The sequence below is a fragment of the Ptychodera flava genome, chromosome 16 (genome assembly GCF_041260155.1).
Source record: "Ptychodera flava strain L36383 chromosome 16, AS_Pfla_20210202, whole genome shotgun sequence".
Taxonomy (NCBI): Eukaryota; Metazoa; Hemichordata; class Enteropneusta; family Ptychoderidae; genus Ptychodera; species Ptychodera flava.
Genome location: NC_091943.1, coordinates 10,706,549 through 10,994,906, shown reverse-complemented (window position 1 = coordinate 10,994,906; position 288,358 = coordinate 10,706,549). Strand labels below are relative to the sequence as shown.

At 38.3% G+C, this 288,358-nt stretch overlaps 9 protein-coding genes and 4 long non-coding RNA genes across 15 annotated transcripts; 3 read left to right on the top strand and 10 right to left on the bottom strand.

Moving 5' to 3' along the window:
- Positions 1–18,111: 18,111 nt before the first annotated feature.
- Positions 18,112–25,554, bottom strand: LOC139152796 (TNF receptor-associated factor 2-like). Its single transcript, XM_070726134.1, has 7 exons — positions 25,187–25,554; positions 24,103–24,172; positions 22,625–22,726; positions 22,140–22,298; positions 21,492–21,566; positions 20,775–20,861; positions 18,112–20,567 (listed from the first exon to the last, which is right to left on the bottom strand). The coding sequence occupies exons 1-7, from the start codon at positions 25,369–25,371 to the stop codon at positions 19,539–19,541; spliced, it is 1,707 nt and encodes a 568-aa protein (XP_070582235.1). The 5' UTR covers positions 25,372–25,554; the 3' UTR covers positions 18,112–19,538.
- A 34,794-nt stretch (positions 25,555–60,348) lies between these two features.
- LOC139152798 (uncharacterized) lies at positions 60,349–226,100 on the top strand. 2 transcript variants are annotated; one of them, XM_070726136.1, is made up of 7 exons: positions 60,349–60,566; positions 60,686–60,774; positions 221,042–221,145; positions 223,741–224,037; positions 224,385–224,675; positions 225,093–225,169; positions 225,949–226,100. In XM_070726136.1, the coding sequence occupies exons 3-6, from the start codon at positions 221,064–221,066 to the stop codon at positions 225,167–225,169; spliced, it is 747 nt and encodes a 248-aa protein (XP_070582237.1). In that variant the 5' UTR covers positions 60,349–60,566; positions 60,686–60,774; positions 221,042–221,063; the 3' UTR covers positions 225,949–226,100. The 2 variants fall into 2 exon arrangements, with proteins under 2 accessions (XP_070582237.1, XP_070582238.1); XM_070726137.1 differs by lacking the exon at positions 60,349–60,566 and having other exon boundaries at positions 60,605–60,774; positions 225,954–226,100.
- On the bottom strand, positions 66,655–73,880 carry LOC139114953 (TNF receptor-associated factor 2-like). Its single transcript, XM_070676871.1, has 8 exons — positions 73,809–73,880; positions 72,540–72,698; positions 71,772–71,846; positions 69,809–69,907; positions 69,286–69,429; positions 68,587–68,661; positions 67,916–68,002; positions 66,655–66,891 (listed from the first exon to the last, which is right to left on the bottom strand). Exons 1-8 carry the CDS (start codon positions 73,878–73,880, stop codon positions 66,655–66,657), a joined length of 948 nt encoding a protein of 315 aa, XP_070532972.1.
- LOC139114951 (uncharacterized) lies at positions 98,897–100,003 on the top strand. The gene has a single exon (XM_070676870.1). The coding sequence runs from the start codon at positions 98,897–98,899 to the stop codon at positions 100,001–100,003; it is 1,107 nt and encodes a 368-aa protein (XP_070532971.1).
- LOC139114873 (uncharacterized) lies at positions 145,289–148,168 on the bottom strand. The gene is made up of 3 exons (XR_011547987.1): positions 148,041–148,168; positions 146,765–147,190; positions 145,289–145,780 (listed from the first exon to the last, which is right to left on the bottom strand). It is a non-coding gene; the product is annotated as an uncharacterized lncRNA (long non-coding RNA).
- On the bottom strand, positions 171,999–174,425 carry LOC139152802 (uncharacterized). The gene is made up of 2 exons (XR_011556710.1): positions 174,373–174,425; positions 171,999–172,176 (listed from the first exon to the last, which is right to left on the bottom strand). It is a non-coding gene; the product is annotated as an uncharacterized lncRNA (long non-coding RNA).
- LOC139114872 (uncharacterized) lies at positions 178,559–182,063 on the bottom strand. Its single transcript, XR_011547986.1, has 3 exons — positions 180,818–182,063; positions 180,360–180,515; positions 178,559–179,736 (listed from the first exon to the last, which is right to left on the bottom strand). It is a non-coding gene; the product is annotated as an uncharacterized lncRNA (long non-coding RNA).
- Positions 182,749–187,740, bottom strand: LOC139152801 (uncharacterized). Of its 2 annotated transcripts, XR_011556709.1 has the most exons (5): positions 187,543–187,740; positions 185,369–187,012; positions 184,426–184,829; positions 183,871–184,031; positions 182,749–183,142 (listed from the first exon to the last, which is right to left on the bottom strand). It is a non-coding gene; the product is annotated as an uncharacterized lncRNA (long non-coding RNA). The 2 variants fall into 2 exon arrangements; XR_011556708.1 differs by lacking the exons at positions 185,369–187,012; positions 187,543–187,740 and having other exon boundaries at positions 184,426–185,046.
- Positions 196,777–211,905, bottom strand: LOC139152795 (TNF receptor-associated factor 2-like). The gene is made up of 11 exons (XM_070726133.1): positions 210,022–211,905; positions 209,295–209,404; positions 206,432–206,554; positions 205,857–205,990; positions 204,909–205,187; positions 203,698–203,770; positions 202,460–202,561; positions 201,939–202,103; positions 201,218–201,292; positions 200,624–200,710; positions 196,777–200,375 (listed from the first exon to the last, which is right to left on the bottom strand). Exons 5-11 carry the CDS (start codon positions 205,088–205,090, stop codon positions 199,344–199,346), a joined length of 1,716 nt encoding a protein of 571 aa, XP_070582234.1. The 5' UTR covers positions 205,091–205,187; positions 205,857–205,990; positions 206,432–206,554; positions 209,295–209,404; positions 210,022–211,905; the 3' UTR covers positions 196,777–199,343.
- A 7,639-nt stretch (positions 226,101–233,739) lies between the features above and the next one.
- LOC139152800 (uncharacterized) lies at positions 233,740–236,471 on the bottom strand. The gene is made up of 3 exons (XM_070726138.1): positions 236,360–236,471; positions 235,741–236,148; positions 233,740–234,855 (listed from the first exon to the last, which is right to left on the bottom strand). The coding sequence occupies exons 1-3, from the start codon at positions 236,397–236,399 to the stop codon at positions 234,740–234,742; spliced, it is 564 nt and encodes a 187-aa protein (XP_070582239.1). The 5' UTR covers positions 236,400–236,471; the 3' UTR covers positions 233,740–234,739.
- A 9,479-nt stretch (positions 236,472–245,950) lies between these two features.
- On the top strand, positions 245,951–253,665 carry LOC139152797 (uncharacterized). Its single transcript, XM_070726135.1, has 6 exons — positions 245,951–246,122; positions 247,140–247,238; positions 248,202–248,516; positions 249,185–249,475; positions 251,123–251,190; positions 251,565–253,665. Exons 2-5 carry the CDS (start codon positions 247,160–247,162, stop codon positions 251,188–251,190), a joined length of 753 nt encoding a protein of 250 aa, XP_070582236.1. The 5' UTR covers positions 245,951–246,122; positions 247,140–247,159; the 3' UTR covers positions 251,565–253,665.
- Positions 253,666–255,712: 2,047 nt separating this feature from the next.
- LOC139114950 (kin of IRRE-like protein 1) lies at positions 255,713–259,754 on the bottom strand. Its single transcript, XM_070676868.1, has 5 exons — positions 259,739–259,754; positions 258,787–259,083; positions 257,822–258,109; positions 257,458–257,536; positions 255,713–256,750 (listed from the first exon to the last, which is right to left on the bottom strand). Exons 1-5 carry the CDS (start codon positions 259,752–259,754, stop codon positions 256,741–256,743), a joined length of 690 nt encoding a protein of 229 aa, XP_070532969.1. The 3' UTR covers positions 255,713–256,740.
- Positions 259,755–273,956: 14,202 nt separating this feature from the next.
- LOC139152809 (uncharacterized) lies at positions 273,957–287,657 on the bottom strand. Its single transcript, XM_070726152.1, has 6 exons — positions 287,597–287,657; positions 287,191–287,278; positions 285,906–286,129; positions 284,446–284,622; positions 277,542–277,964; positions 273,957–275,848 (listed from the first exon to the last, which is right to left on the bottom strand). The coding sequence occupies exons 4-6, from the start codon at positions 284,519–284,521 to the stop codon at positions 275,736–275,738; spliced, it is 612 nt and encodes a 203-aa protein (XP_070582253.1). The 5' UTR covers positions 284,522–284,622; positions 285,906–286,129; positions 287,191–287,278; positions 287,597–287,657; the 3' UTR covers positions 273,957–275,735.
- Between the last annotated feature and the right edge of the window lie 701 nt (positions 287,658–288,358).

Here is a 288,358-nt window from a genome sequence, read left to right as displayed (position 1 = left end):
TTGGTTGGAGGATTTGCTGGTTGCAGAATTAACTTTAATTGTGCAATTTTAGCCATGATTTGCACACTTGATAAACTGGTAAATACTATCCAGTGATTATCATTATTCCCTAGTCAATTCCAAAGTCATCAACAAACGAATTCGGAGAGTTATGTTGAATGTTGAAAAAGAGGAAATCACTATGACTGCCGAGACCGAATTCTATATCATGAAAACAGAAACTCCTATGCAAAGATCCTATGTGCAATAATAACGTGGATATGAAGGAAATATCAACTTCTCTGGAATATGTGATGATTACAAAAATAGCTGGCTTATACATGTGAACATAACTGCAAGAGTTGGAGAAGTCACAAACAAACAGATACCAGACAAAAGAGGAAATTGAGACAGAATACGCAAAAACTAAATTATTCTATTCAAGCCTCAGGGAGAGACACAATCTTATTAAACGCACATGTAACGTGTTATGATATCATTTACATTAAAATTACTAAACAGCGGCGTTAAAAGCAAATCACAATGTGGGGAATCAGTTGGAAAAATAATATAACGAAGTCAAGATCAACTTCAAGTTGCTAAATGTTGCGGGAAATTATCAGACATCTTGATTCGTCAAGAAGTGTTAGCACGTTTATTTGAAGATAATTCACAGGAACTTGATTGGTAACAGGAAGTTAGGCAAATATATAAATTATTGGGGCTCAGAGAGAACCTCTTGTGAAACTTTATTTGATTGAAAATGTTGGAAAGGAATCTGAACAAATGCATTCTAGGAGGCAACGTCTCAACAATAGCCTGAAATATAAGAAAAGAATTATTTTTGGTGGAATTGAAGATGACCACACTGTAACATTAGACGCCAATCAATGTGACACTTCATGAAATATCATCTGAACTAATGAAGTTTGTTATCTTCAGTAAGATTGGAGAATTTTGATCAACTCTGACCCGAATTAGCTCCCACCACATATTTGCTTAACAAACAAAAAGAAACATAAAAACAGTTGCTACAAATAGAATATGTCAACAGGATCATATATCACCGTACTGTGTACCATATACCATTCTGTAGGATGAATATATTCCGTTATCTTGCTCAGTGTCCCGATTACGATGCACACTTATCTTGTTGTTTTTCTTCGTTTGTTGGATCTTGTCATCTCAAAGGTAAATGAAATAAATTGAAAATCCGTATCACCAGATTATATTCAGGATGAGAAACAAAACATTTTTACAACATGCCCTGCTTTTCCTATGATCGACTATTTGTGGTTCATTTTCTGACATATGAAGACAGAAATAAATGCATGTAAAATACACGGGCAGGCTCTCGCCTAAAGAAAACAAGTGAACAAACGGATTCTTGATGATATTACACTCGTTCTCATCTATCATCGAACGCGCAACTTCATGTGAATGTTGATACATCTCATGAATTCATCAGTGTGTTTCCTTTGAAACTTCATGAGTTGATAAGGAACTTTCTAGGAAGATTTCAGACGCCGCCGCGCGCCGCGCTGGCGACAAGTTTACAAGTTTATGTAAACATAAGATACACTGTACGCAAACGACTGACGTGAACGTCATATTCCTAGCTACGTGAATACGTACCTTTACATTAGCGATTCGTATGAATTGTTCAAAAACAATGGGCGAAGTTTTAGCCCGGTAAAATGTGTGTGCGAATTTCATTTCATTAATACGACAACTAAAATGTGAATAACAGATCGCGGATACAAAAATAGTTTGGGCGGCAAAGTTGAGGGTTGCTGCAACAACATTGTACAACTGCCGTGCACAGTATAGTACACACTTCCAAAATGCAACGTGGTTTTCCGACACCATTTCTGACGCGAAGACGCATCTGAGAACTTCACTTGAAAGGCGTTTCTTATGGTGAAATTGCATCGACGACCGGAGTGTCTAAATCAAAAGCGCACAGTATCTGCTGCAAATACGAGAGAACAGGCTCCCTTAGTGATAGACCAGCGCGAGAACGTACTAAAGTTGTCGACAACATTCTCCAACATATCGAGTTCTATAAAAGGCGGCAACCAAGTATTTACTTGCACGAAATCAGAAGGTAACTTCTTGATGATAACGGGTGTACGAAAACGTACCATCGCTGGCGACAATTCACCGAGCGATAACCGAATACCTGAACATGAGTCGAAAGAAAATATCAAGTCTTGCTGCCGAATCGATGACTCCAGCTATCGGACAATATACACTGGATTTCATAGAAACTGTTTCTGATTACAATATAAATCAAATTCATTGGTTTGACGAGTCTTCGGTGATCAGAACTACAGGCAATCGTCGTTTTGGACACGCAGAAATCAGAACACCGGCAGTTCAAATACAACGCCATGCCATGCATCGAACGCTACGTACGCGATCAACATCCTTGTCAGTGCTACGGGTGTCGATCATTCCGATGTGATCGTTCGACCATCAAACGGGTTGGAGTTATTGAACTTTTTCGATGAGCCTGTTCGAGTTACGGATAATTTTGGAAATCCTTGTTTGGCCGTAGGTGACTGTGTAATTATGGATAATTGCGGTTTCCACCACGCCCCGGTATGTGAGCAAAATCTCCAACGACTATTGCAGGCGAGAGGGGTTCGACTGATTTACCAGCCACCATATAATGTTTTCAACGTTTGCGAGCCGTGTTTCAACTATATAAAGAGCGAGCTGAGATCTCATCAAGATTTCGCCTACAGGTTCACTGAACTAGCGACTGCTAATGCCATAGCAAATATTACTCCCGGTGCTTGTCGTTTCTTTGCGAGAGAATGTGGTTACATTTGAAAATGGGACCGTCATCATTCATAGTATCGTCACTACACGCACGTACATTTGTGCCGGGGTGAGGAAATGAACTAGCGCGATGTTACTCTCAAAACGAACCTGCGCGATGTTGATTCTCAAGGAAATTTCGAGTAAATTTTTTCTCTCTTGAAATGTGAATCTTCGTATTTCACAAAAGTGTAAGAACGTTTCTCTGCCCGAAACTGATGGCGATGTCCCATCCTGAACGTAAATCTTCGCCTTTAAAGTTCCACCTCGGCATTTTAAACTTTCACTTAGGCCGCGTTCAAAAAAAATGGTGAGGGGGGGGGGGCTGGAGGAATCGCGATTGAAATCTTATTTTTTTTCAGATCCCCCCCCTCAATACCCTCAAAAATTTTCAAGTCCCCCCCCTCAATACCCTCAAAAATTTTCAAGTCCCCCCCCCCAAATTACCATATAGCCGCATATTTATTAGGAATGCACGCAGAGTAAAAAAAAAATGTAATGTGTCGTTCTGCACGCAAATGTTCAACACTATCTCTTATCAGCAGGTTGTAGAGCCATATACCTAGGGCAAGTTCTTAAATTGATTCATTTTTAAATGCATCAGTGAACTTTTTGGATTTCTCAGTCTAAGCCCACTTGAGTTTATCCAACTCTGGCCAGTTCAATGGCACCAGCTGAAAAGCACACAAAATGACAATCATGAGAGAGTATAAAAATTATGTATTCCTAGCTACGTTTAACCAAATTGTGAAAAAAATGAAGCACAGTGACCTACCAAAATTTTTTTTTCAAAAGTACAAGACATATACAACTTAGATGCCACTTATAAAATGTTTTACAAAATTGACAATACTGGATTGGACGGTTAAAATATTCCATGAAATTAATGTTTTAATCTCAGAAATTTTGGGTGTAATAATGACAAATTTGATAAAAAATAAAAGATTCCATTTAGTCACACATTTTTCCATTTAAATTAGAGTCTTTACTATTCAAAGTTTTACTTTTGTGTTATTGGTACAATGAGATGTGAACATTTCATTCACTGCATAAACTTGAAATGAATGGTTTTATATATTGATTTTAAGTGATTTTAGAAAAACTGACTTTTCATCGTATATTTGTATAAGATCAATTATGGTGACCCCATCTTTTTTCTCTAATATTTTATTGTTCTCATATGCCAGAATTCAAAAATCCATGGTAACTGTTAGTCCCCTAGTCTTCTATGCGTTGCTCTCTGGCTGGATCTTGTGTACAAGTAGATGTATGTTTCACTTTCAATTGAGTGTCCTATGACCGAAACTCTTTTTTAACTATATCAGAGTCAGAGCTACATGTATCACTCTCACTGCCAGTATGTAGTAGCAGGGCAGTAGTTGTATTAACTTTTTATTTTGACAACATTTTTGTTCAGTTTATACAATTGTGTTCTTGTTCTATTCCCTACAGAATGTTGAGCTATCCAGTATTCAGCTTGCCAACACAGCCTACGTGTACCGTGCATTTGCATCATTCAATTATCACCAATATTTAGACAAACGGGCTTTGTTGACAAACTGAATATTGTGTTTTTCAGCATGCTGTAGAGAGACACCAAGAAACTGTGTTTGATACATTGCATAGAAATATTGAAAAATTATAAACAGTTGTAGCTCCTGCCCCATTACAAGGCAAACTTGTTCTACGAAAATTTAATGGCACTCATACAGTTTTAGACTTTTTTGAGATTAAAGACATAAAATATGACAAAACGGTTCTAGATTTTGTTTAATTATTACTAACATTAGAACCATTGGACGACATCAAAATGTTGGGAGTCACAATATTTTCAGGTCCCCCCCCTATAGGCTGAGCAAAACTTTCAAGTCCCCCCCTCGACTACCCCAAAATTTTCGAATCCCCCCCTGAATTCCTCCAGCCCCCCCCCCCCCTCACCACTTTTTTTGAATGCGGCCTTACTAGCTTTCATTTCATGAATTCACCCTCTTATGGAAGACCGGTCACGACATGCGACATGCGACCTGCGACTTCAAAACTGCGACCTGCGTCCTGCGAGTTTGAAACATACGACCTGCGACTTCGGCATTTAGACCAAGGTGTAGGCCTAACCCGCGACTTCACAACAGCGACCTGCGTCCTGCGTGTTTGTCAAACTGCGATATCAGTCTTGATTTGTTCGCACCATTGCTCTGAACACGAGCCTGAAAAACACGAGGGACACCATTGCACTATATTAAAACAGCCGGTTTACCGCATTCTCGCGACCAGAGCATTATTTCGCACCGCTGGCCTACGCAAAAATCGGCCAGCGAAAGAATTCAACCAGCGATAGAAGTGCATGAAGCTGTGACGGTAGAGAATTCCACAAACGAAGAGCACAAATTTATTTTCCTTCTTACGAAAGGCAAACCGATCTGAAATAATGCAATAGCAATAGGGTTTTAAACGTCTACATCAGTGTTTAATAGTTTCTGGAACTTTTCTGCCTACATGATCTAAAATATTATATACACACAAAAAATAATATGTACATATTATAGTATGTACATATTAGGCTTAAAGACTGAAAATAGGATTGTAGGAGGGTTTAATTATGTCCTGTTTTACAGTTTTAACTCGCGTTATCTATAAAGAACTTGAGTCGGTCTCTGGCTATTCATGGTTAGCAAATATGTTTGCACTTCTGTCAATATCAGTATTATTTTAACTGCTTTACTTTGCATATGTTATTTGTGTAGACAAATGTAGTCCGAAGTTAACCAGTAAGAATATTTTATTTTTCCAACTGAACAAAAGTTGGATCAATTCGATTTTTTGACGAAAAGTAAAAATGAAATTAGACGAAAAGATGGCAACATCCGATGATCAATCACTAGAGAATTGGAACAAAACTGGAAATATTAGAAAATGAACGACAATAACTGAAAATTCGAATGTTTGCAATGACACTGACGCAGTTATGATACAGGGGGGACAACTGATGAATTAAACAGACAGCTAGATGGTTATACCACAGTGAAATGAGGATAAATACCAGAGATTTCTAAAAATCAAAAAGTTTGTCGATAACATAAGGAAAGAAGCGAGGTAAGGCAGACGAAGAATATCTAAAATAATTTGAAATTATAATATAAACATATAAATGCCTATCACGTAGCATATTATTTTCCATGCATTAACACGGACTGTCAACATTTCCGTCATAAAATTATCTCTCCAGATGAAAATGAGTGAACTGGTGTGTACATGAATTATTGAGTTTTGCCAGACTTGGTGAACGATTTACCAAAGCGAAAGCAATGGCTTATTAATTGATCGATGTTGAACGTTAAATCTCCTTTCCACGTTTTACCCTTTGAGCGCTGTAATTTTCTCCCACCAAAATTTTAGTGCAAAATTTTACCAATTGTATGATTTTTCTGTAATTTTTTGATAATTTTGGACCAAATCGACATCACATTTCATTGGCTACAGGTTTTTCCCAATTTTTTTTGCAAAAATTGGAGAAAAATTGACAGGGGTTTATTGTATAAAGGGGACAAAAATAGACTTTGGCGCTCAAAGGATTAAAGTTCACGCAAGACGCCTCCAATCTAATACTGAGGAAAACACCATGAAACGTTACGTGTTGTTGTCACATGTCGCAGTTGTGAAGTCGCAGGTCGCAGTTTGACAAACACGCAGGTCGCTGTTGTGAAGTCGCAGGTTACACGTAGGTCTAAATGCCGAAGTCGCAGGTCGCATGTTTCAAACTCGCGGGACGCAGGTCGCAGTTTTGAAGTCGCAGGTCGCATGTCGCATGTCGTGACCGGTCTTCCATACCCTCTCTTCATGTACACGGATGTTATCTTTTGTGCACCATAGTATTGGAAGTGAACGTTAAACACAAATTCTGATGACATTTTCATTTACAAAACTCATCGGCACCATGGACAAACCAACAAAAGTTTGGAAAACTCGAACACCGCGGAAAGCATGGAGCGTTCCAGGGACAACTGTGCATGCTCTCAGCGAAAATAAATGTGGCGCACGCGTGTTGTATGCCCCAGCATGTTTTATTTGTTGGCGCCGACTTGTCTGGAAATCTGTAGCAATATTATTAATTACATCGTTGAGGCGGCGAAATCTTCCTAGGAAGTTCCTTATCAACTCATGAAGTTTCAAAGGAAACACACTGATGAATTCATGAGATGTATCAACATACACATGATCAGTCCGGGTCAGCTCCAAAATTGGAGACGCTATACATGCTATACCATAATATTTTCCCCCTCTCATTAGCCAATCAGCGGCCAGCGCGCCATCAGAAAAAATTGTATTTCCTGGCAACCTCCACATGCGTCCTTCGTTACGTACACCATACTGTGTCGAACTCCCGCGCCGTATTCTGTCATAATGTCGAACAGTTGTGTGGCCACTCTATCAAAACACAATTTCAAAATCGCGTACCAGTTTTATTCTGGCTAAGACAACCAAACCCCATACATCGCTGTGATTCCTAGACTCTGGCTTGAAGTCCTGCGAAATATAAATCGTGTACCTACACAGATCGTTCAGAATACCCCATTTGTATCGGAGATGGCAGCGATACAAATTCTACCGTATGGGGAACAGTTGTGTGGCCACTCTGTCAACACATTTTCAAAATCGCGTACCATTTTAGTCTGCGTTTGACAACTACAAAACAGGTATCGTTTTAAAGCTCTGACATTGCTCTTCTTTCTTGCAAAATGTTATACCCGTACCTACACAAATAACCTTTATAACAGTATTTCTAATAGAGATGACGAACATCCACAAAATGATTCTCGGTACTTGAGCGAAATCGATAAACTGGGGGTAGAAATGAATCGTCAATATTTCGAATATTTGTTCACTAATCGGACTCCTTGTTGGACATGACCTTCTGCAGAACACGTGGATTATGTTGACAGTCGAAATTCGTCGAAATTCACAAGACAGGGGCTTAATAAGCGGCCCAAAACTGCCGATCACACTTGGTGGGTAATTTGTGACCCAGCGTGACCTGTACTTTATTAATGATGTAATCTGGTCGATGATTGGCTGAATGCCGGAATACATTATCATAATGAGTCTCCAATTTTGGAGCTGACCCGGACTGATGAAGTTGCGCGTTCGATGATAGATGAGAACGAGTGTAATGTTTAGACAAGGTGACATTTTCTATGATGACAGCAGGGCAAGAATGAAAATCGAAGAGACAATGTCTATAACCGTTTTTGAAACGCATGCATTCATTCGACGTCTTGGGTGTGAAACCTTTTTTTGATTTACATATATCAGACTTGCATTTTTTTTAGTAGATTCAACAAAAATTTTATCATGTGTAATAGTTGTTTAAGCTGTTTCGTATGTTTGATTTGCCGCTCATTATTCAATTGGGTACGTGCAAGTAGTGATTAAACCCTTCCAATTTCGTTTAGAGAGTCGATTACAATAACAATTTTCCGTGTTGCAAGGAACTATGATGAATTCGAAGCTTTGGCTCCTATTTCCGCAAAGGAAATGTTCCTGTTAGACACAAGTGCAAAGAAGCACTCAGAAATACTTGAGCTGATAAGCGGTGAGGGTTTACAAACTCGGATTTCTGGATAAACGGCAAACGGGGATTTTGCAAGACGCGCTTGTTCGCCAGTGGTGGCGTCCGGCTGACCGGCCATCAACCTTTGGCGCCGGGGGGGGGGGGGGGGGGGGAATGCGTGTACGTAGCGTCCAACCAATTTATTGAAAATTGAAAATTGAAATCACCTTCAAAATGCAATTTTCATTTGAATGAAATAACAACCAATTTTTAATATTCGTTTTTGCAGACAAAATTTTTATTTTACCGATTTTTTGGTACGGTTTTCGCGGCCAATCAATTCCCAAAAATATTAAACAGCCTTTTGGCATAGAAAGCAACATTTGAAATGTTTCAAATCGAAAATTATTTTTCATTTTTATCTTCGTTAAAAAAAAACCGATTGGCGGCCCGTTTTAAATAAAGCTTCTGCTATTTCATTATTAATGAAACATAATTCTGTTTCGCCTTCTTTATATTTTGAATCCGAAAAGCAATTTTCAGTAAACACAAATTAAGCCTTAATCAATTAATCGTGTTTCATTCATAAGATTTGAAGACACAAGTTCGGGTTTACTTTTATTGAACGTTCCTTGTTTCATATTTTGAATTTAATTCATTTTTTAAAAATGATGTTGCCATTCTCAACAAAGCATAAAAATAACTTCAAGTCTTCAACTTTATTCTATCTTAACATAACAAAAATGGTATTTCTTCCGATTTTGTAAAATATAAAATATAGGATAATTTGACATTTGAAGGAGAACAAAAATGATGAGAATCGAAACTTGTTAATACTAAATCATGTACGACTAATTTAAAATGAATTCGCTGTTCATTTTGTTACTTGCGAAAATTGAAAATTGAAAATGGTAAGTTTAAACCATTTTCATTTTTTGAAAATGGTGGAAAAACGACTTACATGTTATTTCAATTTCTTTGCTGTTCCTGGCCCTCTACCGGCCAGTGGGCGAGCAGCGATGCGTGCGAGATTTTCGGCTTCCGTCGACGCAAGAACTGCGGTAAATTAAAATGGAGTTGTCTTCCTTAGTCTCTGAAGAGTTTATGCGGCAAATGGTTGTTTTTGAAGGTAAAACACACCGCGAGATAGCATGTACTTTGAAAGACTTGTTTCGTGATCATAATCTGTCAGGATTAAGCGAGAGATCAGTGCGCAGATTTTGTGAAATACATGAAATTAAGCGACGCCACACGCCGAACAATGACCAATGATTAGTACAACATATACTGTTAACATAACGAGCACTAGCAACGCTCAAAATATGCCCTTAAACAAAAATCCTTATGGCGTCCAGAAACTCCGGTCGATGCTGGGTCATGTTAATTATAATATGACACCACACCACACACCGGATCGCTCACTATAGTCAGTCAATAGAGTGGCTAACTCTCTGAACTCTCTCAATAACGAATTTGGCTTCTCCTTCTCGAGGACGAAGATGACTTCATCACACAACCAAGCGGAGGGGATACAAAACAAGAGAGCGACTGATGAAGGAACCCCATTTTTGGTTCCGAACACCGTTATTAAAGACGAATCACTCAATCAACAAACCGGTTTACCGGGAACCCAGATTACATGACTAGGGACTCGTGAGAAATTGTAGGGAGGGAGGGCCTAATTAAAAAGAGTATACGGAATCTAGGAATCGCGTTAGTTTATACATGCCCGTAGTATATTCAGGCAACACCACAATACCCATCTCAACACTACCTTTGTAGCGCCAAACTTACATAAGTCGGGGATTGAAATTGATTAGATAGAATAAAGTCTTTTGAGTTTGACCAATTTCGACACCTCTACATGCAGAGTCTCTGGTAAGCGTCACAGTGGTTAACTGGAAGTACATTTGTTTACGCATGGAGGTATAAAGTGAGAGTCGTCTTTTGCCCGTGATTAGGACACCAAGACTGGCCAAGACTGTATCGTGTTTCGAAAAATAAATGTTGACCTGGCCTGACACGAGTATGCCTATTGCGTTCATGTTAGGCCTGCCCGCAGCCTATGTGTTGTGGTGGGACTGTGGTTTACTTGCAGCGTGCGAAATACAGCGTTTTGGTAACATTTTGATTGATACAAGTTGGCAGGATGGTGGACTTGTCCACAAAATAAACCTGTTTGCAACGTTTTTATTAATACCTGTCAATAGGCTTACGCCCATACCAGTCACAGTTCGATAGACACCATAGGACATAGATATTTGCAATATAGCAACCTTAACATATGGTCTTCAAAATCAATGTACGGAATTTTGATTGATCAATTATTAATGTTACAAATTTACGCCCAGTGTGATTTTGAAAAATACTGGCCTCCCTCCCTATAATTTCTCTTGAGTCCCTTTCTGCATATGCACGCTGGTCATTCGCTGGTCCCCAGTTCATGCATTAAGAAGGCGGCGTTGAAGCCCGAATGGTGATTTGTTCATGAAAATGAATCAATGAATTAAATTGGAGTGAAAATTCACCTACTTCTGGCTCGCGGCGCGTGCGTGGCACGTGAATTAGGCTTACCCCGATTCACCGGTGTCTCGCCATGTATTCCACACAAAATAAATGCAATGATCCTTTTATTCACCACATCGTAATACTAAACAATCTTGGTAGAGCCGATGTGTGGAGAAGTCCTACGAGTATGGCGAGAGTGTCCGGCTTTGGCTACGCCGTGGGAGGCGGCGTAGCCAAAGCCGGACACTCTCGCCATACTCGTACGGCCAATGTTTAGAGTTGCCCTCAATAGGCCAAACCCGGAATTCGAATCGACCACGGTACAAACAAAGCCATGTGCGCAAACGCGCATAGACGTTCGTGTATTTCCATACGCGCTAGTACACATGTGGGTTTGTTTGTACCGGCATCACGTGATTATTTGGGCGTACTGAGTCTGTAGAACGCATCGCGTCCTTTTTATTCAGGAGTAGAACCATTTCCTTTATATCGTCTTCGGTAGCCAGTCTTCCGCAGCACATGCAGTGAGCGCGGGAACAAGTATCAGGTGCCGCCAACTAAGCTGTTCGTGCAAAAAGGTGTTCGTGCGAAGTTTTTCAGCGGGCGGGCAAATTTCAAAACTAATCAGCGGGCGGGGAGAAAAAATCTATATTTACTGTGGGCGGGGAAGAAATTTCACTATTTTCAGTGGGCGGGGAGAAAATTTTTGACAGTGGGCACCGGAAGATACGTAGAGGGAGGGGAAAGCGGCGTGGTTGATTAAACTTGAGGGAAGATTTAGCGCCTTACTTAGAGGGGAGCAATGTTCCAAGCTATACTGCCAGCTGCTCCCACGGTTTGCGTTGATCTGGGTTGCCTAGTAGGCATCTAGTTGGCAATGGGAAATTTCAGTGTTGGGGAGAGGGCAGAGGGGAGCGTGAAATGTTGTGGGGAGTGGGAGCGGGCAGACTATAGATACTGGAGGGCAGCGGGCATCAAAATTCAGTGGGAGGGCATATTTTCCGTGTATGCCAGTGGGAGGGCAGTTACGAACAGCTCTACTTTCCACTCCAAATTTTGGGTCAAGGTCAAAAATACGAAAAATCGGTATATCAGCCTTCAAAACATGTTTTGTGATGATTTTGCGAAATTCATGAAATTTACCAGTTGGCGGCACCTGAAGTATGCGTTGCGGAAACTGGAAGTCTCGTACGCATTGATGCTGCTCACCCACTGGCCGGTAGAGGGCCGGGAACAGCAATTCAAATGAGTCGTCTTTCGACCATTTTCAAAAAAATGAAAAAGGTTGAAACTTACAATTTTCAATTTCAATTTCTAATTTTCGCACGCACCAAAGTAAAATTGCAAATTTCTCTTAAATCGGTAAGACATGATTTTATTTCAAAGAGTTTCCTTTCTCTTCATTTCGTTTTTCATCAAATACATACAATGTCCCGTAATAAATTTTACGAATCTTGAAAATAGTACTATTTTTTTATTTTAAGATTAGGTAATATTTTGATACTGGTAATGATTTTTTTTGTTTTGTGGAAAATGAAAACATTTTAGGATACAAATTATAATATGAAAACAGGCAACTTTCCTTAAAAATAAAACACGTGATTTTGAAATTTAAGAAATAAAATAGAATTAATAGATTAAATTTCACTTTGTTTTCACTTATAATTGCATTTCGGATTCAAAATATGAAAAAGGCGAAACAGAGGTATGTTTCATTAATAACCAAATAATAGAAGCTTTAGTAAACTTGGTCTGTCAATTGGTATTTTCAATTAAGATGAATATGAAAAATAAAATTCTATTTCAATCAATTAAATAACGCTTTTTGTGCTAAAATGCATTTTAATATTTTTTAGAATTGATTGGCCGCGAAAACCGTGCCAAAAAATCGGTAAAATAAAAATTTTGTCTGCAAAAACGAATATTAAAAATTGGTTGTTATTTCATTAAAATGAAAATAGCATTTTGAAGGTGATTTCAATTTTCAATTTTCAATAAATTGGTTGGACGCTACGTACACGCATTGGGCCGGCAATTTCAGTGGTGGTTACTTATAGTGGCGGTAGGTTCCTCTATGAAATCGCAAAGTAGCGATGCACTCTTTTTGTTCAACGGAAAATTGAAGCAAAAAGTGGAAGAATGATTGACAGTTCTGCACACATTGTTGGAACTGGGAATGCCTGCAAGTTCATCCAGAGAACTTTTATAAAGAGGACATGACGAATGACGCGAAAGTTACAGTGCTGCAACCATTTCTGACTTCCAATTCATGGGTAACAAATCAAAAACATGTTCTCTTGCGTTATTTTGTTGGGTTGCTGTAACGCGAATTATATGTCTGCATGTAAATCATTGGTACACACTTCATGTCTACGTTATTGAAATCCAAGATGCAAGGCACTTGGTTTTCTTTTATTACCATAACATTGATTCACTTGAAACATTATTGTTTACTTGAAAGCCACCGTTGTATAATTTGGAGAAACGTTTGTGCTACTCTGAATTAATAACTCGACATGTATCATCGATTTAGAAATATTTTGTAATACATTGTATGAGCAGAAGGTACCTATGTTAAAAACACACATGCTATCAACTATAACCTGAATGAGATCCGGGTGTTGTATCACCCTATTTGTAACAATCAACCCTATTTGTAACAAAATTTAATTTTCAAAAAAACTTTGTCGTATATGTTGAAATATTAATAAAATATGCATATTTGTATGTTTGAGGGCAATTTTCTTTTTTTTTCCTTGTCAAAACTCATTTTTCCGAAACTGCTTTTGTTACAAATTGGGTTGATTGTTACAAATAGGGGTGACATGTGTCAACCCTATTTGTAACAATCAACCCTATTTGTAACAAAACCTAAATTTCAAAGAAAGTTGGCCGTATTTGATGAAATCTTGATGAAATATACATATTAGTATGTTCGGGGGCAATTTTCTTTGTTTTCCTTGTTGAAACTCATTTTTCGAAAATGCTCGTGAGATTAAATTTCGTTGTGCAGGTTCCTAGGGATAAGAGCCCTACTCGTAAGATATAATCAAGTCGTGCAGATACATGCCAAAGGTTTGTTTTGGGGCAATTTTCACCATTTTCGGTCAAAAATGTTAAAAATCTTGTTTTCTGACCGAAATCATACTAAACCTATATGGGGTTAACTTTTGTTACAAATTGGGTTGATTGTTACAAATAGGGTTGACGTGTCAACCCTATTTGTAACAATCAACCCTATTTGTAACAAAATTTAACCAACTTGAAACAAAACCTAATTTTCAAAAAAACTTGGCCGTATTTGATGAAATCTTGATGACATATACATATTAGTATGTTTTGGGGCAAATTTTATTTTTTCCTTGTCGAAACTCATTTTTCCCGAAAATGCTCGTTAGATTAACTTTCGTTGTGCAGGTTGCCTAGTATAAGAGGCCTACTCGTAAGATATAATCGAGTTGTGCAGATACATGCCAAAGGTTTGTTTCTGGGCAATTTTCACCATTTTCGGTCAAAAATGTTAAAAATCTTGTTTTCTGACCGAAATCATACTAAACCTATATGGGGTTAACTTTTGTTACAAATTGGGTTGATTGTTACAAATAGGGTTGATTGTTACAAATTGGGTTGATTGTTACAAATAGGGGTGACTGTCGGGGAAACACTTCTTGCGCCGCTGTCGGACTCAGTCGCGCGATCGCGGTGTCTTTCCATTTCCCCGTCTTTCCATCGCACATTCGCTTTCCCAAAATTTTTTTTTTTATGAAAAAACCGCAGCTTTACAGTTAAGGATGTTCGACTTCGAAGTTAATGCAATCCATCATCATATGGCCACTGGCTCGCCTTTACATGTCACGGGATGTGGGACTTTGCTCGGAGTTCACTACAATTTGACGTAGGCTTCGTCGACTGATAGAATGGAATAACAGAGATGTGTACATCGGACACAAATGCGAATGCACCGTTTCTTTGCGCCTCCGTCGGACTCAGTTGCTGTGTCTTTCCCTTGCACGTCAGCATTCTCGAAAATGTGTTTTGTATAAAAACAACTTTACAGTGAAGGATGTGATCCCTCGAAGTTACTAATACACTTGTCGATTTGATATGCGAAGACACACTGACGACCAGTTATTTATTAGTTCTCAAACCTGGTGAAAATCAGTCCGCGACACTAATCATTATATGTCTTTTGGAGAACGTCCTAAGAACCTGACATGACCCTTGTTTGATGCGTTAGGTACAGTTGAGTGTAAGGATTGATAAAATAATGTATCAAAATATTACACAGATTCACGCGACTGCAGTATCATATTCTGGGCAGCTCAATGACGTTTATGGCCGAGAGGGCGGGAGTCTCAGACCCAAGGGAGCATAAGCAGTATGCAGTACATTGTATGCTTTCCATGCAAAATCCGGCTTTGACTAATGTTCCCGTCCTGTTTCCGAGCATAACTTTCGAGCTGCGTAGCTAATAATGTTGAGGTCAAGATATCCGAATCGTTCGTGTTCGAAAGGCTACTTCATTTGCAGAGAGAACATTCGACCTTCTTCTTTGTGTTTTAACTTAGCACATGGGGTCAATTGAAAAATTCAGAGCAAAATATCGCGGTGTATAAAATCTGCAGGCACGTAGTCACCAACCCACAACACCGCTCGTACTGCAGAGCACACAATCGGTCGTATGCAAAACATGTCTTTTTTGTTACTTGAAAAAGAAGACTAATACAAAAGTGTACGTAATATTTGCAAGAACGCAGTTGATAAACTGGACAAGTTGAAGGCGAGCTCGAACGTCGAGTTAATAAAGTCTTTTCCGTTCTTGTTCTCGACTAACACGGAATTTTTCAATATACCCGTGAAGTCTGATTCTGATTCAGTTCGATGCGGTGTTAGGCACGTCGACCAAGGTGGTTTTTGCCGGGCCAGCAGGAAGAGTATAAACACATCTCCGATACGTTACCAAGGTGTGTTCAACACATACCACGCATTCCTGGGAGGTCCTCCTTTCCGACCTGTTCGTTTACAAATGAATATTCAAGTTTGTTTTGCCTTCTGTTTGTTTCTGAATACATGAATATAAAGTGTCCACTAGTTTTACGGAACACCTCTGCACACGGCTTTTGAGAGTTTCAGCCCTTTCTTCAGTTATACCTTACTGGCGCGTTCGTTGTTGACTTTGTCAAATTTAATCCGGTGATAATCTGGTGACAGCGTCCACAGCTTAGTAATTTACCCTTGCTTACTTTGGCCAATTAGGCACTCAAACTCATCAGATAATAGATACAGCATGTTGATAAAACGTTAACGCAAGATTGTCAAGGGCAGTGCTAAGTTTAAGACCAAAACACCAAAGGTTGGTAGAATATATCTTTATTAGCAATACAACGAAACACCTACCCACCCCTGGGGACGGACATTTAGACAACACCCTGTGGTTATACCTTACTGGCGCGTTCGTTGTTGACTTTGTCAAATTTAATCCGGTGATAATCTGGTGAGACCGACCAAGATTAGTAATTTACCCTAGATTACTTTGGCTAGTTAGGCACTCATACCTTGCTGGTGCGTTCTTTGTTGACTTTGTCAAATTTAATCCGGTGATAATCTGGTGACAGCGTCCACAGCTTAGTAATTTACCCTTGCTTACTTTGGCCAATTAGGCACTCAAACTCATCAGATAATAGATACAGCATGTTGATAAAACGTTAACGCAAGATTGTCAAGGGCAGTGCTAAGTTTAAGACCGAAACACCAAAGGTTGGTAGAATATATCTTTATTAGCGATACAACGAAAACACCTACCCACCCCTGGGGACGGACATGTAGACAACGCCCTGTGGTTGCACTATGAACTATCCCCATGCAAACCTTTTATAACATCAAAAATACGAAAACAATGTTTTTGAACGCACAGCAAATCATAATAATGTCATTTTTAGGAAAAGATACCCAATTCCGATATACTATGAGAATAGCGGGTCCATCACACTTTAGTGTATGTAGCATTTTGTGGGTTTGGCACTGTGTGCAAAGGATTTCATTCCGAAAAAAGGGCTAATTACAACCTGAGAAGACAACCTATTTACACAAATGACTTCCATTAATTTTCAGATATATTCAGATAACAATATCATTGGTTCTTTAAAAAACTTCATAGATCAAAGCCATAAATATGCAATCAAATAATGAGAAGGTCATCTGATATTTCTGTCAAAAATGATTATCTTCACTGAATTTTTATATCAATAAGCATTAATTTGTGATATATTTCTATGTTCTAAAGGTAAACGTGTCACCCCCTATCGACCTTTGTGTGAGTACAAGTACTAATCATAAATAAATATTTAGTAATACTGCGCAAAATACACTAAATATATATAGAAAATACAAAAAACCTATTGTCAGCTTTAAAATAAAGAAATGTGAATGTCAATGGTAAAGTTTAGTATGCCAAACGTGTGTGTTGTTCAAATTATATGAAATTGCAAACGAAAAACGTTTTACAGATTTATTCTTCGTAAATGTAGGAGTTATTTTGTTCATTCTTGCAGACTATTCTCAACATTACGTCATAGTTGTAAATTAATGCAAATTGTTGTCTTCGAAAGTTAGAGGCTAATATGTTGAAGTGTTCTAATTATTTGTAAACAGGTAAATGTTTTGTAAACCTGAGAGCGTGTTCCTCGAGTACATCGAGTAATATATACTTGTTCGCGAAGGAATAATTTGTACTTTTTGCTTCCACGCCGTAATATCCTCAAGCACAAATTGTGAAAGTGAAAAGAAAGGTTATTATGATTGATTTCCTGCAGATAGACACTGGCATGATGCCTTCGCAATAGCAGACATGAATTTGCTAGTCCATTTTGACCCGACCCTGTGAGTGTACATTAATATAGTTGAAAGGCGACTGAACAGAAACACCCGCTTTAATTTTTTTTATATTGTTGTTTACGACTATCGATATCTTTTTATCTACAGGTTTGCATTTTTAGAGGATGTTTAGGGCACAATACGATGCAACTTCTATAAGATTCAACAAATATTTTCAAACTGCAATGTCAAGTGACTGTACTGTATTCATTAATGTGTCATATCAGGACTTCCAGCTTACAAATAATACCTGAGCTAATAATATAAAACTATATGTTTCTGAAACATGCCGAATTCAGTTTCTTGGACAAAACAAAATTTTAAATCCACCTTATTACAAAATAATCGCATAAATACGTAAAAACATTCATGTGAGAAGATTTACCTGCATACAGTTTTACAGTTTTATTCCCTTGATATACGTATTGAAAATATAGCACGGCCGGAGTTTTAGGCATTAGAAGCCTAATTTTGTCAGCGAGATGAAGGGAATTTACATTGTGCACGTATACTACAGTCTTTCTCTGATAAGCTGATAGAAAATAAAGGCAGGCAATCGTAAGTGTTTCAATTCACAGCAAATTGTGAGTCAGGGCAAAAGCAACAAGTTTTCTCTTCTACGTATAACTTCTGATACCTGCCTGTTTCTGTTTTTAAATATATTCATTTCTAAACTAAATTTACAAACCAGTTTCTTGTGAACACATCTTTTAATTTACACTCACCATCATCAAGGTTTAAGGTTTCAATATTTGAACATTCATTCTGCGAATCGACGTCTCTGAATAAGCTTACTATATCAAGCGACCGCCTTCTAATTATATTTTCAAACTAAAGCGATATAAGCAGGTTCCTTAAGGGCAGGTATCATTAAATATATGAACAACTGTATGCAAAGCTTGCGTCTCAGACTCAATCTCGCCATTGGGGCAAATTTACGAAAACAGAGAAGGCAATTTATCGCTCTGTTTAATATTGAGCAACACCTGAAAATGGCGGCAAGCGACAACACCCCGTTGCAATAGCCTACAATCGGTAAAACAACTATATTTGAAATTTTGATAAAATATATAACCTCATACTTTATATGATTTGTGAACTCTAGACATTACAGCACAGCAAGCACTAGCAGCAGCCTTACATAGTTTACAAGTTGTCACTTTTATATCAAACAAAATTAATCCTACACACATCAAGATATATGCTTTGAGACGTCTAATGTGTGATCCTTTTCTTGGACAAAAATTTGTTCTGCTTTCAATTTCTTCAGTGGACAATTTGAGTTTTAGCGACATCGGCAGCAATTCGCCACATTACACCCCTGTAGGTAAGTACTGTGACAACTCTTGGAAGTTTATCTCCCGAGTGTGCTACAATAACGATATCGTCAGGGGAGGTTCAGCCATTTAATATTCCCCGGGCCGAAGAAACTGACCAGTCCCTACTTCCTCGATCACCCACAGGGATGCAAATGTGGGGATCGTTAATTGCAATTGCCAAATAATTCAACTATATCTTAAATAATTTTTAAAAGGATGTCTCCCCGTCAAACACTGTTTTCGTGGTGAACAATCAGAGGGAGAAAATCGGCCAACGATAATGTACAAGAAACAGACTACTGTATGTACTCTTTTTAAAAATTGCCCTCTGTAACATGATAGAGCATATTTTAAAGTGACATGTTTGTATTTAACCATCAAAAAGCTTTTGTCATTTCTTCAAAAGCCTCGAAGGTGGACAACTATAAACTTTTCCATTCCTTACCATGGTAGTTTTACATAAAGTACTAACGTTTAAACGAAAAACGTTACTCGAGATCACTAATATCGACCATAATTTTAAGAAAGGCTATATCGTCTTTCACGTAAGCAAGTCTTGGACTATCAAGTTGTGAAAGTGGCATAAATAAGGGACAACCACTGGCAATGTTCATGTCTGTGGCTGGTCGTTTAAATGAAGATGATGTCGGATCTGGCCTGAATGCATCGACTAAATGTTCTCTGTTGTTTTGATCCAACCACATCAACGTGACCTTTTGACGGAATGGCCATCTCAAGAGGGCGTCAAAGGGTCCCTTCATTATTGTAAAGAACACAGACACATGATTACCCTTACCCATCCCATCCCCATTAAGATAAATTCGGGCACACATTTTGTAACCATGGCGACTTGTGTAAAAACAGGGAGAATATATCGACACAGTTTTGCCAGATATGGCTTCCTGTCGTTTCCTTTTAAAATCTGAAATTTTCCAGACCAGCACCCCGTTGTAGCTGGCCTGTTCTAAGGATTGTATTCTTAGATCCTGTTCGGCCAATGCTACATCTTTCAAAGCTATAATGCGATCCTGGGCCTTAATTTTACGTTCTAAAGACTCGATTAGTTCACTGTCTTTGCTTCTGTCCCTTTGAAAAGTCTGGATTGAACTTGAACTTTGTTCAAGTTGGTTGTTAAGGACTGCTATGACGCCCTCAGACGTGGTTACCTTTGTGTGGAGAACTGTTTGTTTGTTTCGTAGGTCTTCAAGGATCGACTGTAGGCCTTCAAGAGAAGTTGCCGTGACAGTTCCTGCATTTCCCGATCCACCTTTTGTCGCAACATCTGCATTCTCTTTTCCATTTGATTGATTCACCTTTGTTTTGAGCTTGTTAAGCTCCATTGATACTTTTTCCAATACCTTCCCATTGTTTTCAGCTACCTTTTTAACTTCATCAACGTCGTGTCTGTTGTTAAAATTTTTAATCATCGACATCAGCGACGTTAAAGTCTGAAGTAACATGAACAAATGCTGCACTGTGAAAATCTTGTTGTGTTCTTCAGTTTTGTCCTGCTCGATCTGTAAATAATAATAATAATCATCATCATCATCATCATCATCATCATCATCATCATCATCATCATCATCGTCGTCGTCGTCAGCGTAGTCGTCGTAATACTCATCGTCATAATCTCCATCATCACCGTTGTCAAAATGTGTGTTAATAATCCATGCTTTCAGTTTTTCACCATCAGCCTGAACTAAAGACACAAAGCCAGCACTTACCAATTCTTCACATCCAACTTCTCTAAATTTACATAAAACCAGCTTCTTTGGACAATCTCCGCTTTCAGTGTCCTGATGATGTTTTAGCTGAAAGAAAATAAGATTATGTTAGAAATTGTATATAACTATACCAACCCATCAAACAAATATTATACTGGACATATTGACACTTACACATGTATCTAAGAGACATAAATACAATGCAAACGTCAACGTGCAGAGGTGATACTCCTAGTTTCAATTTATCAACGTTGACGTTAATCCATCTATGTACCTTTCACGCGAGTATAAACCGTTGAATACGTCAAGTAATTTGAAACATTACGATAACGCTGCCTAAAAACCCAACGGAGCAGCTATCCGATGACTAAACAAAGATAAGTTCTCTTAATCACGACGAACTGTGTCACTGCAATTTGCGTATGTTGTCAATCTGAAAGTGACACGCCTACAGGTTTAAGTTAAAAGCAATGGTTCGTCAGAAACGAGAACTTTGAAAATGAAGTTTTGAAATTTGGTGAGAATGGGTGTCTATAGTTTGTACTAACGGGAGAATATTTATGGCTGGAAAGATGTAATTGGCTAAATTGGCCGAAAATGATAAAACTTTCAGTGCATCTCGGACGTTGAGCAGAAAACCCGCATTTTTCAGCACAGCAAATTAGATAAGAGGATTATTTCAACTTCTGATGAGGACAACACTTTCCATAACCTTACCTCTTCTCTCGGAATGCGCTGCCTCTGACAATACTGACATGTCGTTGGATACCGGGAACATTTTTCATTATGTTTCTGTACAAAGACAAAGAAAGAATCGGATTGAACTGCAGTACCCTGGGCTCACTTCCTACTGTTATGTGCGCCAGCGACGCTGTTACTCTTCCTCAAGCAAATTGTGAATTGTGCCAAATTATTACAAACGGCAAGCAAGCCTACCGAGACTATACACATTGCACCTGTAACATGTGCCATTTTCCTCGTCCAAATCGATGTTTGCTTCAATTGATAAAACTTGACAAAGGGCCAATTTCATGATTCATAACCCTATATTCAGGAGCTTTTCTGGTATGTGATATTGAAAATAGAGAATTATTTGGCTTGTTAGAATCCTGACGGTCACAATTTTTAATAAAATCCTTGAAATCAAACTAATCAAACTGAAGATAGTACCAGGATGTGACGTTTCTATAGGTCATGAAAGTATCAATTTTAGTAGCAGGATTGTGAACACCTCGTACTGCGGTGATTGACTAAAACAAACGATTGAATAAACAAGGACTAAATACAAAGGTATTTACAGCAGAGAACTACTGTACGGTTTTGCTCCCAGTCATGAGTAAAGGAATTTTCACCGTTCAAACATACATCCAAATCTCTGAACACAACTTGGTCTCCACAGTACTGGCACGACACCAATCTCATGACACACTTGGCCTGTAAATGATCTGCCAGCTCATATCGATGTATTTCAGCATCACATCCAGCGTTTTCGCAGATCTTCATCGGGCACGTAAGGAAGTGTTCCTGGTGCGAACAAAGTAATATATAATTATGAGAGTAAGGTATATGATACATTTAATAACGGCATGGAAAAAAACTGAACAAAGCTATTTGACCTCTGATGTACTCAGAGGCTTATATAGTGTCCGCAAACGTGATGTCAAAATATGCAATGTTTATTGAGCTTTACGTATCGAAAAATGTAGAACGTGTTCCCGAGATTTAATTGACTTATGTGCGCACTGGGCGCACTCATCAGTCTTAGGCTGTATACGCAAGTTACTTTTACAATATAAAATGGAATGTCAGAGCGGATGAGAAGGTATATGAAGATTTGAAACCAAGCTTACTTCATCATACTGCTTGAATGTTCCCTTCCAGTCGCAGCCTTCATTCACACAACGCACTTTGACGACGCTCATTTCTCGAAGGATAGCCCTGTCTTTGTAAACCTGTTTAATTAAGATAAAAACGCCATCAGTGTGGAATAAAAATCATATTTCAATGTTACTACATCAACCGCTATTTAGACTACATTTTCCTATTTAACACGACGAGTATACATGTGGATCATAAGAGTAAATTCATCACAATTTAAGCCATGAAGTAGAACTAGTACCGGGACAAAATTTGTAGCTGAAATTACCGGACAACGTATTTGAACTGTAATTCTTGCAATATATATTTAGGATGAGTGACTGCGAATTAAGGTTGACACACTTTGATGCTTGGTTAGCTGCACGTCAGGGTTTATTTGTCGTTATTAATGAGAACAAACTTCAAATTGAATTTCAAATTACTTTTTTGTTAGAGTACATCGACTTTAAAGGTTAAAATTTACTTTGAAATACTGTGTGTATTGTTTTCTAGGTAAAGATGTATTCATCGCACCTTGTGTTTGCGGGCTAGTGTTATTGCACGAGCTATAATCTATACGATTTGAAAAACCACCTGTTGCTTGTCATCGTTGAAACTAGCATGCATCAGGTTTGCCGATTTGCTGGCATGACGACATAGAGTAGGAACAAAACGAGCTTGTTTGCAGCAAATTTAGGTCTGTGGCAATAAAAACTATTTACGGCTATGTGTACTCGTCTCTGCTTCTCGAGGCCAGTGCAGTCATTGTATGCCATCACAGTTATTGCAACAAGTGTATCATGTCTATGATTCAGCAGTTATTAGAGTGAAACCTTCGAATTCATTCCAGAGTTTGTCTTTCGAATGACTACCACAGACTTTTCTGGGAGCTGTTTCTGAAGAACACACTACGGCTGTCACTATAAACATCCTTGCCTGGGTCAATATGGTCAACTCAACTCACACGCGCAAACTCGAGCGGACTGAGGTAAAGTTACCCGACATGACCGAGCGTCTCTCACACACTTGTGGTTACACATTGGTGGCACGTTCTTCAATAACTCAGAGCTTTACTCCTTATATCTTACTTAATTTGAGTACCGTTTAATGCCAGACCTAGACTTTTTAGAAAATAAGACTGTACCTTTCATGTATGTTTATGATACTACGTACTACTGTAGATTTCTGATCGTCCTCTTGGCTCGAAATTGCTTCACTAATTCAACTAGAGCTACTCCTAGACTTGAGATGTGATTGCATGCTTGAAATACACTCTGCTATCTTAATTTTAATCCTGGTAAAGGAACTGACACAACTTCTAAGAAGATATTGCAAATGAATTATAAAAAAATACTGAAATGATCCCAAAAGGATATAAAATCCTTCTTGGCGTGTTGGTCATGGCGTTGCCCTCTCTATGCTACAAGTTATGTTTGATACTAGGACAGATAAAATGTTATCAGATATTTACCTGATCCAGAGTCAGAAGTGAATCATGGATGTTTTCATCGACACATGCCTTACATTCTGCATTTCCATCCCTAGTGAAAAGAAGGCGTACATTACAATGTAATAATCGAATGGTGATGGTATCTTTGAACTCGTATGACATATAATAATAAATAACATAATACAAATGATACATGTTAAGGTACGGGAAAGGCCTGGATGATAGCTAGAATATTCTCAAGAGATGGTTCTTTCTCACATTCCTGGCCGCTGGGAGTGCGGGATCGACAGTGTGGGAAAAATCGATCCCACACTCTCAGAAACCGTCCCACACTCTGCAGTAAATATTACACGAGCTCTGATTGGATGATAAACAGTCTGTTTTGTTCCACGCGCAAAATGTTATCCAATGGCACGACGAGTAACACATGGACTAGAACTACATAGTAAGCAGGTCAAAGTACAGTGGCAGACGACAGAGTTGTCACGATTTTTGATAATATTCTGCGTGTCCAATATGAATTTAACGCATTTTGTGGTCATGTGAGAAAAAGAATCTCACACACCAAGGACCTGGGATCAGATTTCTCACACTCGTTGGGGATATTTTGTCTCACACTCGCCTGTGGCTCGTGTGAGACAAAATATCCCCAACTCGTGTGAGAAATCTGATCCCAGGTCCTTGGGGTGTGAGATTCTATTAGTCTTCGACATTCTAACATGTTCGTGACTTTTTAAAATCCTGAACGTTAAAGGACTCGATAGCTCTAGCATGCTGAAATGACGTCGGAAATCTCACTGTTCGTCTTGGGCGTTCCGATCGTCGGTTGTATTAGGCCTATACAGGCTTAGGGAAGCGACGATCAGAACGCCTGTGAGTACACAAGTTGGATTCTGTACAGATATTAACGTTTTTGGCTGTGCGAATCACACTGTCATTTTTGAAGCTAGTATTTTTCAAGCGAACGTCAAGAAAGGACGAAACGGCTTGTCTGAACGTCGTGCAGTGATGAAAACAATTTTTGACGGTAGATTTGTGTGGTAGTGTTCGGAATTAGGGAGATTCTGAGTAAGCTGTCTGTAGATATGTTAAACAGTATAATTACCTTTCTATTCCATTTTCCAGACACTTTCTGCAATATCGATGCCCACACTGCTTCGTCTGAACAGGGTCTTTAAGCAGTCTATTGCAAAGATTGCATAGATACTTCTCTTCTGGATCTCTGTGCACGAAGATACCAGGTTGGTATCCTAAAGCAGTTACGGAACACTCGGGGGTAGGAGTCATCATTAAATGTTCTATACACACGGTAACCTTTATCCGTACACCCTAGTGTCTATGTCCTAACACTTTTATGTACTAAGAGATAACGTGTCTTCCTGATATTAACGATCTAATGACGGTATATGCCTTGGCATTGCTATATATAGGACAGACTGAGTGGTATGCGGGCGCAACTTCTTAGTCAACATCTGGCCTATGGTGGTAGGTATTATTCTCGCGAGCCAGAGCGTAATTTCCGCTCCGCTGACCTACGCAAAAATCGGGTAGCGCTAAGCTATTGCCGTAAAGAGGCACGTGGTTTACGACGATGGGCAGGTATAGTCTTTTATCGAGATCGGAAATTTTAGACATTAAGATAAGAGTTCAAGTTTGTCTTTCAAAACAGGTTGAAAATCTTCAAGTTGTGTTGTACTCAAAGTCAGCTACAATTCATAGTTATTATGTAAGGGATTATTTATGTTATTATTCTTTTTAAGTTGTTCGCTGCAAATATGCACCATACTAAAGCAACTGATTCTCATAAACATCGTAATAGTCAACATGGCGCAATATTTGCAAAAGTCTAACATCGAAGTTCAGCTAATTAAGATGGTATGATAGTTTACGTGCTATACTTCGTTTGGAATCGATAGGGAATTCATAGAGTACTAGTAACAGCAATGCTAAAACTGCTTGGTGTCTTTAGGAGTCATCAAGAACTCGTTGAATGGCATGTTTACTACGATTGGGTAAGATTTTTAATGGGATCGCCATATAACAGAGTCAGCTATTCGCTAATGTTATTCGTTACCGTGACGTAGGGAGCGAATGTAGAACCATTAGATAGTATGCGCCTCAAATGAAAGACTTTAACTTTTGCTAAACTTTCCTGAATGAATTTTTCAACCATTCTCTTACCAAATCGAAAATACAAATCGGGGGTCTCCGTGCAAAGTTTAGAATGTGCGAAACAAATTACCAAACATTTTGCGATATTTGAAATTCAAAATGGCCACTATTCCTGTGGTAATTCTATGGGAGAAAAAATAAATTTGGATTTTCGAATTTTAAGACGGTGAACGTTTGTTTTTCTCTCCAGATCTCTAAAATAAGAAAAGAATTATAAAAGTTCTGTCCCCAAGGGGCGTTCTACCTTAAACACAAAGGTAGTTAGTCACCGTACGGACGTTAACCTCCATGCTCACACATACCACATGCACCTTTAGCCGATGTCCGGGTGGATATTCTAGCGACACTATCATGCAAAGTCGAGAAACCAATGTCATATCCCCGTATAGGGCGTATTTCCGCCTAGTGAACGTAACCATGGCAACTAAGCCTCGCTGGGGTCAAAGAAATTTGCACCGTCAACAGAGGTAGCACACAGACTGACACAATATTACTGGCATGACATGGCATGTGACGTCATGTGCTTTGTTTACATCGGTGACGCGGATATTGCCCTTGCTGTGACCTATTCATGTAAACAATCTGTGCACGAAATGTTCTAGTATAGCATGACATGGCATGTGACGTCATGTGCTTGTGACACCGACGTTGCCAAGATGTTTGACAATGTTCTATTCAAAATACAGGATTTCCCCAGTTCAAAGACTGCAGGCCCCTTTTCTTGAAAGCCCTTTGGTCATTTTAGTGCACCTTTTGTCACCCAGTCTGTAGACTGTGAAAAGTAACAACGTCGGTTAATATCTTTTGCACGTGCCTCTGCTATACTGTACGCATCAGTATTGCAGTTTGCATGTCTGTATGATTATTTATGTGTTTTGTTGTGGATGAGCTTCTGGCGACGACAGTATCGTACTAGAGATTAAGTTAAACGCGTTACACGTCATGTTATGAGGTGATTCAGAAGTTCGTCAAGTACTTGATAACGGGTAGGTGAGTTGTGGCCCAAAATGGCAGGCACAGTCTATGAAATGACGCATGATGTGCTGATCTTGTTAATAACCAGGTAAATCAATAGTATCAAGACTAAAAGTGATTAAAGTTATTAAAGCTAATAATAATGGGCGTATCACATCTACTAGGAAGTTTGCCCACCAATAACAAAGGTTACTATGTAAACAAATGACACGGGTTCGGTGTAGTACTCTTTTTATTGATGACGTATCATTTCTTGTGCCCTCATATCACATGGTGAAAAGTCGTTTGAAAAGTCTCAGTACATCATGTCGAACGAAATGATGAAAGACGAGGAAATGTTGCTTGGAGTATTTTGAGAAGGCAAGCAAGATTTATATTATAATCCTAAATGAGGGTCAATGGTGAAATGAATCGGGAGGATTCATTGTGCATCGAATCTGGGTGTAGCTAAATATTAGCAGTGATAAATTTGTAACGTCTACTCCTCAGATGCATTATCTGTGTCACAAAACCTCAAAATGTATTTTGTTTGATTTGGTAGGTAACGACGATGTCATGCAAGTCCGTGCATATAACAATTTGTCGTCCGCAGAACCCGTACTCTGCGTGACAGTTTTTGGACAGTGTAGGGAATTTCGCCCAGAACCGTTTCATAAATGAAGAGCACTACGAAATCTTATTACAATACATTTTGAACTTTATTGTGTTTATCCTCAAACTGTTAACATGACGAAAGTGGTATTACTGGGTCAAAATTGCCAAATTATTGACCCCATGTTGAGTGGATAGTAATCAGACTGCTATCGCAGTAATCGGACGTCGTGTTTGGAATGTGATTATAGGGGCTAAATATTGATATTTTGAAACTTCAAACACCCGATTTTCAATTTCGAGGTCTTTAGAAAAATGTTTGTAAAAATTTCGTGATAAATTAGTTACGTTCAATCCATGGACGACGCAACTATATTTCGACATGTATGGTGCTTAGGTATCGGACATGGGCTGTCTCTGTGTGTTGTTTTCGACACTTTGTATCGTACGGTGTGGCTAACTTTGCTAAGTTTGTAACGCCCGAAATAGCTTCTAGCAAAGAAAAAACTATCCAAAAGGGACAGCACTGTCACCTGACTTAATATGCGGTAAGATGACTTGTAAAACGCTATCAATACAGATCGAAATGAGTACAACGAACAGCATGTCATTAAATGTCCGACAACTGAGGTCGTCCGAAAACTGTCACACTGAGTGTATCGACACAGCAATTATAAAAAATATAGTTTTTTTTCTGCTCCATGGTATACGTAGTGATCATGTTTTTCAGTGCTCAGCATATCCAAGCACCTTACACTTACAGAGTATTAAATTTCGTCTTTTGTAGCCATGTCGATAGAACCATTATGACAGACTACACTCTCAAACTATAAAGCCCCTCAAAGATTATTTCACATGCATTGCAATGTAAGTGGGACAGAATATCCGTGAGCTCAGAAAAACAATCCTAACAAGCATAATAAGAGAAAAACTGATTCTCTGACCATGTTTTGTGGCCTCGAGAGCCACGTGTCCGTCCATGGGTGAACATCACTGCTGAGTCGCTCCGTCGTTTCAGACACCAAACCTGTCAAACCCTGCTGCCTTTCAAAAACATTCCGTATATATTGGATAATTTAAGATACTGGGAATTGGCTGATAGGAAATTTATTTCGAAAATGTCCTTATTTGAGCAAAAAAGTAAAGTAGAAACTGGCGTCAAGGTAGGAGCAGTAACAGAAACAGGTCCAGCACAATTTACATATGAAGACAAAGAAATTCTTCATAGCATATGGTCACGGATGCCGCTGCTGGACTCACTTGCAGTAAAAAGAGACCGTGCACTCTCAAGATTGGAGAAAGTCGAACAACGAGTAGACGTGCTAGAGACTACATGCACAGACCTAGAACATGCTGCCAGTTTCTTTGAAGAAACAGTCGAACAAGTGAAAGAGGAACTGACTAATGTAAAAGAAACTTTTGCCACAACAGAGCAGGTGAGAAAGTTACAGTTGGAAGTTGTTGATTTGTCCAATCGTAGTCGACGAAATAACATCGTGCTACATAATGTTCCAGAAGGTATCGAAGGAAAGGAAAGTGTAGATTGCACTGATTTTGTAACCGAATTTTTGAAAGACAAACTGAAAATAATGAGGAATATAGAAATTGAGCGAGCCCACCGTTCATCTGCAGCTATGAAGCCACGTGAAGGTGCAACTCCACGTCCTATACATGCCAAATTCCTTCGCAACAAAGACCGAGATGAAGTACTCCGCACCGCAGCAAGGGTCTTACGAAAGGATAAAGACAAAATGCGTATTTCAGATGACGTACACGAAGAAACAAGACGACAACAGAAGCAACTACTTCCGAAAATGTATGAACTTCGCTGCAAAGGGAACTTTGCCTTCATTTCGTGGTCAGTGCCAAGAGTTATCAAGTACAGCGACGAACCACGCGAACCCGGTAAACAACTGCGGCTGAAAACAATACGAATTGAAGATCTAAAAAAGATGAGTAAAATGACTGTGGTTTTGGATGTCTGAAACTTGAGGTTTTATATAACCTACGCGTGGCATTTGGTTTGTTTTCTGTTTCTTTGCGTTTTTTGGCTTCTTTTGCCTTTCTTTGTATGTTTGGTCTTCCTTTCTCGCCCCGTCTCCCGCTTTTTCCGTTTGTTGTCTGGGTGCTTTCGTTTCCTCTTTCTCGTTCCGCTCAAAGATGTCTGGTAATGTATATCGTGTAGACTGAGTTAAATGCTCAGTTTTCAACTTACTTTCACGGTTAAAAACGGATGAGTAATTTAAATATATCTTCCTTAAACGTGCGGGGTGTGGAGATACAAAGAAAAGACGTCAGGTATTTTATTGCTAGAGAGAAGTCTTTCAACATTTATTTTCTCCAAGAAACGCATTCAACTAGAGATTGTGAATATATTTGGAAGAATGAATGGGGTTACCAGGTGTTATACAGTCACGGCTCGTCAACGTCAAAAGGGTAGCTATTTTGTTTAAAATCAATAATTGTCCACTGGTCATAAATAATTCATGGAGTGATGACGAGGGCAGATGTATCATCTGTGATATTAATGTAAATGATCGTAGGCTTGTGTTATGTAATATTTACGCACCGAACAATGATCAACCGTCATTCTTTGAGAAAGTGTTTGATATTTTGGAGGGTCAATTCCCTGAAGGAGAGCGTATCATTGGAGGCGATTTCAATTTAGTCTCCAATGTTCATCTTGATAAGAAAGGTGGAAACCCATCCACTCATTTTCGTTCTCAAGAAGTTATTCGCCGTAACTCGGAGTTGTTTGATTTGAGCGATGTGTGGCGGGTATTGCATCCAAACACTCGTAGGTATACGTGGAGACAGAAGACGCCGCCTGTTCATTGCAGACTAGATTTTTTTTTTGTCTATTAGTTTAGTGAGTCAAACGATCAAAGCTGACATTAGCCCAGGCTTCCGTACCGATCATTCACATCATTTCTATAGCTTTAAAAATCGACAATAAGATACGTGGTCCAGGGTTTGGAAATTAAATTGTTCACTTTTGAGTGACATTGACTATGTGAGTACCATAAATGCATGTATTGATGAGACCAAAAATATGTATGCGAATGACACAGATGTTGACGACCAACTGTTGTGGGAAATGATTAAATGTAACATTAGAGCTGAAACAATCCAGTTTGCATCAAGGAAAAGGAAACAACAGCGTATTTTTTTGTCAAATTTGGAAAACGACATTAGTGAATTTGAGAAAAAAATCATACAGGCTGATAATACACATGATTTAGAAATTTAATTGTCAGAGAAGTTATTAGAGCGAGAAAATTTGCTAGATTACGCTACCAAAGGTGCTATGATTCGCTCTAAAGCAAGGTATTATGAGGATGGAAAGGAAAGCTCCAAATATTTTCTGTCACTTGAAAAGCGTAACTATAATAACAAGTGTATCTCAAAGCTTTTGTGTGATGATGGGTCCTTTATAACGGATCCAAAGGGAATTTTGAATGAAGAGAAAGACTTTTATAAAAAGCTTTACTCAACACATAGTAATTTTGAGAGCTGTTCAGACCATACTATTGAAGATTTCTTACCAGATATTAGTGACATACCCAAACTGAATCATGAAGCCAAGCAAAGTTGTGAAGGTTTGTTGAATAAGGAAGAACTGTTGTTCACTCTTAAATCAACAGAAAATGGGCGTTCACCAGGTACAGACGGTATTCCCGTTGATTTCTATAAAGTGTTTTGGAATTCCATTTCTGACCCTCTCTTGAACTCCTTAAATTGTGCTTTCTCAAGAAACCAGCTGTCTATCTCACAACGTAGAGGAGTCATCTCTCTCATCCCTAAGAAAGACAAAAATCCATGGTATTTAAAAAACTGGAGACCAATCTCCCTGCTGAATGCCGATTATAAACTTGCTTCGAAAGCAATTTCTTTCCGTATTCGTAAGGTCCTCCCGTCAGTTATCAATACTGATCAAACTGGTTTTGTAAAGTCTCGGTATATTGGAGAGAATATCCGCACTCTCATGGAAATAATTAACTTTGCGGACAAGGAAAAAATTCCTGGATTAGTATTTTCTGTTGATTACGAGAAAGCCTTTGATTCTCTTGACTGGTCTTTCCTTTTTAAAGCACTTAAGTATTTCAACTTTGGTGATTTATTGGATAAAACTTTTATATTCTAACCCAATGTCATGTGTAATCAACAATGGATGGACTTCCGAATTTTTTCCTATTGAAAGAGGAGTTCGCCAGGGCTGTCCCCTGTCCCCATTGTTTATTATTTGTGTTGAACTTTTTGCTGCAAATATAAGGTCCAACTTGTCAATTCAGGGTATTGTGATAGGTGATCGTGAACATAAGATTTCACAGTATGCAGATGATACAATTCTTTACTTGAATGGCACTGAACAGTCTCTTAATGAAGCGCTTTTAGTTTTGAATAAGTTTGAACAGATTTCTGGTTTGAAAGTCAATTTTGACAAGTCTAAAGTTTATAAAATTGGTACCTTGAGTCAAAAAACTATCAATTACAAGACAGCATACCCTGTCACTTGGTCACATGGCCCAATTGAATGTTTAGGTGTCCTTATTCCTCTTAGTGTAAAAGAAAATGTCTTTGCTTTGAATTATGAACCAAAAATCCAGTCAATAAAGATTCTCCTCAACATATGGTCAGCCAGAAATCTTTCTTTGAATGGCAAAATCACTATTTTGAAAAGTCTTGCATTGTCAAAACTTTCTTACCTTGCTTCGGTGTTACCCAATCCTCCAGACAATATTCAAGATTTAGAGCGTATTATTTCAGATTTATTTGGAATAATAAAGGTGATAGAATAAAAAGGACCATCTTATGAATGGCCGACAATTGGAGGTCTGAAAGCTCCAAACTTCAGAGCGATTTGCACGGCAATGAAAGTTCGATGGGTAAAAAGACTGATTCGATGGAAAACAATACCCCAATAAGGTGAAGTACTACGAATTACGTCAAAATTAGGTTGTGGTGTCACTTTCTTGAAACTTTGCACAAATATTCTTGGAAGTTGTGCAAGTGCAAAAATGAAATAAAAAATGGGGGTCACCACGCTCGTTTCCATGGAAACGGACGTTAAAATGGCGTCGTTAGAAATAAATAAAAATGATATAATTCACTTAAACTAAAGAAAGCAATTATAAAACGCTTAGCAAATGAGTTAATTTTAATAAATACCAAGAATTAAGATCCATATCTATCGAATGTATAGTTTTCATGATGTTTGTAAAGAAATTTTAACATAAGTATCGATTACAAAATGACGATATCGAAATTATGTCACTACATAATTTTCAAACTTTCTTCCTGTCGCTTTGAATGGTGTCATTTTGACCAAACTTGGCGAATAAAATCCTGACATAATACCATTTAGTTTGCACTTTTAATAAAAGGGTGTCACCACGCTACTTTTTACAATATCTCCAGGTGAATGGGTAATATGCGCCATGTAAATGGGAAAGAAATGTTAATTTTGCGCTCATATTGAATAAAAACCAGCTTCCTAGGGGTCAAAATATGACAAGGTTAAAGGTCACATGTATTTCTAAGAGACTGGGTCAAAAAATTAGGTAAAAGCACAATTTCAACAATGACAGGTGATGTTAAATACATGCGCTACAAAATAACCCATTTGCGGCAGGCTGGAGTTAAATCTGCGCAGAAATGTTCTAAAGCGTGTGCGCGTCCGAATTCGTCGCCCTTTACCTTAAATTAAATTTTCAGAATAATGTAAATCCTCAGTCGGATTGTATTGTGTGGAACAATTCTGACATTTTGATAGGTGGAAAAACGATTTTTTCAAAGAAACTCAATGATTGTAATGTTAACTTTTTGACAGATTTCATTAATGAAGGTTCGGCTATAGATTATAATAGTTTTAGGTTACGACACAATGTACAAATTAATTTTATTACTTATTTCGGTATTGTCTAAGCTATCATGGAATACAAGAAGAAATATCATGTAAGCATGTTTTACCCTTTATATACATGCCATTCAGAACTTCATATCAATGTATTTAACAAGAAATGTTTTGAATTAAATTTTATCCATCAATTAATAATGAAAGATTTGTTTCTATGCCAGAAAAGACTATGAATTTCTGGGCAAAGACATTTGGCGAGTTTGATGTAAAAACTTGGAAGAAAATTTTCAGCCTTCCATATAAGTGCACCAATGAATCAAAAAGTAGAATTTTCCAGTTCCACCTTCTACATAGAAATATTTTTACCAATGTCATTTTAAAGAAAATAGGCAAAGTGGAAAGTGAGCTCTGTAATTTTGTCTTGACGTCTTGACACTATTTTACATCGCTTCTGGTTTTGTCCAATCGTAGAAGCATTCTGGAGAGAATTTTCTTTATATGTTTTCGATGCTTTCAACATAGATATTCAACTCGATGCCATGTCAGTCATTTTTGATTACGATTTCAATGCAAAGGATATTCTTTTAGAACATCTACTCATCCTTGCGAAACAATACATTCATTGTAATGTCAGAACCCCAAAGAGATTAACAATTAGTAACTACACGAAAGTGATCACTACAATCAAATAAGTTGAACACAATATAGCCTTTAAGAATGGAACACTTGAAAAACATAGAATGAAGTGGAAATGTTAGTTTTGTGCTCTTTTCTTCTCCTGTGCCTGTTTTTGCTTTTTGTTCTGTTTGCGTTTTTCTGTTCTTTTCTTGTTGTATTTTCTCAGTTTAAATAAATAAATAAATAAATAAAAAATGTTTTGTGGCCTCTCAGGGCAGATGGTGAGTGGTCTACCATGATACATCGGATATGTCGTCTATTAAGGCAGTGGTCTGTTATGGCAGGTGGACTGTGATCGGTCAGTGAAGTGGCCGTGTCATTAATTGTTGCATCGATCATATTCGCCGATAAGATAAATGATAACAACGTTCAGATGTATAACTTTCTCGCCTTTTCATGGCATTACATATAATGTTGAAAATCTTATCTGCCATATCTCATAGCTTAACACTTTCAAAACTCAGAAGTACAACACAGAAGCCTATTGATTAGCATTCATTGGCGTTCGTATTCGCCATGTGTATCTATGTGAAAGAATATGTATAGCCACCTTATTAGTTGGGTTATAATTATTAGCTCGGAGACAAAGAGAAATAAAGTTGGCAACAGCTCAGGCTTTTTAGGCTATAGACTTGGCTGCATGACCCTATTCATACAAATAAAAACACGACGAAGGTAAATTATTTGATGAGTAATGGTAAGGTTTGGCTGTGTACATATGTTGTTTTGCGTACCACTTAGGCTATACCACATTTACTTGAACTTACTTCAGGTTTAATCTCTTCAGGAATATTCCTGATTTACTGCCACCACCGGGTGCATTGTCGGTGAAAACGAACATTTCTCGAAGCTGTCATTATGGGTGGTTATAATTGCATAAAAAAGCGTCGATAGTTATATCATTTCCCGGCCGGTCGCTTGTTCTTATTTAAATTGCATTTTACTTAAATTTTGATGATATAATGGCAATATATCCGCATACTACATACAATGAGATTTCCAAGTTCTTATCGCCATGGTGCCCATCATAAACCTATATCATACAGTACCTTCACTGACATCTGTGGCTCCGATATACAGTTAAAAGTGTTTAGATAGATACTTTAGCATGAGTGAGTAGTTTTTGTTGTCGAGGTTGATGACTGATACTTTCGTACAAGTAAAATGCATCTTATGTTGACTGTCTGTATATTTACGAACGAGTTTTGACATAATCATTTAACATGGTCGTGTGCATAGATACTAGAAATTTATGTGATTGTACAAACTTTAGAAAAGGGCTGGTAAGGTAATTCTCGGAGTTTACACGACTTTTCCTTCTCGAACAGTTTTTGTTAGTTTGCACTGGTTGCCAATAGATTTACGTATCGAATACTTTACTGCTGTTATGACTTTCAAAGCTTTAAATGGTCTCGCACCAAGCTATATTGGTGATCTATTCCAACCTCTCTCAGAAATGGATCGTTAAAATACTTGTAGTTCTAGTAATGGTAACCTTTACCCACCAATGTTTAGGACAGGCATGGGTCAAAGATCATCGAGCTACTAAAATCTGGAATTCCATTCCCCAACTATCCGTGACTGTGAAGCCTTGTCGACGTTTAAATCAAAACTGCATTGTTATCTTTTCATGAAATTGTGTAATGAAGGCTCTGACTTAGACTAGCCTGTTTTTCCTTTGTCTTCGGCATCTTCTGTTCTTCTATTCCATACGTTTTTGTTTATTCGATGATTTGTTTTGTGTATTTTACCTCTATTTTCATGGGGGCTCTGATGGAAATTACAATTACTTTACTGTAATCAGATTACCCTCTTTAAATAAAGTGTAATAATAATAATAAATAATATATATAATAATAATGTGAGAACATGTGTATGTCCTTGCACGGATCCTGGCCTGACGTGGCAGTTGTGAGGACTTCCTTGAGATAAAATCTAATAGTCCATTGCACCATGGCAGTGATCAAACAAGGACTGAAACGAAAACAACGCTATTTTATAGAAGTATCAGAGAAGTCCCATTTTCAGCAGCGTCGACGTCGCATTTGGTAACAGTACTAGTACTTTTGCTAACTAAAAGGTAAGCAGATTTTAAAATAACAGAAAATAATGGATAAAAAAATTAGTAGTGCAATGGATTTTGAGGAGTCTCAGTGCATTGAATCGGGATATGATAGGCAGCGTTTGTCTTGCTTTATTTACTACTAGTATATGAAAGGTAAGAGCAAATTTTGTTTGCTGTTCATACCGACGCTTTTCGATGTCATGCAAATCCATGCACCATAAAGAGTATAAGATCTCGCCATAGTACTGTGGTCGACATAATATGAAGGTCGCCTTGTGAACTCTTTGGTACATACCACGCTTTTCAATGTCACGCACATCCACGTTTGTCGCAGCGGCATTTGTCGTACATATTACCCTGTCGACATGTACACTTAAGCACAACAGAGTTCGTAATGAAGTAATTCCATGTTTAAATTTCATGTACATGTTCCCTATTGCTCATTCATAATCATAAGGTGACATTATGGATACAAAGACTTCTACAAAAAAATCAACAGTTTGTTGACCTTGTTAAGAAGAGGAGCGAGTATCAAGGAGCAGTAACGGTCTGTCAGACTTGTTCACATGTACATTCTGCTCTTAGCACAATAGAGCCTCGTGCAAGGTCAAACAACGTAAAATTAAGAAATAATTGTAATTTTTCTCTATTTTGCTCGATTAACGTAAATACGTGTTTAAAGGGGAAGTTCACCAAGGATGATTTTTACATATGTTGTAGCTCTGTGGTCATTTACCCAGGAAAAACTATTTTCACTATTATAACTCGCAAGATTTTTACAAAACCCGATAGAAATAGTACAGGAAGTTGCTCATGTAATTTGAATCATGGGAAAAAAGCTCCAAACTTGGAGCTTGCATAATGTGATATGGAAGGGACCATCTTCGGACGGATATGGCCCCTACATTGTCCACTCAAAGTAACACAGTAGTAAACAGCAACACAAAATCTGACAGTGGACAGTTTATTATAAGTGAATCATCGTCTATGCAAGGATACTTAGTATAAACAAAAGTTACGTAAATACGTACAGTCTGGTTTAAGCATGGGTGAGTGGACAATGCCATACCCATGAGAAAATGGTCCCTTCCACATCACATTATGCAAGCTCCAAGCTTGGCGCTTTTTCCCATGATTCAAATTACATGGGCAACTTCCTGTACTATTTCTATCGGTTTTTGTACAAAATCTTGCGAGTTATAAATGGCGAAAATAGCTTTTCTGGTGTAAGTGACCACAAAGCTAGCACATATGTAAAAATCATCCTTGGTGAACTTCCCCTTTAAAAGCGATTTGCAAAGAAAATTTGATCGAGCTACGGCACGAGTACGCTGTCCTTGGCATGACCTTTCTACATCCGGTCACAGTGTTCTCCCGTGGCAGGTGTATGGTGGCCTGAAGTTTTCAGTGATAAAAATACGTCTAAATTATTATTGTATTTTGTTTTTATGTCAAATATTATTTAAAAGCGATTTTTTAACAAACGAATTCGTGCGTAATAAGTGATATCGAAACAAAATCGAAAAACTATCGCAAATAAGTCAAAATAAATTTGAAAAAAATAATTTTTGGTTTCTTGACAAGGAAAAAATCAAACATTAGACATTGAAAACAAAAATTGTTTGTTTAATGATTTTATTTTGATTAAAAAACATTTCATTTGAAACATTTTTAAGAAACAAAAAAAATAAAATCATAATTGAAATGAAAATGTGATAAAGTTAAATTAAAATGTTTCACGTGAAATAAAAGTTAAATAAAAAAAATAAAGTAAAATTGAAAATAAAAATTCAAAGTAAAATGAAAACGTAAATTCAAAGTAAAAAGAAAATTAAATTCAAAGTAAAATGAAAACGAAATGAAATGTATCACTAGGCCGACAGTTGTCATAGTAGCCCAGCATCCTTTTCGGTTCCCATAGAGTTACATGCAGTCTAATGACAATCCTCGGCCGTCGTGTCACAAGCAAAAATTTTCAAAAGAAAAAAATCAAACTTTAGCGATGGCCGAGGATTGTCATAGTATACCAGCATGCTTTTCGGGAAGTAGATCCAAATGGCGGCGATACGAACGCTTCCCTCGCATATAGGGGGAAAAGTGGGCTTTGCGTGAGTTTACAAGAGCAGCTTAGCATATCATGTACCTAGACGAGGTCAGTGTGCTCGAAAACGCAGACCAGAGCAATTCTGGATTCCAAATCGACTGTTTTCGGTGGAGAAATCGCGCGCCGCAAGTCCGCGGCGCTAGCTGTGGTGGGAGGCCGGTAACAGTAGCCTACTATTTAAACACACAGTATTAGGCTGTTTACTGACAGGCCGATATATCCACAACAAATGGACATAAAGTTTGCTGAGGCCGAAGCTCTTGTCAGTAATTTCGCATTCTGGACCCAGTATGACTGACAAAAGTGCTAAAAGAAATAAATGAGCAAATCAAATCATAAAAGTGACGACGATATTAGCATAGCGTGAAACCTGCAGGGTTAGGCCTATACTGACTACGGAGCGCCACTCTATGGACGAGCTTGATTTACTCGGGGCGACTTCAGCCTGCTTTGTAGTCTGCAGGCCCGAGGCAGAGTGAAGTCTCCACAACCGGCCTGAGTGCCCAATTTGTTTATATAACTATAAATGTAGCCACTGTGGCAAGGGTCCGGGAATAAGACTTTCCCGACGACCAAGAGCCCCTGCCGGCCGGGAGCTTAGTAATGGCCTGAGGGCGAGGGTCGAAGACGCGAGTCTCGCCATGGCTGCGCCAGTACCACCGGGCAGCGATTTATCACCCTTGTTCTTCACGGTATCTGCTCATAACATGATTGGAACTAATTTGGGATAATTGGATGGTGAAGTAATATCTGTTTAATCTGCAAATGTAATCTCATCTGCTTTCCTTTATGAGTCACACACTTGTTTTATGAGTAATTTGTAATATTGCAACAATCAGCCAAAGAGCACCTAACACTTTTGAGAAATTTTAAAAACATGAAAATCCAATTATCCCAAATTTAAGTTCAATCGTGTTACACAGGGAATCCAGAGATTCGGTTGTTGTTGTTGTTTGTATTGTTGTTGATGTTGATTAGTCGTGTTGTTGTTGTTGTTGTTGTTGTTGACCAATAAAATTCAATGGATATAACTGTGTTGTTGTTGTTGTTGTTTCAACAGCATTGCGGCGGGAGTTGCAATGAGTCAAATAATGATAGTGTCCTTGTAATGTTTCTTATGACATCTACATTACGTTTGAAACAACATAACAATTATGTTCGTTGAATTTTATTGGTCAACAACAACAAGACTAATAAACATAAACAACAATGCAAACAACAACAACCAGATCTCTGGGTCCCCTGTGATGTGCCTTCAACACTCGCTCTCGGGCCATTAACTCTCGGTCGTCGGGAAAGTCTTTTTCCCGCACCCTTCACTCACCCTTGCCACAGTGGCTCCGTTTATAGTGTGATACGCAAATGGGGCGGTCGAGCCGGCTGCTGAGACTGTGTTGACACTCTACCTCGGGCGTATTGCAAGTAATATTCGTCTAGAAGTTATGAATATGATAAATAAATATCATATATTAAACTTTTTTCATTATACAAACCTTACATGTGGCTAGTGTGTGCCTATTACTTTACCCTAGCTATCTGTATAGTATTTCAAAGAAAACAGTCCGTATCTGTTAATTGCCCTCCCTTATCCCCGTCATCAATTTGTTTTGCCGATCACCGACGTGGGGGGAGGCTTATCCGCCTGACCAAATAACTCATAAGGTAGTAGTCGGTGATCAGCAGAACAAATTAATGACGGGGATTAGGGAGGGCAATTGACAGATATAAACTGTTTTCTTTGAAATACTATACACAGATAGCTAGGGTAAAGCACTAGTAATACGCACAAACTAGCCACAGGTAAGGCTTGTATAATGAAAACAAGTTTAATACATGATATTTATTGATCATATTCATAACTAATAAACGAATATTGCTCGCGATGCCCTGTGCGCGGGCAAGCAGACTACACAGCTAGCTTGTAGTTGCTCCGACCGACCTCAATGTTCGGCCGAGTACATGTAAATCTTGCTGCGGATCCGTAGCCCTACCCACAGGGGCTCATAAGTGGCTATTTAAGTCAATATTACAGCGTTTTTCTTTCTTTTTCAATGTAATACAAATAAACTAGCTGAGCCTGAAGAGCACAACACTTGTGTAGCTGTCTTGTGTAGCTTGTATTGGCATGTATAGTGCGCCCTCAACAGGGAATATGATCATATGTAAATGCGACCTTTAGTTCCGTGACCTCTAGCCATGCCTACTTCCCTCTGGCCGGCCATGCGTACAGACGTCGCTGTGTTTACTGACGTCGCTGTGTTTACTGTACTAAATTAGTACAGTAAGCATAGCGAGGACAGGAAGTAGGAATGGCTAGAGGTCACGGAACTAAAGGTCGCATTTACAGATGATCACACTCCCTATTGAGGGCGCACTATACATGCCAATACAAGCTACACAAAAGACAGCTACACAAGTGTTGTGCTCTTCAGGCTCAGCTAGTTTATTTGTAACATTGAAAAAGAAAGAAAAACGCTGTAATATTGACTTATATAGCCACTTATGAGCCCCTGTGCCCTACCACTCCCTTTGCTGGTTGTGCCAGCAAAGGGAGTGGTTTAGGGCTACGGATCCGCAGCAAATGTAAATCAAGCCCAACCATAGACTAGAGTGAGAGCTCCGTAATTAGTAAGCTTAGGCTAACCCTGCAGTTTTCACGCTATACTAATATCGTTGTCACTTTTATGATTTAATTTGCTTATTTATTTCTTTTAGCACTCTTGTCAGTCACACTGGGTCCAGAATGCGAAATTACTGACAAGAGCTTCGGCCTCAGCGAACTTTATGTCCACTTGTTGTGGATGTATCGGCCTGTCAGTATATTAACAGCCAAGTGTGTGTACGTGTTTGATAGTACTGTTACCGGCCTCCCACCACAGCTAGCGCCGCGAACTTGCGGCGCGCGATTTCTCCACCGAAAACAGTCGATTTGGAATCCAGAACTTGCTTTGGTCTGCGTTTTCGAGCACACTGACCTCGTCTAGGTACATGATATGCTAAGCTGCTCTTGTAAACTCACGCAAAGCCCACTTTCCCCCCTATATGCGAGGGAAGCGTTCGTATCGCCGCCATTTTGGATCTACTTCCCGAAAAGCATGCTGGTATACTATGACAATCCTCGGCCATCGCTAAATTTTGATTTTTTTCTTTTTGAAAATTTTTGCTTGTGACACGACGGCCGAGGATTGTCATTAGACTGCATGTAACTCTATGGGAACCGAAAAGGATGCTGGTCTACTATGACAACTGTCGGCCATAGTTGAAATACATTTCATTTCGTTTTCATTTCACTTTGAATTTAATTTTCTTTTTACTTTGAATTTACGTTTTCATTTTACTTTGAATTTTTATTTTCATTTTACTTTATTTTTTTTTATTTAACTTTTATTTCACGTGAAACATTTTAATTTAACTTTATCACATTTTCATTTCAATTATGATTTTATTTTTTTTGTTTCTTAAAAAATGTTTCAAATGAAATGTTTTTTAATCAAAATAAAATCATTAAACAAACAATTTTTGTTTTCAATGTCTAATGTTTGATTTTTTCCTTGTCAAGAAACAAAAATTATTTTTTCAAATTTATTTTGACTTATTTGCGATAGTTTTTCGATTTTGTTTCGATATCAATTATTACGCACAAATTCGTTTGTTAAAAAATCGCTTTTTAAATAATATTTGACATAAAAACAAAATACAATAATAATTTAGACGTATTTTTATCAGTGACAACTCCAGGCCACCATACAGGTGCGTCACATAACGTACACAAAACGTCTTTGAAGGTAACAATAAAATTGTCCCCAACAAGAGTCTTGTCTTACTTTTTAATGGTCTTATTTTCAAAGTCGATCAAACCGGAACATAACATGCCTTCAACTCACATCTCAGGCAGTAATCAAAATGATAATAAATTCCTGTTAACTACAGAAGGGAAATCACCTACTCACAACAATTTACAAAAGTTGGAGTACGTCACAACCAAACCTTACTCGCCACCATCCATTCACAAACTTTGAGGTAAGAGTCAAAGACTCTGAAAGAGACTTTAAAGCTACCAAATTATGGTTTGGTTATGATAAAAGTTTCGAGACAAAGAGAAATATAACTGGCAACAGCTCAGACTTTTATGCCATAAACTTGGCTTTATAGCCCTGTCCATTCGATTTTAACCTCACTCAATGGACACAGTTTTAGGTCTTCTTAGTTTGACGTCGTCTCCACAGTCACCTGTTATCTATAGTAGAAGGACCGATAAGATATGACATAGTTAAAATTAAACCACAACGAAGTTAATTTTTTTAGAAGTTACGGAGATATTACAGTGGCATTGTACATATGTTGTTTGGCGTACTACTTATAATACATTTGCTTGTTCAATCTCTTCAGTATTGATGCCGCGATATGACCATATTCGGGGAAAGGGGCGTCTTTTTCAAGTTGATCTAGCATGGTCGGAATGTTCCATTCACACGTTACAAGATTAAAAATTCTGTACGAAAAGAAGTAAATTCTAAAATATGAGCTACAGGCGGATATAAACGGGCTAACGTAACTCAGCATTGTGGCATTTGGTTAGAGAATAGTCAGAAGACAAAGGCCTATCAATGGTTAGATTACTTGCAAGGGAAAGTAATTCAGAAGCCTTCGATCGGATTCCGACTCAAAACGTATACGGCACCCAGTCAGCTTGCGTATAGACATCACAGTCAAAATTGCTCGGTCAAATCCACACACTTAAGGTATACAACGCGCCTCCTGGATAGATATTCGGACTTTGAAACTTTCCAATTCTTTCCTGATCTACTACTTGTTGGAGCTCATTCTAAAGCTCTTGGTATTAGAAAACTTTTCACCGTCTTAGTGTTTCGAAAATCGAAAATTCCATATCCCCCGTGGCGTTAACACAGAGATGTCGGCCATTTTGAATTTCAAATATCGGGAAATCTTAGGTAATTTGTCTCTCTATTTTGCACGGTGACCGCTGATTTTTATTTTCATTTGGTGAGAGAATGGTCAAAAGTTTTATTGAGGAAAGTATTGAGCAACATTTCGAGGCGCATACTACCTTAAAAAAAGTGGTCCAAAAACAATGCATTTTACCACTGAACTTTAAAAATTCTTTCTTGTATTTTGAGATACTTTCTATAGAGATCACATCTCCTCGCAACCTTTAAATGTGATTGAATCTGCCTTGACGGGGGAACTTTACCACAGACTTTTTATAGATTGTCATGTTGTACCTCCGAGTTCAAATGACGGTGAGTATAATGAACGTCAGCAGTACCTGCAAAACCAGTGTAGGATCCAGCTGGCAATCGCCAAACTCTATATCGACTGTGCCTGAGATTGACACCAAAACTAAGGAATTACGTTTCTAGTGCATCGGCTGTTATGCTCGACGGCGAGCCAATTTGCGAAGGCGGCGACCATATATAATTTTGTAAGGGTGTTTGTTTCCGATACCGGAATTCTTCGAATTCCGTGTCACTTCAAATTACAATCTTGAGGAAATGTTCTGAGGTAGTCATGTCAAATAAAATGATGAGAAAAGAAGGGGAGAGGCATGGTGTGAATATTGTTGATTTCGTAAAATCGTTGGGAGGTATTCATTTATGCAAGAGTATTACGTCGATGGTCAATTATTCAGCAGACCTTGAGAGGGTAAACCTCATAGTCTCTAATTCCACATGTGACGACAGTTTGTTTCGCAACAAGTGCGCGTGGTCAATCCTCGAAATTTATCCACCTAAAAGGCTCTATGTTGAGTGGAAATCGGGTCCACACACGTCCAAAGATATTGACGTTTGTTAATACAATCAATAACACAAAAGTAAGTAAATTCTTTGTTTTGCGTCCACTTAAAATCCTAAAAGGTACGCGGGTAAGCGACTAAAAAAACACACACAGAAAATTTAACACAAAGTCTGTTTGCCTTTATTGGACAATTTTTCTCAAACCACATGAATACTCCCGATACAGTGTGACACTTGACAAAAGTATTCCCTTTAGCTTCCTCGGGACCATCCGTAAAACCAGCACCTTTCCATCAAATAAAGAAAGCATTTCGCAATTGTCAGTCTCCACACACAGACTCATCTGACCCAAATTTAGGTGGAAGGGCTTAAGCTTCACTTCTATATTCCTTGCACTTCCAAAGTACCACACCCCAGAGTGATTGAAAAGATGAAGTATCATGGCATAAATGGAAATATTCTACAATGGGTCAAAGCATGATTGACAAATACAAAACAGCGAGTAGTCATAAATGGAGCATCATCTGAATGGAGAATACGTCACAAGTGGTGTCCCAAAGGGTTCAGTTCTTGGACCAGTACTCTTTCTAATCTACATCAATCATACTGGCGGTGAAATTAGTTCTGAACTCAAAAATTTACTGACAATACCAAGACAAATCATCCCTTGCGAAATTGTAGTGATCCTGAAATTCTACAAGCTGATTTGGACAAGCTACAAAAAATGAGTGAACACTGGCGGACGCATATTGGCTACAACAACCCCTTCAATAAATACTCAGTGAACAATATTTCACCGGGACGAACAACTGAAGAAAATGACTTGGGCGATCTACTTCATTCTACCTTAAACCTTCAAGCAAATGTGATAAGTAAGCAAACAGAATGTTGATCTCATCAAACGATCATTGTCGATCAAATAAAAAACGTCATTCTTCGTCTTTACAAGCAACTTGTGAGACCACAGCTCGAACATGCAGTACAAGCTCTGTCACCATGGCTACAAAAGGACATAAAAATCTTAGCACGGCAAATAATACCTAAACACGAACACTAAAATTATCAAAATAGCTTGGTTTAATAACACTTGCAGGGCTCGAAATTAGCGGTAGTCCCGCGTCCACAGACTACCAACTTTTCCCTGGGGCTACCAAAGTCCATGAAATGGTAGCCCACACGGACTACCAAAGCCTGGGACATGAAATACTTGGCGTGCGATGTCCGTCACTTTTGGACGAGCTAAATGCAGTCAACATGCAGTTTCATTTGTTTGAAGCAATTATCCTTTCATCTGTGAAGAGTTTTTTCTGGTGACTATTACAATTTTCACTGCTATGTTGTTGTTTTCACAAGATGCAGAGCGTTTGATACTAGAATGTTGAGTTGCTTTTCCGTGTGCAGTCTTTGCATGCCAGTTCACACTATGCTGTTGATCGGCAGCTTACAAGACGTACTTGTGTCAAGTTTTGGTGTTTTGACGCTGAAATTTCACAAAACTGTCACTTCTGTCTTAACAGATTGTGTAATCAGTTTGATTTGAAATAGTAATATAAAACACTGTGTCAGTTAAGCTTGGCTGAGTTTCGCTGTCTTTTATCTGTGGTTGTCGATCAGTATCAATGTATTACGTTCTGTATAGAGAGACTCGGGTGTTACAAGGCATGCCAGTTCATAAAGATCATGAGAATATTTTTTTCTGTTTTTCTTTACTCAAGTTACAATTTCTTTGGATGTGTAAGCCGATTTTGAAAGTGATAGAAAGTGTTAAAATGTACATAAATTAGCATAAATTAAGCGTTCGTGACACATAACATTGGGTTTCTAGTTTTACTGCCATTTTGTGTTGCTGAACCGGGCCTTATACTCGGGCGAGTAGAGTATCCCTAAACTAAAATATTCATGGACTACCAGCCATTGTCACTGGGCTACCAACTTCAGAAAATGGTAGCCCAAGTGGACTACCAGGGAAAAAAGTTAATTTCGAGCCCTGATTTGAACAAAGAAGAATTCGCGGCGACATGATTCAACTCTAGAATGTGGCCATGACCACTGTAACCTTCACTTGGGTTAGCAGCCGACTCGAGAACTTGAGGACACTGTCCCAAACTTCATAAACTAACCGTTCGACTTAACACAAGAAAGTACTTTTTTCAGCAAGAGTTGTGGACACCTGGAATAAATTACCAACCGATGTCATTAATGCAGAAAGTATGACCTCCTTCAAGAGCAGCTACGACCGCCTACTACAAGTTTGAACTTTCACAGAGGGATTCTAATACTTTCATATACCCAAACTGAACAAAAAAGTACGTAAAGGCCTTTCGTTTGCAGGACTGATCACTGGTTTATTTTTGTTCAAGTTATTTTAACTTGTCCATTTGGATGAATTAACCAAATTTTTGGCAAACCTAAAAGACCAATTAACCAGGCCTCAACATTTTCCGATTTTTCCGTCTGCCATACTTTCTGAGTGGTGGTACCCAAGTCCAATCGGCCGACTGAATCTCTCTCTGTTCAAGTCCATATTGCTCACAGTGACCATGCCTTTAAGATGCCGTGCAAAGATTTCCTGTTTTTTTACTTCGATTATTTCCCTGCTTTCATCCATTTTTTATCGTGACGACAAAACCACAACAGGCAAAGCCACAACAGACAGCGAGAACGTGAGGCCCCGGCGTGAGGCTGAGAGTATCGACAGGGGTAAATGTGTAGAGAGTACTGTTTTACGTCACTGCATGGTCCATTAGTAAAATATGACTGCCGTAAAGGAGTGTTTCGTCGCAAAGTTAAAAGCCACGACTTGTTTTTGCGACAAAATAGCGCCACCAACGGCAAAAATTTGAAAGGAAAGTTTGTGTTTTTTTTCCGAAAAATCTCCAAAAACCTAGGCGCGCGCGGACGCAAAACAAAGAATTTACTTACTTTGGCCTAACATGTCTGTACAACGGGGAGCCCTCAATTCTATAAGGGCCACGTCAAGCAAAAACACCCCTGATGTCAAAATTTTCAGATTTTGAGGTTTTTACTAAATTTTGGTTCTGGACCACTAGTAGTTTCTACTCCTAGAACAGATTTGCTCAATTCATCCTATAAGTATGGATTACAGATCTGTTTTGTTTGACCTTTGACCCACTCATGGTATTGATGGGACAGCTTATTGCATAAAATAACACGAAATCACATGGATGAAAAATAATCACTCGATGACAATAAGAATAAAAAGTAACCACCCAAACTAAAAGAAAATGATGTAAATTGTATTATTACATATGTACCACAGTTTACTTGCATCGAAGCGCGCGCGTACTACCGGTATTTGCACTGCTGTGCAAATACCAAAAACATTATTCCATACCTGCATGCAAATGAATAGAACAGCGCGTGATCCTTGTCTTTCAATGTGTGTCGCGTAAACTATTTAAAATGTGTTTGCTTGTGTTTTTATTTCCTTTGTTTTGTCGATAAAATAAACAGGGGGAAACATATAATAACAGAACCCCATGGCGAGCAAGCAAGCTTGCCGTACCTGGGTATTTGCACTCGTGTTTGCATTGAATCCGGCTGTCCTTTCACTCGCTGTGCTCTTGAAAGCACGACCGCCGGATCCCCCACAAACACTCGTGCAAATACCGCTGGTACTATGGTGTCCAATCCATGCCAAAATTACTACTTTGATTTTACAACACAACATGCCATTCCAAATTCTATTTTACAATTCAACATGCTCTTCTGAATTTCATTTCACAACACAACATGCCATTCCGAATTCTATTTTACAACACAACATGCTATTCTGAATTCTATTTTACAATTCAACATGCTCTTCTGAATTTCATTTCACAACACAACATGCTATTCCGAATTCTATTTTACAATTCAACATGCTCTTCTGAATTTCATTTCACAACACAACATGCCATTCCGAATTCTCTTTTACAATTCAACATGCTATTCTGAATTCTATTTTACAATTCAACATGCTCTTCTGAACTTCATTTCACAACACAACATGCTATTCCGAATTCTATTTTACAATTCAACATGCTCTTCTGAATTTTATTTCACAACACAACATGCCATTCCAAATTCTCTTTTACAATTCAACATGCTCTTCTGAATTCATTTGGCAACACAACATGCTATTCCGAATTCTATTTCACAACACAAACACCCCATTCTAGACCAAGTTCTGCATGGCAGGGCTGTGTGTTACCGGCGTTATACCGCCTCCCACCACACCCTTGCAGACTGCTATATAGGCAAAACCACTGCAGATGGTAGCTCCTCAGAAATGCGGCGCGGTTTCTCCGCCAAAAACAGCCAATTTTGAATCTAAAACTTGCATTGATCTTCGTTTTCGAGCACACCCATCTCGCCTAGGTATACGATGTGCTCAGCCGCGCTTGTAAACTTACGCAAAGCCTACTTTTCTCTCTCTATGCAAGGGAAGCGTTGGTATATCCGCCGCCATTGTTAGGGACTGGTCAGTTTCTTCGGCCTGGGGGGCACTGGGCAAAATGCTTGATATACAACAATATATACACATATACTGATTCTGTACATGTGTCAAATACATTCAGTATACAGTACGTATGCTAATAAAATGCAAAACTACAGTGTACACTTAGTGTGCAAACATCTGCATTACGTATACTCATGATCTGCATAGAAATACGCTACGCATATCAACGTATTGGAATGTTCCATATACAAAGATATACACTGCATATGCAATTAGTATTCTGTTCCATATACATCAATATACGTAAATATGCTAAGCGCATATCAAGCATTTTGTCTAGTGGGGGGCAGTGGATCCATGGGGGGGTTTCACCCTGTTTTTGACTTTGGTGATAGGGGGCGTCACCATGTTTCTGAAATGCCCAATAGGGGGGGGGGTCAGTATTTTTTTGAATTTCGACAAAGGCTCATCATTTCCTAAAATGCATCGTGTAAGCCACAAATTTCATCATTCAGTTGCATTTTTCGGCGCGCCCTTTGGGCGCGTAACTTTAATAATCAGACATATTTTCAGCACGCCCAACTTTAACATATCAGGCATACATATATCAGAGATATCTGTATGTTCACTATTTTTCAGCGTGCTCTTCGAGCACATTACTTTAATATATCAGACATTTTTCAGCACGCCCTTCCTGTGCATGACTTTAATATACAAGACATATATATCAGAGATATCAGGATGTTTCATATTTTTCTCCGCGCCCTTCGGGCGCCATACTTTAATAAATCGAGATATATATGCCAGAGATATCTTGATGTTTGCTAAGTGAAAGTGTACCGTTATGAAATCTGCATTTCATATGAAAAGCATGACAAATTCCTGATACTTTTCTGTTCTCTCTATGAGAATTCAGTATGAGAAAGCAACATGCACAAATATTTCACAATATATATTTGATACAGTGACTTATTTTAGAGATAGGAAAATGACAAATATCTTTCGTTGTCATTGATGCAACTGTTTTCCTTTGTGTCTCAGGTTTTCTGTAGAATGATGCTTTTTTATGACCAAAATAACAGTTAAAAAGGCAGTTTTTGTCATTATTAGCTGTCCTTTTAAGGTTTCAATGTTACAAGAAAAGGTCATGTCAGACACTGCACACATCCGATTTGGCTAAAATGCCTCTCTATGGCTCCTCAGGAAATTTAATGGGATGGCTGGCAAGTCTTAACACCCATCGAAATTTTGATTTACTGGTTTTTCCTCTTTGATATTAATGATTGACATCCATTTCTGTTCAGGACATCTTGTTAAGCATAGAAAATGTGAAATACATTCACAGCTCATTCAAAATGTACTGTATTCAAACTTCAAGATTGACACTTTGAAATTCCTATCTTACAACTGACATGTCAACAATGTCATTAAACACAGAATGACTGTTAGAATATAATGTATGTAAAATATAAAATATATATATATATATATATATATATATATATATATATATATGTATATATATATATATATATATTATATATATATATATTTTTCATGTCCACCTTTTTGTTTTACAGTTATCTTTGTTTTCGGTGGAGAAACACGTTGCAACCAGTGGTTTTGCCCACAGGCTCTTGACTCAATGCAGGCGAACCGCCAGACGTCACTGATGCAATGACATCAGTGACGTCGAGAGCCTGTGGGCAAAAGCACTGGTTGCAACGCGTATTCTCCGTCGAAAACAATCGGTTTTTCATGCAAAATCGTGATCGATCTCCTATTTTGAGCACGCTCAACTTGTCTAGATACACGATGTGCTACGCTGTGCTTTTAAACTTACACAAAGCCCACTTTTCTCTCTTTATGCGATGGGACCATATCCGTATCAGACGTGAATCTTGCCTGGTCTTTCATATGAGCCGCGCACACGATAAGCCTCCCACGGTGCACCATAGACAAAACTGCTGATTTTAACGCGCAGTTTCTTTTCCCAAAACAGCCAATTTTTAATTTAAAATTGTGATAGATCCTAGTTTTCGAGCACGCTCACCTTGTTTAGATACACAATGTGCTAAGCTGCGTTCTTAGACTTATGCAAAGTTCGCATTTCTCTCTCTGTGCGAGGGGACCATTTCGTGTCCGCCAGTTTGAATCTTATTTGATAGCCAGTAACACTGCCCTGCTCTGCAGAGCTAGGTCCAGAATAGGATGTTGAATTGTAAAATAGGATTCAGAATGGCATGTTGTGTTGTAAAATGAAATTCAGAAGAGCATGTTGAATTGTAAAATAGAATTTGGAATGGCATGTTGTGTTGTCAATTGAAATTCAAAAGAGCATGTTGAATTGTGAAATAGAATTTAGAATATCATGTTGTGTTGTCAAATGAAATTCAGAAGAGCATGTTGAAATGTGAAATAGAATTTGGAATGGCATGTTGTGTTGTCAAATGAAATTCAGAAGAGCATGTTGAATTGTGAAATAGAATTTGGAATGGCATGTTGTGTTGTGTTGTCAAATGAAATTCAGAACAGCATGTTGAATTGTGAAATAGAATTTGGAATGGCATGTTGTGTTGTCAAATGAAATTCAGAACAGCATGTTGAATTGTGGAATAGAAAATGGAATAGCATACACAGTTGTGGAATAGGATACAGAGCAGCGGAATAGCATGTTGAGTAGTGAAATAGAAAACGGAGTTGCATGTCAAGTTGTAAAATCAAAGTAGTAATTTTGGCATGGATTGGACACCATACTGGTACGGCGCGCTTGCACTCTCTCGCCATGGGGTTCTGTCATAGTATACAAGATAATTTTGTATTTGATTGTACCATTATTTGATAGGGGTGCTGGTATTAGCTTTAGTGTAGGATGATGGGACTAAATACTAATGGATAAGTGTGAACATTTTTATGTTGTTTTTAGACAAGTTAACGTGCTCCCATCATAATTACTTATACATAACCTTTGACCTTCATAACAAATATAATAGTATATTTTATATAAAAACACATCTAAGCAATATTAAATAATTAATGAAAGCTTTCTACACGTTTCCAACTTTTTGGGTGTATTAAATAAATACTAAGACAATACGGATCGCTACATTTTCAAAAAAGGGGGGGTAGCCCATGAAATTAAAGAGGCAAAACACCTTCTACATACTCTTGCCACATCAAAATCATACTTAACAACACATTTTCAATCACTTCAACAAGAATATAGAACTTCATAAACAAATACTTTCTATAAAATAAATCTGTAATTTTATTGCTGTCCTGTTAACACAAAACAATTCATGGACACATATCCCTATACCTTTACAAAGTGGTAAGCACAATGAGATTATGACCTCAAAAACTATACAGTTCTTTCTTAAATTTCTTGACAAACGATGCACATTCATTATTACACATTCCTTAAGCAGGTGTCATACACTTTTCTGCTAAGCAGATAAATGGTATGTGTTACATTTGCAGATCCACAAGATTAATGTACTCAGGAATTGCGTAAGTATACAAAACTGATTGAAAATATTCTACCTGATGTGATAGGACTGTTGAGTGAGATAGATTGAAGATATTCTGCAAAGAGCTAGAGATCAAAAGAAGATATTTTACACAGTGTGGGGGTCTGACATGTTTTAGATGAAATAAAGTCAGGGTCAGCTATGTGTGAGATGATGTGAAGATATTTGACCAAGTGTGAGGGTCTGCCATGCGTGAGATGAAATGAAGATATTTGAGGACAGTTCATGGGAGTTGATATGAAAATTTTCCATCAAGCCTATAAATAAATGCTATAATATCACAGATGTAGTTCAAAGGAACATTTTACAAGTGTGAGATGAAATGAAAATATTGACAAAGTGTGAAGGGCTGCCATCTGTGAGATGAAATAAAGATATTTTACCCAGTGTGAGGGTCTGGCATGTGTGAGATGAAGTGAAGATATTTTACCCAGTGTGAGGGTTTGGCATGTGTGAGATGAAATAAAGATATTTTACCTCATGTTAGGGTCTGCCATGTGTGAGATGAAATAAAGATATTTTACCCAGTGTGAGGGTCTGGCATGTGTGAGATGAAATGAAGATATTTTACCTCATGTGAGGGTCTGGCATGTGTGTGATGAAATGAAGATATTTTACCCAGTGTGAGGGTCTGCCATGTGTGAGATGAAACAGTGTTGGAAACTGGCCAAAATATTTGCCAGACATCAGGACTGGTAACTTTCAAAACTTGCCTGTCCTGCCAGAAGTTGCCTGTCCTGAATTTTTGACAAATCCATTCATTCAAAAAACACAAAACCATTATGTACTTCAAAATGTAAACAACTTTATTAACATGAGTATTAGCTGTGATCTTACAAACAAACTGTTCTGAATTCCACTGTTTGAAATGAATTCTAGTCCGAACTTGAATACAAAATTTCTACAATAACAATGCTGATAACACTCTGATTAATTAATTAGTTAATTCAAACACACTTTGCCCAAATCGCACAAACAGTTACAAGGTTTCACGATAGCGGTTTTAACAACGGAGAAACAATTTTTTTTAATTTGTCTCCATTTTTTGCCACTTTATCGTATAAAACCTAGATGCAATCTGTCATCGAATTGGTATTACAATCAACCAAACTGAAAAGATTGCTGAGCAATACAGAAAACATCATCTGGCAAAGAAAATCAAAAACTGAGAGAGCTGCCATATAAGTAATCAAAGTTGGCGGCATGAATTAAATAAACCAATACTCTCCTCAGACCAAACCGATTTCAAAGGCCGTTTACAGCAAATATTATTAACGAAACCATGAAACCTGGGAATGGCTAAACACAGAGAAACAAGATTTATTTCTCGAAGCAGCCCTTCACAACATGCTTTTCAAACACCGGAAAGCAGGCACCAATATCGACCCGAAATCTATTACAAAGTCCATGAAAAATTGACACAAAACTAAAAGTTCGGATAATCGATTTAAATGCCTAAAACAAACTAATCGTTGACAGATTAGTACAACATTTACTGTTAACATAACGAGCACTAGCAACGCTAAAAATATGCCCTAAAACAAAAATCCTTATAAGCGTCATGTTAATTAGGCCTATATTATGACACCACACACCGGACCGCTCACTATAGAGTCAGTCAATAGTGGCTAACTCTCTCAATAACGAATCTGGCTTCTCAGCCTCAAGGACGAAGGTGACTCCATCACACAACCAAGCGGATGGGATACAAAACATGAGAGCGACTGATGAAGGACACCCATTTTTGGTTCCGAAACACAGTTAAGACGAATCACTCAATCAATCAACAAACCGGTTTACCGGGGACCCAAATCACATGACTAGGGTCAAAGCACTATCGATTCACCGGTGTCTCGCCATGTATTCCACACAAAATAAATGCAATGATCCTTTTATTCACCATATCGTAATACTAAACAATCTTGGTAGAGCCGATGTGTGGAGTTGCCCTCATTTTCCTTTATATCCTTTATATCTTTATATCTTTCCTTTAGGGGTGGACCATTTGATATCCTGGGGGGGGGGGCTTGGAAGATTTGGGGAAAAAAAAAGATGCCAGGTGGAGTTGCTCGAAAAAAAAATCTGGCTTTAAGTGGCTGATGGAAAAATAATTATGGACCATTGCGACTCGGAAAAAAAAATCTTGGCAATTGTTCGATGCACACTGCAGCATCAATAAAAATCAAGCAGTAGCTCTGGAGTTTTATAAAGCATAAACCATTTCAAGCTTGAGGAACAATAACTGAATATGAACAATTGTACAGTATACATGACCTTCTGATTAGAGGAAGTATGCTGAAATTGTAATTGCTCACCAGTGTTTTCCAGAAATGCGTAAATCTGAATGTATGGATTTTGTCAAAATACCACAAGAAGAGAGACAGCCTGCAAACATTTTACTATATCGTTTGCGTATAGAAAACTCATAACAACGAAAAAATGAGTAGAGACTCAATCCAATGCGTAATATTATTACGCATTAGATCGACTCTCTACACATTTTTTCATTGTTATGAGTTTTCTATATACGCATGTTTTATTCGTAAATGCGAACACTGTTATAGTGAATTATCTTACCAATGTTTTTCTTAACAAAAGCGAATGTGTTTTGATTAGAATTGAATAAGTTTGATGGTTTTGGGGAAACTACTATGTGGTAATGAAGAATGGGAAATGGGCATTGAAATGAGCAGACAGCAGGTTATTTAAGATTAAATGTTACATCTTCACTGCAAATAAAACCATAAGTGTGTCATAAATAATACAAACGAAACAAAATCATGTTTGTTTGTTTTGTTGTATGTGAGCCACGTCTAAGACACACAACAAAAGTACTGTTTCAGTCTGTAAATGTCACCTCAGATGCCACCAGAGAAAACCATTTCCACTCCAAAATTTCAATTTTCGCCTTGCGAGAGGGGGACACCCCCCTCTCGCGCTCTCCCCCCTCGTTTGCTACGCTCACTCGCCACTCAGTCGCTTTGCTCCCTCGCAGTCAACCCATCTACTTTCTTAAATTACCCGGCTACTCTCAATGTAAGGACAAGTAAATGCCATAAATGTACATGATTTTACAAATATGTTTTTGTAAAGTGAATCAAAAAGTACATGTATTTACATATCTTTATTTAGTTTCTTGAATATAGTCTGTGTGCGATAGAACAGCATCTTGTTACTGGCTGTGAAAAACCAAGCAAACAAACATTGCACCGAAATTTGGTAAAAAAAATATATCTCGAAGAAGGAAAGTGAAAAAAAAAATTGCCAGCATAAGTCCTGTAGAAAAAAAAATAATTCATCGTGAAGCACATGGGAAAAAAATAATGGCTCTCCACCAATCTTCCAAGCCCCCCCAGGATATCAAATGGTCCACCCCTTATATCTTTATATTTATAGCACTGGCTGATATCGCGCAAATCTCGCTTGGTGTGAGATTTACTAGTATGAGCGACTTCCTGTTTACCCGTGTCTACATTACCGTGATTACGCTTGCATTGCGTTCCGGCGTCACACAGGTGCAAAGTTTCAGTAGCATAAGCGCGTCGAAGTCGGACGTATTGGTATACTACATTTCGTTTATTTTACACAACATCTAGAAGCAGCTGATCGATGAGATTACTGGGTATGCCGTATGGGCTACTATCGAGAGCCCGACACACGGACGTGGAAGTACAATTTTCCTCCCGTCCGACTGAAAAGTTACCCGTCTCGGACGGGAGGACGGGCGGTAGTTTCCAACGCTGAGATGAAATGAAGATATTTTACCCAGTGTGAGAGTCTGGCATGTGTGTGATGAAATGAAGATATTTTACCTCATGTTAGGGTCTGCCATGTGTGAGATGAAATGAAGATATTTTACCCAGTGTGAGAGTCTGGCATGTGTGTGATGAAATGAAGATATTTTACCTCATGTTAGGGTCTGCCATATGTGAGATGAAATGAAGATATTTTACCCAGTGTGAGGGTCTGCCATGTGTGAGATGAAATGAAGATATTTTACCCAGTGTGAGGGTCTGGCATGTGTGAGATGAAATGAAGATATTTTACCTCATGTGAGGGTCTGGCATGTGTGGGATGAAATGAAGATATTTTACCCAGTGTGAGGGTCTGGCATGTGTGTGATGAAATAAAGATATTTTACCCAGTGTGAGCGTCTGCCATGTGTGAGATGAAATGAAGATATTTTACCCAGTGTGAGAGTCTGGCATGTGTGTGATGAAATGAAGATATTTTACCTCATGTTAGGGTCTGCCATGTGTGAGATGAAATGAAGATATTTTACCCAGTGTGAGGGTCTGGCATGTGTGAGATGAAATGAAGATATTTGACCTCATGTTAGGGTCTGCCATGTGTGAGATGAAATGAAGATATTTTACCCCATGTGAGGGTCTGCCATGTGTGAGATGAAGTGAAGATATTTTACCAAGTATGAGGGTCAGCTATGTGTGAGATGAAGTGAAGATATTTTACCCAGTGTGAGGGCCTGGCATGTATGAGATGAAATGAAGATATTTTTCCTTATGTGTGGGTCTTGCATGTGTAACATGAAGATATTTAACTCAGTGTTAGGGTCTGCCATGTGTGAGATAACATGAAGATATTTTACTTCATGTGAGGGTCTGGAATGTGTGAGATGAAGTGAAGATATTTTACCCAGTGTGAGGGACATCTATGTGTTAGATGAAGTGAAGATACTTTACCTCATGTTAGGGTCTGCCATGTGTGAGATAAAATGAAGATATTTTACCCAGTGTGAGAGTCAGCTATGTGCAAGATGAAGTAAAGATATTTTACCCGGTGTGAGGGTCTGGCATGTGTGAGATGAAATGAAGATATTTTACCTCATGTTAGGGTCTGCCATGTGTGAGATGAAATAAAGATATTTTACCCAGTGTGAGGGTCTGGCATGTGTGAGATGAAGTGAAGATAATTTACCTAGTGTGAGGGACAGCTATGTGTGAGATGAAGTGAAGATATTTTACCCAGTGTGAGGGCTGGCATGTATGAGATGAAATGAAGATATTTTACCTCATTGTGGGTCTGGCATGTGTAACATGAAGATATTTTACCCAGTGTTAGGGTCTGCCATGTGTGAGATGACATGAAGATATTTTACTTCGTGTGAGGGTCTGGAATGTGTGAGATGAAGTGAAGATATTTTACCCAGTGTGAGGGACATCTATGTGTTAGATGAAGTGAAGATATTTTACATCATGTTAGGGTCTGCCATGTGTGAGATGGAATGAAGATATTTTACCCAGTGTGAGAGTCAGCTATGTGCAAGATGAAGTGAAGATATTTTACCAGTGTGAGGGACAGCTATGTGTGAGATGAAGTGAAGATATTTTAGCCAGTGTGAGGGCCTGGCATGTATGAGATGAAATGAAGATATTTTACCTCATGTGTGGGTCCGGCATGTGTAACATGAAGATATTAATTACTCAGTGTTAGGGTCTGCCATGTGTGAGATGACATGAAGATATTTTACCCCATGTGAGGGTATGTCATTTGTGAGATGAAATGAAGATATTTTACCCAGTGTAAGGGTATGCCATTTGTGAGATGATGTGATTATGTTTTACACAGTGTGAGGGTCTGCCATGTGTGAGATGAAATAAAGTCAGGGTCTGCCATGTGTGAGATGAAATGAAGATATTTGAGGACAGTTCATGGGAGTTGATATGAAAATTTTTCATCAAGCCTATGAAACAATTCAATAATATCAAAGATGTAGTTCAAAGGAACATTTTACAGTGTGGGGTCAAGTCAATAAAGGAAATACATTCTATTCAGAGGGGACATCATGTGACATAGATGTGATATCTTTACTTTCTTCCAGAATTACTATAAATGACTGATTACTGGAAGTTGTTCAACACAGAACTTTGATTCGAAATTTTCCTTGAATGGTGGCCTTACAAATTGAAGTATGTGATCATGTAAATCTTTCTTTCTTGCTGCACTCAAACCTGCTGCTGGTAATCTATCAGGGAGACAATCATCAGGTGGAGGCCATGATTTACCAGGGAGGAGCAAACTGATTCTTTCTTCCTCATCATTGACACTTTTCTTTACATACACTGCCCCAGCATCTGCCTTTACAAATCTAAAATGGTGATACTTTCTGATACCTTTGAGTGGGCGCATAAATGAAGATAAATAACTATCCCATGAATACCACTGAACAATTTCCTCACAAGTTGCAGAATTACTATGCATTTGTACCTTGTTGATCCAAGCACTAGCATTAACAAGATCACCTAGTTGGTCTAGTAGGCCAACATCTGACCTACGAAAAAGCTGACGCATCTTACAAAAACATGCATCACAAATGCATTTTGTATGACCAGGCTCCATAAAATGTAAACTTATTTCTTCGTGTAAACCCTTAGCACATCTATAACAAAAATAATGAATTATGCTCTTATTCTTATTTTGTCCCCCACAGTTGTCTGCATGAAGTTTACATTCCATCTCACCTAAACATAATGGCTGAAAAGTGGTCTAACATGCTTATCACATTATTGGGTCCATGACTCTTTTTCCCATCAACTGAAATTGAATCTGTCTCATCAAATAAATAATTGATCTGAAACTTAAGGGCTTCATTGCACACTCCAAAACAGTGTACTCTCAAAGGTGACAAAAAATACAATTGACTTACTTGTCTAGTTTGATGAGGAAGAAGAAAACTTTGAGCAAAATCAAAAGTATAATTGACATCAAATAAATCATTAGAACAAGGCTCTGAACCAATTTCAACATCAGATACTGCACTGACCTCTACTGATGACTTACTGACACATTCATTGTAAAATTCTCTCCTAGCCTTTGCACAGCAAACATGGTCATTGTATTCTGAAGTCAGGGTTAACTTTTTTTCCTCACTAACAGCATACATTATTTTTTGTCTGAACTTTTAACACTTAGAACAAACATCTGTACGAATATTCATTTTTTGGATATGCGGAACACAGGAGCTCCATACACCTTTGAATGTTGTCAAGCCAACACACTGCTTACTAGGTCTACAAGCTTTACAAGAGTCAACATATTGCTTATAAATGTCCTCTTTGCGTACACTTGACGGCAGGTAAATTGGTCCAATCCTGACATACTATCGGATAAGCTTGCACGCATACTTGGAAATAAACACAAGTTTGCGGACGTAGTAGACACACTGACTTGGCTTTGCGAGTCAATGATTTGTAGCAGCCGATCTGTGTAAGGCGGGAAACCGCGTTCCCGCCTAAACGGTTCTAGTAGTAATTTCACGCTAAATATAATGTAAAAATTATGTTGTTTTTTTCTGTTATTTACATCAACCTGAACATTTCTGTCGGTAACATGTTATCCGCGATCACTTCAGAACGAAGTAAAAGCGACTTCACTTGTTTATAGTCAGCAAAGTACAGTGTTTTCGATGGATCTTCAAACAATCAATTTGCAACTTTGTATATCAATTTTTGCAACAATATTTCTCGAAATCATGTGACCTGACATCAGGGGTTATATTAATGGTGAAAAAAAGAGATGCTCAGGATGCTTTCATAATTTCATTGTAGTCAAAATGATGCCTACTTTACAGTACATTTGAAATTAATAATTCACTAGTACATATGACCAAACAAATGTTAGGACAACCGGTGAATATATTTTGGTCAAAAAGCGTTCAGAAAACACCGTGACTGTGATTCGAAGAGCAGATTGTAAAAGAAGTAAGCTACTTGGCGTACAGCCAAATTAGCGAACATTGTGTAAACAAGTCTGGTTTGCAATGCATGATGCACACATTTAAGGGTTATCAATTTTAGGTCATCAATTTATACCTAATTTACAACTAAATGTGTTAGTTCGTGTCTATATCCTGGACACCCGCTAGTCATAAATCGCAGAGACTATAGGATGCCGTCTATCGTAAATAACAACATGTTCGGTGTCATTGTTTACAATCGATGCATTTTCCGTTCATGTACGCCATTCGACATCATAGAGCCGACCGCAATGAACGAAAACTCGTGTAAATAATTATTTCGACTTCGAACTACCTGTAAGAATGACGGTGTTATCGGCTGTGACTGAATGCGGTGATCGAGCGACGGTTAATCGTGGCCTAAAATAATACACTGTTTGGATTACATAAAAATATTAATCGTCTTATCATCACTTTTCAACAATATGTACGCCAAGCTGAGGCAAACGTTTGCCACGCCCGATTTAACCTCGTATCAGTATAGTACTTCAGTGTTTACGCAGGTCAGGTTATTCTGTAACGTCAATGACCAGCCCGTCAAGGTAGGAGGGTAATTACCCGATAAATTTGGTGTAGCGTATCACGTACTATTGTACCTATTAAGGACGTTTGAGTACTGAAATGCTACCATTTATTACTCCCTTCATTGTCCCTTCGGTAGGGTACCAAGGCGGACCAACGAGACATGGGCACTGATGCAGACTGACATCTTAAACACGCTCTAATCAAGAGCTAGCAGCCCGGCCGTCGGTAAGTAAGCCTAATTTGGACACTATACAAATGATACTTTTAAAGCATTTGTCTCATCAAAGGGAATCTATTGTCATCTTAATTTGACAGTCATCATCCAAACCCTGACTCCGCACTGCATTCTATGTGATTTACATGTCAGCTGGCAGCTCAAACAATTGCGATTAGTCGATAAGTCCACGTCTTTCCTCTATGTATGTATGTATGTATGTATGTATGTATGTATGTATGTATGTATGTATGTATGTACGTATGTACGTATGTACGTATGTATGTATGTATGTATGTATGTATGTATACACTTACGCATGTACGTACTTATGTGTGTATGTATATATGTCATTTAGAGATCTCTAGCTTTTATTTCGTAAGAGTTCCTGAGATCTTTTTCAGTAAGACTTCACATCGATGCGAAGCCAAAAGTATATGCAAGATACAGCCTCTCTCCCGTATTTTCTGTCTAAAAGAAAGTCCCGTTCATATATATACATACATTTTTATATACGCATATTTTTTTTAATTTCTCTAACAAGTCCTACCAATTACTGCCTTGAAAATTGATACATTACATTTAAAATTCAAATACTGCCTATTGTTAAATTAGATAGGTAACGGTATAATATAACCTTCAAGTTTTGATCAGCCACATATTTCATTCTGTTAGAAATCTCCAAGGAATCATTGGTATCTTGCGTTGCTTTGTTTGAAGTTTTGTATGAACAAGCCCTCGCTCAAAATGAAACATAGTATTTTGGCAGAAGTCCCATCTTCATGATTTCTTATCATACGTATTTTAGCCTGATGCTTTCGGTGATTAACACTTGGTCTAAAGCGACATTCATTCTCCGTCATCTCAAGCTAGTAATGTACGTAACATACATATACTGTATTGCCCGGATGGAAACTTGAGTTCCTCCAATACCAGAATCATTTCTAATATTTTGACACAGTGATTCTACCGATTTTATGTTATGACTTTGAAATCTAGGGATACCAGTACTATGGCGTCATTGAAAAATCACAGAAGTGGGAGTAGGAGTTGTTTGGAGGTTCCAAGCCATACATCGAATGGAACTGGTGATAATGTGCGCCCCTACCCCCGTCGTCACATTTTAATATGTTGAAATAAGGTTCCATATCAGTTCCCTCTTAAAGTTCTATTAGCTGTATCTTCTTGCGATATTTCCGTTAGTTTTGATTGAAATGATCACTGGCTCATGTTGAATAGCCTGTCAAATAACAGAGAATCGCATATTATTCGGAAACATTACATGACCTACAACTAAATAACATGTGATTTTACAACGAAATTTTCAATTTTTGTCCGGACAGAAATACAAACTCTGTTGACACGCGGATTGCAAAGTAGCATTCTTCTGCACCTGCGCGAGCCATTTACAGCGATTTCAAAATAAATATTCATTACTTATGCCCGGTACTTACGTCGTAGTCCATTGTCCGAGCACGTTGCGTAGCCAGATGTCTGGCAATCCACGACGCAATGTTGTTTTGATCCCGCAATAAACGTGAACTTGTACATCTGGCGTGATCGCGGCGTCAACATTATCTGCGTTCTCCCCAGCACGCTGAGCATGCCAGACGTCAATAAACGAGCTCGGAAGGGCAAACGTTTGAAAAAAATAGCAGTTTTATGCAGCTATATCACCCGGCGGTGGCAGTCCCCGGGTTGGTGGGTACCCATGCTTGTTACCCAAGTTTGAAAGTACCCCCTTTCCTAGAATACTTCTGAGAAAAACACCCCCTATTTGTGGCAAATCTGGGAGAAATTAGCTGTAAAAAACATACCCTTATTTCGAAATCTAGGAGGTTAGTATGTTGACTTCCAGGGTTGACCCTGGAGGTTGACTTTGTATACATGTACATACATCACAAATGTTTGTCCTCACCTGATTTTAGTCACATTCATACACAATCATCTTCCTTATCCGTTTGGATCTGGAGTTCTCTGATGGCCCCTAAGTGATGGGCATGTTTACGTCATATGTACATACAAACGTACGGTACTGTTTTTCATTTTCTTTGTGAGTGAGACTAGACCAGATTTAGTGTCCTAGGGAGATTATGAAAGGACTACCCCTAATCTCGGAGGTTACTCTGAAAAAGTACCCCTTTTTCTCGATTTCACGGACCTAGAATCTCCGAGATGACTGAAGAAAAACACCCCTTTTCCGTGAATTTGGTAACGCGCATGGGTACCCACCAACCCGGGGACTGCCACCACCGGGCTATATCATCACTAATCATGTTTGTTTCTTCGTAAGACAACATTTTGTAACAAATATGAGCCTCCAACATGGAATTTTCCGAGGTAAAAAATGGTCAAAAGTTACAAATAATGGCCCTTTAACAATCAGAGGATGGTAAACAAGATGTGTAATACATAGAACATATTTTCAAGGATTGTTAAAAGAGCTGGTAAGTTAGAGGTGGCATTTCAAATGATCATGGGCAGTTTTCGAAACACTATACAAAGGAACAATTCTGACATTAACTTTAGAAGAACTGATTATCCTAATACTCATATTAAGCTTTAAGGTACTAGGTTAAAGTGTATGTCCCGCATAAATTCAAAGTTAATTTGCTTAAAATGAGCCATGCTATATGATTTTGCCATCCCTACTTTATCAAATAAATGCATCACCCCAAGGAAACGACGCGGTTAAATATTATAAAAATGCAATATGTTGTGCGACTTTGAAGTTGGCTGCCATTCGGGTCGTTTCGGCATTGCCACCGGAAATGACGTAACTAATAGAACGTACGAGTGAGTGTGTTCACCTCGGCCATAGCGAATGCTTACCGCTGTGGCTTCAAAATGGTGAGAAGTTACGCTTTTGGTGGCTGAAGTAACCGCAGCCATTGCCAGTTTATTGCATTTTAGGATGCCGTATTAACCGCATTTGCCAAAATTACAAGAAAGGGTCGGAAAAGAGGCATTCAGACAAGCGTTTTCTGCGGTGCACATTTTCGAGTGCCGTGACTTCGCGTCGAATAAACACGGTTCGGAAGCCAGATGTACGGTAGAATAGACTTTAATTCCTGGACTTACGACATCGATTATGTAATCGCAATGCCGTACCAGTACGACTATTTTCACCAGAAAGCGTTCGCGTGTATCATCATCGACTGTGTTCAAGAGCGAGAACAGCAGCAAGACTGCGACAGATTGCCCAAACATGTCAAGGGGATGCGGGGGCCCGCGGAGAAGTATGGCCGTGTTTACATCCACCAGGACTGAACGCCGATTCAGCTGCTTTACGAAAGTGATTGTAATAAATAAATAAATAAATAAATAAATAAATACAAGTACTACATCTCATGTATGTGTGACTCTATAATTAGTAACGTTAGGAGATATCTAATTTATTCCTAAAAAGTTTACGTAGTGATTGACTGACTCTTTGCGAGACTGAACGATAGGTTGTGTATAATACAGCACGGCGCTGCCAGTAACAGTGACACAACGTGTAGCAAAGAAGTTTCATACTGTTGACGAAGCAGTCGCGTTGTCGTCATCTGTTCCCTTCTGCTCGACTAAGTCTCCCCTAAAATATTTTAGCTTCTTTGAGAATTTCGCAGTCATGAAACAATGAACACTGTGCTTTATATCGCTGCGGAAGCGTGGCTGATCACTCCGTCATAGAAATGGCCAGCTGAGCCGCCCGGCCTCGGTTGCCAGTGTGCCCGATATTTACTTCATGTCAATTTTAATTTATCTCTTCCCGAGAATTTGACTAGACATGTCTTTTAATACGGTCACATATTTTTAAAAGTGCCAATGTTCATGTGAGGTTTTATAACGCCAAACTGAAGATTTTGCGGCTAGAATACTACTTTGGTGTTTATGCTAACGTGACCCTAAACCTGTTCCCACTTCCAGCTGTTGATAGGAAAGATGTGTGTTATAATAAACGGTGGACAATTTTCAACTTGATCTCTATTACATTTATTTACAAGCGTCGTGGTGTAATTCAAATTTTTATATACAGATTTTGAACGAGGCAATTTATGTTGAGAAGTAATAATGAGGTGGGATGGCAACTCCAGACTTTTATTCATATTTTGGTAGCTTGCGGTTGTGTGTACGGTAGTGCACTGGTGTGTTTGACTGTGGTCACGGTGGGCTTGTCATAGACGCGACGGTCAACAAGAGTTCCGCTCTTGTTCTCGTTTAGGTTAAGGTCCGACTGTTAAAATTTGCAGGCCTGTAAATTCTGAACAGCTTTGTCATATCTTCTGTGACGATGACATTCTCAGTTGCACTGCTTTCACTCATGAAATTATCACTATCTCCATAGTCAATGCACTAAGTCACCATCACGCGTTCTATTAGTGACGTCACAGCTACTTACGCCAAAACGGGGCGAGCTCGGCAATTTTCGGCATGATTGAAGTCGAAAAGTGCAACTTTTCCCGTGTTTTCGTCGAAATAACATAATACAACCGTCTAAAAACCGCTCAAATAAGCTTCAGTTTGTGTGTAAATGTTTGTTTTATTAATACCAATTTCATTGACAACCAGAACTAGAGTATACGCCTCAAGTCAAACGAAAAAAGCCTCAAAATGTGGTGGGACTCACACTTTAAACCCTGACTTTGAATGAACCACGGTACAAAAAAGCCACGTGCATAAACGCGCACGGAACTATGTTTTTTACGTGTTTGTACACGTGGTTTTGCTTGTAGCGGCATCAAATGCGAACTTTTTATTCCGGAGTAGAACCATTAGTAATTATGGGAGCAGAACAGAAATTCTCAGAAACATACAATAGACGTTTACCTAGTACATTTCGCCTACGACGGTGAAGGAAAGAAAATAATTTTCCATGTTTCAGTGATATAAAAGCGTGCACCGTGATTTCTGACTAAAGGCACCAACAAAACCCAGGTACCTTTTCCAAATTGACAACAATAAAGGAGTTAATAGCAGCTACAGATACAAGAAAATGCTTTTCGAAAATGGTAGCGATGTCAATAGGGGGTTTCTAAAGTAAACTTTCAGGTTGTAAAAATGGGAAATATACAATCATTAAAATTTGATTATAGATTTGCCAGGTTATAGCGGAAATTGAATTACTACGTCTGAGGACATTAAAGTAATAGCTACCTTTTACCAGGACAAAAAAGTGTACAAACTCATTCCACGGAATTCGAGAATTTTACGATATAGCTTGCTACAGAGACAGGGCAGGTAGTTTCGTAACATATGAAATATCTCTAGAAACCATTCAGATTGTTCGAAACGATTAACATGTCTTTTTAATCACAGGATAGCGTAAATATAATTAGAAATCGAATTCACGAAGCAAAGCGTTGTAACACAATGATATCATTCTGTAAATACCAAGGAACCTTTCAAAAATCAATAAACCTTTTCACTAGAATATTATTTCAAGATCTATTAATCATAGAACTAGACATTGGCAAAAAGAATATACTTGTTATGAGATGGTCATTATTTTCAATGCGACAAGACACTGAGAATATATCGCCAAGGTTTTGCCAGATATGGCGTCCTGTCGTTTCCTCTTAAAATCTGAAATTTTCCAGATCAATATTCCATTGTAGCTTGACAGTTCTAGGGATTGTATTCTAAGATCCTGCTCGACCGATGCTAAATCTTTCAAAACTATAATGCGATCCTTGGCCTTAATTTTACGGTCTTAAGACTCGATTAGTTCACTGTCTTTTGCCTCTGTCGCTATAAAAAGTCCGGATTGAACTTGATCTTTGTTCAAGTTGGTTGCTAAGGACTGCTATGACGCCCTCGGACGTTGTTACCTTTGTGTGGAGAACTGTTTGTTTGTTTAGTAGGTCTTCGAGGATCGACTGTAGGCCTTCAAAAGTTGTCGTGACCGTTCAAGTATTTCCTGGTCCAGAATGAGCAGCTTCTGTTTTCATATCAGTATTCTCTTTTCCGTTCAATCGATTCACATTAGTTTTGAGATTGTTGAGTTCCAATAATACGTTTTGCAACATCCTTCCGTTCGTTTCAGAAATCTTTTTAACTTCATCAACGTGCTCTATGCAATTACAATTTCTAGTCATCGACAACAGTGACATTGTGTTTTGTTCTTCAGTTTTGTCCTGCTCAATCTGTAAATGAAAATAATAACAATCATCATCATCATCATCATCGTCGTCGTCCTCTTCATCACCATGGTCAAAATTTGTATTAATAATCTTTATCACATGCACAAGCCAAGTTTGTCGTCTCCGAACAAAAAATACGGGATTTATTCTCTGGTCGTTCTACGTCACGACAACCCGGGTCTATGTCATCAATTTGGTGCGTCGGACTTTTTTTTGTCGATCTTCGGTGTGCTCGTAAATATGTAAACAAACAACATGGCGGCCGATGTTTCTCCCACGATCAAAAGTCATGTAATGAAATCGATATTTTCACAGACTACGACATTACAAATCCGACAATGTAAACACAAGAGTGTACCGCCTGTATGTTCCGAAGGAATTTCGTGAATAATTTGCGGAAACAACGAACTCAAAACTGGTCGCGTATACCGTGGGTTCCGTAAGCATTGCAAACAGGGTCAGGCGCGACGTTTACAGTGTTCGCGCCGTCGAGATTCAGTCGATATTTGTTCCCGAAAAATAGCGTATCTTCGTCTGTGATAAATTTCTAGGACTATGCTATCTTTGAAATAGAGTATAACTTTGCGGAAGGTAGCCTACGTGTAGACCGAGAGCTGTCATTTGCTCCACACACGAACGAACGTGAGCGCTAACGCACACGACGGACGACTGGAAATGATTGACAACTTGTGCACGGCGTACTGATATTTATTCCTAAAGTAGTTCAAAAGTTTAAACGCGGAGTCGTCATGGAAAACTTATTTTATTTTGCAAAAAATAACGAATTCTTGGCTTGTGCATGTGATAAGTATATTATTCCCTAATATTTTTCTTCGTTAAGCTCGGAAAATACTCGTGACGTAATGACCGTGTCACCACTCGTCTTCGACTCGTGGTGACACGGTCATTACGTCACTAGTATTTTCCTTCGCTGAACGAAGAAAAATATTAGGGAATAATATCTAATTATTTTCAGTTGTTCACTGTCAGCCTGAACCAAAATAAAAGAGACAAGGCCGACACTCACCAATTCTTCACACCCAACTTCTCTAAATTTACATATAACAGGCTTCTTTGGACAATCTCCCCTTTCAGTGTCCTGATGATTTTTGAGCTGGAAGAAAACATGCATTTATAAGAAATTTGTTTCTAACCACTACATAAAACAAATATTAAGTTGATGTATACATACTTACGCATGCATCTAAGAGACATACGTACAGTGCGAACGTACAGAGGAGATCACCTTGTTCAAATATGCCACCGTTGATTTCAAATCTATCTATCTACCTTTCATGAAATTACAAAGCGTCGAATACGTCCGCTAATTCGCAACGTTACGATAACGCTGTCGAAGACCCAACGGAGCAGCTATCCGATGACTGAACAAAGATAAGTTAGTGATCACGAGGAATTGTGTCACTGTTTATGTTGTCGAACTGGATGTGACACGGTTGAATTTTGAAAGCAATAGTTTGTAAGAAACGAGAACTCTGAAAATAAAGTTTATGCTCTATATCTAGGGAGAAGTGATGAGCAAAATTAGCCGATTACGTTTTACAAAAAGACTTAGAAAGATCATGAAGACTTTTAATGCGTCAAAGACATCAGAAAAACCGCTTTTCAGCCTGAGCACAACAAATAAGATAAGAGCATTATTTCAACTTCTGATGAGGGCAACACTTTCCACAACCTTACCTCTTCTCTCGGAATGCGCTGCCTCTGACAATACTGACATGTCGTTGGATATCGGGAACACTTTCCGTTGTGTTTCTGTACAAAGACAAAGGAAGAATAGGATTGAACGGTAGTACCCTAGGCTCATTTCTTCCTGTCATGTGCGCCAGCGACGCTGTTACTCTCCGTCAAGAAAAGTGTAAACTTTGCCAGATTATGACAAATGGCAAAAAAGCCTATCAGGACTTTACACATTGCAGGTACAACAGAAACCATTTTGCTTGTCCAAAATCAATGTTTACTCCTATTTATAGCACTAAGCAAAGGGTCAGTATCCTCGTTCATAACCTATATTCAGGAGCTTTTTTGGTATGTGGTATTGGTGATAAAGAATTTGTCTTTTAAAATCAAGCAAATTTGGGTTTAAAATAATGTACTTATTTTCAGACTATTATTGATTTCATTGAACATAGTTGACACTTACAATATTTAATAAAGCCTTTGAAATGAAACAGTCTAACCGAAGATATCACCAGGATGTGACGCCATACAATTTTGTCATAGCATGGTTTGACACTTGTACAGTAAAAGAATAAAACAAGATTGAAGACATGAATCAATGGTATTGAGAGAGGAAAATTACTATACGGCTTTGCTTCCAGTATGACTGGAAAATGAATTTTTCAAGCTTCAAACATACATCTAAGTTCTGGAGCAAACTTTATGTCCACAGTACTTGCATGACACCAGTCTCATGACACACTTGGTCTGTAAGTGATCTGTCAGCTCACTTTGATGTATTTCAGCACCACATCCAGCGTTTTCACAGGTGACTTTCTTCATCGGGCACGTAAGAAAGTGTTCCTGGTGGGAATAAAGTAATGTATAATTATGAGCATAAGGATTATGATACTGATACAGTGTGTACGTTAACCATGCTGACATTCAGTAACGATATTAGTATCAAGAAACTCAATGAAATTATTTAATATCTTCTGTACACGAAGAAAATATTATAGAAACTAAAACAACAGTGTCCGCTAAAGCTATATGTCAATATGCAACGCTTGTTGAGCTTTACGAACCTTAAATTGTTGAACATATTGAGATTTAATTGTGTGTGCATTCGTCAATTGTAAGCCGTGCACGTGTTACTTTTTAAGCTTATATAAGTGGAAAGCTTGGGTAGAAAAGAAACTGGATATTATAATATTAAATGATATGACGATTTATTCAAACTTACCAAATCATACTGCTTAAATGTTCCCTTCCACTCGCAGCCTTCGTGCACACATTTCACTTGAAGTACACTCATTGCTTGTATGGCCATATCCTCGTAGACCTGTTTTAGTTAAGAACGCCGTCAGCGTGAAAAGTCACATTTCGATGCAACTGTATGAACTTATAATTCAGTACTACTTTTTTCCAATAAATCAAAGCTACACATATATTAGCACTGTTCCACAATTATTCTTCATATCATAGACTTAAATGATAAAAAAAGTTGAGAAATCCAAGATTTCTTGCTAAAATAACAAGGGAATGACTTTGTAGTTTAATTAATTTGGTTCAGTTTCACGTTATCTGTTATGATCTCCAAAGGTGTCAACCGTGCCTTTTACAGCAAAATATTCTGTACCTCAGGTGAGCCCTTGTAACTGAAATTTTCTATGTGCAATGCCAAATGTCTTATGTGCGAAGTTTTTGTATGTTACCTCTAACTGCGGGTGCAAGCACAGCTGTAGACTATTTGGCTTTCGTGAAAGAGTTGTGATGTTGGTCAGCCCTGTACTTTGCTTTTCTCTCTCTCTCTCTCTCTCTCTCTCTCTCTCTCTCTCTCTCTCTCTCTCAAATCTTTGGCCCTGCTTCGTGTGTTTGACAGGGTTGGGACGAGCGCTTAGGTTCGATAGATACTGATAGTTGATTTGAGCGAGGAGGCTATAAACTACGGAGATATGTACGCAGAGGTATGAATAAGATTGTGTATGGTGTTCGACACCTGGCACGTAGAGGTGCGAAAGCATGCATACTCCAAGGTATGAATAAGATTGTGTATGGTGTGCGACACCTGGCACGTAGAGGTACAAAACATTCATACTCCGAGGTATGAATAAGATTGTGTATGGTGTGCGACACCTGGCACGTAGAGGTACAAAACATTCATACTCCGAGGTATGAATAAGATTGTGTATGGTGTGCGACACCTGGCATGTAGAGGTACAAAACATTCATACTCCGAGGTATGAATAAGATTGTGTATGGTGTGCGACACCTGGCACGTAGAGGTGCAAAACATTTATGCGCCGAGGTATGAATAAGATTGTGTACGGTGTCAATAGGGTCAACTCAATTCTCACGCTATGTAGACAAGGACTTTAGCAAGTTCGAACCACCGTCCCTCCACCACCAGGGACGGTGTTCGAACAGACTGAGGTAAAGTAATCCGACATCACCGAGCGTCTCTCACACACACACTTGTTGTTACGTATTGGTGACACGTCCTTCAACAACTGAGAGTTTTTACACCTTAGTTAATATGAGTACCGTTTAATGTCAGACCTAGACTATTTAGAAAATTTAGACTGTACCTTTCATGACAAACAACCTCAAAAGAGAGTTGAAACTACAGCAAGTGAAAATATATACAGCCGACCAGCGGGAAAGACAATACTTGTTGAAAGGCAAAGGAAAAAAACTGCAATGGTTAACACACAACAACTACATTAAAAATACTGACCGACCAGCGGGAAATAAAACACTTGCAAATCGTAGAGACTAAAAACACGCACCGGTTGCTGCCAGAGTGCCAAGTTTAAAAACGTTTAAAAAACCAACGGAGCAGCTATCCGATGACTTAACAAAGATAAGTTATCTGCGATCACGAGGAATTGTGTCACTGTATATTGTGTATGTTGTCAAACTGGAATTGGCAAGCGTTAAGGTTGGACTTTGAAAGCAATGGTTTGTCAGAAACGACAACTTTGAAAATGAAGTTTTGAAATTTGGTGAGGATGGGTGTCTATAATTCGTACTAACGGAATAATCTTTATGGCTGGAAAGACGTGATGAGCTAAATTGGCGGAAAATGATAAAAACTTTAAGTGCGTCACAGACGTCGATCAGAAAAACCGCTTTTTTAATCACAACAAATTAGATAAGAGGATTATTTCAACTACTGATGAGGACAACACTTTCCATAACCTTACCTCTTCTCTCGGAATGCGCTGCCTCTGACAATACTGACATGTCGTTGGATACCGGGAACATTTTCCATTGTGTTTCTGTACAAAGACAAAGAAAGAATCGGATTGAACTGCAGTACCCTGGGCTCACTTCCTCCTGTTATGTGCACCAGCGACGCTGTTACTCTTCCTCAAGCAAATTGTGAATTGTGCCAAATTATGACAAATAGCAAGCAGGACTATACACATTACATCTATAACATAAGTCATTTTGACTCGTCCACAATCGATGTTTGCTCCGATTAACAGAACTCGACATTGGGCCAATTTAATGATTCATAACCCTACATTCAGGTGCTTTTGTGGTATGTGATATAGAAGATAGAGAATTAATTGGCTTGTTAGAATCCAGCAAATTTGGGCTTTAAAATAACTTACATGTACAATTCAGTACATATTACAATGAACGTGGCTGTCGGTCACAATGTTTAATAAAATGCTTGAAATCAAACTAATCAAACCGAAGATATTACCAGGCTGTGACGTAATACAGGTCATACAGGTTATGGAGGTCAGATTATTAAATAAAATACCAGGATGTGACGTCATACAAATCATGAGAGTAACAATTTCAGTAGCATGATTGTGAACATTCCGTACTGCGGTGATTGACTGAACAAAGATTGAATAAACAAGGACTAAATACACGAGTTAAAGCTATTTACAGCAGGGAACTACTGTACGTTTTTGCTTCCAGTCACGAGAAAAGGAATTTGAACCGTTCAAACATACATCTAAATCTCTGAACACAACTTGGAATCCACAGTACTGGCACGACACCAATCTCATGACACACTTGGCCTGTACATGATCTGCCAGCTCACATCGATGTACTTTAGCATCACATCCAGCGTTTTCGCAGATCTTCATCGGGCACGTAAGGAAGTGTTCCTGGTGCGAACAAAGTAATATATAATTATGAGAATAAGGAATATGATGCACACAATAACGGCATAAAAAACACTGAACGAAGCTATTTGACCTCTGATGTACTCAGAGGCTTATATAGTGTCCGCAAACGTGATGTCAAAATATGCAATGTTTATTGAGCTTTACGTATCGAAAAATGTAGAACGTGTTCAGATTTAAGGTGAAGTACTACGAATTACGTCAAAATTAAGTTGTGGTGTCATTTCCTTGAAACTTTGCACACATATTCTTGGAAGTTGTGCAAGTGCAAAAATGAAATAAAAAATTGGGGTCACCACGCTCGTTTCCATGGAAACGGACGTTAAAATGGCGTCGTTAGAAAATAATAAAAATGATATAATCACTTAAACTAAAGAAAGCAATTATAAAACGCTTAGCAAATGAGTTAATTTTAATAAATACCAAGAATTAAGATCCATATCTATCGAATATATAGTTTTCATGATGTTTGTAAAGAAATTTTAACATAAGTATCGATTACAAAATGACGATATCGAAATTATATCACTACATAATTTTCGAACTTTCTTCCTGTCGCTTTGAATGGTGTCATTTTGACCAAACTTGGCGAATAAAATCCTGACATAATACCATTTAGTTTACACTTTTAATAAAAGGGTGTCACCACGCTACTTTTTACAATATCTCCAGGTGAATAGGTAATATGAGCCATGTAAATGGGAGAGAAATGTTATTTTGCGCTCATGTTGAATAAAAACCAGCTTCCTAGGGGGTCAAAATATGACAAGGTTAAAGGTCACATGTATTTCTAAGAGACTGGGTCAAAAATTAGGTAAAAGCGCAATTTCAACAATGACAGGTGATGTTAAATACATGCGCTACAAAATAACCCATTTGCGGCAGGCTGGAGTTAAATCTGCGCAGAAATGTTCTAAAGCGTGTGCGCGTCCGAATTCGTCGCCCTTTACCTTAATTGGCTTATGTGCGTACTGGGCGCACATCAATCTTTGGCCGTACACATGTTACTTTTAAACTTACAATGGAAAGTCTGATTGGATGAGAAGATAGGCATGCAAAAAGAAAATATAGGAGATTTGAAACCAAGCTTACATCATCATACTGCTTGAATGTTCCCTTCCAATCGCAGCCTTCGTTCACACATCGCACTTGAATTACACTCATTTCTCGTAGGATAGCCTTGTCCTTGTAAACCTGTTTAAGGCAACAACGCCATCCGTGGGGAATAAAAAGAAATTAATATATGCTTCAATGTTACTGCATCAACCGCTATTTAGACTACATTTTCCGATTTAACACGACGAGTGTATATGTGGATCATAAGAGTAAATTCATCACAATTTAAGCCACGAAGTAGAACTAGTGCTGGGACAACATTCGTAGATGAAATAACCGGACAACGTATTTGAACTGTAATTCTTGCAATATATTTAGGATGAGTAACTGCGAATTAAGGTTGACACGCTTTGATGCTTGGTTTAGCTGCACGTCAGGGTTTATTTGTCGTTATTAATGAGAACAAACTTCAAATTGAATTTCAAATTACTTTTTTGTTAGAGTACATCGACTTTAAAGGTTAAAATTTACTTTGAAATACTGTGTGTATTGTTTTCTAGGTAAAGATGTATTCATCGCACCTTGTGTTTGCGGGCTAGTGTTATTGCACGAGCTATAATCTATACGATTTGAAAAACCACCTGTTGCTTGTCATCGTTGAAACTAGCATGCATCAGGTTTGCCGATTTGCTGGCATGACGACATAGAGTAGGAACAAAACGAGCTTGTTTGCAGCAAATTTAGGTCTGTGGCAATAAAAACTATTTACGGCTATGTGTACTCGTCTCTGCTTCTCGAGGTCAGTGCAGTCATTGCATGCCATCACGGTCATTGCAGCAAGTGTATCATTTCTATCTTCTATGCTGCGGCAGTTATTAGAGTGAAACCTTCGAATTCATTCCAGAGTTTGTCTTTCGCAATGACTACCACAGACTTTTCTGGGAACTGTTTCTGAACAACACTCTACGGCTATCACTATAAACATCCTTGGCTGGTGTCAATATGGTCAACTCAACTCACACGCGCAAACTCGAGCGGACTGAGGTAAAGTTACCCGACATGACCGAGCGTCTCTCACACACTTGTGGTTACACATTGGTGGCACGTTCTTCAATAACTCAGAGCTTTACTCCTTATATCTTACTTAATTTGAGTACCGTTTAATGCCAGACCTAGACTTTTTAGAAAATAAGACTGTACCTTTCATGTATGTTTATGATACTACGTACTACTGTAGATTTCTGATCGTCCTCTTGGCTCGAAATTGCTTCACTAATTCAACTAGAGCTACTCCTAGACTTAAGATGTAATTGCATGAATGAAATACACTCTGCTATGTTAATTTTAATCCTGGTAAAGGAACTGACACAACTTCTAAGAAGGTATTGCAAATGAATTATAAAAAAATACTGAAATGATCCCAAAAGGATATAAAATCCTTCTTGGCGTGTTGGTCACGGCGTTGCCCTCTCTATGCTACAAGTTATGTTTGATACTAGGACAGATAAAATGTTATCAGATATTTACCTGATCTAGAGTCAGAAGTGAACCATGGATGTTTTCATCGGCACATGCCTTACATTCTGCATTTCCATCCCTAGTGAAAAGAAGGCGTACATTACAATGTAATAATCGAATGGTGATGGTATCTTTGAACTCTTATCACATAAAATGAAATAATAATATATACAAATGATACATGTTAAGGTACGGGAAAGGCCTGGATGATAGCTAGAATATTCTCAAGAGATGGTTCTGTCTTCGACATTCTAACATGTTCGTGACTTTTTAAAATCCTGAACGTTAAAGGACTCGATAGCTCTAGCATGCTGAAATATGACGGAAATGTCACTGTTCGTCTTGGGCGTTCCGAACGTACGTTGTATCATACAGGCTTCGGGAAGCGACGATCAGAACGTCATATACAAGTGGGATTCTGTACAGATATTAACGTTTTCGGCTGTACGAATCACACTGTCATTTTTAAGCTAGTGTTTGCAGGCGAACGTGAAGAAAGGACGAAACGGCTTGTCTGGACGTCGTACGGTGATGAAAACAATTTTGAACGGTATTCCCAACTTCCCAACACAGAAACAGAACAGGTAGGACCAGTCACACCTCTCTTAATTTTACTGTTGTCAATGTTTACCTCGTTAATATATCTGCTTTTAGCACCTTTCCCCAGATTCTTTAACCTAATTGGTCAAACCTGGCCCTTTAAAATGGTTGGGTAGGTGACTTTGAAGGCAACATTGTAATATTAAAGGTCTCATTAGGGTCTATGGCGAAACACAGTAGTGCAAGTAAAATAAGGGAACGCGGCTGCACACATCGGCTATTCAATTATGTTGGGAGTAGTGTGGTTGACGTTTTGTGTTATGGTTTGATTATGTAATTTTTTTTGTAATTGTGATTGTGTAATTGTTCAGTAGTATATTCATGCTGTGCACTATGTTGTGTGGGTTTTTGGTGTTAGAAACACGGTCCCTCCAGTATAGGGACCGTGTTAGAAATAAGCCATGGCGAAACGAAGCCGGGTCGGTTATGTCTGAGACACTGTGATCCTTTTGACGCTTTCGTTTTGGAACCCTGAGTAGTTCCTTTATCAGTCGCTTGAATTTATTGGTTTTGTTTGGTTCTTGTTTGATTGCTTTGCTCTCCTTACAGTGTTGTTAGAATATATAATTATGTTTTGATTGTTGAAGACGCTGTTACCATGTCGTTGCTGTTCGTTTGTTTGTTTAGTCTTGCCTTCACTAATGTGTCTTTTATGTTTTTGTTTCGTTTGTATGCGATTATTATTTGTTTCGGAAAGATTAGTTTCAGTATTTCATGGAATATCTTGGGCCGGATATCTTGGTATGAGCTCCTCACCCACGTACTTTTATAGGGTGAGTGAGAATATATTTCTTAAAGGAGATTCTCGCTCCAGGGTCTATGCTGTGGTATACTTCAGAAAAAAAAAAAATTTTACGTAAGAAAGTTCAGGTTGGGCTACCCTTGGTCTTTTCCAGTAACCATGAGCTACTGTCAACGTAGCTAATGCACCATAGGTACGATGCTGTGTGGACCTCTGTGTACATGTTCCGTTCACTACGTTACCCTCCACCACAATGGAGGGAAACATAGTGGACGAACACAAATCACCGTACACAGACTTAGAGTGTGACTGCAAATTTTGCCCGGACCAAAGACTACATGTCAATAAAAGGCCTCGGTGGCTACTCTGGCGTCTGCACGCACGCTAGTCCGCCCTGTGCGGTAGAGCTATATTACGGCTATGGCGTAGTCATAGCCGAGCACTTGGCTCATACCGGCCGTAGGGATAATAACTTGCCACCGTACATCGGTTGATAACATTACAGAAAATTGTTTTAGGTAAATACTAATAACAGCCTCCGTGGTTTTATTTTTCTCTTCTACGTCCACGGTCAATCGCTCGCTACGATCATGGAGCCAGAAGCGGAGCGAGTATTGTGGAATACCTGGGTCATTACATGCTCAGTATGTTTCGAATGTCGTTACTAACGGCTATGCTAGTCTGCATAGTTCTCCTTGTTTGATGCATATTAGTTTTGTACTTGAAGGGAAATTCGTGAAACCAACAAATTGTCTTGCTTTATCCTGAATCGTAACTGCCTAACCTGCCCACACGTGGGGGTTGTCAACCTGATGCAGATTTCCAATAGATACGAGTGTGTGCGTAAACAAGAAAGTAAACTCATGAATTTTAATAGACGTGGATAAATATAGATATAGGCCATATATCCACCACGTCTAAATCTGTGCGGGGAAAAGCTGTTATACGACGGTACGGTACTGTTTGGAATTAAGCTGTCTATTGAGATGTTAAAACAGTACATTTACCTTTCTTCCAGACACTCCATACAAAAACGATGCCCACACTGCTTCATCTGAACAGGGTCTTTAAGCAGTCTATTGCAGAGGTTGCACAGATACTTCCTCTCTGGGTACCTGTGAAGGAATATATCTGGTTGGTACCCATCAGAAGCAGTCGCGGAACACTCGAGAGAAGAAGTCATCATTAAAGGTTCAGTACACACGGTAACCTTTATCCGTACACCCTAGTGTCTATATCCTAACACTTTGATGTACTAAGAAATAACGTGTCTTCCTGATATTAATGATCTAATGACGGTATATGCCTTGGCATTGCTATATATAGGGCGGACAGGGTGGTGTGCGTGCGCAACCTTTTAGTCAACAACTGGCCTGTTATGGCAGGACAGTCTCTTATCGAGATCGAAACTTTAGACATTAAGATAAGAGTCCAAAGTGTCTGAAAATGCGTTTGTGTAGCAAACTGAGGGTGGGCACAACGTAGGAACGCCTGTATTTCTATGTGTACGTTTCACTTGTGGTGTTGTTTGTACCATCGTGCGTTTGAAGTCCTCGTTTCACCTACAGTATTACCTTCAAGGTAACAGGCTTACTATTAATGTTCAGTATCATGGCACCGAGTTCTGCCCACGGTGAAAACCACCTGTTTTGCCTACTAATTACTGCCCGTCGCTGCCCGTCCTGAATGTAGCCTATCTATAGCTACAGTAATCAGTCAATATATAATACCCCGCGCCTTATACTTTTTATATAAACTTATAAAATCATAGTCCGAGCCGTAAAATTGTTGACTTTCGATCCGATATACAGGCTGATCGTTGAATCGCACCGGCGCATCCATGTTTTCTTGCCCATAAGCTTACTTCTCTGCAAAGGGTGAGTAGATGGAATTCCTGTGTCAAAATGAACACCGGGGCGAAACTTTTTGTGAATCCATGTGAAAACATAAATCATTTATCAGTTTTGATATATACTCCTAAATTGTAAGTTTGATCAAAATCGAGACAACATTCGAGGGCTATGCATACTGTCCATGTACGTACACACATGCAACCACCGGTGAATATCAGCGTCAGCGGCATAACTACCGGTCGTAAATCGGCGGTTTGGGGGCCTGGACTATGATTTTATAAGTTTATATGACAAGTAAATGGTCAACAGGAAATCAACCATAGGTGTCTTTTGGCACGCGTATACGCCAGTCACCTAGGCGACGGTAATCCGCACCACTTATCACCATCCAGAAGGTACTCCTCCCCATATACCACTGGCGATCCGCCCTCAAGGCACCGCGTCATTCGACAAGCATTTAGTCCGGTCATTTTATGCCAAAAAAGGAGGTAACCCACCACAAATTGCAACAGAATTTATTTTTTCACCATTCATCTCAGAAAAACCATAGAAAAACATATCAAAAGTTTTCCAAAATCCAAGGAGTGGAAACCGCCTAATTTGCATAAATCCAAAATGGCCGCCCGTTATTATAGGTTCAACGAGTTTGGCCACTTACTGCCCAATATTGGTCCGATTTTGATAATTTTTTTATTTCCACATACATTGTACATTCCCTTCATATTTTATACATGTTTATGATCATTCCATCGTTATTATTTGGGCCGCGTCAAGCAAAAACACCCCTGATGTCAGGTCACATGATTTCGAGAAACAATGTTGCAAAAAATTGATATACAAAGTTGCCACTTGATTTTTCTATTGTTCGAAGATCCATCGAAAACATCGTATTTTGTTCACTGTAAACAACTGAGGTCGCTTTTACTTCGTTCTGAAGTTATCGTGGGTGACATGTTACCGACGGGAACGTTCAGGTTGATGTAAATAACAGAAAAACAACCCAAATTTTAAATTATATTTAGCGTGAAATTACGACTAGAACCGTTTACGCGGGAATGCGGTTTCCCGCCATACTGAGATCGGCTGCTACAAATCATTGCTCGCAAAGTCAAATCAGTGTTTCGACTACGTGAACTTCGCAAACTTGTGCTGTTTCCAAGTATGTCTGCGAGCTTGTCCGATAATTTGTCCGGAATGGACCAAGAATTGGTCAATTTATTTATTAATTAATTATTTATTGCTTGATCGGCGAAATGACGTTCTAGGTCGAGAACAGACCGAATTCGAAGTAGTTCCAGAACGGGAACCAGTTGTCAGCGATCCAGCGGCGGTTCCCAGTCACTCGGAGTCCAGCCAACATGTCGACGATGTTGATCCATGTGACGATGAAGAAGGCATTCGCCAGCTAACCCAGGGTGAGATCAATCAACGCTCAAGGGATTTCATAGTGTCAACATCGAGCCGTTCCCAGACAACAGCGAACGAGAGTGATGGTCCTGAAAATGCGGACATCATTGATCCCCTGGATGAAGCTACAGCTCGTCGCATAATGGAGGTTGGCTGCGGATGTAACCGCAAATGCTACCAACGGCTGGACTTCGATCGTGTTCATGGGTACCGTCTCGATCTCGCTGAATTTTCGCGGCAGGAAAAGGACATTCTCTTGCTTGCCAAGCTCCAGTCTATGGAGATGTCTGGAGACACCGCTAGAGGGGAGAAGAGGTCGTGTCAACGCTTCCGTTACACGTTTGATGGCGAAGAAATTTTGTGAAAAAGCTTTCAGATTTGTTCATCTCGTTGGTAAGTTTCTCTCGGATCAATGTCGTCATCATAATCTAGAATTTATTCATACGTAAAATGCAACCTCTTGAACCGCTTTTCTTTATGCGTACGCTAATCGAATGACTTTCCAGTGCGATAACGAAAAACGTATGCTCAAGTTCAGGTGATTTTTTTATTGCCATTGTCTCGTCATTCTTTTCATTCCTCCTACGAATCCTAGTGTATATACACCCGGGTCGTGGAGGCCGGGAGTGTCGACAAATGCACAGGAGAGGGTTATCGATATGCATGTATTTTAACGACTTTAAATAAAGTATTTATATGATACTGCCGTTTGTATCAAAATTTTACTCTCATTTTTGCCGAGTATTACTTAAACCGCAATGTACCAACAATGGTGCCTTGTATTTGCATAAAAATGGTGGGACGTCAGCATGGGTAGGAGCAGACTATGTTGTGCTGACAATTTTCAGATAAGGTAAATCACCTTGTCTCAATCTCATATTCCATTTTCTTTTCAGGTCCTCAGTCATTTAAAAACCTAAAGGCCCATTACAAGGATAAGGGAGTTCTTCCAAGAGTTCACGGATTAAAGGGGAAGAAGGCTCACAATGCTTATTCATTTGAGGTCAGTGATCTGAACAAATTATTTTGTGCTCTTTAAAACAGACACTCCTTGGTATTATAAATTAATTGTGTTCATTCATGTTACTGCAGCTATTTTAAAAAATTAACGAGGGCCTGCAATCATTGCAGTAGAGTTTTATAATCATTAATGAAAGAAAATTATTTTTGCATTAATGATAAGTATTGTGCATAATTTGACAGCGTTGACTTTAAAATTATTCAAAAGAAAATTTGGTTGTATGTAAAGTTCAATGTACTTCAAATAAGTAAGCTGTTAAATTTCAATAATCTTTACTATTTTACATTTATTTACAAAGTTTCATATTTTTTTACAGATAAAGGTAACATTATTATTTTATTTATTTTAACATATTTAAAATTATATTTTTCAATTTTCAGGTTATTGCTGATGTCATAAAATTCCTGGAGCAATATGCACAAGAGAATGGTATTCCCATGCCAGCTGCACCTCGTGGTCGTGACGGTGTCCCACCAGTTTACCTGCCATCAAGTGTACGCAAAGAGGACATTTATAAGCAGTATGTTGACTCTTGTAAAGCTTGTAGTCCTAGTAAGCAGTGCGTTGGCTTGACAACATTCAAAGGTGTATGGAGCTCCTGTGCTCCGCATATCCAAAAAATGAATATTCGTACTGATGTTTGTTTTAAGTGTGAAAAGTTCAGACAAAAAATTATGTATGCTGTAAGTGAGGAAGAAAAGTTAACTCTGACTTCAGAATACAATGACCATGTTTGCTGTGCAAAAGCTAGGAGAGAATTTTACAATGAATGTGTCAGTAAGTCATCAGTAGAGGTCAGTGCAGCATCTGATGTTGAAATTGGTTCTGAGCCATGTTCTAATGATTTATTTGATGTCCATTATACTTTTGATTTTGCACAAAGTTTTCTTCTTCCTCATCAAACTAGACAAGTAAGTCCATTGTATTTTTTGTCACCTTTGAAAGTACACTGTTTTGGAGTGTGCAATGAAGCCCTTAAGTTTCAGATCAATTATTTATTTGATGAGACAGATTCAATTTCAGTTGATGGGAAAAAGAGTCATGGACCCAATAACGTGATAAGCATGTTAGACCACTTTTTCAGCCATTATAGTTTAGGTGAGATGGAATGTAAACTTCATGCAGACAACTGTGGGGGACAAAATAAGAATAAGAGCATAATTCATTATTTTTGTTATAGATGTGCTAAAGGTTTACACGAAGAAATGTTTACATTTTATGGAGCCTGGTCATACAAAATGCATTTGTGATGCTTGTTTTGTAAGATGGGTCAGCTTTATCTCAGGTCAGATATTGACTTACCTGACCAGCTAGGTGATCTTGTTAATGCCAGTGCTCGGGTCAACAAGGTACAAATGCATAGTAATTCTGCAACTTGCGAGGAAATTGTTCAGTGGTATTCATGGGATAGTTATTTATCTTCATTTATGCGCCCACTCAAAGGTATCAGAAAGTATCACCATTTTAGATTTGTAAAGGCAGATGCTGGGGCAGTGTATGTAAAGGAAAGTGTCAATGATGAGGAAGAAAGAATCAGTTTGCTCCTCCCTGGTAAATCATGGCCTCCACCTGATGATTGTCTCCCTGATAGATTACCAGCAGCTGGTTTGAGTGCAGCAAGAAAGAAAGATTTACATGATCACATACTTCCATTTGTAAGGCCACCATTCAAGGAAAGTTTCAAATCAAAGTTCTGTGTTTAACAACTTCCAGTAATCAGTCATTTATAGTAATACTGGAAGAGAGTGACGATATAACATCCATGTCACATGATGTCCCCTGTGAGAAGAATGCATTTCTTTTATTTACTTGACCTCACACTGTAAAATGTCCCTTTTAACCAAATCTGTAATATTCTTGAATTGTTTCATAGCCTTGAAGGAAAATTTTCATATCAACTCCCATGAACTGCCCTCAAATATCTTCATTTCATCTCACACATGGCAGACCCTCACATGGGTAAAATATTTTCATTTCATCTCACACATGTCAGACCCTCACATGGGGTAAGATATCTTCATCTCACACATGTCAGACCCTAACACTGGGTAAAATATTTTCATTTCATCTCACACATGTCAGACCCTAACACTGGGTAAAATATTTTCATTTCATCTCACACATGTCAGACCCTAACACTGGGTAAAATATTTTCATTTCATCTCACACATGTCAGACCCTCACATGGGTTAAAATATCTTCATCTCACACATGTCAGACCCTCACATGGGTAAAATATCTTCATCTCACACATGTCAGACCCTCACATGGGGTAAAATATCTTCATCTCACACATGTCAGACCCTAACACTGGGTAAAATATTTTCATTTCATATTACACATGATCTCACATATGGCACACCCTCAGACTGGCTAAAATCTAAATTCCATCTCACACATGCCAGACAATCACACTTGATTAAGTACCACCATTTTTATCTCACACATGGCAGCCCTCACACTTGGTCAAGTATCTTCATTTTATCTCACACATGGCAGCCCCGACACTGAGAAAGATATCTTCATTCATCTGACATTGCTGACCTGATTTTATTTCATCCCAAACATGTCAGTCCCTCACAATGGGTAAAATATCTTTATTTAATCTCTAGCTCTTTGTAGGATATCTTCAATCTATCTAATTCAACAGTCCTATCACATAAGGTAGAATATTTTCAATCAGTTATTTATACTTACGCTATTCCTGAGTACATTATTTTAATCTTGTTGATCTGCACATGTTACACATACCATTTATCTGCTAAGCAGAAAAGTGTATCTTGACACCAGCTTAAGGAATGTTCAATAATGAATGTGCATCTTTTGTCAAGAAATTTAAGAAAGAACTGTATAGTTTTTGAGGTCATGTTTGAGGTCATGATCTTATTGTGGTTACCACTTTGTAAAGGTATAGGGATATATGTCCATGAATTGTGTTAACAGGAGAGCAATAAAATTACAGATTTTTTTTACAGAAAGTATTTGTTTGTGAAGATCTTTATTCTTGTTGAAGTGATTGTGTTGTTCAGTATGATATTTGTGTGGCAAGTGTATGCTGTGTTTGCCTCTTTAATTTCATTGGCTAACCCCACCCACCCCCTTTGAAAATGTAGTGATCCGTATTGCCTTAGTATATATTTCATATACGCCAAAAAGTTTAAAATGTGTAGAAAGCTTTCATTAATTATTTAATATTGCTTAAATGTGTTCTAATATAAAATATGAAATCATATTGGTTATGAAGGTCAAAGGTCATCTACAAGTAATTATGATGGGAGCATGTAAACTTATCTGAAAACAACATCAAAATGTTCAACTTATAAAAATTGGTCACATTGAATTAAAATTGTGTATTACTGTATGAATCTATTACATTGACACATCCAAAAATGGGAAAAAATGTGAGTCCCTTAGTATTCAGTCCCATCATCAAACACTAAAACTGATTCCAGCACCCCTATCAAATAATGGTACAATCCAATACAAAATTATCTTGTATACAACAATTTACATCATTTTCTTTTAGTTTCACTGGTTACTTTTTATTCTTATTTTCATTATTGTTTTCAACCATGTGATTTTGTGTTATTTTGCGCCAATGAGCTGTCCCATCTATACCCTGAGTGGGTCAAAGGTCAAACAAAACAGACCTCTTATCCATATTTATAGGATGAATTGAGCAAATCTGTTTTAGGAGTACAAACTACTAATGGCCCTGAACCAAAATTTAGTAAAAACTCAAAATCTGAAAATTTTGACATCGGGGGGTGTTTTGCTTGACGCGGCCCATTTACAAAACAGGAACAGAAGTCTGAATTTTACGGTAAAACAATAGTATTCTCACACACTATGTCTTGTTATCAATACTTGTTTCATTTTATACGATACAAATGTCTGTAATGTGAAATAAATAAATAAATAAATAAATAAATAAGTAAATAAATAAATAAGAAAGAAAGACAAGAAAGACAAAATGATTCATCAGTTGTTGCTTCGTCCTCCTGGGTTGTCACATTAGTGCACATTCCTCTGCACTGTCCACATCCAGTTGAACAATCTAAACCATTCTTTCTGCAGGAACATTGCCTAGTGCTGCATCTCCATTTTATGAAAAGACCGTGTGTGATCTAAGTCGAGGGCTAGCAAACACGGAATACCCTCCAGGGTATCCATCGACTACCTCATATGTAACGCAGTAAAAAACCAGCAAAAACATGGATCATTTCAACCATTATCTTTGTGTAAAAAATATATACATATTTTAACCATGGCTCTTACACGGAAACCATTGGGACAAAATAAACTTCATCAAAGTTTAGTGCCTGAAACCAATTAACCTATCAAATAACGGTCTACTTTGACGTTGACGTAATGTAAATATACTCAAACCAGTAATCACATCCTGCCTTGCTACAAATAGAACAAGCTCAAAGTCTCATCAAACCAGTCTGAGACGAGCACAGATAGCAATGTCTCCGTATGTACGGTCTGCTCGCTTAAACTGAGCACATAAGGGAGGACTCTATCAACACAGGAGAGTGAACTGAAAATCACTGCAGCTGAGCTTACTTCTGTGATCAACTCTTTATTTGAAATATCACAGTCAAAATTAATAAAATCAAATAAGGTAAACTCACAGGGTACAGGGGACAGTCCCCTGGACAGTCCCCTGGGGTGGGGAGGAAGGTGTTTTTTGTGCAACGGTTTACCTTATTTGATTTTATTAATTTTGACTGTGATATTTCAAATAAAGAGTTCAACTCTACACCGTCTGACTGCTTTATTATTACCGACAAGTCCTTATCTCATCTCCAACTTGTGTATACACCACTGTAATTGCTCCGAAAACATTGCCAACTTGCTAATCCGCTTTCTGTATCAGCGGATTAAGTGATTGAGTCAGCACCACAGCCGTCCAACACGCATTAAAATAATATTTTAATGCTTGTGGACGGCTGTGGTATTGACTCAACCACTTAATCCGCTGACACGGACAGCGGATTAGCAAGTTGGCAATGTTTTCGGAGCAATTACAGTGGTGCATACACAAGTTGGAGAGGAGATAAGGACTTGTCGGTAATAATAAAGCTGTCAGACGGTGTAGAGTTGAACTCTTTATTTGAAATATCACAGTCAAAATTTATAAAATCAAATAAGGAAAACCGTTGCACAAAAAACATCTTCCTCCCCACCCCAGGGGACTGTACCCTGTACTCTGTGGTAAACCGTTGCACAAAAAAACCTCCTTCCCACGCCAGGGTCATTTCATCTGTTCCCTGTGGTGAGACGCAGTGATCAGCGAATTTGTTTTGGTCGTACTGAACGTGAACAAGCCTGGCAGGTCAAGGGTTACGTTTTCAAATGTTTTTCTTTGTTTTCATTCTATATTTGACGTTCTATCGTCAGTGAGGTACATAGCAAAAATTTAAAAAAAAAGGTTTACCTTTTGTGGACGTTTTAGTGGGTAATGGTATCTGTTCCCTCGTCTCCCCTTTTTTGTAACGCACATCGTCAGGTTCCATGATCATATGAGCATACCCTTGTATATTATAAGCCGGCAACATACCATCGTCATTCTCCGCCGCACTTCGAATACGCGCTGGTAAGAACTCTGCCGTGCATGCCGCGGTGCAGAATGACCGGGTGTGTTGAACCAGCAGAATACGACTGTTTCTATTCCCTTTTCTATTAAAGAGGCACTCCCACTTGGTAACATTTTTAAAACACATTTTAATGCCAACGGTCGATATTTGACGTGGCGACTGCGCACGGATCGCGAGATATCGAATAAATCATGTCATTTCCCGAGCGTATTTTTCACATTCCAAAGTTTTACGATCGTTTCTGATTATGACCCGAAATCCCCCGAAGGTTTGTTGTTGTGCTGATGGACGATATTCTAGGGACTCCAAAAAAGTTCAACTGATGCAATTAATTTACGTCCCACCGGAAGACTTTAAATACATCATTATGCCTTTACCTCAGCTAAGTTTTTTTTTTAATCTCCTCCTTAGTTTTTGTCGTTTTCATTATTCTCAATCAGTTGTATTCTATTTTTAACCAATACCACATAGATATCAGTGTTTTACGTATAAAATATTAGCCGCCTCTGTCCAGATGACTACATTTTGCCGTCTGCCACACAGTTACGTGCGCTTCGATACATAGCGGCCACCACGTGGTATGCGTCTGTACATACCATGCTGCTGCGGCCGCTATGTATCAACCAAACGTAACTGTGCTAGTCACCTATGCGAATTCTGGTGGAATCAGCAAACTTTGTTTTTCGTTTTTTTTGCCGAGTCAGTAAGACTTGGCTTTCTCCCACGGGGCATGACCGATCACCGACGCGAGTGGTACTGTGGCGTACAGCAGCGTCAGCGTAGACTCGTACTCCATAGCTTAGTTGACAACGGCCCCAGTGCCGAACGTTCGATGTTCGGAAGCTGAATTTAGGTGGGCCACCGGAATTCAAACTTTTACTTTTTTGAGGACATGTTTTTATCGATATCTCGCGATCCGCGCGCAGTCGCCACGTCAAATATCGACCATTGGCATTAAAAAAAAATGTGTGTTTTAAAAATGTTACCAAGTCGGAGTGCCACTTTAATGATACCTCATTTCTGTCTAGGCTATTATTTTTTTTTAAATCACGATGTTAGTTCTCCAGCGGCAACAGAAACTAATTATGAAATCATATTTAAACGCTTATACACCATCATTTAAGAATAACAGAATGCCCGTGGTCGAACGAAATGATAAAAGACTGGGAATGTTGCTTGGAGTATTTTGGGAGGGCAAGCAAGGTTTAAATTATAATCCTAGATGTGTATCAGTGGTGCAATGAATCTGGAGGATTCACGGTGCATCGAATCTGGGTGTAGCGAAATATTAACAGTGATAAATTTGTAATGTCTACTCCTTAGATGCATCTTCTATGACACAAAGCATCAAAATGTATTTTTTTATTCGGTATAGTAACGACGATGTCATGCAGTTCCAAGCATTTAACAATTTTCCGTCCGCAGAACCCGTATCGCCACAGCCATTATAAAGACTCGTTTTTTTCTGCTCCATGGTATACGTAGCGATTATGCTTTTCAGAGTATATCCATGCATCTTACAGAGTATTAAATTTCGTCTATATATTGCCACCATGTCGATAGAACAATTATGGCGGACTACACACTCAAACTATAAAGCCCTTCTAAGATAATTTCTCATGCAGCAATGCAAGTTGGATAATCATATAATATCCGTGAGCTCAGAAAAGCAACCCTTACAAGAATAATAAGATTAAAACTGATTCTCTGACCGTGTTCTGTGGCCTATATATCATGGCAGATGGTGAATGGTCTGTCATGACACATCAAACGTCTTCTGTTATGGCAGTGCTCTGTTATGGCAAGTGAACTGTGATCGGTCAGTGTAGTGGCAGTGTCATCCTTGAATCGACCATAAGACAAATGATAACATTCAGATATACAACTTTCTCGCGTTTTGTCTAACTTTCAGTAAACATTATCGTCCCATTACATATGATGTTGGAAGTATAATGTAAGCGAAGCCATGACTCATAGGATAACAATTTCAAAACTCTCATTTGAAAGCTGTTGATACAGATATGGTGTGTAGTCTCAGAAGTACCATACTGCAGCCTAATTAATATTGAATTGAGTTTGTATTCGCCATGTGTATCTATGTGCAAGAATGTGTATAGCTACCTAATTAGTTTGGTTATGATAGAAGCTTCGAGACGAAGATAAATAAAGCTCGCAATTGCTCAGGCTTTTAGGCCATAGACTCGGCTACATTGCCCTGCCCATTCAACTTAAACCATACTCAATCGACAAAGTTTTAAATCATATTGGGCTTCTCAGTTTGAAGTCTTCTCCCCTGTCATTCTTTATCAAGAGTAGAAGAGGCCGATAAAAAAGTAACGTAACACCCACGTCACCAAAAAGAAATTGCATAGTGACCGTAATCAAATTCATACAAATAAAACCACGACGAAGGAAAATTATCTAAGGAGTTACGGTAATTTTGACTTTGTGCATATTATGTTTTTGGCGTACCACTTATACCACGAGTTTACTTCATGTTTAATCTCTTCAGGAATATTCCTATTTTACTGTCATCAGCGCGTGCATTGTTGTGCGCACGGTGAAACCGAACATTTCTCGTAGCTGTCGTGTCATCATGGATGGCGCGATATAACCATATTTGGGGAAAGGCGTTTTCAGTTGATCGAGACTATTCCAAAGCTATCGGGATTTTCCATCCACACGTTGCGGTATTACAAATTGAACTGTGTATAGAAAGAAGTAAATTCTAAAAAAAGACCTGCAGATGGACATAAATAGGCTGACATAATTCAATATTTTCGTATTTGGTTAGGGAAATAGCCAGAATATAAAAAAGGACTGTCTTTGGTTGGAATACTGGTAAGTAAATGGAGTACGGTATTCCATGCCGATCTACATAATACGTATCGAAATGTGGCGAAAAAAATTTCATCGGCAACTTTTAAAGTTTTTGGTATTTCAAGATTCTACCTATAGAGCTCACATCTCCTCGCAGCCTTGTAATTGGAAAGTGACGTAATGGGTGAAGTTTTCCATCGACTTTGTTGTCATAGTTGACAAGTATATCCGAATTCAAATGACGGTGATTGTTATGAAGATCAGCAGTATCTGCAAAGCTAGAATAGGATCCCGCTGGCGTTTCGATACCTTTCAGCCACTCTGGGGTACCGAAATGCTATTGATATATCAGAATGCTACTGTTTTCATACATTTCATACATTCATACATTTGAAAGCCGAATACGTGTCAAGGTAAGAGATGGTTATTTGAAAAAAATGAAAATGTCTCACTAAAATGACCAATATCGCCGAGGAACAAATCGATATACTATTGTTCGGGCTGCCATACCTAACAAAAGTGTGAAGTTAGCACATTTCATATTACAAAATTTTAGCCATATAGCAGGATAGTAGGTGTGGAGAAATTTCGACACATACATTTCATTACGCGCTCCTTCGGTTTTACATGCTCCTCGTGACTCGCTTTCTGGAATATCAGTGGCAATGCCTGTAGTTAGTATAGGTATTGCTACTCGCTCTTAGCAATAGGGATCACCGAGATAATTCGCCGATTACGATAATTAAAGACTTACGTTGACGTATAGATACAATATTAGAACATCGGCAACGCTTTCCATGTTTCGAAGGTAAAATTTCTGCCTATGAATCTGTACTGAAAATAACATGGGCATGTATTTTATTTTTATCAAACACACACTACAGAGGCTAATGCATATTCGTCAGCAGAATCTCGCAACAATGTTTATGTGGTGAAAAAATAATTTCAATAACCAGCGCCAATAAATATAACCGCACAAAGTGTCGATAGGTATGTCCTTTCCCGGTCGGTGAAACTAAGCCTCAAACATATTTGAAATGGCGGTACAATAACTGGGGAAGTTCGGGAACGACCAAGGGCCGCAAAAGCCGTATCAGGGCCGTAAAGGTTTTATCATATACCTTATGGAATGATAAATATGTAGTTTACATAATATTCAACATTGTTTAGGAGATAAAAATGCGTGCGATATCAAAAATTCATCGCCATTTGTGTCAGTTTTTCATAAATACGATGGCCGCTTCCCGTCGCCGATTGACACACATAATGACCTACAGAATTCTAGAACGCGCAAAGCATCATCCGTACTGTACGTGACCAACAGAGATCAAGGCTGAAATCGAGGTGTAAGAAGGATAAAAGCGTGATGTCAGTTAAATTCTTGTAATTTATACATTTATACTGAACAGGCACGCACTTAATCTACACAGGATTTCACTAGAATTTAGAAATAAAAGCCGATGTCACCGGCGCGGCTCCACTGTCGCCACGCGCAACTACGATCTGAGCGAGCAGACGTTTTCCAAATCTCGCGCTGGCTTTGTGTACGAATGGAACGTTTGCGGATAGCAACGCGCGTAGTAACCAGAATCGAGATAGTTCAGAAATGCACGCGATTGCCCATATTTGGGCACCAGGCCGGGGCGTGATACGTAAAAAAAATGCACGGATCTGAGGGCGCTTTCTCCCATAGCTTTACACAGGCACGTGAATGTAGGTCCTGGTATATGATAAAACATTTGGGTCAATCAATGATCTCATGGACAATAAGGGTTATTACACGAAGTTTGGGCGATACCGCGTCATATTAGAGTGATGTGTCCGTATTTTGACGAGTTGCGCAGCAACGAGTCAAAATATAGACACATCACGAGAATACGACGCGGTATCACCCTAACTTCGTGTAATAACCCTGTGTTGTCCTTAGAAGCCGGGTGCCGGGTAAATAACCCGGCTGTTCTGCATTTTTTCCCGGCTACTTTTAACGTCATTAGATTGTTTTATAGACCTGTAATTTCGGGATTGCACTGCCAGCTGTTAGACGGCACACGCGTACGATTAGCAGACCCCTTTCCCCGCATGGAACTGCACAAACATAAAACAGTTTCTAAATACCCGTTTGTGGCTTTTTGAGCCCGATCTTTTATTTGTTAAATAGTGTGATTGGCTGATGGACGCGCCTATGGTGCTGTCTTTGTTACGAGCAGTGCAATTGGTTTGATTAGTATGAAGGTCATCTTAGGTCCTTATTTTTAAGGTAGAACGCACCTCAGGGACAGACATTCGGATACTCAAACTTTTACAATTCTCTTCTGATATACGGCATGTGGGGATTCATTTTAAAGCTCTTGGTAAAAGAAAACTTTTCACTGGCTTAGTTTTTCGAAATTCGAAAAAAAAAAATTTTCTCCATAGAGTTAACACAGGGATGGCGGCCATTTTGAATTTCTAATATCGGTAAATCTTGGGTAATTTGTTTCTCTAGTACCAAAATTTGCATGGTGACCCCCTGTTTTTATTCTTGATTTTGAAAGAGAATGATTGAAAGATTCCTTGAGGAAAGTTTGAGCAAAAGTTTAAGCCTTTCACTTTCGAGGTGCATACTACCTTAACGATGGCGTCAAAAAGAAATGTGGCGTCGGCCACTGGCACCTTGCCGATGGAATATTTTACCCGAAGAAAGCCCGTTCGAAAGGTATACTTGATTCCAAAAATATATTTAGTTTATGTATGAAAAACTTCAATTTCGCTGAATTTGTGAGAAAAAAGCGCCGAAAAATGTGATTTTGATCGACGATTCGAAGTTCATTTTCCGCCGCCGCGCTGGCTGCCAACGTCACGGTCACTACGAGTATTATCTCAACAAATCAAGTTATGCTAAGAGCAATACCGACGCATTTTCTAGATTTAAAAATGGGCTAGAACTGATTTTTTTAGAAGCAATTGTTCATTTAAATAGGTATTTTTTTCGTTCATTATTTTTATGTACTAGAATCCACGGTGACAGGCATGTGTGTTGCCGACCGTTGCCGACCGGCGCATCATCGTCACGGCTCACGGCTTCACCGAGGCGCTGATCCCCTGTTGCTTAAGGGATGGACCATAGACCTTGGGAGGGGGTGGTCACAATGAAATTGTGAAATTTTTTTTTTTACTATGGTAAAGTTCTAATTTTTTTTTTTCCAATCGAGATTAGCTGTACAAATTTTTTTTTTCAGAGTATATTTTCAGATTTATTATTTTTTTTTAGTTCGTCGCTGTCTAAAGATAAAGACGGCAAAGATGTGGTGCCAAGCACCACAAACGTCCGCGCAAGTGGTTGGAGCTTTGAAAAAAAGAGTTTAAATGGAGTTATTTGGTGGCATTTGGGAGTATTTTTGCTGGGGGAGGTCAGGAGGCGGGTGTCCCCCCTCCTGCTGTTGGAGCTTTTGAAAAACAGAGATTACAATGGTGTTATTTGGTGGCACTTGGGGAGTATTTTTGCGGGGGGGGGGTGTCAGGAGAGGTTGTCCCCCTGCTGCTGTTGGAGCTTTTGAAAAACAGAGATTAAAATGGTGTTATTGGTGGCACTTGGAGAGTATATTTGCGGGGGGAGGTCAGGAGGGGGTGTCCCCCTCCTGCCGTTGGAGCTTTTGAAAGATAGAGATTAAAATGGTGTTATTTGGTGGCACTTGGGGAGTATTTTTGCGGGGGGAGGTCAGAAGGGGGGTGTCCTGCCGTTGGAGCTTTTGAAAAATAGAGATTAAAATGGTGTTATTTGGTGGCACTTGGGGAGCATTTTTTTCAGATTACACATCTTCCTCTGAAACATGGTCTTCTTGCTCCTCAGTAGCTTCCTATAGTTTTGAAAATTGACTATTTTGGTTTCCTGGCTTCCCTTTCTACTGCGTGGTGAAATGCCTACATTCACCCTACCAAACATCATGCATATCTCATGATTTACAATTGATTTTGACAAGCTGAGAAGCTGTTTGCAAAATATAGTGAAATTTGCATATTTGTGTTTTTAGAGCAATTGTTGCCCTTTTTTGATCAAAACATCTATTTCTCTGTAGCAGCATGTCCAAATTGATTGGATGTGTATAGATGTGGTGAAATTTAAATATTTGTCTTTTTAGGGCAATTTATGCCATTCATGGTCAAAAAATCTGTATTCTCTGAAAGGGCTTGTCCAATTTCTTTGAAATTTGCTACATAAGTCCCTTAAGATTTGTTTAAATCATGCTTTTTTGTGGTGGAAAAATTCTTCAGATAATTGTCATTCAGCATTTGCTACACACAAACGATTATTCATGCAGTTTGATTCAGTATTTGCTATCAAGAAACTTTCAAAGTTTAACCCTATTGTGTGTTTTTGTGTTGGGATTTGTTGGATAGATGGCATTCTACGTAGTGTATTGTTGAATGTTAAAAAATGTGTTGCTGTTGTTTTTTGAGGCTGTTTTTGAGAAAAAAGAATTGAAAATGCCTTTTTAAAAGCAAAATAATACATAATGACTTGATATGTTGTTTTATCATTATTGACGTGTTTCTACTTGTTCACCCATTCTTGCATTCATCATTGCAATAAAATGCTGGGAAAAAATGAACCTGATGTGGCCTGCATCTGTTTACCTTGATCTTAAAAGGCAAATACAACTTTCTGTCTTGACAACCATACCATAGTTTCAATGTTTTACCTAGTGTACCTGCTTGGTTTGTACGCAGGAAACAGGTAGAAAACAGGCTCTATAATTTTATAATTTTCAAGTGATCAGAATACAAAAGTCCTGAAAAGATAAGATAATCACAACTTCCAGAATAAGGATACAGTCACCCTTAATGTATAAATTAAAATTAAAAATGTGCCTGGAGGATGTACTAAAAATACAGAAAGTTGCTTCCTGTCGGTAAAATCTAAAAAACATTCAAGATTTTAAAGACTTTTGCAGATTTTTTTTTACGCATTTGTCTTCTTATTTATTTTTTTTTATTTTGCAAACTAGTTTGAAGATTTTTTTCCGCTAACTTTCTGCTCTGAAAAATTTTTTTTTTCTGTTTTTGACCACCCTCCCCTCCCAAGATCTAATGGTCCGTCCTAAGACAACAGGACAACACGTCGTGGATTCCGGCATGGGAGGGGCATGGGTTCAATTTCACTACGCTTCTCCATGTTCTCCATGTTGGGTTGCCCGATAGTGTCTTTCGATGGACCCTCTGAATCATTTTTTTTCACGGACTCGTGGAGCAAATTTGAAAGAAAATAGAGTTGTTTCCTTCCGACGCCTTGCTGCATATTTGATCAAATTTTGGAACAGCGAAACGCGATGATCGTGCGCGGTTTGTATTTAATTTGTTGCAACATTTCTGTCAATCACGCACTTTGTGTCATAAGTTTCAGAAACTATCTCTCGCCTGAAAATTAGCAACGTAGTAAGTTCATAGGCACAGCTGACATGGTAACGTGCCTCTGACTCGACGAAGCCGATTTGTCAGACTACACTCAGAGAATCCGAAACTTTCCACATAAAATGAGTGACTGACAGAAATGTTGCAACAAATTTAATGTTAAGCGGGCTCTCATCTCGTCTTTATCGTCTTGATGTCACCTAAGCTCAGTCGCGGAGAGTGCTTTCGCAACCGTTTGCGTATAGAAAACTCATAACAATGAAAAAATGCGTAGAGACTCAATCCAATGCGTAATATTATTACGCATTGGATCGACTCTCTACGCATTTTTTCATTGTTATGAGTTTTCTATATACGCATTTTTTTTCGTAAATGCGAACAATGTTACAGTGAATTATCTTACCGATGTTTTTCTTAAGAAAAACGAATGTGTAGAATAGAATGAGTTTGATGGTTAGCGGAAACTACTATGTGGTAATGAAGAATGGGAAATGAGCAATGAAATGAGCAGACAGCGGGTGATTTAAGATTAAATGTTACATCTTCACTGAAAATAAAACCATAAGTGTGTCATAAATAATACAAACAAAACAAAATCATGTTTGTTTGTTTTGTTGTATGTGAGCCACGTCTAAGACACACAACAAAACTACTGTTTCAGTCTCAGCTAAATGTCACCTCAGATGCCACCAGAGAACACCATTTCCACTCCAAAATTTCATTTTTTGCCTTGCGAGAGGGGGGACACGTACCCCCCCTCTCGCGCCCCCAACCCCCTCGTTCGCTACGCTCACTCGCCGCTCGGTCGCTTCGCTTCCTCGCAGTCCACCCGTCTACTTTCTTAAATTACCCGGCTACTTTTAAATATAAGGACAACACTGGTATAACCCCTTTATCATACATGCATGCTTTGGTTATGACTGTTTCCTATAGACGTTCCGAAATTAGCGACGAAATCAACTTGAAATCGACCTTGCTTCCTCCAGGCTGTACTTATAATAAGTTGGTTGCTAAGGAGTGATGACAACCGTATCACTTCTTGATATTATTCAGCTATTGGGCCATTCCACTTCAAAGGAGGGTTAATGGAGCATTTTTAAAGCAAACAATTTAGATATATGATGTCGACACATGTTTCACAATTTGAAGAAGATTTATTTTTAGTTTAAAATGACGGTGGATGTAAAACATAGGCGGGAGTTTGTAAAATGGGTGTGTTTTCGTGTTTTGATATAACCTCATCCCTGCGTGAAAGTTATGAGGCCGCCAAAATCGGGTCAAAATACTCGCGCCACGCTCAAACTTTATCGAGTATGAACAGCTGAGAGCACAAAGAGCGACCAGCTCTGCGACATCTAGGAATGCACATACAGTGGATATAATACCCGTACCTGTCAGTTTTTCTCGAAGAATTATACATGTTCCCAGACGTCAAATATGCCGAATTTACCATCTCAGTAAGCGGATTAGTGAAAACATGAAGTGAGTAGGCCTACACTGTAAGCTGTAGTGTCGTAACTCGTTCGTGATTTTGTTGCTGTACGAATAAAACATTTCAAAGGTATTTCCGTCGTCTGCTCGTATATTTTCGTTCCTGGCTTGCCTAAATAGAACTAAACTTCCTTTAACAACCTAAGCAAAAGTTTGACTTTCCCTAGATGGTACATTGTATCTGAAACCCGCACCGCATCGGTGCCACCAGACACGATCATGACCTGTGCACTGACGGACAGGTACAAATCGGACATATCATGTGCACCTTCAACCTTGTCTGTCGCGAGTATTTTCAGTGCGGTTGGATTTTCGTGGCTCATTTACGACTGTAAACGATGTAATTCACCGCCCAGATACTTTAAGCTCATCAACAGGAAACTTGTCGTGAAGCGATTCTATCATGATGCTCTGTCAACCGATATCATTACGTGTAATCATACATCCATGGTGTAATCTTCAGCAGCGTAGACGACACGAAAACACTGCACCGTGCACCGCCACGGGACCGGCCGTGAATTAACAGGTGTCGGCAAATTATACAAATTTTCTGTACTTGTGCCAAAGTGCAATGCCCATGAAGTGACTGTAAACAACAGAATTGTGACCATAATCATAATGACGTTTCGGATTGTCATTTGTCTTATTCGCTCAGCTGTTTTATATGTAACGGAGGTCATGCATGCCCATACAGCTAAGGTCACGCGTGCGCGTCGCTGTAAGTAGTTCGGTTACAGTGAAAATATAATTCGTATTTTCACTAGTTAAAATATGGGCTCATATCAGTACCGTCTGAACAATAGAAGAATGGCAATACAGGCACAGCATGTATGATAAATGAAATACTTGGTTCACTAGGTTATCAATAATGCTTACAACGTGAGGTTATTTGGCCATGCAGTGTGTTTATCTGTTCTTATTAAAATAACACTATTCTAAAGAAATTTTGGTTTGCGTCAACAAAACGGAGAATGACGATATAATGGCGATGTAATCGCATATTACACACAAAGAGTGTCCTAAGTTCGTATCGCCATGGTGCTCATCATAAAACTATATCATAGAGTACCTTCACTGACACATACGGTTCCAACATACAGGTCTAGGTAGTTTAACTATGTGTGATGTTTATTTTTTGTAAACATAATCAAATTCATATACAAATAAAACACGACGAAGATAAAATATTTAATGGGTTACGTCGGGCTTTGTACATACGCCGTTTGACGTGCCACTTATACAACATTTGCTTCAATTTACTTCATGTAAAATCTCTTCAGCATTAATCCTTATTTACTGCCATCATGACGTGCATTTTTTGCACGGTGTGAAACAGAGCATTTTCAAAGCTGTCGTGTCATGGATGCCGCGATGTAACCATATTTTGGGAAAAAGGTGTCCTTTTTAAATTAATCTAGAATATTCCAAAGCTATTGGAATTTTGCATTAACACATTGCAATATTACAAATTGCGTATGATAAGTGAATTCTAACACAAGAACTGCAGGCGGACATAAATAGGCTGACATAAGTCAAGACACACACAGACCCATACACACTTACAGACACACATACAGACTAACATGCGCCAACCGCCGACAAACGCTCACTTTGGCGTGGGATAAAAACAATACGATCCATAGACAGTGGAGCAGATTACGTGAGTGTTCAGCCGTAGGTAAACTGCGTGGGAAACAACCACAGAGCTGTTCATTTCAATAGCGATATTTTAGACAGAAAATCTATTCATAAAAAGAGATTTCCTCAGTCCAAAGGACGACAGCTCTTTTCCTGTTTTAAAGTCCATGGGGTCATTTTAGTGCACCTTTTGTCACCCTTTCGATAGTAAACAGTGACAATGTCAATCACTATATTAGCATATGTCTCTGCTATACTTTACGAGTTAGTAGTTTAGTTTGCATGTCTGTGTGGTTATTTGTCTTATTTGTTGTTGATGAGGTTTTAGTAATAACAGTTTCGTACATAGAAAGTCTCACGCATATGGTTCATGAGGTGATTCAAAATTTTGTCATGTAAGCGATAACGGGTTACTATGTGTGTTGTTGCTTCATTTAGTGCACCTTTTGTCACCCATTCGATAGACTGTATTAATATAATTTGCGTATGCCTCTGCTATACTGTACGCATTTCTGAATGATTATTTGTCTGTTTTGTTGTGGATGAGCTTCTGGCAATGACAGTGTCGTACTAGAGAAAAAGTTAAACGCGTTACACATCGTGTTATGGGGTGATTCAAAAGTTCGTCAAATATATGTATTTGATAACGGGTAGGTGTGTTTTGGCCCAAATGGCGGGAACAGTCTACGGAATGACGCACGATATACTGATCGTGTGAATAACCAGATAAATCAATAGTATCAAGACTAAAAGTGATTAAAGTTATTAAAGCTAATAATACATGGTGTAGTGTATCAGATATATGATATCTGCAGTACGTTGCTATAAGTTACCATGCATTGCATTATGGGATGTATAACCTCGTTCTCGCTCTTGAGCAGCATGGCGTGAAAGTAATAAAGCACATGTCTGGAGATTCAATTCTGAGCGTCCTCTAATTTATGGAGTAAGAGTGACCAACATCAATACCGACCAAAGTGGTATATAACATTGGCGACGAGGATACCACATCGACACCAGTCTCGCTGGAAATGGAAGGGAAAATGGAGAATAATGCGATCCCAAAATTTGACTGCTACTCAGACCCGTCGACACTTGGGCCTCGCTGGACACGATGGCTGACATCCTTTGAACTGTATGCGGACGGAAAAGGGCTAATACTCGATGAAAATGCCTCAGCCGCTACAAAACAAAGGCGAAGAGCACTGTTATTGCATTTAGCCGGTCCAGATGTACAGGACATTTTCTCAACTCTATCAAACACGGGAACCGCCACTGAGTACAGTGAAGCTGTGACTGCGTTAAACACCTACTTTGTGCCTCAAGTAAACCCAGCATTCGCTAGACAGACATTCCATCAGATCGTACAAAAACAAGGTGAGACAGTACTTCAATTTGTTACTCGTCTGAGAAAGGCCGCCAAAGACTGCAATTTTGGCGAGGACAATGACAACCAAATTAGGGATGCAGTGTTAAATAAATGCTCATCAGATTACGTACGTCGGAAATTACTGGAAGAAGGTACGGGATTGACACTAACACGCACACTTCAAATAGCAGATCAATGTGAGAAAGTGGAAGTACAAATGGCTGCACTTTCAGTAAAGAGGGGAGATACAGAAACCGTCAACAGACTGACTGAGAAAAACGGACACCCTCATAGACCCAAGAAACGGGGCAAAGATAAAGAAACAAGAGCATGGAAAGAGAAAACATGTTACCGCTGTGGATCAACGGGACACTTTGGGCGCGATCCTAAATGCCCTGCAAAAGGACAGACATGCAGGAAATGTAGTGGCAAAAATCACTTTGCCAAAGCATGTAGATCAAAAGAGACTAAAACGAAATGTAGAGTCAACGCAGTTGAGGAGCCACAGGACACTTCTCAACATGACTATGTTTTCACAGTCCGTGGAAAAGGTAACTCAAACATGCTTGACATAAACATTGGTGGTGTGAAACTCCAAATGTTAGTAGACTCCGGTGCAACGAGCAACATTATTGATGAGCCGACATGGGAGCAATTGAAGTCCGAACGGATAGAGTGTATGTCACAAACTGCATCAGTAAAAAGGAAACTTTACCCGTACGGATCTGAGAAGCCATTATCAGTCAAGGGCACTTTCACAAGTGACGTGAGAGAGCGGTGAAAATTCAACCAGGGCAGAATTTGTGGTAATCAAAGGCAAAGGTGTACCTTTACTTGGCAAGGACACTGCAATGAAACTAGGCGTATTGAAAATTGGTATTGATGCAAACGTTGCAGCAGTAACAAATATGGCCGACAGCCTGCAGCAACAATACCCAGATGTGTTCACTGGTGTGGGAAAACTCAAAACCAAACAAGTGAGTCTCCACATCGACCCGACTGTAGAGCCTGTAGCACAGCCTCTAAGACGAACACATTCAACTTGAGAGACAAGGTAGAGGCAAAGACTAATGAGCTGCTTAACTTGGACATAATTGAACCAGTCGATGGACCTACACCTTGGGTAAACCCAGTCGTGGTAGTACCCAAATCAGGAAATGACATCAGACTATGCATAGACATGCGAAGAGCCAATGAGGCAATCATACGCGGCAGACACCCTATCCCTACAGTGGATGAACTTCTACAAAATATGAACGGTTCAAAAGTATTCAGCAAATTGGACCTAAAATGGGGATATCACCAGCTGGAGCTTACCCCAGAATCTCGTGGGATTACTACATTTGCTACACACAAAGGACTGTATCGATATAAGAGGTTGCTCTTTGGTGTGAGTTCGGCAAGTGAGCAGTATCAGCATGAAATTGCCACTGCTCTGGCAGGCATCGATGGTGTTGAGAATATATCAGATGACATCATAGTTCATGGTCCTGACCAAGAAACTCATGATCACCGTTTACATACAGTCATCAGACGGCTACGCGAGTGTGGATTAACACTCAATCCGATGAAATGCCAATTCAACATGGATGAGCTTGTTTTCATGTCATGGAATACTACTGTCACAGAAGGGCATAGGGCCAACACAGGACAGATTTAAAGCAGTAATGGAAACAAGAGAACCTAAAGATGCATCTGAAGTGAGAAGTTTCATGGGCATGGTTAGCTACAGCAGCAGATTCATACCAAGATTCGCAACCATATCAGAACCCTTGAGGAGAATCACAAGAAAGGACATACCTTTCCATTTTGGTCAAGAACAGAAAGCAGCATTTGCAGAACTGAAAACTAGCCTGGCAAAGGCAACGACCTTGGCATACTTTGACAAAGACGCACCAACAAAGGTAATCGCTGACGCTAGCCCAGTAGGCTTAGGAGCAGTGTTGGTACAGAAACAGAAAGGCGCTTTCGTTCCGGTATGCTACGCAAGCCGAAGCTTGACAGATTGTGAACGCAGATACTCCCAGACAGAACGGGAAGCACTAGGACTAGTGTGGGCTTGTGAGAGATTTCACGCATATATCTATGGCATGAAATTCGACTTGGTGACTGATCATCGTCCTCTGCAAGCTATCTACAGCCCGAGATCTCGACCATGTGCTCGCATAGAGAGGTGGGTTTTACGACTCCAACCGTATACTTTCAGAGTTGTATACGTACCAGGTCCTCAGAACATAGCCGATCCACTCTCTCGTCTTCTCAGAGATGGAAAAGACAAGACTGAACATCTGCACGAGGCTGAAGAATATGTACGCTTTGTTGCATTGAATGCCACCCCACGAGCGCTAACAACACGTGAGGTAGAAGAAGCATCTGCAGTAGATGAGGAAATTGCCAAGCTGAAAACTGCTATGAAGACAGGCAGATTTGAAAAGTGCAAGCAATATGCGCCAGTAGCAGGAGAACTTTGTACAATTGGACAATTGGTACTGAGAGGTACACGCATTGTACTACCCTGTAAACTGAGACCACAAGCCTTAGCATTGGCACACGAAGGACACCTTGGAGTGGTGGGAACAAAACAGAACCTGAGAAGTAAAGTCTGGTGGCCAGGTATGGACAAGGCAGCAGAGAAACATTGTAGGTCATGTCATGGTTGTCAGCTGGTGGCAAGACCTGATCCACCTGAACCATTGAGACCAACAACACTGCCTGATGGTCCATGGCAGGACGTTGCCACAGATTTACTTGGTCCATTCCCATCTGGACACTCCATACTGGTCGTCGTAGACTATTATAGTCGCTACTATGAATATGCTATCCTGACCTCTACAACAACGGAGAAGATAATTGACTGCTTAGAAGATATCTTCAGTCGACATGGACTACCAGTGACAATCAAGTCAGACAATGGTCCTCAGTTCCGGTCAGAGGAATTCCAGGAATACTGTGACAACAACGGAGTCACGCATCTCAAGGTTACAGCAAGATGGGCACAAGCAAATGGCGAAGTAGAACGCCAAAACAGATCGCTCATGAAGAGAATCTGCATAGCCCAGGCTGAAGGATTAAACTGGAGAAAGGAGCTTAGGAAATATGTGACAAAATACAGAGGTATCGACCATGGAACGACAGGAAAGAGTCCGGCTGAGCTGTTGTTCAGACGTAAGATCAGAGGTAAACTACCAGAGATGAACACAGGACATCACTCTGACATGGATGTACGAGACAGAGATGCTGAGCAGAAAGGCAGAGCCAAGATCTACGCGGATGACAGAAGGAATGCACAATATTCTGAAGTGCAAGTTGGAGACAAAGTTCTGGTAAAACAAGAGAAAACCAACAAGTTCTCCACCCCATTCAACCCAAATCCTTACACTGTGGTAAACAAGGCTGGAAATAGTGTTACAATTGAGTCTCCTGATGGTGCTCAATATTCGAGGAATACTACACATGTCAGAAAATATGTCACTGACACCAACGCATCGAAACCAGAGAGCTCACCAACACACTTGGACAACCAGTCTACGAGTACGAGCAAGGACTTACCATGTATCAACGTATCGTGTGATGACCAGTTGCTACCAGAAAGTGTCAACAAGGGTCAACAGACATTAAAAACTCCTACTGTAGGCAGTAAAGAAAGACCTACCAGATCCACAAAATTCCCAACAAAATATTCTGACTTTGTAGTGGGCTGGTAACTCTGAAAATGTTCTGAAACATTTGTCAATATCATTGAAATTTTGGATTGATTTCGAATGAGACTGTTAACAGAAAATGATTTTGATGACATCAATCATTGCATTTATTACTTCATTGGATGATCGTTTTATTACAACTAGTTTAAGACTGTTTATGAACAATGAACATTGAACTGATTGCTTCTAACGTTGTGTTGACATTTCATTTGATATTGCCATAAAAAAATGTCTATCTCCAAGGAAAGGAGGGATGTAGTGTATCAGATATATGATATCTGCAGTACGTTGCTATAAGTTACCATGCATTGCATTATGGGATGTATAACCTCGTTCTCGCTCTTGAGCAGCATGGCGTGAAAGTAATAAAGCACATGTCTGGAGATTCAATTCTGAGCGTCCTCTAATTTATGGAGTAAGAGTGACCAACATCAATACCGACCAAAGTGGTATATAACAAATGGGAGTATCACATCTACTAGGAAGTTTGCCCACCAATAACAAAGGTTACTATGTAAACAAATGACACGGGTTCGGTGTAGTACTCTTTTTATTGATGACGTATCATTTCTTGTGCCCTCATATCACACGGTGAATAGCTGTTTGAAAAAGTCCCGGTACGTCATGTCAAATCACGGTCACTCTGTTGTTCTGAATTGATAGTCTGAATAAACTAAGCATCTTATATATAAATACGAACTTTGATGATAACTGTGTAAGAAATTTATAACAGAATGCCGTTCAGATTGAAATGCCGACTTAGGGACTGGACACAAATTACAGGGGGGGGGTGGGTCGCCATTTTTCGCGCAAGCATTTTTGAAGGGTCATAAAATTTTGTGCAAGCCTATGGGGGAGGGTCACCTTTTTTTATGCACCAAAGCTGAAATTGCATGTGCACGTATTAAAGAATATGGTATACTGAAAAAAGAAAAAAATGCCTCCTGGCACTTTCATTTTCTATCGTTAACATTTTTGGCGCCCTCTTCGGGCGCAAGTTAAGGGTATAATAAACAGTATATTGATGATTCAAGCAGCCACATTGATTTAAGTTGTCATGATTTCTACTTATCCAACTCCTTTATTGTACATATAAACTGTCCCCTATAATGATGCTTTCAATAAAAATTGGGGAGATCACTTATTTGATATCATTCTCCCATTGACAGAACATTGGGTATAGGTCGGTGTCAAATGTTCATAAGTCTGTATGTACATTTTTCATTTTTTGAGGACATTGACAGAATACAAACTATTCAGAATAGTGCAAAATGTCATCAATAACAACTGGAAGCTTCAGGTCGAACAACTTTGAATAACAATTTTGGATCAGATAACCTATGAGTTATTTTTAGTTTCCTCATAGCCTACAATGTATAGTGAATCAACATTCGGTGAAATTCCAAAATCAAGTTTCTTGCACAACCATGGACTTGAAACCACTCAGCTAATCATGAATATAATACTAATAATTAGGTGTACATAAATGCACAGATTTACCTAGTTTTGTATTGGAAAAAAAATATTCATAGTTTCATCATAGGCTGCCATGCATAGTGAATATACATTTCAGTGAAATTCCAAAATCAAATTTCTTGCACAACCATCGACTTGAAACCACTCTAGTCTAATCATGAACATTAATACTAATAATTAGGTGTAAATAAATGCACAGATTTACCTAGTTTTGTATTGGAAAAAAATATTCATAGTTTCATCATAGGCTGCCATGCATAGTGAATGGACATTTCAGTGAAATTCCAAAATCAAATTTCTTGCACAACCATTGACTTGAAACCACTCTAGTCTAGTCATGAACATTAATACTAATAATTAGGTGTACATAAATGCACAGATTTACCTAGTTTTGTATTGGAAAAAAATATTCATAGTTTCATCATAGGCTGCCATGCATAGTGAATCGACATTATCGATGAGATCTAAAAATTACATTTTTTGTACATGCATACTAGTCCAGTCAATCTAAGCCAAAAAAGGGGTCAACCTAGGACTAATTGCAACAGAAATAATTTCTTCACCATGCATTTTGGAAAGGTCCTAGAAATAACATACTAAAAGTATAATAAAATCTAAGGGGTGCAACAGTGCCTAATTTGCATAAATGTAAAGGGGGCTCATGGGTATAAAATTGTCGCTGATAGACGGTTTCTACTTAAAATATGTGGCTAAACATGCTTTTGATCAGGGTTTTTTGCTTATTTGCCTCCTTTTTGGTCTAGGCAATGTTGTTGAAAATATTTTGTCGTCATACAAATATTCCTCATTTGCATAAATCCAATATGGCCGCCACAACACTTCATTTTTCTTAGTTTTTCTCGAATTAATAACTATTTTTAAGAAACTACTGATAGCAATAGAATAATTTTTTCACATTGTAGACAAGTCCTAGAATAACATACTAAAAGCCTAGTACAATCTAGAATTGTAAACAGTGCCTAATTTGCATAGATGTAAAAGGATTATGGGTACAAACTAAGTGCTGATAGAATGTTTCTGCTAAAAATAATTGGCTAAACACGATATGTTATGCAGGTTTTTGGCTTATTTGCCTTGTTTTTGGTTTAGGTAATGTTGATGGAAATATCTAGTCTTCATAGAAATATTCCTAATTTGCATAAATCCAATATGGCCGCCACAACCTTCACTTTTCTTTGTATTTTTCCCAATTAATAACTATTGTTATGCTACTTCTGACAGCAATAGAATTATTTATCCACTGTGTATTTCAGAGAAGCCCTACAATGACATACTAATAGCCTCGTACAATCTAGAAATGTAAACAATGCCTAATTTGCATATATGTAAAAAGATTATGGTTACAAACTAGGTGCTGATAGAATGTTGCTACTAGAATATTCGGCTAAACATGATATATGCGGGTTTTGGGCTTATTTGCATTGTTTTTTGTTCAGGCAATGTTGATTAAAATATTTTGTCGTAATAGAAATATTCCTCATTTGCATAAATCCAATATGGCCGCCACAACACTTCGTTTTTCTTTGTATGTCCCTAATTAATAACTATACAAGCTACTTCTGACTGCAATAGAATTAATTTTTCTTTGTGTATTTTAGAGAGGTCCTAGAATGACATACTAAAAGTCCAATACAATCTAAGATTTATAACATTGCCTAATTTTGTATAGATATAAACGGATAATGGGAGCAATACATTCACTGATAAAAGAAATATGCATATTGAATTGAGAAAAATGCGACATTATGTTCAAGTAATGTATGCATTTATCTTAATTTTTGTCCAGGCAATATTTTTGAATATATTTTATCGCCCGAGAAATATTCCTAATTTGCCTAAATCAAGTATGGCTGCCACTGCATTTCACTTAAAATTATATTTAATCTACACAACAAGTAGTTTTGTTTCCACTCTGTATTGAATGTATAGAATGACAAACAAAATTACTATTAAGAGGGGAGACAGTGCATAATTTGAATAAATATAAAACTTAGAAAAGGGAACAAAGTCGTTGCTGTTAATAGATTTCTTAAAAATATATTCAGCAAATTGCTATTTAATTCAAGCAATTTGATTATTTAATGTACTTTTTGTGTTTCTAGGCAATGCATAAAATCATTTAAGATTCCTCATTTTACATAACTGCAATGTGCCCCTCCTACCACTTTACTTTTCCCTTTTTTGACCTATAGTATAAATGACTATATATAATGTTAAAAAACAACGGAGATCATTACAACTAAATTTTAGTATGGTCATGGAAGTTACATATCGCATTGACGTCACACATCCGGGTTTGATTTTTCGCGCCAAAATGTGACTTAGCTTCGGAAATGCACTTTTTTCCACTAAAATACGCTCTTAAACCATTTTCCTGCTGGAAATTTTTTGCTTTTGCCTTTCCAAGCATTATTTAACGAGTGAAAACAACCTTTTCAGCGATTTTATTTTTACTCTTCACCAGCCCTTAAAGGCCTGTGTTGGCACCAGATTTTCTCATCAGAAAATTTACCCACCAGATTACAATTTCAATTGAAAACAAAAGGCTATTACACCTCAATCATTCATTTACAGACTAGAACAAAGGCGATCCCACGGATCGCGAAACGTGCATTTAATGAAGTTATGCATAAGACAGCTAATTTACCCAAATGCTAAATGGGTCATAGATGCTATACAAACCTTGTGCTGATAATCTGTTTACGAAAGTGATTAAAGAGATAAGCTGACATTGTAATGACTATGTAACATCATTTTCTTGTTTTCAGTTCAGGGAATGTTTTTAAATATATCTTACAGCGATAAAAAAATTCTTATTTGCATTTGTCCAATAAGTCAACCATGTCACTTCCTTTTTCTAATTGGAACATGAATTATTTCTTCACCTTAAATACTTAAAAGGTCCAAGAAAGGTATATTCAAAGTCTAATACAATCTACATTGTGCAAAGGACTAATTTTAAAAGATTTTATAGGAAATGCCTACACTGTATTAAATGTAATAATTGAAACTTGAAAGGTTTTACAACATCGTAAAGAGAGATTGGAAGTTTAGCTAACATTGCTAAATATATTTTACCTAATTTTGAGCGATTCCTCATGTGCATAAATCATATATGGTGACCATTAAAATAATTTTCTTTATTTTTCAAATTGACGTCAACTTATTTTAATTAATTATGTTATCAGTAAAATGAGAAGTTACATTAAGAGACACTACTTGTTTAAGTTATTTAATACTTTAAATTCTTCCTATCGAAAGATGTCCATTTTATAACTTGAATGAACATTTTGCTCAGTACAAAGAAATTGACATGGTTATTTATTTCTGTGTATTTAACTCATTTTAATGATTATATACTAATAGGGCCTACAGAATGAAAAGCCCTGTAAAAATAAACAATTATTGATTCGTATAGTTCATTTCAATTATCTAGAGAATTTGCATAATGTCAATAACATTGGGAACTTACTGGAAGATTTGGATTTTCTTAATGCATACCAAAATGCTTGGCCAAATAACCAACACTTTGTACTGAGGGAGGCTGAAGAAAATTTGTGTTTCAGCCCTATTTTCTTTTATTTTCACCCTTACCCGTATTACTAATATAGATTAAGTGTTGGTAAAATGTAATTAAAGATCAGGTTGTGTGGTCACTGGTAAATCAGATATACTTTTGACTGTGTGCAACTTGCCTGTTCATGCCACATACAGAAATTTATGATAATAATGATAAATAAATTATAATGATCATGATGATATAGGGGTACAATTGTTATACTATACTGCCAATTATCATGAAATATGGATAAGGAAAGCTGTTCCTTTATCAGCTGAAAGACATTACAATAATCAAAGGACACTGCATTTCTCAAAATTTGAAATTTCGTGAAGACAACAATTGAAAATCAATATAAAGTCATATAGTGGACTGAAGAGAGAGATTTCCTGTTTAGTCTTACCGTACACAGCCATAGCATTTGAGGAAAAACTGAAAAAATCTGTTGACTGAATCATGATAATCTAAATCACTGGTAAAAGCAAATCTAGATACTTTTCATAATGTTACATGGTCTAGCTGCTCTTTCAAATTTTCATAACCGTGAAACAAGAAAACCAAGATGTGAAGGGATTTGCGTCACAGAAGCTGCCGTTAACGAGTTTATCAATTAGGATATCAAATTTTGACATCAAATTATCATAAAATCGGTTATCCTGTATTTTGAACCTTATGGAAGTCTCACCTCAGATTGGCCAGACTCTCAATTCCTTGAGTGATCGATCTTATTGGTAATAATACAAAAGTCTAATAATCTGCAAATGGGAAGTCCATTACATAACAGCCCCATGAGTGATACTTGCACATCTAAGATCTGATATGATACGCAGTACAATTATATCATCCCATGCTTCACATCTTTTCATTGAGTTACCCTTCCCCATACTTATGGGTTTTACAATGAACTGCAGCAGCATGAATAACCCCGGCAGAAAGCAAAATCTAGACTTTCTGTTGTCAACGAAAGGATTCTGGCTGTAAACAAATGAACCACCCAGAGAAAGATGTAAACAGAGAGGAAGAGGAAGAAATTTTGATATGATAATGACCATCATAATAATTGTCATCACCACTATCATCATGGTGATTCAAATGATGTTCGTATTTATACTAATGATAGTTTAATAATGAGAAGGATGATTCACAGGCACAACTGTTAAGTGTGGTGAACCATTTATTAGTAACTGAATATTTCCATAATCATTGAAGATAGTGACCAAAAGCATGAGATATTCCTTCAAAAATTTTACTGCAGTCGAACATGTTGTAGGAGAAAATGACTTAAAATGACAATTGATGTCAAAAACTTGAGCACGTCCAATGATTTTTTATGAATAACCTTATCGTCGTAAGAGAAAGAAGAATATCCAAAGAAAGAATGCTGATTCCTTTTATTTAAACAGTAATTCTCTGAAATTCTTCCCTTTATTCATTGCATTTCTGAATAACAAGAAAATGTCAATGGAAGCTATTGTAGGCTTGTTGTATTCAGAAGACCGTTTGTGTCAATTATGCAAATTAGGCCATTCGTATTAAAATATGCAAATTATGCATGCAAATTAGGTCAACCTCTTTTGTTTTAGGTAATTCTTGCATAACCTTAACAATTTCATAGAGAAAAAAAATTGTTTAAATATGAGCTTAAACATTCATTTTGTCTGAAATAGTGGAAAAACTGTGAATATATGCAAATTACTTAATTTGCATATTCTTTATTGTTCAAGACATTTAGAAATTAACTTATTGAACCTTACTAAATTGTGTTGCAATGAAAAAAGTCACTTAAATTCAGTTTACATGCCCAAAATGTGAGTATAGCAGTCATTTTAAAGGCGATATATAGCTAATTTGAATATATGCAAATTTAACCAATTTGCACCCCTTATATTTTCCTATACTTTTAATATGTCATTAGTGAGACCTTTCCAAAGGTCATGGTGAAGAAATAATTTCTGTTGCAATTAGTCCTAGGTTAAACCCTAAATTGACTGGACTAATACACTTTTTACCTGCCACTTCAAGCAAAGTACATTTACATGAATTATCACACACATATGATTTGATATTATTTGGACAAAGCGTTATATCGGCCGCATTTCGCCTTCCTTTTGGGAGGGGACTTCAAAAGTATAGCAAATCAGAAGGAGGTCTTGAACACATTGTGGGTTTGTTGCGGGGGGGGGTGGGTTGAGTAACAGGGGAGGGTCACTTATTTTCATGCACGGATAAGGGGGAGGGTCACTAATTTTTGTGCATGAACTTTTGAAGGGTCACTATTTTTGACGGGCGGTGTTTCGAAAAACACCGGCCGCCCCCCCCCCCTGTAATTTATGTCCAGTCCCTTAGCTACAACCAGATCAAGGTCGGATCCAATCTCCGTACAGAGATTGGGGCGACTCGCAGCGATTTCGAAGCTGTTTTCCTATTGGTTGGCTGAATCTTACCAATATAATTAAAACAATACAAATAAACTCCCTAAGTTGCTGTGAATAGTGACAATCGACCAATCAGATATAACCTTGCAAACACGCTGCGAGTCAGCCGAAAGATTGTAGTGCCGTGGAAAATTATAAACTAGCTAGGGAGTCTCAGCAGTAGCCACACTACTTGGTGGGGGCGCGCGGTCAAAGACTCGGAGACCTTCTAGCTTGGTTCGAATTATCCAGGCCGCGTAGACTCGTTCCCTGCCCTATGGAGATTGGGTCGGACCCACTCTCGGAACCAGAGTTCTTATCGCGCGTACGCTAATAAGTATCTCTGGCACAGGCAGATTAATATTCATGTGACCTCAAGGTCATTGGAACGTCAATGAACTACTTTTTTACCTGTCGCGCACTGTAGCTATGGTATTGCCACAGTAACGCGCGGCAGTTCGAATTCGTTCCAGCACGCGCACAGTTATCTACAAATTCAAATAAAAACGCCATTTTCCCCTTTCAGTGTTAATTTATTGTTCTTTCTTGAGTATTCATATATACGGCCTTGGTAAATAACTTCGAGTGCATGAGGGCTCACAATTCAGGAAAATACTGAAAATACATCATCAGCAGACAATACAGGGGATTCGCCTAAAAGGTCAGAACAGGTCAAAGCCTTGTTTCTTCCCGAATAATTACACTATTTAAAAGTAGTTCCAATGGTAATTATATTTTTCCAGTTCGTGTTTTGCTATAAACTTATAGTAGTTAGTTTTCAAATCGATGAATATTTTTGCATGGAGGATGGACTTTGTATTTTCAGCTAGTTCGTCACAGTGTCGGTTTTCGAGCTGACTTCCGGTTTGCGGATCGGTATGTGGTGATTTACCACGTAAACAAGACACCTGTGGCAGTTCGCTGATCACTGCGTCTCACGTGACTAGCTAGACGCAGCACGAAGTAAGACGCAGATACCGGCAAACCGCCATTTTGAAATGAGACAGTTTTTGGTCTCCCGGAAGTTGTTAATTGCGCATGCCCGCACATAGTGCATCATTTTTTGTCGCGTGCTTTTTAGTCTAATCTGGTAGCTGCCAATATTTCAAAACTTTTAAGAATGGTAATTAAATCCTTGGTTAAATTCTAGCCACGTTCGCATCTTGAAACTGTGATAATTTTAGCGTTACTTCAAAGTAAAATTGAACAGCCAATGACAGCGCCCCATGATTCAACCAATCAGATTTCGTAATTCGATACATGGCGGTTTCCCGTTACCTGCCTCTTTGCGCTTGTCACTGAGGCGGGGACCAGCCAACTGTGGCAGAGTCATTGTCGGCGACAGCGCAAGGAATTGTGGGAAAGACACGCCGATAAGAACTCTGCGGTGGAGATTGGGTCGGATATTAGAGAGGTTAAGATTTCATCCGTAGCGAGAACGTAACGTAGAGTGGCTACGCGTTCCGTACGCGTAACGTTCTGCACAGATTCGGATTAAGACTTGACCGGCCCCGTCGCTTTGCTTTCCACGGCAGCAGTAACTGACTAGCCGAGCAAGGTTCACATGTCTGTGTTCACCTAACGATCTACGTAACAGCCTATCACTAATGCGACAGTCTACTGAAGTTTATACATTCAATTCGCTCTGTTTTAATTTACATGCCCATAGACTTGAAGACTCACACACGTTATCCGACTCACACAGTTGCATTGTCTAAAGGATTTTTCTCTGATGATAAAAACCGGAAATCCCTACTGAAATTTTACTTTGTGTTAGAAAACCGTGTAAAGCCACGGAGGTAAAACAAATGACAATGTTAATTTCAGTCCAGACTGAATGTTATCGGCAGTGCAGTGTAACGACGTGTGCCGCGCCTGTGTCGTCGTCTGCGAGTGCACTGCGCTGCGGGAGATACTTCTTCCTTTTTGTTAGCTAAAATATCTCAAAATCAGACGATGATCGATAAAACCAAGAGCAACAATACAAAACAAAAGGAATGTCAGTTTTGCATATTATGTCTATGGCGAAGCGAGCGTGAAAATCGCTCTCGGAAAAGGTGTACGAGAAAAGTGGCAGTTTCACGTAGAAAACGACTGCCAAACGACAAGAGAACGTGTGACATCATCAGAACATGATGAGAGCGCGCAGAAAGTGATGACGTATCCGTTCCCGTTCCGTTCTCGTATGAAATCTTAATCTCTCTACTAGAGAGATTAAGATTTCATACGGGAACGGAACGGGAACGGATACGTCATCACTTTCTGCGCGCTCTCATCATGTTCTGATGATGTCACACGTTCTCTTGTCGTTTGGCAGTCGTTTTCTACGTGAAACTGCTACTTTTCTCGTACACCTTTTCCGAGAGCGATTTTCACGCTCGCTTCGCCATAGACATAATATTCAAAACTGACATTCCTTTTGTTTTGTATTGTTGCTGTTGGTTTTATCGATCGTCGTCTGATTTTGAGATATTTTAGCTAACAAAAAGGAAGAAGTACCTCCCGCAGTGCACTCGCAGACGACGGCACACGCGCGGCAGACGTCGTTACACGCTGCACTGCCGATAACATTCAGTCTGGACTGAAATTAACATTGTCATTTGTTTTATCTCCGTGGCTTTACACGGTTTTTCTAACACAAAGTTAAATTTCAGTAGGGATTTCAGGTTTTTATCTCTGTGTTCTATTAACCTGATATCAGAGAAAAATCCTTTAGACAATGCAACTGTGTGAGTCGGGTAACGTGTAGGGCCTATGAGTCTTCAAGTCTATGGGCATATAAAAATCAAAACAGAGCGAATTGAATGTATAAACTTCAGTACACTGTCGCGTTAGTGATAGGCTGTTACGTAGATCGTTAGGTGAACACAGACATGTGAACCTTGCTCGGCGAGCCAGTTAATGCTGCCGTGGAAAGCAAAGCGACGGGGCCGGTCAAGTCTTAATCCGAATCTGTGCAGAACGTTACGCGTACGGAACGCGTAGCCGCTCTACGTTACGTTCTCGCTACGGATGAAATCTTAACCTCTCTAATGTCTACGTGAACGTCACAAGCGACAACATCGACCGCATTCTTTCCATTCTAAACGCCGTGACGGAACGACGCACGCAGATATACGCATACGTACGCTCGTGTGTACGGCGCTTATCTGACAAAATGTGCTTATCTGACAAAACTCTTTAAGATACCCTGGGGAGTCACTTTAGCCAGCGCACTTCATGCGCGCGGTACATGTCGCTTCGCGTTTCGTACGATGTTGTGTACACGGAGTGTGCCAATTTAACGTTAATACGAAGTCTTCTATACCATGTATACGAAGGATTTTGTTTCTGTAAACTACTCTCAAATTGTTGACATGTAATTAATTCTTTTGTATTGTGGCTGTTCTTCCATCGGCCGGGCTCGCGCTCGCTGGCTGTACTCATGGAGGTAGAAGGAGATACTCTTTCTACCTCCATGCTGTACTGTAGTCGAGACCATGGAGATAACCCCGTATTGCAAGTTGTACAGTGTAGGTACTTGCTTGTAGTCCACTTGCATGTGTTTATCGAGTATTATTTAATGGCAAAATGAGCGATCGAGGAAGGTGATGAAAAACAAAAACCAAGTACTCTGCTTGCCATTGTGGTGATTTTGATACTCCTGCCACCGTGCGTGACAGCGTCTATGTGTTGATCGATGTATACACAGTGATTAATTGAGGTGCTCGGCGATTTTACGCAATCAATGAAATTTACTGTATTTTTTAACTATTATATGGCTATTTTGTGATGTTTGTGATTTTAGACTTCTGCAATTAAAATTTCATTCGTGTGTTTTAACAGACGAAGTATTGTGTGAGGGATTACTTTCCACAAATGAGTAGGCTACAAGCAGTAATTAGTTACTTTTGTCAGATAAGCACGTTTTGTCAGATAAGCGCGGTACACTCGTGCGACCTGCGCTGTGTCGTTTCATAAGGGTGTGCAAATAATTTCTGGACGATATTATTTACCGATGAAGTGAGTCGAATTCCGTCGCGAAAACGACGTATCAAATTTGAATGGCATCGTAGCACACATCAAGTTATGAAAATGACAGACATGTAGTAGATATTCGAAATATGTCCGAACATAAATGCGTCGCTAATCCTGACTATGTGCGTTACAAATTGTCGTTGTGCGGTAGCGACTTGGGATGTACGAACGTTGCATTATAGGCTATATAGCAAATGCCCTTGTGTGCTTTCGTCGAGCGCAGAAAAAAGTTTATATTTTTTAAAGTTTTATTTCTCTTCGTAGTATAACCCTTCCAATATAATATTCCAAAGAAGAACATTTTTAAACCTTTTTTGTTCAGTTTTAGTGAAAGCCTTTCAATAGAACCCGAAAGATTATTTCAACTGAGCATTTCTTATTCACTCTGTATTGGTTGGCTGGTCCCCGCCTCAGTGACAAGCACAAAGAGGCAGGGAACCAGACTATCAATCTCCACACAGAGATTGAAGCGCAGTGGGGCAGCAGCGTGGATAATTCGAACCAAGCTAGAGGGTCTCCGAGTCGTTGACCGCGCGCCCACCAATCTCTGCTGCAGGCAAATTTAAATATTCCAAACTCGGACTTCTTTCAGTCCTGCGCGCGCCCAACTGGCTAAATAAACGTGGCGGAAATAGTAAACGGATAGGAGCAATCCAGCTAGAGATCGCACTTTCCGCACACTGGTAAAAATAATACATTAATACACTAATAAAAATAATAAATAATCTGCTAAAACTTTGGCAATCGCGTCTGCAAAGCTGGCAGCCGTTAGGGCATACATTTTGAATCATCAATTTACATCCCTGTAACCTAGAGCAAGGTCTATGTTTTGCAAGTGTTCACGGAATCGAGGATCGATATTGAAACTAGTGTACTATTCATTTATCTAATTTTTTTTGTTTGGTTCGAAGTATTATATATAAAAAAGACAGAAAATGTATATCATGGAAAACGCGCAATACCCAAAAAGTTGGTGAAAACCGTCGCCTGTGGCAGAGATTAGTGTGGCTACTGCTGAGACCCCCAGCTAGGTTATAATTTTCCACGGCGCTACAATCTCTTTACGGAGATTGCCAGACTATCTACTACTTGCTGCTTGTCTGGTCACGTGAGACGCAGTGATCCGCGACTTTGTTTTGGTCGTACTGAACGTGAACAAGTCTGGCAGGTCAAGGGTTACGTTTTCAAATGTTTTTCTTAGTTTTCATTCCATATTTAGAGGTTATAAACGGCAAGCGAGGTATTTGGTTGCGGATATAAGACCTCTGGGGTGAAAATTAGCATATTTGGCGGGAAATAATCATCGAGCGAAGCGAGTATGAACCAAAAGTGGTGACGTCAGTAGATGGCGGAACAAATCTCTGCGAAGAGTCTTCTTGATTTGACTTCATGATGATGACGGTGTTTTATTCAAATGAATATTTTACTCTCCTAAACTAACAGACCTTCCTATATTCGTACAACACTGCATCAAACCTTTTTTTCTGTGTACAAATTCCTACAACCAGATACAACCAGGCACGAATATATGAATACAATATTCAAGAGGAGTCGGCGAAACTCGCATTGTCCTGTCGATCCTGTACAATATCACTAATGTTACGGAGATGACAAAGGGTGATAGAGGGACCGTGATGTATTTTATCACAGTCCGACTTTATGAATTCAGACAGTTATATGTTAATTGGATGGAGCGCAAACAACACAACGTTGATGGTAAATTAACACCCAAGTGTCAGCTAATCTACATACAATCAAGACAAACACTTATTAGTGTCGGAACATCCACAAAGTCATGGAGCGGACGTCTTCATAAATGCGATAGAAGTTTAATGTTAAACACTTATAATTATATCTGTTATAATTTACGGGAGTGCTCGGAAGTGTACTAGCATTAATTAGATATTAAGATATTTAAATCATTTCCTGCTAATCATGTTTAGAGTACTTTGTATAGTTTAAGTCCCACCTCGAATTATTAAAATGGGTTACATCGAATATACAATTATAAGTACGCTCAGAGATTATGAACGGGGTGGTAGTTTTGGTTAAAGGGTTTTTTATCATCAGTGGGCTCTTCTGTAAGCATCGTCGTCGATTTGTGACTTACACGTAAGAATAAAACGGCTTGAAGACCTAGCGTCTATACTCTGTTCATTTATCCCGACGACCTATCGCATGGCGATTCCCCGGTGGCAGATAGAAGTGTACTGTAATACTATGATATTGCAAATTAAAAAGACAAAAGCGGAAACGTTTGTACATATTTTCATATATTTTCATTCCATAAAAGCAATGCAATATCCAATTCTTATTTTTATGTTATTTTATATTTAAAACTCATATCAATGGACAAACCCACTAACAAATCTGCGAAACAAAAAAGTCACAGCATCACAAGGCAAATGTACAAGACAACCATAAAAAGTAACACGTTACTAAAACAAATACATAAATCAAAAGGAGTACTATTAAATCACTGGATAACTAGTTTTAAAACTATACAGTGTAGAAAAATATCTGTAATACATTTGAAAGATATATCGTTGAAAACAGACATGCATCTGGGCACTTTCGAGAACTTTCTACAATTAACAGAACAAAGATCTTGTTTAAAAGGGGTTTCTTGCGTAAATTTCTATACCGGAGGCATAAAAACAAATTTGATTTAAAATATTTGGTGAATCATTATGTGAATTGATTATTTTGTTCAAAAATCACATGTCAAGGGTTAGTCTTCTATTGTATAACTTAGGGATGTTCAGAATTCTAAATAAAAAGGGTAGCTAGATTTGCTGCGATGAAAATTGAGTTTGCGACAAATGTACTTCACAAACTTAATTTGCACTCGCTCAATTTTGTCTCACAGGCCCTGCTGGTGGGGTGACCACACAACAGAGCCGTACTCTGGAATAGATCTTACATAAACAAAATACAGAGACATAATTGCTGATATATCATTGAATGGCTGGCATAACGCTTAATAAAACCAAGAGATTTGAAGGCTCTTGATGTGGAAGGCATAATTAAAATTGAAAGAAAGGAAAATGCCCAGATCCTTGATAACAGAGACCCGTTGAAGAGGAGTACAATTGATGGAGTAATCAAGAGAGGAAATGATTCTTTTCTTAAGTGTGAAACTGATAAATTTGCATTTACTGATATTAGGTGACAGCTTCCAGTTGTTACACCATAGTGCAAATTTGTCAAGATCTTGCTGTAACATGACACAGTCAGCGAAGAATGAGATGGTACGAGAAATATTAGCATCGTCAACATACAAGCTGAGCTTTGGAGAAATATCTAACAGAGAAATATCGTTAATAAACATAACAAAAAGTAGTTGCCCCAAGAGTGAACCATGGGGAACACCTTACGTAACAACCATTTTGACCGACAACTACCGAACACTTCCCTCAGTTACCATATACCAAATTTGGCGGCTTTGTACAGCAAAAGTGTGTGATAGACACTGCCAAAAGCCCTGCTAAAGTCAGTGTAAATTGAATCTGCCCGTTATGAATTATTCGTTGAAGGTGAGATGAAATCTGTGTTAACTACTAAACTAGTTGTGATGGATCTGTTTTAACAAATCCGTGCTGAAAGATTGATATATTTAGTTTGATATGTTGATAGATTAAAGGAACAATAACCACTTAGAAGATCTTAGCGAACAGAGGCAACATGGAGTTGGAGCGGTAATTCCCAAAACTGATTGACGACCAGATTATAAAAAGGGGACAATATTGGCTTTGTTTAAACTGAGAAGGAAAATGACCAAGACATATGGATTTTTGGAATATAATATGGAGGGGTACAACAAGAACACCGGTACAGTGTTAATGACACAGGCGGAGATACCGTCCAGGCCACTCGCTTTGTTCAAGTCCAGAGATGTGATGGCTTTCTTAATACTGTGGAGGCTGATATTAACGTGCGATAATTGTCCAAAACATGGATAATTATACTCAGGTGGATTAGGATCATTGTTTTCAGTTAACACAGAGGCAAAAAAATCGGCAAACGATTGAGCAGCCTCAGAGCTGGAGTTAGAATGCTTACCGTAAATTCGAAGTTCAAAGAATTCAGAGTTAATTTACATTTTGATTTCACATAATCCCAGAGGCGTTTGCTGTTATCGTCGATGGAGGCCTGGACATCTGGGAGATATTCCCAATAACGTACGTCCTTGCTGTTGTTAAATATCGTAGAAAAGTACTACATCTTCGTCGATGTTTGAGCTGTTAAGAAAAGCAGACCATGGAAGTGTGGAAATGGTGGTATTTTAGTGACTGAAGTCCGCGTTTTAGTAGCTGTAGACCGAATAATTACGATACGAAATCCGCTTCGAAGCTGCCGGATTAATGTCACATGACAAGTGGAAGGTGGTCCGATGGGATAAGAGATTCACCAACTGCGATGGAAATCTCGTTGAAGCTTGAACATACCAGGTCAAGTGTATGTTCATTACAGGTGGGATGACTGTTTACTTGGAGCAGATTGTGTTCATAAAGAGTATCAATAAATCTCTCGCGGGATGCTGAGGACCATGCACTAGGAACAAAGTGGTCAAGCTCCACATCAGGAACCCAATTGATGTCCGGTAAATTGAAGTCTCCCAGCAGTAGAACCGAGCCATTAGGCGTACAAAGGTGAGTTATGTGGTCGAGACTGTCATCTAAAAAGTTATGTGACTGAAGGTTATAATTTAGCGGTATATAAACAACGCCGAGGTAAAATCTGGTCTTTAAAATCTTGAGTTGCATCCAAATAATTTCAGTATTACCATTAGAATCAACAACAGGACATTGATGAGCTTCTATGTCTGATCTGACTGCCATGAGTACTCCGCCACTGCGAGACTTGCACAGGTAGTCGATGTGTCACGGTCGCGGCGGAAATTAGAGTATTGAAGTATGAAGCAAGCTGAAAGACATTACATCGGCCTCGACAAACACAATGCAATGTATACATTTATATTCAATTTTATTAGTGACGAATAAATTCTTCTCGGGACCAAACTTCACCTTCACCAATAACGTCGGATATTGGACACATACATGCACTAGCATGTTAAACAGCAGAGGGAAATTTTGACTACAGTTTGGGAGTAGAACAAGAAAATGTATTTTACCCAAAAACAAAAAATACTTTGAGGTTAATCAAATGCTATGGAAAATGGGACTTAATAAGTGAGCTTAAAACAATAGGATAGAAAAGATAAATAGGAGGATGATAGCATAGAAGATAGGCGTGATTTTCTTTAATAGTAATGCAACGTATGTTGGCAGCGAAGATCTCCTCAACGGGCAATTCTTACATGGTGAGTATTTCAGAGAACCATAGATAGAAATGCGACTATATCTTGGAAATATATGTCCAACGTCCGAAGGACATCATGTCAGACGTCAAAACCTTTTGTCTGCCCCCGAAACCGTATCATCTGTGTATGTGCAGCTGTTGTAATAAAATAATATATAGATTGTGCTAAAATGTTTCGCCATTGCGCAATACAATAATCTAGGTCTAGATCCATGAAATCCTGACTCCTCTGTGCATTACGAATTTCTCGCTTTCATTCTTCGTAATAATCTTCTCAAAATTTGCTTTCTGGATTTTGATTTTTCGCTTCCTTTACACATCCTCCTTCCCTTCCCTTTCCTTGGCATTTTGACCCAGAATCTACATAAGGAAAAGAAGTATAAAAGCGATCGATAGTTAAAAGAGCGATCAGACAGCATGATGAACGCGCAAGACTATAAATGCGTGAAACTTTATTGGAGCATAATTTAGTGTTACCTTGAGAGTATACATGTATTTTACAGTTCCCACTTAAAATGTAACGTATAACATAATCGGGTGCAAACGTAAGCTTTCTAATGATTTTGCATGGTATGACATGAAAATACTAGCTTCTGCAACTTGGAGACCAAGCGGGAAGATTTTGTTAACGTCAAAACATAAACGAATTTAAGGAATAAAACTTGAAGTTTTAAACTTTAATTCACACTTTGCTCACGGGAACTGTCAATTGTTTCTTCCCTAATAAAGAATAAAAGGCGGGGAAGGGGGCATTGCAAATGTTTGGATCAGGCAAAAGATATTACCTCAAAGACATCGATACCTTGAAATTCAAAATTGCTGTCGTGCTTGTGTTAAAAAATAGCGAAAATTAAATTTTCGACTTTTACAACAAGGTTGATGAACATCACTGGGAACTTTGAGACTTCGAAAGTTTGTCCTTTCGGCTTGTTCTTGTTATAGCTTAAACTTTATCTAAACAATTGCTTAATCAATAAGGTTCGTAACATTGAGACTCTTTCGATATTTAGGCAATGGCATTATCATGCAGCTAAAATCATATTTGTGTTTGTACATGGTTAAATGACAAGGGAAAGTCAGACGAATAGATAATACTCAAGCTGGAAAAATGTCCAAACACATATTGCCCCACTGAGGAATGATTAAACTATTGGAGGAAAAAATATAACATACCTTTATGTTGGACAACAATGAAAATCCGTACGTGTTTTGTGTTAAAAACCTCTCGCTATCTTTTTTGAATATGATGGTATGAATTTGCCAGTTGCCTTCGTCGTGTTCCTTTGATACCGTGTTCATTACAACCGTTATCGCATGTTCATAGATTCCCTGCCTATAAGTCATACTGTATCCACCAAAGGATGTTTCTACTATTTCACTTGTGTTCAGGGATATCTTTGGCTTCGTAAGCATGTTGAGATTGTCCTCATTCTTCCCTGCATATGCCCTGGTGTGGACGTAGTGTTCATTTGTAAACGGGAACGAAGACTTGACCTCCACTCGGAGTACAACTTCTTCGTGTTCTTGCACAAGTCTTGATGTGATTTGCCTAACTCCGTCAGGAGTTACGGTTACTGGAACAAAGTGTGCTGCAAAGCAATCCACAAAAAGTACAGTGCACTTAGCCCGCCACCTAATGTTATACGGAAATACAGTGAATCGGTTCCTTTGGTATAGATCTAATCAAAAACAGAACATTGTTATTCGTTAAATTCTTTTTGCCACTGGATCGATTCCAGTGGCATTGGTCATTGTGATTCACACTCAACAGCGTTTTGCTACATCATGTCACTGACTGTCTAAATAAAGCTCACTTGGCATTTGGCATTTGGCATATATAAATTCTTTGGTTTCACAAACGTTCAAGACTTCTCAATATGCCTACTTCATGTAACCTGCTTACCTAAGCAAATGAACAAAAATTTGACAGATTTTTGTTCCATGGCGATAGCTCTCCGAATGGCCAGGCCAGGACGGCTCCTCCAAAAACATATTTCCCTTTTGAAGTATCAGGCGCAAATGTCATTCATATCCATGTATCTGTTAAATTAAATCGAAGACAGATAAAGCTGAAAACCAATGTCATGAACGACTTACAGAATTAAAGAATTAAATAAATTGGAGATACAGATTTGTAGATATTGTCATTTAGAATTACCTGGTCAAACTTGCGGTCCATCTGTGGTTAAGGGCCTGATTTATACTATTTTGGACGTTCCATGAGAAGTTACACAAAAGTCGCAATAAAACAGGCAAAGAGGCAAAGGCTTGGTACGTGAAAAACGTTTCAGGCATTTTTGCGGGTTCACTGCTTGGAGGCTTTTCTGTTTACTGAAATCACAGAGTAATATCATAGACAGAGTGGCAACAGCTATTGTTTAAGGCGTGAAGCGGTTACGTAAGCAATCCATGTTTGCCTCGCCTCACGAAGCTCTTGGCTCTCTTTTCCGAAGAGTGCCGACCATGCACCCTTCGGTAATTTTCGGATTTTCACCAATTGTTAAGCGAAAGTATGTTCGACAAAGCTTGTGTTGTTGTTGTCGTGTGGTGCTGATCGGAATTGATGTGCTGGCGAAAACGGGAGTGTTTTGAGCTTCAGGAAAGTGGGTTTTACCGTTTTAAAAATTCCTCTCATATTTTTAAGAATATAATGAGTGTGTTTGAACCAAATTTGACAGTCTTTTATCGATACTGTCTGGTTTACTCAATGGTTCACGGTCAGTCATACCGTCTTTTACACGTGCGCCAAGAAAGGACATGTTTATGAAACTGCTGGCGTGTTATGTTTTGATTGGCGTGAGGCAGTGTTTCTGGCCTGAGAGCTCACAAAGTAACTATGCTACGCGACTGGCAGTACGATGCCATCTCGTCGTATGTTTCGCATAATCTCGTGTAATTATCAACCACAAACCAAGCTTCCAAAAGTTTAACACCTTTTAAGCTCATTTTAATATGAAAAGCCAATAGTCTACCGAGACGACCATGGAACAAAAGGCATGCAAGTGTTGCCACTCTGTCTATGATATTACTCTGTGCTGAAATTAAAAAAAGAGCGGACACATTACCTGTAGAATCGGAGAAAACTGGATCTTTGACATGGTGATGTAATTTATTCCTGAGCAACCGATATGCAGGATGCTTAGCTACGTTTAGTTTTTATCCTGTTACTGAAGCAAACGATCATAATAACTGTAACAGTGCTATTATCCTAGCCACCTAGCCACTAAATTCGGGTTAACTAGGTCAATTATACTGTTCCTCAGGAAAATGAAAGTTTTCCGAACACAAAGATCCACAAATGATATTTCTTTGACGTCACAATTAGAAATTAAGCACATTCTGTTGAAACTTTATGGTACATAGCTTTCGATACACTTCACATAAAAACGTTCAAGAGTGGGGGAAGTGTAAGGTATACAAAGATTTGTGAAAATATATGAGTACATGTCAATGTTAAAATAAGCGACGATTGCCCCCCCCCCGCCCCCCGCGACAAACAGGCGCGATTAACCGTGCTACAAGTATGAGGAATCGACAATTTCTTCCATTATAAGTACAGTGAACGTCAGCAAGCGGAACAAAATGATAAATATGCCACCGTCTCAAGTATATGACATGTCACTTTGGTATGTCAGTATATTTCATCGCATACCGCAGAATATCAAAGAAACCTTTACATTCTGTGTTCTACTCACTCCGTTGGATGAGAATCGTCTTCCAAACGTGACTTTGTTTGAAGAACTCTGTACAATAACGTTTTTAACACAGGTTCGTCCGTACTTGGTCTTTAATAAGCAGTCTATTGCAGAGGTTGAGTAAATAATTCTATTCTGGCTGAGTGTATAGTTGAAAAGAAAGATACCTGGCTGCTGACGGACGGCAGTCACGGCACGGTCGAGGGAACAAGCAATCGTCAAAGTGTACATCGACTCTGCCTGGGATTGACACCAAATTACTTTCAAATTTTCTAGTGCATCAGCTTTTATGTTCGACGATGACCAAATTTGTGTAGGCGATGAATTTTGTAAGGGGGTGTTTATTTTCCGGTCAATACTGTACCGAAATCCTTCTTTGTCGCTTTAAATTGCAGTCTTGAGGAAATGTTGTGAGGTAGTCATGTCAAATGTAAAAAGGAGAGAGGCATAAGGTGAGTATTGTCGATTTTATTAAATCGTTCGGAAGTATTTATTTATGCGAGTTTTACGTTGGCGGTCAATTATTCAGACGACCATGAAAGGGTAAACCTCTCTTATTCCGTATTTTAAAAATCTCCACTACACAGCTTGCAAGTCTTTGCTTTCTGTCAATCTGAAATTATTAACTCTTGAGTCTCTTAACTCCTTTTTTTAAAGTTTCATCTATGAGTAAACAAGGGTGGTGTTCTCTGTGTGTGAGCTACGGTACCGCCAGTATATGTCACAATAAGTGTGCGTGTACGGTCACTCCTCGCAATTTATCCACCTAGAATATTTCGTTTTGAGGGAAAAATTTCCCTTACCGATGGTTGTCCAAACGGATGTGCAACGCAAACTCTTAATACGAAACAAGTCATACTCTTCAGTGTTAAATTATACTATTCACTACAAAAGCCACATGTTTCGAGAGAGTGATATTTGTCCTGGGTTCTTTGTTTGGGTTATTTAAGTCTTTGTCGAAAATTTGAGTAACTTACAAATCGTAATCCGTAGTAGATTTGTATCAGGTGAACTGAACTAGAGTTTAATCAAATGTTCGTATCACGTTCATACATGTTCATGCATTGAATTAAGCTAGAAAGCGCCTCGGGGACAGATACTCAGACTCTCAAATTTCTCCAATCCATGTCTGATCTACCACTTAGGGGGTTCATTTTAAAGTTCTTAGAGAAAGAAAAACTTTTACCGGCTTAGTTTTTAGAAAATCAAAAACGTAATTTTCCCTAGTAGAGTTAATACAGGAATGGCGGCCATTTTGAGTTTTAAATATCGCAAAATGTTGGGTAATTGTTTCCCTTCGCATTGTGACCCCCGATTTTTAGTGTTGATTGGTAAGAGAATGTTTGAAAGTTTCATTCAGGAAAGTTTAAGCAAAAGGTTATTACCGTATAGTCTCCCACTGACGAGGCGAGTATCACTAATCGGCGACAGTATATATCTAGATACTGTATTTTTACTTCCATTAGCATACACTACCTTTGTAAATGTGATGCAGGTGCTCCGTACAGTGCTAATAATGGTACACTGGTTGATGCTTTCATTCTGTTAGGTAGGATTCCGGATAACAAGACATTTTTAAACATTGGGTCGACAATTATTGACCTTGTTATGTAGAAGCGCCGTGCAAATGTCAGGAACCTAGGCTAGTGGGAGAATCATAGACGTTTTCACCGAAGCACGGCACTTTCTTATTTAAAATAGGTCACTAGGACGTGGTCGTGGCATGACCTTTTCATACATCTGCAATCCGTGTTTTCCTGTTGCATGTGCGTGACGTCTGTGAAGATGAAAATGCCGCCGTCTCTTCTCTTATTTTGTTTCAAGTGTCTATTTTTTTCAAAGTTAGTGAAGCTGAAAGAAAGCATGCTTTCACGTTTTATATCAGGCAGTAAAAATTATCAAAACGATGAGTATTCATGTTTACCACGTAAACGAGCTATAACTACTCACATTTGAAAACGTTGGAATGCGTTACAGCCGGGTTTTACTCGACATTCATGTCTCCAGACATGACTCCTCTCTGGGAGACATTCTGTAACAGTGTAAAAAGTCAATTAACCTGATGTTTGTAGTGAATATTAAAGAGAGCGATACACTTTCATAGTAACATTTAAGAGCTGATTTGCTATTATTTTACGCCGTGTTCCGAGTTTTCCTATTGACAGCCCAGATAGCGTTTGTCAGCAACTTCCAATAATCAACGCATATGATGAATTCAACGAAAAACTCGTGTCGTTCTCGACTTTTATATGAAGAATATGTTATCACCATCAATCAAAAGCAATAATCATTGGCAGCCGGTTCCTATTTTGTTAATATTAACTTTTGAAATTCTATCGTTGGCAGCCATTTCCATTCTGTTTATATTAAGGTTGGGCAACTATGTGCAAAACAAACAGCTGTTTATTTCATGATCGAATAAACCAATGTTCATCGATGGCCAATCTCAGCAATCATAAAAATATTCGTAGCGCTTTGCGAGTAAATTAAAGGTCAGTTTGATGTGTTTCTTCCCGTAATATAAACCTCTTGAAATTACAATCTTGAGTTTGGTAAAATATATGGATAACGCTTGATAGAGATATTTCTAGAAACTGACCTGTTTTTAATGGGGATTTCCCAGTTCAAAGGGCACCGGACCTTGTGGTAAAGTTCATAGGATCACTTAAGTGCACTTGTATTCCTTGTCTGTAAAAATAAGTCAGAGAACTTGGTTTATCCATAGACCCCCGACAAAACTATGGTTTATTGTAAGTACCAATTGGTATCTTTATCTCTTTGCCAAATTAAGCATCAGCAGTCAGTGTGCATGTCTGTATGACTGTTTTCTGTTTGTTGTGGGGTTAGTGAGTTCTCCTAAGGGACTGGTCAGTTTCTTCGGCCGGGGAGCGGTGGATTCATGGGGTCACCCTGTTTTTGATAACATGATAAGAAGTGACTTTTAAAACAAGAACATAACTCAAGAAACAGACACACACATACACACTTACATACACACACATATACAGACTGATATACGCCAACCGCCGACAAACGCTCACTTTGGCGTGGGATAAAAACAATAAGATCCATGGGAAGCCCTTCCCTGTTCTGTTAATACATAGGCAGTGGAGCAGATTACGTGAGTGTTCAACCGTAGGCAAACTGCGTGGGAAACAACCACAGAGCTGTTCATTTCAATAGCGATATTTTTAGACAGCAAAATGATCTATTCATAAAAAGAGATTTCCTCAGTCCAAAGGCCGACAGCCCTTTTCCTGTTTTAAAGTCCATGGTCCTTTTAGTGCACCTATCATCATACACCCATGCCCATATTGCTACAGTCTAGTGACGTTCAACGTAAAATATCAGCCGTGATATTTCACGGTAAACGTCGAGATATGCACGATGAACGTCATCAGTTTTAGAGTTTTCCCGAACTACATTAGCAGTTTGTTGGTAAACAACGTAAACAACAAAATGGCTGCCGCTCCCCGCCTGGGAAGCGATGTCGCCGACGTAAAAACTTGAAGGGCTTCGAGGAACACGGGTATTTCTGGTTGCAAAATACGGAAATATCACGTTGAGTCTTGAAATGTTTTCCCATGGTATTTTTTTGGTCAAGTTCTAGCAAACATTCTGCCGTTCGCACGGTGCCGGCACTGTGCACGGTCTCCACCGAACAGGTAGCGAGCGCGTGGCGTGACAGCGATGTCGCGCGCGCGACGACTGTTGACATGGCAACTCTAAAGGTAAACTAACAAAATGGCGTCCCCTCTCCGCGCGAGCTCCGTGCCGTACGACGATAGCTTTAAAGCGATGTCACGCGTGATGTTGACATTGTTGTCGTATACTTTATGAATGAAGCCTGTTCACATAAACATTCTGATATTTATGCGCAAGGCGTAATAAAGTAAAGCCTCAAAATTAAAGGTTTTTCGTTCTATTAGTAAAAATTCCCTAAAATTATGGGCATGGGTATATGATAAATCGGTTATTACCCAATATCGCCTGTTCCTTGTGTCGTATCAGCATTCGTGTCATTTGTGCTGCGTCAGACACTCGACTTCGTCTCGTGTCTGACGCAGCACAAATGACACTCATGCTGATACGACACAGGAACAGGCGATATTGGGTAATAACCCCTAATTGTCACCCTTTCGATAGCCTGTAAACAGTGACAATGTCAATCACTATATTTAGCATATGCCTCTGCTATACTTTATGTGTTAGTAGTTTAGTTTGCATGTCTGCATGGTTATTTGTATTGTATGTTGTGGATAAGGTTCTGGTGATGACAGTGTCGTACCAGAGAAAAGTCACACACAGTACATATCGTGTTATGAGGCGAATCAAAAATTTGTCATGTTTATGACACAACGGATATAACTATGTGTGTTGTTGCCCAATGTGGCAGGCACAGTATATGGTATGACGTATAATGTCCTGATCTTGTAAATCACTGGTAAATCAGTGGTGTCAAGACTGAACATGATCAACATTATTCAGTTCATAAATATGGATGACGTATAGTATCATTCTGCGTGCTAGGACGTGTGGCCACCGTTTTCAAAGCTTTAACCATGTAAATTTGGCGTAATAAGACAAATTACATGTGCAAGCCGAGGAAATTACATCAGATAATGTCACTGGTTCCGTGTAATTTTGTAAATGACCTCTTATTCTTTGTACCCCCATATCAAGCGTTAAATAGCCGTTTGAAGAAGTCCCGGTGCGTCACGTCGAACGAAATGATAAAGACGAGCACGGATAAACGAACATTTTGACGTCAGTAAATAAGCTAAATTGGGGAGCCAAGCTGTCGAATAATTATCACCAGTACAGTGTACTTGGCCATCGCAATTCAGTTTGTGAGCTGGTGACATTGAAAATTCAAAATGTCTTTCAAAATGTATGTAAATACCTTGTTATGATCAACTTCGATGACATAGTGTAATCATATTCGGTATTGTTATTCCCGAGGTGAAAATTTCCAACAGTTCTTTTATTTGCAGACCTTCATTTGACCCGCAGGCGGAAAAAACAATGAAAACGATGACACAATTTCCGGTGTGAACCAGAAGTGGTGACGTCAGTAGATGGCGGAACAAAGCTCTGCGAAGAGTCTTCTTGATTTGACTTCATAATGATGACGGTGTTTCATTCAAATGAATATTTCACTCTCCTAAACTAAAAGACATTCCTATATTGGTACACTACATCAAATCTTTTGTTCTGTGTACAAATTCCTATTATCATATACCTACATTCACGTGCCTGTGTAAAGCTATGGAGAAAGCGCCCTCAGATCCGTGCATTTTTTTTACGTATCACGCCCCGGCCCGGTGCCCAAATATGGGCAATCGCGTGCATTTCTGAACTATCTCAATTCTGGTTACTACGCGCGTTGCTATCCGCAAACGTTCCATTCGTACACAAAGCCAGCGCGAGATTAGGAAAACGTCTGCTCGCTCAGATCGTAGTTGCGCGTGGCGACAGTGGAGCCGCGCCGGTGACATCGGCTTTTATTTCTAAATTCTAGTGAAATCCTGTGTATACTAAGTGCGTGCCTGTTCAGTATAAATTGCAAGAAACTGACATTACGCTTTTGTCCCTCTTACACCTCGATTTCAGCCTTGATCTCTGTTGGTCACGTAATAGTACGGATGTTGCTTTGCGCGTTCTAGAATTCTGCAGGTAAACAAATGACGTCATTATGTATGTCAATCCGCGACGGGAAGCGGCCATCGTATTATGAAAAACTGACACAATTTGCGATGAATTTTTGATATCGCACGCATTTTTATCTCCTAACCAATGTTGAATATTATGTAAACTACATGTTTATCATTCCATAAGGTATATGATAAAACCTTTACGGCCCTGATACGGCTTTTGCGGCCCTTGGTCGTACGGCGTACGGGCCCTCGCACGCTCGGGCCCTTCCGCCGCACGACCTCGGGCCGCAAAAGCCGTATCAGGGCCGTAAAGATTACAAACAGACACGAACATGTAAATACCATCATTAAAGAGAGGTCCGCGAAACTCGCATTGTCCTGTCGACCCTGTACATTGTTACTAAGATGACTTACACCTCTCGAACTTTCATCGCTTCAACATTCACAAAGGTTGATAGAGGGACAGTGATATATTTTATCACAGTCCCTTTAAGCCGACTTTATGAATTCAGATAGTTGTATGTTAATTGGATGGAGTGCCAAACAGCACAACGTTGATGGTAAATTAACACCCAAGTGTCATCTAATCTGTAATCTAGAGATATGCTTATTGTTTTCGGAACATCCACAAAGTCATAGAGCGGGGGTCTTCATAAATGCGATAGAAGTTTAACGGTAAACACTTATAATAATATCTGTTATTTTCGACAGCGGTTAATTAATTTACGGAAGCGCTCGGAAGTGTACTTGCATTTATTAAGATATGTAAATCATTTCCTGCTAATCATTTGAGAGTACTTTTTATAGTTTAAGTCCCACCTCGAATTATTAACATGGGTTACATCGAATATACGATTATAAGTAAGCTCAGAGATTATGAACTGTGGTGATATTTTTGGTTTAAGGGCTTTTTATCATCAGCGGGCTCTTCTGTAAGCATCGTCGTCGATTTGTCACTTCTACATGTAAGAATAAAACGTTTTGTAACTTTGAAGACTTAGCGTCTATACTCGGTTCATTTATCCCGACGATCTCTTGCATGGCGATTCCCCGGAGGCACATTGAAATGAACTGTAATACTATGATATTACCATTAAACAGACAAAATCTGAAACTTTTATAGATATTTTCAAATATTTTAATTCCATAATGCATTATCCATTTCTTCTCCTCAAAGTATGAAGCAAGTTGAAAGACATAACATAAGCCTCGGCAAACACAATGCAATGTATACAATTATGTTCAATTTTTTGGTTGAAGAAGAAATTATTCTCGGGACGAAAGTTCACCTTCAAATATTTGACACATACATGGGCACTGACGTGTTAAACAGGGAAAATTTGACTTCAGTTTGGTAGTAGAACAAGAAAATGTATTTTACCGAAAAAACAAACAAATACTTTCAGGTAAATCAAACGTTACAGAAATGGGACTTTAATAAGTCACCTTAAACAATTGGATAGAAAAGATAAACAGGAAGATGATAACATAGAAGGTAGGCGTGTTTTTCTTTAAAAGTAATAAAACGTATGTTTGCTGTCGAAGATTTCATCAACGGGCAATTCTTAGATGGTGAGCATTTCAGAGCACCATTGACCGAAATGTGACTCTATATTGGAAAAATATGCCAAACTGTCCAAAAGACATCATATCAGACATCAAAACCTTTTGTCTGCCCCGCGAAACTGTATCATTGGTATATGTACAGCTGTCGTAATGAAATAATATATAGATGGTGGTAATATATTTTGCCCTTTGCGCAATACAATAATCTTGCCAAATCGACTCCGAATCTCGTAAGGCCTAGCTAAATGAAATCCTGACTCCACTGTACATTACGAATTTCTCGCTTTCATTCTCCGTAATAATCTTCTCAAAATTTGTTCAAGGCATTTGATTTTTCACTTCCTTTACACTTCCTCCATCCCCTGCCTTTGCAATTTGTCCCAGAATCTACATAGGGAGAAGAAGTATAAAAGCGATTGATAGTTAAAAGAGCAGTCAGACATCTTGATTAACGTGCAAGAATATCAATGCGTGAAATTTTATTAGGAGCACTTTTTAGTATATACCTTGAGAGTATATTTTACAGCTCCCACTAAAATGTAACCGGTAAGATAAATCTAGGTGCAAACGTTGGCTTTCTGATGATTTCGCATTTCTATGGTACGACGTGAAAATACTAGCTTCAACTTTGAGACCTAGCGGGAAGATTTTGTCAAGGTCAAAACGAAACGAACAAGGACTGGAGTTTATTAAGGTAATTCGCTATAAAGCTTGAAATTTTAAACTTTCATTAAGATTTTGCTCACGGGAACTTAAAATATTTCTCTTCCCAATCAAGTATAAAAGGCAGGGGTGTCACGTTGCAATTTGGAATTAGGCAGGCAAATCACCTTAAATATACCAATATTTTGAAATTCAAAATTGCTGTGGTGCTTGTGTTGAAAAAATAGCGAAGATTAAATTTTTGACTTTCTTAAAAAAAGTGAAGAAAATTAGATTTAGTGCTGGGAGACTTTTGGATTTCGAAAGTTTGTTCTTCAGGTTTGTTTTTACCTTAAGAAGTCATATTAGACAATTTTGTCAACAGACAAGGTTTCGTCACACAAATACTATTTCGATAGTTAGGCAATGGCATTATTAGGCAGCTAAAGTCATGTTTGTGCTTGCACATGCGTAAGACGCGACATAGGAAAGTCAGACGAATAGACAATAATGCTGAAAAATGTCCCATGATATAATGAGGTACTATTCCCGGGCCTATAGGGGCAGGATTTAACTATTTCAGACAACATATAACATACCTGTTCGTTGGATAACTAATGCAAACCCGTACGTGTTTTGTGTTAAAAACCTCTGGCTATCTTTCTGGAATATGATGGTGTGTATTCGCCAGTCGCCTTCGTCGCGTTTCTTTGATACCGTGTTAATTACAACCGTTATAACATGTTCATAGATTCCCTGCTTATAAGTCATACTGTATCCCCCGAAGGTTATTTCTACTAGTTCACTTGTGTTCAGGGATATCTTGGGATTCGTAAGCTGGTTGAGATTGTCCTCATTCTTTCCTCCAATTGCCCTCGTGTAGATGTAGTGTTCATCTGTAAAAGGGAACGAAGACTTGACCTCCACTCGGAGTACGACTTCTTCATGTTCTTGCACGGGGATGACAAGTCTTGATGTGATTTGCCCAACTCCTTCAGGAGTGACGATTACTGGAACAAAGTGTGCTGCAAAGCAATCCACAAAATGTATAGAACAGTGGACCCTCTAAAGTTCTGGGGAAATATAATGGACGCATTCCTTTGGCATAGCTGTAAAACTGTAACTTCAAAAACAGAATATTGTTATATGTTTAATTCTTTTTCCTACCGGATCGATTATAAAGTGATATTAATCTTTGTTGAATTTGACGTTGCTGTATTCTCATTACTATAAGCTCAGACAACAACTTCGCACTTTGCTGAACGTCCAGTAAGACTTGATATTCTAACACTTTTACATAAAAATTTCATTATAATGTACTTTGTCCAAAACCTATGTCATAAATTTTGTTTTAATAGACATAATGTAATGCACAGTATTTCTTGCTTTTCTGTGACTGAATGCAAAACTTATGGACTGTCTATCACTCTGGGCTGAACAATTTAGATCAAACTGGCGCCAAACCTGCCAGTGCCTGTACATACAACGATATTGTTTTTCCATAAAGCTTTCCTCATTACGATGACAGAACGAGGCAATCTCCTCGCGAGGTTCTAGATTTATACTAAACTACTACTACTTTCTGTTCTGCTGTTCTAACTTATATTCATTGCGATCTTTTTAATTCGATTTTATAAATGTTTCTCCTACTTTACCTTTAAAATTGTCGTATTGTAGGTCGAACCTAGCGAATGCAGAATTCGAACATGTTGCGTGATTCACCATAGCAAAAGTACGTACTTGACAACATTTTGTTGTATCACTGACTGTCTAAATAAAGCTCAATTGAAAATCATTTGATTGTTTGATAGGAGATGTATAAACTCTTTGGTTTCACAACCGTTCAAAACTTCTTAACACTTCGTGTAACCTGCTTACCTAAGCAAATGAACAAAAACTTGACATGTTTTCGTTCCATGGTGAGAGCTCTCCGAACGGTATAGCTATGGTTCACCAACACTTTCTCGGCTTTGATCGAAGACTTGACTTGACTTGACTTTGATCGAAGAACTCTTTACAATAACGTTGTCAACACAGGTTCGTCCGTACTTGGTCTTTAATAACCAGTCTATTGTAGAGGTTGAGTGGATTGGCTATTATAGCTGTGAAGGAAGATACTCGGCTTCTGACGGACGGCAGTCACGGCACGGTCGAGGGAACAAGCAATCGTCAAACTGTACATCGACTCTGCCTGGGGTTGACACCAAATTACGTTAAAACTTTCTAGTGCATCAAGTTTTGTTCGACGACGAGCAAATTTATGTAGGCGATATAATTTTATAAGAATCGGTTTGTTACCGGTCAATACTCTACTACCGAAATCCTTTGTTGTCAAGTAGTCTTGAGGAAATGTTATGAGGTAATCATGTCAATGTAAAAAAGAGGAGAGGCATAAGGTGAAAATTGTTGATTTTATTAAATCGTTCGGGAGTTTTTATTTAATATGCGAGTTTTACATTGGCGGTCAATTATGAAGAAGCTTAAGGTCGTGAAAGGGTAAACCTCTCTTATTCCGTATTTTAAAAATCTCCACTACACAGCTTGCAAGTCTTTGCTTTCTGTCAATCTGAAATTATTAACTCTTGAGTCTCTTAACTCCTTTTTTTAAACAAGGGGTGGTGATCCCTGCGTGTGAGCTACGGTACCGCCAGTGACGACAGTATATTTCGCAACAAGTGTGCGTGGGAAAAATTCCCCTTACCCACGGTTGTCCTAACGGATGCGTGCAACGCAAACTCTTAAAACGAAACAAGTCATACTCTTGTTAAATTATACTGTTCACTACAAAAGTCACATGTTTCGAGAGAGTGATATTTGTCCTGAGTTCTTTGTCTGAGTTACTTAAGTCTTTGTCAAAAACTTGAGTAACTTATAAATCGTTATCCGTATTACATGCGTAACTGGTGTACTGGACTAGAGGTTAATCAAATGTTCGTATCATGTTCATTACATGTTCATGCATCGAACTTAGATAGAACGCGCCTCGGGGACAGCAATTCAGACTCTAAAATTTCTACAATTCTTTTCTGATCTACCACCTGTGGGGGTTCATTTTAAAACTCTCGGAGAAAGAAAAACTTTTTCCGGCTTAGTTTTTAGAAGGTCCAAAATGTAATTTTCCCTTGTAGAGTTAACACAGGAATGGCCGCCATTTTGAATTTCAAATATCGCTCAATGTTGGGTAATTGTTTCACTATTTCCAAACTTCGCATGGTGACCCCGATTTTTATTGTTGATTTGGTAAGAGAATGGTTCAAAGTTTCATTCAGGAAAGTTTGAGCAAAAAATTAAATCTCTCACTTACGAGACGCGTACCACCTTAATGTGTAATCGGCGACAGCACAACACCAAGATAGTGTATTTTTCTTCGACTGGCCTACCTTACCTTTGTAAATGTAATGCAGGTGCTCCGTACAGTTCTGTGGGAGCGCTGTTTTTAAAAAGCGGCCACCCGCTTAAAATCTATGATTGGTTAGATTTTCTCTTTCCATGGTAACTTTGGCAAAATTGGAACAGGTGACAGTATACCTTTAATGCTACAATACTCGTACTGGTGCTCGTACCCCAATGGCGTCTCTTGTAAAACAACGAAAGAAACATTATTTTGGTATCTCTGTATTTAAGCTTAACTAACAAAAACACATGCAGCTTCTGTGCCACAACTATGTGCAACTTGTCGAAATTCTATTCAATTACAAGCGCCAGTGGGGAATCATAGACGTTTTCACCTATAGGCACGGCACTAGCTTATTTAAAATGGGTCACTAGGATGTGTTCTGTGGCGTGACCTTTTCATACATCTGCAATCCGTGTTTTCCTGTTGCATGTGCGTGACGTCTGTGAAGATGACAAAGCCGCCGTCTCTTGTCTTAATTTGTTTTCAAGCGTCTATATTTTTCAAAGTCGATGAAGCTGAAACAAAGCATGCTTTCAGGTCTCATATCAGGTAGTAAAGATTATCAAAACGATGAGTAATCTATGTTTACCACGTAAACGAGCTATAACAACTCACATTTGAAAACGTTGGAATACGTTACAGCCGAGTTTTACTCGACATTTATGTCTCCAGACTGGACTCCTCTCTGGGAGACATTCTGTAACAGTGTAAAAAGTCAATTAACCTGATGTTTGTGGTGGACATTAAAGAGAGCGAAACTTTCATGTTAACATTTTAAGAGCCGATTTGCTATAATTGTTTTACGCTGCGTTTCGAGTTTTCTTATTTATAGCCCAGATAGCGTTCGTCAGCAAACTTCAAATAATCAACTTGTATGATGAATTCAACGAAAGACTCGTATCGTTCTTGACTTTATATATCATGAATATGTTATCACCATCAATGAAAAGCAATAATCGTTAGCAGTCGTTCCCATTCTGTTAATATTAAGGTAGGGCAACTAAGTGCAAAACGAACAGCTGCTTATTTCATGTTCATCGATGGCCAAGCTCAGCAACCATAAAATGCTTGTAGCGCTTTGTGAGTAAATTAAAGGTCAGTTTGATGATTTTCTTCCCGTAATGTAAATCTCTTGAAATTACAATCTTGATTTTGGTCAAAATATATGGATAACGCTTGAAAGAGATATTTCTAGAAACTGACCTGTTTTAATGGGGGATTTCCCAGTTCAAAGGGCGCCTGACCTTACCATTTGGTAAAGTTCATAGGACCACTACAGAGTACTTGTATTCCCTGTTTTACAGTATTCCCTGTTTGACAGACTGTAAAAATAAGTCAGAGGACTCAATTTATCCATAGACCCTCGATAAAATTATGGTTAGGTACCCATGTGTGTCTTTATCTCTTTGTCAACTTTAGCATCAGTAGTCAGTTTGCATGTCTGTATGATTGTTTTGTTTGTTGTGGGGTAATTAAGTTCTCCTAAGGGACTGGTCAGTTTCTTCGGCCTGGGGGCGCTGGATTCATGGGAGTCACCCTGTTTTTTTACTTTGCTGATGGAGGGTCCCAATGTTTTTGAAATATATGCCAAATAGAGGGGGCGACAGTTTTTTTTTTGAATTTTGACATGGGCTCATACTTACCTAAAATGCATCGTGCCAGCCACGAATTTCATCATTCAATTGCCATGGATGCCGCGATGTGACCATTTTTGGAAAAGTGTCGTTTTCAAATTAATCTAGAATCTTCCAAAGCCATCGGAATTTTGCATTCACACATTGCAATATTACAAATTGCGTATGATAAAAAGTGAATTCTAAAACAAGAACTGCAGATGGACATAAATAGGCTGACATAACTCAAGACATACATACAGACACAGACACACATACAGACTAACATGCGCCAACCGCCGACAAACGCTCACTTTGGCGTGGGATGAAAACAATAAGAACCATGGGAAGCCCTTCCCAGTTCTGTTACTACATAAACAGTGGAGGGGATTACGTTCAGAGTTCTACCGTAGGCAAAGTGCGTGCGAAACAACTATGCAGCTGTTCATTTCAATGGCGATGTTTCTAGAATGAAAAATAATCTATTCATAAAAAGGGATTTCCTCAGTCCGAAGGTCGACAGCTCTTTTCCTGTTTTAAAATCCATGGGGTCATTTTAGTTCACCTTTTGTCACCCGTTCGACAGACTGTAAACAGTGACAATGTCAATCGATATATTTAGCATATGCCTCTGCTATACTTGACGTGTTAATAGTTTAGTGTTCATGTCTGCATGGTTATTTGTCTTGTTTGTTGTAGATAAGGTTCTGGTAATGACAGCGTTGTAGCAGAGAAAAGTCACATGCATTACATATCGTGTTATGAGGCGATTCAAAAATTTGTCATATACACGACAACGGATAACTATTTGTGTTGTTGCCAATGTGGCAGGTGTAACCTCCACAAATGTAATAATCTCCATAAATGTAATATCAGCCACAATTGTAATAAAGTCAACCACAAATGTAATAAAACAGTCAACTATTAATGTAACAACACGGAACCCCAAATGTAATAAACAAATTAACCATAAATGTAATAAAACTCAACCATTAATGTAATAAACCTGAACTTGCATATGTGATCATTTGTTTATCAATGCCCTGAGTAAATAATAACTTATTAAGACTAGTGTTATGTTATAACATACTTTCCTGAAACTAGGTTTCCTTTCCGAAACACAGGATAGAATACTTTGAGAACACTATCAGGTTCCGATCAAACTGTTAGATAATGGAAGTGGAATAGCAGTTCTAGACACTTATAATTACATAATAAGGAAGCGTCAAAATAACTCGTCAACCATGGCCAGTGATACCACACAAAGTTTATGACAGATGACTCAGAACAAATAACAGAGAAATATACAACTTTATAACAGAAATTTAGGACACAAAACATGTTGACGAGAACATATATCCATATTTCAATCTAGTCAAAAAACATTACGAACACTACCTTGGACGCAAAAAATTAGACATCCTAACATCCCAGCAAAGGAAGAAACTTCAAGTGGGAAAACATAGGAATACCTAAAATCTATCGATTATTCCACACAATTTATCCACTGAAGATGAATTTGAGGCGACTGATTATGAAAGTGCAGCAAATTTCGAAAAAAACAGCGTTAAAGGATCATAGTGTTATACAGTGTCCTCCACTCTGGAGTAGAGACTGCACTGACGTTCAGATTACAGCTGTGCCTCGCCATGGCCAATCAGTTTTGTACACAAAATAGGGAAACGTAAAATGCACTTTCAAATATACAAAACAAACTAAACGCAAACAATTAAAATATGAATGATGTGTGGAGTTGCTGTCCTTATTACAGAGATAAATATTGATGGGCTAATTCCTCAAAATCAATTACAAAATAGATTTATTACATTTATGGTTGAAAAGTATTACATTTATGGGTCATTTTTTATTACATTTATGGTTACCATTTATTACAATTGTGGTTGGTGTTTTACTACAATTTTTGTTACATTTATGGGTGATATTACATTTATTGGTGATATTAAATTTATGGGTGCACTTTATTACAGTTATGGTTGATGTTACATTTATGGAGATTATTACAGATTATGGAGGTTACAGCAGGCACAGTATACGGTATGACGTATGAGTTCTGATCTTGTAAATCACTTGTAAAGCAGTGGTGTCAAGACTAAACATGATCAACGTTATTAAAGCTCATAATTATAGACAATGTATAGTATCATTCTACTAGGAAGTGTGGCCACCGATTTCAAAGGTTTACAGTATAAACTTGGCGTAATCAGATAAATTACATGTGTTAGCCGAGGAATTACATCTAAGTTCCATGTATTTTGTTGATGACCTCTGCTTCTTTGTACCCTCATATCAAGTGTTGAATAGCCATTTGAAGAAGTCCTGGTGCGTCACGTCCAACGAAATCGAAAAGACCGCTACGGACAAACGAACATTTGGACGTCCGTAAATAAGCTTAAACTTCGAAGCCAAGCTGTCGAATAATTATCACCAGCACAGTGTACTTAGCCATCGCAATTCAGTTACGTAGTTAGTCACTGGTTTACAGGGAAATTCAAAATGTCTCTCAAAATGTATGATCAACACAATGACATAGTGTAATCATATTCGGTGTTGTTATTCCCGAGGAGAAAATTTTCAACAGTTCTTTCATTTGCACATCTTCATTTGAGCCGCAGGCGAAAAAAAAAAACAATGAAAACGATGACACAATTCTTGGCGTGAACCGGAAGTGGTGGTGACGTCAGTAGATGGCCGAGCAAAGCTCTGCATGCCAGAAAATCCCGAGAGAGTTTGACCGGTTGACCTCGCTGTTAATTTTATGCAGGAAATTACAATAACAATGCTTGGTCGAATGACGCAGTGCCTTGAGGGTGGGATCGCCAGTGGTATAGGGGGAGGAGTACCTTCCCGATGGTGATAAGTGGTGCGGATTACCGTCGCCTAGGTGACTGGCGTTGCAAATACCTGGACTGAACCCACGCGTGGACTGAACCATTTGGTTTTTTGTGGGTGTCGATGGTACTTTGACAATAAAAGTAAAGATGCACAGATATCGAGTTTATTGTCTTGTTTATGAGCGGCCAGTATTTCCAACAGCATGAATTACGTGCATTTGCCCTAGAAGAAATAAATAATTTCCAATAAAACATCGCGAATATAACCACATTCCTTAAGCTCGACGTACCCCAAAGAACCATGAAATCGTCCGACTTTCGATTGAAGAGATGAGTTTTGCCAAACCGCGTATACAGAAAAAGTGGCAGATGACTTTATTTTTAGAATCATAGACAGTATAGCGAGATGTAAAAAATGTGAAAGAGGCTCCCCATCTAACTATCCTAAATGTTTTTGTGTCGAGTTTGTGTTTGATTCGTTTCGAAAATGTGTTCCTACATTCTTATCCGATTGTGTGTGTTAATAAAAATGTTTGTTTCGCTTTGGATATTTGTAGAGAAGTTTGGATTAGTGTGTACGGTAATGTTTTGTTTGTGTGGGGAAAGCTTATGGCGAGACGCAGCCGGACCTATGTTGTTACAAAAGTTGATAGAGTCGCCCTTTGACGCTTGCGTTTCGAAACCCGGGTGTGGTTTCTCATCAGTCGCAGTGTAGATTCTTTCCTTAGTTTATGTTTGTGAAAATTTATTTTAATGCATTTTAGTGGTCTTGCTTTTCGATTAGCGAGGCAAGTATATTAATTTATGGTCACGTTGTGAGTCCGTTTGGTGGTTCGGTTTGTTTGTTCTATGTTTCTTTACTTCGGTAAATTTTGTTTTGACTGGTAAGTCTTTTAGATTTTTGCGGAGGTTTGTGAATTTTTAGGCAATAAGTACCACTGGGGGTACGGATTTTATGTTTATTGGATCAAGATACTCACAAGTATCCTGGTTGATGTGCTTGTTCTCGTACATTTTGATTCATAGTTCGTTTACTTTGTTTACTGTTTGTTCTGGCTTGTTGTGTATAATACTGAGTGTTGCGTAATTGCCTTTCGCATTCGAGTACGTAATCGTTTGTGTTGACAATGACGAAAACCCGACCCTTGTCGAGGGTTTTTTTCCCCCGAAATTTGTCTATTGTTTGCAAGCTGGTTTATCGCGATTCTTTTAGCACGCGACATGTTTTGTTTCCTTGTTTGAAAGGGTATCTCTAGAAGTGCGAGTTTAGCAGCTTCAGATAGCTTTCAAGTTTTTGGTGTTTGTTGTTTGTGGAGCCCAATTTGACTTTTCTTTGAATTTGTGTTGTTGCGATTGTTTGTGTCTCACGATGTAGCGTAGTCACATTTTACGACTTTATTTGTTGAAATCCTGAGGTGGTTTTATTCTGTTTGGTTTTGTTGGCGTCCGAATTAATTTTAAGGCCTTTGCCTAGTACTATTTTTCGGAGTTTCATAGTTTGAGCGATGATAGGTTGTTGTTGAATTTCATGTTGTTGTCGGCTTTTCTTTGGAAATAGCTGATTTATTTCCACGGCCATTTTTTCTGTCACGTTATTTTTATGTGTACGATTTTTGTTATTTCTTTTAAGTGTTGTGTGTTCTATGTCATTTATGTGGTTTTTTTTTTTTTTTTTTTTTTTTGGTAGTTCTCTTTTTGGAGTGTTTGGTGGCCCTGAAAAGGGCCGCTTGGTATGGGTTTTTGTTAGCGCTTGGCGCGTTTGTTTTGGCGATGAGCCTATAGCTTTTTTATGCTTCTTTTCGCCGATTCGATGTGCTTGGTAAGTAGGTGTTTGCCGCCTTCTTGTCACTGTGTGTGCGTACATGGACAGTCTGCATAGCCCTTGAATGTGGTCTCGATTTTGATCAAACCATGGAGGTACCTCCATGATCAAACTTACAATTTAGGAGTATATATCAAAACTGATAAATGATTTATGTTTTCACATGGGTTCACAAAAAGTTTCGCCCCGGTGTTCATTTTTGGCTCAGGAATTCCATCTACCCACCCTTTACAGAGTAGTAAACTTATGGGGCAAGTAAATATGGATGCGCCGGTGCGATTCAACGATCAACCTGTATATCGCATCGAAAGTCAACAATTTTACGGCACGGACTATGATTTTATAAGTTTATACACAGTCCCTCGTGGATAGAGAGACTGTGGTTTATATAAAAATTATAAGGCGCGGGGTATTATATATTGACTGATTACTGTAGCTATAGATAGGCTACATTCAGGACGGGCAGCGACGGGCAGTAATTAGTAGGCAAAACCACGGTCCCTCCACAGAGGGACCGTGGCAAAACAGGTGGTTTTCACCGTGGGCAGAACTCGGTGCAATGATACTGCACATTAATAGTAAGCCTGTCACCTTGAAGGTAATGCTGTAGGTGAAACAAGTAAGCTTACTTCAAACGCACGATGGTACAAACATTCCTACCTCCATGGTACAAACAACACCATAAGTGAAACGTACACATAGAAATACACGCGTTCCTACGTTGTGCCCACCCGGGCCACGCGATTAAAATATGACTGATACTGCTGGATAGTGTTAATTGGGTCGGTAAACAGTCAATTAATAGTTTAATTGACTACCTGGGTGATTGGCAGGTCGTGTCCAACGACGCATATGCAAAGCAGGCCAAAAGACAAAAGCCCCCAAAGATATTGACAGCTGGCCAGAGGTCACCATGAATACGTAATGACGCTTCACTACGCAGAAACTGCGTAGTCAAGCCCTTCTTAACGGTCAAACTCTCTCGGCATTTTCCCTCATGTGCAAAGAGTCTTCTTGATTTGACTTCATGGTGATGACGGTGTTTTATTCACATGAATATTTCACTCTCCTAAACTAACATACCTTCCGATATTCATACACTGCTTCAAACATTTTGTTCTGTGTACAAATTCCTACAACCAGACACGAATATGTAAAATAAAATCATTGAAGAAAGTCGGCGAAACTCGCATTGTCCTGCACTGTCGACTCTGTACACCATGACTATTGTTACGGAGATGACGTACACCTCTCGAACTTTCATCGCACAAGGTTGATAGAGAGACCATTATACATTTTATCGCAGTCCCTTTAAGCCGACTTTATGAATTCAGACACTGAGTTATATGTTAATTGGATGGAGTGTCAAACAACACAAGGTTTATGGTAATTAACACCCAAGTGTCAGCTAATCTACATATAATCAAGACAAAACCTTTTTATTGTCGGAGCATCCAAAACGTCATGGCGCGGGGGTCTTCATAAATGTGATAGAAGTTTTACGGTAAACACTTATAATAATATCTGTTATTTTCGACAGCGGTTCATTAATTTACGGGAGTTCTCGGAAGTGTACTAGCATTAATTAGATATTAAGATATGTAAATCATTTCCTGCTAATCATTTTTAGAGTACTTTGTATAGTTTAAGTCCCATCTTGAACTGTCAAAATGAGTTACATCGAATATACAATTATAAATAAGCTCAGAGATTATAAACTGGGGTGGTAGTTTTGGTTAAAGGTTTTTATCATCAGCGGGCTCTTCTGTAAGCATCGCCGTCGATATGTCACTTCTTCACGTTAGAATAAAACGGTATTGTAATTTGAAGACTTGGTGTGTGTACTAGGTTCGTTTATCCCGACGACCTATCGCATGGCGATTCCCCGGTGGCAGATAGAAAAGTACTGTAATACCATGATATTTCAATAAAAAAGACAAAGCGGAAACGTTTGTACATATTTTCATATATTTTCATTCCATAAAAGCAATGCAATATCCAATTCTTATTTTTATGTTATTTTATTTCAAACACATATCAATGGACAAACCTACTAACAAATCTGCGAAACAAAAAGTCACAGCATCACAAGGCAAATGTACAAGATAACCATAAAAGTAAAACGTTACGATAAAACATACACAAATCAAAAGGAGTACTATAAAATCACTGGATAAAATAGTTTTAAAACTATATAGTGTAGAAAAGTATCTGTATTACATTCGAAAGAGATATCGTTAAAACAGACATGCATCTGGGCACTTTCGAGAACTTTCTACAATTAACAGAACACAGGTCTTGTTTAAAAAGGGTTTCTTGCGCAAATTTCTATACCGGAGGCATAAAAAAAAATTTGATTGAAAACATTTGGTGAATCATTATGTGAATGGATTATTTTGTACAAAAATTAAATGTCAAGGGTAAGTCTTCTATTGTATAACTTGGGGATATTCAGAATTCTGCAATAAAATGAGTAGCTGGATTTGCTGCAGTGAACACTGAGTTTGCGACAAATGTACCTCACAAACTTAATTTGTACTCGCTCAATTTTTTTCTGACAGGCGCTGCTGGTGGGATGACCACACAACTGAGCCGTACTCTAGAGTAGATTTTACATAAACAAAATACAGAGACATACTAATTGCTGATATATCATTAAATGGCTTGGATAAACGCTTAATAAAACCAAAAGATTTGAGGGATCTATGTTATTGATGTGAAAAGAATAATTAAGATTGGAATAAAGGTAAATGCCCAGATCCTTGATAACAGAGACCCGTTGAAGAGGAGTGCCATTGATGGAGCAATCAAGAGAGGAAATGACTTTTTTCTTAAGTGTTAAACTGATAAATTTACATTTATTGATATTAGGTGACAGCTTCCAGTTGTTACACCATTGAGCAAATTTGTCAAGATCTTGCTGTAACATGACACAGTCAGCGAAGAATGAGATGGTACGAGAAATATTATCATCGTCAGCATACAAGCTGAGCTTTACAGAAATATCAGTGAAATATTGTTAATAAACATAACAAAAAGTAGTGGCCCCAAGAGTGAACCATGGGGAACACCTTACGTAGCAGCCATGTTGACGAACAACTACCGAACACTTCTCTCAAATTACCACATATACCAAATTTGGCGGCTTTGTACAGCAAAAGTGTGTGATAGACACTGTCAAAAGCCTTGCTAAAAGTCAGTGTAAATTGAATCTAACTGTTGTTTATTGTTCAGTGAATCAGAGTTGAAATCTGTATAATCTACTGAGTTAGTTGTAGTAGATCTGTTTTTAACAAATCCGTGCCGATAGATAGATAATTTGGTTTAACATGTTGATAGATATTAGGAACAATAACTACCTCGAAGGTCTTAGCAAAAAGAGGCAACAAGGAGATTGGGCGGTAATTTTCAACTACTGATTGACGACCAGATTTAAACACGGGGACAATATTGGCTTGTTTAAACTGAGAAGGAAACTGACCAAGACATATGGATTTTTGGAAATCCCATATAATATGGAGGAGGACAACAAGAACATCGGTGCAGTGTTCAATGGCACAGGCGGAGATACCGTCCAGGCCACTCACTTTTTAAAGTCTAGAGAAGCGATGACTTTCTTAATACTGCCCGGGCTGATATTACCGTGCGATAATTGACCAAAACATGGATAATTATGCTCAGGTACATTAGGTTCATTGTTTTTTTAACACATAGGCAAAAAAATCGGCAAACGATTGAGCAGCCTCAGAGCTGGAGTTAGAATGCTTACCGTTAAATTCGAAGTTCAAAGAATTCAGAGTTAATTTACATTTTGATTTCACATAACCCCAGAAGCGTTTGCTGTTATCGTCGATGGAGGCCTGGACATCTGAAAGGTATTCCTAATAACGTACGTCCTTGCTGTTGTTAAATATCATAGAAAAGTACTACATCTTCGTCGATGTTTGAGCTGATAAAAAAGCAGACCATGGAAGTGTGGAAATGGTGATATTTAAGTGACTGAAGTCCGCGTTTTTGTAGTTGTAGACCGAATGATTACTGTTAGAAATCCGATTCGAAGCTGCCGGATTAATGTCACATGACAAGTGAAAGGTGGTCCGATGGGATAAAAGATTCACCAAGTGCGATGGAAATTTCGTTGAAGCTTGAACATACTAGGTCAAGTGTGTGTCCATTACAGGTGGGATGACCTTTTATTTGGAGCATATTGTGTTCATTAAGAGTCTTAATAATCTCTGGTATATGTGGAAATCTGAGAGAAGTGTTCGGTAGTTGTTCGTCAAAATGGCTGCTACGGAAGGTGTTCCCCATAGAAAAGATAAACAAGAGGATGATAACATAGAAGATAGCCGTGATTTTCTTTAATAGTTATGCAACGTATGTTGGCAGCAAAGATCTCCTCAACGGGCAATTCTTTCATGGTAAGTATTTCAGAGAACCATAGACAGAAATGCGACTATATCTTGGAAACATACGTCCAACTATCCGAAGGACATCATGTCAGACGTCAAAACCTTTTGTCTGCCCCACGAAACCGTATCATCTGTGTATGTGCAGCTGTCGTAATAAAATAATGTATAGATTGTGCTAAAATGTTTTCCCCATTGCGCAATACAATAATCTTGCCAAACCGACCGACTCTAGTAAGGTCTAGATTCATGAAATCCTGACTCCTCTGCACATTACGAATTTCTCGATTTCATTCTTCGTAATAATCTTCTCAATATTTGCTTTCTAGATTTTGATTTTTCGCTTCCTCTACACCTCCTCTTCCTTCCCTTTTCTTTGCATTTCGTTCCAAAATCTACATAGGGAGAAGAAGTATAAAAGCGATCGATAGTTTAAAGAGCTATCAGACAGCCTGATGAACGTGCAAGTCTATAAATGTGTGAAACTTTATTTGGAGCACAATTTATTGTTACCCTGAGAGTATACATGTATTTTACAGTTCCCAATTAAAATGTTACATATAACATAAATCTGGGTGCAAACGTAAGCTTTCTAATGATATTGCATATGCATGGTAGGACGTGAAAATACTAGCTCCTACAGCTTGGAGACCAAGTGGGAAGATTTTGTTAACATCAAACATAAACGAACAAGGACTAGTTATAAAGAGAATTCGCTATAAAACTTCAAGTTTTAAACTTTAATTCACACTTTGCTCACGGGAGCTGTCAATTTTTTTCTTCTTCAATAAATTATTAGTGCAAGATGCGAGGTATAATGATATTCAAATATGCAGATTACACTAATGAGCATTGTTTCGGTATTAAAATTCTATGCTAATGACCCTTAATCAATGTGGAATATTCATGTACCTCGGATCTTGCATTGTATATCAATAAAGAATAAAAGGCGGGGAGGGGGTATTGCAAATGTTTGGATCAGGCAAAAGATATTACCTCAAAGACATCGATGCCTTGAAATTCAAAATTGCTGTCGTGCTTGTATTAAAAATAGCGAAAATTAAATTTTCGACTTTTATAACAAGGTTGGTGAACATTACTGGGAACTTTGAGAGTTCGAAAGTTTGTCCTTTAGGCTTGTTCCACCTTAAAACGTCATCTAAACAATTGCTTAATTAACAAGGTTTCGTGACATTGAGACTCTTTCAATAGTTAGGCAATAGCATTATCATGCAGCTAAAATCATCTTTGTGCTTGTACATGCTTAAACGACAAGGGAAAGTCAGACGAATAGATAATACTCATGCCGGAAAAATGTCCAAATATATATTGCCCCACTGAGGAATGATTAAACTATTTGAGGAAAAAATATAACATACCTTTACGTTTGACAGTCAATGAAAATCCATATGTGTTTTGTGTTAAAAACCTCTCGCTACCTTTCTTGAATATGATGGTGTAAATATTCCAGTCGCCGTCGTCGCGTTCCTTTGATACCGTGTAAATTACAACCGTTATGGCATGTTCATAGATTCCCTGCTTATAAGTCATACTGTATCCACCAAAGGTTGTTTCTACTATTTCACTTGTATTCAGGGATATCTTTGGCTTCATAAGCATGTTGAAATTGTCTCCATTCTTCCCTGCATATGCCCTGGTGTAGACGTAGTGTTCATCTGTAAACGGGAATGAAGACTTGACCTCCACTCGGAGTACGACTTCTTCGTGTTCTTTCACGGGGATGACAAGTCTTGATGTGATTTGCCTAACTCCGTCAGGAGTTACGGTTACTGGGACAAAGTGTGCTGCAAAGAAATCCACAAAAGTACAGTGCACTTAACCCGCCGCCTAATGTTCTACGGAAATACAGTGAAGCGGTTCCTTTGGTATAGATCTAATCAAAAACAGAACACTGTTATTCGTTAAATTCTTTTTGCCACTGGATCGATTCCCAGTGGCATTGGTCATTGTGATTCACACTCAACAGCGCCAGTCTCTCGTCTCTTCAAGCGCAGACAACAATTTTGCAGTTCACTGAACGTCCAATAAGACTTAATATTCTAGTACTTTCGCCTTGAAAATTTCATTGTCATGTAGTTTGTCCAAAGCCTCTCGGGCTCTTAAAAGTTCTGTCCTAAAAGACATAATGTAATGCACAGTATTTGTTGCTTTTTCCAAGATTAGCTGCACAACGTATGGACTGCCTATCACTCAAGGCAGAATAACTAAGATCAAACTGGCGCCAAGACGTGACCTCCCTGTACAATGATATAGGAGAATACTGTTTTCCTAAACAGTTTTCCTAATTATGATCTCATGAAGTTCTATATCATACCAAAACTACAATTTGCTGTTCTGTTGTTCCAAATTTTACTCATTGCGTATGCGATCTTCTAAATTCGATTTTACAAATGCTTCTTCTACTTTGCTGTTTAAAATTCTCGTATCATGGTATGTTGAACCCTGCGAATGCAGAATTTGAACATGTTTTGTGATTCACCATGGCAAAAGTACTTGACAACATTTTGCTGCATCATGTCTCTGACTGTCTAGATATAGCTCAATTAAAATTATTTGATTGTTTGATTTGGCATATATAAATTATTTGGTTTCACAAACGTTCAAGACTTCCGAATATTCATGTAACCTGCTTACCTAAGCAAATGAACAGAAATTTGACATATTTTCGTTCCATGGCGATAGCTCTCCGAATGGCCAGGCCAGGACGGCTCCTCCAAAAACGTATTTCCCTTTTTGAAGTATCAGGCGCAAATGTCATTCATATCCATATATCTGTTAAATTAAATAGAAGACAGATAAAGCTGAAAACAATGTCGATTTACATACTTACAGAATTAAAGAAATTGGAGATACAGATTTGTAGATATTGTCATTTAGAATTAGCTGGTCAAAATTTGCAGTCCATGTGTGGGTAAGGGCCTGATTTATACTATTTGGACGTCCCATGAGAAGTTACTCAAAAGTCGCAATAAAAACAGGCAAAAAGGCAAAGGCTTGATAGATAATGTAAAAACGTGTCACTAATTTTTGCGGTTTCACTGCTTGGATTCTTTTCTGTTAACTGAAATTAAAAAAAGAGCGGGCACATTACCTGTAGAATCGGAGAAAAATAGAATCTTTGACATGGTGATGTCATTTATCCCTGAGCAACCGATATGCAGGATATGCTTAGCTGTGTTTAGTTCTTATCCTGTTGCTGAAGCAAACAATCATAATAACTGTAACAGTACTATTATCCTAGTTACCCAGCTACTAAATTCGGGTTTACTCGGTCGATTGTACTGTTCCCCAGGAAAATGAAAGTTTTCCGAACCCAACGATTCACAAATGATTATATCTCTTTAACGTCACAATTAGAAACTAAGCAAGTTCTGTTGAAAGGATATTGTAACATAGCTTTCCATACACTCCTGAAAACCTTCAAGAATAGGGGAAGTGTAAGGTATACAAAATATTTGTGGACATGTAGGAGTACATGTCAATGTTAAAACAAGCGACGATTGCGCCCCCCCCCCCACCCGCGCAACAAACAGGCGCGATTAATCGTGCTCCCAACAGTCACAAGTATGACGAATCAACGATTTTTACCATGATAAGTACAGTGCACGTCAGCCAGCGGAAGAAAGTGATAAATATGTCACCGTCCCAAGAACATGACATGTCACTTTAGTATGAAAGTATATTTCATCGCATACCGCAGAATATCAAAGAAACCTTTACATTTCGTGTTCTACTCACTCCGTTGGATGAGAATCGTCTTCCAAACGTGACTTTGTTCGAAGAACTCTGTACATTAACGTTGTCAACACAGGTTCGTCCGTACTTGGTCTTTATAAGCAGTCTATTGCAGAGGTTGAGTAAATAATTCTATTCTGGCTGTATAGTTGTAAAGAAACATACCTGGCTGCTGACGGACGGCAGTCACGGCACGGTCGAGGGAACAAGCAATCGTCAAACTGAACATGCACTCTACCTGGGATTGACACCAAATTACGATAAAATTTTCCTGTAAATTGGCTTTTATGTTCGACCGTGAGCAAATTTGTGTAGGCGATGATATAAATTTGTAAGGGTGTGTTTGTTTCCGGTCAATACTGTACCGAAATCCTTTCTTGTCACTGTAAATTACAATTTGAGGAAATGTTGTGAGGTAGTCATGCCAAATGTAAATAGGAGAGAGGCATAAGGTGAATATCGTTGATTTAATTAAATCGTTTTTGGAAGTATTTATTTATGCGAGTTTTACGTCGGCGGTCCATTATTCAGGAGACATTGAAAGGGTAAACCTAGACTTATTCCATATTTAAAAATCTCCACTCCACAGCTTGCAAGTCTTTGCTTTCTGTCAATCTGAAATTATTAACTCTTGAGTCTCTTAACTCCTTTTTTTAAACAAGGGGTGGTGATCCCTGCGTGTGAGCTACGGTACCGCCAGTGACGACAGTATATTTCGCAACAAGTGTGCGTGGTCACTCCTCGCAGTTTTTCCACCTAGAATATTTCGTTTTGAGGGAAAAATTTCCCTTACCGATGGTTGTCCAAACGGATGTGCAACGCAAACTCTTAAAACGAAACAAGTCATACTCTTGTTAAATTATACTGTTCACTACAAAAGTCACATGTTTCGAGAGAGTGATATTTGTCCTGAGTTCTTTGTCTGAGTTACTTAAGTCTTTGTCAAAAACTTGAGTAACTTATAAATCGTAATCCGTATTAGATTTGTATCTGGTGAACTGAACTAGAGTGTAAGCAAGTGTTTGTATCACGTTCATTACATGTTCATGCATTGAATTAAGCTGGAAGCACCTCGGGGACAGATACTCAGACTCTCAAATTTCTCCATCCTTGTCTGATCTACCACTTAGGGGTTCATATTAAAGCTCTTAGAGAAAGAAAAACTTTACAAGCTTAGTTTTTAGAAAATCAAAAACGTTATTTTCCCTAGTAGAGTTAATACAGGAATGGCGGCCATTTTGAGTTTTAAATATCGCAAAATGTTGGGTAATTGTTCCCTTCGCATTGTGACCCCCGATTTTTATTGTTGATTTGGTAAGAGAATGTTTGAGAGTTTCATTCAGGAAGTTTGAGAAAAAGGTTAAGTCTCTCACTGACGAGGCGCGTACCACTAATCGGCGACAGTATACATCTAGATACTGTATTTTACTTAATTGGCATACCCTACCTTTGTAAATGTGATGCAGGTGCTCCGTACAGTGCTAATAATGGTACACTGGTTGATGCTTCATTCTGTTAGTAAGGTTCCGGATAACAAGACATTTTTAAACATTAAGGTCAACAATTTATTGACCTTGTTATGTAGAAGCGCCGTGCAAATGTCAGGGAGCCTTTAATTACAAGCGCCAGTGGGAGAATCATAGACGTTTTCACTGAAGCACGGCACTTTCTTATTTAAGAGGCACTGTCTGTAAAAACCTGCAGAGCGCCTATATGAGGTGGCCAAGGGTAAATTTCAAAACATATAAATTATATACCAAAAGATAGGCCATGATCTAACTAAAGTACCAGTGATAATAATTTTGTTGTGCTACCTTCTGTTACCATAGTAACAGCGTTTGAAAATAAGACGTCAATGGCGCAAATTTTTACATCAAACGGTCAAAAACAACATTGCTATATGACAATTATACCAATATTTCACCAATTATTACTTGCCTTGTCTAATTTTTCAATTGTACAAGTACAGTAAAATAGTTACGCGAATGGTCAAGTGAATTAAGACAATGGGTATAATTTGACCTTTGACCCCATGTTAAGTTCGTGATAGCGCCCTCAAGTGGCCATGTTTTTCGGATTTGTGGAAAGAGAGAAAACTTCTCAAATTCAAACGTGTTTAACTCAAAAAGGAAGTGGGACCGTAATAAGTTGATATAATATTTACATTAACCCATGACCGATGTCTAATAATCCGATTAAAAACGTGCGGGCCCTCATTGTTTTGTTGCTTTAATTTTATTTTAAATTTATGGAAAATTAGAAATATTTGCTAAGCCTTCCCGTTTTTGAAAAACTGTTTAGTGGAGAAAAACTAAATTGAATTGTGATATCTTGTATACTATGAAACATTATTTTCAGTTCTATCAAAAATATTAAAAATCATATTAATTTGGGAAAGTTTGTTGCCATGGCAACATTCCTAAAAATGGCGTTTTCTCGTCATTTTCAATGATTTTCACTGATTCTAGCACAATCCCGCGTGTCCCTGTAGGAATTGATAGTGCTCATATGTTATTATTCTTAAAATATGTACATTTTAGTTTTTAGATTTCCTTGTACTGCCTTTATTTCTGTTTCCATTGATATCGATCAGACTAGTGTAAATGATTGAAATTATTAATGTTTTTGTAAATTCTTGCAATACTGATACATTTAGTTAAATTGTATTATAACAATTAATCTGCTGCATGCATAGTTGTTAACATGAATAAATATTACACACGTCACAAAAAAACACTAGAAATGTTGTGTTATTTATTCGATATGGCACTAAATTTCGGTTAAGGGCAAAGGTCAAAGGTCACTTTTCTAACCAACAGAACTGCTTGATTTTATTAGGGATCTATGGGTAAACGAATATTTGGCGAACAGGAGTATTTTAGTGTTCACAAACATACAACTTTATGTCATCGAACACATACAATATTATAACACATTTTGGAAGAATCCAATGTGTATTATGTCTTAAGGTATACTGCACCGCTGTTATTTTTGAATTGTGCGCATAGTTCTGCGCAGTATGTCACAGCTCATTTTCGGTATGCCAAAACAACCCTTTCTGTCGATGTTTGTGTACACATTTCTATCGCCGCCATTTATCACTTGCATATATGATTCAACCAGTCCAATTATGGGAGACTAAATCATATAAAGAAGTTATGGCAGCATTTTGAAGTGTTTTATCATAAAGACGGTGAGTGCAAAGGAGCAGAATATACCCTATGCTGTGTAATAACGCACTAACAGTGAAACTTTTAGAGTAAGTTGGCATTTGAATAGTAGCTTTTAATTTCGCTCTGTTGTTTATGATGCGGTTTATGATAAGTCATTATTTCTTTGTTATGTACACCCATGATATTCCCATACCATATCATCATTTGTTACCATTGCAACCGAACTAGCGGGCATCATTAAACGCTATAAAAACATTCATATAGTCTATCTTTGACTTCTTCTACCTTAAAAGTTTACGTTGTGACCCCCAAATTTTTTAGTCTTATTTTCTTTCAAATATCGCCTATAATTTATTCTGAAAATTTCAACAAAAGTTTAAATCTGGAAATGGCAAAAGTAGTCAATGGTTTAAAACGTGCCAATTTTATATATTCGAAGTACGTAATTCAGCATTGGAAAAGACACAAAATGATGATATAATGCAAAAAAATATAGACTTTGGTAAAAGTGATTCGTTCATGAGTGGTTCATTCTATAATGACCTGAAAACATGACAGCACAACAAAAACAATTATAATTAAAGTCGTTCTGAAAGCGTATTGGGAAATTTGGTGCCACCAAAAATAATGACCGATAGAAGGCGCTCCATGAGAGAAAATGCCGAGAGAGTTTGACCGGTTGACCTCGCTGTTAATTTTATGCAGGAAATTACAATAACAATGCTTGGTCGAATGACGCAGTGCCTTGAGGGTGGGATCACCAGTGGTATATGGGGAGGAGTACCTTCCCGATGGTGATAAGTGGTGCAGATTACCGTCGCCTAGGTGACTGGCGTATACGCGTGCCAAAAGACACCTATGGTTGATTTCCTGTTGACCAGTCGGATGGCAGAGTTGCAAATACCTGGACTGAACCATTTGGTTTTTTGTGGGTGTCGGTGGTACTTTGACAATATAAGTAAAAATGCACATATATTGAGTTTATTGTCTTGTTTATGAGCGGCCAGTATTTCCAACAGCATAAATTATGTGCATTTGCCCTTGAAGGAATAAATAATTTTCGAATAAAACATCGCGAATGTAACTACATTCCTTAAGCTCGACGTACACTTAAGTGCCCTAAAGAACCATGAAATCGCCCGACTTTCGATTGAAGAGATGAGTTTTGCCAAACCGCGTATACAGAAAAAGTGGCAGATGACTTTATTTTTAGAATCATAGACAGTATAGCGAGATGTAAAAAATGTGAAACAGGCTCCCCACCTATCTATCCTAAATGTTTTTGTGTCGAGTTTGTGTTTGATTCGTTTCGAAAATGTGTTCCTACATTCTTATCCGATTGTTTGTGTTAATGAAATGTTTGTTTCGCTTTGGATATTTGTAGAGAAGTTTGGATTAGTGTGTACGGTAATGTTTTGTTTGTGTGGGGAAAGCTTATGGCGAGACGCAGCCGGACCTATGTTGTTACAAAAGTTGATAGAGTCGCCCTTTGACGCTTGCGTTTCGAAACCCGGGTGTGGTTTCTCATCAGTCGCGGTGTAGATTCTTTCCTTAGTTTGTGTTTGTGAAAATTTATGCATTTTAGTGGTCTTGCTTTCCGATTAGCGAGACAAGTATATGAATTTTGGTCACGTTGTGAGTCCGTTTGGTGATTCGGTTTGTTTGTTCTATATTTCTTTACTTCGGTAAATTTTGTTTTGACTGGTGTGTCTTTTAGATTTTTGCGGAGGTTTGTGAATTTTTAGGCAATAAGTACCACTGCGGGGTACGGATTTTATGTTTATTGGATCAAGATACTTACAAGTATCCTGGTTGATGTGCCTGTTCTCGTACATTTTAATTAATAGTTCATTTACTTTGTTTACTGTTTGTTCTGGCTTGTTGTGTATAATACTGAGTGTTACGTAATTGCCTTTCGCATTCGAGTACGTAATCGTTTGTGTTGACAATAACGAAAAACCGACCCTTGTCGAAGGGTTATTTTCCCAAAATTTGTCCAATGTTTGCAAGTTGGTTTATCGCGATTCTTTTGGCACGCGACATGTTTTGTTTCCTTGTTTGAAAGGGTATCTCTAGAAGTGCGAGTTTAGCAGCTTCAGATAGCTTTCAAGTTTTTGTTTTTTTGTTGTTCGTGGAGTCCAATTTGACTTTTCTTTGTGTTCGTTGCCGGTCCTACTAATTGTTGTTAAGATTGTTTGTGTCTCACGATGTAGCGTAGTCACATTATACGACTTTATTTGTTGAAATCCTGAGGTGGTTTTATTAGGGGCCCAAGCCAACCGGCTGGGCCCCTATTGTTTTTATAGGAGTTCAACTTTCTTCTTCTTCTTCTTCTACTTCTTCTTCTTCCGCTCTTTTTTTGTCGACCTAGAACTCAAACACCGCTTACCGCAAACTTCTGAAACTTGCAGGGCTAATAGGTACCTATGAGATCTCGTGCACCTGGGTATACAAATTTCGATTGGTCACGTGACCTGGCGGCCATATTGGATTTTCGAAAAATACCGATTTAATTTTAAAAATCTTCTTCTCCAGAACCAACATACAGATTTAGCTGAAATTTTACTCATGGCATCCTTAGAGTGATCTCTTTCAAGTTTGCGAAAGACGTTTGGATCGGTCACGTGATTTGGCCGCCATCTTGGATTTTACGAAAATCGCAATTTAATCATTAAAAATCTTCTTCTCCAGAACCAACACACCGATTTAACTGAAATTTTACTCATGTCATCCTTAGAGTGATCTCTTTCAAGTTTGCGAAAGACGTTTTGATCGGTCATGTGATTTGGCCGCCATCTTGGATTTTACGAAAATCGCAATTTAATCATTAAAAATCTTCTTCTCCAGAACCAACACACCGATTTAACTGAAATTTCACTCATGTCATCCTTAGAATGATCTCTTTCAAGTTTGCGAAAGACGTTTGGATAGGTCACGTGATTTGGCCGCCATCTTGGATTTTACGAAAATCGCAATTTAATCATTAAAAATCTTCTTCTCCAGAACCAACACACCGATTTAACTGAAATTTACTCATGTCATCCTTAGAGTGATCTCTTTCAAGTTTGCGAAAGACATTTGGATCGGTCACGTGATTTGGCCGCCATCTTGGATTTTACGAAAATCGCAATTTAATCATTAAAAATCTTCTTCTCCAGAACCAACACACCGATTTAACTGAAATTTTACTCATGTCATCCTTAGAGTGATCTCTTTCAAGTTTGCGAAAGACATTTGGATCGGTCACATGATTTGGCCGCCATCTTGGATTTTACGAAAATCGCAATTTAATCATTAAAAATCTTCTTCTCCAGAACAAACACACCGATTTAACTGAAATTTTACTCATGTCATCCTTAGAGTGATCTCTTTTAAGTTTGCGAAAGACATTTGGATCGGTCACATGATTTGGCCGCCACATTGGATTTTCGAAAAATCGCAATTTAATCATTCAAAAACTTCTTCTCCAGAACTAACACCAAAATCTTTTCGCAAACTTTATAGGCCATACTACTAGATGCTATATAATACATTTCAAGGAAATTAACCAGGCAGTTTTTGAGAAGAAAATTTTTAAAGTATTATTTTTCTGATTTTTCAATGACCTTTGACCTCCCCTATACCTCTGCAGCTAAGCTATACAAATGGCTTATTCTGGCCTATGTAAGAGTCATATCTAATTCTGGGCAATCTAATAGAGCAAGAGGTCAGATTTTTGGTATATAGGGATAACTACGAAAAACAATTTTTTTAACAAAATGTCACATGACTTCGATGACCTTTGACCTCAAATATACATATACGTCCATAACTTAGGAACCACAAGTGCTATATCCTTCATATTTGGTAGGATGGGAGACCTTATGGTGCCATATCCGGTACCTCATTAAATATGCACATATCTAATTCTGGGCAAGCCAATAGAGCTAGAGGTCTGATTTTTGGTATATAGGGATAACTTAGCAATACAATTTTTTTGACATAATATCACGTGACCTCGATGACCTTTGACCTTGAATATACGTATATGTCCATAACTCAGTAACCACAAGTGCTACAGCCTTCATATTTGGTATGATGGGAGACCTTATGACACCACATCCTGTACCTCATTAATTATGCGCATATCTAATTCTCAGCCAGCCAATAGAGCTAAAGGTCTGATTTTTGGTATATAGGGATAACTTAGCAATACAATTTTTTTGACATAATGTCACGTGACCTCGATGACCTTTGACCTTGAATATACGTATATGTCAATAACTCAGTAACCACAAGTGCTACACCCTTCATATTTGGTATGATGGGAGACCTTATGACACCACATCCTGTACCTCATTAATTATGCGCATATCTAATTCTGAGCCAGCCAATAGAGCTAGAGGTATGATTTTTGGCATATACGGATAACTTAGCAATACCAGTGTTGTCCCTATATTTAACAGTAGCCGGGTAATTTAAGCAAGTAGACGGGTGACTGCGAGGGAGCGAAGCGGACTCAGTGAGCGGCGATGTTGTGAGCGAGCGATAGTTTCTGGAGAGCGCGAGAGGGGGGTGTCCCCCTCTCGCAAGGCGAAAAATGAAATTTTGGAGTGGAAATGGTGTTCTCTGGGGCATCTGAGGTGTGTGAAGACCTCAAAGTGGTCCCCGACTTCAAAGTGGTCCCCATCCTCAATGACCGGTAAGATAGGGGGTCAAACTCAAGTCTGACGACACCTACCGCATATGGACGCATTTGTTGTCACATGGACGTTTCTGATGAAATATCAGCTGCTATTTTAGTATTTAATACCTAAAGTTGGGAAAAAATAAACAAAATAAGGGCGGAGCATAGAATTAACAATAGGGAGGGCTAGTGTCTATATCAATCATGACTTATCTATAAATTGACTCATTTGAAATCATATCGACATTTGGAAGTCATTCTAATCGCTGCTCGTTAAATACATAAACGGATATGAAATACAATTTGCAGCATTGCTGTGGCGTATCAATCGCACTTGCGGGTCAAAAATTCATCGCCACAAGCCAGCCCATAGACATTTTTGGTAGTTTACTTCGACCGGTACTATAACACTGGTCGGTTCACGACCCATTGTCTACTTCTGCTAGCTACCTCAATAATATAAACATGTATTTTCAACCATTTTCCCGTGAGCCAACGTCCACGAACTCTACAACGTTACCCCTCTCGCGTAAAACGTATTGAATTCTTTTGATCTGTCAAAAGTTCAGAACCGAGCAGAAACAGTCGACGGCTCTTAAAAACGGCTGAAATTAGATGTTGCCACATTCGACATAATGAACGGAAGTAGGAGATGAGTCATAGGTAGTCAGAGATAAAGTAGGTACATGTTCATTTATTCAAAGACTAAGCTGTTTCATTATTTTGCTAAGTAAATTAAAAAACTGACTGGTGTCGTAGTAAAGTAAGTAAAAGATCCATGGACAGATTAACAGCGGTTCTGAAGCGATATCCCTTGACACGAATGCGATCTATACCTCAGCATTGTGCTACGAATGCACAGATATGAAATACATATGGATAGGACTCGAGGCAAATTTTTTTAAGAGTGGGTATTTTTCTTTATATTTTTTTAAAAAAATATCCATTATGTACCATAGAAAGTCACGCGATTGAAGTAATACATTACCTAAAAAGTTGAATACAGCAGACGGAGCGTAAAATTATCCAAATTTTCAAGGAGATACCTTTGAAGTCAAGAGGACAATTTTAAAGTCATACTGATTGTCTTTATTCAATACTAAAAGTTGGACAAAAAAAGAAGTGTACTCTTGTCTTATTAATACCTGATACTTCACAGGTCGCATGTTACATTTTTCAAGTCATCACATTCTTTCAATAACATAAACGATGATGAATACAGCAGAGAGAGTGTAAAATTATCCCGAGACTTTGGGGACCACTTTGAAGTCAAAAGGACACTTTTGGAGTCAAATTGACTTTCTTTATTCAATACTAAATGTTGGACAAAAAATGAAGTGCACTTTAGTCCTATTAATAACTGATAATTCACGGGTCGCTTGTTACATTTTATACATTCTTTCAATAACATAAACGATGATGAATACAGCAGAGAAAGCGTAAAATCATCCCAAGTCTTCGGGGACCACTTTGAAGTCAAAAGGACACTTTTGGAGTCAAACTGATTTTCTTTATTCAATACTAAAGTAGACGAAAATCAAAAGAGGTGTACTATAGTCCTATTAATACCCGATTCTTCACAGTCACATCTTACATTTTTAAGTCAACACATTCTTTTAATAACAAAAACAATGATTAATACAGCAGAGAAAGCGTAAAGGTATTCTGAGATTTTGGGGACCACTTTGAAGTCAAAAGGACACTTTTGGAGTCAAACTGATTTTCTTTATTCAATACTAAAAGTAGACGAAAATCGAAGGAAGTGTACTATAGTCCTATTAATACCTGATACTTCACAGGTCACATGTTACATTTTTCAAGTCATCACATTCTTTCAATAACATAAACGATGATGAATACAGCAGAGAGAGCGTAAAATTATCCCAAGTCTTCGGGGACCACTTTGAAGTCAAAAGGACACTTTTGGAGTCAAAGTCATTGTGAAGATCAAATACTAAAAGTTGACAAAAAAGGAAGTGCACTTTAGTCCTATTAATAACTGATAATTCACGGGTCGCATGTTACATTTTCAAGTCATTACATTCTTTCAATAACATAAACGATGATGAATACAGCAGAGAAAGCGTAAAATCATCCTAAGTCTTCGGGGACCACTTTGAAGTCAAAAGGACACTTTTGGAGTCAAACTGATTTTCTTTATTCAATACCAAAAGTTGGACAAAATCAAAGAAGTGTACTATAGTTTTATTAATACCTGATACTTCACAGGTCGCATGTTACATTTTTCAAGTCAACACATTCTTTCTTTAACATAAACGATGTTGAATACAGCAGAGACCGTAAAATCCCCACGTTTTCGAGGACCACTTTGAAGTCAAAAGGACACTTTTGGAGTCAAACTGATTTTCTTTAAGCAATACTAAAAGTTGACAAATATCCAAGGAAGTGTACTATAGTCCTATTAATAACTGATACTTCATAGGTCGCATGTTACATTTTTCAAATTAGAACATTGCTTCAATTACGCAAAAGAAGTTGAATAAAGCAGAGAGAGTGTACAATCATTCGATTTTCCCGGGGACCACTTTGAAGTCAAAAGGACACTTTTGGAGTCAAACTGATTTTCTTTTCAATACTAAAAGTTGACAAATATCCAAGGAAGTGTGCTATAGTCCTACTAATACCTGATACCTCACAGGTCGCATGTTCCATTTTTCAAGTTAGAACATTGCTTCAATACACAAAAGAAGTTGAATAAAGCAGACAGACTGTACAATCATTCGAAATTCCCGGGGACCACTTTGAAGTCAAAAGGACACTTTTGGAGCCAAACTGATTTTCTTTATGCAATATTAAAAGTTGGACAAAAAAGGAAGTGTACTATAGTTTATTAATACCTGATACCTCACAGGTCGCATGTTACATTTTTCAAGTGACAAGTCAACACATTCTCTCTTTAACTTAAACGATGTGGAATACAGCAGAGAGACCGTAAAATCATCCCAAGTTTTCGAGGACCACTTTGAAGTTAAAAGGACACTTTTGGAGTCAAACTGATTTTCTTTATTCAATACTAAAAGTTGACAAATATCCAAGGAAGTGTGCTATAGTCCTACTAATACCTGATACCTCACAGGTCGCATGTTCCATTTTTCAAGTTAGAACATTGCTTCAATTACGCAAAAGAAGTTGAATAAAGCAGACAGAGTGTGCAATCATTCGAATTTCCCGGGGACCACTTTGAAGTCAAAAGGACACTTTTGGAGTCAAACTGATTTTCTTTATTCAATACCAAAAGTTGGACAAAATCAAAGAAGTGTACTATAGTTTTATTAATACCTGATACTTCACAGGTCGCATGTTACATTTTCAAGTCAACACATTCTTTCTTTAACATAAACGATGTTGAATACAGCAGAGAGACCGTAAAATCATCCCACGTTTTCGAGGACCACTTTGAAGTCAAAAGGACACTTTTGGAGTCAAACTGATTTTCTTTAAGCAATACTAAAAGTTGACAAATATCCAAGGAAGTGTACTATAGTCCTATTAATAACTGATACTTCATAGGTCGCATGTTACATTTTTCAAGTTAGAACATTGCTTCAATTACGCAAAAGAAGTTGAATAAAGCAGAGAGAGTGTACAATCATTCGATTTTCCCGGGGACCACTTTGAAGTCAAAAGGACACTTTTGGAGTCAAACTGATTTTCTTTTCAATACTAAAAGTTGACAAATATCCAAGGAAGTGTGCTATAGTCCTACTAATACCTGATACCTCACAGGTCGCATGTTCCATTTTTCAAGTTAGAACATTGCTTCAATTACACAAAAGAAGTTGAATAAAGCAGACAGAGTGTACAATCATTCGAAATTCCCGGGGACCACTTTGAAGTCAAAAGGACACTTTTGGAGCCAAACTGATTTTCTTTATGCAATATTAAAAGTTGGACAAAAAAGGAAGTGTACTATAGTTTTATTAATACCTGATACCTCACAGGTCGCATGTTACATTTTTCAAGTGACAAGTCAACACATTCTCTCTTTAACTTAAACGATGTGGAATACAGCAGAGAGACCGTAAAATCATCCCAAGTTTTCGAGGACCACTTTGAAGTCAAAAGGACACTTTTGGAGTCAAACTGATTTTCTTTAAGCAATACTAAAAGTTGACAAATATCCAAGGAAGTGTGCTATAGTCCTACTAATACCTGATACCTCACAGGTCGCATGTTACATTTTTCAAGTTAGAACATTGCTTCAATTACGCAAAAGAAGTTGAATAAAGCAGACAGAGTGTACAATCATTCGAATTTCCCGGGGACCACTTTGAAGTCAAAAGGACACTTTTGGAGCCAAACTGATTTTCCTTATGCAATATTAAAAGTTGGACAAAAAAAGGAAGTGTACTATAGTTTTATTAATTCCTGATACCTCACAGGTCGCATGTTACATTTTTCAAGTCATCACATTCTTTCAATAACATAAACGATGATGAATACAGCAGAGAGAGGGTAAAATTATCCCGAGATTTTGGGGACCACTTTGAAGTCAAAAGGACACTTTTGGAGTCAAACTGATTTTCTTTATTCAATACCAAAAGTTGGACAAAATCAAAGAAGTGTACTATAGTCTTATTAATACCTGATACTTCACAGGTCGCATGTTACATTTTTCAAGTCAACACATTCTTTCTTTAACATAAACGATGTTGAATACAGCAGAGAGACCGTAAAATCATCCCACGTTTTCGAGGACCACTTTGAAGTCAAAAGGACACTTTTGGAGTCAAACTGATTTTCTTTATTCAATACCAAAAGTTGGACAAAATCGAAGAAGTGTACTATAGTTTTATTAATACCTGATACTTCACAGGTCGCATGTTACATTTTTCAAGTCAACACATTCTTTCTTTAACATAAACGATGTTGAATACAGCAGAGAGACCGTAAAATCATCCCACGTTTTCGAGGACCACTTTGAAGTCAAAAGGACACTTTTGGAGTCAAACTGATTTTCTTTAAGCAATACTAAAAGTTGACAAATATCCAAGGAAGTGTGCTATAGTCCTACTAATACCTGATACCTCACAGGTCGCATGTTCCATTTTTCAAGTTAGAACATTGCTTCAATTACACAAAAGAAGTTGAATAAAGCAGACAGAGTGTACAATCATTCGAAATTCCCGGGGACCACTTTGAAGTCAAAAGGACACTTTTGGAGCCAAACTGATTTTCTTTATGCAATATTAAAAGTTGGACAAAAAAGGAAGTGTACTATAGTTTTATTAACACCTGATACCTCACAGGTCGCATGTTACATTTTTCAAGTCAACACATTCTCTCTTTAACTTAAACGATGTGGAATACAGCAGAGAGACCGTAAAATCATCCCAAGTTTTCGGGGACCACTTTGAAGTCAAAAGGACACTTTTGGAGTCAAATTGATTTTCTTTATTCAATACTAAAAGTTGACAAAAATCCAAGGAAGTGTACTATAGGCCTATTATACCTGATACTTCACAGCTGGCATGTTACATTTTTCAAGTCAACAATTCTTTTTAATTTTCCTTAAAGCCCCCACTCAATTATCAGATTTATCTAATATAAATATTATTTCCTTGATAAAATATTCAATGGAAAACAAAAGAATGACAAACTGTTAATGGGCTGTTGACACATTCGCTAATGTGAGAACCAGGGATTGAGAAGGGCGCCTTTAAAAGAAGCTGAACATAGCTGATGGAACATGTAATCAAGTGGAATTTCCGTGGACACCTTTACAGACATTTTGGTGTCATATGTATTTTTTCAATACAATACCAATGCGTGATAAATCAGTAGAAATGTAGAATAATCCTACAAGTAACTCTGTTCTATAAACTCAATCTCATACACACATACAAATGGACGTTGAGCATTATTTAGCCAAAAAAATCTTTATTTAACTGCATACATAAATTTTAACAGTAGAGTAAAGCACAAGAGCAGTTTTTCTCTATAAAGTAAAATAACTACTTTCAATAACCGGAAAAATGAGATAAAGGGCATCAATTTCACAAAAATAAAAGCACATTACCTAAAGGCCAATACAGTCCTGTTGTGCTATGTAGAGAATAGCTTTTTGTGACACATATGTTTATGAAGATAGATACCTTTGATAGCACATTTCAAAAAATGTCAAAAAAGCTGCATTACCACTAATACAAAATTGAAAATATTATTATAATTTGAACATCACAGTAAGATTATCCTGAGAACAAGTCAGCCAGTGGTATGAGATGAGTAGTGTTTAGAGAAAGAGATTTTTTGATCAATAATGGAAAACATAGCATCAATGACACTTGGCTCTCATTTGATTTGATGAGGCAGGCCACAGTGTGTATACTTAACTATGTTTACCCTTGGCAACATGCATACAAAGTTTCATAGCCATTGGAAGAGGGATTTCAGAAAAAATGATTTTTGACCAAATATGGGAAAAGTTGCGCAAAAATGCCTATATGAAAATATTCACCAAAAATTTGAAGACACTCAACTGAGGTTGCCTCTAGATACATTAAAAACAAATTTCAAACCAATCAAAACATTTACTTCAAAGAAAATTATTTTTTGACCAAAATATTGCCCCAAAATGCAAACAAGCGACCTAGCGGCCGATATAGCTCCGCTGTGTTTATATGTAGAGAATAACTATTTTAGACACATGTTGATGAAGAAGGTGGAAATCTTTGATAGCTCAATGCAGTGGCCAGAAAAAAGTGGCTAAAATAGCTGTAAAAATACACAATTGAAGATTTCATCATACTTTGAATATATCACATCGGATCATCCCTATGACCATGTCAACCAAAGCTATCTGATGAGTAGTTTTTTGAGAATAAAATTTCCTGACCAAAAATGGCAACAATTGCCCCTAAAAACAAAAACTGCAGATTTCATTATAATTTCAAAAGATCAAATTTAGTTCATCAATAGAAACCTGTATACCAAATTTCAAAGCTGTTAGACCAGTACTTTTTGAGAAACACATTTTTTGACCAAAAATGGAAAAAATTGCCCCAAAAATTACAAAATTGCAGATTTCATCATAATTTCAATAAATATCACTTAGTTCATCAATAGAAACCTGTATACCAAATTTCAAAGCTGTTAGACCAGTACTTTTTGAGAAACACATTTTTTGACCAAAAATTGGAAAAATTGCCCCAAAAATACAAAATTGCAGATTTCATCATATATTCAAGATATCATATTTAGTTCATCTGTAGGAACCTGTATACTAATACCAAATATCAAAGCTGTCAGATGGGCGGTTTTGATGAAATAAAGTTTTGACCAAAAATGACAAAAAAAATTCCTTAAAAGTACAGATTTGCATATTTCATTACAATTTGAACAAATCTAAGTTGGGTTATCCCAAGGGACCTATATACAAAATAACAAAGCTGTCTGACCAGCGATTATGAAGAAGATTTTTTACCAAAACGCCTTTTTTGGCGCTAATTTGCATATTTTCAACAATATCAAAAAATACCGTCAAGGACAGTGTGCTCACATTCAGTTTGAATTGGTAAATTCAAGAAATATTTAAACCAGAAAAACAAGAATGACAAAAGCAAATAAGGTCTGCAACTTAGGTACTGGAGGTCGTCTTTGGGAACATGCATATCATCTTCTATAGCAACGGGACAAGCAGATCCTACATACAGAAAGCAACGTCAACAAAAAAATTAGCCAGAGAAGCTTGACAAAAAGAAAAGGTGGGAGAGTGGGGAAAAAATAAAGAGTGGGGGAAAAAATAAAGAGTGGGAAAAAATGTACAAGGGATCTGGTAAAAAGTAATGCTACCTCATCAATCTTCTAGCCCCTACCCCTCCTGAATATCAAATGTTCCACCCTTACATAAAACCAGCTGACAGGAAATGTATTTACAACCTTGGGGATGTTTTAATTAATGCTATGAGTGCTATCATTCAAATGTAAACAACACTTAAATCAGTTACAGATAGTGAAATGCCTTCCACTGTGGGGGGATTACAACATCTGGAATTATCCTGGATCCTAATTTCTCATCAGTTCTTATGTGTCTTAACATGCAAAAGTTGCAAAAATTGGTTCGCAATGAAAATATTTACTTCAACTTTGTTTTCTGGATCAAATTTTACTACAAATTGATATTAAATTTGACAAAATTATGTTCACAGCCTTCGAAACTCTCTCACAACATATCCTGGGTTGGTGTAGGTCATTTAAGGTCACAAACTGAGAAAATTACCTAAAATATAAAAATTTGGGGGTTTCCCAACACTTTGAGCAGAAAATTTATCAAATAACATCCCTCGGGACTTTCGTACCAAATTACAAAGCTATCAGACAAGTAATTTTGAGAACAAGTTGTCTGTCCAAGAGCTTTAAAAAGAAAATATTTTTTAAGATTTTTTGACCAAAAATGACAAAAATTGCTCCAAAACAGTAATATTTCAAATTTTGTCGTAACTTCAACAATTAGAAGGGTAACACCCTTGTAAACATCCAATCCAAATTTGAGAGCAATTGGGCTAGCGGTTTCTGAAAAGATGAAATTTTACTTACAATGAGAAAAATAACCAAAAAATTCAGCAAAAATACAAAATTCGAGATATCTTCACAATATTCATAAAACTGATTTTCATCAACCTGAGGAACCTGTATACTAAATATCAAAGCTATCAGATTTGTTGTTTTTGAATAAAAAAATTTTTGACCAAAAATTCGGAAAATTGCCCTAAAATTACAAATATGAAAATTTCAATTCAATTTGTATAAACTTGACTGAGGTCATCCTGAGGAACATGTATACCAACTTTCAAAATAATCAGATGAGTGGTTTCAGAAAAAATACCGCAATTATATGGTGTCGCTCAAATTTGATCAGAATTGGTATATACCAGTATGGGTTACCAATGATCAACAATAAATGTTGTTTCTATCTGTTCAGTGGAGGAAAATTCTACGTTGATGTTATGGCAATGATTTCTGCACAGTACAACCAGAAAAAAAATATGAGCTAACAACAAGAAATATTTAAACCAGAAAAACAAGAATGACAAAAGTAATTAAGGTCTAACTTTTGGTACTGGAGGTCAACTTTAGCAACATGCATAGCAGAAACAAGCCCCTCTTAGTTTAGTATAAACGGTCTTCCCCCATCTACTGTCTATGGTTGCAGCTGGTCTGTTAATATGTAACAGTTCATAAACTACAGGAAATGACTCAAGATCAGTGGAGTTTGCCTGTTTCTCACTGGCATGCCTCCTGCACATTTGCTGGATTTCACTTTTTCTTACCTCATTTGCACATTTTTGACACTGATATGTTCATTTGAACAAATTCACATCTCAACCCCTGCATCTACCTGTACACCAAATACTGAGATGGTAGCTTTGGAGGTATGGGAGCCTTTGTGTGTGACGGACATACATCTGCACATACCCACAAATATGCAGACATACAGACATGCAAATTAGATGCAAATGAACTGATTCAGCTTTTACGATAACCTCACATTGGTACACCAAATGTGAGCTAAAAAACATTTTTTTACTAAAAACTGAAAAAATTACCCCAAAAATGGAAACATGCAAATTTCATCCCAAATTTGAAAGACCTAATTTAGAATACCTAAAGGAACCTGCACACCAAGTTTCAACCCAATCTAACCAACGGTTACAGAGGTTTAGGAATTTGCAGTGTTTTTTCTTTTTTCCCCTCATTTGCATATTTTTGACACTGACAAGTTCATTTGAACCAATTCACATCTCCATCCCTAGGTGCACCTGTACACTAAATACTAAGACAGTAGGTGCTGTGGTTTAGGTGTTTTTGATGTGGACGGACATACATACATACGTACATACATACATACATACATACATACATACAGACATGCAAATCGGATGCAAATGAACTGATTCAGCTTATATGATAACCTCACATTGGTATACCAAATGTGAGCTAGTATTAAAAAATATATATTCTCAAATCATATTTTTCATCTACGCAACAAATAACAAATCAGTAAGTACTGCGGTTATCAAGATATTTGAGTGACTGGACGCCTCACAAACGGACATACATACATACTGATAAAGGATGCCGGACAGATACCCATCCCAATAGCGTCAAAAGACTATCGTATAGTAGCTAAAAATGAAAATTTCACCACAATACTAACGAAAATCACCATAAACATCCCGCATACAGAGTTTCAACAAAATCTAGACTGCCGTTACAGAGTTTAAGCGTTTGCTGGATTTTCTCTGTTTTCTACCACATTTCTTTTTTTTACCTCATCATCCTATTTTGAAGACTGGCACTTTCATTTGAACAAATTCACATCTCCACCCCCAGGTGCACCAGTACACCAAATACTACAATGGTAGTGCTGCGGTTTTTGAGTTTTCGATGTGCACGAAGATAGCATGCACACATACTAACATACATAAATGTAGACACCGCTGACCTACCATAAAAACTCTTTTTGGTATAATATACATACATGTATACACCAAATGTGAGCTAAAAATTGTCCTGAAAATAGAAAATTGTGGATTTATCAAAATTTGAATATTTCACAATTTGATCATCCCTATGAACCTGTATAACAAATATCAGTGCTGTCAGACAAGGGGTTTTGGTGTAAAAAATTCTATTTTGTTTCATCAAACCTTAAAGCCCAATACAGCAGCAAATGTGTTGTAAACCAATCTCAAATTATCCTCAGTTTTCCAAGGGTTTTCTTCAAGTAAGACACATTAAAGACCAAAAAAGTGTACAACACTGTCGATAGCCTAAGAAGTAGCATTTAAATTCAAACTTTTAACATGATTTTAGATTTTCCGAGAATTTCAAAAAAAAGTCATTGACAATGACATAGTCCCCACTTGTAATAGGAGTATTAGTCTTGATGGGGCAGGGAAATGTGGTAATTAAGAAGTATCACTGGAGTGTATATGTTCAGATCTATGGGCACATAGGTCTATGTCATTGTTCCAAATTTGAAACAAGAGGCATGTCTAAGTTCAAGTTCTAAATCGGGAAAAAAGATCAGACCTCTAGCTGTATTGGCCAGCCAAGAAACACATATGCGCATAATAAACGAGGTACAAGATGTGACATCTTAAGGTCTATTATCCTATCAAAATTGAAGCGTAAAGAACTTGTGGTTACTGAGTTGTGCATATATATGTATAATCAAGGTCAAAGGTCATCAAGGTCATGTCACATTGCTAAGTTATCCCTATATACCAAAAATCAGACCTCTAGCTCTATTGGTTCGCTTAAAATTAGATATGCACATAATTAATGAGGTACAATATGTGGTGTCATAAGGTGTCCCATCATATCAAATATGAAGGGTGTAGCACTTGTGGTTACTGAGTTATGAACAAATATGTATATTTGAGGTCAAAGGTCACGTGACATTTTGTCAAAAAAATTGTATTGCTAAGTTATCCCTATATACCAACAAGTCATCGTTGATGACACAGTCCCCACTTGTTAATGGGTACTTTCATTACAGGTCCTCAGGGAGGATAGAGTCGTCTTCATTAGGTCTGTGATAAAAATACTTTGATACAGATGGTACTCAATGGCCAAAAATGAGTTCCATGGTGATGAAAACATAAAACCAATGTAGGCCACCAGTGTTCTCCCCAGGATCAAGCAAAAGCGTATCGGCTAATTTGCATAATCATTTGCATATCATTAATTTATATTTGCATATGGATATAAGCTTGCACATGCACCCATGCATTCATGTACACTCACAACAAAATGCAATTGGTAACACACAAGTATGCAATTTGAACATCATGGAAACTTTATTACACTTAAATAAATCATCACAGTATAGTACAATTGCAATAAAAATAGAAGATTCAAACAGTAACAGCAAGTTCAGATTGAAAGCAAGAAATGGTTCGTCTGATTGGAGTTTCATTAATATTGCTAATAAAATTGTCAAAAATTGCCAACAAAGAGGAAAATTCATAAGTTTAAGCTTTACACAATTCAAATGTAATTGAGTTTTATATCATTTTTGAACGACAAACGCCGCGAATAATGTTTCATCACAGGGATCAATTTCAACCCGCCCCCCCCCCCCCCCCGACCCTGTAACTACCACTGCCACTGAACATCGTCGTTCGATTCTTGATTTTAAAAATAACACCAAGATGATCACAAAACATGAACTAAGTACGACTAGAATCACTCGAAAATCAGGTGTAAAATCTTTCAGAGAACGTGTCAGAGTGGAACCACACGCGACGCCAGGATCGATGTCAACACGTTATAAACACGTCGGCCAACATGGCCGCCGCCATATTGGAATTTATGCAATGTGAACTCGATCGCGATCGTGATAGTACTCGGACAAAAAAAAAAGATCATAGTTGTAAAATCATAATCAACCTAACTAGTCAACTGCTTCTTTTGTTTCTTTTGCGGTCCATTTCGTTGATCAAGGCATGGGAATGTGATCAAAGCCCCCGCTAGTGCTACACCGCCTAACTCTGTGAGTACTTGTCCTCGATGTATACCGACTAAAGGTCTTTGTTGGTCGTAATAGTCATTGTAGAATGAAAACTTGTGAACAACCCAGCCGATTCTTCCATTGTTTTAACGTTCCTCTCAACACTTACGGACAAGTTATCGGACGCATACCATACTTCACACCTTCCACTCTTTCACGAGGTTGAAAGTTGCAGTGAGCGCTAATGTGTAGACAATGCATGCAACAGCTGGTAGCTATGCAGAGCGCTAGCGTGTTAAAAGGATGGCGGGAATATTTTAAAGCGTAGCGGGGAGTATCAAAGCGTAGCGGGAGAGGCGAAAGCGTAGCGGGAACCGCTACGCTAAATGGCCTGGGAGAACACTGGCCACTATCCTAAAGGTCATAAATGAGTCAACTGGGAATTAGTTGACAGGATGTTGCAAAACATTTTTCATACTATCCTAACATGTCATGTCTGAGTTATGGCTCAGTACATGAGAAAATCGTTAGCAAAATCGCTGCCATGCAGCGATATTTGATCTTACTGTTTAAAATATCAACAAGTACATGTATATGTATGACATAAGTCAATGTCCAGGTACAAACTTTGAATAAAATCAGTTGAGACTTGCCAGAGTTATGGCTCTCGACATAAAAAAAAACATAACAAAATTGCCACCATGTGGCCATATTGGACCATATCCAGAAACAAATCGACGTACATATGTATACTATAAGTCAATGTCTTTGTTCCAACTTTGAATAAATTTGCTTGATACATGTGTGAGTTATGGTTTAGGACATGAAAAATCGTAAAAAAATGGCCACACGGTGGCCATATTGGATCATATCACAAAACAAATCAATGTGAATATGTATGACATAGGTCAATGTCCTTGTACCAACTTTGAATAAAATCAGTTGAGATATGCCTGAATTATGGCTCTGTACACGAAAAAATCGTAACAAAATGGCCGCACAGCAGCCATATTGGATCATATCACAAAACAAATTGACGTGAATATGTATAACATTGGTCAATGTCCTTGTACCAACTTTGAGTAAAATCGGTTCAAATATGTCTGAGTTATGGCGCTGTACATGAAAAAATTGTAATAAAATGGCCATCTGGCGGCCATATTGGATCGTATCACAAAACAAATCGACATGCATATATATGACATAGATCAATGTCCTTGTACCAAGTTTGAATAAAATCGGTTGAGATATGCCTGAGTTATGGCTCTGTACATGAAAAAATCCTAACAAAATGGCCACCTGGCGGCCATATTGGATCGTATCACAAAACAAATTGACGTGCATATCTATGACATTAGTCAATGTCCCTATACAAAGTTTGAATGAAATCGGTTGAGATATGCCTGAGTTATGGCTCTGTACATGAAAAAATCGTAACAAAATGGCCGCCTGGCGGCCATATTGAATCGTATCACAAAACAAATTGACGTGCATACCTATGACATTGGTCAAAGTCCTTGCACCTTTTTGAATAAAATCGGTTGAAACATGTCTGAGTTATGGCTCTGTACATGAAAAAATCGCAATAAAATGGCCGCCTGGCGGCCATATTGGATCGTATCAGAAAACAAATTGACGTGCATCTGTATGACATATGAAGTAATCCTTGTACCAAGTTTGAATGAAATGGCTCCAAGCATCTCTGAGATATCTGCGTGAACGGACGGACGGACGCACGCACGCACGGACATGACCAAACCTATAAGTCCCCCCGGACGGTGTCCATGGGGACTAAAAATCAGACCTCTAGCTCTATTGGCTCGCTCAAAATTAGATATGCACATAATTAATGAGGTACAATATGTGGCGTCATAAGGTGTCCTATCATACCATATATGAAAGGTTTAGCACTTGTGGTTACTGAGTTATGGACAAATATGTATATTTGACGTCAAAGGTCATCAAGGTCACGTGACATTTTGTCAAAGTGTCTGAGATATCTGCGTGAACGGATGGGTGAACGGATGGACTCACGGACGGATATGTCCCAATCTATAAGCCCCCTGGACTTTATCTGTGGGGACTAAAAACTGTGTCACTGCATCCTTTTTGCAATATGAATACGATGAGAAACTAAATTTTTATTTTTCTTGGCCTTATACATTGGCTTTATATGGGAGTCTATTGAGAGCTGCCTTATACATGGGAGTCTATGGAGGTGTAAACTAAAAAGTCCTCTAACACGGCCAAATTTGATCACATTGTGAAACAAATTGACGTGCATCTGTATGAGGTAGGGTACTATCCTTGTACCAAGTTTGAACAAAATCGCTCCAGGCGTCTCTGAGATATCTGCGTGAATGGACGGACGGACACACGGACGGACGGACGGACGCACGGACATGACCAAACCTATAAGTCCCCCCCGGACGGTGTCCTTGGGGACTAATAATCATATGACAGGAAAATAAAGATTACAACAAATAGTTGGCATTCGTGTGTTGTGCATTAAGTAAATGGCATCACGCTTGTTTCTGGTATGATCATGGTGTGTATGTGCGGGGAAATACTGTTTTTTTTTTTACTTTTCTGTTGGTCGCCAATTTTTGAGTACGTCACCAGTTTATTATTCAGCCTGTTAAAACGTGTAGGCATGGTCCAAATCAGCAAGCAGTGATAACTCTGATCTTTCCACATCATTTCCAAGAACTCTGTTATCTGGAGAGATTAAAATTGAAAAATTTATTACCAGTAAGCAAATCAATCCAGTCATCATTATCAGAAGATAAAATGTATGCAAATTAAGAAAGAAACACAAATATAATATCTTTTTGGTTAATTATATACACACCAAATATGAGCTAAAAACCGACTAAAGCAGGTCTGTTCATTATAAGCACATATGTAAAATTATGACTACGGTAAGTATTGAAATGGAGACATACAATAAGAGACATAACAAAATACATAAATGAGTACACTATAGGTGTAACCGTAAAGACTCAAATTGTGTGCTGAACACACATGAGGCTGAGATTGGGATTTGGCTCAGCTGTTTGTCTATGGCTTCTGCGCTAGGTGACTGGTGCTATATGTTGTGAGTTCAAATCCGACTGAAACCACAATATATTACAAAAGTGTATGGACACAAATTCCATGAGCACAATCATGCTGTATTCAGTTTAGATTGTCAGCTTGAATTTACAGCTATAGACATCAGTTAAGACTGATGACACAGTCCTTGACGTAAAAGAACTTTAATTTGTCATTCAAAGTCACTGAAATGTACGTTGTACCAATGATGTGAAATGACCTAAGTTACAATGAAAACAATGTCAAGGCATGTAGAGTACGAACTCAACACATGGAAACTAGACAATATGGCTGCCTCCAAGTGCTAAATTTGCTTTCCTGTGCGTGCATGATACAGCCTTGGGGCTTAGTGGGCCAGGGTCGGGTGTTGGAGTATATTTCTATTCTTTCAAGTATCATCATAAATCCCTGACAAACTGTGTTTAAAACCCTTCCCCCAAAATACCACGGACAGGTAAAAAAAATCTAAGTTGTCAAAGAGCAGTCGGGGGGGGGGGTTCACTTCCATTACTTGCCAATATGTATATGCGCCGCCCAATGGGGTGGGTATTTCAGCAACGTGGTCCAAAATGGGGGGGGGGTCAATTCCACTGTAAACCATGGTCTAAAATGGGGTTGAAGTTTGAGTGCCACACAAGAACAAATTTTAAGTCTGTTCCCATCTCGCTAGCAGGGTTCTGAGCTGCACTCAATAAGCATGGATATCTTTTCTGTGGCAGGGGAACCATTACAGAGACCCCCTGGCTTAAAGTAAATATGGACTTTGTTTTAAAACATTGTCACTGATTTGTCAGAACTCTACATATGGCAGATTTTGCCCAATAGAAAATACCCAAACAAAGTGGCTCTACTGCTCCTAGTATTATTCAGGTCGACCATGGCCATATGAAGTAGTATTGCTTTACAGACAAACAGCGAGGTTTGTTGTGAATTGTAATTTAAAAAAAAAATACCACTCAGACTGTAACTGCAGATAACTGATAATTTGCAGAAGCTGGACCAAAATTTGGTGAGAGTGAAAGGCATTTTCTTTCACAAAATTTGTTAGTATTTCCTCATGATTTTTCGGAATCATGGCTTGGCCAGCAACAAAATAGCTCTAAACGCAGTATAAGCTTACAGTGGTAGGCTTTGCCGGGGCAAATACTTGCTTTTTCCGTTTTAAAAATGTTGACGCTATGACTGTTGACCTGGGTCAAAGAGGTCATAAAGGTCTAAAATGGGGTCCTAAAACAACGAGATTTTAGGTCTAAAATGGGCCCTGGGTTTTATACCTGCGGCCGCACACATCTACCACTTCTCTGAACAAGTACTCCCCCCTCCCCCCCGAGAGAGGTACAGCAGTTCTAGCTCTGCGTTATATAATGCCGGAAACACACAGCATCGTACGCAGGGCCATCATTCAATGTGCGATGTTTCTGTGTAAGTTCACAGTGTAATTTGATTTTGGACGAAGACAATCAGCACTCGCACACAGGCGTTCTGTTTACTGGATAGTTTGTATAAGTGTAGTTTATGCTACGTTCCGATGTTCTGTTCCGTAAAAGTCTACGGAACAGAACGTCGGAACCATGGTCGGAACGTAGCATAAAACAAACTGCCCAGTAAATAGCTCTGCATGGCCATGGCAGGGCTGTGTGTTAGCGGCGCGGCGTTTAGTTTATACGACCTCCCAACACATGTGGTGGGAGGCCGTATAACGCCGGTAACACACAGCCCTGCCATGCAGAGCTACCCAGTAAACAGAACGCCTGTATGCGAGTATGAAATATAACGTCGAGCAACAAGATTGAAATTAATGACTGTGTGAGCTGTACTCACTCAGTAAACTTCTAGGCCATATGGACATCCGCATATCTGTACAATGATCGGTGGGTCGCTGGTCTCGACCGTGCTGTGTGCAGCGCAATCTCCCATGATGCTAATGTGAGACACCCTAACCAGGTGAAAAAATTGGACGCGCAGTTTGGGCTGGTAAAATGCGTCGGGATTTTGAAAAAGTAATAAAGTGAGCGCATGTATCAAAAAGGACCAAAATAACAGATTAGTATTGGCAATGTTACAAAGTTGAACAACTTTATGCAAATATAGGAATGGAAAAATCCCTGGACTGCGTAAAATTTCAGTTCAGTTACAACTACGGGGACCACTTTGAAGTCAGGGACCACTTAGAGGTCTTCACAGAGGTGACATTTATCTGAGACTGAAACAGTACTTTTGTTGTGTGTCTTAGACGTGGTTCACATACAACAAAACAAACAAACATGATTTTGTTTTGTTTGTATTATTTATGACACACTTATGGTTTTATTTGCAGTGAAGATGTAAATTTAATCTTAAATCACCCGCTGTCTGCTCATTTCATTGCTCATTTAATATTTCTCATTCTGCATTACCACATAGTAGTTTCCCCAAAACCATCAAACTCATTCTATTCTAATCAAAACACATTCGCTTTTGTTAAGAAAAACATCGGTAAGATAATTCACTGTAACAGTGTTCGCATTTACGAAAAAAATGCGTCCATAGAAAACTCATAACAATGAAAAAATGCTTAGAGAGTCGATCCAATGCGTAATAATATTACGCATTGGATTGAGTCTCTACGCATTTTTTCATTGTTATGAGTTTTCTATACGCAAACGGTTAAATAGTAAAATGTTTGCGAAAACACTCTCCGCGACTGAGCTTAGGTGACGACAACCAGACGAGATGAATGCCCGCTTAACATTAAATTTGTTGCAACATTTCTGTCAATCACTCATTTTGTGTGGAAAGTTTCGGATTCTCTGAGTGTAGTGTGAAAAATCGGCATCATCGGCGAGTCAGAGGCACGTTATCTGCAGCTGTGCCTATGAACTTACTACGTTGCTAATTTTCAGGCGAGCGATAGTTTCTGAAACTTATGACACAAAGTGAGTGATTGACAGAAATGTTGCAATAAATTAAATGCAAACAGCGCACGATCATCGCGTCTCGCTGTCTCCAAATTTGATCAAAGCAGATATGCAGCATGGCGTCGGAAGGAAACATATCTATTTTCTTTCAAACTTGCTCCACGAGTTCGTGAAAAAAATGATTCAGAGGGTCCATCGAAATACACTATCGGGCAACCCAACATGGAGAACATGGAGAGGTGCAGTGACATTGAACCCATGCCGGAATCCACGACGTATTGTCCTGTTGTCTTAAGCAACAGGGGATCAGCGCCATGGTGAAGCCGTGAGCCGTGACGATGATGCGCCAGTCGGCAACGGTCGGCAACACACATGCCTGTGACCGTGGATTCTAGTACGTGAAATAATCAATGAAAAAAAATACCCATCCAAATAAACAGTTGCTTCTAAAAAAATCAGTTCTAGCTCATTTTTTTAATCTAGAAAATGCGTCGGTATTGCTCTGAGAATAACTTGATTTGTTGAGAAGATCATACTCGTAGTGACCGTGACGTTGGCAGCCAGCGCGGCGGCGTAAAACTAGCTGCAGTCGACTCATGAACTTCGAATCGTCGATCAAAATCACATCTTTTCGGCGCCTTTTTCTCACAAATTCAGCGAAATTGAAGTTTTTCATACATATTTTTGGAATCAAGTATACCTTTCGAACGGGCTTTCTTCGGGAAAAAATATTCCATCGGCAAGGTGCTAGTGCCGTGGTCGACGCCACATTTCTTTTTGACGTCATCGTTAAAAATCATAACCTAAGATGACTTTAATACTAATCAAATCAATTACACTGCTCGTAACAAAGACAACACCATAGGCGCGTCCATCAGCCAATCACACTATTTAACAAACAAAAGATCGGGTTCAAAAAGCCACAAACGGGTATTTAGAAACTGTTTGTGCAGTTCCATGCGGGGAAAGGGGTCGCGAAACTGCTAATCGTACGTGTGCCGTTTAACAGCTGGCAGTGCAATCCCGAAATTACAGGTCTATAAAAATAATCTCATGACGTTAAAAGTAGCCGGGAAAAAGTGCAAAACAGCCGGGTTATTTACCCGGCACCCGGCTTCTAAGGACAACACTGCAATACAATTTTTTTGGACATAATGTCACATGACCTCGATGACCTTTGACCTTGAATATACGTATATGTCCATAACTCAGTAACCACAAGTGCTACAGCCTTCATATTTGGATGATGGAGACCTTATGACACCACATCCTGTACCTCATTAATTATGCGCATATCTAATTCTGAGCCAGCCAATAGAGCTAGAGGTCTGATTTTTGGTATATAGGGATAACTTAGCAATACAATTTTTTTGACATAATGTCACGTGACCTCGATGACCTTTGACCTTCAATATACGTATATGTCAATAACTCAGTAACCACAAGTGCTACAGCCTTCATATTTGGTATGATGGGAGACCTTATGACACCACATCCTGTACCTCATTAATTATGCGCATATCTAATTCTGAGCCAGCCAAAGAGTTAGAGGTCTGATTTTTGGTATATAGGGATAACTTAGCAATACAATTTTTTGGACATAATGTCACGTGACCTCGATGACCTTTGACCTTGAATATACGTATATGTCCATAACTCAGTAACCACAAGTGCTACAGCCTTCATATTTGGTATGATGGGAGACCTTATGACACCACATCCTGTACCTCATTAATTATGCGCATATCTAATTCTGAGCCAGCCAATAGAGCTAGAGGTCTGATTTTTGGTATATATGGATATCTTAGCAATACAATTTTTTTGACATAATGTCATGTGACCTCGATGACCTTTGACCTTTAATATACGTATATGTCAATAACTCAGTAACCAAAAGTGCTACACCCTTCATATTTGGTATGATGGGAGACCTTATGACACCACATCCTGTACCTCATTAATTATGCGCATATCTAATTCTGAGCCAGCCAATAGAGCTAGAGGTCTGATTTTTGGTATATAGGGATAACTTAGCATTACAATTTTTTTGACAAAATGTCACGTGACCTCGATGACCTTTGCCCTTAAATATGAGTATATGTCCATAACTCATTAACCACAAGTGCTACATCCTTCATATTTGGCCGCCATATTGGATTTTACGTAAAACATGCAATTCCCACTGACACGTACAGTAACTATGAGATGATGTTCAAAATCATACTTTTCCAAGATCGAATTTTGCACATAATATCATTAGTGCAAGATCTTTCAACCATGTTATCCGCTTGGGCCCCGCCAACGCTGCTTGCAGCTTTAATTCTGTTTGGTTTTGTTGGCGTCCGAATTAATTTTAAGGCCTTTGCCTAGTACTATTTTTCGGAGTTTCATAGTTTGAGCGATGATAGGTTGTTGTTGAATTTCATGTTGTTGTCGGCTTTTCTTTGGAAATAGCTGATTTATTCCACGGCCATGTTTTCTGTTACGTTACTGTGATTGTTTATTTTGTATTTAATGTTGTGTTTCAGTTGTTTGTTATGTGTACGATTTTTGTTATTTCTTTTAAGTGTTTGTGTGTTCTATGTCATCTTATCGTATTTTTTGGTAGTTCCCTTTTTGGAGTATTTGGTGGCCCTGAAAAGGGCCGCTTGGTATGGGTTTTTGTTAGCGCTTGGTTTGTTTTGGCGATAAGCCTAGCTTTTTATGCTTCTTTTCGCCGATTCGATGTGCTTGGTGAGTAGGTGTTTGCCGCCTTCTTGTCACTGTGTGTGCTTACATGGACAGTCTGCATAGCCCTTGAATGTGGTCTCGATTTTGATCAAACTTAAAATTAGGAGTATATATCAAAACTGATAAATGATTTATGTGATTACTGTAGCTATAGATAGGCTACATTCAGGACGGGCAGCGACGGGCAGTAATTAGTAGGCAAAACAGGTGGTTTTCACCGTGGGCAGAACTCGGTGCAATGATACTGAACTTTAATAGTAAGCCTGTCACCTTGAAGGTAATGCTGTAGGTGAAACAAGGACACACGATGGTACAAACAACACCACTAGTGAAACGTACACACAGAAATACACGCGTTCCTACGTTGTGCCCACCCGGGCCACGCGATTAAAATATGACTGATACTGCTGGATAGTGTTAATTGGGTCGGTAAACAGTCAATTAATAGTTTAATTGACTACCTGGGTGATTGGCAGGTCGTGTCCAACGACGCATATGCAAAGCAGGCCAAAAGACAAAAGCCCCCAAAGTTATTGACAGCTGGCCAGGGGTCACCATGAATACGTAATGAAGCTTCACTACGCAGAAACTGCGTAGTCAAGCCCTTCTTAACCGGTCAAACTCTCTCGGCATTTTCCGGCATGCTATCCCAAAAAATACCTCGATTACCCCATATTTTTATTACACAAATAACACCGTCTCGTTACTAAGACTGTCCGAAAACTTGTGACAGTACTAATCTACTAGGGCTGTGAACCCATTAAGGTGTGTCTACAATATCACACACTGATATTAGCCAAGTAGATAAAGTTTTCTTTTAACTTTTACGTGCACACTGAAGAGATGATATTGTGTTGCAACTCCGTTAACTCCATATTTAAAATGTCTTCAATGGCATTTTAAATTTCTGGAGCCAGTTCTTGATCTTCCATAGAGAGACTTGTTGATGTTGAATGCAACCTTCTCTTGGCTGTTAAAACGTTGAAGTGACTTTTGATCTGTTTGCCTGTCAACCACTCATGGGGTTGGAAGATACGTTTGCCATCTTGATCTTTCGCAATCCTCATCGATTTCGCTGTGTCCTCGGGATTAGCCTTCACACCGCATTTCTCTCCATTAACAAACACATCTTCTAGCCACTGTTTAACTTCTTTATCCTTCCTTCTTCCGTGGGGTGGTTTCTTCAACGCAAACCCCATACACGGCATATTTGGATGGTCCACGGGCGTTTCCCTTCCATCGGTATGAGATGGCATTATTGGATTAATGGCGGCTGTTTTTTCAGCCCATTTTATTTTGATGGAATCACGATAGGTCTTGTATGGAGCTTGTCGTTGTGTTTATTTATAAGCAAGTGTCTCTCTAGGTTTTGATAAGTGACATATGACTTGGAGCATCCGGGTACTGGACACTGCCAAAACTCGACATCGCATCCATCATCACTGTCGCTGTCATTGTCACTCACAACATCATCACTGATTGGTGTCAGCAAACGATTTGTCTGTGCGCCCATCGGTCGTAAACAGGGAGTTCTGTTTGCACATTGTGTCGTTCCTCTCTAAGGATCATTAAAAATAATTAAATATGTTTAGGAATTAAAATAAACTATGCGTTTTTGACAATCCCACTACTACAGTGTAGGATGTTCACACACAGAAACTACAACGGTTCTAAAACTTCTTAGGGTTGATAAGGTCAAAGGTCATAAAGGGTCATAGAGGTCCTCAAACGGCAGAGAGGCATTATTCAAGACCCGACAAGAGGCGGGTGTGAGTATAAAACATACGGGCAACAACAATAAACCATACAAGCACTTGCACCAGTGCCTTAAAAGTACCAAACACGGACATACGTGGACATAAAAATATTTGGCCTTGGTATTTTTAAACACAAATACTGTCTATGAAACATTTCAAGTTTTGTTTAATTAGAATGTAGCAGTTCAACGCTCACTCGTAATCTTTTAGTCATATGAAAGTAGGTAACGCAATTCGAATTCTACATGAATAATTTTAAATCTTGCATATAAACCGTATGCACATCATTTATTTATGTTTGTTTTCTTTGGTTGAATATGATATATCGGTTGCGGGAAACCAATGTATGTTTTCTTAGCCCTATTTTATTCTGCGTTGTAATGCTTAGTCACTCTCATCTAATTTGTAAATACTGAGTTCTTACCTAGACTCATGTATTCTAATTGTACCACCCTCAAGATCTGGTGTCCCGAAATCAGCTGTAGTTGTTAAGGTACATATAGCTGAGTCATCTGACCGACAAAAATGGTGAACTAACCCATCTCCGATATCATAAGCTCTCCAGTATTTTACTCCCGTCCTGCAAAAGGCAAATTAAAATAGAAATTTCAGTAACGTATTTTTTTCCAATTCATTAGATACTTATTTTAGATTATAATTAAGTGACCCAATTTTAAACATATTGCAAGCACGTACACAAAACAAACTGTATTACTGTGAGCAATTTGTGAAGAACTAATCTGATAGAATGAAAATCTTTATGTAGGGGAGATCATTTGATTTCTGCGTTGGGTGGAGGAAATGGCTATGTCAGCATTTTTTTTCTGTTCATTGTGGCAGGTTTATATTATATAAAATTTATATATTATATGTAAATATTACCTCATGTATTCGATATTGTTATACTTTGAAACACCGGGCCAACTGGACTTGGAGGTTGTTTCTCTGTATCAAGTGATATGCAGCAGGCTCTAGTTCCCTGGATTCCTCCAAAGGACTCGATGGCTTTCTTGAGCTGTTGTGGAGTCTCCACATCATTGCCAGAATGTATGTAATTTCGTACATGCATTTTGACAGGAGCATTTCTGCGATCGCATATATCTTTCCCGTCACTGGACTCAGAGAAATCCAAGCGTTTGATAAGGACACCAGTGACAGCTGATATGGCAGGCAAGCTTACTATAGTTGATGCGCTGTGGTAAAACCCAGCATTATCACATCTAAGATACGCTGTGCTTATCTCAGGGTAGATGCTTTTAAGATGGCGGAGTAGATGTTGAATAATGGCAGTAACTGCAATCCAATTTTGGATTCCATTCTGCCAATACGTGGTAGTATGTTTCTACACCAAGTTCTCCATCAACCCATCTACAGACGACTGAAACATGCCAGCTAATGCCCCTCTTTGCGTAGAAATCGACCATGGTTTCTTTGAATTTCTGTGGTACAAATTTCATTGCCCAATCCATAAATACAACCACAATCCAATCTTTACCTCTAGCTAGTGTAAGGATGTTGTGTTTTGCCCTTTCTTGCTGTAGTGAACGTACTATGTGAGCCCTCCATTTCTCAATATCCAAGCTAACAATGTTTAAGTCAAACAGTACTTCATCCAGAATGTGTACAGGAATATTGACATCTGTTAATGTTTCTCTAATATCGCTACATAGAGTCTTAATGTATTCACATGGTAGACACATCATGTCATGGTCATGTGTGCATTGCGCGGTCAGTTTTGGAGCTTTGGGGTCAGATAAGGCATATGCAATGCAGTGATCGGCGCACTGACTACTCTGTTGCAGGTGACGTCTATAATCAAGTTTAAGGTAGTTGCGACCATTGGCAATTCGTTCTCTAATTCTGCGACACCACGCGGATTCTTGGCCAAATGTTTCAATTTGGTCTATGATTTGATCGAGCTTGTCAAATGCAGCAAGTCCATCGGCTGTCAGAGTGTCTAGTCCTTGTAGTGACTTTAACTGTGAAGCACTGCAAGCCCTACCTATTCTCCATAGACTGGTTTCACTCAAACATTCATAGTTGATTTCCTCACAGTACCTCATGTACAGGGATATCAACCTACCAATGACCACTTTTCGTATCACGTCTGGCATCGGGACACTTTCTCCTGTCGACAATTTCAGGTTGCGGGTACCATAAGCAACGTCCTAAAGTACAAACGAAATGAACGGATAAAAAAAAGTGCGACTGTTTTTACTTCACCATTGATTATATATATATATATATATATATATATATATATATATATATATATATATATATATATATATATATATATATATACACGTAAAACGTACAATGTTCTTTTTACGTAAATAATTGACTTACAGGTGTGTTAAAAATTACGTAAAATTGTAAATCTAATGCCGATTTTGGCGGGTATGTACCGTCTGATAGCGTTTTCAGTATTTCGATATGTTTAGCAACTGCGTTTTCTTTCCACTTTCTCTAACATGTCATAATATCAAATACCCAGCGTGTCACCGGAGCATAACCCAATATTGTCATTATTAATTTCTGTCGATAATAATATTCAGATGTGAACAATAACGTTACACTCTATATGCTGACAAGCTAAATACTTGATGCTTCAAAATGCAAAGGACTGTAGACCAAGAAATTGCTGTTAATATACAAAACCAACGTAGCAAAAAATCGCCAACAGCTATCGCTCATACAACAGAACTAGGATAAATTAAACGTACTTGAGTTTGTAATATGAAGCGCACGAAGTGTTCGACTTTCTCCATTGGCATGCGTCCAGGTCGATATGCTGGAATATTCGCCACTAGATGGCCCGGTCCCTGTTGCCTGGCATGAGAACGGGCCCGACCAACATCCCACACAGTTACGTTCTTTATCGATTGTAACAGTTCTCGTTTCGTGTAATCAAGAGCTACCAAAGACAGAAGCTGGGTTTTCATTTGTGGTAATGAGGCATCTTCAATCGCCTTGACGACTGGTTGGTTCAATGTAATTGTCACGGAGTTGTCTACTTCAGACCCTCCAAAATCATATGAACGAATGTGACCCCATAATTTGTGCGACTGCGAAGGTGCTATCAGTTCCAGCAGCGATTGTACAAGTTTAAGTGACATGTCCTTGTATCGTCTTTTGGTGCGATCTTGTATGGTTTCCCAACTAATCAGATGAAAGCTGGTGTAAGTCAGAATCAACCTGTAATAACTAAATCAACAGATAGAACAAATATCAATGCTATTGAACGCGTACCTAAATGTAAATGTGTCATCAAATTTTAGAAATTAAATTGAATTTTACCAAGAGGAGAATTTCAAATAAAACACGATAACGATACTATAACCAAACATTACTAAAGAGGAAGGTTACCCAACAATTCGGTGATCATCAATTAAAAAATCTGTGAAAGACTGGTGCGAAATCCGTCTTTGTTATTTACTTAATGATGGCACAATTGCGCTCTTTTTATAAAAAAAATATGGTTATAGTGGAAGACAGGAAGTGTTGTAAGAGCGTAGTGCCTAGCATAGTCTACAGGTGCCCTGCACTCACACTTATAAGGCTTCTCCAGTTGTAGACTATGTTAGCCACTAGGCTCTTATATGGGGGCCCGTCCTGGTCAACATTATGTTTAATTAATTTTAATGTGTTAGAATTAATAAATTAATCCTAACACATTAAAATTAATTAACATAATTTTGTCCACTGAGAATAGGCCCTCATACTCTTACGTCACATCCACCTAAGGACACCATCGCGCTACCAGAAAGTGAAAATTAATAACAAAGATTTTTATTGATGAAGACAAGATCCCATTTAAACAACAAAACCTTATGTTACATGCGAAAGTATACTACATAGATGTATATCAGGCAAGTTACAGGGTTAAAAAGAGGGCCCAGGCTTAAAACCTGTTACGAATCCACAATGTGTACCTGGGAAATCTCCTTGAGTTTCTCATTTGATGTCTGGGATGGCATATAACCTTGACTGTGTTGTTTTGTGCTAGTACATGAAGACTGACTGTCTGCCAAAGCACGTTGCTCTGCAACCTCACGCCAACTGGAATGAGCTTCACGACATTTCCTGCATACTCCTGATAAAAAAAATAAAAAATAAAAATTTACTTCCCAAATTGACAGGGCTAATACATCTACGTGTGCGAGACAAAACTTAACAGAACTGTGTTAGGCCTATTTGGTTGCAAAACACGGCTGCTAGTTTGTTTTGAGTAACAGTGTGTGGAGTATTTTACAACTCAAAGCTATACGAAAACGCTGTTATAAACTCTAAATTCGCATCGCTTATTTGTACCTTTCCCTTATCACTCAAAGGAGCTCACATTTAAAAAATCGGCAAAATATAATGTTTTTCCATCTTTGATGGTTGGTGAACAAAAACTGCAGAGGAAAATATACAGGATATTTATGAAAATTAAGTACTACGATACTCATGGATTTTATTTTGAGTATTAGTTCTCTAGTACTCACCACTACCAAACAGAACATGTACACCCCAGGCGAATCTTATTTGCGTCACCATATCAACGCCAATCGTTCGATCACACGGTTTCTTTGATACTCGCACACCGTGGAGGGGATGTTGACATGAACCTTTCACTGTACAGTGCGTGCCAAGAGTATCTCTATGATAGTTGCAAACATTTTCTACAGCAACGTCATCATGGTCAATACCAGCTCGCAAGAGAATAAGTTCAGACTCAGTGACAAGAGTTTTCGACTGACGAACTCTTCTGAGATGTGCAGTGATGTCTCGAGTACACAATTCAAGGGCTGTTAGCGATCCATGGCATTCACTTGCTTTTTCGGCAGCAATGCCGACATCACAACCCACAGCTGTGACAGAGATATTCATTTCATGACAACAGGTAGATCTGAAATTATTGTGAATTGAGAATAAAACAAAATTACGTTCCTAATAATTATTTTCTTGTACCTCTCTCAGACACTTGTACACACTCGCCTATTTCGAATCATGAACGGCTAAGCTCTCATACGCAGCATTTGATAATGTGATGCGACGGTAGGTCTAATCATTCGACACTCAGGGCATTGCTAGCCAGGGTTTCCCCTACTGCCTCTATGTTTCCAGGTAAATGTTTCCAGGTAAAGTGATCGCTGATAATGTCACAGCAATTCAAGATAGCAGTACGTTGCTAGGATTCATCAAGTCATCAAGCTGAAATATGACATTGACTGACATTGACTCATATTTTGATAAATAAACGTCAAGTCAACACACCGGGATCGCTATCACCAATTTGAAATTCCCGCTGTTTCGACCGATGCAGGTTGCCTGGATTTTATCACTGAATTTCACTTCCGATGTTTGTAAAACTAAAGAAACAAAACTGTTTGGTGTTTCGAATTTATTTTCGTTGATAATATCATGGATAAAAATGCCAATACTCACCAATTTTCTCGGAGTGCACCGGCGGCTGCTTCCGGATTGCGGCAAGCGGGTCTATTGTTTACGTTGGACTGCGTGTTGCAGCTATGGTTACGTAATGTCATTAACCTTTGACCCCAAAGTGACAGAAACCTTTGGACTATTTGCTTTTTATGTCTTCACTTACAAACGTCAAGGAATCCTATGAGCAGTTCCAATGACGGTAAATATTTTTATAATTGTAGTAAAAGCAGTGCTTACTTGTTTGCTGTATCTAAACACTTCCTAATGTTAAATATTTTCCAAGGCGACAGACTTTCAGTCAATACATACAAGAAGTCTAACTATTATTTGTATAGTACTCACAGGCTACTTCAAGCTTACAAGGAAATGTGTCATCGTATTTTGTTCAGTTTGGACTTTGAAATTGTTCAAACTATTTAGTGTGTGTGTGTTAAATGTCATATTCCATTTTTTCGAAAGTAAATTGTTAGCAATAAACCGATGATGAAAATAATAACAAAGAAATTATTTTATGAATTCGTCACCCATATACCCGGAGTATATGTATTCGTATGGTACAAATAAAACGTGTCACGAAGTTGCTACTTGTGTTGTTGTTGTTATTGTTGTTGCTTGTAAATTTGAAAATATGCTTTGGGGTTTATTTTTTGTCAATGGTATAAAAAACGAACTTGTTGATAAATGATTGAGACAGGCTTTAGTAAAATCAAAATAAGAAAGTAGCAATATTGCATCACTTTTCATGACAGCATAACATAAAAAATAACTGTTTGCCCGCAAGTTTTAAAAGTGATTCACAAAACATTAGTCATGTTACGTAAAATGATGTACATGTCACTACGGTATCTCGCACAAGGGTTACCATTTTTAATTTTAAAAATTGGAAGTTTTTAATGCTGAAATTTGCTCAGATTTCACTTCTCTGGCATTAGAGCGCCCTCTACGGCAGAAAAGGGTCAAAGGTCAATATAAGGTTAGGGACGTACTGAGGGGACCTTACTCATGACAAAAATATATACTTATACGGTCACTTTCTGTTAGTTAAAAATCTACAATATAGTGAATATGTTGCATTTTTACAGAATTTTCAACCTTTTAAACGGAAAATCGTAAGGAAATATTAGGTCCTCACCATATCACGTGACATGGCCTGTAACATCAAAATGGGTCCGTTTAAACAAAAATTAAAATTCATTCCTTCTTAGTTAAACTATGCCCTATCATATGTGATATGTTTCGTCTGAATTGAAAATTTGACCTTGGCCACCTTTTGCAGGTTTTTACAGACAGTGCCTCTTAAAATGGGTCACTAGGACGTGGTCCGTGGCATGACCTTTTCATACATCTACAATTACAATCCGTGTTTTCCTGTTGCATGTGCGTGAGTCTGTGAAGATGACAAAGCCGCCGTCTCTTCTCTTATTTTGTTTTCAAGTGTCTATTTTTTTGCAAAGTTGGTGAAGCTGAAACAAAGCATGCTTTCACGTTTTATATCAGACGTAAAAATTATCAAAACGATGAGTAATTCATGTTTACCACGTAAACGAGCTATAACTACTCACATTTGAAAACGTTGGAATACGTTACAGCCGGGTTTTACTCGACGTTCATGTCTCCAGACATGACTCCTCTCTGGAAGACATTCTGTAACAGTGTAAAAAAGTCAGCTAACCTGATGTTTGTGGTGAATATTAAAGAAAGCGATACACTTTCATAGTAACATTTAAGAGCTGATTTGCTATTATTTTACGCCGCGTTTCGAGTTAGCGTTAGTCAGCAAACTTCCAATAATCAACGTGTATGATGAATTCAACGAAAAACTCGTGTCGTTCTCGACTTTTATATGAAGAATATGTTCACCATCAATGAAAAGCAATAATCGTTGGCAGCCGGTTCCTATTTTGTTAATATTAACTTTTGCAATTCTATCGTTGGCAGCCGTTCCATTCTGTTAATATTAAGGTTGGGCAACTATGTGCAAAACAAACAGCTGCTTATTTCATGTTCATCGATGGCCAAGCTCAGCAACCATAAAATGCTTGTAGCGCTTTGTGAGTAAATTAAAGGTCAGTTTGATGTTTTTCTTCCCGTAATGTAAATCTCTCGAAATTACAATCTTGAGTTTGGTCAAAATACATCGATAACGCTTGATAGAGATATTTCTTGAAACTGACCTGTTTGTTTTTAATGGGGATTTCCCAGTTCAAAGGGCGCCGGACCTTGTGGTAAGGTTCGTAGGATCACTTCAGTGTACTTGTATTCCCTGTTTGACAGACTGTAAAAATAAGTCAGAGAACTTGGTTTATCCATAGACCCCAGATACAACTGTGTCATGTTACAGCAAGATCTTGACAAATTTGCTCAATGGTGTAACAACTGGAAGCTGTCACCTAATATCAGTAAATGTGAATTTATCAGTTTTACACTTAAGGAAAGAGTCATTTTCTCTCTTGATTACTCCACCAATGGTACTCCTCTTCAACGGGTCTCTGTTGTCAAGGATTTGGGCATTTACCTTACTTCCAACCTTAATTATTCTTTTCACATCAATAACATTGTTTCTAGAGCCTTCAAATCTCTTGGTTTTATTAAGCGTCTCTGCCAGCCATTCAATGACATTTCAGCAATTATTTCTCTGTATTTTGTTTATGTAAGATCTATTCTAGAGTATGGCTCTGTTGTGTGGTCACCCCACCAGCAGGGCCTGTCAGAAAAAAATGAGCGAGTACAAATTAAGTTTGTGAAATACATTTGTCGCAAACTCAATGTTCACTGCAGTAAATCCAGCTACCCATTTTATTGCAGAATTCTGAACATTCCTAAGTTATACAATAGAAGATTAACCCTTGACATGTGCTTTTTATACAAAATAATCCATTCACATTATGATGCACCAAATATTTAAGTCAAATCTGCTTTTATGCCCCCAGTAGAAATTTACGCAAGAAACCCCTTTTAAACCAGACTTGTGTTCTGTTAATTGCAGAAAATTTTCAACAGTGCCCAGATACACATGTCTGTTTTAACGATATCTCTTCTAAATGTGGTATAGAACTACGCGTGTGTAGTTTTAAAACTATTTTATCCAGTCATTTTAACAGTTCTCTTTTTTGATTCGTGTATGTTTTTTCAATTTAGTGTAACGTGTAACTTTTATGGTTGTCTTGTACATTTGTCTGTGATGGTGTGACTTTTTTTGTTTCGCAGATTTGTTAGTGGGTTTGCCCGTTGATCTGTGTATCAAATAAAATAAGAAAAATAACTATGGTTTATTGTAAGCACCCATTGGGTCTTTATCTCTTTGCCAATTAAGCATCAGCAGTCAGTGTGCATGTCTGTATGATTGTTTTCTGTTTGTTGTAGGGTTAGTAAGTTCTCCTAAGGGACTGGTCAGTTTCTTCGGCCTGGCAGCCGTAGATTCATGGGTCACCCTGTTTTTGATAAGATGACAAGAAGTAAATTTTAAAACAAGAACATAACTCAAGAAACAGATACACACATACACACTTACATACACACACATATACAGACTGACATTAAACACCGACAAACGCTCACTTTCGCACAAAAACAATAAGAACCATCGGAATCCCTTCCCAGTTCTGTTAATACATAGACAGTGGAGCGGATCACGTTCAGTATTCTACCATGCACAAACTGCGTGGGAAACAGCCATGCAGCTGTTCATTTAAATGGCGATTCTTGAAAAAAATGATCTATTCATAAAAAGGGATTTCCTCAGTCCAAAGGCCGCCCTTTCCCTGTTTTAAAGTCAATGGGGTCATTTTAGTGCAACTTTTGTCACCCGTTTGATAGACTGTAAACAGTGACAATGTCAATCACTATATTTAGCATACGCCTCTGCTATACTTGACGTGTTAATAGTTTAGTGTTCATGTCTGCATGGTTATTTGTCTTGTTTGTTGTGGATAAGGTTCTGGTAATGACAGCGTTGTAGCAGAGAAAAGTCACACATAGTACATATCGTGTTATGAGGCGATTCAAAAATTTGACATGTACGCGACAACGGGTAACTATTTGTGTTGTTGTCCAATGTGGCAGGCACAGTGTACGGTATGACGTATGATGTCCTGATCTTGTAAATCACTGGTAAATCAGAGGTGTCAAGACTAAACATGATCAACGTTATTAAAGCTCATAATTATAGACAAAGTATAGTATCATTCTATTAGGAAGTGTGGCCACCGATTTCAAAGGTTTAACAGTATAAACTTGGCGTGATCAGATAAATTGCATGTGTAAGCCGAGGAAATTACATCGAATAAATGACACGGGTTTCGTGTATTTTTATTGATGACCTCTGCTTCTTTGTACCCTCATATCAAGTGTTGAATAGCCGTTTGAAGAAGTCCCGGTGCCTCACGTCGAACGAAATCGAAAAGACGGCTACGGACAAACGAACATTTTGACGTTTGTAAATGAGCTGAACTTGAAAGCCAAGCTGTCGAATAATTATCACCAGCACAGTGTACATAGCCATCGCAATTCAGTTACGTAGTTAGTGACTGGTTGACATGGAAATTCAAAATGTCTCTCAAAATGTATGCAAATGCCTTGTTATGATCAACTTCGATGACATAGTGTAATCATATTCGGTATTGTTATTCCCGAGGTGAAAATTTCCAACAGTTCTTTTATTTGCAGACCTTCATTTGACCTACAGGTGGAAAAAACACTGAAAACGATGACACAATTTCCGGTGTGAACCAGAAGTGGTGACGTCAGTAGATGGCGGAGCAAAGCTCTGCGAAGAGTCTTCTTGATTTGACTTCATGATGATGACGGTGTTTCATTCAAATGAATATTTCACTCTCCTAAACTAACAGACCTTCCGTAATCATACACTGCATCAAACCCTTTGTTCTGTGTACAAATTCCTACAACCAGATACAACCAGGCACGAATGTATAAAATACATATTCAAGAGAAGTCGGCGAAACTTGCACTGTCCTGTCGATCCTGTACAATATTGTTACGGAGATGACAAAGGTTAATATAGGGACCGTGATATATTTTATCACAGTCCCTTTAAGCTGACTTTATGAATTCAAACAATTATATGTTAATTGGATGGAGTGTCAAACAACACAACGTTGATGGTATTTAACACCCAAATATCAGCTAATATACATACAATGTAGACATACGCTTATTATTGTATAGGAACATCCACGACGTCATGGAGCGGACATGTCAATAAATGCGATAGAAGTTTAACGGTAAACACTTATAATAATATCTGTTATTTTCGACAGCGGTTCATTAATTTACTGGAAGTGCTCTGAAGTGTACCGCATTTATTATTATGTAAATAATCATTTTAGAGTACTTTGTATGGTTCGTCCAACCTTGAATTATTAAAATTGTTTAAATCGAATATGCAATTATTAGTAAGCTCAGAGATTATGAACTGGGGTGGTAGTTTTGGTTTAAGAGCTTTTTATCATCAGCGGGCTCTTCTGTAAGCATCGCCATCGATATGTCACTTCTACACGTAAGAATAAAACGGTGTTGTAACTTTGAAGACTTAGCGTCTATACTCGGTTCATTTATCCCGACGACCTCTCTCGTGGCGATTCTCCGGTGGCAGATAGAAATGAACTTTAATATTATGATATTACCATTAAATAGACAAAAGCTGAAACGTTCGTAGATATTTTCATATATTTTCATTCCATAAAAGCAATGCATTATCCAATCCTTTGTCTCAAAGTATGAAGCAAGTTGAAAGACATAACATAGGCCTTGGCAAACACAATGCAATGTATACAATCATGTTAATTTTATTCTTGACGAATAAATTCTTCTCGTACCAAACTTCACCTTTACCAATAACATCAGATATTGGACACATACACGCGCACTGACGTGTTAAACAGAGAACTTTTGACTACAGTTTGGAGTAAAACAAGAAAATGTATTTACGCAAAAAACAAACAAATACTTTGAGGTAAATCAAACGTTACAGAAAATGGGACTTTAAACAATAGGATAGAAAAGATAAAAAGGAAGATGATAATACAGAAGATAGGCGTGATTTTCTTTAAAAGTAATAAAACGTATGTTTGCTGCCAAAGATCCCATCAAGGGGCAATTCTTAGATGGTGAGTATTTCAGAGCACAATAGACCGAAATGTAAGTCTATCTTGGAAAATTGCCCAATTGTCCGAAAGGCATCATGTCACACATCAAACCTTTTGTCTGCCCCGCGAAACTGTATCATTGGTATATGTACAGCTGTCGTAATGAAATAATATATAGATGGTGGTAATATATTTTGCCCTTTGCGCAATACAATAATCTTGCCAAATCGACCGAATCTCGTAAGGCCTAGCTCAGTGAAATCTTTACTCCACTGTACATTACGAATTTCTCGCTTTCATTCTCCGTAATAATCTTCTCAAAATTTGCTTTCTGGATTTTGATTTTTCGCTTCCTTTACACTTCCTCCTTCCCCTGCCTTTGCAATTTGTCCAAGAATCTACATAGGGAGAAGAAGTATAAAAGCGATTGATAGTTAAAAGAGCAATCAGACAGCCTGATTAATGTGCAAGACTATAAATGGGTGAAATTTTATTTGGAGCACTTTTTAGTATATACCTTGAGAGTATATTTTACAGCTCCAACTAAAAATGTAAACGGTAAGATAAATCTGGGTGCAAACGTAAGCTTTCTAATGATTTTATATTTCTATGGCACGACATGAAAACACTAGCTCGTACAACTCTGAGACCAAGCGGGAAGATTTTGTTAACGTTAAAACAAAACGAATAAGGACTTGAGTTTATTGAGGTAATTCGCTCTAAAACTTTTAAGTTTTAAACTTTCATTTACACTTTGCTAACGGGAACTGTCATTTTTTCTCTTCTCTAATAAAGAATGAAAGGCGGGGTCATTGCAAATTTTTTGATCAGGCAAGCAATTTACCTCAAAGACACCGATACCGTGAAATTCAACATTGCTGTCGTGCTTCTGTTAAACAAATAGCGAAAATTAATTTTTCTACTTTTATAATAATAACGTGTTGAAAGTTACATTTAGTACTGGGAAACTTTGAGCGCTAAAAAGTTTGTTCGTCAGATTTGTTCTACCTTAAAACGTCATCAAAAAAATTTGGTCAATCAACAAGGTTTCGTATCATTAAGACTTTCGATAATTAGGCAATGGCATTATCATACAGTTAAAGTCATGTTTGTGCTTGCACGTGCGTAAAACACGGCATAGGAAAGTCAGGCGAATAGAGAACACTCATGCCGGGAAAATATCCCATGATATTAATGATTAAACTATTGGAAACAAAATATAACATACCTTTACGTTGGACAACCAATGCAAATCCGTACGTGTTTTGTGTTAAAAACTTCTTGCTGTCTTTCTTGAATATGATGGTGTGAATTCGCCAGTCGCCTTCGTCGCGTTTCTTTGATACCGTGTTGATTACAACTGTTATTGCATGTTCATAGATTCCCTGCTTATAAGTCATACTGTATCCATCAAAACTTTCTTTTACTTCTTCACTTGTGTTCAGGGATATCTTTGGGTTTGTAAGCATGTTGAGATTGTCTTCATTCTTTCCTACATATACCCTCGTGTAGATGTAGTGGTCATCAGTAAACGGGAAAGAAGATTTGACCTCCACTCGAATTACCACTTCTTCATGTTCTTGGACGGTCATGACAAGTCGTTGTGTGATTTGCTCATCTCCTTCAGAAGTGATGGTTACTGGAACAAAGTGTGCTGCAAATCAATCCACAAAATGTATAGAGCAGTGAACCCTCTGCCTAATGTTCTAAGGAAATATAATGAACGCATTCCTTTGGAATAGATCTAAAACTTAAACTTCAAAAAAAGAATATTGTTATTTGTTGAATTATTTTTGCCACCAGATCGATTTCCCAGTTGCATTGATCTTTGTGATTCAAAGTTGACATCGCTGGTCTCTCATCACTTCAAGCTCTAATAACAATTTTGCAGTAAGAATTTATATTGTAACTTTTCTTCTTGAAAATTTCATTATCTTGTACTTTATCCAAAACCTTTGTCAAAAGTTCTGTTTCAATAGACATAATGTAATGCACAGTATTTGTTGCATTTCCGTGACTAGCTGCACAATTTATGGACTGCCTATCACTCAAGGTTGAACAACTTAGATCAAACTGGCGCCAAGACCTGCCTGTACAATGATATAGGGAGAAATAATGTTTTTCCAAAACAGTTTTCCTTAATGATGGCAGAACGATGCAATCTCCTCGCGAGGTTCTAGATTTATACCAAAACTATTAGTTTCTCTTCTGCTGTTCTAAATTCTATTCATTGCGATTTTTTTTATTCGATTTTGTAAATGTTTCTCCTTGTTTGCGGTTGTGATTTACCATGGCAAAAGTACTTGACAACAATATGCTGCATCATGTCACTGACTGTCCAAATAAAGATCAATTGAAAATTATTTGATTGTTTGATTGTGCAATCTCATGTATAAATTCTTTGGTTTCACACAAGTTCAAGACTTCTTAATACTTCATGTAACCTGCTTACCCACGCAAATGACCAAAAATTGGAAATATCTTCGTTCCATTGCGACAGCTCTCCGAATGGTATACCTATGGTTCGCCAACGCTCTCTCGACCAGCACGGACTGCTGAAGAGCTCCACAACAAAAACGATATTTTCCTTTTGAAGTATCAGGCGCAGAGGTCATTCACACCAACGTATCTGTTAAATTAAATCGAAGACAGATGAAGCTAAAAACCAAAGTCATAAACGACTTACGTACTCAAAGAAATTGGAGACACAGTTTTGTAAATATTGGCGTTTAGAATTAGCTATTGCTGGTCAAAGTTCGCAGCCCATGATCCTTGGACACGGGCCTGATTTATGATATTCCGGACGTTCTGTGGAGAAGCTACACGAAAAGCTGAAATAAAAACAGGCAAAGAGACAAAGGCGTGGTAGAAATGTAAACACCTTTTATTCATTTTTGCGGTTGCATTGTTTGTTAATATCAACAATAATAAATTTGGATTCTTTTCTTGAAGTGAAATGCAAAACAGCAGACGCTCGTAACCGAGAATTGGAGCAAAATAGAAACTTTGACACGTTGATGTCATTCTTCCTGAGCAACCGATCTGCAGGATGCTTAGCAATGTTTTATCTAATACTGTTGCTGAAGCAAACAACTAGAATAGCTGTAACAGTGTTACCGTCCTAAACCTAGCTACCCAGCTACTAAATTCGGTTCATTTAGTCGATTGTGTTGTTCCTCAGGAAAATGACATTTTCCGAACATAACGGTCTACACTTGATAATGATTTCTTTGACGCACAATTCTAAAAACCAAGCAAGTTCTGCTGAAACTATATTTGAAATGCAAGTTATACCAAGTATTTATGGAACTGTATGCGTACATGTCAATGTTAAAATAAGCGACGATTGCCCCCCCCCCATCCCCGCGACAAACAAGCGCGATCAATCGCACTACCTACAGTCCTTCAAAGTATGGAAAATTTCTACCATGATAAGTACAGTGAATGTCAGCCAGCGGAATAAAATGATAAATCTGCCACCGTCCCAAGTACATGACATGTCAATTTAGTATGTCAGTACATTTCATCGCATACCGCAGTATGTATTATTGCCTGAATACATGGGTTTCTATGCCGGAGAGCAGGTGACAATTTGCCCGACGCCAGGAGGGCAAATTGTCTCCTGCTGGGAGGGCACATAGATTCAGGAATGTATTCAGGTACTAATATTTTTATGACGTGCCTCTTCACAGTTAATGCTATATGAAATTTAATTACATGCAGGGCATTATCAAACAATTTACCATTATCGACCAGCGCCAAAGGGTTTTTAACGAAAGTCAAAATACAGTGCGTGCATGGATACTTTACATCCAGTGTTAAGCCTATTTGACCTCGAAAACGACGGAGGGCTTCAATGGACCTGGTAACTATGGAAACTGGTCAGGTGAGTACATTGTTCACACGGCCGGCTAACTTCTGCGGATGTTGCTATTTAAATCAATGCACTGATTTGCACACACATCAAGGCGTGTAAATAATATATCAAAGAAACTTTTACATGTATATTTAATGTTCCACTCACCCCGTTGGGTCAGAGTCGTCTTCCAAACGTCACTTTAGTCGAAGAACTCTGTACAATAGCGTTGTCAACACAGGTTCGTCCGTACTTGGTCTTTAATAAGCAGTCTATTGTAGAGGTTGAGCCGATAACTCTATTGCGGCTATATAGCTGTGAAGGAAGATGCCCGGCTGCTGACGGACGGCAGTCACGGTACGGTCGAGGGAGCAAGCAATCGTCAACTGTACATCGACTCTGTCTGGGATTGACACTAAATTACGTTACTATCGTGCATCGGCTTTTATGCTCGCCAATTTGCGAGGGCGGCGGCGATAAATGATTTTGTAATCATGATGGTTGTTTCCGGTCAATGCTATATTTATTTTTGCGAAAATATTACGTTGGCGGTCAGTTGGTCAGAAGAACTTGAAAGGCTACACTCTCTTATTCTACATTTAAATAACTCCACTTCATATATAGCTTGTAAGTCTTTGCTTTCTTCTAGTTTGAAATTATTAACTTTTGAGACTCTTAACCTTTAATTGAGAATATGCTATTTGGACAATTCATAGCAATAGAGTTGGCTGTGCGCGCCACTACAAGTAAACATAGGTGTTTCCTGCGTGGGAGGTACGACGACAATAATATTTCGCAACTCGTGTGCGTGGTCACTACTCATATTATCCACCAAGAATGCTTTGTTTTGATCTGACAGTTGTCCAAACAGAGTTACAACGCAATCTCTAATAACGAAACAAGTCATACTCTTGTTAGATTTAATACTATTCATTATGAAAATCACATGTTTCAAGAGAGAGATATTTGTCCAGATTTCTTTGTTTGGGTTATTTAAATATCGAATAAAAATTCATTACCTAATTAATCGTTATCCGTATTCCTGGCGTATTTAGAGAATGAACAAGAGTGTCAGAATATGCTCACATCACGTACAACACTAGCTACTGTCATTTATTGTGATCGGCATATCCTCGCCCTAATAAATGCGATACAGGTACGCGCTCCTTACAGTTCTAAGAATAGTACACTGGTTGATATTTTCATTCTAGCTACGTACAATTTTCATAAGGTGAGATTCTTAATAAAAACCACCTTTTAGAATAGTCATTCATTTCTTTGTTATGTTAAGGCGCCAATGTCAGGGAGCCATTTAACACTGCCACACGTGTTCCAACGTTCTGCTCTTACTCCGATGGCGTCTCTATAGTAAAATAACGAAAGGATAAGAAGTTGTTCCGATATTGATATCCCTCTATGTCCGCTAAACCAACAAAACCACAGGCAGATTCAGCGCAGCAACAACTTTATTTAACTCGTCGAAATTAAGAATCTATTACAGGCGCGAGTCGGGAATCAAATAATTTTTTCATCGCCGCATGGTTAAAATTGTCGTCTACAGGACATTTCGTAAAAGTAATCACAGTCAGAAGTTGCACTATGCACCATAATCCCTATGCAAAGTTTCTTTGACATGCAAAAATATGAAAAACCTATGTACAATGCATGGCAATACATAAACATTACAACGCATGGTCGCACTTTGTGGATTTTTGATAATACTGCAGGCAATGAGGTATAAAGAAATGTTGTCAAGTGAACGAAAGCAAACTACAACGTAAGATAAAAGCAAATACATACGTAAAGATCTTTGAATAATTCCGATGTACAATATTGCTTATGATTTTAATCACCTTTTCCGATGTCAATTTTTCAACCCCTGCCATTTAAGAATGTGAATAAATAATGCAAAACAAAATTGTCGTGTTGGTCTTCATATACTTTAGTTTCAAATAAGATATTAAATTTCATGCTGTATCAAGTTTGTGACTAAAGTCGACTTTTATCATTGATATAAAAAAGAGGTTTCTACACAAAATTGTACCCTTCATCCTTCCAGTAAATTATTGTTACAACACAAAACTTTAGATACCCTGCTTTTCGAAAATATATAATATGGAGTGTTATGTCATCTTTGATAAGTAAGAAATATACATTTGAACTTCGAGTCAGAAGTTTTTTAAAATAGCACATATGTAAATGTTAATATTTTCTTTCGTGTGTCCAATCGCTAATCACTTGTACATAATCTTTAAATGTTACATAAAGAGCTTGATATGCAGGCGCCCTAATAGAGAATTGCAGATACCGCTGACTTGTAAGCCTGTATGTCTTGAACTATCTTGCAAAACTGACGGCGAGTTCCTCAGGTGATATGTACTTTGTTTCAAAACGTAATCTTATGTCTTTTAAAACAAAACAATGCGAAAAAGGTAAGACCTCTAAAAAGAATGAAAAAATGCAAATTAATATATAGCAAGCTAACCAATAATCATCTGAAAACAGTCACGTTCAAATTTACAGTTTTCAGTGGTAAGATTAATTATAAAAGCATGCGGATAAATGAAAGAAACTAACAAAGTTTTACTCTGTAGGGACAGTTATCACAACTTTTCCTTATAAAGAAGTATCGTAACTCTCTATTTACTGTAATGAAAGTTTATATTCAACACGATTGGAACTAATTTGGGATAATTGGATGCTGAAGTAATGTCTGTTTAACTTGCAAAAGTAAGCTCATCTGCTTTCCTTTATAAGATACACACTTGTTTTTATGAGTAATTTGTAATATTGCAACAATCAGCTATAGAGCACTTAACAGTTTCGAGAATTTATAAAAATATGAAAATCCAATTATCCCAAATCAGTTCCAATCGTGTTATTCTCTTTTACCGTACACTTTTCGTTCGTACAGTCGTCTATATTCGACCTTCGACTAACAAATTTGTCTTTTTCAGTTCACGTGTTCACACACGTAAGCTAATGTCGCACCGATGTCTACCTGTCTGCGTATTTGTCTGTCTCTCAGTCAGTCTGTCTCTCCGTGGGCCCGATATCTCAAAAACGGCCTTTCAGATCAGAATCAAATCTAATACATAGATTCTGTTTGAAAATGGCAAGAACTGATCATTGTTTAGTGGTTGTGGCTTCATTACTTCATGACCATTTGCATAATTAGTGATTTTAGAAAAACAGACATAAAATGAGAACGGCTGCATAGAATTGGATGATATTTGCAACAAACGTTGATCATACAAGGATTTATCTTACATGAAAGACATAAAAATGTGACATGAAAGTTAACTGCTAATTTGTATATTTGACAAACTTCCCTAATAAGGGATACATATCTTGATTGATTCAATCAAAATTGACGAAACTTGCTATGTACGTGGTAGATACTATGATACAACATTATTGAAAGTCACTGAGTATTTTTACTTGAGCCCTAATTTACATGATATTCAGACCTTTCCTAATTAGGGATATACCTTGTTTGCCTTTACCAAAATTGACGAAACTTGCTATGTACATGGAAGGTACTTATTTACTTCAGCCAATTCCCAATTTGCATATTTAATGAACTTATCTAATTAGGGATATATATTGGGATTGCCTTTACCAAAGTTAATCAACCTTTCTATGTTAATGGAAGATACTATGATACAACATTATTGAAAGTCATCAAGTGTTTTTACTTCGGCTTATACTTATTTGCATATTTAATGAACATTCCTAATTAGGGATATACCTGAATTGCCTTTAGCAATATGTTCTTGATTTTATATCCGTCCTCTCTCCAGAGTAGCTTGAACAGAGATCAAATTCCCTTTTCTGTGATTCTACTCGACAGCAGCAGGGTCTACACTTTTGTCATCAGAGTCTTACTGGCAATATGAATGCCAAAATTTAGCTGTTTTAGTCGGCCCTCGTTTATCGTTTCCCTTTCTGAGGATTTCAATTCTTTGCATGTAAACTCTAACTGGAAGAGTTATATTTATGGAGCTTTGTTTTATTACTCGAGATCACTGACATCGACCATTATTTTTAGAAAAGCTACGTCATCTTTGACGTAAGCGTGAAGTGGACTATCAAGTTGTGACAATGGCATGAATAGGGGACAACCACTGGCAATGTTCATGTCTGTTGTTGGTCGTTTAAATGAGGATGATGTTGGATCTGGTCGGAAAGCGTCGATCACGTGTTCTCTATAATTTTGATCCAACCACATCAACGTGACTTTTTGACGGAAAGGCCACCTCAAGAGGGCGTCAAAGGGTCCCTTCATTATTGTAAAGAATAAAGACACGTGATTACCCTTACCTATCCCATCCCCGTTCAGATAAATTCGGGCACACATTTTGTAACCGTGGCGACTGGTATAGAAACATGGAGAGTAAATAGACGTAGTTTTGCCTGGAATAGCTTCGTGTCTTTTCCTTTTAAAATCTGATAGTTTCCAGACCAGCACCCCGTTGTAGCTGGTCTGTTCTAAAGATTGTATTCTTAGATCCTGTTCGGCCAATGCTACATCTTTCAAAGCTATAATGCGATCTTGGGCCTTAATTTTACGTTCTAAAGACTCAATTAGTTCTCTGTCTTTGCTTCTGTCCCTTTTAAAAGTCTGAATTGAACTCGAACTGTGTTCCAGTTGGTTGTTAAGGACTGCTATGACACCCTCAGACGTGGTTACCTTTGTGTGGAGAACTGTTTGTTTGTTTCGTAGGTCTTCAAGGGTCGACTGTAGGCCCTCAAGACTCGCCGTGACAGTTCCTGCATTTCCTGATCCACCTTTTGTCGCAACATCAGCATTCTCTTTCTCTTTTCCATTGGATTGATTCACCTTTGTTTTGAGATTTTTAAGCTCCATTGATACGTTTTCCAATATCCTCCCGTTGTTTTCAGCAGCCTTTTTTACTTCGTCCACATCATGTCTGTCATTACAATTTTTAATTAACGACATCAGCGAAGTTAAAGTCTGAAGTAACATGAACAAATGCTGCACTGTGAAAATCTTGTTGTGTTCTTCAGTTTTGTCCAGCTCTATCTGTAGATAATAATAATCATCATCATTATCACCTTGCATGGTCATCGTCTTCGTCGTCGCCATTATTATCATCATCATCACCATTGTCGTCGTCGTCGTCGTCGTCATCATCATCATCAGCAGCAGTAGAAGCATCAACAGAATCATCGTCGTTATCACAGTCGGTGTCAAAATTTGTATTAATGATCCACGTTTTTGGTTTTCACCTTTAGCCTAAACTACTAGAAAGAGAAAAAGTCGACACTCACCATTTCTTCACATCCAACTTGTCTAAACTTACATAAAACCAACTTCTTTGGACATTCTCCCTTTTCGGTGTCTTGATGCCTTTTTAGCTGAAAGGAAAGAAGCTTTCATTTAACATACATCATTATTTCAACGTTGACTTCAAATGTATCTATTTATCTTTCACGTCAGTTCAAATTAAATCGTCCAACACGCAGAGCAATTTGTAAAAATTAAGATAATGCTCCCTAAAACTAACGGAGCAGCTATCCGATGACCACACAAGGGTAAGTTTCTTCGTTATCATGAGGAGTTGAGCATATTATCTATGTTGTCACATGCTGGAAGTGACAACGCTTTTAGCATCAATTTTGAAAACAGTAGTTGTAAGAAACGGACATTTTAAAATGACTTGATTTGGGTGACTTTTCTACTAATTTCTACGATCATTAGGATCGAGAATCGCGACAAAGCAAACGTTGGCCGATTCTTTGCATAAGAAGACTTCAAAAAAAAAAAATTAAAAGGTTGTCAGAGAATCCCCTGTTTTTAAAATAAACAATTAGATAAGAGGATTATTTCACTTTCTGATGGGGAAAACACTTTCATAACCTTACCTCTTCTCTCGGAATGAGTTGCCTCTTACAATACTGACAAGTCGTTGGATATCGGGAACACTTTCCGTTGTGTTTCTGTACATAAACGAAGACAATATCTACAATTTAAAACAAAATCATCGCTTTATCTAATTTCTTGTGCCTTGATATGTGACAGTTTCAGATTAAACCCTAGTTCCCCCTCGCAGCCCCTTCTGTGCCATTACACTATTTCTCATTTCTCTGTGTTAATTATTTAAATTACAAAATAGCAAACGGTACGGTTCTATTGCATCGATGACGGGAACTATTTTACTCGTCTTCAATCGATGTTTACTCCAATTAGAGCCGGCATAGGGCAATAATTTTCATGATTCGTATTCTACACCAGAATACGTTTTGATGTGCAGTGTTGAGAATAGACAAAATTGCCTTGCAGAATCATGTAATATTTTCACTTTAAAATAAGTTACAGGGACATATTTCAGTACATATTTCAATGAACATGCGAAGTCAATAAAAATGTTGAATCAATTTAAAGACATTACGTAAGTAGCAAATTAAGTTATATGATGAAGTATATCTTGCTAAAAGTTTTTCGTTCAGTGAAAGTCGTAAAGTGATCAAATTGACAAGATTGAATACATCTATCGAAAGTACAAACTGCAAAGGATAATTATGCAAATGTTTTCTTGTGTTTCTTTGATTTACTTGCAGCAATATTTTCACTACTTATACATACATCTAAGTGTCCGAATACAACTTGGTCTCCACAGTACTGGCATGACACCAATCTCATGGCACACTTGGTCTTTAAGTGATCTGTCAGCTGACATCGACGTATTTCAGCACCACATCCAGCGTTTTCACAAATAATTTCCTCCATCGGGCAAGTAAGGAAGTGTTCCTGGTACGAATAAGGTAAAGCAAAAATATTGAATTGAATAAACCATTGTGATGCCCTTCAATTTCAATTATAGGTACTGTGTATGATGTAGGATACCAGTAACTCATACTGACATATATCAGTAACAACAAGAAACCGAATTTTTATCCCTTCGGACGTACACACGAAGATCCTCGTAGAGACTAAAATGGTAACGTCACTAAAACTGTTATGTTTTGACATTTTCGCATTATAAATAAAATGACTGAATTGTAAGCGCACAGTTCGATGTTTGCTTGTTCGAGTACTAGTGCTACTCTAAATTAATCAAAGCAGAGAAAAGAGTGGATGGGGAAAATTAGAGGGAGATGGCTTACCTTATCATACTCTTTATATGTTCCCCTCCAGTTACAACCTTCATTCACGCAACGTACCTTGACGTCACTCATTTCTCGTAAAATGGCTCTATCGTTATAAATCTGTTCAAGGTAAACAACGTTATTGTGGTAGTGCTGACTAACAGTCATTTACCAATATTACTAACTTCTCTGAAATAAATTACTTTGGCCAATCAATACTACACCTCATCAGAATCCATCGATACATGATCATTTGAATATTGACATTTGCCGCAGATGCTCTCACAGTCCTTAAGTATTTTTATTTGCGCTAACGACAGAGCCGAGCGAAACGACACTACAACCTGGCGTAAGCCAGCTCTATCACTGGCTTACATAGGCCAGTAATGACGGTAATTGAGATCAGTTCTACAGGGACAATTTCCATCGACTAAGGTGCTCGTTGATATGTCGACTAACAGTTTTTTTCGAATGTGGTCTCCTCAAACTGGGAGGACTAGGATAGAATTGGTAGAGAACACACGCCTAAATCTTTCAGTCTACTAAATATGTAATAGACGATCGCGTGAATATGAGGTTATTACGAAAATACCGCAAAGGATGCACGAGGACATTGGCGCAGCGTATCTTCGCGTCGGGCGATGCGCGGCGCCACTGTCCGAGTGCATTCTTTGCGGTATTTGCGTATAACCTTATTATATACATCTACATTCCTGATCGGGGCATCAAATTGTCAGAGTAGTGACCGTTTTCGTGCAATGTCAACAATTTTTCTTCCGATTTTATCGCGCCAGTATGGAACGCTACCTCGGACGAGCTTCTGCAAGTTTTGGAGTGTGTGCACTACACACGTACATACAGAGCGCGCGCGAGACTTGTTCTGGCACTCGTCCAAGGGTTCCCTTGAAACCGTTCTACAGTGAACGCGCAGATACAGCCGCAGGGAATGGGGCGCCTTGAAACCGTGCCGTACGGAACGGGCGCGAGTTCCGTACGGCTTTTTTAGCGCACGCAAAATTATATTGTTCTCGATGGTAGATGTGTAATAATACTTAATATTCTCATCTTACCGTGACTCTAAATTAGCGTATAGAACGCAGGGTGCGTATAATCGGTTTAGCAATGGTCTCCTAAGGCTATCGCTTATAATGTTTCATTTCTCTATTTTCCAGCACACAAATCTTTCCTATGCTAGATTAATCAAAAAACAAACTTTGTCTGATTATATTATGATGAAAGATCGTGTACATATTTACCTGATCAAGAGACAGAATAGAATTACTTATGTTTTCATCGGCACAGGCTTTACATTCTGCATTTCTAATAGAGCTAAGAGGGAAGAAAAATGAAAAAATTAACGACATTTATGGAATGCAGGTTTCAAGTATTATTTATTGGATCATACATCAAGATCATAAAAGTGTCTTAACCATGAATTAAGGATAATCAAGCCTTGCTTTTTACTATTTTTGTCATTGAAGATGATTTAGTGTCGAGACAACGATTAAAACATTAGCACTTTTTCATGACTTTTTAAGTTATTGGGGTTGATAAAATTGATGTGCTTTATATACTGGATTTGAAAAAAAATATGTACTACGTGTTGCATTCATCATAATAAGAAAACATAAGAAAGCATATTTACTGTACCCGCCATATACAATTTTATAAACAATAAATAAATAGGCATTTAATATTCTGCATAATTTGAAGATGTGTACACCACTCTTAGACCCTCCCTATGGCGTTTTCATTCGAGCAATTAGAATGATCGGTAACTTTTCATAATTTTAAGAGAGCATAACTATTTTTCATACTGTACTCATCTTATGACCAGAGAGCATCAGTCTACAGTTTTTGAAGTGAAACAACCATTAAATACATGTAATTAAGTCTGAAACTATGCAGTTTTTCTTCAAATGTAAAGAAATCCCAGGATGCATTTTAACATGAAATGCTACTTTCTGGAAAGTTAGTAAGTTCTAGGGCATACTAGGCATATGTTTACAATTACGTCAAACATGCGAATTCGTACTTCTGAAAATCTATATATCTCATCATTCTTATGATAACATCAATGTATCGCGTGGTTCGGTCACCCGTGTAATCGCTTTGGGTACCAATGCGATGAGATTATTTAATTACTATGAATGGATTTAATGATTCATCTGAAAAAACTGTTGAGCTATTTCACATTTGCTTTCGGATTTAACGTGCTAGATGGACCCCGTTTCAATGATCTTTAAAGCTTTTTCAATATTACTCGATGAAAAGTAATAAACTATAATCTCTCTCTCTCTCTCTCTCTCTCTCTCTCTCTCTCTCTCTCTCTCTCTCTCTCTCTCTCTCTCTCTCACCTAAACGGACAAAAGCGAAAAGGCGAAAAGGGGGAGGAGACTGTACAGTGTATCTCCAATTTGATAAATCCGAAAGCTATCTCGTTGACGTCTGCAGTCACTGTACTTACCCTTTTATTCTAAATTCCAAGCACTCTCTACAATAACGGTGTCCACACTGCTTAGTTTGTACTGGGTCTTTCAGCAGTTTAGTGCAAAGGCTGCAGAGATATTTTTCTGGGCATCTTTGAAGGAAGATGTCGGATTTGTATCCAGATACAGTCATTTTACGTTCCACAGAGTAAGCCATCATCAGTTGTCAAATCCACTGATATTATGGCCGAACGTGGGTGTTTGGCAAGTAATGATGTCTTCAGTACCACAACTGTTGACGTTATACCACTGTCTATCTATTAATGGACATTATATAGTGTGCAATATCCTGTTTACAAAGAACGCCATTGTAAGCGGACTTAATAGTCTTCAACATTGATTGCATCGGCCTTGAATGTGTTCCAACTAGCTTGATGTGGCATTTTCATCATCATCCTTTCAGTATCTTGAATGATACCGATTATGTGATTATTGTGATGTCGTATTTGAAAATAACCAAATTCTCCTCCTGCTATTGAATATAAATATTTGCATCATTTCGTTAAATTCTATACGTGTCTCTGAGGTAAAGACATATCGCATCAATCTCATTCGACAGAAAATCACTTTCAGGAAGACACAGCTGCCCGGCGTATCGAGTTTTGTAGTACATTGCAGATCGCTGTCACAAAATATTCTGTGACAGAACTGCACTATTTCTTATGCGTTCCCTTACCCTAATAAGATTTTGCCACTCACCTTGAGAAATGACTGTACACATATCACTAATAGGTTTGTTGCACCCACCCTACGGCACTACGTTGGGGGATCCCTAGTCAATTTTAACACTGTGAGTCTCGCCGGACCCACTCTCGTATCATCATAATATCTTACTTGCTGTTTGTGTAGGGAAATCTATTTTACCCCATGATCTAATTGTTCATTTCACCTGATGATAAGCATTAAAGTGAAATACCTATACCTACTGTTTCATACTTCATAGCTTGTTCGCTGCATGTCTATGGAAATCTCTGAGGCTTGACCTTCTCCAAGGTCCATTTCACCTACCAAACCATGATTAAAAGCGTCCCCTAACTGCTTTGACGTTATCATGTTTCAGCTGTATGAAGAAGAAAGGATATCAGAACTTTACAGAGACATGCAGCAAGAATTTGACACTCGTGATGATGCGTTTACATCGCGTCGATTAATGTTCGGCTTGATAGAATCCACTGTCAGTCGTCAGCTTCCACAAGAATAGGGTTTATTTTGATGAACGTTTAAATGCTTGGTTCACTTTAACATGAGCGACCTTAAAAATACTTGGTTCATTGACCTCATCGAACAATAAAACACATTGACGTGGTACACTGATATCAGCCCCACTAACATTTCAAGCTCATTGCGTGTATTCATCAAAATTTGCGTTTCAAGGATTCAGGGATATTCATTTCCCAATAATGAACAGAGAAGAAAAACAGAACACATACAGGCATATTAAAAATTAGTAAATAAGGTAAGGACTAGAAAATAGAATCATACTATCGAGTCCAGCCCTTACCATTCACAATTGCTGAATTTCGCTTTTCTGCATCAGTTAAACCCAAGCTCTTCACAGAGTACAAGTCTCGTCGAGAGCACCAATGTTGATATAATCGTTATAGTGGTGTATGTTCTGTATGTCCTGGAAAAACGCATTTACTTGCCATATGGCAATAAGCTGAAAAAGAAAGTCTTCCGTGCATAATCAAATAAATGCTGAGTCACAGCTCCCACGTCTAGGGTAAGAATGGTTGCCTGAGGTGGACTGTGGTCTATGATGGCAGTTCGGAAGTGGTGGCCTGTCATGGCGTGTACGTGTATTTGCCATGATGTATACATTTACTGAGTAATTGTATTTTGGATAGGCCTAGGTCATCTTATTTGCATAGGTCATAACATTTGCATGACCTGGGACGTCATCCAGTTGAAGGTTTACCGCGCTACGTCATAGTCTGTAGTCTACCATGGGAAGCGGTCTGTCTTGGCATGGACGTAAAATGGGACCCTTTTACGTCAATGATCATATCCGGTGAATTTTGATCTGGTTTTCGGAACCGACGTCGTGATATCGACCTTGTCGCCAGTGAATTTTATTAGAAAAATCGCTATCTGCTGGTATGATGCGATCGTAACTCTGTATAGCATGTCAGGTAAACGTCATATGACATGTCAAAAGATCTTGTTCAGTTTGAACTGAACTCAACGGACAGGTATATATTTTCGCAACATATTTTTTATCGAAGTAGAAGGCAAAATACCATTCAGATGAGAACCTGGTTGGTTGCCATGGCAAAGGATTATCGCATGAAAATATCTTGAAATTTGTGGCAAAGATCTCTCAAAGCGAAAGAACATAAAAAACAAGGAATTTTATGACAGAGATGTCCTTGCAATAAAAGGGATTGAAATCATGGCCATCTTCAAAATGATTAAAATGATCATTTTTTTAAGTTTCCTATAAAACGTTTGCCATAGCACAAATGGTGTGTTCAGTTTTCTGAGGTTTCTTTTGTAACTGCTCAAGTTAGCTAGCTGTCGCTGCATTATTGGGGAAACTGTGATAGCAAAACTAACAGCAACTACCACAAAAAAACGATTGCTCAGAAAATCTCATTGAACACAGTCAACGTTTTGAAACAATGTTACCTTAGTATGTCCACTATGCTTGCAGCATACAAAGGATGTACTATAGGCTACAAATTCGTATAAAGATCATCAAAATCTTATAATTAATAGTAAAAATAATGCGATTTTTCAGTTTTGAATATATGATGAGGCCTTAAATTGAAAATTGACCCGGGGTCAAGAGCATGAGTGAACTTTCAGGGAAAAACGGTGTTATTATTTTTCTAAATAGGATACTTCATATGAAAATAGATAAAGGAAGGGTGAATTTCGGTTTCGATTGAAATATCTGTACATCAACGTGTATTAACATTATTTCTATTTCAAAATACGCAGCACATAAGTATTTCCTCGGCTGAAAGGGAGACGGTCCTAAACAAAGGGTCACTTCAGCTTCATTCACTTGTATTCCCCCGTTCGACAGATTCCTGTTCAAATAACAACACTTATTTTATCGTAACTAATAAGAACTAGATTTGCATAGCCCTCTGCAAATTCCTGTATAATTACGTGTAGTTAATCTGCATGCCTGCATGGTTAATATGTGTTTGCTGTCGGTCAAGGTTCAAGGTAATGATAGACTTGGTTCAGGTCGATGAATTTTCAAAAATAAAATTGTTTGCAACAGTTTATGTCTCTTTGAACCTATTTGAAATTTGGCAGCCTAGGTCAGGTTTTCCTCAGTGATGATACGCGTAAGTTCGAGTCCGCGCAGTAGTGCGTTATTCTGGGTGAAATTTCGAAACACCCTGCGTTCACACCACTCAAAAATTTCAGGTGAAAACAGGACACAAATCATCATGTTCACCCCACTCAAACATTCATGAATCACAGACTTGAACCAAGTCTATGGTAATGATAGTATCAACGAAGAAGTCTTGGAAGCCATGCGTTTGTTATTCCGTGTTATGATATAATTTAATTCAAACGTTCCGGCCCGTTATGTACGCGATAAAGTATGGTGGCCTGACATGGCAGGAACGTATGCAGTAACTCGTAAGCTTCAATGATGTCACCAGGGCCAGTTGGGAGGTTGTTTCTGTTGCCACACGGACTCTGGGTAACACATTGTCGCAGCTAGTGCATAAGTACAAGAGAGTGACAGTTCACACTCAAGTTAGTTTGAAAGGTCACTGTTTAAACGTGTAAAAAGGAAATTACCGGGAGAAAAGTTCCAGTGCATTGAGAAATTGAGTCATATTCGGTCTATTGTCGATTTATGACAGTTTATCCTTCTATGTAACCTTATATCACGCCATGTGAAGCCTTATAAATCCTTTGACTACATGTTATAAGTACGTTAATTTGAACGTAACAATGGAAGAGACAGCCGAGCAATCGAGTGACAGGCGAGCCATCGAAGTTGTTTGATCTGTCATACCACTGAAAATGTAATAAAAATCATAAACATTTGACGTCAAAATATCCCCAACAATCCAAATCTTTCAAAGCAATAAAATTACCAGATCGTATAAACACAACATGACAATTTCAGAAAGATATATCTCGAAACATGTACAAGAAATACGTGGTGAATAGGTGTCCGGAATGGGTAAGCGTACCCTGCTAGCATGTTCCATTAGTCAGGCATGCCCAAAAGTCTCAAAATCAATAGTAATCAAGTTAAGGTACTGAATCAATTTATTAGTCAAAATTACGAATGCTGTAACTTATCATTTGCGTAACAGGCATGTCGATTTGGGAAACTATGTCTCCATATCTACCATAAAACTTTTAAAACGATCTTGCAAGCCTACTTTCCGAAAATCCCTGCCTTATTGCCAATGATCCATGTCTTTCTCGAAGTCGTTGTATGAAATGCAAGCCCTTCAGTATCACCGGAGCTATGGAACATATACACCATAAGCTGGAACAGATGGAATATATATGATGGAAATATCAGACTCATAACCAACAATAACAAATGTGGATATTTCTGTGAACTGGAAATAAAAACGAGGGCTTACACAATCTATAGTCAGGGGAAATTACAACTTTAAAATCGTGATGTCATTGATTGCTACGAGTCAATAGGCACGATTCAGCTATGTATTGATCTAATCCAATCGTTTTGACAAAATAACTTTGAAATGTCAGCTCAGCCGTTAAGAATTTTCTAATTAGGTTTATATGGAAGGTAGGGAGCATCGTATGATGTGCGAAAGATCTACACTTTGTTTACGATCGTAAGAAACGTTACTACACGTGCCCTCGCGAGGGCCGTACTAGAATCCTGTAATGTAACTTCTTCAGGTGAATTGAATATGTAGCAAGCTCAGAGAGAACAGCATGAACTTTAAAAAGGAATGTCTTTAAAAAAAACTGTGCAAAAATGCAGGATACAGCGAATAAAGCAAAATATCAAGTGTTTGTTATTTTAAATAATTCTACTTCACAAAAGTGGCTCAGAAGTCTATGCCATATCACATGATAGTTGTTAAAATATCTCGTCTTGTCCTGCAGTGTCTCAAAGCAAATAATTACCTTTGTGTGACATGCTTCACATGTTCTGTACCACGTGACCAACGGCTGTCGTCTTAGAGGGATGGAAATTCTGTTCCACACTCTCTGAATCTCTCACATAAAAGGGTAGAAGAGCTAGGAAATGTCCTCGTCATATATTAACCAAGAGCAAATATTCTGTGTTATGCCATGATGTAAATAGCCCGTGCAAGAAGTTTACAGTATTTGTATATGTCAGGTAACTGCTAAAAATAGGCTTTATACTTGAATGACCAGTAACCCAGGTTCATCGACTACACAATAGAGTCTCTTGCAAAACAACGTAAGAATAAGAAATAATTGTAATGTTTCTCTATTTTTGTTTGATAAACGTAATCACTTGCAGTGCAATATCTAGTTTATTAAGTTTTCAATGTTTAGCCTCAATTACAAGCGCATGTGCGGGCAGCAAAGAAAATTTCACGGATGCCGGCATATGACCATATTTCGTGGTTTTCAAATTGATCTAGACTATTCCATAGCTATGAAATTTTCCATCCACACGTTGCAATATTACAAACTGTGTATAGAAAGAGGTGAATTCCCTAAAAAATAACCGCAGATTGACGTAATTTAGCTGACATAGCTGTTTGTTGTTGTTGTTGTGTGTTTTTGTTGTTGTTTTTGTGTGTGAGAGAGTACTCAGACTGATAAAAGGACTGCCTTTTGTGGAAGTATCATGTCAGGGTAAGTAAATGTAGTGCCTGTATTCTATGGCCATCTTTAATACGGTTGGAAATTTTCAGAACGTGAATGTCGTTAGTGATGCATATAGTTTGATTCCCAACGGAACTGGTGGTCTATTGTGGCAAGTACGTCACATGAGAGCTCTGAATGCAAAGCATTATTCAGTACACGTAAAAAAACGAACTCAACTTAGTGATGATCGCCATCTGTCACAGTGTCACCGTTGCATCGTAAACATTGGAGGAAGAGATTTCCTCGCCGCTGTCTATTGTTACATCGGGGTTAAAGAATGCATGCAGGGTCTTCAACTCGCGTTTGAACCGTGATCCTTATTGATATCCGTAAGCACGCTTTAAGCTCCAATAGCTGAAGCGTTTGATATATTTTCCGCTATTTCGTTATGTTTGTAAAATGAAATTGGTTCTACTCCCAAATTATATGGAAGTATTTAGTATTCAATGTTAGTATTCAATGAGCGCGCCAGCCTCAAGTGTTGAATTTTGGACAATTTAACTCTAGTGCGCTATAAATACATTTGATGACGACGGCATTTCAAATACCAAAAATGCCAAATTTTTGACCAGCGGAATCCTTTGACACTTTTTTTATTATATCTGTTCAAAAAACAAGTATAGTCTTCACATTTTCACAATTTATGTTGAAAGAGAAAGTATTAGCCTCTCAAACACCTCTCATTGTATATTATGCAATGGTTTCGTCGACTATCCGACTGTCGATACTATCGTATCAGATAGATTTCATAACTTTTAAACAGGTCGATTAAATTTTATGTTCTCCTTCAATCAGTAAAATAATCAACTTAATGGTCTGTCATGCACAAAGGAATTGCTTGGTTCACTAAGTTATGCGGCAACGAAATTAGATCATTGATCGTACAGTGTGTGAAGCTATTGTTATCTATGGTTATCTATTACATTTCACTGACATTTTGGTTCGCGTCAACGCAACGTCGAACGGTGGTATAATGGCAACTATCCGAATATTACTCACGAGGAGTTTCATGTGTTGATATCGCTACGGTTCCCATCATATGCCTGGTTTCATAGAGTACCTTCATTGCACTAGTGGTTCCGACATGCAGTTCCAATGTGTAGGTAGATCGTTTAGCTATTTATGGATATTTGTTTGTTGTCGAGGTTGATGGATTGATAGTGATAAGAAAACTGCAGGTTATTTTAACTGTCTGTATATTTAGGAACGATTTTTGACACTGATTCAGCGATAAGTAATTTATCACAAATCCTGCTTGGGTTTGTGATAGTTCAGTGTATGACTCATTGCAAGGGCATATCATCAGTAGCACACAGTGGTCTGTTGTGGCATGTGCGTCACTTTATACGTAATTGTTCTCTATCTTTGCTTGACTAACGTAATCGGTGCAGCTCCAGTACAACAACTCGTTTATCAGCTGTTGAAATTTAGCTTCAATTTATAATCTGAAATGCGAGCAGCAAAGAAAATTTTATCGGGGTACGGCACGAGTAAGCTGTCCTTGGCATGACCTTTCTACATCCGGGCACTAATGTGTTCTGATGTGGCATGTGCGTCACATAACGTTTACGAAACGCATATATGACGGTAACAATATCATATTCTCCTGCATGACAGCTTTTTGCCATACGAATTTCTGCGAGAGCTAATGCCAACTTAATGAGTTGGTAAGCGTGTGTGTCAATATGTATACGCACTGAATATAATGAATTTTAAATTTGACGCCTGAACCAAGCATGGCCAGTGATTGGACAAAAACGCTGTTCAATTTATCAAGGACACCCCACTGTAAGTAAAACCTCTTGTTTATCGGGTCCTGGACGCCACTTTTTGTACAACTTCAGACTTGAGTTGAGCACCTAAGATTTCTTAGCTAAGCAGATAGTTTAATCAATTGCGATTGAAATGGATGCCATCGACATTGGAGTGAACAGCAGAGTTGAAGCCACATCGTGTCTGCTTGTCTATCCATCCGTCACACAAAGCCGAATTTCCCCTCGCCACAAATTTCGATACTGGACGATACTAGAATAACTTCCCCTGTGCCTCTGCACGCCAGATCTGTGAAATCTTCGATATTTACCCGATATTTTTCGGCGATTTGGGGACTCTAATATCGATACTAGACGATACAAGAATGACTTTCCTTTGGGCCTCGGCACGCCGGATCTGTGAAATCTCCGATTTTTATCGGCGATTTGGGGACTCTAATATTGTCGGGAATGGAAATCCGACAGAAATAATGTAGAACAGATGAAGTTTATCTCCTGTTAAATTATTATCCAGGGTTCTCTATACGCATACTAATGACGATTTCACAGCGTCAGTTTATCTATTAGTTTATTTGTTAGTTTACTGAAGCCATAATATGCAAATCTGACCTTTCCGTTGTTAATTTTATGCCAACTTTGACATTTAACTTTGGTGTAGGCCTATAGCCTATGAGAACCACAGAATAAAGTGACGTGTGTTGCAGCAGAATTACAGAACACATCGTGTCTGCTTGTCTACCCATCCGTCACGGCACACAAAGACGAATTTCCCTTCGCCACAAATTTTGATACTGGACGATACTAGAATAACTTCCCCTGTGCCTCGGCACGCCAGATCTGAGAAATCTCCGATATTTACCCGATATTTATCGGGAAATTAGGTGAATCAAGCTTCGATAATAGACGAGACTAGATTCTGTCAAATCGCAAGTAAATAGCCGATATAGGCCTATATCGAGATTTCACCACCTCACAGTTCTGGTCAAACCAGACTTCCAAGGACTGACTCTATAGCTTCGATACTAGACGAGACTAGATTCTGTCAAATCGCAAATAAATATCCGATATATATCGGAGATTTCAACACCTCACAGTTCTGGCCAAACCCGACTTTCAAGGACTGACTCTAGCTTCGATACTAGACGAGACTAGATTCTGTCAAATCGCAAGTAAATATCCGATATATATCGGAGATTTCACCACCTCACAGTTCTGGCCAAACCCGACTTTCAAGGACTGACTCTAGCTTCGATACTAGACGAGACTAGATTCTGTCAAATCGCAATAAATATCCGATATATATCGGAGATTTCAACACCTCACAGTTCTGGCCAAACCCGACTTTCAAGGACTGACTCTAGCTTCGATACTAGACGAGACTAGATTCTGTCAAATCGCAAGTAAATAGCCGATATAGGCCTATATCGGAGATTTCACCACCTCACAGTTCTGGTCAAACCCGACTTCCAAGTACTGACTCTATAGCTTTGATAGACGAGACTAGATTCTGTCATATCGCAATATCCTATGATATATATCGCAGATTTCACCACCTCACAGTTCTGGCAAAAGACTTCCAAGGACTGACTCTAGCTGACTCTATTTTTGGCATTCTCTTTTATCGATTAGACTTTTCTGTGCAAGCAGCAAAAATACCGTAACATCAAAAATAAGCCACAAACTAGGAAAAAATGCTTTTAGTAGGGTTGTGGATAGTTTCCCTCGCCTGAAGAGGCAGAATGAGCCTGATGGGCACTGCTAAAGCTGTGCCACTGTCAATCGCGACGTACTTGAAGTTCGCCGGCAATGTTAGCCGTGAGTTGGGTACAGCCTCCGTGTGTTCCCGGCGTTACACGGGTTAGCCGGCATGTGAGGGGTATGTGAGCATTTTTTGTGTGTCTGTTATTACTAACATAATTAATGAGTCAGCATATCAAAATTAGACTACAATATATCATAATTGGACTACATCAATATCTTACATGGATATATTATACCTACATTAGATAAAGAAAGAAAAAACCCGTTTATAACCGCATGCTACGTATAGGGTTGGGAGAGAGTTGCCGCGGCCGGTGTACGGGCGGAGCAAATCTTTTTGTCCGGGAACGCTTGCGCTTACAAACAGGCGAAGTACGTCAATTTTTGTTTGAGTGTTTATCCCATCGACCGGAATGTTCTGCCCCTGTGTATGCAGGACACTTGTCCATAATAACGGAGAAAACATCAGTTTTATAGTCATTCAAGTAGCCTGATCATGAACAGGACCATTGACACATGTCGTACCGATCGACATGATCGCAACCATAACAGTCGTCGCTGACGAGTAATGCCACGATGCTACTGTCAGCTTAGAGCGGATGACAGCGAGCGCGTTCACGTATAGCGTCAGTGTTGAATCATAGACATTGAAGGGAATGACTTCCTTGCTGCTGTCCGTTGCTGCATTTGGCATAACCAATGCAGTGTCTCGGATGCGCCTTTTTAACCAGGATGATAATCCTTATATTGATTTCTATGCACATTTCTGTTCAGAGATTGCTCCTTCTAATACACGCATCGGCGCACTTGGTGATTGGTTGATTTCTGTTCGTCAAACATCATATAGAAATATGCAGTATCGCTAATTTTGATGTTATCATGTAAATGTTCAGAGAATTGCTGATTTCTCTAACCCCCTTAGCTCCGATTGATGTAACGTTTGATATACTTTCTTTTTTTTGTCTGTACAATGACATGTCTTGTTCTACTCCAAAATTATATCGAAATATCTTTTATTCAACGTATCAGACTGTTGTGTTCGATTAGTGACAATTTAATCCTATTGCGGAATAAATATATTTGTAAAAGATATCATTTCAAAGGCACAAGATGCATACAACGTAAGATCATTTGGCCATACAGTGTGTTTAGCTGTGCCTATCTAAATTACATTTTATTTAAATTTTGGTTTGCATATCGCTTGGTGCCAACCATAAACCTCATTTCATAGAGTACCTTCACAGACACCTGTGGCTCCAACATACAGTTCCAATTTACATGTAAATAATTGACCTTTGTGTGGATGTTTGTAATCAAAATCATCACATTTTCCTTTTTACTACTGAAGGAAATGACCTTATGACTCACAATTTACAAAAATTGAATACGTAACAGCCAGATTTTACTATACACCATGAATTCAAAACGTTTACGGTAATAATAGAAAATATGTGAAAGAAAGTATATTTGGTATATATTTGATAACAGCTTTGAGACAAAGAGAAATAAAGATGGCAACTGCTCAGCCGTGTAGGACATAGACTTATCTGCAAGGCCCTGTCCATTCAACTTAAGCACACCCAATTGACACAGTTTTAAATCATATAGAATTTCTCAGTTTGACGTAATCTCCTTGATTACCTTTCATCAAGAGTAGATGAGGCCGATAGAAAAGTTACGTGCCATCCACGTCACCAAAAGGTCAGGAAAGAAAAATACATGATATAGTGAACATAATCAAATTCATACAAATAAAAAAAACGACGAAGATAAACTATTTAATGAGTTACGCTAATTTTGGCTTTGTGCATACGTTGTTTGGCGTACCACTTACACCGCATTTGCTTGATTTTACTTCGTGTTTAATCTTTTCAGGAATATCACCGATTTACTGCCGTCAGCGCGTGAATTGTTGTGACACAGAATATGTCTCGAAGCTGTCGTGTCACGGATGCCGGCATATGACCATATTTCGTGGTTTTCAAATTGATCTAGACTATTCCATAGCTGTGGAATTTTCCATCCACACGTTGCAATATTACAAACTGTGTATAGAAAGAGGTGAATTCCCTAAAAAATAACCGCAGATTGACGTAATTTAGCTGACATAGCTGTTTTATTTGATTAGATAGCAGTCAGAATAAAGAACTGTCTTTGGTTGGAGTACCATTTCAGGGTAAGTAAATGTAGTGAGCTTTCAGTAACTTTCTGATACAGAAAGAATTGTCACACTAAAAAACAAATTAACATTATTCTATCCAGTATTTAATTAAACAATTACTTCAACGCGATAGTGCGGTATTCTATTGCTATCTTCCGATACGGTCGTAGTGATGCATGTAGTAATAGTCGGGGTATAGCTACTCACACATAACAGTGGCGATCACCGAAATAATTGATTGACTGGGATATGTCATATAAAGATGTACGTTTCGTCTGTACAGACAATATTGACAAATAGGCAACGCTTTCCATTATCAAACGTAAACAATTTTTGTCTGTTAATCTTTACCAAAAATAGGCTCGGGACACGTACCTTAAGCTTTTCTACAAATTACCTGCTTCATTTTAGACAGATTCCAAAAGGTATACTGGTGGTCTATTGTGGCATGTACGTCACATGCGCGCTCCGTGTGCATAGCATTACGTATTTACGCATTTATTTCATACTCGTAAACACGTGACTTAGTCATGAATGGAGATTACATCCCCCATCTGTCCTGCGTCATCATTTCACCGTAGACATTGGAGGGAAAGATTTCCTCGCCGCTGTCCATGTTTGCATCTTGGATAACGAATGCAATGTCTCTAATTCGCGTTTGAACCGTAATCCTTATGACTTCCGTGTATATCTTTGTTTGGATATTGCTCCTATTTCAGTATGTTCACACAGTGGCGAACTGGGCGTCTGATAAGTTTCATCCAAACATGATTTAGAAATATGCAACATCGCTAATCATTGTTGCTATCATGTGAATGCTTCGAGAATGTCAGAATTCTCTAAATTAAGCACGCTTTAAGGTTCAATAGCTGTAGCGTTTTATATATTTTCCGCTCTATCTGTTATGTTTGTAAGATAAAAATTGTTCTACTCCCGAATTCTATGGAAATATTTAGCATTTAATGTTAGTATTCAATGTGCGCGCCAGCCTCTAGTGCGGTAAAAATATATAGGAAATATATAGTTCAAGGAAAAAAACCAAGTTTAGTCTTCAAATTTTCACAATTTATGTTTAAAGACAAAGAATTAGCCTCGCAAACACCGCGCATTGTATATTATGCAATGGTTTCGTCGACTATCCGACTGGCGATACTGACTAACGTATCAGACAGATTTCATAACTTTTAAACAAGTCGATTGAATTTATGTTCCCCTTCAATCAACAAAATAATAAACTTAACAGTTGAGCTAAACAACCTATAAAATACTTAAATCAATGATCTGTCATGCACAAAGGAATTGCTTGAAGTTATATCAATGACGCTGGTAACGAAATTAGATTATTTGATCGTACAGTGTGTTTAGCTATGGTTATCTAAATTACATTTCATTGACATTTTGGTTCGCGTCAACTCAACGTCGAATGATGATATAATGACACTATATCATAATATTACAAAAGAGGAGTTTCATGTGTTGATAACGCTACGGTGCCCATCATATGCCTCATTTTATAAAGCACCTTCACTACACCGCTCTAGTGGTTCCGACATGTAGTTCCAATGTGTAGGTTGATCGTTTAGCTATTTTTGGATATTTGTTTGTTATCGAGGTTGACGAATGGTGGTTTCATACAAGAAAACTGCTGGTTATGTTAACTGTCTGTATATTTAAGAACGATTTTTTTTAAAAAACTATGATTCAGAGACATTAGTAATTTACATGTATCACAAATTCTGCCTGGGTTTTTTGATAGTTCAGTATATGACTCTATGCAAGGGCAGGTCATCAGTAGCACACAGTGGTCTGTCGTGGCATGTGCGTCACAGATGCGCTTGTTGACACTATTAGGCCTTGTTGTCGGCATGTATTCAGTGAGATAAAATAACGAGAAATCGAACTTTCTCGCTTCTTTGCAAGAATGCTGCGAGAATAGGCGAGACTTTATTTTTTCGCCATGAAATTCTCGCAATCAATTAGCCAGAATTTGTTTTTTCCCGCTCTCAACCTGCAAGTAAAAATCACTCAAAACTAAATTCACTCAATGCCAAAAAGGGGAAAATGATATTCAAAATATTGTTAGAGAACACATTCGTAAAAATATAGAAATGTGAAATATTATTCTCACACTTCAGGGGATGATCTTATCAGCAGAAGAGGGCGCCTTTTATACGGTGCAAGATTTAATAGTACGACTAAGGAGGGGGTTAATACCTTTTGCTGATGCAATGAAGGGGCATATAATGTTTGCAGTATTATTAGAGAACATTTTGATAAACCATATTTTTTTATTCCATATTTTTCACAACGTAATCTCTAACACTGCATATATCATGTTATCCGTTGACCCATCGCTGCAAATGACTTGCCTCGTACTGTCTTGCTTGTATATCCTGCATTGTACGCAAAGACCCCCCCCCCCCCCGTTAAAAAAAGAAATGCCCTGAATGGCAGAGAAGTGTCATTATTTCATTTCTGCCTATAGTTATCAAACTGATATCAAGGAAACCATGGAATATAATTCCTCCTACAGGGCATAGATAAACGTTATTTGCCCTCTTAGTCTGGTGCTTGTATCTTAGTGAAAGGCCCCCTTCGGTACGGTACTGGTGCTTGTACATCTTGCATTTCACACAATGGCATCCCTTCGTCCAATAACATTCGTCACTGACGTGCGACGAGAATATGTCATTTTTATATATTGTTATTATGTCCCCTTCAGGGCACCAGTAAAAGTTCTATGCCCGTGAATGTGGTGCTTGTATATCATGCATTGTACAGAAAACCCCACCCCACCAACGAAGTGTGAGAACCATAATGCACTTTCTAATAAAACTGTGAATATCATATCCCTCTCCAGGACATCATTAATAGATATAGGCCCTAGGCAGTATGATACTAGTGCTTGTATATATTGCATTGTACACAAAGCCCTCCCCTTCGTTCGATAACACAAAGCCCTGAAGTGTCAGAAGAATAATTTCACTTTTGCATATTGCTATGAAAGTGTTCTCTACTAACTGTGAATATCATGTTGTTGTTTTTCTTCGGGGCATCAGTGAAAGGTATGGGCCCCTTAGGTACATGTACTCTGTTCCCCCCTTCGTTTTTAGGGCCCAACACTTTACTCCTTTGCCCCCAATATTTTACGGTCCCGCACTTCCCCTTCACGTCATCGTTTCCCCCTTATTTTATGATCGAGCTCTCCCTGTCACTTCCCCTTCGTTTTATTGTCCAACCCTTGCCCTGCCCCATTCACCCTTCGTTATAATCGGGTCACCCGCTATGTGTGGATTTTTGTTTGTTGTTTAGGTTGATGGATTGATAGTATCACGCAAGACGAGTGCAGCTAATGTTAACTGTCTGTATATTTCCGAACACTTTGACACAATAATTTAACAACGTCGAATGCATAGACACTAGAATTCTCGAGTGTTTCTGATTTATGTGAGAACATGTATATGTCCTTTCACTGATCTGCAACAGTCTGCTGAAGTTTAATACTTCAGTTTATTCTGTCTGATATTTATATACCATTAGACTTGGAGCAAGTCTACGAAATACTATTCGACACAGTAGATCTACTTCGTTTTCTAATTGTCTCATTATTAACTTGCAAGTCTTCTTTCTATTAATTTTTAAACTGCTGAACTTTCTGTTTTAGTTCATACGCTGGGAAGCAGGAACACCAAGGCTTTATTTTGAAATAAACTACCTATTTAGCAATATTAGTTAAGCATTCGTTTTTAAATTGCTTCAGCCTCTTCCGAACACTCACAGAGTTTTCAACTGAAATTCACCATTTCGTTCGTGGCAGTGACCAGAAAAGGACTGACACGGAAACAACGCTATTTGATGCAACTCTCAGAGAAGTGCCACATTTTCACGCATTGTTGAAAGTACCTTGCTAACTTAGAGTAAGCAAACTTTAAAATATCTGGACTTTACCCTCAACCGATAAGGGATAAGTAATGTGTAATGGGTCTCTTTTGGTTATCAGAGCAGTGAATTGGGATTTGTTGGCGGCGACGGAGTTGTTTCTTCTTTTCCATGCGTATATTTTAAGCATCATTCATATTGCCATATGAAAGGAAAAAAGCGACAGTATTTTGTCTACTTTAGTGAGTACCGCGTACCAACGCCTCTCGATTTCATGAAAACACATGCACCTTAAATATGAAAGTCGCCTTGTGAGCTCTTGGGTAGATACCACGCTTTTCAATGCTATGCGCATCCACGTTTGTCGGTTTACTGATGTCGTCCATATTACCCTTCTCCATGCTGTCATTATAGTTGAAAATACTTTTTAAAAATACTGCTTACCTTGTCGTGTAATCAGGAAAGAATGTCCGTGATGAACTAATGCAATGAAGATCTTTCATGTGCAATCAAAGTAAATGGTGATATTGCCTGTAATGTTCTATGGGTTGTCATGGCAGGTGGGCCGGGATCTTTCATGGCCGGTGAATGATGAGGAGAAGCATCAACCTCAAAACAAGCAATAACATCACACATTTTGTAAGACCTCATGTAACTTTGTCGAACTGTACGGAAATTCCCACCATCCCTAAGGTATTGTCATTTACGTCGCCCTACATTGTTTTTATAGAAACAGCGGAACAGCAGAAAACATGGAGAAATATCACTGGTTGCAGATTCCGTTCATCCTTGCAGCAGTAAATGTTGTAATGGTAAACGCAACAGACAGTGTGGGTGAGTCAAGTGTCATAGCAATGAATTTCTTGACCGTATACGACATAGCTGGCAGAGCATGTTTATTTTCAGCCGAAGTGATCTTTCACAACTACATATTGCTGACAAGATACGCTATCGGTCTTTACAAATACTACTGACATAAACATGATCTTCACATATATGTGTTTGATTTGTTGATCATGAGTTCAATTATAGCATATAGTAGATAGTTCAGTGTCTATGATAAGACATGCCACAGTTGATTATTTGAAGAAGGTCGACGTCAGTAGTATAATTATGCAATCGGTAAAATGTTTAATGAACAATTGGGAAAAGCAAATCACTAATTCTCCCGGGAAAACCCGCGAAACCTGAGGATTTTATCTTGCAAGGCTGTTACGCTATCAACTGCACAGGCCTCATGTAAATGTGACCATCGGAACATTGGTCATACTCGGAGTGTAAAAACAGGACCTTCGGAGACCTTTCCCTTAATCACAACCACAGAGTAACATAGACAGAGTGGTAACGCCTGCATGCCTTTTGTTCCATGGTCGTCTCGGTAGACTATTGGCTTTTCATATTAAAATGAGCTTCAAAGGTGTTAAACTTTTTGGAGGCTTTGTTTGTGGTTGATAATTACACGAGATTATGCGAAATATACGACGAGATGGCATCGTACTGCCAGTCGCGTAGCAACCATAGTTACTTTGTGAGCTCTCAGGCCAGAAACACTGCTTCACGCCAATCAAAACATAACATGCCAGCAGTTTCATAAACATGTCCTTCCTTGACGCACGTGTGAAAGACGGTATGACTGACCGTAAACCATGGAGTAAAACCAGACAGTATCGATAAAAGACTTTCAAATTTGGTTCAAGCACACTCATTATATATTCATAAACATATGAGAGGAATTTTTAAAATGGTAAAACTCACTTTCCTGAAGCTAAAAACACTCCCGTTTTCGCCAGCACGTCAATTCTGCTCAGCACCACACGAAAACAACAACACAAACTTTGCCGAACATACTTTCGCTTAACAATTGGCGAAAATCCGAAAATTACCGAAGGATTCATGGTCGGCACTCTTCGGAAAAGAGAGGCGAGAGCAACCTGAGGCGAGGCGAACATGGATGGGTTACGTAACCGCTTCACGCCTTAAACAATACCCGTTGCGACTCTCTCTATCTTTCTCTATGTCACAACGGATGATGATTTTTTCACCTGAGCGTGACGATTGTTCGAGTAAAAACGAATAGCAGCGGGTCGTTAATGTCTATACTTTGTGAAAATCATACAATATCACTAATATTCAATATTAGAGACTAGATTTCAGGATTGAACAAGTTCACTTTATCTTACAACTAAAAAATTGTCTGTGAAACTATACACATTATATCCGACACACACACACACACACACACACACACACACACACACACACACACTCTCTCTCTCTCTCTCTCTCTCTCTCTCTCTCTCTCTCACACTCTCACTCTCTCTCTCACTCAAGAAGGTCTCCTTGGGGACCAGCCTAAATCTGATAGTATGTCAAAACTTCCTTGAGCTTTGAAATTGAACAGTAGTAATGAGGCCAAATATTCGTATTTCTAGATTTGCAAATTTAAATCGGTCTTTAACGAGAAGCTTTGCAAGACATATGAAACTTACATTGAGAGGCACTAATATTCTCTCTCTGTCTCTCTGTCTCTCTCTCTCTCTCTCTCTCCTCTCTCTCTCTCTCTCTTATTCATTCATTCAGTCTCACTCACACTCACTCTCTCTCACTCACTCACTCACATACTAAGGTGTCTTCCCAAGGCAGTAAGATTTCACTTCACCACGTACAATTGCATGTACATCACACACCGCTACATTCTACCTCCAAAATCACACGCTTAGGATAGGTTTCTGTAAAGACTAAAGTCAACGTTATGTTTCTTCTTACCAATTGGTGATACATACTTTCTAAGACCAGTGCCTAAATTGTCTTTTTCCTAACCAACTATTTAAATGAGTCGGTAGCTTCAATGCTGGAGTATAAAGACTTTCTGTGTGTATCGAAGAAGAGAACGTGTGTGATGCACATGCAACTGTAATGGTGACATATTTCTGCAAGGAATGGTTCTATACTTGAAGGTAGTTTATGTGTGTACTTTGTGCCTGTCTGTCGTTGTGAAAGCCTGTAAATATGCAAGGCTGAAGCATACAATTGTTTGACTTATTATCAGTCAATCGAGGGAATGTTAATGCATGCATCTGTAGCCAAAATATCGTAAGACGACGTTACCATAAGACATGCGTATGTCAATTATAGTGAATGGTGAACTTGTGCACTAAGGCCATTTAAAGAAAATTCTTAGTTTGCCGTCCTTTGATTTTTTTAAAAACCTACCAGGCGGCCAGGTAAAAGCAAACACAGACAAAAAACAAAAGTGTATTAACATTATGTTAAAAGTGTCTGTTTATGCGTTTAGCATGGTCACTACTTTTCGAGAGAAGAAGATAAGAATTAGTGTCCATTCGATGGCTAAATGTGAAACCTTGAATTTACAGACGTTTTTAGGAACTGTCAGATATTTTGTGGGAAACATTTTTCTCGTTTTTGCAGCTTATTGGATAACCCTGCCACAAAATTTCACGGTCTTTGCTGGAGATGCACTGACGCTGACGTGCGAAGTTGGAAACAGTAGCGGTGTGGCAATAAGGTGGTTTCGGAAAGATTTCAGCACATCGCTTTCTGACAACCTTGGGGATATTTATGAAAATTTATACGAAGTTACGAGCACTGACTTTGGCCAGTCTAATCTCACAATCAAAACGGCCTCAAGAAACGACAATACTACGTTCATATGCTCTCACATTCGTGCAAACCCCCAGCATCAGAGGGCGTATGTCAACGTGATAAGTACGTATAATTTCTCATCATAGCTGGGGGTTTTTCGGGTTTTTTGTTTTGTTTTGTTTTAGGGACTAGTAATTTGTTGAGTCATATAATGCTTTTACTTCTACTTTTTTCTAGAGACTAATTAACTACCAGGATATAAGCTCATGTACTTTCATGGGTATGACTACGGAGAAATAACAAAGTATTCATGTAACTGACCCACGAAGTCATGATACCAACATGTCTGTTGTCTTGAAATTGATCATCGTTTGAAGGGCATTATTCTAGGGTTTTTACTATGTTCGTACTGACTTGTTGTCATGCTTTGCCTGAAGAGTCACAGAAGCTTGTCCATTATCTTTTTTCAGTTCCGTTCGACTCTGCAGAGATAACAACGCAGGGTCATAATAAATTCTCGTGTGATGCAACGCGTGGCAACCCTGGAGCGATTCGAATGCTGTGGAAAATTGATGGCGTTGAAGTGTCGTCGGCTGACCCATGGTCCATTGAAACGGATGATGGAAACTATACAAGCAGCAGTATTTGTGAAATAGACCATGGTATCCACCGTAATGACGTCACTCTTACATGTCACATTATTCAGTCGGATCAAGTAAAGAGTATGATTGCATCATTTACACTAAAAGCAAGCCACGCAGGTAAGTTTAAGCGGCATTCCTCAATCCCTTGTTCTCGTTAGTGGTTGTTGAAATTGACTGTTTATGTGATTGTAGTCGACTATTCTCCTTTGAAAGTTGTGTCCAGTGAATCAATTTGTTAAGAGATGAAGCTTATAGCAAATCTGCCCCTCTTAGATTGTTAAGGCTTAAGAAGTAAATTTCTATTAATTGAGGTGTATATGCAAATAAATAATAACTATCATCGGCCAGATGAGTGAAAACATCGAATCATATAATTGAAAAAGAGAAATAGTATTATCAGCGGAAAGAAACAATTTCAGTCACTTCAGATAATTTACATATCACAGAGGAAATACAGATGCCTGTCGAGTGATTATCTACAATGCTTTGCACTGCATCGTGTAAGGCTTTTCATTTTTCTCAATTTATTATCAGGTGCTAACAGAGTTGGTGCTCCCGTTATTCAAATGCCGGTTATTGCAGTGATGGTTATTGTTGCAACAATACTTTAGGTAAGTGTGCCGTACAGATGATTTTGAAAAAACCCAAATTATCCTCATCAAGAAAGTCTGAAATCCAATACTGGTATGCTAATAAGGTTTTTCTTAATTTTTTTATCTTTTTTCTTTATTTCTTTATTCACTGTCGCTAACTACCCTGCGCGAAAATAAAGCTTCGCCCGATCATCTTTATCTCCCAACGCGCGGAAATAAGTCCGCGCGCTAATTCCCCGGTTCAGTGTCATATCATTTTGAGATCATGTCAGTAACAGCTGCCAGGATACTAAAAAAGGGGAACTTTTTCACCCTACATCTGGCGAGAAAGGTTTATGTCCTCCCCGCTCGTGGCCAATTTACTGTGGATTAAAGCGTGATGGTAAAATTCATCTTTCCGTGGTAGAAACTCTGCTCTACCATCGAAAATAACAGAATGTAGGGCCTGTAGGGGTCGTGAAAATGATAAATGACACATCCCTAAGGTATCTACTGCTTCCCGGTAAGAGAATGTGAAATAACACACCTGCCTAAGAACACAATATTGTAGTCATGTCCCACTGTTACGCTTGCCGTAGTGATGGGTTACTCCCCCCCCCAAAAAAAAAAAAAAAAAAACCAAACTGATGTCAAGTACTTGATATATTGTGTCCTGAATCCTTCTTGAAGATAGTTACGGAACAAAAGTTTGTACTTCATACATTTCTTACTCCTTATGTTAATATATTAATCCTTGTGTACGATAAAAAGACACTTTTCTCTAATAAGCTTTTTTATCTTTTTTTATCTTTCCAAAGAAAAGAACCAAACAAAACCCATGACTCAAGCGACTGATAAAGGAACTCCTCAGGGTTCCGAACCGAAAGCGTCACAGTGTCTCGGACATAACCGACCCGGCTTCGTCTCGCCATGGCTAATTACTAACACCAATGTGCGTGTGTGTTTGTGTTGTGTGTGTGTGTGTGTGTGTGTGTGTGTGTGTGTTGTGTGTGCGTGCCTATTATATACACACATATATATATAATAATATATATATATATATATATATATATATATATATATATATATATATATATATATATATATATATATATATATATATATATACACACAAATGTATACAATGTGCCCTCCTTTTATCACTATAATAGCTTTATCACAACCTCTCAACTTGGGCACAGAGAGTATATATATATATATATATATATATATATATATATATATATATATATATATATATATATATATATATATATATATATATATATATATATATATATATATATATATATATATATATATAGCTGCGTTCCCTTATTTTATTTGCAGTGTTTCATGTTTTCCTGTGTTTCGCTAAACTGCTAATGAGACTTTTAACTACAATGTTGCTTTCCAAGTTACATACCCAGCCAATTTAAAGGGGTGATCAAGATGCCCAGAACAGCCTATTTGGGCCAATTAGGTTCAAGAATGTGGGAATGTTGCTAAGAGAGTTGCTATATATATTGACGAGATAAACATTGAGAACATTAGGATTAAGAGAGATGTGACTTGTCCAACCTGTTCAGTTTCTGTGTCGGAAAAGTTGGAATGTATGAGCGCTCTACTGTAACAGCAACAAGTTTAGAATTAGATATTTTAAATTATTCAAATTGTAATTAAATCTGTAATATTGCACTTTTAAGCTATTTCTGTATTTTTATAAAAGAAAACATACTTCAAACCACTCGTCAGACGTTTTTTAAAATTTTGGATTTTCAAGTTTTCATTGACATACATCTTTAGGCTTGTGTTGTAAGCTGTAAATTAAATGTGTCTGTGTGTTCTAGTAAAAAATATTACTGAAATTTACTTGTCAAATGCCTTTGAAATTTTATATGCAACTCATTAGTGATGGCGTCCTCAAACAAGTATGTCCAAGTTGAGGTGACAAAAAGAATTTTGCATAAGTACAATTTTTTTTGTTTCTTTATTTGTTTGTTGTTGTTTTTTAGGTTGAATTTAAATGAATTAAAAAGTTATTGATCGGATAATGACTTTTACAGGACGAAGTAAAATTTAGATTTCAGATTTTCAGTCCATGTCACACATTTTTGCAGCTTCTGTAATGTAAATGTGTTGTTCACTTATGGGAACAAATAGTCATTTGATGCTGTTTTTGACGTACTCTTGTCTAGGAATTTTATGCAATATTCCAAGGAAATCGTAATTGTTTTGAATGTGTAGCGATAACAGATCTTGAAAATAAATCTAGTATTGCAAAACGCTATGCCAATGTATGCATTAGTGTTAAATGTTAAATGTCAAATTTCTGAGTTTTATCATGTTATTTTGCGGAAGATGTTTATAAACACCCGGTCAGACTTAATCCAAAAATCTAGCAACATATTTATGAAGCTCTTGCAATTCTAAAGGAAAACAAAAGATTGAAATGTATCATAAAAAAATCTTCTGAACACCGAGATGTGTGATATTGCCGGGCAAAAAACCTATGTATTTAAGCCTGAGGGCACTTCATCACATTAATAATTTATAAATTAGTTTATTAAATAACATAAATATTATAAATATTATAAAATATATAAATTGATAAGCCAGTGTTAAAGTTTTAAATTTCAGAGATGTGTTCTTTAAGTGGTCTGGTGACCTACGTGTGTTTTTTGGTAAAAAAATTATGTATTTAACCCCGAAAGGGAACCAAGCGGCATCATTAATGTTTAATGTTATTTATGAATTGTCAATATATTAATTAAAATTAATTTGATATAAATTTATAATCAACAGTGCCAAGTCCATTTATTTCTTCCTGACCCCCTCTTTCCCCGGCCTGACAAAAAATTGTAGTCAGTAGCAGAAATATTGTAAGGAACAGAAGCAAGCTGCAACTTTTGATATTTTTATTGTTTTTAATATATGTAACATGTGTACACAGCATTGTTATTGTTGACAGTTGAGTTTCACTCAAAGTTTCACTTACTTAAAATTACGTTGTCAACAAAAACAGAAGGGGCTAATCTGTAATACATCTCATGCAGGTGCATCTGTACCTGCCACCCTGCCCTTGGAGCGAAATACACAGAATCCTCTCCCAACCCCATGCAACTTCATCTTAGGGTAAACCCTTTTGAGGCCAAGAAAAATACAAAGTTTGTTCTCATCCTCGCGCGCGTCAATTCAGACCGGCGTCAACCATTTTTTCTGCTCATTAGGAATAAAATAAAAAAAATAAACGCAAAAATACGCGTCGATAGTGCATAACACAGTGCTCTATAAAACAGAACCGTTAACAAAATAATTGGCACTAACATTCCATTCAGAACTGTACACATATGTCACTGTTATATAACGCTGTCGAAACTATGCATTTCTGCACTTAAAGTCAAACCGCAGAACTGTTACTATACAAAAATAATAAAGAAACACTGCTGTGTATTTATCTCTGCGAGCATTCCTTTCTTGTTTTCATGTTTTTCCGCGTTCTTATTGATTGAAAAATTAAAAAAAATGAGAGTTAAAAAACCCACGTCACCGCATCAATTTTGAAATATATCTAGGATAAGAAACAGACTTTTTATTTTTCTTTGCCTAAGAGAATAGCTGTATGAAGGGTACACTGTATGGTGATTTTGACCATCTTTACGTAAACTTGACAAGGGAATGATTGAATCCTTTCAGCTAGGTTTGTCCCTGTTTTTTTTCCTTGAAGAGGATTTGGTCCCTGCATAAACTTCGTCCACGCCTCATGACCTTTTACCCATCATTTGGTGAAAATGTACACTTCTACATCAGTATTTGGCAAAACAGAGAGACTTTTGACCCCTAAATTCACAGAAAATTGTAAAATTTATACTTTGTAGTCAAAACTAACTCTCACCGGTACAAAGTTCAGCTATGTGATGTGCCCCACCTCCCAAGGATGTCACCCACAATAGATACCCACTGATACCTAATTTCTCACTTTCAGGACCCTATTCAGAGCTCTATGACTTTCAAAAGCCAGGCTCTACCAATTTTCTCCATGCATGACTCTGTCTTACATTAGATGCTTGGAAAAATGTGATGAAAGAAGCTACCCAAAGAGCTGCATGTAAAAGTCAGATAGGGAGTACCTCTACCCAACCTGGGTCACACGCTTGTCCCCAGCCGAGCCATAGAGACATTTGTTCAGCCAAAAAAAATTAGTGTCCAAGTCACAGATATTTTTTGTTTTCTAATGGTGGCTCAAAAGCTGTCTTGGAGTCAATCTGATCATAAGAAAGGACAAACAAAAGGCCGAAACTATATGAATATTTAGACATTATCTCTCCAATAGCCATTCACACCTTTGTCAAACCAAATTTAACAAAGAATATGAAGAAAATAATTGTACCAGAGAGGAACCATCGTATAAATAGTACATATCTATTTCAAAAGTTTTATATGTATAACTTAATTTTATTTTTAACCCGTTTACAAAAGGGCCTATCAGAATGCTAAAATTTTTAGCATTGTGATAGGCCCTTTTGTATACTGATTTGGCTGATTTGTAACGTCAGTAAAAGGAGTGAAATGGTATACCAGTAAGGTGATAGCAATATTCAAGTACAGGGAAGTAGAGTATGAGAACATTGATGCACAGCCACTCAATAAAGACATTTCACAATTAGACAAGTTAAAATTACTTTTATTACCAGCCACAAGTGAAAACTGGCAGAATTATTCCATCTCACCTCTAATATGTATTCAAAAATATGTTCGCTTTTAATTTCATTAAAACTAACACTTGTTATACATGAACTTTAAAAAAAGATTTTTGTTATTGTTATTTTTAATTATTAAATATAAATCATCTCAGAGTGTTAAGTTACAAGTTATACAAAATACTAATAAATTTATTTATTTTTAATTTACTTTCTTCATCTTATGAGCATTTGCTATTCCACAAATTAAATTACTCTTTTTATATTTAAGTTAAAAATTTCAGAAACACTTCTTTAATAATATTATACTGTTAAATCGCTAAACAATGTTAGCACGCATACCTCTTTGCTCAATGCAAAGCATTCATAAGTTGCTGTCTTCTGGCAACCCCACCTGGTGCATTTGTATGAATATTGGGATATCGGTTTGGATGATCGATGAACTGTGGATCTAAATCAATATAATTCTCCACATCATCCTGGTGAATGATACAGAGATTGTGAATGACGGATCCAGCGATAATGGTCTCACACACATATTCTGGACTATGCATTGGCAGCCTTCGGACACGCCCCTTGTAAATGACCAATTGACTGCTCAACATTTTGAAGGCTGGAAGAAATTGCACGGTTAAATCTGCGTTGCTGAATAGTTAAGAAAACATTATCTCTGAAAGGAGTAATAAGCCAGTCTCTCAGAGGGTATGCAGAGTCACCAATGATGTAAGTTCCAGGAGCCGTCATCATTTCATTGGTTTCCATTCTTGTAAACAGGGAAGAGTTTCGGGGAACACGAGCATCATGTGTACAGCCTGGCCATCCGGTGTAGGCATTAGTTATCAACAAGTTATCATCAACAACTACCTGAACAAAAATGAAAAGTATTTAAACTTTAACGGAGACACAACTGTCATCCATTAGTCCTCTGGGTGTTTTCCGGGGGAGGAGCAGCAAGCTGAATGTTATCTTTTTATTTTTTAATTGAGAGAACAAAAGAGAGTAAGTGCTTAGTTATAACAAATATATACTATAATGACAAAACAAATATATACTATGTAGAGGAAAAATTGTCCCTGACTTTGACACTTCTACTTTTTTCAATTGTGAATGTTTTACAAACTTTCATTGCAACTTCTTATTTCTATCAGTGATGACGCTGTTTAGTCTTATTATGATCCAATTTCATTTCAAATTTAATAACAAAGTAAAATAGTAATTGTTTTTGTTTCTACATCATAGTGTACATTTGCAACTACTCAGCATTAAATTTCTTAACATACTTGTGGTTATTGTAAGCTGTTTTGATTGCCTCTTCTGTTGTTCAGCCAAAGACTTTCAAGGAGTGAAAGGATTAATTTTGGGTTTTTTTCTTAATTGCCTTATACGCCTTCATTCAATATATAGTGAAAATGCACTAGAAAAAATGCCAATAAAGAGTCCCATCACCGACAGAAATGAGAAATGTATACTACCAATGCCTGGTACGTAAAACAATGACATGGACATTCTGCCTGACCCTAGTAAAGGTCAGCGACATTCTACACGTACAGCAGCAGCCATCGCACGTTGTAGGATACAAGCCCTGAACACTATGTTAACTCTATATATCGAACAATATATATTGGACACTATTTCATGGACCCTATATACTCATATAAACTAATCATACGGTATCTTGTCATTTTACTCAGTATTTCTAACACTTTCATTTTTGCATTTTTCTCGATTTTTAGTTTATTACAATCTTTCGAATTTTAGACTAGATACCTTATCTGTCGGGCGGGAGAATGTTGAGAAACGTCAAGCAGAGATAGCCACTGTTTGATTAGTTAGTAATGAAGATAGATCTTGTCAGTTCCTTCCTAATATCCTGTGTTTACACACAGTTTTAATTCTTTCTGGCGTTACTCACCTCTAACAAATCCAAGTCAAAGACACTTCTTGATTTCCCGCCAAAACTGGCCATATCACAGCCTGAATTAATCACTTTAATTATGTCAAGTGTATTCGTACGCGAATAGGCCTACTCAGAGCGCATCGATCACCAGTATAACTGGTCGTCACTTATCCACCCATTGATACATTTTGTTATTGTAGCAGTAGTTCAACGTAGCTGTAGCGATAAAGTTTGAATAAATAGAGCCGCCACGTCTGTCCCCATCACTTGAACTCAAAAGATCCTGCTTCACAGTCCCACACATAAAATGTGAATAATTACCTCTGTTTCCCCTGTAAATCTTTAAATGTGTTAACATCTTTGAAAAAATCAACCTCCTCTCCATTCTGTGTTAACAAAAACATGCCCTCAAACGTTTTCTCACTTCATTTACCCTTCCCCCCCCCCCCCAATTCAACACACGTTCCGATTTAGGCCCCATCCCCGGCTGAAATACCTAAACGCTACCGAAAATGTAACTACGGATCAAATATTATTTTAAAGTGGTGAATTTTTATTTTTTTTCATGCAAGCTCACTTATATCTCTAATGACTATTAAAAAGGGTACGTCATTTTGCGTGTAAGCATGTCTTGGACAGTCTAGTCGTGATAATGGCATGAACAGGGGACAGGCACTAGAATATTCATGTCTGTGGTTAGTCGTTTAGATCTATTCTATTTTTATTTTTAGTTTATTAATAATGACTTCTACAGCAGAGGCCATTTATGGTAGACTGTTAGAAAAATACTAATACAGAATGCAAAATTTCACAAAGTAAAATCAAGTTTTTGACTTAAATTAATTTTTATCATCAAATCGTGCCAAACTCTAGACTTTCTGCTTTTTTGAAAACATATGGTATGATTGAAGTTTTCACGTCTTCTTTCATGAGAAATATTGCTTTGAAAAATATGTGTATGTTAAAGGCCCGATAGCTGTATCTATTATGCATTATTTTTGTGATTTTACTTCCAAACTAAAACAAGTTCATGGGAAGTACCCATTGAGGGGTGTTTATACAGGTTCAATAAAATGTCCACTGTGACTACATGTGCAATTTTGAGGAAGATAACTAATAAATGTTTGCCCAAACATAAAATGGTGCCCTCATGCAAATAAAGCAAAAACACAGTACGCTGTGCATAGTATACATCGGAATCTTCACAGAAACAACAGAGTAGTCCAATAAAATTCATAGTGCTGAATGTTTTCCACTGGGGACACCATATGCTATGTTTTCTTTGTAATATTACCAAATTTAAAAAATGGCGGGAAATCAAAATAACAGTTAAAATTTAAATTTACTTGTCTAATTTTTCAGTAGTAAAATACTATATCCTTTAAATCAGTATAATTTAAAGAAAACCAAAGAAGAAAGGAAGCCTTTTTCAGGTCGACAAATTTCAAGAGTTACAGCTACAGGGGCTTTAAGTGCAACGCTAACTAAAATATTTGATAAGAAAAACGCAAACAGTGAAGTTAACTTTATATTAGACAGTGACTTTCACACAATTTTAAATCTTGAATACAAATATTTGGACCAAAAACCTATCTTCCTAACCTAAAGAAATAACGTGTTCTGATCAATGCCTTAAAACCAGCAGATGTCTGAAGAAAAGTCAATCCTTGCAAAAACAATTTACTTATAGCGTCAGTTGTCCTGAGGTATTGCCAGTGGACTTGACTACTGGCTCATTGCCAATCATCTACTCTCAAATGACAAATCAACAGGTAGCCGGCCTACTATGAGGACTGATCACAATGCAGTATCCTTGAAGATATATGTCGGTCAATTTTCATCGGACGTTAATTTCACAGTTGTTGAAAGACAAGAAAAAGAATGAGTGTGAAAATAAATGTAATTTTGACATAACTTTTGATCTAACTACAATTCGAGTCAGGAGTCAACTGCTTATTGAAAGAAAAGGTTGGCAGTCAAAAAAAGGAGAAAAAACATAATACATGTTATCATAGATTTAGAAGACACATTTAATGGTTGTCAAAGTTAAACATAAAACAAAAAGGTAAATGTACAGAACTCGAGAATGTACTTTTCAATATATATATATTAATATATTCAGGTTTATCCAAATCCGACAAGAAGAGTAAAGTACTGCAAAGAATTCTACTAGTTCAGATCAGACACCCCGTTAAAAGCGCAAAATATGTAACTTTTGTTGATATTGCCATCATTTCTTCCGCAACAAATTAATTTTCTAAGTTTTCTCTTTGAAGCATATGATGTATGACATACATAGTATTGGCTTAGCTCGTCAACTCAATGCATTATATAGCATATGCAATGTTATTGTTGACGAATAAATTCTAGTCGGAACAAAATTCACCTATCAACTAAGGAAAGTTGCATAAAACGTTTAAAAAACTATGGGACTTAAATAAACAATGGGATAGAATAAAGTAAGTGAACTAAGGAATAATCATTAGATCCGTGATCCCATGTGAATAGCACTACGATAACTTGCTGCATATGGTCTCCTCTCAGTAGCCAAGTCATGCATCGTGAAATCCATTTCTCAAAAAAGGACAATGTGCATTTACCATCGTAACCATCATCATTATGTACATTTAAAGCATCATTATATTCGTTTATCACTTCATGAATGCATTACTTCTGCACGGACAAATTCAACCCTCGTCTACTTATAGCCTCATTTGAACGGTGTACTGTGAAGATGATCGGCTATCGCGTAGTATCATGGACGGAAAATACAAAAACTCTGGCCCGCAAAAAGTTATTTGTTCGATGGACATTTTGTCAGTCGTCAAAACTTTCGTTTAACCAACGAAAAGATTATCTTTGGTAAGTGTCACAGTTGCTGTTGTCGTAACGCCTCAGAGAGATGGCGCGGCGCTGTACTTAACTTTCCGCCGTACAATAATTCTCTACATTCTGTCTAATTAGCTCCATCTTCAACAGCCAACAGCCATTAAATCAGAACTTTCCAGTCTGTTACAAATTTTTCTTTTTCATTCTTCGTAGTAATCTTTTCCTTTGGTTCCTGGATTTTGATTCTCCGCTTCCTTTACATCTCTTTCTGCCCTTTCCTTTCCGTTTTGTCTCAGAATCTACATGAAGAGAAGACATATTAAAACGATAGATTGTTAAATAAGCCAAGTATTCCAAGCTGAAATAAGACGGTCTTTAACATACAGGGTTGTAAATGTTTAACTTTGAGCACAATTTCAGGTAGTGTTCCATAAAACATGGCGCATTTTGCTCAAAAATCACGGAAAGATTCATTCAACTTTCATTAATGTTAACCCAAGATGAAATGTTTGATTGGGTTCAACTTTTGGCATGACAATCAATCGTTAGTTAGTGAGAAAGAAATGTGAGTAACTGCAATTATATGCATTACAAATCACCTGTTTTCCTGACTTGTTTTTCTCCCAGTTTTCAAATATGGTCTAGTGTAACAATACCCTGGCAGTACATTTTTGTGGAGCTAATGATAGAATGTCATTAAACAACGCTGCGATTTTTAGTCGCGATATACGCGAAATTAGAAAGATTTTGAACCGTCCAAGATATGATTAAGACCTTAGTTAAGTACTCTCCATACAGCTGAACATTTTCAAACATTTTTCATACTTTGCTGAAATGAACTTTAAACTAGTACTCTATTTAACAACGGACATGAAAACACTGATCATGTGAGAAGATATGTTGCTGAAGTAAAAAAATGATTAATACCGACTTGAGCTTCTTAAGTTTGCACTCTGCACGAAACAAAAGTTTTGCACTTTTTTGCCTGACGCGAACTTTAAATCAGTTTCTTTTTCATAACCAGCAATGATGCAGTCACATGGCCGATTTCGGATCAGACAAACAAAATACTGATCTTTGACATTCAATTGGCTGCAATGCCTGTGATACCTTGCATCAAGTATTTTGTAAATTTGCATATTCGAAAAGAAGGATCAAATTATTTAAGACAAAATATAACATACCTTTACATTGGACAGCCAATGCAAATCTGTACGTGTTTTCTAAAATCTTCTTGCTGTCTTTGTTGGCTATGATGGTGTGAATTTGCCAGTCGCCTTCGTCGCGTTTCTTCGAGACCTCATTAATTACTACCGTTATAACATGTTCATAGATTCCCTGCTTAAAAGTCATACTGTATCCACCGAAGGTTGTTTCTACTAGTTCACTTGTATTCAGGGATATCTTTGGATTCGTAAGCATGTTGAGATTGTCCTCATTCTTTCCTGCAAGTGCCCTCGTGTAGATGTAGTGGTCATCTGTAAACGGGAACGAAGACTTGACCTCCAGTTGGAGTACGACTTCTTCGTGTTCTTCGACGGGGATGACGAGACTTTGTGTTACTGGCCCAACTCCTTCAGAAGTGATGATTACTGGAACAAAGTGTGTGCAAAGAAATCCACAAAAGTTATTGTCAAGTGCAATGAACCCTCTACTTAATGTTCGAAGTAAATATAATAAACTCACTTATTTGGCATAGATCTGAGATCAAAACTGAAATATATATACTTTGATTCACTGGATATGAATCAATTCTTTAGTTTTACATAAGTTCAAGGCTTCTTCACAATTTATATAACATACCTAAGAAAATTACCAAAACTTGGAAACTTCTTCGCCCCATTGTAAAAGTTAACCTGAATGGTGCAGATAGCTGTGGTTTGCCGATGCCTCTCTTAACCAGCACAGATTTTTGTTTAGCTTCGCCAACAAATTTTATTTCGCAGCTGGAAATATCAGGCGAAAAGGTCACTCATGCCCATATATCTAGTAAATAAAATCGAAGACAGGTTATTAAGCTGTGAACCACGGTCATGAACGAAAATACTTAAAAAATTAAGAAATCCAGGACGTAGATTTCTAGATTTCTAGAATCAGCCGGCTTAAATCTGCTGCAAGGTCGAAAGAAGCGCTAGCAGGCAAAAGCACAAAGGTTGTTAACTCGTCTGAAACCTTTCACACAATTTCAAGCTGTTTTAATGGCTCATAACTAAAAATAACAATGTTGGGGGTTTTTCTGTGAACTAGAAATGAAGAAGAGGGCTTACACAACCTACAGTCGAGGGAAATTGGAACTTAAAGATCGTGATGTCATTGATTGCTACGTAGTCAATAGGCATGATTTAGCTATGAATTGATCTAATCCAATCGTTTAGACAAAATAACTTTAAAATGTCAGCTCGGCCGTGAAGATTTCTCTAATCAGGTTATGTGTGGAAAGTAGGAAGCAATGTATGTTGTGCGAAATATCTACCCATATTTCCGACATTAAGAAACATAGATACACGTGCCCAGCAAGCTGAACAATAGGGTAATACTGCCCCGATCCCAGCATATGGCATATCAGGTAGTGTATTAAGTCAGTGTATGTCGTCGCATACCGCAGGATATGAAATATAACCTTTGTATTAATTGAATCTTTCAGTTTAATTTTTATGTAATTATCAATGATTTTTCATACGTTTTCAGAGCATAACTTTTTGAATACTATACTCGTCTTACAATCTTGAAGTATCATTCTGCAGTCCATTTAAGAGAGAAACAGCCGTCAAATAATATAATTATGTCTGAATACTAGTACGCAGTTTTCCTTTAAATCTACATAAATACCCATGATGCATTGCAACATGATATGCTGCTTTCTGGAAAATTGGTAAGTTCTAGGGCATATGAACGACAATGGATGCTCTCCATTTCTACTATATGTTTACAATTACTTTATATGCCCATATGGATATCCAACAATCACTCGATCTCATTACTCCTCTGGTAATGTATCAACTGGCTTGATCACAATAAAGGATGTGTAATTGCCTAACATTATAATGACATTGCTATGAAAGAATTCAATGTTTCGCCTAAAAAAACTGTTGAGCTGTATCGCAATTTCTTGGAAATAACGTGTAAGAGTAACCCTTTTCAAATGATCTGAAGTGATTTTCGACAATCAATAAAATAATCAATATAATATGATCTCCCTCCCTCTCTCTCTCTCTCTCTCTCTCTCTCTCTCTCTCTCTCTCTCTCTCTTAAAAGAGAAATAGCGAAAACTGGAAGAGACTGTACAGCATATCTTCAATTCGATAAATCGTAAAGCTGTTTCGTTGTATTCCCTCTGGTGACGTTTACATTACCTACCTTCTTATAGCTTTAAAGGAGATATCGGATTTGTATCCAGATGCAGCCAATATACTTTACACAGGGCAAGTCATCATCTATTGTCAAATCCACAGGTATTATGGCCGAAGCTTAGGTGTTTGGCTTCAAATCACTTCTTCAGTACCAGAACTGTTGACGTTATACCGCGGTCCATCGATTGATGAACATTATATAGTGTGCAGTTTCCTGTGTAGGGTGGGTGTATGACATTTAAATCTAAGACTAGCTTCCTATGGCATTTTCATCATCATTCTTTCAGTATCTTGATTAATATTGATTATTGGACCTGTTTTGATATCATATTCTAAAATAACCAAATTGTTCTGCTGCTATTACAATATTTTGATCGTTTGGTTTATGATGTGTGCAAATTGAATACATTCCAAGCAAAGCCATGGATATTAGAAAGGGTAAAGAAATATCTTGAACCACCTGACAGAGTTAATCAAGCCACATACACATGGCGTAATATAAAGGTCACCCTATTTAACAAAGCTGTTTGGTAGTACATTGCGGATTGTCGCAAAATATTCTGTGACAGAACTGCACTATTTCTTATGCGTTCCCTTGCCCTAATAAGATTTTACCATTCGCCTTGAGAAATGACTGTTCATGTACAGCTGAATCACCAGTAGGTCTGCTGCACGCATCCTACGTCACTACGTCGGGGGGATCCCTAGTTAATTTTAACACTTTGAGTCACGCTTGACCCAACCTCCTATTATCATGATATCTTACTCATCGTTTGTGTAGGAAAGCCCATTTTACCCGATGATCTAAAGTCCATTTTACCTGATGATCTCGGTAAGCATGGAAAGTTCCGAGGCTTGATATTCTCCAAGGTCCACTTCGTCAGCGGCAAAAAAATGTTTAAAAGCTTCCTCTAAATAACTGTTTTGGCGTTATCATGTTTTAGCTGTATGAAGAAGAAAAACTATCAGATCTTTACAGAGACATCCAGCGAACAAGAATTTAACACTCGTGATGCATCATAGGTGTTGCGATTAAAGTCGAGTTGATTCTTGTTCGGCTTGATAGAGTCCATTGTCAGTCAACATCATCCACATAAATAGGGCTTATTTTTATAAACGTTTAATTCACTGTTCCACTTACAAGTACCTGAGCCACCTTGAAAATACTTGGTTCATTGATCTCATCGAAGATAATACAAATGGACATGGTTCAGCCGCTAACATTTCGAGGTCATTTCGACGTGTTGCTAAGGTTGTATTCATCTAAATTGCGTTTAGCGCCATAAAAGCGAAGGATGATATGATAGAGCGCAAAAATCTTCAATCTGCATACATTTTAACGGGATTCCCAAGTTCATACCGTTTTGACATTCATATTTAAGTAACTTCAGCCTATTCACCAGTGTCTCCAACAAACATGTCCGGTATCGTTGTTTTCAGCCAGATGTAAAATTTATACTTTCACGACTATATGTTACCGACAAGATGTCCTGTAAGTTTCTAAAACACAGCTGTCATAAAACCTGATCTAGGCAAACACGGGCGATAAAGGAACCGTACATGGTTCAACAATAAATTGCCCGATTGACTCGACTGATGAGTATAAAATGTCCCGTATTTGATTTGTTGAGCTATAGCACAGACAGTTGAGTGTCCATAGGACTGATGAAGTGAAAAGACGCCCATGGTAAGTTAGTTAGACTAAAAAGAGACATATTTATGGTCATTGCATCATTTCAAAACCCTGCGTTAACTCTATAATCTACCGATAAGGTCAACACGGTAGCTCATTAGGCAGTTTTTTACTGACAGCAGCATGTGGTCAAATGATCAATTAAGGTGCGCAATTTTAAAAGAGCGAAAGTTATTTACGATTTCGAACATATAATTCCGAACTCTGAGGGTGACAGAACTTTAATGACAGAAACCGTTAGTCAGCGCCCTTACATATAATGTAAGAAAGCTATTTACCAAGTAAAAAGAATAGCTTCGAGCACAAGAGTTACAGAATTTTATTAAATATTCTTCATGGTTTGTCCTTTATCCCTGCATGGATGTTTCCCTAGTACGGTAAAACTGCTAATAGCTTGAATAGCTGAATAGTCAAGGTGTCTGACGCCACTGAAAACAAAATAGCTCCTAAATATCTTCGCAGTGGCTAAACAAACAATCACAAATGAATATATAGCTGCTAAATATCTCAAAGTTGGCTATTTCGGTAATCCATTAATCCTGCACCTGTATGTGGTTGTTGCAATTCTTCTTGTTGTCATGGTCACGGACTATTTACATATTTTTACCTGAGTACATACAACAATAACGTCCAGTTAACTTTGGTAGATGAGGGAGAAAAGTTTAGTTGACAATGTTTTTGATTTAATTTCATGAAGATGTTCATGTAAAGTACATTCAACTCTTCTAACTATCAGGTCCTCCGACAACCTCGAAAACTGCTGAGCATTGTTAAATATTCCGATGCTCGGGTTCCATGCTTCAGATAGAACCTCTTTCTGTGTGAGAGAAACCTTTTACCGGAATTGTCTGATCTAAACCAGTAGAATGTCACTATTTACACCAGATAACCCATTAAATGCACAAAAGCTGGAACTTCTTTTGACATTTTCATTATTTTTTCCTGTAAACAAATTCATTTTCTTAGTCTTTGCCTCGGGGAAGTTGAAGTATGCTGACACACAAAGTATTAGTCTCACTTTCTAACACAATATCTCGTGTAAAATATTCATTGTTGTTTTTGACGAATACATTGTAGTCGGGACTAAATTCACGCGTCAGCAACAACATCTGACCTTTGACAAATACATATACATCGACATGTGCAGCAAAGGGACCTTTTGACGACAGTTTGGCAGAGTAGAAGAAGAAACTCTATGTTACCCACAGAACAAAAATAATGGAAGTTCTAAGGAATGGAATAAATATAAACAAACATGGCATTTTCATGGAAGAGAATACATAAACAATATAAACAAAATAATGATCATAAAGTCCAGGATCCCATGGGAACAGCAAGAAAATAACATCGGAGATACAACTTTTCCTGATAACATTCAGTTTACTGCCTATGGTCTCCTCTCGGTAGCCAAGTCACAATTGTGAAAGCCATTTATCATATTGACTCGTGCATTTGCCATCACATGAATTTACCGCATCAGGGATGCATTGCGTCTGCACGAAAAAAAACCTCGATAACCTCTAGCCTCTGTTGGAGGGATACCGTCGAAAAGATTCGCCATCGCCGAGCATCATCGAGGCAAAATACGAAAACTTCGGCTCGTAAAAGCTATGTGTCATTGTGAATTGGGTGACATGTAACTTTCTATCCTCCTCTTCAACTCTCATAAAACGATTTTCTGATATCGCAAAATCACAACACAAGATAGCATAGTATCTATTCGTCTGACTTAAGTAAACATACGTACATACAGGTTACCAACCTGTCGAATACAGTTCATAGAACCAAACAAGGTTTTGACTTTATATCGGATGGGAGTATTTACTGAACAGAGGCCGACAAAGTCTTATGACAATTGAACGACACGATTGCCAATGGCTCGTTTTATTGGCCATAAGATCAGCCAACTCCGACAAATACATCCGCATGACTTCCTACATATCGGAACGGCCTGAGTGATAGATTCAGTGAAGGTACTCAGTGAAACAGAGGAAACAAGATATGTGATTGACACCATAGCGATATGCACTGCATAGCAATATGCACTGAGAAAACTCCGATCCTTACGTGTTATAATGTGCAGATATATTGCCTGACTATCATCATACTCCGTTGAGTTGATGCAAGTGATGCAGCGCAGTTGGTCTGGTATAGTCTTCGTGTATCACTAACCTGAACCCGTTTTTAGAGCAGTGACGATAACAAATAAGTGATATTGTGCACAGGTTGCATCTGTGATGCACATGCCACAATATAGTACTATCCAAAGTCTATTCTTGAAGCAGGTCACCTGTGGAAAAGAAAAATGTATGATATAGTGACAAAAATCAAATATTCATTCAAATAAAACAACGACGAAGATAAATTATTTGATTGCCATGTCATGGGTACATTGATATGACCATATTTGGCAACAAGTCTTCGTTTCAATATGTATGTAGACAAGTCCACAGAAATCGGAATTTTCCATCATACTCGCTTGTCTGGACCATTACACAGAAATTTTCCATTCACAGCACCAGACTATTCAACAGAAATCGGAATTTTCCATCCACACACACTAGACTATTCCACAGAAGTCGGAATTTTCCATTCACACGCACTAGAATATTCAACTGAAATCGGAATTTTCCATTCACACGCACTAGACTATTCCTCAGATTCCTCAATTTACTTGCAGTCGTTTACATCCCATTTTCATGTCACTGTCACCTAAAATTAGTTTAGCAACCTGGAGGAAAGGTTGTTCTCACATTCCTGGCCGCTGGGAGTGCGGGATCGACAGTGTGGGAAAAATCGATCCCACACTCTCAGAAACCGTCCCACACTCTGCAGTAAATATTACACGAGTTCTGATTGGATGATAAATAAATAGTCTGTTTTGTTCCACGCGCAAAACGTTATCCAATGACACGACGAGTAACACACGGGCCAGAACTACAAAGTAAGCAGGTCAAAGTACAGTGGCAGACGACAGAGTTGTCACGATTTTTGATAATATTGTACCTCTCCAATATGAATTTAACGCATTTTAAGGTCATGTGAGAAAAAGAATCTCACACAACAAGGACCTGGGATCAGATTTCTCACACTCGTTGGGGATATTTTGTCTCAGAGACAAAATATCCCCAAGTCGTGTGAGAAATCTGATCCCAGGTCCTTGGGGGTGTGAGATTAATAGAATCCCACACCCCAACGGTTGGGATGGAATGTCTCACACGAGTTGGGGAATTCTGTCTCACACGAGCCGAAGGCGAGTGTGAGACAGAATTTCCAACGAGTGTGAGACATTCCATCCCAACCCATTGGGGTGTGGGATTATTTTTCTCACGTCCCTCCAATATCTTTAGAAAATTGCATTTTATTGTGGTAGGTTTATCTATCAAAACCAGCACCCGATTGCACTTGTTTCATTTGTATCATTCCGCAAAGAAAAATGAAGTTCCGTTCATTGATGAGCATATCAAACACGTTAACCATGTATATTACCGATATGGCAATTTTGTTTTGTTGGTCAGCCACAAAATTCTCCAGGTCATCTGAGGAAAATGTTGCGAAACAGCTCTGGTGGCCATCTGTTGTTGACATTGCGTGAAAGCTGTTGCCTGCTACAGCCTCGTGTGCAAATGGCTCGCTCATCGAAGTCTTTCGCTAACTGTATCGCTGTCAAGTCAGTTCTTGTCCGGAAAATATGTCGACGAGCGTAAATAGCCGATAGGTTTGTAATGGCCTGAATTCTCCCGTTACAACATAAAAGCGGTCATCCTCCGTGTATTTGTTGCCGACGCCGCGCTGACCGTACTCAAATCTAGAACAACCTGTTCACTCTGCGGTTCAGTCGTCTGTCCCCTATAGTGCCAGTTGTACATTACGCGATGTTCTATTCGTCAAATAATTCGTACAGAGAACTGGGCGCTGAGCAGAATTGACCAATCAACATACGTTTCACATACGAGGTGTTCGGTCGCGCAACAATACAGAGTGTGAGAACAAATTGTTCTCACACTCTGTTCTCACACTCCCAGCGCACTGGGGACGTGAGAATCTATTATTCCCGGGTTTGTTCCAACATCTCTAGTTTGCTTACTAGTCCTTTGCTACCCCTGCGCCCAAACCGGGTGAATTATTCGACGTATAGTCTCGTACTCAAAAAGTGGAACTGACCACGGTAAGAGGGCATAATTCAAAGTAAATACGTTGATACATACCTTATCAGTGACAAATACGTATCAAGATTGACCAAGAATAAAGTACGATAAAAGAAAACAAAGGGAGCTGACACTACAAGAATGTATCTCTGTATAAATATCTCAATGGAAACAGTCCATATCATTCTGTTAATTGCTCTCCCTAATGCCCTTCACTAGCTTGTTCTGCCGATCACCATCGCAAAGGGCTTATCGCCCTGACCAAATAACTCGTTAGCAGCTCATAAGGGAGTAAACGGAAAGGGTGAAACTCACAGGGTCCATGGCTAGAGGATGGAAGCAAAGAACCTGAACACTTAATTTATGCATGTATGAATAGATAAACAGGAATAAACAACGTATACTATTAGGTATGCGTGTATGCTTGAACGCCATTACGTAATCCTCTAAGTAGTACAGCAGCGATGGTGTCCACTTTGAATTTTCCTGTAAAGTAATGGATACGAACATGTTGGAGTCAAGAAGAAACATTTTGACCCCTTATGTCTTAAAAAATTTAGGCCAAATGAAGTATTTTCCTTATCATTGCGAGAGAAATCAATCGATTTTGAAGCGTGCATGTCGATATGTTACATCCTAGACTACACTGTCCCTGGTCGTTTGGAGTTTCTCGGGCGTACGCTGTAGCATTTGCTGTCCAAGCTCCACTCCACGATCTACGCGACATGTACGTGTTGCTTCTATCTCTTGACAACTTCACCACTAACGCGACAGTCTGCTGAAGTTTATTACTGCAATTCTACTATTCTGTTTCAATATCTAAATGCCACAGACGTCAAACTTCTTCTGACCTTCGCCTCTCTAAGGGACTGGTCAGTTTCTTCGACCCTGGGGGCGGTGGATTATATTTGCCGACGTCAAAAAGTGGCTGACCCCCCCTATTCCAAATTTTGAAAACAGGGTGACCCCTATTCCAAATTTTGAAAACAGGGTGACCCCCCCCCGCACGCGACAACTGTAATATGTAATAATATAATACTGTAATATAATATATATATATATATATATATATATATATATATATATATATATATATATATATGTCATATTTTACGTACATTTATATTTTAAGTCATTCTATGTTTTAATGAAATTGTTGGCATGTCAATCTTAAAGTTTGAATATAGTACATTTTGAATGAGCTGTGAATGTATTTCACACTTTCTATGCTTAACCAGATGTCCTGAAATGTTGTACAGAAATGGATGTCAATCATTAATATCAAACAGGAAAAAGCAGTAATGGGTGTTAAGACTTGCCAGCCATCCAATTAAATCTCCTGAGGAACAATAAAGAGGTATTTTAGCCAAATCTGATGTGTGCAGAGTCTGAGATGACCTTTTCTTGTAACATTGATATTTGTGCATGTTGCTTTCTCATACTGAATTCTCATAGAGAGAACAGAAAAGTATCAGGAATTTGTCATGCTTTTCATATGAAATGCAGATTTCATAATAGTACACTTTCACTTAGCAAACATCAAGATATCTCTGGCATATATCTCTGATTTATGAAAGTATGGCGCCCGAAGGGCGCGGAGAAAAATATGAAACATCCTGATATCTCTGATATATATGTCTTGTATATTAAAGTAATGCACAGGAAGGGTGTGCTGAAAAATGTCTGATATATTAAAGTAATGCGCTTGAAGAGCACGCTGAAAAATATTGAACATACATATATCTCTGATATATGTATGCCTGATATGTTAAAGTTGGGCGTGCTGAAAAATATGTCTGATTATTAAAGTTTCGCGCCCTAAGGGCGCGCCGAAAATGCAACTGGATGAAATTTGTGGCTGACATGATGCATTTTAGGCAATGATGAGCCTGTCGAAACTCAAAACACACTGACCCCCCCCTATTGGGCATTTCAAAAACATGGTGACCCCCCCATCACCAAAGTCAAAAACAGGGTGACCCCCCATGAATCCACCGCCCCCCCCCCCCAGGCCGAAGAAACTGACCAGTCCCTAACTCTGCCTTTCCTTCCGCCGCTCCCTAAAGGCTTCTATGGGTCATTTTATGGATATTGTTTCATCTTTGGCGGTGCACCCCCGTATTATTAGGAGTATTCCCCCGGGGCTCTATTTTTATCGTGTACGAGGAGCCAAATCCGCGCATGCGGGTGTCATCTTTCCTCAATAGTCATTTGATCAATTTCTAAATTCTCCAGATTCTTCCTCTTCATTATGCGGTTAAAGGCAGGAACCAGACTAAGACTGGAACGGAAACAGTGCTATTTGATTGGATAAAGCGTAGACGTCACATTTTCAACAGAGTCAAAGCAGTATTTGGCTAGACTTCTTTGCGAAGGTAAGAAAATTGAAAACATTTGATTTCGAAATCACCATCGACAGTTCCTAGAAAGTTGAACAGTCGTGTAGCGAAATGTTGGCAGCGATACATTTGTTACCTCTAACACCAACCCCCTCCCACTTATCAAGCACATGCCTCATATGTTATAAAAGATGAAAGCGACCGTCTTTTGTCTGCTTTGGTGTGTAACGACTCTTGCCGATGTCTGCAAATCCATGCGCCTTAACTGGTCCATTGTATCCTTGCTGACATGGAATGGTGGTTAAGACGGTGGCCTTGTCAGCTGTGGAGTAATAAAACTTTGAAACGAAAAAATTGTCAACAGACACATTATCCTTGTCATTAAAAGAGGACACTGTGTCTGTGAGCCATAGTTGACCATATTCTCTGGTCTGTCATGGCAGGTGCACTGTGGTCTGTAATGAAAGGTGTGCTGTGGTCTGTCATGACCGATGTGATGTGGTCTATCATGGCAGGTGTGCTGTGGTTTGTTATGGAAGGTGTGCTGTGGTCTGTCATGGCAGGTGTGTTGTGGTCTGTTATGGTCGGTGCGCGGTGTGCTGTGGTCTGACATGGCAGGTGTTCTATGGTCTGTAATGGCCGGTGTGCTGTGGTCTGTCATGGACGGTGTGCTATGGGCTGACATTGGCAGGTGTGCTGTGGTCTGATATGGCAGGTGCGCTGTGGTCTGTCATGGCAGGTATACTGTGGTCTGTTATGGCCGGTACGCGGTGTGCACTGGTCTGACATGGCAGGTGTTCTATGGTCTGTCATTGACGGTGTGCCATGGTCTGGGCTGACATGGCAGGCGTGTTGTGGTCTGTCATGGCAGGTGTGCTGTGGTCTGTCATGGCAGGTGTACGGTGGTTGGCGATTGTATCGAAAATACAACCGGCAATAGCGCCACTTTTTTGTAAGGACATCATGTAAATCTGTTGAAATGTGTCGAACGTTCATAAACATTTACATAAACTCTGAATTATTGTCATTTTATCGTCCTACCTTGCTTTGTAGAAGAAGACACCGCAGAGAACATGCAGGGACTTTTCAGCGAAATCTTGTTAATCCTTATATCGGTAACGACGGTAACTGTTTTGGTGGTTGGCAATGACGGTAAGTAAAATTTCACAGCAATAATTACTTTTTTGACTGCAAAGGTAAGTTTTGGGTTTGAAATTGTGACTCACCTCACTATACGAATTATATTGTTTGAAATGCAGTAAATGAAAAGTGACCCATGCGGGACTCGAACCCTCATCCCCCGAAAACATTTTGGACGCTCTACCAACTAAGCTAATAGATCAGTCGGAATTACTTTGGTCGGTCCTGTCACAGAGAGAGTCAGTGGAGAGTGTGTTTGTTTTCAGCCAGAAAGAAAATCATATTTGTTTTCAGCCGGAAACAAAGTTTGCTTTTCACTATTTAACATTACCGACAAGATGATCTGACCAACTCGCCAGACTCAAAAACCTTATTAAAGTTGACACGATTTAACAAAATGTCGCCAAAATGACTTGCCCACGGTTTGCCAGGGATATTCAGCGTCCGGTGACAATACTGCACTTTTGATTATTTACACTTGCCTGTGAAAAGAAATCGACAAAAAAGTAAATAAATAAAATAGATACATAATTATTGATTTTCCCGGAAGAAAGCACATCATTGACGGGACTCACTAGATCTTGTAGGCTGCGTGCATACAAAATGCCTTAAGTAACTGCGGTGTGGAGCTACTAATTTAAAGTCATCCTCAGAGTATGAAAATATGACCCTCAGAATCACTTTCCCTTCAACCACAGAGTTCTGCCAGTAATACACTTATTAGTAAATTGAACGAATAAGCTTCAGCAGACTGTCATGTAGACAATGGTTGATCACGAAAGCTGAGCCATCGATGACCGTGTAAAGATATGGACAGTTGGCAAGCGACGAATGGGCTAATGAACCGATCACAAGTTTTCAACATGGAGGAATTTCGTCCTGACTTTCCAAACAAATCTTTAGCAGCTCATATGTTTGTTTGATCACTTGCTCTGGTAAACATAAGATTGGAAGGAGATACTTTTCTTGTTTCAGGACATTGGATAACCTCTCCACAAAATCGTACTGTATTGGTCGGGGGTTCTGTGACGATAGGATGTCAGATCGAAAACCGAACTAGTGATGGGTTAAAACCAAGGTGGTACATGTACAGGAATGGGCTCAAGACAAAGCTTTCTGACAGTGGTGGTATAGTTGACCAATTTAAACACTCATATGATATCACCGGCGAAGACGTCGGCCAATACAATCTCAGAATAAAAAAAGTTTCGAGAACAGACAATACTACGTTCATATGCTCTCACATCAATGCAGACCCTCAGCACCAGAAGACACACGTCAACGTGATAAGTACGTTTACTTTCTTATCGTAAATATCGCTCTTTCCTCAGAGGTGTAAAGTGTTGAAGCACAATCTATACCCTCTCCTTTGGGTAGCAGCCCCCAATACCTTATTCGCCGATTTGTACCTGTTCGCGTTGACTATTCACCTTATATTAGTCCTTTGTTCTTCTTTCAAATTTGTTCAGAGATGAAGCTTATAAAGATCTACTTCTAAATTGTTTTCGGAAAGCTAGATCACTTCCCATACATTTTCAGATCATATACTTCAATAGAATAGCGGATGTGTCCACAGATTAATACTCAAGAATTATCTGTATCTTCAAACCCTTGCAGTCATGCTAGGAACACGTCTTATTTTAAGGTTCCAAGACAATAAGTAATTGACCTTTTTAAGCTAACAATCCTCTGGTGATTAATAAGCTCAGAACCACCCGTAATTTGAAATATTTCAACATTCAGCTATAGGGCACCTAGCACTTTTGATAAATTTAAAAGATAAAAAGATCCAATTATCCAAAATTAGTTCCAATTATTAATTGGTATAAGGTCAATTATTGTCTATGAACCTTAAGGGTACCATTCTCAGGCTGCATCATGTATTTTCCTACTTACTGGCTTCTTTGTTTTCTTTTCTTTTCTCTGAATCACCAACTCTTGTCCAACGTCTTTTTCAGGTCGATTTGTGTCTGTTGCCATGATTCCTCATGGCGGTGGTATCTTCTCATGCAATGGAACGCATGGTTACCCTCAGGCAATTCGCATGCTGTGGAGAATCAACGGAGTGGAAGTGTTGTCGACTGAGCCATGGTCCATCGAAACGACTGATGGATACTTTTCCAGCAGCAGCGTTTATGAAATCGATAATAAAGTATACAGTGGTGACATCACTCTTTCTTGTGACGTTATTCAGTCGGATCTCATAAAGAGCATGGCAGCATCAATAACTCTGAAAACAAGCAATGGAGGTAAGTTTTAAACTAAAATTACACGAGGAAGTGCTAGAGGATATTTACCATACAACAATCAAATCAAACATTTTCCAGCCTCTTCAAATGACAAAAATAACACTAAGGAAGAACGTGTGTTTTTCAATTAATTAGCTAGCGTGGAAGGTTTTTATTTGAACAAAGGTGTTCGGCCAGATGTTTTCATGTTCTCTATCGCTGGTGAGGGCTACCTTAGAAAATTGCAAAAATCTTCAAAACAATTCCTCGAAGGCTGGTGATTTGAATGGCATTCCAGCCAGGTCAAGAATGGTATCACTGCTTATCCTCTATTGCATATAATCGATTTTCGTTGGAATTTTTGGATATTCCTTATTTAAGAATGCACGAGTAGTCCCATTACATAAAGAGAGCAGTAAACAAGTCAACAAACATCGACTTGTGACAACTTTGTGTTTAACCTATCAAGATTATTGAAAACATTAAAAGTAGTACTTGAAAAAACCCGTTCAAGTATATTGAAGATGCACATCTTCTGTAGAGGTTTCAATCTAATTTCCGCATGGAAACGAATGAGGTAATGAGTGATGGTGATTGGATAGACGCGTGTGCCATGATACTGTCGACCACACGATGCCTAAGATCAAAATTAAGATTTTTTGCATTGGAAACTTCAATGAGATACAAGGGAATGGATAAATACTCGATAAGTGCTCCATGACAAGAAATGTTTTTAACAAAATTAAAGCGCGACTTCAATTCCCGTGTCGCGGAAAATCTTAAATGTATTCCAACATTATAGAAATTGTTAGCCTCTTCAAGTCCTTAATTCAATTTCATTGTGACTATAAGCTTGTGCATTTTGGTTTACAAGTTTAGCATAACGAACGAAGTCAAATTTTTAGCGCTCTCAATATAGATTGGTCGGCTTCTTACCTTCAAAAATATGGGTGCAAATCTTTCATTTCAAAACGGTGAGGCTATCCGTTGAAGAAAAGATCAAACCTGCTAAGATTAAATTAAGGTGATGAATAATAGCGCCCCAAGCGTCTCTCAGAATATTTCAATTTAACAGCAAACTGCTACTTCATATCACACCAGATCAATTTAATGTTTTACTCCTCTACCGGCCTTTGGTTCTTATGGACAACATTCATTTCTGATTTCAGGAGCTAAATTGAGGAATGATATTTCGCTGAGCATTAACAACTCAATCCGTTCACAAGCTTTTCAAAAAGGTGGTCGAAAATTACATGTACTTAATTTCTAAGGCTAGGGTATATCCCTGTTTCGTTTTGTGCTGTGTGATTGTTTGTGTTTTGCTCTTCCATTGTCAAGTTTTTGGTCGGGTGCCATTGTTTGTATGTGGCTTCTGCATATTTTTCTTTTGACGACCTCAATAGAAATAAGTATTTAACCGGTACCTTTTATGTCATCCCATATAAGTGATATTCAGTGAGTTTCTGTTTTCCCTTTAGTGCCGATTTTAGTGTATTGATGTTTGTAACGCTCCCGATTGTTGTTTTGAATATTTTGAAGTCAATCTAAGAATAAAAAGTAGATTTATTGTGAATCTGTTTGTGTTTGGAAGAAAGAGGGATGAGAAACTAAAACCAACGACACTAATCACTATCTAAGACTCCTGATGTGCTTTGTTTTTATTATCAGGGGCAAACACAGCTGATGCTACCACTATTCTCATGGCTGCTTTGACGGTGATGACTGTTTTACTTTAGGTAAGTGTACTGTGACCGTAAGGTCGTTCGCGTGGCACAGTTGTCGTTTGTTTTATTTTGTTTTTGCAAAGCGCAGATCATCCTTCTACAGGGAAGAAAGCAATCCTTATTATGGAGTTTCGGCTGCTTGTATGCCAGTCTCTAACATTTTATTGCACGTGAACGCACATCACTTAATACCTACTAAGACAAGTGAGTGGAACGTATTACTCTGTTGATAGGTAAAGGTGTGTCAAAAAGTCCTTGTCCCCTCGTGCTGAATGACTGCTAGTACATTACGTTGTCAGAGATCGGTCTCCATTCGTTCATGAAACTAATAATCGTTAGTTTATACCTCTGGAAGTAAACTCCATTTATTATTGATTTGTCAACAGGTTTTTTAAAGATGCTCCAGTGCAACATCACGCATGACTAATTCGGCGGAAACTAGACAGCAAAGACAACTTTTTAGAAAAAATACCACAGTGGGCCTTTAAAAGAATGCTGATGAAAGATTCGAAGACATCGGATGAAATTGATGCCCTCCAAGAACGTTAACTTAAGAAATTGAAACTGTCACGCCGAACATGACTTTATATGTCAGTCTTTTCGTCATGTGCTGGGAAGCTGTCCGCCTCTGCTTTTCGGTGATAGAAATACAGGTGCATGCAGTGTTACTTGGATAGTCGATTGAAGGCCCGGGATCGAAGTGTGAGGCCAAAGGCCGAACCTCGGTACCTTTAAATTTGGCCTCAAACTTCGATCCCGACGCTGCGCGCACCTGCGGATAGAAGTGTCATCTTTTGGAACTCTTTATAGCTACACAATATTGTGTCCCTCCAGGCCCAAAGTGGACGAAAGGAAACCTTGCACAACATAAAACCATTATTATGGATAATTTAGGTGGTTATACAATACATCTGAGAACAAAAGTGTATCTATTAATCAATTCAACCCTCAAAATAAGTCTTTGGGGTCGTACGTAGCGTTAAATCTGCCAGCGGGTCCTGAGTGAGCATTTGACAACCGACAACTCACTGTTTTATCGGCCAGTAAAATCCTATTAGGGGTGGTCAATTTGATATTATGGGGGGGGGGGGAGGTCTGAAAGATTTTCGAAAAAGAGATTCCCAGCTCGCAAATGTCACTGGAAAAAAATTAGCCTGAGAAGGCTTGATCAAAAAAGGTGGGACTGGAAAAAAAGCAATGCACAATGGATCCGGGAAAAATAATGCTACAATGCTACCTCATCAGTCTTCCAGACCTCCCCCCCCCGCCAGGATATTAAATGGTGCACCCCTTATATACTATTTAATGATATATTAACTGTCAAAATAAAGTACAGAGACGATGAATTTTTCAATCTGCTGTCAGAGTAATATCCCTTTAAACTTACACGATGACAAATCTGTAATAGCAAAATGTCTCGTTAAAGACAAGCAATGCAGTTATGAAAAAAGAAATATCTTTAGGGCCTGGCCAAAAGGGATTGGGAGATGTGCAGGATGAAAAATCATCAACATCTTTTGCGTAAAATTCGGGCATGACTTAAATGAAAAGGTTAACATTTTGTGACAACTCAAATTATACTACCTCCCAGCTGTGAACACAAACAAGTTCGCGTGTTCGACTGTCCTGGTCACCTTCTCTCAGGTGGCAACAGTCCATGCTTTAGCCAGTATTTGGAGTCAGTAGTATAAGAGGAGAGAGAGAGAGAGAGAGAGAGAGAGAGAGAGAGAGAGAGAGAGAGAGAGAGAGAGAGAGAGCCCCTGTCTGTGTATTTGTGTGCGTGTGATATTTAAGTAGATTTAATAGAGTTGTGACATCATTTAATTTTATACAGCAGCTGTTTCTTAACAAGTTTGATGAATAAAAAAGGAGAATTTTAATAAAACTTCGTTCGTGTAGCATACTTGCAATACCCATTCTCGCACTCAAGTCCATATAGGCTCAAGCTTTGGTATTCAACGTAAGGTAATTTCTTTTTCGCTTTACAACACACCGAAATGTGACTCTTCAAGTATAGGATAAAGCCCGAGTACGAGGGCTCTTCTGGTATATAAAGTCCAACCCAAGCCGCAGGCCGAGACATTTTATCGTAGGGTTGGACTTTATATACCAGAAGAGCCCGAGTACGAGGGTTTTATCCGACTTAAAAACTATCGCCCCTAACTGATATATTTTTGTTTTCAATGTGTTTACGTCAACCGTCCCCTTTGTCAATGTAACATGTTTAGGATATGAATTAAAACTTTTATTTGTGAAATAGCCTTCCAATGTAATGGAACATCTTATAAATGCCCTAGAGCACAGCGGATTTGTGTTGCAGCTGGTTTCCGCTGTGTTACCAAATTTGAATGTTAAAACGTACCAGATGTCTACAGAATATGACATGTTCACTTTTGACTGGACAGTACTTTACTACGGCGCTGTCATTCGTTTCTGGAATTTGGTGACCAAGGCTTTACGAGTAAATAAAACACCCTGCATTGAGCACTCTGATTGGTCAATCAACAGTAGATAGTTTTTAAGTTGCTGTTAGACACTTTCCTTAAAGACCGTGTAATTTATACAATGTCTTACCATAGTCACTTGTCTGATCGTGCATCAAGTTCTCTTCAAACCACAAACATACAGACGCATCTTATCGTAATTGTGCGTTTTAATTAATCTTATACATTCTTCAAATTTGTTATGTATTTTGATTATCGCCTTATAACTGTCATTTGACACAACTGGAGATGGTTTACAGGTTATCACTTCATAACTGTGATATTTCATTTCTTCATTCAGTCGTACAAATTCTTTTAATGAGAATCACTGTGCTAGGTATTGTCAGCTTAATTAAAGCCATTCTGGGATAACTTATATATATATATATATATATATATATATATATATATATATATATATATATATATATATATATATATATATATATATATATATATATATATAGAAAATATTCAGTGTTCACACTTAATACATTTTCTGTGACACAAGTTTGTTCGCATCTGCAGCTGTTTAAATGCCTGCATTTCGATCTTTCTGTCAGATCACGTGTGACTGATGAAGGACAAATGTTTTTTCGAAACATGTCTGTTTGTTAATTTGACACTGCAAGAAGAGAACTTCTCTGTTCTTCAAAGTCATTGCCTTTATGATGAACATACACAGTATCATTCTGACAACATATTTCAAATATTTATCATGCTCGGGAAAAGCTCAGATCAGAAATTCCTCTTTTGTATTTTAGCAATTCGAAACTATCGTCCATTGGGTTCACTGAGTTTCGTTTGTCGAGAGCTTGTTTCACAGCACGAAACGTTGGCAACAGTGCACGGTCCGGCCACCTCTGCCCTCCCCCTTGTTTCGCACGGCAAACGTTGGGGGCGTACAATTAAGGACGGCAGTCAACAAGCAACAGGTTGTCCGAGTTAGATGCACAACCTGGTTGTGTTTCAAGTGCTTTTACTGTGTAACTATTCCTTTAACTTAAAGAGAGGCCGTGTCCGATACGTCTGAGTGAAAAGTTAACCTTCCTAGAAGAAATTAAACCTTTCAGGTCGTATATATTTAAAACATTTATGCTGCTAAGTGTTATTTCAAGCCACATAATTTTCAAAATAAAGATCAAGCATAAGCGATAGTGCGCCAAACAAATGTTTGATCTAGGATTACACTGAAAGTTGTTGCAAAACATCAATAGTGTTGTATTCGAAACAAGAACGACGATTTTGTCATAAATGCTTTCATTTACACACAGAATATCAATAAACAGTAAATCGGTTTGGCTGTAGTAAAATGCCCCATCATATCAAGTATATTCGTTCAATTCAATATTCCAATATGTGCAGGCTACGATGCAAGCTTAAAATTTATCTCAACTCCAGAATTGTAAAACGGTGTGGGAAATGAGGGGGTCCACCGTGAATACTCATCTTCACCATCATCATGATCATTAGACGAAAATATATTACGGGGATCAAATATCATAAACAAACTTCCGCCTTTCAAAGATAAGTACATTTTGATACCGAGATCAACAGATAACAGAAACACAGAACCATCTTAAACGAAAAAAAAACACAGCAATTGGCAATTAGATTGGGGCAAGCATTCTGTTAACTCCGAAAGACCTTCAGATAGTTTGCGTCTCAAGACTTAAAAACGTTTTCTAGCACCTTCACAATAAAACTTTCAACATTCTCTCACCAAAGTAAGAATTAAAATATTGGGGTCGTACCTCATTATAATTTAGGTCAATCATTTAACATATAGAAAGCAAAATGTGAAAAGAAGTTCTTGCAAATTGAAAAGTACATTTTGGCACACGAAAAGAATAACTGGCACGAAAGTTCTTGCTGTTTTTCATGTCTTTGAGAAAGAGTTTGCTGTAAAATACAGAATGACACATCATTATGCCCCCCCCTCTCTCTCTCTCTCTCTCTCTCTCTCTCTCTCTCTCTCTCTCTCTCTGTCTCTCTCTGTCTCTCTCTCTCTCTCTCTCCCCCCCCCAAAAAAAACAATTCTCAATACTGGCTAAAGGATAGCTTTTTAGCTTGTAGGAGAAGGTAATCAAAATAAAGACATGCAAAATTGATTTTGTTCAAAACTTCGACATAATTCTTCTTTCGCTGAGGGAACATGTAAACTGCGTTTATTTTTATAACTTGTTCTGTAGACCCCTTCCCTGTTTTTTACCCTCTTTTGGGATCTAATGTTCTCTTCAAAAATCTATAAGAACGTACAAATAAGACACCAAAATATTGTGTTTCCGTTTATATGTCCTCAGAAAATAGGGTAGGTCGATCCTTAATTTTCTATTTCTACTTTGGTGAGGCCCAGCAAAAAACAGCAAAATTTGGCAAAATCATGGGTGATACATGTGAAAAAAAGTTTGAAGAGTTAGGAGGTTTCAAATAGGGTAGGACGGGTAACCGGAAACACATATTTTTCATTTGGCCTACATAGTTTCCTCAGTCAAGCTAGAATTTTGACAAAGCATTTGCAACGCAGTATAAGTTCTCAGTTGTCTGCAATAAGAAAGGAAGACTGTTTGTATGGGTAAAGTCAAGTGCGTTATTGCTTGTCATTCAAGAGCATAGCAACCTTTCCCACTACAGGTTGGTTAGCGTGTCGATCAATCTTTCTGTAATCGCATTCTTGATTACATGACTTATCAAACTGGCCTAAAAACTATTACTGTAAAATTACATGACTTAACAAACTGGCCGAAAAAAATTACTTCTTTTCAAATACCCCACTCACGTCCCGCAAAGAGGTGCAAAGCTGTTAATTCCAGGACATAACTTTAGCGTTGAAGAAGGTTGATGACTCGGCACACCCAAATGTCGGCCAATGCAGCGAATTACGCGTAATCAAAGTCCGAGATCGCGCTTTATCACTTTAATTCCAAAAGGCAGCAGTACAAAGATTCTCAGCACTTATGTTTCATCCGATGATTTGATTTTTTAGGGTTTATTTTCATGAGTCGTCAGAGTTCCGTGATGATACTAGTCTTTTTTCTTCCGTCTATCCTGAAAGACGTGTGGTGCCGCACCTAAAAATCTAACGCAGCCTGTGGAAAAAATTCATACAGCACAATTTATTCCCCAAGACTGGTTTAAAGTTACTATTTTTGTTTGATAACCGAACAATTCCCAACCCAACCCGGATTACACAAGAATATACTTTAAGGTAGTATGCACCTCGAAATTGAAACACTTTTGCTAAACCTTCCATAAGAAAATTTTAAATCATGCTCTTTCGAAATCAAGAATAAAATTCAGGGGTCACATGCAAAATTTGGTAATAGAGGAACAAACTACCCAGTCTATAACGGCACTCGAAATTCAAAGTGGTCGCTTTCTCTGTGTTAACTCAATGGGAAAAAGTAAATTTTCGATTACATACCAAATAAGCCGGCGACAACTTTACTCACTTCATGAGCTTCAAAATGAGCCCCCCCCCCTAGTGGCAGATTAAAACAGTCTTGTAAAAATTTGAGTCTAAATAACTGTCCCCGAAGCACATTCTACCTTAAAGTAAGCTATTTTCATCATACGGTAGACACAAACGTTGCAGCACATATCTCGCCATGGAAAGGGCAAATTTCGCTCACTCCTCCCGGCATATCCTATAGTGACATCTTGGTAAACTAAACTGATAATCAGCATTGTACCAGCCAATAATCCAAGACAAAGATTTCTGTTTTCTCTTTAGAATGATTATCTGCGTCTTACAAAAAACAGGCTCATCTCACAAAAGTGTTTACAGTTCATTTACCTGAAGGACTGTGTCAGCACCAGGGTGATCGTCATAGTAACAGTCATTAGAACAAGAGTAGCACCAGGTCTGTTGGCTCCTAATGATAAATTGACAGAAATAGGTCAATGACATGTAACATTCAGTTTCTCAAACTCTCTATCTTGTAATGCTCTATCATTGTTTTCAATATTCATGTATATCAAAAGGATTTGTAATTCCATGGGCTACTTTCATTGGCAGCGATTTAAAAACTTTCTTGCACTTAGAATATTTGGCTTATTTCTTATAGTTTGTCCAGCAGTAACTCTCAGTAATCTGTAATCTTGCATTCCTTCATACAGACATTAGTTAACTAAAATAATTTATTATTTTTTTCACAAACCTGCAGGGACTTTCAGGAATACGGTCTGGGTTATACTCTTTACGTGATCTGACTGGATAACTTCACACGTCAGCGAGACATTACCATGGTAGCGACTATGGTCCACTTCACAGAGGCTCCTGCTCGAAAATTTCCCGTCAGCCGTTGCGGTAGACCATGGCTCAGCTGAAGACACGTTCACTCCATTTATGTACCATTTCATCCGAATCGCAGCAGGGTTACCATCGTGTGCATCGCATGAATATGCATCAGAACCATTTGGTGTAATCTCAACAGAAGGGAATGGAACTGTTAAATGCAATGAGCAAGAGTTTGTCGTTCAGAGAAAGAAAGACACTCGACAATCTCCAAGAATTTGCCTCTGCAGTTAGGTTTGGTATGTCACAGAATGGAGGAAGAACACGATGTACATGTGCTACCTCCAAGGGCAGACTCATTACTATCTCCTATTAAACACATTCAAAAATTCCGACTAAGTCGAACAAACTATTCATACAGAGAATAAGTATCCCTCAGTCATCAATCACTGAAATCAGTTAAATTACGAGTTTTTGCTGTGACGACAGTTTTCTAAATACATGGCCGCGCACTCTGGTTCATCACTACATGGATTATCATGTTGGATTTATGGTGGGTTTAGAATGCCACCAGTCTGATAGAAACATAGGTAAATGCAAATTTAAAAGAGACTGTTTTTATGCAAATGACGAGGCCTTAAAAAACATTCTTCACCTGATAGCCAAGCCAAAATAAACAGGAGTATTCGTACCGTGCCTCTTAGGGTTATAGATACTGTCTGTAATACATTGTCCCGTCCATTGTTTTGTTAAAATACAAGAACTGATGTACTATACTGGTAATAGTCCAGATCATCCATCTCGAAAACAGTCTGAGATCATACATTACATCTTTTGAAACTTACAGAAACAATAACTACAACTCAAATGATCAGGAATGATACTCACTTATCACGTTGACAGATACCGTCTTACTCTGGGGGCTCGCAGCAACGTTGCCACATGTGAAAGTGGTGTTGTCGATTATCGAAGCATTCTTTATCTGAAGATTGAATTCCCCATCGTCTTCGCCCACAACAGCGTATAGATGTGAATCAAACGTCCAGTAATTCTCAGAAACCTGAGTGGTTAACCCGTTCCGGAACCAACTTGTTTTTACATCAGAAGAAGTACCTGCTCGGCATCCTAGCGTCAGGGAACCCCCAATCAACACAGATGAACTCTGCGGTGATATTATCCAACTCCCTGTAGAAAGGGATGAAAGACACCCTAACTTTTATTCCTTAGAAGCAAGCTATCAGTCCAGGGGATAAACTCAAAATTTACTCTAGAATGACTTATATATATATATATATATATATATATATATATATATATATATATATATATATATATATTTAGGCCTATACAGATAGACTGGTCATGACGGCAACAGTATACGTCTGTACCCCTTGGGACTGTGAGTCACCCCCACCCCCCAAAAAAACACACAACAAAAAACAGACTGTTTCCCGAGGCCGAAGGCCGAGGGAAACAGTCTGGGTTTTTTTTTTTTTGGGGGGGGGGGGTGACTCACAGGCCCGAGGGGTTAAAGACGTATGCTGTTGCCTTCATGGCCAGTCAATGTGTTTTATAACACACCTCATCCGTAGCCATGCATAAGAACGTACTATACACAAAACTTGTCGCATGCAATATGCTGGAGTGGTTCGGCAAGAAAATGTCCAGGGTGACGTCGCAATACTTCTTAAAACGTTCAATGCACCTTTGATAATCGTTTTTCGTCCGTTTCGTGTCCTTGTTGGAAACCAGAGCATTCTGTTCTTCTCCAGAAAGTAGGATAAACCTAGAAATTTATCGACTATCGTTTTGATCGGCCGCAGACGACATCTTTGTTTACACTCCGGTTCTCGCATGCGCCAATATCGTTTATGACGCCAGCGGGCATCATTGTTCGGAACTGATGCCTGGCAGACAACAGTTCCAACAAATGATGCTTGATGATGTCGTTTACGTGGATCGGCACAAAAAGAACGCTCCCACGTGACTATCAATTGGCGAATTTGAACACAGACTGCGGATGAGGTGTGTTATAATTTAAAATGTTGACTGTGCCGAAATTGTTGAGCGTAGCAGACGCAGCTTCATATAGACAAAGAGGGGCAGCCAATGTTTATTTGGTGAAATGTTGCAGTGATTGGAAAGCTACAAAACTAGGTAAATTATCAACATATATCAAATGCTGAATGCTAATTTCTTGGAAGGGTTAATGTTTATCCCTTCCTTTAATAGTTATCTGACACGGCCTGCCCATTCCAATAACTGTATGCTTCCACAGAATACAAGTTTACGTCACCAAATGGTTCATTGGTTGTAATATGACTGTTGTAAGGAAGTATTTTGTTGCGATGTAGAAGTCAAGGCTATTTTTTGCAATAGAACACAGTCAACAATTGAAAATTCTACAAGAATAATTTTCTTTTAAAACTCCGGGAACTTCCGCGCACGGATACAAAACAAAGAATGTACTTACTCTGGCCTAAATCATCAGTGTTACTTACCTTGACTACAAACCATCGGTCGCTGGCAATTAACAACAAAGCCCAGAAAATCATTGATCTAAAATGTTCATCCATGCCTGCTTGCTCCACCTTATTTGCGGATTCGGAGGGACCTGGTAAAGCGATATAAATGGCAGCAATTCAATATTTAAACGTCTGTTCCACTCACTCCGTTAAATAAGAGTCGTCTTTCAAACGTAAATTTCTTTCCAACACTTTGTCCATGAATTTTTAACATAAAAATCTAGAACGGGTTAGGAAATGTTTATGGTGTAAATTAACAAGACAATGATGCCCGGTAAGCATTGCAATCGGGGTTACACAGACTGGTGTTCGCGCCGATGAGATTCAGTCGATTTTTTTTTTAAATATACGCAACTTTGTCTCAGTTTGCTTTTATAGACCCATGCTTTCTTTGATACCGTGTATAACTTCGCGGTTGCGTGAGGTCATCAGGCATTTGCTCCGTACACAAATATGTAAGCGTCGCGTTCCTTGTTCAAGCGACCAACGACTAGAAATGATCGACACCTCGCCTACGGCGTATTGATATTATTAATGTACTTCAAAAGTTTAAACACGGTATTGTTGAGGAAAACTCGCTTTATTTGCGAAAATAATGAAATATTTTCTTGTGCAAGTAATTATAATATTATTCCCTAAGATTTTTCTTCTTTCACCTCGGAAATACAGTTAAGTAATTTTCGTGTCACCAAGAGTCTAGAACGAGCGGTCAGGCGGTAATTACGTCAATCGTATTTTCCTTCGCCGAAGGAAGAAACATATTCGGGAATAATATCCAATAGTCTCCTCCAATTTTATCTTCAATTTTCCGAGCCCTACAAATCTGCAAATAGCTCGTAAATTCCTGAAAAGAACGTTATTTTACCATTTACCTGTTCGTTTCCTGTTCGAAGGACCGTCGACAATAATCTTAACACAGGTTCGTCTGCACTTGGTGTTTAGTAAGCAGTCTATCGTAGAAGTTCCGTAGATATTTCTAGTCTTGCTAGCTGCGAAAGACTGCAGATACCTGGCTGCTGATGGACTGGGTACGAAATTTGAAATTATTAACCCTCGAGTCTCTGAACTCTCTTTTAACACCATCTGAACTATGCCATTTGGATTTATAGCTCAGAATTCCACGTCATTGATTTGTAAACCATAGACCCTAAAATGGGCCTATGAGTGGGTGGGTCATTGCGTGGGGGTTACTGTACGTACCGCCGGTGACGAAAACTTATTTCGCAACAAGTGTGCGAGGTCACTTCTTAATTCTTGTGCTCCGTTTTGAGAGGCAAGTTTCCACTGACCTATGGTTGTTCAAAAGGAGATACGACACAAACACTAGAAACGAATCAAGGAATATACTCTTGTTAAGTTAATACTATTCAGAATGAAAGGCATATGTTTTGAAAGAGTGATATTTGACAGAACTTGTTTGTTATGTATCACTATAGGGAAAAAGTGTGTGACTAGACTAGACTAGACTAGACTTGATGATTCTCGCCAGTTAATTTCAATTCTCGCAGTACTTAGTGAGAATTTCCATTCTCACCGGTGAGAATTTGTTCTCACACTTGATTCTCGCCAAGGAGTGCATTTCTCACCAATCTCCAGTGGAGATTAAAATTTTCTCACCGACACAGCGGTGAGAATAAGAACAGATTCTCACCGATTGCGAGAAAGCGTCAGTTTCTCGCTCTAGTAACGCATTTTTCCCTATAGTGTATGTTAGTATCAAGTAAAACGTTATTTGATTAATAGTAATCCTCATTACGGCGTATCTAGATTGTGTACTGAACTTGAACTAGAGTGCCATGTTCGCATCATATTCATAACCCTTGTAAATGCCATGCACGTGTTACAGTGGTAACAATAGTGCACTGGTTGACGTTTTCATTTATGCTTGAATTCTTAAAATGTATAATTATGGATAAAAAGACCTTTCAGACTTTATAAAAGACAACAGTTCGTTGACCTTGTTATGTGGAGACGCAAATGCCTTAGATGTTCAAACGTTCTGCTCTTACTTCAGTGGCATCTTTAGAAAAACAACGAAAGAATAAGGAATTATTTTCATATCTCTCTATTTCTGCTTAACCAACGAATCAAGATGCAGTTTCAGTGCAACAACACATTATCCAAGTTGTCGAAATTTAGCCTCAGGTAGCTCGAGTGTGGGAATCAGAGAAATTTTCAACGAGGCACAGCACTTAGTTACAATCATCATAGGACGCCTTCCTTGGCATAGCATGACCAATACGCAATGACATCGTGTTCCTCTGTTGCATGTGCGTGACGTCTTTGAAGATAAGAAATTCGCCGTCTCTTTTCTCAATTTGATTTCAATTGCCTTATTGTTTGCAAAGTCGATTAAGCTGTAAAATAGCATGCCTTTAGGTCACATCTCAGGCTGTAAAGATAATCAAAACGATGATTTATTTCGATCTACTACGGAAACGAGCTGACTTGTCACGATCTGAAAATATTTGGAATCCGTTATATCCGGGTTTCACTCAACACTCCTATGTTAAGATATTTACAATATACGAAGTCATAAATTATTTTGAGATTGAGAAACTCTTCCACAACGAAGAACATTTTATTCCTAAATGATCACAAAATCAAAAACAAAATCTAACAAAATCTACATACTCGTACTCAGTGGGTGATCCGACCGATCCATTTTCCAAACTCCTTATCCTGAAACTTCACTCGCTTTACAGGTTTTAATTCTACATAACTTCCCGTATTTATGAGATTTATGCATTAAAAAGTTAAGTGAGACTGTATATTTTAGTTTTCTGAGCTATCCTGATATACATAAAGTCAGCTGAAAATTAGAGGCAATAAACCGATGAATGGATTTTATAGACGCATGTTTCTACTATTGAGATCAAAGTGCCAGTAAAGTGTTGAATCTCAACTAGTTCGGAACATTTTTGAATAGAAACATGCAATTACCACCATCCACGCCATCGTTCGAAAGCGGTTTGGCATATATGGATGCAAATTATCGGACAAGGCCTCACACTCAGCCTTCGATCGACTTTTGAGCCAGGCAACACGGCGCTGCGCTGCGAGCACCTCTGACGACTATGGGCCGGGTGGTCTATGCTGACTTCCTTCACCTCCAGTGGGGACAAACATGGCCATGGTACAATGCAATGATTTACGATAAGCAGAGTGTGTGAACTAAATCAGGAAGCAAGTTCGATAGATTGTATATTAAAACTATAAAAAAAACGATATCGGCCGACCATTCTCAGGACTCATTTCATTGACAACGAAAGATGTCAATCAAAATGTTATCGGGACCACAGGTACGCATGGGTGCAGCGTTGCTTCAAGTTGGATATTCGATCGAAGGCCCTGGCGTTGTACCATGGCCATGTTTCGGATCGAGGTTTGAGGCCGCGCCGAATGCCGAACCTCGGGACTGACTGGTGTAAAGCATTAATAAAGTTCTGCCTTCGGCCTTACCCTTCCGATCGACTATCTAAGCAACCGTGACGCTCTATGCACCACACGCACCTGTGATCGATATCAGTTTACTTCACTACTAGAAACGCGTACATCCTACGGTACACGGTAATTGCACGCGTACTAGTACTGTACATGACCAGCAAGAGTTAGAAAATATCTTTGTGAAAAATGCAAAGATATAATCGTCATTGGATAATAATACATTTTGTGCCAGAATTTTAAAACTTCAGTAGTCGTATGAAAGCCGACACGCGACGGTAGAACTGCGTATGTATCCCCGCCCCACCGCGGCCCTAGCTCCGCTGCCCCGCTGAACACCTGACCTCAGGTATTTTCTAACTCTTGCTGACCGGGTCAGTAAACTTGTGATGTTTGGCGGGCAGAATGCGAAAACTTCCCGCTTGTCCATCTGCAAATTTACACATTTCCGCGCGTAAACTCTACTTGAGAGTTCGATGACTCCTACCACGCCAGGGGGGCGCACACCGATACACTCGTAACATGTCGTGTTTTATACTTTTCGTCGTTAGGCGCGGGTAATTCTTCATTCAAACTGCTAAATAATGATAAACATACAAATTTGCAATATACCGTAGAGGTTAAATCAATGATGATGTGCTAATGCTAAGCCATTTATTTGTTTTCCTTCGGCATCATAAAACCACAGAAGTGCATAGAGTAAGCAACGGGGGTCACGTTTCAATAGCGTTCGAAAATGTATCAGGCAGTAAATTGAAGAGCGTCACTCATGCGCTCGACCGACCGATCGCCGAGTAAAAAATACAGAAAAGTGCAATTTCTGCCGAAAATCGAAGAAATTAGCGCACGAAAATATTGTAAATCTAATGGAATACTTAGGGGTTACTGACTCCACTTTTGTTTTGCGGAACGCCCAACGGGGGTGCCGACGACTGATGGAATATTTAACTTTCATCTCTCTCGCGAGACTGAAACGGGAGTTTAAAGAATCGCATTTTTAGTCAAATTTCGGGATTTGTATCACACAGTTTGTATACCACCATATTCCTGAAATCGTAGAGAACCTGGAGCCCCAACATCACGCCGTTCTTCGACCTATAGCGCGAGAATGGGGAAAAATAAGAAACGAGATTACAATCGTGCACCGGGAAAAGATTTTACTATATAGGAGTAATGATCACGCTTGTCCGATACGCGTAGACAACGCGACAACACCTGTGCTGTCACTGAGAAGGAGAAGTCTGGTGAAGCGAAGACACTCAGGAATGGGCCTTTTCTCGGTTATCCCACAGGGCATCGCTGTGGCTGTATCAAACTTCGTATACACACTCAAACGACAAAAAATTACTTTTGTGTTGTACAGCGGATTGTTATACAATTATGAGACAAATTTCCAATGCTCAAAAATGGCGCCTCGTGTATTTTTTATCCATCCGCGAAGAAAACATAGGTCAGGATGTAACCTGCCAAAGCGTTCTATGAGTAACATAGCCTGCGTGTACAAGTCACGAGAGCTATAGCGTCCGTTTTTACCCCTAGAGGCCTCAAGTTATCAGAACTATATCGCTATAGCGATGTGTTTCTCTAAGCACAAGGCCACGAGGAGTAATAAAAGGGCGTATAACCAGAATACAGAGTCGTAGTAAAAGTCATTTATATATGCAGCTGATCATCGGTAGAATTTCCTCTCGACTGAGTATATTCTTCAACTTCATCCCTTCGAGAGGCAAGATACCTATCAGTATACATCAAAGTGAAACAAGCGATCTGAAATTCAGAACTCGGAGTTAAACATGAGCAACATCGAACCTAAATTCAATCGTCAAGCATCCTTCCACAAGGATTTTCATATAAATGGTTACGTAATTTTGTAATTAGTGCTAGTATTTCAATTATTTAATTATATTGACATTCACACTTTGAAACTGTTGCAAAATGATCGATTACGCATATTAGTGATTGCTGCCCATGAGTTGATATCAAGGAAATCATAGGCAGTAATGGCAGACGTACCCGTTAAGGAGCGTTCATTAATTATGGCCGGGGGTTTATCAGTCAAAATAAGGGAACCCCCTGCGAATTGCACCAAAAATTGATGACCCCCTTTTAAGATGACAAAAATTTCATGACCCCCCCCCCCCTATTGCTTGAATAAAGCTGCACACAAAAACACATCGGGGATGGGGGCAATAGAATTTAAAAAAGATTATCAGATTTTTTCAAGTGACCCCTCTTATAAACTCACAATGTGTTAACGTTCAAATTTCCCCTTCTGACTTGCTATAATTTTGAAATTACCCCTCAAAGGGATTTGACAGAAATTGCGGGTGGATCGCAATTTCTTTGCACAAGCGTGTGTGTACAAAATTTTGATATTTGGATTTATTGATAATCAGCTGCTGATAATGTTGACTCACTTTACATGGTAGTTTATGAGAAAACTATGTAATACTTTTTCAATACAAAACAAGCAATATCTATGCATTTATAGAGATTTGATAATTGACATAAATGTAAAACTGGTATGTGTACAAAAAATTGACTTTGGAATTTCACCGAATCGACTGTACAGAGTCTATTAGGGAACTATGAATATTTTTTCCTTATACAAAACAAGCTAAATCTGTGTATTTATAGACATTTGATAATTCATTTTCATGTACTTGATTAGACTAGGGTATTGAAAGTGTATATGAGTGCAAGAAATTTAATTTTGGAATTTCACCGAAATGTAGATTCACTGTACATCGTAGTCTAGTTTTAGGTGAAATACAAAGCCGGCCCACCCCGTCCGTAATAACTGAACGCTCCCTTAGACCAGTTAGAGCGTCTGTAGACCTTATGAAAGGACAACATATGGTCTTAGCAGGATTGAATGCATGGCATCTGGTCAGTGACAATTAAGGGAACACCTTGCAGGGCCTCTGGAAAGTTATTTTACAAACGGGCATCATTCATATTATTTCACACCAGTAGATTGATGGGGCAAATGCAGCGATCTAATTGGTCAAGACTTGAAAAGAAACGTGGTATATTCGCGATACTGCGCAGTTGGCACACGCGCAAGCTCTCGGCAAGAGCAAAACTCTTTCATTACTTCCATGGCAGATATAATAGCAATAATTCACACCCAGCAATGGTATACCACTCGGTTTTGACCAGTTCACTTCATATATGCACTGGCTATCGGTCGTGCACACATGTCGTGACTTGGTCGAAATCTCGTGGTATACCGTCGCTGCGAGTGCTTTATTGGTCAAATATTTCACAGTGATTGTGTTCAAGCATAATGAGATCGTCGGTATATCCTCTAAGATAGATGTCCGAAAGTTGGGGCGACTTTTAACAAGTGTCCCCCACACTGACATAATTCCCCATCTTCGTAGGGCATTGAGACTGCACAGCTTTGTTTATCCATGTTGAGTGGTTTTACACTTCATATCAACATGAGATAAGATTAATATTTGACCAAAAATGAACATAGCTTTTATTATGTTGGAGCATAGACTGTACAGAAAGTCTCTAGGGTACGGTAGAAGTGACTTGGGTCTACAAAATCGACGCCATGATGGGAGACGACAGCGTGCTGAAGGGTGTGCCGCAAAAATATTCAAAAATTCTCATTTACCGGCTTCATATGCCTACATTATGTTCGTGATGACTCCTGACATTTCCTAAAGTTCAATCCCTATAGCTTACTATAAGGCGAAATCGGTCGATGCACCCTGAGCGAAAACTGCTTCCGCATTTTAGACAGAATATGCAAATATCGAACTGAGCGGCACGGTAACTCACTAGCAAACCTCCAACTTTTGAGGGCTACAAGAACTGTTATTTACAGCCCATCGTGACTATTTTATCAACATCAATAAAACAATCGTCGGCAGTCGTTCCCAATTTTGTTAATATTAACTTTCCGACTTCTGTCGTGGGGCAACTGTGTGCGAATAAAAAATATTTATTTCATGATCAAATAAACCGAGGTTCACCGATGGGCAATCTCAACGACCATAACAATGTTTTAGCGCTTTATGATTGAATTTAACATCAGGTTGATGTTCATCTTCCCATCATGTAAATCTCTCAAAATTACAATTTGGTCTGGTCAAAAGACACGGATAATGTTTGATAGAAATATTCCTAGAAATAAAATATTATGTTATTAATGAGGAATTCCCTAGAAACAAAGTGCCCCAGACATTATCGTGTGTTGACGTTCAAAGGATCACTTCGGTACACCTGGCTGTACGATTAAGAAGATTGGGTTTATCCATAGACTCTCGAGAAAACTATGGTTTGGTATCTTTGGTATATCCCTCTGCCAATGTTAGCGTCAGTAGTATAATTTGCATGCCTATATTTGGCCGTTAGTTGCGGGCAATGAGGTTCTCGTAATGACAGTATCGTATCAGAAAAAGTCACACTTGCTTTTACAACGCTAGGTGTGCTAGTGACGCACGTGATGATGTATGTTTGTGTGTGTGTGTTGTAACCTCATATGGCAGGGGGTGTATGGTATGACGCATGATGTGTGGTCCTTGTAAATAAACAGTAAATGTTATCATGATTGTGCGTAAATTGCTGCAATAATGTTGCCCAGGGGCCACGAAACGGTTGTGGATAACGTATAGCCATGTGAGGCTATCGAATATGTTATCACTAGTATACCGTGTACTTTTGCCTTTAAAATGTCTTTAATATGCCGATGTTGTATCTGGATAAACAACGCAGGCAAAATTAATTATATTCGGTGAAGCCATTCCTGTAACCAACGAGAAACTTAAATAACATTTCGTTGTATATAATTTTTATGTCACTTTCTGTCCACTCCAAGGCGGGTGGGAACGTCAACGTAATTCCCGCTATACACCATGTACCAGGTATGTGTACGAATGATCTAACAGGTGATCTCATAAACTGGTAACTGTACATAATCGAGCAACGTTTTATTTGATATTTTTCATGATTTGCTTTCCTGAAGACTTTTCATGTAAAGATCACGTCACTCTTTTATACAACAAGGTCCTCTGATAAACAAAGTGAGTTTGATAAACGTATGCGATACTCTGGTTTAAAGTTTCAAACATAACCAGTTATTGGCCGGGACTTTCTGGTCCTTTAAATGGGACCTCTTTCAGTGACAGAGACACTGTTCGCTCGGGTTATCTAGTTCCACTAGTTTCGTCAGTTGTTTAGCCAGTTGTTTCGATATCCACTTATGTATCGGATGATGATTTAAAAGATGGTGACTACAATTTAATAGTCTCTGGCGACACAAATGTGAACACAACAGATCTGGTAGATAAAAACAAGTAAGAAGGAAAGTAAAAGAGAAAGCAAAGCAAAGCCAAAAAGGAAAATATTAGCTTTGTAAAAACTGCCATTATGTACAAGTATTTAGAAATAAGCAGAAACGCAAACAAATTTTTGAAATGGATTAAGGATCAACACGCTGATATAGCGTTACTACAGGAATCGATTCGCAATAATGTGGAATAATTAATTTGTCGAAGAAAAGTTAAAAGGAAAGAGAAATGAAAGAAAAAGAAAATGGAAGGATTCAAATCATAATTCTTGTGGTTCAATCGCAGTAAAGGTGTCAGTAAATGACTTCTGTATTGTATGTTACTATACTTATAGAGCAAGTGATGATGTAGAAAACTATACTTGACAGATTATGGAGGCCAAACTTTCACCCTGCTTAATATTTATGCGCCAAACGATATAATTTTTTTTGACAACACTTTAGGTGGCTTTGAATAACACAGTGGATTTTGCTCAAAATAACCTTTTTTGCAAAGATTCATTCAATTTTCATTAATTTGTTGACTTAAAGCCCGGGGCGAAATGGACCGGGATCCGGATTAATGCCAAGTTTGGATGGGCGTTTTGGGGCATGGCTCTGCATAATGAGTCTGTTGGTAACGGTTGCAATCGTTCGAATTATCTGCGTAATCTGTTTGCTCTCAACTCACGCTCTGACTATAAGCTTAGGTACAGCCTTCGCAATACACGAAAGAAAAAAGAAAGAAGGAAAAAATATTATCAATTTCATAAAAACAGGAGCGTGCTGAGTTGATCTACTGAAGTTTTTGCTGAGTAGATTTACTGAAGTTTCGGGGTCATGTCATCGTTCGAGAATGATTCGGCTGCTGACCGCCATATCTACATACGGAAATGGCGCCGTACGTAGTGGATATAATCATCAAGAAAGTAATAAACATAAACATTAAAAATAATCCGAAGCTGGCAATTTCGTATGTTGAAATCACGAATTACCGATCTAAACATTGACTGAGAAACACGGTCAGGAAAATAGTAGGAAATAGGTGAACGACGCGACGTTATGACCGATCGCTAAAAATAAAAAAATAAGTTCACTACATCACAGAAGGATCTTGGTCTTCAACCAAAGTTCACAAAACCGACTGTTAGCACTATATATATCGACGTGATAACAAGTGTACATTTTATAAAACATAGCGGCCTTATCATAACAGTTTTGTCGAGTTGCACGATCCGTCGTGTATACTCTCAGAAGCCGAGAGTAGGGCTTCAAATGGTTTCCATGTATACCGTTTTACGACAGGCATGCAAAACTCACCGTCATCCTGGGCTGTCGCCTAAATATCGCAAAAAATTACGTCTTTTAAGATTTTACGGTATCATTAACTGATCGTGTCGCGATCATATCCAGCAGTATAGAGTGTCTGTCAAACTTTTCAGAATCATTTTAAAAGGCGATGAGACCCAGCAATCACTCAGTCAAAACTTTTCAATCAGAAAATATGCATTCATTTCCGCGAGTGGCGACGTGTGCCATTCATGTTGTCTGCAATTTCTATAATCGAGAAAAAAGTTACGATACTTGTCCTTTTAATCACAAGTATAACTTCACCTGTTTCTTCATGAATGCAACAGAGGCCACATTTAAGCAAAGTTATTTTTTGAAAAATTTTGAAAGTAAGCCATACGTCATATCAAAATACATACCAGGTATTTTCTTCCTTCTGCTTTACAATTAAAAAAGACGTAGTGATCAATGTTTGCATAAAAAAAAATTATTCACACACTCCCCTTACTCATGACCGTTTTCAGGGTACTAAGGTATTCACTCACTTCTCTACCACTCACGATTTTCAGCTCGCCAACCATATTCAAATCACAATATCACATGCCCTGGTGTAGTGCAAATTTTTACACAGCCATTTAGAGAACATCATCTCTCATGAGAGACAAACTGTCTCACTTTCATCACCCACACGTAGTCAGTGCATGAGCCTGTATTCGCCGGCCCCTGGGTGTTTGACATCATGTTATGGTCCGAATGTGGGGGATTTGACATGGCTAGAAATAAAAAAGTCAAATTCTCTTGTTAGTCCCATAGCCCCCCCCCCCCGCCCGTGGTGGGAAAACATTGATAAATGTGTGCGCATGGCAGTGAGGAAGATGAGGGCTGTGATCTTTTTCAGATTCCATATCATGTAGTTGAATGATGCATTCACTTACACTATTCTGCAATCTATGTGAACAATAGTCATTTTGTATTGAAAAAAGGATATGAAAAATTAAATATTACAACATTCAAAAGCATAGTATTAGTCGAGAGAGTGTTTACTTTAATGGTCGTTAACAACTGCATTTATTGAGGACCGGCAGTTTTCTGTAAGGACCTGAAGCTTTGGCTGGGTGCAGGCCCTTATGACCTGAAGCTATTTTCTCTTAATTTCGCACACTGTTTACAAGCTTTGTTTAATTCTTATAACAGAAGTCAAAACGTTACTGGGGCAACCGGTATGTCAAAACCTTACCAACCCTCCGAACACGACATGTCATTGCCATGTGTGAGAACGCGTGTACGTGTACAAACCGTACGGCCTTCAGGGCTAGCATTTCTATCAAAAGCGACTGTAGCGTACCGGTACTTTCGGCCGTAGATTTGGGGGCTGTTTAAAAAAAGTGACTCTCTTTGACTGACTGTAATTAAATTGATCATGGAGGCTACCGCCATGCTTTAATATTTAGTTGTTTTCGATGTCATGGTAAACTATGGACTCTGCCTGCAGTTCTGTAAAATACAGTGTACGCACTTTTCGCAAGGATACTGACTCATATCTTGCCAAGTCACAACCGAAAATGGCCCACTTTCGCGATATCTGTGCATCATAAACGCTGTTAGTAAAATAGTTTATGACAACCATGAAGTTTTCATCCTGTGTGCACGCCAATATCCATGTAACTCTAAGCGTACACCTGGTTTCATCGTAATTATTCTCATATGCACAGCAAATGTTTGACCAGTTTACACCTCTGCGCGTCACTGAATGATTGACAATTGTTTGAATCGCGGAACGACTGTTCCCTGGGGCCATTCCCTTTTGTTCCGAAAGCGATTTTCCCCTAATCGTCGTAATTTTAAAAGGCTTTAATTTGTGAAACTTTGCGGATAGCTGTATGGCCTACGTGTTTATGAAACAGTCTATGTTTATGGTATGCCAATAATGTTTGTTTGAGAATCGCTTCGGCTGATTTTCACGGAGCGGTCTACCTTGCTGTTGCCAATTGTCACTCAAGCGCCATTATGAATTTTCGATGAGTTAGGGGTGTTTTGTGTTTTATACCCCGCACACCGGTTTAAAGATTAAAATGTTGGTTGGCTTCACCCTTGAGAATGACAAGAAGTCGTAAAGTCAGTAAAAAAAGAAGAGTAGATGTATGCAAATGTATGTAAATCACCTGGCTTCTTTTTCTCCCATTTCCAGCATTTCAAAAAATTTAATTCCACTCTGGCTAGGTCACCTTTTGTGAAATTTTCTTTAAATACTGTACAACAAAACGAAATTTTGTACAAGAGTCATTTCGATTTCCCTTAGGCCTATCATGATTTTAATCATTTTTAATGTCAATATTTCATCCCCTGCACTTTAAAAATGAAATTCATTGTTAACAAACACGTTTTAACCTTCATTAATCGCCAACATACCCTTGATACAATTTTTGCATCCGATCGGAGGGGTCCCTGGCAACCTTTGAGCAGAGTTCAGACGACAGCCTCCCTTTAACGTGTTCTACCCCTAATTTGTACCTTTGACACTTCGAGTATAAGCTATTGCTACCCTATAGATTCTCTGCTTTTTAAAAATATATGGTATGAGAGGCTTTTTAGGTTATCTTTGGTAAGAAATGTTACTTTGAAAAAATGTGTGTGTGTTAAATGCAACGCTAACTTAAATTATAGATAAGAAAAAACCGCAAACATTGAAGGTAGCTATCAGAAAGTGACTTTAACACAATTGTAAATCCAGAAAAGCACAAATTTGGAGCAAAATCTTATCTTCCTGGAAGAAAGAAGTTATGTGCTCTGATCAATACCCTAAAACTAGCAGATGTCTAAAGAGAAGTCAATCCTTGCAAAAACAATAGACCTTTTCCCGGTTATACCATAATGCATTGCAGTGACTTTATCAAACACCGTATATAAACTCAAAACAGCGAAAACATGCAAATTTGTTTTGTACAATGGATTATTATAAAAGAATGACACAAATTTGCAATACCAAATAATGCCCCGTGTATAATCTAATCATCAGCGACGAAAATATAGGTCAGGGTGTAATCTGCCATAGAGTTCTATCAGTAACATACCCTGCGTGTACCCTACGGCTAAAAAGTTCTATGCGTAACGTACGCTTTGTATACCCTGGCGCGCACTGCATCATGGAACCGGTAAAAGAACTATTCACTTATAGGGTATTTCCAGTAGATTTGACTACTGCCACATCGCCGATCACCTTCTTTCAAATGACAAATCTACAGGAATCCGGCCTACTATTATTAGGACTGATCTCAATGCAGTGTCCTTGAAGAGGTATGTAGGTCAATTTTCAATAGGCCCCTGTTGTTTAAAGATGAGCTTCTCTGCTTTCGTACAACAAATCATTAACAAATCACAAGAATGAGTGTGAAAATAAGTGTAACTTTGGCATAAATTTGTCTCTAACTACAATGGGAGTCAGAGAGGAGTCCATTGCTTACTTGAAGAAAAAGTTAATACTGTAAAAAGGAGAGAAAATACAATACACAAATATATCATATATTTGGAAGAAACGTTTAATAGTGGTCAAAGTTGTCACACAGAAGTAAAAGGTAAATTGTACAGAACTGGAGAATGGACTTAACAAAATATACATTTAATACATTAAGAGGTATCCAAATCCTAGTAAAATATTGTGAAGAGTTCTACTATTTTAGATCAGACACCCCGTTAAAAGCACAAAATATGTTACTTTTGTTAATAATTTCCTAGGCAAACAAAGTCATTTTCTTAGTCTTCTCTCCGAAGCATATGATGTATGACATACACGGTATTTGCCTAGCTCGCCAATACAATGCATTATGTAAAATGTACAATGTTATTGTGGACGAATAAATTCTATTCGGGAACATAATTCACCCGGTAAGGTCAACTAAGTAAAGATGCATAATACGTTTAAAAAACTATTGGACTTCAATAAATAAATAGTGTTATCACATGAACTGGCCCAGATCGCCACCTGTGTGACGTACACCAGCACAGATAAGAAATCCATATTTCCCCTGTTGTATCATCACCAGTACCGTTCATATGTGCACGCTGCGAGGCTTGCGTGCATCGATGCCGTGCTCTCGTGCATTTTTACGAAAATGTGACGCGATAAATCAAGACATGGAGACACAGAAGGCATGTCCAACGGAATTTCGAGTCGCCATCGAATGGAAGATGCCGTCGATCGTTTTGATGGCTCAGTATTACGCCGGGGCTCCAGTCGTAAGGCTAAGTATGTGGACGTCTTACCTGGCGATAAACCCGAAAGCTAATCTTCAACGTAAGTTCAACTGAATAAATAAGTACCGTATGATCTTCGGGAAAGCGACATACAATTCACAAACATCAAGTCATTCGACGAACAATTATACATTTCCGTCATCGGCTCGAAGTTGTATGGCTCCGCGAAAAACACTCGTATACGATCACGTCAAATAAAGACAAATACCAAGGGATTATATATCAGAATAGAAAAAACTCAATGAACGAATGACTACTCATTAGATCCGTGATTCCATGTAAACAGCGCTACAATAACTTGCTGCCAATCAGTAGCCAAGTTCTATATCTTGAAAACCATTCCTCATAAGGATATATGCATTTACCATCATTACCATCATTAAGTACATTTAAAGCATCTTATATACGTTTATCACTTCATGGATGCATTATTTCTGCACAGACAAATTCAACCCTCGTCAACCACTAGCCTCCTTTGGACGTTGTACTGTAAAGATGATCGGCTGTCGCGTAGCATCATGGACGGAAAATACGACAACTCAATCCTCGTCTACTTATAGCCTCCTTTGGACGGTGTACAGTCAAGATGATCGGCTATCGCGTAGTATCATGGACGGAAAATACGACAACGCAATCCCCGTCAACCGCTAGCCTTCTTTGGACGTTGTACAGTCAAGATGATCCGCTGTCGCGTAATGGACGGAAAATACGACAACTCGATCCTCGTCAACCACTAGCCTTCTTTGGACGGTGTGCTGTGAAGATGATCGGCTATCGCGTAGTATCTGGACGGAAAATACGAAAGCTCTGGCTCGGAAAAAGTTGTTGGTTCGATGGACATCATGTCATCATGGCAGTCGTCAAAACTTTCGTAGAACCTGAAAGTACTTATCTTTGGCAAGTGGTGCTGTTGTAGTAACGCCTTAGAGAGATGGCGCGGAGCTATACTCAAGAGTGTATGTGTTTCTCTAAATTCTGTGTAATTAGCTCCATCTCAAACAGCTCACACCATCGCCATGAAATTAGAACGTTTCATTCTGTTACTAATTGTTCTCCTTCATTCTTTGTAATAATCTTTTCCTTTTGTTCCTCGACTTTGATTTTCTGCTTCCTTTACATCCCCTCCTACCCTTTCCTTTACATTTCGTCTCAGAATCTACATGAAGAAAAGACATATTAAAGCGATAAATGATAAATAAGCAAGTATTCCTAGCTCCAATAAGACAGCCTTTAACAAACAGGGTTGAAATGTATAAAACTTTAAGCGCAATTTAAGGTGGTGATCCATATAACACAGCTTATTTTGCTCGAAAATCACTGTTTTGCAAAGAGTAATTCAACTTCATTTATATTAAAACCCAAGATGAAACGATTCGTTGTGTTCAACATTTGGCATGATAAGCAATCGTTTGTTGGGTGAGAAAGAAGTGTAACAATACGCAAATTTATGCAAATCACCTGGTTTCCTGTTTGTTTTTACTCCCATTTCAATTTTGCTTATGACTTCAATCAGTATTTTGAATGTCAATGTTTTAACCCTGTCATTTAAGAATAAGCATAGATAATGCAAAAAATATATATAGTTTGTCCTACATATAATCTTGTTTTAAATGAGAGATTAAATTTCGTAAAGTAATAAAACGTTTTTGACTTCAATACCGGTAAATTTTTATCATTAATTCCAAAATTGAAGTTCTGTATCCCAAATATGTACCCCTTCATCTTTCGAGTAAACTATTGCCAGTATACTAAAGTTCAGATTCTTTTACTTTATGGAAACATATATTATGAAGGGGTTTCTATGTCATCTTTGTTTTAAAATATTGCTGTGAAAAATATGGGTAAGTGCGACGATACCTTGACAGAATACTTTTTTATGAAAGAAATTAACCTTAAATAATCACATTTTCGAATGGTTTAAGTACGCGTTACAAATTTGAACATTTAAAAAAATTTTACACTTTGCTGAAATGATCTTTAAACTACCTCTTCAACAACCGACATGAAAATACTCGATGATATACACTGCAAATGCGAGAAGATGTTGCTGAAGTAAAAATATTACTACGGACTAGAGCTCATTCAGTTTGTACTCTGCTAAAAAACTAAAGTTTGAAACTTCAGCACTTTTTTTCCTAAACTTTAAACCATTTTCGTTTCATGATACAAGGGAATGACAGGGCCGATTTAGGATTAGACAAATAAATTACCTTGAATTTAGCGATCTTATGTTAAATGGCTGCTATACCTTTGATAAGTCAATGCAAAAATTAAAACGTTTGATTCTAATAAACACGAGATGGTCAAAAATGTCATTGGAATCAAAATAAGTCCACACAAGCAGCAACCCAGAAAGTATTGTGAATATTTTAATGTTTGAAAAGACTGTCCCTTAGACGTAATTTATAAACGTTATCTGAACAATTTGGTTAGCGAAGGAGGTTTCGTATCATTGATAGTAGAAAATGGTATTTTCATGCAGCTCAGAAAATTCTTGTGAATTGCACATGCGTAAGAATCAAGTAAGTCCACATAAGCAGCAACGCAGAAAAGTAGTTTGGAAAACTCAATGTCTGAAACACGTTCACTTAGACGTCATGTATCTATAAACGTCATTCTGAACAATTGGGTCAACCATCGAGAATTCGTAACATTGACACTCTTTCCATTTTTAGACGATGCCATTGCCGTGCAGCGGAAAGTCACATTTTGTACTTACACATGCGTTATACATAACATGGGAAGGCCAGACAAATAGACAACAACATGCTGAAAAAATGTCCCGAGATTTATCTAAGTAATTCCCTACGAGGGAAGGATTGAATTATTTAAGACAAAATATAACATACCTCTACGTTGGACAGCCAATGAAAATCCGTATGTGTTTTGCGCTAAAAACCTCTCGCTACCTTTCTTGAATATTATGGTGTGAATATTCCAGTCGCCGTCGTCGCGTTTCTTTGATACCTCGTTAATTACAAGTGTTATGGCATGTTCGTAGACTCCCTGCATATATGTCATGGTGTATCCACCGAAGGTTGTTTCTACTATTTTACTTGTGTTCAGGGATATTTTAGGGTTCGTAAGCATGTTGAGATTACGATTCTTCCCGGCAAATGCCCTGGCGTAGATGTAGTGTTCATCTGTAAACGGGAAAGAAGACTTGACCTTCACTTGGAGTACGACTTCTTCATGTTTTTTGACGTGGATGGCAAGGCGTTGTGTGACTTGACCAACTCCTTCAGAACTGGTGGTTATTGGAACAGAGAGTGCTGCAAAGCAATCCACAAAGGTATTGAGCGATGAACCCTCTACCAGAATGCTCTAGGGAAATACAATCAATTGGTTCCTTTGGCATAGATATGAAACAGTAACTTCAAAAACACAATGGTGTTATTTGTTGAATTCTTTTTGTCATCGGATCGATTCTCAGTTGCATTGATCATTAAGATTTCCATTTGACATCTCAAGTCACTAGTGTACAGAGCGTCCAGTAAGACATGATTCTGACATTTTCACCTTGGAAATTTCATTATTTTGTGATTGGTCCAAAGCCTATGATGAACGTTCGCATGATGATGACAGAGCGATTAAATCTCCTGATAAGGTAATGGGGAAATACAATACCAAACCTACTATTGTCTTTTTGCTGATTTACATTTTATTCATAGCGCTCTTCTAAATTCGATTTTATAATAAATGTTTCTCATGAGAGAAAATGCCGAGAGAGTTTGACCGGTTGACCTCGCTGTTAATTTTATGCAGGAAATTACAATAACAATGCTTGGTCGAATGACGCAGTGCCTTGAGGGTGGGATACCAGTGGTATATGGGGAGGAGTACCTTCCCGATGGTGATAAGTGGTGCAGATTACCGTCGCCTAGGTGACTGGTGTATACGCGTGCCAAAAGACACCTATGGTTGATTTCCTGTTGACCAGTCGGATGGCAGAGTTGCAAATACCTGGACTGAACCATTTGGTTTTTTGTGGGTGTCGGTGGTACTTTGACAATATAAGTAAAGATGCACATATATTGAGTTTATTGTCTTGTTTATGAGCGGCCAGTATTTCCAACAGCATAAATTATGTGCATTTGCCCTTGAAGGAATAAATAATTTTCGAATAAAACATCGCGAATGTAACTACATTCCTTAAGCTCGACGTACACTTAAGTGCCCCAAAGAACCATGAAATCGCCCGACTTTCGATTGAAGAGATGAGTTTTGCCAAACCTGACCCCTGATGATAACCATGACGATCCTCTACAATCACGGGTAAATACTAATCAATCAACTCCTTCAGTCATCAACTCCTATCTGCATGAATCTACTCCATACTTCACCTGTGGTCATTTGAATATACAATCCCTACAGAGCTCTATTGATCAACTGAGACTCCTGACTCTGCCAAAGTTCTTTGACGTCCTCTTGCTTACAGAAACGTGGGCAACTGAAAACACATTAGATGCTGAGATTTCTATTGACGGTTACAATCTCATCCGACATGATCGACATTATTCATCGCATGGTGGACTTGCTATTTATCACCGTAAAAATTTCAAGTGAATGTACTAGACAAGTTATGTTCCAACAATTCTGATCCCAACCAGATTGAACAACTCTGGATCTCCATCAGAAAACCCATTAACTTTGCCATTGGCTGCATTTACAAACCACCACGCCTCCCCGCCTCGAGTCTAGATCAAATCTCTTCAAACATGGCATATGCATACCAAGCCTTTGGTGAACACTTTGCCCTCCTGGGTGACTTTAATTGTGACTTACTTAGTCAAAAGCCTGAAGCCAATAAACTTCGTGAAACATTGGATCTCCACAATATGAAGCAACATATCAACAGTGCCACCCGTGTTACAGACAAAACCAGTACATTGATTGACCTAGTCATCACTCCTGCCGCCATATCGCCAGCTACATCTTCCGTTCTTCAAACATCTCTCAGTGACCACTTCTTGATCTACACCGTCCTTCCATATCGGTGTCCCCGTAAACGTCCTGCACCCGTCTTCAAATACATACGCTGCATCAAGAAAATTGATTCTTCTAACTTTATTAACGACTTACAAAATCTCCCCTGGAATAATGTTAATGCCTGCAACGACATCAATACTGCCTTATCAACCTGGAATTCACTTTATACAAGTGTTCTTGACAATCATGCACCTATCATCAAAGTCAAAAGCCAACCAAAATCCAGCCCATGGATGACAACAGAAATAAAGAAAAAAATGCAGCTTCGTGACTGGTTTCGGAAAATGCATCATCGCACTGGCCTTCATGTCTACTGGTTTGAGTTTGTGAAATATCGAAACTTGATAAAAAGTGAGATAGTAACTGCTAAATCTCGTTTTTACGAAAACATAATCAATGAAAACATCGACAACACCTACAAAGTCTGGAAAAGGATTAATAATTTATTGAATCCTTCCTGCTATGTTCTACCTGCTCATGATGATCCGCTTCCCCTTGCCAATAACTTCAACCATTACTTTTCCAACGTTGGTACGCTTGTCCAAGAAGAGCTCAATTCTGCAAAACCACTACTGGATCACATCAAATTGCCTTCGAACAGTTTCAAACTTACTAGTGTTACAGAAGAACAAGTCACCTCTGTTTTGTCTTCACTGCCATCTAACAAGTCCTCGTCAGAGAACGACTTTGACTCTCACTTAATCAAACTGTCCATACCAGCCATTGTTCCTTCACTGACGTATGTATTCAATATGTCTATATCTCAGGGAATAGTGCCAACTAACTGGAAGAAAGCTACAATTATTCCCATAAAGGGAAACAAGATAAGCAAGATGTTACAAATTACCGTCCGATCTCGCTACTCCCAACCCTGTCAAAAGTTCTTGAACGTTTAGTCTGCAACCAGCTCAACTTATTTTTGAATCAAATAATATTCTCTTTCAACATTTTCCGGTTTTCGTCCCAAACACTCTACAGCTACTTTACTACAGCGTTTAACCGATGACATCCTTGATAACATGTACAATAAGAAAATTTCCTCTCTTCTCATGTTAGACCTTTCCAAAGCATTTGATTCAGTTAACCATAACATTATGCTCAGTAAATTGAAACGCTACAATTTTCACCCGTCTACAATTCAATGGTTTAGTAGCTACCTAACAGGCCGTACTCAGTGTGTTAAAATTGGTAACATTTCATCCAAGTTTATTCAAGTCAAAACGGGTGTACCTCAAGGTAGTGTCTGTGGACCATTTTATTCTCACTTTACATTAACGATCTCCCCACATGGCTTCATTCCACAACACCAATTTATGGTTTTGCTGATGACATAAACATCCTAAAAGCGTCCACAATTTCTGATATTGACAACCTTCACGATGATCTGGAACATGAAATTCATCATTTAACTACTTGGTTCCATTCCAATTCTCTGAAACCCAACATTTCGAAATATCAATACATGCTCTTCGGTACTAGGCAACAACTCAAGAAAATACCAAATCACATAAAAGTTCTTTACAATCAAAGTACTACAATCAAAGCATCTCCTTCTGCTACCTGTTTAGGTTTAAGACTTGACCAAGAACTCAGCTGGTCCAACCATGTTGCCTACCTCCGTCGAGCATGTGGCTATCGTCTGACGAAATTGGCCCGTGTCAGACGATGTATTCCTGAAAAGGTTCGCAAAAATGTTATCTCAGCTACAGTTTTCTCCTTTTAGACTACTGTGACACTGTCTCTTCCAACTGTAATATTACTCTCAAAAGCAATCTACAACGCATAATTAATTTTGCAGTTCGCATTCAGTGTGGACTCAAAAAGTCAGACCATGTTACATCTTACAGAAATTCACTCAACTGGCCAACTATCCAGGAAAGACACGACCAACACTTAAAAAATCTAGTTCACAAATGTATCAACAAAAAAGTTCCTGTCTACTGTCTGACCTTCTCACAAAAAATTCAACAATTCACCAGTATAACACCAGAAGTAAATATCATGTTTCTAAAGCCCACAGTCGCTCATTCAAATATCGTTCATCCATCATTGCCAATACTATAATTTAAACTACTTTTTTGTGCCTGTCTATTCTTTTCAGAGCCAATTCTTGGCCGATTTGTATGTCAACTTCCTGCTTGTTTTAATTAATTACACGGTGCTCACTAACTTTTTATGCTTATCTTTTGATGTGTAGTTTTTTAACTTTTAACTACTGGTTTTTATTGAGTTATTTATTTATTTATTTATTTTTATTCTGTATATGTCCATGTATTTTATTCAATGCATGAAAATCCATTTATGGATGCATTGACTTGAAGTAATAAAATTACAAAATTACAAATTACAAACCGCGTATACAGAAAAAGTGGCAGATGACTTTATTTTTAGAATCATAGGCAGTATAGCGAGATGTAAAAAATGTGAAACAGGCTCCCCACCTAACTATCCTAAATGTTTTTGTGTCGAGTTTGTGTTTGATTCGTTTCGAAAATGTGTTCCTACATTTTTATCCGATTGTTTGTGTTAATGAAATGTTTGTTTCGCTTTGGATATTTGTAGAGAAGTTTGGATTAGTGTGTACGGTAATGTTTTGTTTGTGTGGGGAAAGCTTATGGCGAGACGCAGCCGGACCTATGTTGTTACAAAAGTTGATAGAGTCGCCCTTTGACGCTTGCGTTTCGAAACCCGAGTGTGGTTTCTCATCAGTCGCAGTGTATATTCTTTCCTTAGTTTGTGTTTGTGAAAATTTATTTTAATGCATTTTAGTGGTCTTGCTTTCCGATTAGCGAGGCAAGTATATAATTTTGGTCACGTTGTGAGTCCGTTTGGTGGTTCGGTTTGTTTGTTCTATATTTCTTTACTTCGGTAAATTTTGTTTTGACTGGTGTGTCTTTTAGATTTTGCGGAGGTTTGTGAATTTTTAGGCAATAAGTACCACTGCGGGGTACGGATTTTATGTTTATTGGATCAAGATACTTACAAGTATCCTGGTTGATGTGCTTGTTCTCGTACATTTTAATTAATAGTTCGTTTACTTTGTTTACTGTTTGTTCTGGCTTGTTGTGTATAATACTGAGTGTTACGTAATTGCCTTTCGCATTCGAGTACGTAATCGTTTGTGTTGACAATAACGAAAAAACGACCCTTGTCAAAGGGTTATTTTCCCAAAATTTGTCCAATGTTTGCAAGCTGGTTTATCGCGATTCTTTTGGCACGCGACATGTTTTGTTTCCTTGTTTGAAAGGGTATCTCTAGAAGTGCGAGTTTAGAAGCTTCAGATAGCTTTCAAGTTTTTGTTTTTTGTTGTTCGTGGAGTCCAATTTGACTTTCTTTGAATTGGTGTTGTTGCGATTGTTTGTGTCTCACGATGTAGCGTAGTCACATTATACGACTTTATTTGTTGAAATCCTGAGGTGGTTTTATTCTGTTTGGTTTTGTTGGTGTCCGAATGAATTTTAAGGCTTTTGCCTAGTACTATTTTTCGGAGTTTCATAGTTTGAGCGGTGATAGGTTGTTGTTGAATTTCATGTTGTTGTCGGCTTTTCTTTGGAAATAGCTGATTTATTTCCACGGCCATGTTTTCTGTTACGTTACTGTGATTGTTATTTTGTATTTAATGTTGTGTTTCAATTGTTTGATATGTGTACGATTTTTGTTATTTCTTTTAAGTGTTTGTGTGTTCTATGTCATTTTATCGTATTTTTGGTAGTTCCCTTTTGGAGTATTTGGTGGCCCTGAAAAGGGCCGCTTGGTATGGGTTTTTGTTAGCGCTTGGCGCGTTTGTTTTGGCGATGAGCTTAGCTTTTTATGCTTCTTTTCGCCGATTCGATGTGCTTGGTGAGTAGGTGTTTGCCGCCTTCTTGTCACTGTGTGTGCGTACATGGACAGTCTGCATAGCCCTTGAATGTGGTCTCGATTTTGATCAAACTTACAATTTAGGAGTATATATCAAAACTGATAAATGATTTATGTGATTACTGTAGCTATAGATAGGCTACATTCAGGACGGGCAGCGACGGGCAGTAATTAGTAGGCAAAACAGGTGGTTTTCACCGTGGGCAGAACTCGGTGCAATGATACTGAACATTAATAGTAAGCCTGTCACCTTGAAGGTAATGCTGTGGGTGAAACACCGTGGGTGGAGGGACGGTGGGTGAAACAAGGACTTCAAACACACGATGGTACAAACAACACCACAAGTGAAACGTACACATAGAAATACACGCGTTCCTACGTTGTGCCCACCCGGGCCACGCGATTAAAATATGACTGATACTGCTGGATAGTGTTAATTGGGTCGGTAAACAGTCAATTAATAGTTTAATTGACTACCTGGGTGATTGGCAGGTCGTGTCCAACGACGCATATGCAAAGCAGGCCAAAAGACAAAAGCCCCCAAAGTTATTGACAGCTGGCCAGGGGTCACCATGAATACGTAATGAAGCTTCACTACGCAGAAACTGCGTAGTCAAGCCCTTCTTAACCGGTCAAACTCTCTCGGCATTTTCCGGCATGTTCTGTTTTGCTATTTAAAATTCTCGTGTGGTAGTTTTAACGTAACGAATGCAGAATTCCAACTTGTTGTGCAATTCACCATGGCAAAAGTACTTGACAACAATTTGTTCTATCATGTCACTCTCACTACCTATTGGTAAATAAAGTTAAATGGAAAAATTGTTTGATTCTTTGATTGGATATCCGTAAATTCTTTGGTTTCTAAAAACGTCCAAGATTTTTCAACTCTTTCTGTAATCTGCTTACCCAAGAAAATGACTAATACTTGATAATGTCTTCGTTCCATTTCGATAGCTCTTCGAATGGTGTAGCTACGATTCATCAACGTTTTCTCGGCCTACACGGACTGTTAAAGAGCTCCACAACAAAGACGTATTTCTCCTTTGGAATTATCAAATGCAAAGGTCATTCACACCCACGTATCTGTTGAATAAATCGAAGACAGGTGAAGCTGTAAACCAAAGTCATGAACACTTAAATTCTTAAAAGAATTAAAGAAATTCGAGACATAGTTTTGTTGATAAGGTCATTTAGAATTAGCTGGCCAAATCGTACCCATCCGTGTACAGTGGGGCCTGATTTATACGCGGTTTCGCTTCTTAATTATTACGAACAATGACAAATGCGGATTCATTTCTCTGAACTGAAATAGAATCGGCGGAAATAAGGACTTTGATATTGTCACGTCATTCATCCCAGAGCAACCGATGGCTAATCCTGTTGCTGAGGTAAACAACGAATCAGATAATAACTGTAAAATGGCAACGTAATTATTACGATCTGTCTAATTTTCTTCCTGTGTAAAGAAGAGAACAGAGTATGTTGTGCGTACGATCTTCACTATTTTCAGACGATAAGAAACACAGTGCCATTATCCTAGCTACTAAAATTTGGTCGATGGTTTTGTTTACATTTGGTTAATAGTTTTGTAGGAAAATGAAATGTTTTTCGAACACAACGATCAACTGAGCAACTGATACTTCTCTGGCGTCACTATTCTAGAAACTGAGCAGGTTTTGTTGAAACTATATTGAAACAACTTCGATACACTTCGCTTTAAAACTCAAGAGTTGTTAAGTGAGAGCTATACAAATGGTTTATGGAACTGTATGCGTACATAATATTTAAAATAAGCCGATTGCCAATTGGCCCTAAAACTTGCGCGAGTGATCGCACTATGACGGTAAGTATAACAAAGTAAGAAATCAAAATTTTCTAACATGATGAGCACAGTGAACATCAGCCAGTAGAGCAATAGGGTAACACTGTCCCTGTCCCAAGTACATGACGTGTCACTTTAGTATGTCATATATTTCATCTGATAACGCAGTATATATCAAAGAAACTTTTGCATGGCATATTCCACTCACTCTATTGAATAAGAGTCGTCTTTCGAAAGTGGAAATTTTTTCGAACATGCTTTGTCAATGAATTTCTTACATAAAAAGGTAGGGCAGGCTGTAAATGTTCTTGTTGTACGTAAACTACACTCTGTATGCATGGTTAGAGTCTCTGGTAACACCCTCTCTCTCTCTCTCTCTCTCTCTCTCTCTCTCTCTCTCTCTCTCTCTCTCTCTCTCTCCGTACAAACAAAAACGAAATTTTGACGTGACTATTTCATGTATAGTCTTCTCCAAATGCATCTTCAATTTTCCCAATACTATAAATAGCTCGTCAATTCCTGAAGAGAAGGTTACAACATTTACCTTTTCGTACTTTGTTCGAAAAACTTTCTACAATAACGTTGTCAACACAGGCTCGTCTTCACTTGGTCTTTAACAAGCAGTCTGTCGTAGAGGTTGAGTAGATACTTCTATTCTGGCAAGCTGTGAAGGAAGATACCTGACTGTTGACGGAATGTATTCACGGTACGGTCGAGGGAACAAGCAATCATCAAACTTTAAATCCACTCTTCCGATGATGGTTCAAGCTGTAATGTGAAGAGCGAATATAGTGTTTCGGTTTCTATATCAGAATTGTCGCTTTATTTTTGGCAGCACAGTGACGCACATGATGACGCGTTAAGTGTGAGTCGTCGAGATAACGTAACCATCATTAATAAGTCAATCGTTTGGGCGAAGTAGAATAGGTGTCCTGCTGTGGCATGTGTACTAAACTAATTGAGTTAAATTTTGCACTGTCATTCTTTGTATCCTCCTTTTTCACATTTCAATTTACCACACTTTGACTCATCAGTCCGACTAAAATCATACTTTGTGAAAACATATGCAAACTTTTTTCGTTATCATGATTCGTACATTCTCATTACCTACTTAGAAAGTTTTTTTAAATTTGATGCGAAATGTTCGAAGGATTTTGATAGCATCACATTTTGTAATGGAATGCTAATCAATTTCCTTGAACTAAATCTTTAAAATGTGATGAAATCACTAACGGCTTTCGTCATTCGAAGTTGAAATATTTCTTTCCTAACACATGTCTTATCCGGAAATGGCCAGAGCAGAAATTGCACTATGACAGTTTATGCACATACATTCTGCGCATGCTCCAGGAGTTTCCGGTGAAGTTCAAATATCATTTTAGTATCCACACCATTCCTGTTCACTGAATATCCTCACGAACATTCGACTACATTGACCTAACTGTTTCCCGAAGGCGAAAAGCAGCGCGGGAATTAAATGCATTTCTCGCTCCGGGTAAAGTCTATAGTGTCACCAATGTACAAACGCACAGGACTATGCAAAACCAGATATGACCTCAAATAACCCTTCATACGCATGGACTTTGTATTCTGTTCACGCAAGTAGGTCATTTTGTAGGGCATTCGTCTTCAAAGCACACAAAGAAATGCAAATAAAAGATGAATCTGGACAATGCCCAGGTGCTGACAAATCGGAAATCCCCTGTGTGACATGACCCTTCGTTGGATTCACTCTCGGATCGTATCATAGGTACTTCTAACCATATCTCTGTGTACAGAAAGAGCTTTTTTAAAATCATTGTGGTAGAAATTTAAATAAAAATACTCACTGTTTTACTTTAAGAGCTGGTTTGCGGCAAGTCAATGTAAGGTTATAAGAGATTCCGTATTTAAGTTCGTCCTGATCGATCTTCATTCCTAACTAAAAACCACAAAGTATGAGAAGAAGGTTAAGATATCTTTGACTCTATACCGATCAAAACCGAGAATTCAACAACATTCCTGGAAGAATCAGGAATGTCAATCCTTTGAAGAGCGATTAAAGTCTTTCCACGGGAATTGAAGGATGCATCGAACAGAGACGTGGCGTTTGCTTACAGTGTGTGCGCGTATTACGTTATACTCGGGGAAACATAGATAGATATTGTCAGCTCAACGACCCCTCTCAAAATAGTTAATATTGAACAAATTAATAGGCTCCACTGTCAATATAATTATAGTGAAGAACTTACGCACAATTGCGAATTTGCGTGATATTCGCTTCAAGCACATAGCCACTGTGTCCTGTCATCTGCTGCTCGGTTGTGTGGTAAAATTTAACGAGTTGTGGTCTACCATGGCAGGTGAGCTGTGTGGTCTGTCGTGGCAGGCGATTGACTCGTGTGGTCACCAAAAAACCCAGAAATTTGGCGATGGTTGTTGCTGTTTATGTTTATATTAGTCATGTTGTTGTTGTTAACCAATAAAATTAGGCGAAAATAACTATTGTGTTGTTATTATTTCAACATAATGTAGATTCCATAAGAAACACTACAAGGACACCAACATTATTTGACCCGATGCAACTCTCTCCCAACGTACACTCTCTGCCATGACAGGCCACGAGCATGAACAGACAGTATATCACCATTTACATTGTTCACGATTAAAAGGGCTTCTGTGCAAAAGCTCATGGACATTCTCTCCTTTTTCGCGTTTTTTCACATGGAACAGTTTACTTTGACAAATTACTACGTCATAATGACCTAAGCGACAAAAGTTTTGTGGACGAGAAATAGTCAAAAACGTGATATGTGGAAAATTGAGATGTTACTACTTTTTGCCGACCATGGTTGTTTTGCTGAAGATGGTATTTATTGTCAAATATAATACAATGCCGTTCGCGTTTACGAGTTCAGTACAATATGCCTGACCATAAATTCTCGAGATATGGGGCGATATTAAGCCCTTGAACGTTTGTGATTATAATTGCAAAATACTACCGAATACATTTACTTC

Bases quoted from the DNA above. Each gene is read 5' to 3' on its own strand.
- LOC139114950 (XM_070676868.1), bottom strand. The intron at 258,110-258,786 runs GTGAGTATCATT...TGCATTTAACAG, and splicing joins GGTATCTGTCAACGTGATAA to TTCCATTCCCTTCTGTTGAG. The intron at 257,537-257,821 runs GTTTGTGAAAAA...ATTTATCATTAG, and splicing joins ATTCCTGAAAGTCCCTGCAG to GAGCCAACAGACCTGGTGCT.
- LOC139152800 (XM_070726138.1), bottom strand. From the start codon at position 236,399: ATGGGGCGAAGAAGTTTCCAAGTTTTGGTAATTTTCTTAG. The intron at 236,149-236,359 runs GTATGTTATATA...ACTTTGTTCCAG, and splicing joins AGTTTTGGTAATTTTCTTAG to TAATCATCACTTCTGAAGGA. The intron at 234,856-235,740 runs GTATGTTATATT...CTCTTCATGTAG, and splicing joins ATTGGCTGTCCAATGTAAAG to ATTCTGAGACAAAACGGAAA.
- LOC139114953 (XM_070676871.1), bottom strand. From the start codon at position 73,880: ATGAGTGTAATTCAAGTGCGATGTGTGAACGAAGGCTGCGATTGGAAG. The intron at 71,847-72,539 runs GTATGTTTGAAC...GTCTTTGTACAG, and splicing joins TTGTGTTCAGAGATTTAGAT to AAACACAATGGAAAATGTTC. The intron at 69,430-69,808 runs GTAAGTTTGAAT...TATTCCCACCAG, and splicing joins CATTTAAGCAGTATGATTTG to GAACACTTTCTTACGTGCCC.
- LOC139114951 (XM_070676870.1), top strand. From the start codon at position 98,897: ATGGAGAATAATGCGATCCCAAAATTTGACTGCTACTCAGACCCGTCG.
- LOC139152798 (XM_070726136.1), top strand. From the start codon at position 221,064: ATGGAGAAATATCACTGGTTGCAGATTCCGTTCATCCTTGCAGCAGTA. The intron at 221,146-223,740 runs GTGAGTCAAGTG...TCGTTTTTGCAG, and splicing joins AAACGCAACAGACAGTGTGG to CTTATTGGATAACCCTGCCA. The intron at 224,038-224,384 runs GTACGTATAATT...ATCTTTTTTCAG, and splicing joins GGCGTATGTCAACGTGATAA to TTCCGTTCGACTCTGCAGAG.
- LOC139152795 (XM_070726133.1), bottom strand. From the start codon at position 205,090: ATGATGGCTTACTCTGTGGAACGTAAAATGACTGTATCTGGATACAAA. The intron at 200,711-201,217 runs GTAAGGTTATGA...CTTTCCTTTCAG, and splicing joins AACTCATTCCGAGAGAAGAG to CTAAAAAGGCATCAAGACAC. The intron at 200,376-200,623 runs GTGAGTGTCGAC...TATTATCTACAG, and splicing joins AAGTTGGATGTGAAGAAATG to ATAGAGCTGGACAAAACTGA.
- LOC139152809 (XM_070726152.1), bottom strand. From the start codon at position 284,521: ATGAATCGTAGCTACACCATTCGAAGAGCTATCGAAATGGAACGAAGA. The intron at 277,965-284,445 runs GTAAGCAGATTA...ATTGCTTTGCAG, and splicing joins AGTATTAGTCATTTTCTTGG to CACTCTCTGTTCCAATAACC. The intron at 275,849-277,541 runs GTATGTTATATT...TTCTTCATGTAG, and splicing joins ATTGGCTGTCCAACGTAGAG to ATTCTGAGACGAAATGTAAA.
- LOC139152797 (XM_070726135.1), top strand. From the start codon at position 247,160: ATGCAGGGACTTTTCAGCGAAATCTTGTTAATCCTTATATCGGTAACG. The intron at 247,239-248,201 runs GTAAGTAAAATT...TTCTTGTTTCAG, and splicing joins TTTGGTGGTTGGCAATGACG to GACATTGGATAACCTCTCCA. The intron at 248,517-249,184 runs GTACGTTTACTT...CGTCTTTTTCAG, and splicing joins GACACACGTCAACGTGATAA to GTCGATTTGTGTCTGTTGCC.
- LOC139152796 (XM_070726134.1), bottom strand. From the start codon at position 25,371: ATGATGACTCCTACCCCCGAGTGTTCCGTAACTGCTTTAGGATACCAA. The intron at 22,727-24,102 runs GTAAATATCTGA...TTAATTAAACAG, and splicing joins CACTTCTGACTCTGGATCAG to GTTTACAAAGACAGGGCTAT. The intron at 22,299-22,624 runs GTAAGCTTGGTT...TGTTCGCACCAG, and splicing joins CATTCAAGCAGTATGATGAA to GAACACTTCCTTACGTGCCC.